This window comes from Thamnophis elegans, chromosome Z (genome assembly GCF_009769535.1).
Source record: "Thamnophis elegans isolate rThaEle1 chromosome Z, rThaEle1.pri, whole genome shotgun sequence".
Classification (NCBI taxonomy): Eukaryota; Metazoa; Chordata; class Lepidosauria; order Squamata; family Colubridae; genus Thamnophis; species Thamnophis elegans.
The window spans coordinates 13,387,203-13,622,976 of NC_045558.1; the positions used below are offsets into that span (position 1 = coordinate 13,387,203).

At 39.0% G+C, this 235,774-nt stretch overlaps 1 protein-coding gene and 1 long non-coding RNA gene across 14 annotated transcripts; one reads left to right on the plus strand and one right to left on the minus strand.

The window, feature by feature from the left end:
• Positions 1 to 93,433: 93,433 nt before the first annotated feature.
• LOC116520414 lies at positions 93,434 to 123,096 on the minus strand. Of its 2 annotated transcripts, XR_004256780.1 has the most exons (5): positions 122,760 to 123,096; positions 113,897 to 114,079; positions 110,058 to 110,152; positions 98,197 to 98,302; positions 93,434 to 93,726 (listed from the first exon to the last, which is right to left on the minus strand). It is a non-coding gene; the product is annotated as an uncharacterized LOC116520414 (long non-coding RNA). The 2 variants fall into 2 exon arrangements; XR_004256779.1 differs by lacking the exon at positions 110,058 to 110,152.
• ZMYND11 (zinc finger MYND-type containing 11) lies at positions 121,965 to 235,434 on the plus strand. 12 transcript variants are annotated; one of them, XM_032234596.1, is made up of 16 exons: positions 121,965 to 122,244; positions 178,164 to 178,298; positions 192,186 to 192,345; positions 201,704 to 201,865; positions 214,646 to 214,723; positions 216,845 to 216,937; positions 217,781 to 217,868; positions 219,043 to 219,098; positions 220,114 to 220,191; positions 225,299 to 225,417; positions 225,550 to 225,666; positions 226,948 to 227,155; positions 227,930 to 228,037; positions 230,373 to 230,645; positions 232,518 to 232,703; positions 234,113 to 235,434. In XM_032234596.1, the coding sequence occupies exons 2-16, from the start codon at positions 178,183 to 178,185 to the stop codon at positions 234,233 to 234,235; spliced, it is 1,965 nt and encodes a 654-aa protein (XP_032090487.1). In that variant the 5' UTR covers positions 121,965 to 122,244; positions 178,164 to 178,182; the 3' UTR covers positions 234,236 to 235,434. The 12 variants fall into 12 exon arrangements, with proteins under 12 accessions (XP_032090487.1, XP_032090494.1, XP_032090488.1 ...); XM_032234597.1 differs by lacking the exon at positions 121,965 to 122,244 and adding an exon at positions 122,391 to 122,465; XM_032234591.1 differs by lacking the exon at positions 121,965 to 122,244 and adding an exon at positions 123,163 to 123,307.
• The last annotated feature ends 340 nt before the right edge of the window (positions 235,435 to 235,774 follow it).

A 235,774-nucleotide genomic window follows, 5' to 3' on the forward strand; every position in this document is an offset into this window, starting at 1 on the left:
GTTGCGACTTAATTGTTCCGCGTGTTACTTGTTCCCCTCCCTCTCCCTGCTACCCAAAAGAGGAACGGGAGGGAGCGAAGTGCAAAGACAACCTTTCCCATCGAATCCATAGAAGGACCGTTTTATTAAGTTCCGCAGCAGTCTAGGATGCCTTGAATGGGGGCGGCGAAAGCTATACTCCACCGGCGCGCATCTCGCTTTCAGTAACTTAGTCGGGGTGTAAAGAACTAAAGAACAGGAGCTGCATTGATCCGTGGGGTACCAGTGGAAACGGGGTTGGGGGAAAAGTTTAAAAAAAAAAACAACAAACAAACCCCTAAATCAGTAGTTTTGAAAATAATAATTGGATGAAGAAGATCTTCCATAATATCCATGGGTGGGCAAGTTTTGGGTATCCTCCAGAGCATTAAGAAGTAGAGGATCAAGGAGAAAAGGTCAAAATGTAGGTCAAAGGCTAGAGAGCTTGGAATGGACATGATGGTGGACTGCCATCCTCACTTTCCAAGGTCAACTTGGAGGTCACCTCAACTTTGGAGTTGGTCTGTTGTCAAAGTGATCAGGAAATCGAATAACCCCTCCTGGATGGAGAGCATGCCTCTGAACAGGACATATTTTGATGATAACAAATAGATCAAAGAGACCCCACTCCCCAGTATTTTATAGAGCTTTGATACAGAAAACATTTCCAAATGCAATGGCCAACGGCTCAAATGTGAGTGCTTTGGATCATTAAAGAAAGATACCCAAACAATTGAAGTCAAGTTAGATGACCAAAATAGTCCAAATGTGGGAATTAAAAAAATAAATAAACTACACACCAAAACTGCTATAAATATGAAAAAAACACCTCAATTTATAAGCAATCCATTCCAGGGAAACTAACTGATCTGGAAAATCTGTAATTGATTATTTTGATATTTACTAAAGACATGATTGTATGTCTTTATGTATGTATCTTCAGCTATTCATCCTACAATATGACAGGCATTCCCCATGGATTCCCTCTAGATGTATAGAATTGTGACCAAGGAATTTTCAATCATCTCCCAAGACATCTGTTGATGGCAGATGAGAAAGGAGAGTTGCTTTTATTATGCATAACTGATGCATACTAAAAAAAAATGTCATGAAAGATATACAGTAAATAGTCAAAAACCAACATGGGTTTGTCAAAAACAGATCATGCCAGACTAATCTTATTGCATTTTTTGACAAAGTGACAAAATTAGTGGATTTCAGCAGGGCATTTGATAAGGTAGACCATAACCTACTACTAGATAAAGTAGAAAAATGTGGGTTAGAGAGCATCACCACCAGATGGATTCGTAACTGGCTGACCAACCGCACTCAACATGTAGTCCTCAATGGAACTGCATCTACATGAAGGGAAATATGCAGTGGAGTAGGCTCTGTTTTAGGCCCAGTACTCTTCAACATCTTCATCAATGATTTGGATGAGGGGATAAATGGGGAACTCATCAAATTTGCAGATGACACCAAGCTGGCAGGAATAGCCAACACTCCAGAAGATAGGTTTAAGATACAGAAGGATCTTGACAAACTTGAACATTGGGCACTATCTAATAAAATGAAATTTAATGGTGAAAAGAGTAAGATTCTACATTTAGGCAAGAAAAACAAAATGCACAGGTACAGTATAGGTGGTATCTTGCTCAACAGTAGTAACTGTAAGAGGGATCTTGGAGTCCTAGTGGACAACCATTTAAATAGGAGCCAGCAGTGTGCAGCAGCTGCTAAAAAAGCCAACACAGTTCTAGGCTACATAAACAGAGGGATAGAATCAACATCAAGTGAACTGTTAATACCACTTTATAATGCCTTGGTAAGGCCACACTTGGAATACTGCATTCAGTTTTGTTCACCACGATGTAAAGAAGATGTGGAGACTCCAGAAAGAGTGCAGAGAAGAACAACAAAGATGATTAGGGGACTAGAGAGTAAAACATGAATGGTTGTAGGAACTGGGTATGTCTAGTTTAATGAAAAAAAGGACTAGGGGAGACATGATAGCAGTGTTCCAATATCTCAGGGGTTGCCACAAAGAAGAGGGAGTCAAACTATTCTCTAAGGCACCTAAGGGTAGAACAAGAAGCAATGAGTGGAAACTAATCAAGGAGAGAAGCAACTTAGAACTGAAATTTCCTGACAGTTAGAACAATTGGAATAGCTTGCCTCCAGAAGTTGTGAATGCCCCAACCCTGCAAGTCTTTAAGAAGATGTTGGATAGCCATTTGTCTGAAATGGTATAGGGTTTCCTGCCTAGGCAAGGGGTTGGACTAGAAGACCTCCAAATTCCCTTCCAACTCTGCTACTGTATTGTATATATCCAAAATAAATAATACAAAACATGCATATTATTATTATTGATCAATACACATAAATATTTGAAAGTGATATGGCAGAAGTACTGGAGAACTATTCATGTTCCACCTATCCAAGAGAATTATTTTGCAATGCTACAGAGAAGGAAGGAACTTGCTCTGCATGATGCATTGTCTGAATGGCCAAAAATTGCTATTGGTATTGGTATTGGTATTGAGTTTATTTATATGCCGCCCTTTTCCCTGGGGGGACTCAGGGCGGCTCACAACTTAAAAAGGGAAGGGGGGAGAAAGACAAACTTTTAAACATATAAGACAATACATAATTAAAAAACACAACATTCATACCATTCGGGCGGGTTACAATCTTAGTCCCAGGCCTGACGGGATAGCCAGATTCTGAGGGCTGTGTGGAAGGTCTGGAGGGTGGTGAGGGTCCGAATCTCCACGGGGAGATCGTTCCATAGGGTCGGAGCTGCTACCGAGAAGGCTCTCCTCCACGTGGTTGCCAGTCGGCACTGACCGGCAGATGGAACTCGGAGGAGGCCTAATCGGTGAGATCTAATAGGTCGCGTGGAGGTAATTGGCAGTAGGCGGTCTCTCAAGTACCCAGATCCACTACCATGAAGGGCTTTATGGGTGACAAGTAGCACCTTGAAGCGTACCCGGAGATTGACAGGTAGCCAGTGCAGCTCGCGGAGGATAAGTGTTATGTGGGTGAAACGAGGTGCACCCACAATCGCTCGCGCAGCCGCATTCTGGACTAGCTGAAGTCGCCGAATACTCTTCAAGGGCAGCCCCATGTAGAGCACATTCCTTTCATATACTATTCCTTTCATATACTATTTGTATCAAATTTACTATCCAGATTCACCATATCAAGAATTAATGGTGAAAAGAGTAAGATTCTACAATTAGCACACCAAGCTATCTCCTATTTCTGCTTCTGTTTTCAAGGTACCCTAAAGAGTTGGAGGTTATTGAAAAGTTACTACTGCAGAGCTAGCAAGAAGTCTGGAGGAAATCAGGAGAGAAAAGATGAAAGAACAACACTAATCTTTAGAACACCATCCATCTAGAGTAAGACCAGCATTGGCACCCACTTAGCATTCTTGGCCAATAATTCCCAATAATTCAAAAGCTTGGCAAAGATCATTCTGTCAAGACAGCTGTTTTGAATTTGGTGACAAAAATCAGGAGCGTGGTTGACTTTTCTTAGGAAGTCTGGTGTCTTTTATGTATGTAGGAATACTGATGGCATAAGGTAAGAACACAGATGTCATGAAGCCTGATGTTCCAGTTTATTTGCTTTTATTATTCTTATAAATAACTCAAGATGCAAAGAGACCTAGTCAGGTGGGTTGGATTGAGAGGGAGTTACTGGCCCAAAGTTACTCAGCTGCTTTTCATGTCTAAAGTGGGACTAGAACTCACAGCCTCCCAGTTTCTAGCCTGATGCCTTAATGACTAGTAACTAGACCAAATTGGCTCTTTATCTATTAGCTACAAGTTATTATAGTTCCAATATTCGAAACAATGGTATGACCCACATTGCCTGTGTGTGTGTGTGTGTGTGTGTGTGTGTGTGTGTGTGTGTATTTTGGATGGTACATGTAAATGGTCAGGAGTGTTTCAATATCCTATATAACTTGATGCATCTTTTTAAATCAGATTATATGGTTCTCTCTGATATATTCTTGTGGGATCCAAGTCGAGAACTTGAAAGAATGTGGCATTGAAGGGTTCCTTTTAATTTCCTAGATATAATTCACTGTATTTGCTTCCCAGAGTTGTTTTGGATAGTGAGATGCGGAAGGAAGGAAAGAAGGAAGGAAAGAAGGAAGGAAGGAAGAAAGGAAGGAAGGAAGGTTAATTGGTAGCAAAAACTGCTCCTCCCCAACTTATTTAATGATCTATTCAACAAGTAACTATTTATTATCACATTCATTAATAATGAATTAATGTTGATTATTATTTTAAAGTGGGAGGCGCGGTGGTTCAGCGGTTAAGACCCTGAACTTGTCAGCTGGAAAGATAGCAGCCCAGGGTCAAAACTCAAACACCACATAATGGGGTGAGTTCCCATTCTCACCTCAGCTCCTGCCAACCTAGAAGTTCAAAAGCACGCAAAATGCAGTAGATACAGTAGATAGGTATCACTTCAGTGGAAAGATAACAGTACTCCATGACCTCATGTTGGCCACATGACCGCAGAACTGTCTTCAGGCAGCACTGACTTAATGGCTTTGAAATGGAGATGAGCACTGCCCGCTATAGTCAGCAACTATTAGTCAGGGATAGATTCCAGCCGCCATTACTACCGGTTCGGTAGTAAAAAAAGTTTGCGCGCTCTGCACACGTGCACATTTTCATTTAAAACGATCTAGGCATGCACAACATTAAAAAATGAATTAAAATACATTTTTAATGAAGATTGTTCTGCGCATGTGCAGAACAGAAAATCAAGATGGCGCCGCCGATCATAGAACCAGTACGGTCATGTGTCTGCCGGAATTATTCCCTATTCGGCCGGACTGAATAGATAGGAACCCACCTCTGATATTAGTGGTGTAAAATCTGCAAGGACTTCTTTACTTCATTACCATATAATTTTAAGGTAACTTGTTTAATTATGCCTCATTGTCTATTAAAAGACATTATCACTCAAATAATGATTAATACATCTCTGCCAATGACCCCTCATTTTGTCAGGCCTTTGTTAACAAATTCATATACACAACTACCCAACTTTGAAGCAAATTCTTACAAGCAATAAGAACCAACAAGACATAACACCAACATGGAAACCAGACCCTGCAACAAAGTCACATGTCTAATTTGCCCCCACATCTACACAAATAGTACAATCATAATAAGCAAGACAACCAACAAGCCGACATTCAAGATTAACAAGTGTCTTCACATGCTATTCCTGCACTCTCCCTCTGGATTCTACTTAGGAAACATCTCACAAAACCAAGAAAAGAATTCATGAACACAAGTTTGACATCAAGATTCAAAACAAGGATAAAGGAATATCAGAGCTTTTCTAACTCCCAGCATACTCCATTGTAGAGTCCAAAGTGATACAGTCACTTTGGGAAATCAGAAGTGTATCAGCACTAGTGCTATTGCATTGTATTCCCAGAGGTCAAGTATTGTTGGACGCCACATCTATCAAAAGCTTTGACACTATCTCAGAACCAACACAATGGACTTTCAACACATTACAATTGTTAATTGACAAGGAACTTATCTGTCTCACTTGTATACTTCATCTGCATAACCAACCTAGTTTTCTTCCCTTTCTTCTTCCTTCTTCTTCCCTTCTATTTCAACCCATTTAAATCCCACATCGGTCTAGACATTCTGTGTCTCCAAAGAAATAAACTCACAAAGAGCCAAGGCCAAAAATGTGTTAGGAAAAAAAAACTACCAGATTCCTTCTGTCTTTTGAGCAAAGAGCAACATCTGGACGAGCAGTTCTGATATAGGCATGAATCTAGATGTTCCTTTAACATACAATGACATCTTAAGTCAGCATGGCTTTGAGGTATTATGAAGCTTTAAGAAGAGCAGAGAACTCATCGCGTGATGCTTTCTATCCATATTTCAAACTTGGGACTGATTTAGAAGCTTCTGAGCACACAGCATCCAATGGTGCATCTTTCTTTCTTTTTCTTTTTCTTTCTGCACATTTCAAGCAGCTGAGTCACCTTTATGACTAAGTAACTGGACAAGAAAGCTCAAGTCCTTGCCAAATTCTTCGCCATTGTCATCTCCATCCAACACTTCTTGCATTCAGCTACTGCTGTTTAATTGCATAAAGAGATTCTAGACAGAGAGGAGACAAAATATGCGTGCAGGTAGCATCATTCCAAATATTTGGCTTATTTTGTAAGTAGTTGACTGTTTCAGAATGTTGCCTGTATCCAAGATCTTTCGTGGGTTTTTTTTTAAAGCTGAGTTCAGACAATAGTCGAAGAGACAAAATCAAAAACAATATGTGAACCTAGCCTTAAAATTTCCCTTGAAAAGATGGAGCAGTAGCCTGGTTTCCCATCTCATTTTAGGGTACCGAATGAAGATCACTAGAGCCACTGAGACTTAAATCCATCAGACAATAGCTAGTGCTCAAATTATGGCCATAATGGAGCTTGCCCATCCTGGTCATAACTCATAAGTTGTAAATCGGCTTATCCATTTGACTAATCCAATTTTACTATCTTTTTTGAGATGGTTGTTAAGCGAATCACTGGAGTTGTTAAGCAAATCCACAGTCATTAGGCAAATGCCACACACATTAACCAAACCAATGGTTTCCTCTGGGTACAGTTTTCCCAATGCACAAAAGTAAATACCTATTTTTGGCAAAAACATCAGAAAACCAAGATATGTGATTGCAGCTCCCATACTTAAGAGACCGCCTGCTGCCAATCACCTCCACTAGACCGATTAGATCCCACAGATTAGGCCTCCTCCGAATTCCATCCGCCGGCCAGTGCCGACTGGCAACTACCCGGAGGAGAGCCTTCTCTGTGGCTGCTCCGACCCTCTGGTTCGAACCCTCACCACCCTCCAGGCCTTCCGCAAAGCCCTCAAAACCTGGCTGTTCCGACAGGCCTGGGGCTAAAGAGCTGTTGCCCCGTCTCGAATGGTATGACTGTTGTGTGTTTTTAAATTATGTATTGTTATGTTTCGTCTTTTATTTTTTGTTTGTACCCCCCTTCCCTGATTTGAATTGTGAGCCGCCCTGAGTCCCCTTCGGGGGAAAAGGGCAGCATATAAATATAATAAAATCTAAATCTAGAAATTACCAACTGGCTAAAGTGCAGGCATATGACTGTGTGTGTGTGTGTGTGTGTGGGCGTGTGATGGCTGGAACTTTGAATCCAGGTCATAAGTACTTCCAGGAAGTTCCACCATGACTTTGAACGGTTGCTAAAGGATCAGCCATACAGAACTATCTGTACAGCATCAGTCCTATAACACAAGTGAACTCATATAAATCACCATAAACAGTCCATGATACACACGCAATGCCCTTCTTTCGTTTCCCACCTAGACAGACTGTTTTGTTGTTTTCAAGGGGACAGAAAAGATTTTGGGTAAATGCCTGGTTCCTTAGTATCGAAATAAGATGTCTAGAGGACCTTATAAAAGAATAATAGAGTTGGAAGGGACTTTCTAGCCCAATTCCCTGCTAATTTCTACTCCAAGAGAAGATGAAAACACAATTGCAACACTCTCTTAAAATCACTATTGTGAGTGAAAGTTTGCACATGAAGCATACATAGTTTTTTTTCCTCTGGGGTGTTATAAATCTAATCTAATCTAATCTAAATTGTTACAGTTTTATAACATTTACAATTTACAACAGTTCATTTAGTGAGTTTTCAAAGAAACAATGGCACTGAAAAAAGTTACTTATGGACGTTTTTTACAATTATGACCTTTGCAGCATCCCCATAATCATGTGATCAAAATTCAGATGCTTGGCAATTGGCTCATATTTATGACCGTTGCTGTGTCTCCACATCATGAGATTTCCCCTTTCCATCTGACATGCAGAGTCAACCGGGAAGTCAGATTTACTTAACAATTGTGTTACTAACTTATCAACTGCAGTGATTCACTCAACAGTTGTTAACTGTGGCAAGAAAGTTCATAAAATGGGGCAAAACTCACTTAACAAATGTCTTGCTTAACAACATAAATTGTGGGGTCGTTTGTAATCAATTGTGTGCTCTTAAATTTAATCTTTAATAGATCTCTGATAAGGATGGAAGTATTAGATACTTCAGTATGGTAAATGCTGTCCATTAATCCTAACACAAACTTTAAGACTTTTAAAGACAAATTAATCCATTGCTTTAAAGGATGAATTGTTTAGTGGCTGTGTGTGTGTGTGTGTATGTGTGTGTGTGTGTGCGTACACGCGCACACACAGACACACACACATACACACACAAACACAAAACTGAAAATAAAAAACCTGGTACTAGACTATCCATCTCACAGAATATTTCAATTCCTGCCTTTCAAAACACTAGATTCTGCTTTTCCCCCCCCCTATATACTTTTTGTCCTGAATATATAACTATAAAATTTGATCTGGATTTTTGTTAACTTCCAGATCCAACTTCACCTCAGTTATAGCACAAAGTTGGGCCTGCCTCTAAATCAGCAGAATTTTCATCTGCTTCATAATCAGACAGAACCATGAGTTGCTTAATTGCGGTTTGCACTAGTGAATAAAGTACAATATTTGCTACTGCAAAATACGCAAAGATATAAAGCATGATTTAGAAAGCTTAGCAAATAACTTAGTGCAAGACATTGATTGTATTCCAATCTGTTCTGATTTAGGAGAAGGGATCTTCACACATTCCCCCCCACCCCAAAAAAATTCCACACATTTATTTTACTTCATGTTTAACAGGGTCCTGGAAGATATAGGGTGAATATTATTGTATATTTGGCGGTATCAATTCAACTGTTCTATTTAGATGGTCTCCGTTTAAGGTACAACAAAATATTAAATAAGAGAGTAAGAGTTTTTAATATAAATAAAGATGCTGCAGAAAATAAGGAGTTAACGGAGCCCAGATAATATTCTGGCTATATCTTTAGCTGAAAAGAAACTGCGCTGAGAGAGAGGGAGGGAGGGAGGGAGGGAGGGAGGGAGGGAGAGAGAGAGAGAGAGAGAGAGAGAGAGAGAGAGAGAGAGAGAGAGAGAGAGAGAGAGAACTTTAAATAATAAGTAATACAAGTCAGTCTTGCATACAGATTACAATACTGTTGACTATTGATTTAATGGAAAGCATTATTTAAACACCGTGATTTATGACTCCATTAAATAAGATAGAAAAGGGAGTCTTTTTTCACTTGGTAGATAATGTGAAATACGGAAGACGGTGCTGGGCTGTTGGCAACATATTTTTAGGACTTCTCTTCATTCTGGAATCAAGGCCGTTGTTGATTAATAGTGTCACACTTTATTTAAACACATTGTTTTGAATGATTTCTCTTAATTCTGTGCATGGAACAGAAAGAACAAATAAGATTTATTTTTGTTTAACTTTCCTGAGACAGGGAAAATCAGCTTCTGTATTCTCAAAGATAGAGGCAGGCTATTTTAGTCTTTTTCTTCACAGAATGCTATTGTGTGACAATTTGCAACTTGGAAAGTTCAAAATTAGGCTCACACTTCGAAATGAATTCTGAGAAACTTAGCACATGGAGAACATGGGCAATAACATCAGCTACTGAGAGGAATATTTGAGATTCATTTAGAAGTTTGAAATTTATTGAAATTGCAGTTTCTTCAAAACCTATTCAGAAATAAGATCTTGAAAACCAGTCTCATAGTGGAGTAGTGGAAGGATGTACCATTCCTTGACATTATATTTTATTGGACGGATTCATTTCCTTGCAAAGATCAGCAGAAGAAATGGCACAAATGACAATTGAGAGAACAAACAAGCTTAAAACAGAAAAACTAAAAGGGAGAAAGGGTTAAAAAAATGGCAAAATCTTGGGCTGAATCTTCATTATTTGTGATTTTGCAAACTTGAAAAAACATACATTGCTCCTATACTTATTTGCATCATTTTTATAAGAAGCAATCAAAAAGGAAACTGAAAAGTATAAGTCAACAATCTTGTTCCTTTATTTAGAAGTCATTCACTTGGTCCCTCTTTGCCCCATTATTTTCCTATCTGAATTTTTACTAACTGAGTAATATCTCAATTATTTCTTTGGATAACTGACTAAGAGTAAATTTCAGTTAATCCTTGACCTCCAACCAGAATTGAGACCAACATTTCCATTGCTAAGCAAGGCAATGACTTTAAGTGACTTTTGCTCCATTTTATGACTTTTCTTGCCATTGTTGTTAAGTGAACTGGCGATCCCATGATCCTGGGACACTGCAACCATATTAAATACATACCAGGTGCCAAGCATCCGAATTTTAAATCATACGATGATGGGAATGCTGCAATGAAAGTCTGAAAAATGATTATAAGTCCCTTTTTTCAGATCGTTCAGTATTTTTGAATGGTCCCAAACTGAATGGTTGTAAGTAGAGGACTACCTGAAGAGGTAAGCTAGAGTGTTATGACACATCGTTGGATAACAAGTGTTGCCTTCTAGTAAATGGGTGCCTTGTGACTTTGTGCATGCCTTCCCCAGCAGCTCATATTGCAAATGTACAAACTTCTTATGACCATTTTGAGAAAAGGGCCGCAACAATCTCTTATGTGCAAAATATGCTCATTACCCTCCAAGATATGCTTATCTTTTATTTAAAAAAAATATTTTAGAATGGTGCCAATTTCAAAGTCCAAGCTAAAAAGATTTTTAACTGCTCTGGCTAAAGAAACTGAAATAAGCTTTTTCTCCTTAGAACAGCGCAGGAAGAATTACTGTACAGTGACAATATAGTCACTTCAAAGACTTGACTGAATATGAGATACTTATAGCCCAAATACAGAACTTCTATTATTGTAGAATTTATATTTAAGTTACTCCTAATATGGCATGAGTTAAACAGAACAATTGATATACAACAATGGAATATCCATTGAAATAAAAAACTAAATCCATGGTGAATAATACACTAAGAGAAATTTGGTACAAGACGTTCCTCTGCTGATATATTATCTTTGTGGTGATTGATAGAATAAACAACCTGTATTCAGAAAATTCTTGGAAATGCAAGAATGATTTACCATATCTGATGCCAATGACATAAAACTTAACAATTCTGAAAGATAATGTAGGATGTAATAATTTCTAAATATGGAGCTTCTCTTGTTACAATAGTTCTTTTGGTGACCATTTTAAATTATAAGGGCGCTTAAAAAAGTGACTTGTGAGCATTTTTCATACTTAAGACCATTGCAGCATTCCCAAGATCATGTGATCAAAAATTGAATGTTTGGAAAATGGTTCATATTTATGACAGCTGCAGTGTCATAAATGGAGTCACGTAATCACATCCGACAAGCAAAGTCAATGAAGAAGCCAGATTTCCTTAACAACCATATTACTAAAGTAACAATTGCAGTGATTCACTTAACAAATGTGTCAAGAAAAGTCATAAAATGAACAAATGTCTCACTTAGCAACAGAATTTTACACAGAAATTGTGATCGTAAATCGAGGATTAGCTATACTAGTTATTGTTTTGTTAACTATTACTAAATCTTAGATATCTAAAATTACACTGAGCTGGCTTTATATATAATAATTGTCAGGATAATTTGTTTTTCTCTGGAAATCCCACTTAATTCCTTCATTAGAGAAATGACAACATAATGGTAGTACACATTTATGTCAAGGAAATATATCAAGTTATCAAGTAAATATTTAAAAAATAAATAAAATTGAGGTGAGAGTGACTTTTAATAATTTAAAATCACACTTTTCTACCATTCTTGTTTGTTTCTACTCAATGTGGGATTAAGAGTTCTCTCTACTAAAGTTTTATAAAATGAAGATAAAGTAAATTAAGGACAAAATATTCATTTTGTTAGGTTCTTTCACTTGAAGCAACTCTCCCTAATTTCCCATAGAAAGGAAAAGATTCCCACTATTTCACATGGGAAAGAAGTAAGAGAAATGGTTGGGATAATGGAATGTGTTTCACATTTTTTTTAAAAAAAAATACTCATTTGTTTAACTTTCCTGAGGTTACTTGCAAAAATCATAACATCTATGTGTTGTAAGTATAGAGGAAGAGCACATGTTTAAACAGAAAAAATGTGCATGTGTGTGCACATATGGTTTTTAAATAAACTGAGCTGAATTTCCAATACAGACTCCATTTATTTTCACATGTAGATTGGCATATCTTGTAATTGGTATATCTTGCTTTTTGGAATACCTTATTTCTGAAATTTATTTCACCTTCCCAAATGACCCCCAAAGCAAAAACCTATTCTTTGCCAAGCCAGTGTTCTTAAGACAAATGCATTTCTGTATTTATAGTTTCTGTGCAACATCTTTCCATAATAATTGCTAAAAGCAAATCCATTTTAAAACTTTCCCCGTTTTACTATAAACACTCAGAGGAACTTCCATAAACTGTGGAAGACTAGAGAATGATGTAGAGTACTAGGGATTTATATGATAAATTGCAAAAATAAAAATAAAAAATGGACGTGGACAAACATTTCTATTTCTGTTTTATTTATCCACCCATCCGTCCGTCCGTCTGTCTCAAGAGAAGATACAAATATTTATTATTTCCTTTCAGACTGAACCTCTCTTTGCCTTAGCTTCTTACATGAGATCCACATTCCGATAGGTTTCTTTCTCCTGACAAGCCATCTTTTTTCCCTTATTTCCTTGGCCTTTGTACCTTTTTCAAATTGGCTAGACAGCTACTCTGTCTACTAAATTGGACTGCAGAAATTGAGACATAAAGAACTCTTGAATCATTTCTGCAGTATTTAGGGAATGTGTCCAATACAGTGAAGTAAGATTGACCAGATGGGATTACAAGTGTGAGCAATTTATTCTATACAGCCATCATATAATATTTTGATCAGGAGGACATGATTCGATTGCAACTTCAGATGTAAAAATTGTCATTACATTTAAATTTGCAGTTGAAATGCAACAGATTGTTATACCAGTATGGTAATTATATATGCATGCATGCATGCATGCATGCATGCGCGCACACACACACACAGACACACACACCTTTTTTCAATTTTAAGGGCAAAAGTCCATTGCTCAGGAAACTAACACATTTCTTTTCCTAATGCTTTCAGGATGTGCTAATTTGACCACTGAGATAATGGCATGAAAACTTATATTCCACTTCCATAAGCAAAGAATGATCTCATGTAAGATGGTTGATGATGTATATAACTGTCCCTGTGTGTCTATGTTTTCCTGCCAATAATTATCCTCTGCTATGGATGGTTATTAATTTATTTCCTGGAATAACCTTCCTTCCTTCCTTCCTTCCTTCCTTCCTTCCTTCCTTCCTCTCTTACTCCATCCCTCCCTCCCGTCTTTCCCTCTCTTTCTATTCTTTATTTCTCTTTTTATTCTTTCTTTCTATTCTTCCTTTCTTTCCAGTAAAACATAAAATCACACAAACGATATCACTATAAATATCACCCACCAACCAAGACAACCAGCATCTCAACCACCAACATAACAATGCCACATGTCATGTTATCTCGTCTGACTCCACATATATGGGGGCCCAACCAAGTCTTTGAAGTCTTCTAAAAGACCATCAGAGTTGGGGCTAATCTAACCTTTGGGGAGATTTATTTATATATTTGATTTCTACGGATGAACCAAAGTTTACATGTATAGAAGTAAAATAGATTCCATTTGCACAAATTAGGATTTAGTTTTTTCGCCCCACCCTATCTTAATTATTTTCCTTTTTCATATTTGAAAAAATGATTGAATAATAATAATTTATGAGGCTCCTGTCATTTGAAAGCTAAATAAATGTTGCAGAGGTTCTTCTGGCACGTATTATTCCTTTGATGTCAAAAAATAATGGCCCATTATTGCAGGTTTTTAAAATTAGTTCCAGAATAATAAAGGCAAAATATTTCAAAGTCATTTTTCAAATGTTTTTTTCTCTCTACAGCCCTAGGTCATAAGGTACCAATTTTATTATAATAGTTTTCTTCTGTTGCAGAATTGCATGCTGTGCTGTTCTCAGGGGGGGAAATCATAAATAAAGCAAGGCATTATTTAAAAAAAATCTACGCCTCTTTTCTACCTCTTTTGGAAATAAAGCACATAAGAAATTATTGCCTAATAGAACTTTAAAAAATTTTTGAAAATATTTTTTTACATTTTTATTAATATTTTTATAAACTACAAAGCCTGGCAATATTAAAAAGTCAAGAATGCAACACATTCTTTAACATGAATTTGTGATACATAGGCCAAGTATCTCAATTCATATAATAATTATTTTATATTTCCATTCCATTTCCATTCATAAAGTTGAGTTTGCAAAATAATAATTTGTCCATATAATTTTCTCCCAAATTTCTTTGGATTAATTTGATAGCAACTGAACACACTTATGCAAGACTGTCCTGGATGAATATTTGCTTTATTAATAATAACATCCAAACCAGATAAGACGATAAACATTGGTGGGATGTTGCTTGCTTGTTTGTTATTATTTTTAAATAACTCACCATGTGAGAAGCATGGTGAAAATAGGTAGAAAATAACTATCCAGATAAAAATACACTCCAAAGAAGAAAGATTTTACATTATTAAAAATAGATATTACCCCTTATTTCAATGTTTTTGGGATAATTCCCACCTTTAGTATAGTCCAAGAAAATATTTAATATTTTGATCTTGCAGCTGTAGAGCTATTAAGTTTCTTTCACTCATGAAAGTAAAATTTATATTTTAGAAAAGATTCTGGGAAGAAAATGTATTCTAGCAATATTTTTGCATTTGAATTTCTTCTGTAGTTTACAAACAACAGGATGTCACAACACATTTAAGAAAAAAAAAATGCAGCAGGATCCAATCTGGGTCGCTCACCAAGATAGAGCTTTTGTCTTCTGAGCTTTTCGACTCGTGCTGGAGTCCATCTTCAGGGAATTTCCCTTTAACAGAGTACGTGCTGTTCTGTGTATGGTATTTATATGGTGTCTGTTGTAGGTGGCTTTTTAAATGCTGATTGGGGTGCGTTGATGGTTGGCTTTTAAGTTGTTGACTGTCATTTCCTTGTGCTGCCCACCCTTCACCTTTTAAGTATTTGATTAGCTGATGGTAAATCAACATTCCTGTTGACTGACAAGGAGCCCATTTCCCAGGCTTCAAACACTTCCCTGGGTGTTTTTGTGCCTGCTTGTCCAAGAATCTTAGTAGCTGCAAAGTTGAATGTATGTCCTTGTTAATTGCAGTGTGAGGCTACCGATGAGTTCAGGTCTCCTCGTCTGACGGCTTGCTTGTGTCCTTGCAATCTGGTAGTTAGCTTCCTCCCCATCTGTCCTACATAATCATAGGGACAATCCCTGCAGGGTTTCTGTAGATTACACTGAAAGTATCTTCCAACTCCAAGTGATCTTTACAATGCATAATTTGTATAATGCCGACTTGCAGGTATCTGAAACTGCGTTCTGCAGCTTCTGAAGTGTTTTTGAGGTATGGCAGGGTGTGCCATGTGGTTGGTCTAAGAAGAGCATTTAATGAATTTTGAAGGTATGATTTATTTTATTCACATTTCTTACAATTTGCAAGCTCAGAGAGATGCCATATAGTTTTTTGTAGTTAAATGTGACACACAACCTTTGGGTTGGACCAGTGGTGGGTTTCAAAAAAAATTCGAACCTACTCTGTGGGCGTGGCCTCCTTTGTGGGAGTGACTTGCCAGCCATGTGACCTGGTGGGAGTGGCTTGCCGGCCATGTGTTCTCTCTCTCTCTCTCTCTTTCCTCCCTTTTGTCTCTCTGCCCCCCTTTCCTTTTTTTCTTTCATCTCCCTTGCTTTTTCTTTCTTTTTTCTTTTTTATTTCTTTCTTCCTTTCTTTGTCTTTCTCTCTGTGTGTGAGTGTGTGTGTTTGTGTGTGTGTCAGTGGTGGGTTTCAAAATTATTTGGAACCTCTTCTGTAGGTGTGGCCTGCTTTCCGGTTCCACTGGTGGAACATCTTCTAACCAGTTCGGTAGATTTGATGAACCGGTTCTACCGAATAGGTGCGTACTGGTAGGAACCCACCTCTGGGTTGGACACAGTAACTAGGAAGAAGAACAGTGAAAATGGGGGGGGGGGGGAATCAGCATATGTGTAGATTGGATTGTTAGTTATAATTCTGTTATCACCGCCTGCTTTCTATTTCCTATTGACTCCATTTATGGAATTGAAATGATCATGAACTATGACTTTTGAAATTCCCCCTCCACCCCCATAACCTCTTCATCTAGTCTTGGAATACAGAAATCTTCAACTTATAGCCACAATTGAGCCCAAAATTTCTGTGCTGAGGGACCGTGATTAAGGGGAGTTTTGCCCCATTTTATGACCTCTCATGCCATCAAGTGAATCTCTGCAAAGTTAGTAACACGATTTTTAAGTGAATCTGGCTTCCCATTGACTTTGCTCGTCAGAAAAGTGATCACATCACCCAGAAACATGGCAACTGCCATGAATAAATGCCAATTGCCAAGTATTCGATGTGGCAGTGGCTGTAAGTATGAAAAATGGTCATAAATCACTTTTTTCAGTGCCATTGCAACTTTGAAAGCTCATTATATGAATAGTTTTAGGTTAAGGATTACGTGTAATACCTTATGTATTTTTTTCCAGTTTGGCTCACGTTTTACTGATAATATTTAAGTGCCTAACCAATGACCAGAATTTTCTTATTCTCTTCTTGGTCCCATCTTTTTCTGTCTTATTTTATGCATGCATACAAGTTTCTCCCTTGTTTTTTAACTGTTGGTGCTATTCTCTACTTTTGTTTATTTTTATTTATTTATTAAATTTTTATGCTGCCCATCTCTTCTATGAGGTGACTCTGGGCAGTTTACAACTTATAAAACAAGTAGAAAAATAAGTAAAATACAAACACTATACAGATCAATTTTTAAAAAATTATGCTGAAACCAGAACTAAGAGACAGATGGGACAGGGATGAGTTCTTTTTACACCATCAACCACTCCACTAGTGGGTACCCCTCCAAAGGGCCCCAGGGTAGCCAGCAAAGTGAAGATTTAATACCCTTCTGCAAGGCCAAAAGATGACAAAATTTGCTTAAAAAGTGAACGAGTTAGGAAAAAAAAGGGAGAAATACATACACAAATAATTATACTGGTTATTTTACCACTCTTTATGTTTGGGGTTTTTTTTTTCTATCCTGCAAAATATTTAAGTTATTAAAGAGTTCTAGAATATCTCAGGATATTATTCAAGGGAGTGTATAACTCATATTCACATCTTGGATGGGGTTTGTTGTCCCTGATTTGGGAACTCTAATGGAAGTCTTATCCCAAGGCAAAGTGTCTATTTTTTATGGCCTTTATGTTTCACTGTTTATAATAGAGGAATGTAAGTATTATCTTGCATAAAGAATAAAGGCTTAATGAAATTTGTATTAATCAATATAATTTTTCCTAAAAGTGATATGCATTGTTTACCTGTACACATAGCAATGCCCTCTGTTATGTATACTGATGGCCAGAAAATATAGGACAAGTTCATATCTACTTCCTGAAGCATGATCTCTGGCCCAAGATTTCAGGTGATGGGCAGCACGTAAGAAAAGTCACTTAAATCCATTCCCTACAACTGGAAATTTCGTCCACCCCTCCCCTCCCTCTTCCCTCAAGCTTCTGGGTATGGCTTAGTGTTATCTCTTTTTTCAAAACTGATTGATCTTATTTTAGGTATTATTGCTTTTATGTCTTTCCCATCCCAAAATCCATATGGCTCCCTGCAGCTGTTCTGCAAGTCTCTGAACACCTGGCTCTATTCCCAGGCCTAGGGTTAAGGCAATCTTTGAGCCTCTTGTTAGTTTTCTTTGGATGTGATGGGTTGCTTATTCCAGATGGTCAAGTCTTTTTTCTTTCATTTTACTGTTTTCTGCTAAGTCAATGAGAATCAAGAGGCCTCTAAATTAAATAGCTAGATAACAGAATAATAGTTGCATGGGGCCTCGGAGGTCTTTTAGTCCAACCTCCTGCTCAAACAAATTTTTTTTACCATTTCAGACAAATGATTGTCTGAAGATAGATAGATAGATAGATAGATAGATAGATAAGTAGGTAGGTAGGTAGGTAGGTAGGTAGGTAGGTAGGTAGGCAGGCAGGCAGGCAGGCAGGCAGGCAGGCAGGCAGGCAGGCAGGCAGGCAGGCAGATTGCGTAGGCTGGTTCCCTTTGGGTTGCCTTAGAGCAGTGGTCTCCAACCTTGGCAACTTTAAGACCTGTGGACTTCAACTCCCAGAGTTCCTCAGCCAGCAAAGCTCTGGGAGTTGAAGTCCACAAGTCTTAAAGTTGCCAAGGTTGGAGACCACTGCCTTAGAGCATCGATTTGAAATAAAAAAATATAATCAAACACATCACAATTGTTTGTCATTCAAATGAATTTACTATGTTATATTGTGTTTCCATCCTTCATGAGATCATTATTGTAGTGTAATAAAAGAATAATGAGGATCTCAACGTAATTACATAAATGATCAGCAAAGTGGCACAGTGAAAGTCAGTTGAAGCTGCTATCATAAGAAAGGTACAAACCCAATCTGGAAAATTAGAAAAATACAATGAATATATGTTAATTGTGGGGCCTAATAATACAGAGCAAACTGTCAAAAACCTAAGAGATCCCATGATAATTGGAAGATGAAGTAGAGAGGGATATGAAAGATTTCTCACTTGTGGTACTAAAGGAGACATCAGATAATTAACATGACCTACCTTCTCTCTGATCTGCTTCTGGGCCATCTTAAAATCCAATGGTGGGATCAGTCAGATCTGTTCCACATGCAGAACAGGACACCCTTTGCTAGAGAGAAATTCCCTTTAAGTGGAATCCAGCACAAATTCAAAAACTCGGAAGACAAAAATCTCTGGTCCTAATGATTGACCCAGATTGAATCCTGCAACATTATTCTGGGACACGTATATTCACCTTCATACTTCAGTCAGATCTGTTTGCCTCATGTGTGTTAAAGGGCTGGTGCAGGGCATTTCAAATTATTTGTTTATTTAGCACAATGTGGAGAAGAAGAAAAATAATGTGGAAGATTGCTATAGAGGATTTCACTATTAAAGAGATTGGGATTAAAAATAATGTGAGGATAATACACTGGTTATAAATAAAACATAAAATAACTTCTATTCCTGAAAAGAACAAAATGGTAATTTAGGAGTACTCTGTTCAATAATATGCACTCAATAAAGACTAATTAGACCTCACATAATTACTTGATGGTCAATAATGTTTTTGAAACATTGCCAAACTGTAAAACATTTAGAAGATAAGTGAGAGGGAAAGGCTTAGTATGTAGTAAATCTTAAGAAGTCCAATTGAATTACACTCATGTTACCCTAAGTAAAAATAAATTAGTAGCATAATATCTGCATATAAATGGTATAAGCCTGCTGAGTTCAATGGAATTTATTCACAGGAAAGTACGATTTCTATATAAAAGATCACACAATACTTTTCATGTTTATTTATTAGATAATATTTATTTGTTTCCCTCCCTGTAGGACAGCATAATATATAAATCAACCTGTTATTACTTAATCAAAAGATGATGATTAAAATTCTGGTTTAGTGCAACGTGCAATCCCAGCCATTGGTTTGGATTTCCTAGCATGCTACAATATATGAAAATATGTTGGCTTATGTAGGTAGTCCTCAGTTTATAACTGTTCATTTAGTGATGATTCAAAGTTACAAGATCAAAGTAAAAAAGGTGAATTATAGCTGCTTTTCACACTTAGACCACTGCAGCATCCTCATGGTTACATGATCAAAATTCAGACCCTTGGCAACTGGTGACTCTTATTTATGACAGTTTCAGGGTCCTGGGGTCATGTAATCCCCTTTTTTGCAACCTTCCGAAAAGCAAAGTCAACGAGGAAGCCAGATTCACTTAACAACAATGCTACTAACTGAAGTGATTTGCTTAACCACTGTGGCAAGAAAAGTCATAAAATGGGACAAAACGCACCAAACATCTCACTTAGGAACAGAATTTTGGGCTCAGTTGTGGTCATAAGTCAAGGACTAACTATTTTGTGGCGTGTGTGTGTGTGTAGACACACATATTATAAAGAGTGGGGTTGTTATTTTGTTTAGAGCAGCGGAACCCAACTTTTGTTGCTTGGCGGCCTGGTGAGGGGGGCAGAAGGAAACTGGGCCACGTGAGCGGTGGGTCAGTGTGCATGTGTGTGCGCAGCTCAACTTCCATGAGCAGAGGGTCACACATATGTGCCTGCATGCAGAGTTTGACTTGTACAGGTTGAGCTGCATGCGCATGTGCGCATGTGTTGGCCCTTTGCGCATGCAAGTTTAGCTGGGCTCTGTTCACCTGCACACCAGCCTGCTGCTCACATAGCCCAGCTGCAAATAGACCACAGCCCGGTTGCGGGGCGCAGCCTGGGGTGGGGGTTGGGGTTGAAGATCCCTGGTTTAGAGTAACTCCTAGTTACAAGCCTTAATTATCTCTGCCTTCCTTAAAATCTAAATTAAATATCTGCTGATACTCTCCATATTTCTTCTTAAGAATAGAAAGAAATATGTCCTTCAGTCTTTGAGAATTTGAAAATGTGATGATCTATTGTAAACTTGAATTGGTCTAGTATGAAACTTTGGCTTTTTTTTTTTTTGCAGCTACCTTCAAATTTAGCAAATGATACTTTGCACATAGAAATACATATACATCTCTGTATTGTGTGCTGACTAAATGCCATTCCTGCTTTATAATTGCAGCTTTCCCCCTTTTTGAATAACAATTTGACTGCTCCTAGGAAACCAACGCTTATATTTCTTTTCCAGTCAAAGGTCGGATATTACATATTGTTGATGGTGGTTGTCAATGAAGTGTATCTCTTCCCTGTTTCACCTTGATTAGTTTTGAATGCATTTCTGATGGAAGAACAGATAAGACTATCTACACCCATTGTTATCTAAAAGCTGGCTTCCTAATCTCTAAACCACAGTAAGGAGTCAATCAACGCCGACAGCTAAAAAACTTACTTTCTAAAGGAAGGACATGTTCCAACAGGTGCTAGTAATCTCTTATCTGTTTAGCCAGAGTACTTATCCTAGTAAAAGTAAGAATCTGGGACAGGTTTCTCTGGTTGATAGCAGAAAAAAATTAACCAGAACATTTTTATTAGCGTTATGTACACCTATGAATGTTAGATACAGGTTTGGTTTGAATGTGTTGAGTTCGTTCCATTTTTATTTTCCTTGGGATGGTTTTGTACCAAATCTACCAATTTGCTTTAGCCTATATGTCTTTTCATTCTGTAAAAGTTAGCAGTTTTTAACATGATCCAGTTGCTACATGAGACACAAAATTATAAGAAATACCATCTCTGGAAACAGAAGTCTTCTTTAAACCAAAAGCCTGCAAGAACCAGTTGACCATCTAGTTGCTCTTCTTTATTGGTTGACTCATTTCTTGCAGAGATTAGCGCAAGAAACAGATGACACATATCACCAAGCATGTAGAAGAAATTAAATTAAAAGTAACTCACAAAATGTTTTTTTTTAAAAAAAAAGACCAGATAAAATATAAGCACGAATACTGAATGTTTCTGATTTTCCTGGCTGAAAAAGTGCAGATAAATTATTATGGTTATATTGACCTGCTGCTAAAAGGCCATCAAAGTGTTATATGATGAATAAAAAGTAAAATCATAAAAACAATAAGGATCAGATCCAAATATATAAAAGCATCAATAACACACTGAAATTAGACTTTTGAAAGCCTAAAGTTGAGCAAGTGATTTGGCCAATATATTAAAATGTAGCTGGCTAGTTCATCAGCACCTGAGTGATTAATTTATTGTTTGATTTGTTGGCCAAGACACACAGCTAGATTAATCCTATAAAGCATGCATCAGTTAACAATAAGTTAACTTATTGTTAACAATGAGTAATGGCAAAAGGAGAAGCAAAAAGCAGAGAATGAGATGGTATGGTGGTGTCATTGATTCAGTGAACATGAGTTTAGGCAGGCTCAGAGAGACAGTAGGGGACAGAGAGGCCTCTCGTGCTATGGTCATAGGGTTGTGAAGAATTAGACACAATTTAATAACTGAACAACAATAAAAAGTGAGTAGCTCAGTCACAGTATCAGTACAACAGAAAGTATTTGTGATTCCTTTCTGATGTGTCTGACAAGCAGGCTTTAGAAAGCTACAATGCTTGAGCTTGCTTGGAAGTTCTAGAACATGACTATTGTTTAGTTCTGAAACAAGATTGGTGCATTTCTACCTGGGATGGCCATGAGGGAGAAACCACCTGGAGTCGTAAGGGAGGAAAGGGACACTTGTCTAGTCAAACAGATCAGTAAAATCAATGCTGGTGATCAGTGGGGTGAGAGATGTTTCAGCCAGATCACTCTCACAATGTCACTCAAGTACTTCTACAGATTTAAATAACTGAACAGGTCCATGATGAGACTGGCATCCCTGCTTAAATGTTCTCATTTTAAATGGAGTAAATCAACATTCATAATCTGAGTCATCACAAGAAATAAGCCATTTAAAACACAGACCTTTGATGTGATATTAGGCTAACACAGATAGCTTTTCTAATGCCACACTACACTCGGATGGGACCTTTTAATATTAGATTGCTTTGAATAGCTCTGCTTTTATGTTAAACACTTCCTTGTGCATCTGAATGACTGAGCTGTCTCGTTGCTGCTGCCTTTTTACATAAATGAAAATGCCTCCAGTTCTGGGTTTGAATGATAAGGTCCAAAAAATGTGAATTAGACAGGAGCATGAGACTTCATTTTGCATCTTGGCTAAAAGCAAATATCAATGAGATGTTGAATTGCTCTTATGAATAGACAAAGGACTTTGTTCTCATTACTTGGGTGAATATCAGAGGTAGTATTCAACTGGTTTGGACTGGTTCGCCTGAACCGGTAGCAGAAATCGTGGGTGGGCCTGCCCACCTGTCCCAACTCTATGCCATCCTATTTAGGCACGTTTTGGAGGCCGGGCTCTTGCATGGAAGGCACACGTGTGAGCAAAGCACATGCACAAAAGTCTGACTGCAAGTGTGGAAGGGGAGCATGTGACTGTGAAGCGGGTACCATCACTGGTGAAAATGCATTTACAACAGCTTCTGAATGCAACCATGAATTCATTCTAGAAATCATTCAATATAAATTGACTTTACAAAGCAAAAATGTATATCTACGTATTTGTACAAAGCAAGCCTCTGGTGACTTAGTGGTCAGATAAAAAAATTAGGAAGGATCCACTCAAGTGGATCAATCCCTTGAAAATGACAAAGGAAAGTATGTATCTTTAAACTTGTGAGTTTCTATGAATATAGCCATACAATAAAGTAGAATTAGCTCATCTAGTTGTGTTTCCTATCTAGTTTGCCTACGAAGGCTGGCACTCACTCTCCCAAGATAAGGGGGTTGGGGAATTGTACTTTACATTTATACAAATGATAGTTTTTATGAGGTTATTCAAAAAGATTGTATTTAATAACTCTGGTATTTTCTTTCATATGTAACATTAACATCAATAGCCATATTGCTATACAACCATATGCCAACCAAATATTCACTTTATCACATTTCAGTTTACATTGTAGACTTAATAAAACTGATCTACCTTATATTTCAGTGGATTATTGAGTTAATATATCTGAAATACGCAAAACATTTAATAAGTTTCACAAGAAACATAACTTCCTATAAATCATCATTAAATATAGGATTTACTTTTTTAATCCCATGTTCATTGACTTGGGAGTGACGCATACATCTTTATAGGATTGTGCTGTGAATTGGTAAAATTGTAGCACCTTGCCTGATTAATCTGGGGAAACTAACTGAACTAAATGAAACCTAACTACTACATTAATGAGATTATCTTTATTACCTATACAAATCATTTTGTATGATTACTGAATTTTCACTAAAAGTTAATTTTGTAATTTCTTCTTAGTGCTAGCCATAAATGAGATAGGCGTGTGTGTATATATCCAGAGACTGACAGTGTTGCACTGATGTGTTCCAAAAAACATTTTTTTAAATGATAAGATAAGAGATGGCATATAGCTCACAAAAAGAGACAAAAAGTCAGGATCCTCCCTAACTTATCGGGCTGTAAAAGAAAGAGATTTGTGCTATCAGACTTGCAAGATTCTGTTAATGAAGTCTTACAATAAAGTAGAATCAGATCATCTGGTTGCGTTTTCTGTCTGCTCTGCCTGGAAAGGCTGAGAAGGAATGAACTTAGGAAACAGGAGGAAGAACTACAGACTGGACAACCAGCATGTAAAAAGTTTCTCAGCCCACAAAAGGAGATGGGGACATGGGAAGCATTTCCAAAGGAACCTTCCCCGAGTTTCTGGAGAGGAGGGGAGAAATACTTTTACTCTTGCAAGGTTTTTTTTTTTTTTAGTGTATTGTAACAATCATGAAAAAGGGATGCAGTGGCTCAGTGGCTAAGATGTTAAACTTATCGATTAGAAGGTTGGCAGTTCAGCGGTTCAAATCCCTAGTTCTTCGTAACGGAGTGAGCTCCTGTTATTTGTCCCAGCTTCTGCCAACCTAGCAGTTCAAAAGCATGTAAAAAAATGCAAGTAGAAAAATAGGGACCACTTTTGGTGGGAAGGTAAGAGCGTTCCATGCACCTTTAACATTGAGTCATGCTGGCCACATGACCACGGAGACATCTGAAAGCCCTATGAAGCGGTATATAAGTCTAATTAATAAATAAATGAATCTCATCCAAGGCATTTAAATACCAGTGTGAAATGCCCAATTGCAAAATGCTTTTTTTCAGACTAATTCTTAGTAAGGGTTTAGAATTTCATACATTGCTCTTGTTCTCAGCAATGGGGCATTTTAAAAAAAAAACTTTTGACATAAAATAAACATACACATACTTTCTGGCCAAGCAAATTACCGTTTTGTCCAAGTTGGCCTCAGTAGTCATTTTAATTGCCTGCATGAGTGTTTGGATGTGTTCCTGCTGAGGTTAAGATCAAACTGTGTCCAATCAGAAAATTAATCTTAATCTATAGATAAACACCTCTTCAGCTATCAAATGCTGCTGGGATGATATGGAAAACTTTAGATTTAATTAATTAGCATAAAAATATACTGGACTTGGCATGATTAGTAATTAAATATAAACAAAATAGGCAGTTTACCCATAGCGTTCCACCTCATTTAATTTACTTGAAGGCTCATTTTTCAAGCACTTAGAATTGAATCATCTTAAATTAATACAGCATACTTGAGTGAATGTATTTGCAGGAGTAGATTTACAATTTCCTACGAAGTAAAAAAACAACAACACATAGTGTTGAAAATAAAATTGTTTTTAAAGCCAACAAAATTAATTACCTTGACAGAATAGGCTTGTGTGTTTTGCTTGCTTTTAGGGGAAAGTCTTCTTCTAAATAAACTTCATAACATAAAATATCTATTCAATATATGCATATTTGTGTACAGGTAGTCCTTGAGTTACTAATGTAATGGAGCCTGCCCATTCCATTCGTACCCCGAGGATTCATGGGAGTGAATCTTGTACCTTGAATGAGACCACGCCCTGCTTTTGCCCACACATTCGCCAATTTAATGCGTGGTCAAATGTATTTATTTATTTATTTATTTATTTTTATTTATTTATTTGTCTTGTATGCCCCCCACTCCAGGAGGACTCTGGGCGGCTCACAGGAGACAAGGGAAAGGGGGAAAACAAGACAAAGACAACATATTAAAAACAAAACCAACATTCACAATTTCCGTGGAGGTAAATGCTTCTTAGCCCCCCCCCCCCCCCCCAGCCTGCTGGAACAGCCAGGACTTGGTGGCTTTGCGGAAGGCCGGGAGGGTAGTAAGGGCCTGGATCTCAACAGGGAGCTTGTTCCAGAGGGCCGGAACTGCAACAGAGAAGGCTCTCCCCCGGGGAGTCGCCAGCCGACATTGGCTGGCAGATGGAATCCGGAGGAGACCTAACCTGTGCGATCGAATTGGTCTGAGAGAGGTAATCGGCAGGAGGCGGTCTCTCAGGTACCATGTATGGTTCGTTAAGTGCACATGAGGTATCTCAGGGTGGGGAAGGCCACAGTGGCGGGGGAGAGAGTGATGGAACAGACTCCCAAGGTCTCCCCAACCCACTAAGATACCTCATGCTTCCCCCTTCCTGCCACACCGGACTTACTTACCTTGCAAAGATCCATCTCCTCTTCGTCTTTCCCTTTGAGGGAGAGTCGATAGAAGCTCCTAGGCATTAATAGTATTTGAAGTGCCTGTCTCCTACTCCTCCCACTCTCCCCCAACTCCTTTCCACCAGCACCGGGACACTTTTCATCTACATGGAGACTTGACGGAGACTGGAAGCTTCATCATCTATTGCAAATGGGACCTTTGAAAATGGAGGGATTTGCTCCATTTTCAAAGGCCTCTTAGGGGCCTATGGGACATTTCAAAACAGAGCAATTTGCTCCATTTTCAAAGGTCCAGAGGTATTTCACAAGAAGAGTACTTAACTCATCTGCTCACAATAAATACCTTATGCCATCAGAGTTGAAATTTTAAGCCTGGACAATCTTGAACTAAGTTATCTACATTCTGATCTAAGCATAGTACACAAAATTATCTGCTATAACATCCTACTTGTAAAGGATTACTTCAACTTCAACCGCAGTAATGCATGGGCAAAAAATAGATACATACTCAAAGTAAACCGCTCCAAACTCGATTGCAGAAAATATGACTTCAGCAATAGAGTGGTCAATGCCTGCAACACTCTACCTGATTCCCTTGTTTGTTCCTCAGACCTCCACATCTTCAATCTTAAACTGTCCACCGTGGATGTCACACATTTCCTAAGAGGTCCCTAAAGGGGCATGCATAAGTGCACCATCATGCCTACTGTCCCAGTCCTACTGTCTCCATTGATATGTACTCATTTTATGTGTTTATGGCCATGTTATATTTATTTATATCTATCTATTTGTACCAATTATTATGTACTGAGCGACTGGGGTAAGAAGCAGACTCTGAATTAATGCAACAGATTTATTAATTCAACTAAGTGAACAAGAAAGAGCTTTTGCCACTTGACACCTCTTTTATACTCCCAGCTGTCAGTACAGTAGCTAATGAAAAACTCTCCAAATTCCCGCCTGAATGCTGCTGCATCTGGCTAATCATGTCGCACTGCTTGATTGACAGACTTGGCCGGGACACACAGGGATGTAATACTCCTTCCGCCCAGTTAGCGCAGATGTAGTCCCTTAAATAGGCGGGTCTACAATGGATCCTCCCAGAACATCTTAATTCTGCTTCAGCCGCCAGAGATGAAGGTTGTTCTGGCACCGCCTCAGTTGGTGGACTACACGGGTCGAGGCCTCCTGGAGACTCTGCCATCTCTGAATGTCTGGAAGTTGCAGGTGAGACGAGAACGAGATGTTGTAGATGGAGGAATAGCTAGGCCCGGGGTGTATTCCGATCGGCAGGCAGCAGAATTGGCAGGGCAAAGGACGTGTAGACTCAGCTGGCTCTGCAGTCCATCCGGGGAATCCAGGTGCGTTTTGCACCGCTGCAGCTGATCCACGTGACCCCACCACTGGCAAACGTCGTCTAACCGGGCCCTATAAGAACATTGGCCAGTTACCTGGACAATCTGGCCTAGAACCCATTTACGATCCCCAATACAGTTCCTTTCAAACACCCCTTCCCCAGTTTAAAAGTTTGCGTGCAGCTGAGTTGTGGTAGAATGTCTGATTGATAGGTGGGATGTAAATGATCAAGTAGAGTATGAAGTCACCATCCCATAAGAAGTTTGGTTGGACTTTTCCCTGAAATTGGGCAGGGTGTTGTATGTTGTATTAAATTACTGATCCCATGGTCCCATCCCCATGCGGCCTAATGCCTCTTTGGCAGATCGTACAGCTCGTTCAGCCCGGCCATTGCTGGCTGGGCGGTAGGGAGCCACTAGCGCATGTAGAATGTCGAGGCATGCTAAAAATAATTGGAATATAGCAGAAGTTACCTGTGGACCATTATCGGACACTACAGTATCCAATATGCCGTGTGTTGTAAATAAACGTTGTAATGCTCGGATAGTGATTTCTGATGTGGTAGACTACATGGAACACAGTTCGACCCAATGTGAAAATGCATCAACTAAATCTAAATGGATGCAGGTCCATGGTCCCCTCGGCATGTCCCAGTCCCTAGGAGGAGCTGCCGGGGGAGCTTGTCTAGACATTTGGCATGGAAGGCATGCCATAACCCAGGCCGTTATGTTGGCATCCAATTTGGGCCACCAAACATAATCATAGTCAACGCAGATCCTAATGGATCCATCCAACTTGATAGGGATCACTATAGGGGTTTCCCACTTTGCAAAATCCACTGGGTCTAATATCCCTTGTTTCAATAATCTATCTAGTTCTGCATCTATCTTAGCCTGCAGTGCAAAGGGAGCCCTCTTTGCTTTAAGACATATAGGCGTAACACTAGGGTCTAAATCAAAAGAGATAGGAGACCCGGTATATTTACGTAAGGTATTGCTAAATACATCACTAAATTCTCTGGTGAGGTCATCAAAGTCTCCCCTGGCCAGCGTTGCATGCATTCCCGTGATACATAGCCCTAAAGTCTCGAACCAATCTAGCCCTAGTAGGGTAGCTAAGGGGTCTGCCACCACAACCATAGGCAAATTGCCTTTAAATTGGCCATGCTCTACAAAGAAGATACCTCTTCCTTTAAGAGGAATTGGGTTATTTTGGTAATCTTTTAAAATGCAGTTGCATTGCGCCGGACGATGCTTCAAGAAAGATGGTACCAGACGCTTGAGGGTGTCCCATGCGATAATGGATTTAGCTGACCCTGTGTCAATTTCCATTTCTCATGGAGTCCCCTCAATGCGGACAGTGATGTACTTCTTCTTTCTGCTGCCCGCAGCAGTGAACACGGTATTGATGGTTTCGGTTTCCTCCATGTCAGGGTCTATGGCATAGCAGTTGTCAGTGGTTCTGGCTGCTCGTCGATTAGCAGGTCTGCTGAGAGAACGGGTAGGTGATTTGATTGCAGTGGCCGGTGGAGGCAAGGTGACTCAGCATACATAGGAGACATGCCCCGTTTTCCCACAGTGCCGGCAAACAGCTGTTTTGAAATGGCAGGATGACTGCATATGGTTTCCTCCACAACTCAGGCAGCCTGCCTGAAGTAACTTAGCTGGGGATCTCCAGCGACTGGCAGCTGTTAGTTGTAGCCGGCTCCCCTTATCAGGCAGCCATAAATCTTCCTCACCAGCCACGTCTTGTTGATTAATGGTAGAAGAGGGGGCTAATTGGCTATGAAAGGCTTGATATTTTGGCAGCCGATCAATCAGATTGTTCAGCTGCTCGCGCTTCATCCATGGCTATGGATAGATTTAAATCTGACCTGGCCAATAATTGGCGTTATAAGTGAGGGTCCTTTAGCCCGCAAATTAACTGCTCTTAGCAGAGCATCGTCCAGATCAGAAAATTTGCAGTGTATGGCAGCAGTTTGAAGAGCTGCCACATACTGGCTCATGGTCTCAGTTTCTCCCTGAATACATTGGTGGAATGCATACTGCCTGGCAAAATGGGAAGGTTTTGGAGCATAATGTCCCTTAGGTTTTGCCAATAACGTGTCCCAAGGCACCGCAAAAACCTGGGATGGAGAAGCTAAGCCTCGAGCCGTACCAAACATTTCTTGCCCACATGAACTGAGGAAATACCCCCGCGTTCTTTCATCAGAAATGTCTTTAAAGTCATTTGCGAACAAAAAACATTCAAAACATTCAATGAACTATTCCCAAGACTATCTCTCAGGCATAAACATGGCGAACGAAGTTGTAACCGCCATAGCAATTCGCCTAGTTCTTTAGACTGCTTCTTGAATTAATCGCTCTAGTCTGAAGGGGTCCTTTTCCTTCAGCATCCCACCTTCATCGCCAGTTATTATGTACTGAGCAACTGAGGTAAAAAGCAGACTCCGAATTAATGCAACAGATTTATTAACTCAACTAAGAGAACAAGAACGAGCTTTTGCCGCCTGACAGGTCTTTTATACTCCCAGTGTCAGTATGGTAACCAATGAAAACCCTCCAAATTCCCGCCTGAATGCTGCTGCATCTGGCCCAATCATGTTGCACCACGCTTGATTGACAGACTTTGTCGGGACGCGCATGACATAACACCAATCTCTTGCGAAAAATGTCCATGTCTGTACTAATACCTGTTACCTTGTACATGTTGACAAATAAAATAAAATAAAATAAAAAAATAAATAATGAACTGAGAATTTGAAAAACCTAGTCCCTGGTAGCACATGGATATTTATCATTGTACCATTTCAAAAATAAAACAAGGAGCTTCTGAATGACATTGATCATAACTGAAAGGTCATCTATAACTCAAAATTGCTTGCTTTGTATCCAGCATTTTGCCCCCAGAATGATAAAATCTATCAAAGGAAGTGTTTTGGAGATTGCACTGACAAAGCTTCTTTTCTGCTAAATGAACAGAAATATGCAAACCAGCTGGGCTAGTTCAAAAGTTGATTTTAAATAGGGGAAGCTAATAGTCAAATTAGAAATAAACAATTCAAATAATGTAGAGAAGTTAAACAAGAGAAAACGGTATGCAAAAGAAAGGAATATTTAGAAGGCTTCTATAAATAAATGAATTTATGCTATGTTTGAAATACAGGCTCAAAAATGGATGCAACATTTCTCAACCTTGGCAACATTAAGACAGGTAGATTTCAACTCTCAGGATTCCCCAGCTGGCTCTGATGGCTAGGCAAAATGTTGTTGTGCAAGGCATGTTCCCATTCCATATATCTAACTCTTCTAAAATGGATTCAAAGTTTAGTGATTATGGTATCTGCATTAGGATAAACAATAAGAAGGACTGGGTGCAGATTTTATTCTATTAATCATAGCTGACTTTAGGAGCTGGTGCCTTCCCACTAAAGTGATTATCTGTTCATATTTTCATGCTTTTGAACTGCTAGGCTGGCAGGAGTTGAGGTTGGGCAATAGGACATAGGTTATATAATTTTCTGCATCACCATTCAGTATTTTCCAAATGGCACCTCCTCACTCCTGCTAATGGCTTGCTGAAATGAAGAACAACAGCTAAATTAATGTACTTTCTATTTAAAATCTTTCTCATTTTTTCGCATCTCTAAAGGGAATAATGTCATAGCCCAAAACTCATTTTTTGGGGTAACAATATCCTACGTTAGGAGTAAATAAGTAAGCAAGCAAGCAAGCATATACATAAACGAACAAAAGAATAAAATAAAAACAACTGAGATGAATTTATGAATGAATGAATGAATGAATGAATGAATGAATGAATGAGGCTATTGAGAAGGAATTGCTCTTACACAGAATGGCTTACATCCATAATATAAATGAGCTTTAGAAAACTATAAACATTTGGCTTCATGGCAGTTGTGGGAGGGGATATAATAATTTTGGGAGCCCTCCCAATTTGGATTGTTGTATCTAAAGGTTCTGTGTTTCTTAGTAATCACAGTTTCCGTTTCCCCTTTCTTTGTTATTGTTAACTTTTGTATTGTTCCTCTTGTAAACTTCTTACTAGGAAAAAAAAGAGAGAGAGAATACAGCCACTCAAACTCCATCTGGATTGTGGCAGATTTAAACTTCAGTAAGCAAGCAAGTGAATTTAAAAAATTTCACATAAATATCACATTGGTTTACCAGAATACTAACATTACCTGACCACATGTTTCTTCCTATGATTCCTATTCACCTTTGTCCTTTCTCAACAAATGGACACACTTCCAAATAAAGCCATTATCTATACTATAGGTCCTTGGAAATATGTATCTGTCAGGTGCAAGCAATCTGAATCACTCATGAATAATCTCAGGTTGTAAAGTTATTGTTTATCATCTACGTTGTAAGAATCTCACCAGACTGCCTGTCTTTCCCTGGGAATGACCAGATAAGGCTTTAGGGATTTGAGGGGAGGTCACGTTTGCAGCTGTGCAGTGACTCCAAGCTAGGCCCTGGCTTGACCCTCCCTCCAGCCTAGCTGGCAATTCCCCAATATTATTTTAGGAAATCCATGTTATGCGAGTAAATTTTTTGGTGAAGGCAATGATGCTAAGAATGGCTAGTGGACAAAGAAGAAGGGACAAGCAAAGCACATGTAGGCTTGATAACAACAAATCTGATACCAAGTTGAACATAGCATAGTTGAAAGAATTGTGCTTGACAGGGTAGCGTGGAGAACATTTGCCAATTTGGCAGTTCAAATGTCACCAGGCTCAAGGTTGACTCAGCCTCCCATCCTCCAGAGATCAGTAAAATGAGGAACAAGATAGTTGGGGGATATAGGCTGACTCTGTAAACTGCTTAGAGAGGGCTGCCCTAGTACAGGTCTCCTGCATGAGCAGGGGGTTAGGCTAGATGACCTCCAAGGTCCCTTCCAACTCTGTTACTGTTTGCTGTTTACACTGTGAAGCGGTATATAAGTCTAAGTATTATTGCTATTGCTGCAAAGTCACCAAGAGTTGGATATGACTAAATGGTTAAAAATAATAACAATCCTTGGAAAACCTGATTTCCAGGCAGAGGTGTTTTTTATTTTATATAAATTAAAGCATCAGAGCCAGATGGTTAGGGATTCCATGACAAGCACTGAAGGGAAGTTCTGGGGCTTATCAATGCCCTGGTACCATATGCAACATCTAAACATAGGGAGAAGGAGTGCTGAATTGGCTTTCCCTTGGGCCTAAATTTCCCACTATTAAATCCTGGTGTCTTGCCACAGTTTTCAAACAAATACATGGCGTATTATAGCCAATGGGTGCAATTCCAGACACCATCATATAATAAGATGCTGAAACTGTAGAAAAACTGCAGAGAAGAGCAACAAAGATGATAAAATATCTGGAGGTTATGATGAAAGACTGAAGGAACTAGTCCAGTCTAATGAAGAGAAGAACTAGGGATGATAAGATGGCAGTCTTCCAGTATTTTGAAGCTATACAGGGAAGAGGGAGTCAATTTATTCTCCAAAGCACCTGAGGACAGAACAAGAAGTAATGGGTGGAAGATCTTTGAAGACAGATCCAACCCAGGGATGAAATCCTCCCGGTTCGGCTTGGTTCAGCCAAACTGATAGGGACGATTGTCCTTTGTTCTATGAACCGGTAGTTTTAAAAAAAGCTTCAGAGGATCACTCGGCTCAGCTGTGAGCTGCGTTATCATCGGAAGCTTTCCCCCCATTTTCTAAAGCATTTTTCCCTGCCGGTTCGCCTGAATTGGTAGGAAAAAAAATGCTTTAAAAAGTGGGGGGGGGAACGTCCGATGATCGTGCGGCTCACACCTGATTCACGCGATCATCGGAAGCTTGTCCCCCTGATTTTTAAAGCATTCTCTCCTTGCTGGTTTGGGTGAATAGGCAGGGAAAAAATGCTTTAAAAAGCGGTGTGGGGTATGCTGCGACAGGAAGAGATAGAGGGGAGGAGGCAAAAAGGAGAGGAGGAAAGACCACAAACCTGGCACTAGATGCAGCTTCAAAGGAAACCTTGAAAGAGCACAGCAATCCAGGGCTGGGAAGGACCTGGAAGTCATTTAGTCCAACCCCCTGCTCCAGCAGGACATTGTTAAAGTGAGTTTCTGTCTTTTGAAAAAAAACAACCAGTCACATGACTACATAGCCATATCCACCCGGTCACATGACCTCCCCACCAAGCCACGCCCACAGAACCAGTAGGAAAAAAATGGATTTCACCACTAATCCAACATAGAACTAAGGAGAACAACAATGTCCCAACAATGACAGCTGGAGCCAAGATGGCGCAGTGGTTAGAGTGCAGCACTGCAGGCTACTTCAGCTGACTGCAGTTCTGCAGTTCGGCTGTTCAAATCTCACCGGCTCAAGGTTGACTCAGCCTTCCATCCTTCCGAGGTGGGTAAAATGAGGACCCGAATTGTTGGGGGCAATATGCTGACTCTGTAAACCGCTTAGAGAGGGCCAAAAGCCCTATGAAGTGGTATATAAGTCTAACTGCTATTGCTATGAGAACAATTAATCAGTATAATGGCTTGCCTTTGGAAGTTGTGAGGGGTCTATCCCTGGAGGTTTACAAAAAGAGATTGGACAGTCATCTGTCGGGAATGGTATAAGATCTCCTGCCATGGTCAGGAGATTGGACTAGAAGACTTTGAAGCTCCCAACCTTATTATTTTATGTTCTATATTCTTACTTGGAAGATAATTAGGACAAATTCCTAATTTTCTGATTTCATGTCAACACACAAAAGGAGAATTTACAATCTCATTTCACCATACTTATGGGGAAGTTGTCCTAAAACAAAAACTGTACCACAGAATAGTATTATATTTCCTGCTGCAACTCTCTTGTTTCTAAAATCAATCTTAAATACGGAACTGGATATCGTAAACTTCATCTGGTAGTTTGTAATTTATTTTAGAAAAGTTTATAATATTTTGGTCTTTACTCTCTTGTGACTCTTTATTGCAGGTTAGCCGTAGCAAGACATAAATAAATTATATATTAACAACGAGGAGAACAGAGAGTCTCTCTTGCTCTCTTTTTTCTTTCTTTCCTTTCTCTTCTAACTAATGTATATGATTTCCCCTAGAGAAATCCTTTTCTGACTAACAAAGTAAAGCTTTTAACTGGAGAGTGGATTTACTATCAGAGAAAAACCAAATGCTAAAGTAACATCACCTAACAAATGGAAATGTTCCAAATGAATTTGCTTCTGCATCATTCTCACTATGCTGTGCTTTAATATAGCATCAGAGGAGGCTACAATTCAGGACAGCAACAAAACCAAATCAAAATATCCAAATACCACCCGAGAAAGATGGGGCTGCAGAAATAGAAAGAACAACTACAATTTTGGGAAAGAGACTATTGAATACAGGTAGTCTTCAATTTACAACCATAACTGACCCTGCAATTATGATAGTAAGTTGTTGCCGTCATTAAGCAGTTTATCACGTATCTGTGGCTGATTTTGCAATCTTTTTGGAGATAGTTGTTAAGTGAATAGGACAGTTATTAAGTGAGCCCATCGTACCCAATAGGCATATATTGGTAAGAAAAAACTGATCGTGGAATGCTACAAACAGTCATAAATGTGGGCTGAAATCCAAAATGTGACTATGTGGGGGGGGGGGAGTGGCCACCAGAACTTTGAAACTGGATGGTAAGTACTCTAAGGAAATCCTTCATAACTTTGAATAGTTGCTAAGCAACTGGTTGTAAGTCGAGAACTGTCTGTAAGATGTAAACAACATTAAGCAAAGAAGAGTATCCAGAGAAAACAGAACAAGAGGGAAAAACTATGCTAGGTGTTCGGTCAGAAAGAAAAACCAAGTAAGTTCAATAAGTATTCAAAACTAGGAAGAAGTGGGTGTGAGAAAGGGAAGTGTTCTTGCAGAATGTGACTAATCTGAAGCTTAACTGTACACTTGTATCTGTTAAGAGGGAACTCCCATTTGCCACTTACAAATTTCTCTCTCTTCTCAAAATGACTCAATTCAGGACACTAGGATTCTTCAGTCTTCAAACCAGTGGTGGGTTTCTGCCGGTTAGCACCAGTTCACGCGAACCGGTTCGTGAAATCCAGTGAGCCGGTGAGAGGAGGTTCAACACAGACAAGACCGAGTGGCTTCTGTTGTTCCCTCCCAAAGATTGGCTAACTGTTCCATCTCTCAGCCTGGGGGGTGAAATTATATGCCCCTCAGAGAGGGTTCACAATTTGGGAGTCCTCCTGGATCAACAGCTGACTTTAGAACACCATCTGTCGGCTGTGACCAGGGGGACCTTTGCCCACGTCCGCCTGGTGCACCAATTGCGACCCTATCTGGATCAGGAGGCCCTTCAGACAGTCACTCATGCCCTTGTGACCTCAAGACTGGATTATTGTAATGCGCTCTACATGGGGCTGCCCTTGAAGAGTGTTCGAAGACTCCAATTAGTCCAGAATGCAGCCGCACGAGCGATTGTGGGTGCACCAAGGTACACCCACGTTACACCTATCCTCCGCGAGCTGCACTGGCTACCTATTAGTCTCCGAATCCGCTTCAAGGTGCTGGTCGCTACCTATAAAGCCCTACATGGCATCGGACCTGGGTACCTGAGAGACCGCCTCCTGCCGATTACCTCTCTCAGACCAATTCGATCGCACAGGTTAGGTCTCCTCCAGATTCCATCTGCCAGCCAATGTCGGCTGGCGACTCCCCAGGGGAGAGCCTTCTCTGTTGCAGCTCCGGCCCTCTGGAACGAGCTCCCTGTTGAGATCCGGACCCTTACTACCCACCCGGCCTTCCGCAAAGCCACCAAGTCCTGGCTGTTCCAGCAGGCTGGGGGGAGAGCTGAGAAGCATCTACCTCCACAGAAATTGTGAATGTTGGTTTTGTTTTTAATATGTTGTCTTGTCTCGTTTCCCCCCTTTTCCTTGTCTTTTGTGAGCTGCCCAGAGTCCTCCGGGAGTGGGTGGCATACAAGACAAATAAACAAACAAACAAACAAACAAACAAACAAACAAACAAACCGGTGGACCCGGAAGTAACTTCCAGAATACCTGCACTGGCTCTGTCACTCAATCGCTCTTGCCGTCCCATCGCAGCTCGCTTGCTCCCTTGCTGGTCTGCACTAAACTAGGCTAGCCCAGCCCGCTGCTCACTGATTGGCTGGAGTCCAGCCAATTAGTGAGCTGGCTGGAGGTGACCCATTTAAAAGCGTGGCGCCAACGGCCAACATTCCTCTTTTGAAAAGAATCTTTCTCTTTTGGAGACTTCTCTTTTCAAAAGAGTCTTTCATTCCTGAGCAGCTGTCGCATCACACTTGCTGACTGGGTCCTCCATTTCAACTCCCTTCGCCTTCCAGAAGCTTGCTGCTTCCCTCAGGTAAGCAACTAAGCGCGAAGGGGGGCGGGACTTGGGAGGCTAGCTTACACCAGCTTACAGAAGCCACGAGCTGGCATATGTCGTGTGGCCGAAAGCGGGTGGGCAACGGCGGCCTAGTTTTTGCGAGGGAAGGCCTTGAGGCCTTTCCTAGTGAAAGCCGCGGGCTTGCATACACCACACAGCCAAAAGTGGGTGGGTGGCAGCGGCGGCCTAGCTTTCACAAGGAAAGCCCCCCCAACCCTCCTCTCCAGCCTTGCCTGGCTGACTAAGCCTGCCAGGCACTGTGCTTAGTGACAACCCTGGCCTTGTCCCTCCAGTCCAGTATCTTACCTGTCCAAGCTGGACCTGCCCCTGACCTCTACTGACGTGGCCTCCCACTCTCAAGTGGACCCTGTCCTTTCTCAAGTCATGGCATGGGTCCTGAGAGGTTGGCCTACAGAGGCTGTCCGCCCAGACTGCCAGGCCTTTAAGTCCCGCCAGTTGGAACTCTCCCTCCACTCAGGCTGCCTCCTCTGGGGCGACCGTGTGGTCATTCCATCGGTCCTCTGCACACAAGTCCTACAACGGCTCCATGCCGATCACCTCGGGGTCGCGCGCATGAAGGCGCTGGCCCGAAGCTATGTGTGGTGGCCCGGCCTGGACTCCGAGATCGAGGCCTGGGTCGCCCGCTGCGTTCCCTGCCAGGAATCCCACCCATCTCCCCCCTCCTCCCCCTCCCTGGAGTGGGAGATGCCCCGCGGGCCCTGGTCCCGCATTCACTTGGACTTTGCGGGCCCCTTCCACAGCCAGGTATTCTTGGTGGCTGTAGATGCCTACTCCCACTGGGTGGAGCTGGTCTTAATGCAGTCCACCACAGCCGAGAGCATGGTGCGGGCCCTGAGACGGTTGTTCACTACCCATGGGTTGCCGGACACAGTTGTGTCCGACAACGGCCTGCAATTTACATCTGCTGCCTTCCAAACATTCCTGGCCGCCCAAGGAATCCACCATGCTCCAGTCGCCCCTTACCATCCGGCCAGCAATGGCCGGGCGGAAAGGGCGGTCCGATCGGCCAAGGAGGCTTTGGGCCGCATGAACTGAGGTGACTGGCAGGCAAGGGTGGACGCTTACCTAATGGCACAGCACTCCACACCTTGCCCCCTAACACAGCAAAGCCCCATGGAGCTGCTGATGGGTCGTCGTCTGCGGACCACCCTGGATAGACTATACCCCCTCTATTCAGGAATTCAGCCTGGCAACCTGGGGTCTCCCTCCCGTTCCTTCCTTCCCGGGGACACTGTATGGGCTCACAAGTACTCTGGGGACCCTCGGTGGGTGCCTGCCACCATCACCGAGGTAACAGGACCTGTCTCCTACAGGGCCCGAATATCCAATGGCACCGTGTGGTGGCGGCACCTGGATCAATTGAGACGCTGCCACAACCCGGACGATCCAGCTCAACCTGACCTGTAGAGGCCGGCCACCGACGCCTCGCAACCAGCCCCAGTTCCACAACAGTGGACGCAATCCGACCATCCGATGGCCTTCTCCCATTCAGGCCAGCCTACCAGGGCCTCGGGGTCAATTCCACCCTTTGTTGGCCCTTCTTCTGCCTCTCCAACTGAGCCCGCAATGCCCGTTCCCAACCAGTTAGGCCTCCTTCAGCCAGCCTTCCCCAGCCCCAGGCCGCCTACCGGCCAGTTCCAAATTCACTACCATCCTCGGCCGTGCCCCCTTCGCCCAGCCTACCTCGTCCTTGGGTTCCACCTTCCCAGCTAGGCCGCTCCTGTGACATCACCTGGAGCTCCACTCCCCGCAGGGAGGAGCTCTTACAGGGACATCCTCACCAGTCGACGCCTGCAGTCCAACTAAGGCGTTCAGGGCGTGTCCACCATCCCCCCGCCTACTTAAGTGACTACGCCTGCGCCATTTCTGACACATGCGCATCACTGGGGGGGGGGAAGGAGTGTAATAGCCTCGTAAGTCCTCGGACTTACGAATGACAGCTCGGCAGCAGCCAGGCGCGCCTTAGCCAATCAGGCGCGCCTGCGGGTTGCCGGGCTGTCATACGCGAGGCTATTGGCTCATCTGTCTGACAGCTCCATATAAAAAGCTGTCAGACGGAGGAGAGATGCTGGTCTACCTACAGTTACTGTTCTTGCCTGTAACAAAGAGTTTCTTACGGTTACCTCAGATGCCTCTGCTTTCCTTCCGCCGATCTAACACTTAGCGACAACCCTGGCCTTGTCCCTCCAGTCCAGTATCTTACCTGTCCTGCTGCCTCGTTGCCTGCCTGCCTGCTCCCTGTTGATCCATCACATCAAAATCGGATCCATCGCATCAGAGAACTGCTGATTCTGCCTGCTGGTAAGTGACCCGGGTTGTTTTCTTATATTTTTTTAATGTCTTTTAAGATAATATTTTATTTATTGTGCATAGAATTTTTTAAAATAGTTTTACTTAAAAGTATTGAGTATATAATATTTTAAAATGGTTTACTTCAATTTATTGTGTGTGGATTCCTTTTTTAAATTGTCTTAGACTATTTTAAAAAAGATTCTATCCAAAATAAATTAAAATAAACCATTTTTAAAAATTCTATACGTAATTCTTTAAAATGTATTATGCATAGAATTGTTTTAAATCATTTTATTGTAACCTATTGTGTATGGAATATTTTTAATGGTTTCATTTTAAATTATTGAGTGTGGAATAGTTTGAAATGGTTACAGTATAAATTATTGCCGGTGCAATAATGAATACAGTATATTATGACTGGTACAATACCTTAAAATAGTTACAGTATAAATTATTGCTGGTGGAATACTTAACAATGGTTTTTAAGGATTTTTATTTATTTATAGAATATCTTTTTTAAAAATTATTTTTAGGGAATTTTTATTTTTTAATTTTTTATAAAATATTTACTACAAGAAATGTTATTCCTTTTTGCAAATGTTTTCTTTGTGGTGCAATATGTTGCTTTTAAGTGTTCAGACCAGGTTTATGTGTCTCAAAGTGGCTGCTTTTCTATGGGCAGTCCAGGTTGGTGCAAGGCAGCTTTGCCAGATTTAGTGTGTTTCATCCTCATTGTTTAGGTAATTCTGAGGTGGTTGCTGGTTCTGTGAGCTTCCTGGCACTGTCCTTTATAATTTCCCACAATGCCTTGATGGTTTTTATTCCAGTGGCTTTGTCTTTCCTGTCTTTAGGGTTAGAGAAAAAAAATGGTTCATTTGCAGACTTTTGGGCACTATCATAGTTTGTGTGGGTGTAGGTGTGTAATGTCTCGCAGTTATCTAAGCATTAATAATGATCTAGTAATATTTCCTTATACATTTTAGGGACCTTTCCTTACATAATTGGTGTTTTCTTTCATACTTTGGGATTTCTAATTTCTGTTTCTGTTAGTTAGCAATTGCTAAAACAAATCCCACGTGAAAAAATATTCAAAGCCTTCTTGATTTTAATGGTCAATTTATTTATTCCTGCACATTGTAATATTTATTCATTTTCATATCTCTATTTTTCCACTGTTGTGCAAACACAATTCCAGCAGCTGCTAATGTGTGTAAAATTAAATATATATTGTACTCCCTTTCAAACAGCCAACAAAATATTTCTGGTTTTAATTCCATATCTTGCTTTACGATTGCTTCTAACCACTAACTTCTGAATAGTTACTTGGACCGACCTAAGTGGTGTGCAGAAGACCGGCAAACCAGTGATCCTTCCTCTGTAAGTGGGTGTGCTCTGTGCTGGGTTCATCTTTGAGATAGTAAAGTCTTGCTTTCTGTGTCTCTCCTTTGTGCAGGTTATTGGAGCAAGGTGGTGAGATAGTGGTGCAGAAGACTCAAAAAGGACAGTAATTTTCCTTTTCTATTATTTTTTGTGCTTGTTTCATCCTAATGCAGTACATGCAGTTAAAGTCTTGCTTTCTGGGTCTCTCCTTTGTGCAGGTTATTGGAGCAAGGTGGTGAGGTGGTGGTGCAGTAATCTTCCTTCTGTAAGTAGCTGTCTTTATTGTTTTGTGTGCTGGTTTCATCCCAATGATGGCAATGAAAGAGTTCATTTCTGTGTCTCTTCTTTGTGCAGCCCATTCATTGGAGTCAGTGATACTGAAGACTGGCAAGAAAGTCATCTTCCTTCTGTAGTAGCTCTTTTATTGTTTTTGTACTTATTTTAATCCATTGGGGCAAAGAATTTAGTGACATCATCTTGGCCACTCCCACCCAGTCACATGACTGCCAAGCCACTCCCACCCAGTCACATGGCCAGCAAGCCACTCCCACAAAGCAGGCCACACCCACAGAGTAGGTTCCAAAAATTTTTGAAACCCACCACTGTTTCAAACACTTCGTTATGGGTTGGCCAGGCCAGATAAAAGGTCATATTCAGCAAGATAAAAGAAACAGTATGCATATGGTAGGTCACAACTGCAACTAGCTCTGACTTCCTCTTGAAATCTAACTATAACTTCCTTTGAAATTTAGCCACAAACATAGAGGCTAAATATAGAGGCTAAGCTTATGTACTGACTGGTTTCTAGAGTTTTCTAACTATGCGTTTAAAAAGTTTATTAATATTCAGATACTTAGATTATTTCACATCCGTCAGCTTCTTCAATAATACTACAGGCCATCTTTCCAGTGCTCATCAGCAATCAATGCAATCCAGTTGATTGCTGATCTGTTCTTTATTATTCTATTTTTTCTCCTTATGTATATTTGTACTGATCTTTGAGTTTCCTGTAGTATGCCTAATCCCCCTTCCTGTTGGTTTCTACTCTGCAGTATGAACTTTCTTTATTAAATTATAGCTTTCAGAACTTTGTTTGAACTTTCATGCTACAGTATGTATTGTAGTATATATCATAGAAATACATTGAATAAAGTGGCGGTAGGCATTCCCAATATTTAAAAACTATATTACTCTCTCTGTGTCTCTCTTTCTCCCCATATCATTGCATTGCTAATTTATACCTCATATTCATCTTGGAATTCACCATAATTTTTAGGCATTACTTCAGAACTAGAACTCTTGCCAAACCATATATCTTAATCATTTTATGTCAGACCTTGTTTAATTTTATTCTTTAAACATATCAGTTCTCATCAGCATATCTATAGCTATATCATCTATAGCAATAACCATCTATCCTCAAAATCCTGACATTATGAGTGCTTGAGATGTCTCCCAGTCAATCCCAAAATATACTTTTCTGACCTCCATAAAAGATGGTCTCATAGGTACAGTAAAGCCACACTGAAGTGCATGTAATAAAAACTACTGCCTTAATCATGTTTTGGGGTTTTGAGTGAGGATGATTTAATGGACTAAGATTTAGTGGGTTTAAAACTGAAAGCAATTTTGGAAATGTCTCCGTTGCAGGTTTTAGTAATATGATATTTTGGTAGGAAAATACTGCGTGTAGGTGGCATAGAAAGTAAAAAGATATTCCAAGTCTGAGTGGAAAAAAATTAAAATGTCTCATGGAAAGAACAATCTTTTGAAACTATCTGCCATTAGGCAAATGACATTCTGAAAAGCCTATTACTTGTCATCATTTTGTAAGGAGGTGTAAACGTGCATATAATAATGCTTAGAATATGATACATCATCAATTCAATCCATCCACCCACACATTCATCTTTCATTCATCTATCTATCCAGCCATCCACATTATGCTTTCTCTTTTAAGGTGAGCAATTGTATGCAATGTATAAAAATGGAGTTAGCATTAAGAAGATCAATAAATTAGTGGTCTGATATAAGAGAAAAGGAAATATAAGGCAGTCCTTGTTTAGCAACTGAAATTGGTCCTGGCAACTTGATCTTTAAGCAAAGTAGTCACTAAGTGAAGATTACATGACTGCAATTGTGCTTACAATTTTATTTCAGCTTTCCTTTACTTCTTGCTATTTCCTTCAGCCAAGAAGTGAGGAAGACCTCCAGAATTCAACTCATGAGTAAGGTGGATAAAGGGGCTAATGTTATAAATGTTCCACCACCACCCTGTTCCTCCATCTTGTGGGAATATTCACTCTCTGTGATGGAAATGCACACCTGGAGAAGGAGTGGGAGGGAGACATAGCAAAGTACCATGGTTTCCAAGGGAGGAGACAGCAAATTCCGGTTCCACCACAAAACCGCGGACGACAAAATCGCGGTCGACGAAAGCGCGCATTTGACGTCATCACAGCGCGACGAAAACATCGTGCTGTGATGGAAAAATGTAAAAATAAAGCGAAAACCTTACCCTAACCCCCCCAAACCTAACCCTAAACCTAACCCTTAACCTAAGCCTAAATCTAACCCTAAACCTAACCCTTAACCTAACGCTAAACCTAACACTAACCTTTAACGTAAAATTTAACGTAACCCTAACGCTCTAAACCTAACCCTAACCCTTAACCTAACCCTAACCCTAACCCTAACCCTTACCTTTATGTGAATCGGCTTGCTTTAATTTTATTGTTATTTCAATTTTTAATTTTTTTCGTCGCGCTGTGATGACATCAAATGCGCGCTTTCGTTGATCGCGCTTTTGTGGACCGCGGTTTTGACGGGTCACGCAAATTCCAGAGAGAGAGGAGAGAAGAGACTGTACAGTCCTGAGCTGGATGAGGGAAGGAGAAAGAGGTTCAAGGTAGTTATACCCTAGAATCTTTGAAGGTATTCAGGGTATGTCTATTAGGTTAAACCGCGGGTGTCAAACTGGATCACGTCATGTGTCATCACATGATGTATTGCGATGTCTATTGCCTTTGCAGAGCTGGGGTGGGTGTGGCCTGTGCATGATGCATCTGGCCTGCAGGCTGCCAGTTTGATACCCCTGGGTTAGAAGATTGTAACCTTAGTCTGGCAAGATTCTAGTGCTTAAGGCACCACTAGAATCTAGAGGCCAGATAGCAGGAGACTTTCATGCCTTAGCCATGAAAGCCAGCTGACTTTCATGCCATGACTTTGAGCCACTTACTCTCTCAGCCCAACTCACGACACAACTTTGTTGGTCTGTTGGTCTGAGCTCCGAGCTTGGCAATTTGTTTGCAAACGTTTGGTCCCCACAACACAAGTTTGTTGTTATGGACAAAATAGAGGAAGGAAAGTATATTAGCTGTATTTGCATCCTTGGGTTATTTATAAAAATAACAAATGTGGCATACATACACACACACACACACACACACACACACACACACACACACAAATTGCTTTGTTTTACACAGGTCGCTTTCAGGAAGTGAGGGGAGCTGGATGTCAATGCCTAAAGCATTTCCATGACTACTATCAACTTGAGAAGGGGTGGGGGGATGCCATGCATACTTCTGGCCAGAGTAAAAGTCTCATATTTCTGTACTGGGATGTGAATGCGCATGTCCAGAACCCTGCCATAACGCCCTGCTGGAGAATGTGATTGATGACCTCAGCCAGAGGGGAGGGGACACAGAGGTAAAGTTCAGATACCATTAAGTGGGTTTTAGTTTCGGCTCCACAGAAGTCCGTGCCAAGATGTTAGTCCTAATAAATGAATGGTGTTTTTTTTTAACCTTGTCTCGAGGCTTGTAAATTAATTAGGTCAACTCTTGGAAACTTCACACACATACACACACACACACACACACATGCACATACATACATAAATTAAATATTGTGTGTTTTCACTTATTTGGAACAACATTTTTTCCTCAGAACAGACTGTTTGATTCTGTCAGGATTCAATTTCTTGATTTTTTCCATTGTTAATAAACATTCTACCAAAAGAATAAATTCATCTGCCTTTTTCTAGTTTTTCCCCATTTTTGCATATCTTGTAGTTGTTCCTTTCATTTTCTCCTGTCATCTACAACTGCTTTGATCTTAGAAAAAATTATCTTCTAGTCCAGAGTCCCAATTGCATCATTCAATCCATCTAACGTTCTCTGAAAATCATTTAGGTTCTTAATCCAAAACTTGGGGGTCACCTTTGCATGCACATTAAAGTCACTAATTATTATATTTCTAATGTAATGTATGTTCCTATACATTTACTCACTAAGGAACCAAGACATCACCCATCCATTTCTTATCTCCTGATCAATGTTGAATGGTTCACTAAGCATTCCATTATTTCTATGCATGTTTCACTTCTATTGTATGCCCCTTTCTCTATTTGCCAGACGTTAAATATTCATTCATTATTTCTCATTTACTTGCTAATTCTGCCTGACATAAAGCCACACTGCATTTCCCAAACACTTCTCTCTCTTCAACAGAATTCTGCCAAACAATTTCCCAAGTATGCTTGAGAAAATTATACAGGGAGTCCTCAATTTTCTACTGTCATGGCTGCAACTTGTGACAGTCATAACATGAGATGGTCACATGACTGATCTGATTTTACGATTTTTATATAGCAGTTGTTAAATGAATCATTGCGGTCATTAACTAAACACTGTGGTCATTAAGTGACCCAATGATAATATTTGCTTGACAAATAAACATTAAACAAAATAATAAACAAAGTATGGGCACAGTTTAGCCCCCCAAAAAACTGCTGGTTTTTTTGGCAAAAATGTTGTAAAACGTGATCACATGACCATGGGATACGAAATGTGGCATGGTTACTGAACACTAAATTGGATCATGTGGACATGGGGAGACCCCAGTGTCAAAACTTCAAATTTGATTCATAAAATCAAAGGAGGTCCATTTGAACAGTCACTAGCTGACCAGCTGTTAAGTCAAGGACTACCTGTAGTATTTACACTTCCTTTCACTTTGTAAAGATGAATAATAATGGCATAGTTTTAGTCTTGCAGTTGCTATCTTTACACGTTATGTATTGTTTATAGTTGTCAGTTGAAGTTCTCAGTCTGGTCCTCTTGGAGTGGGAAAATACTCTCTCCTGATTGGTTGTCGGCTGATCAGCTTCTCTATAAAAGGAGCTGCATCAGGCAGGCAGAAATAGTTGCCTCACAGGCAATATTGAATAAAGAGCTGTTAGCAGTCACTCACTTCCATTCTTCACCCAGAACATAACAACACATATATTAAATTATTATTATTACATAAGCAAATCATGTGTAGATTTTAACATTTACACCATCAATACCTGAAGCTCGGCAACATTCTGACAATTTAAGAGCCAAGGTGGCGCAGTGGTTAAATGCAGCACTGCAGGCTACTGCTAGATCAGCAGGTCAGCGGTTCAAATCTCACCGGCTCAGGGTTGACTCAGCCTTCCATCCTTCCGAGGTGGGTAAAATGAGGACCCAGATTGTTGGGGGCAATATGCTGACTCTCTGTAAACCGCTTAGAGAGGCCTGAAAGGCCTATGAAGCGGTATATAAGTCTACTGCTATTGCTACTGCTATTATGATTTCCATTTTTGTGGTGATATATTTTTTATCATTCCCATGTACATTTAAAAGTCCCTTCCAACAATCCGTTATTTCAGATATATTATTGTTTCACCAATCCACCAAGATCTTTTCTCCTATTTTGCATTAGTGTAGCTCCACATGCTTCGGTGATTTCTATTACAGAAAATTTTAAATTCTATTCTGGGCAATTTCCCCGTACATTTTACATTCATTTTCTTCAGAGAACAATCTATTTTATACTTTATCAAGTTTCCTGCAGCTATTCTTTTATTTCATTTTCTTTCATTTTTACCTCAGGTTTTTTTAAAATAGTCTATCCAACTTGAGAACGTTACCCTGGGTGTTACCTTCATTAGTGTTCTCAATTACTTATAATTGAATTGTGCTTTTCAAATCATATTTTTATATATACATACAAGTAGATATACATTTAAATTATATGTTTTAAAAAAGAAACTTCTAAACAGTAATTTACCAAATAATCATTATACTCCTTCATTCTTGAATTTCTGAATGGTTCAATAATTTTTTATGCTATCTCATCTCCATCATGCCTATTCATTCATACCACCTAATATAATAATTTTCCACTTGGATCCTATTCATTCAGAATGCTTTTCCCCTGATTTGGTTTTTCCATTATCACTCTTCACTAGAATATATTAGGCAACCATTATTCCTACTTTGATGAGCACTCACAACTTAGATGTCACTAATTCATACTGTTACGTACAGATGTACGTTGTTAAATTTACATCTTTTCACATGCTCACCGGGGATTGGTTGCCCAAACCCTGGGAAGTTTAAACTACTGTCATACTGTCAGGAGCCGAGGTGGCGCAGTGGTTAGGGTGCAGTACTGCAGGTCACTTCAGCTGACTGTTATCTGCAGTTCAGCGGTTCAAATCTCACCGGCTCAAGGTTGACTCAGCCTTCCATCCTTCCGAGGTGGGTGAAATGAGGACCCAGACTGTGGGGGCAATTTGCTGACTCAATTTGCTAAAAATCTGTAAACCGCTTAGTGAGGGCTGAAAGCCCTATGAAGCGGTATATAAGTCAAATAAATAAATTGGCCGGTTGGTCTGCCGGAACTCCTTAAAAGGTGAGCTCCAGCAGCCCAGCCAGTGGAGCAGTCACTTACTCTTGCAATAAAAAGTGCTGAAATTCACTTGCCCCTCCCACCTGCTGCTTCTCGGCGATCTAACGCATACTTTCATAAATTACATTTTACGCTAAATAAATACAACCAACCCACTTAGCTCCATTCTACAGAAGCAGATAATCTTCAATCATATTTATTACAATCTTTTTTTTATTTCACTGATACACAGTTTCCTTCCTTTCTTCCTTATTTTCTTCCTTCCTTCAACAGTTACAGAGTTGGAAGGGATCTTGGAGGTCATCTAGTCTAACATCCTGCTCACGTAGGAGACCTGTACTAGGGATTCGAACTGCCAAACTGCTGACCTTTCTGATTGACAAGCTCAGTGTCTTAGCCTCCTTCCTTCCTTCCCTTCCTCCTTCCGCCTCCTCCCCTCCCTTCCTCTCTTCCCTCTCCCCCTCCCCTTCCCCCAGCCCATCCCATCCCATCTTATCTTATCATGGTCTAATCAAGCATACATACAGCAGTGTCATTACTTTATCAGTCATTTCTTTATCAGTAAATTTGAATTACTGGAGATAAAACATGATTTAGGTTACTATACATAAGTATGTTGCATGAATATATTCAACATGTAGCATCTGATAAACAAGTTAGAAGTATAGGGACAAATTTCTATAGATGTGACAGCTATGAGGATAGATATGCTTAAGAGAAAAGGGAAGGAAGGCAGAGTTAATGAGAGTTTCTAGGCAAGTAATCTTGAATGAAATAGATTCTCTGGGGCAGGTGGTTCTTGTTCATAAGCAATGCAAACTTGTTTGGGAGACAGAAGTTTGCATCAAAGAAGAGGGCTTATTGTTTTGGGTCACAATCGTCACATCTTCCCTACGTTCCAGATCTATTTATATTTTAGCATCATCAGTATTCTTTTCTGAGAAGTTGATTTCTGATTCAATTGTCTTGGGTTTGTATTTGGTGATTCAGCTCTGTCATATAATCATGGCTTCAACTTTTCATAGCAAAAATATATATATATTTTAAAAAAATAAACGCTTTTATACTATTAGGCTTGTGCCCCATTTTTTTAGCTTGGGATAAATTACAGGTAATCTTCAAATTACAACCATTCTTTTATCCACCATTCAAAGTTACAATATAATTGAAAAAAAACTTGCATATGAGCAATCTTCACACTTAAAATTTCACAGCATTTCCGCAGTCATGTGACCAAAACGTAGCCCTTTTCAACCACCATATATTTACAATGGTTATAGCACTCCAGAGGGAAAGGTCTGAATAATTGGCATTTGTAACCTTTCCAGCCAGCTTACAACAAAAAAGGCAAAGGAAGAAACTGGATTCATTTAACAACAATGTGATTCACATAACAAGTGCTAAGGCAAAAAATTGTAAAATCAGAAACTACCCTAGGGTTGGGTTCTGGCAGTCACTACTGCCAGTTTGCTCGTGGCTATGCCATGTGCACGCTTGATGCACACTGTACACGCATGCGCAGAGCAATAAGAATTACTGTGCACATGGGCAGAAGCAAAAAAACAAGATGGTGCCGCCATAGGCGCCACCGGGAGAACTGGTTCGGGGGCATGACAGGCCTGGGTCACTGCTGGTTCCAGCGACCCAGGCTGCCAAATTATTTCCGGTTCAGCCGAACCACTCCGAACCGGTAGGAACCCATCATTGAACTACTCACTTAACAACAATTGATTGGGTTTATTAGTCGGAACCTTGACACTAGCTTATTAGTGAAAATTCTGGTTCCAATTGTGGTTGTAAGTCTTTCATTTCTGGGAAATAGCTGCTTGAGAGACCGCCTGCTGCCAATTACCTCCAATAGACTGAGTAGATCCCACAGATTAGGCCTCCTCCGAGTTCCATCCGCCGGCCAGTGTCAACTGGCGACTACCCGGAGGAGAGCCTTCTCTGTGGCTGCTCCGACCCTCTGGAACGAACTCCCCGTGGAGATTCGAACCCTCACCACCCTCGAGGCTGCCTGGGGCTAAAGAGCTGTTGCCCTCGTCTCGAATGGTATGACTGTTGTGTTTTAAATTATGCATTGTTATGCTTTGTTTTTTTAAACTTTTTGTCTGTATCCCCCTTCCCTGGTTTGAGTTGTGAGCTGCCCTGAGTCCCCTTCGGGGGAAAAGGGCAGCATATAAATACAATAAACTGCATATAAATACAATAAACTGAAACTTTATGTCTGGCCATATTGTGATGGAAAGCCAATTTGGACTATTGATTCATGACACAGCATTAGACCCTAAAATATTATCGATTTTAGTCTTTTTTAGATTTGAAAGGCAGCTGAGCAACTTTAGGAAGAAGGTACTGACAAGACAAATCTGAAGATGCTGCCAAGAAAATCTCATGGACTTCTTCTTAAGTCACCAGGAGTCAAGTCTAACTCAATAGACCACAATGACAACTTATCACTGGGATGGAGAACCTTTTTCGCCTCGAGTGCCAAAAGCACACATGTGCATGCTATTGCACATGCTTGCATACCTATCCCCATACTTTTATGCCTTCCTGGGCCCTGCACATGTGCACGTGACACACACACATCCGCTGCCCTGTGCATGCGTGCACAGCTTTCTTGGCGCTTGGGGAGGGCGAAAAATGACCCATCACGCACACTGGAAGTTCAGAAATGGACTTCCGGGTTGCCAGGTGGGCTGCTTTTCTCCCTCGGGAGCCTTCAGGGAAGTCTCTGGAGGGCAAAAAAACAGCCCAACAAGCAAACCAGAAACCCATTCCTGAACTTCAGGTTTGTGCGTTGGGCGGATTGTTGCCCTCCAGAGGCTTCCCTGAAGGCTCCAGATGGCAAAAAACAGTAAAAAAATCAAGGCCGAAAATCAGCTGGCCAAGGCACACATGCACGCTGGAGCTGACAGGACAATGCTTCGCATGCCCTCAGAAATGGCTCCGCGTGTCACTTGTGGCACGTGTGCCATAGGTTCGCCATCACGGACCTATCATGATGGCAGCCATTTTGTAAGTAAACAAATCCTCTCTGTGTTAGTCATTATTGTGCAGATTATAAGGCATTGAGAAAACTTTCAAAAGGTGCATGACTCAATCTTTTCAAAAAGTTGAGGACCTGTGAATATAACCAACTATTTTAGAGCTGGCTATGTATTGTCTGCTCTCACCTTTTTACTAAGGCTTCATAAAGACTGGAAAAGACCAGGTAGGAAATAGCCAACTGATTGCCTTACAGTGAAGTAGACTTCTTTTGTTCTATATTATGCACGTTTAGCACTCTAAATATAAACATAACCAAAGGTAGGTTGCTCCTGGTTCAGCCTGGATCAGGCGAACTGGTAGTAGCGGTGGTGGGAGGCTCCGCCCTTCTGCCTGACACTTCTGTGCATGCGCAGAAGCATTGTACGTGCATGCAAGCACAAGCACATCTAAACCAGTAGTAAAAAAAAACCCACCACTGATCATAACCCTTAGGCATTTGGTACAGCCAAATCATAAATTAAGCAATGAGAACTAAGCTATTTCATGGAAGAAGTCTTTTCCAATTTCCAATTTCCATGTTCCTGAATGATATCACTACATGAGAAGTAATATTTAGAGTGTGAATAATATTTCAGAAAGACAGAAAACATATGAGTAAAAGTTTTAAAATGCAATATTGGAAAATTATTAGAAAACTTAGCCCAAATTAAAGCCAAATCTCCACTTAATGTGGTTTATGGCACTATTTTGCCTTGGAGAAGTAATAATTGTATGCTTCCAAATAACTTTTATGTATGCGCTCATATTTCATTTATTTATAGAATTTCTCCAATAAACTTGTTGTAACTACTTTTTTATACAAAAAATAAAGATATATTTCTTGGCAATTCTCTGTTTAGTAAAATTCAATAAAACTATTTTTACAAGAGAAAATTTATACCTTCAGATTTTGGTATTATTTGCACACTTTTTTTTTAAACCAAATATACATGATGGAATTCATTGTGACATCCAAGATAGAATGAAAAGACATGTAATAATAGAATTTATCTCTAATTAATATCAATAAAGTAATTTTCCAGGGTAGCTTCTCTATTTTACCCTGTGGCACAAAAGTATTGATTTATGCTATGCCTTCATATATCAGGGTTTAGAGAAAAGAGGGATATTTAAATGGAAAATTATAACTTTTTTCTCCCCTTTTTTTCCTCAGAGGAATATCTGCCACTAAATAAGATATTTCTATTATTTCTATGGTTCACATATATATATTCATTTACATTAGGGCTTTTGGTGCTATATTTTTTCCTATCATGTCCCATTATGATTTGCAATCAGTGGTGGGTTCCGGATCCCATTGCAACTGGTAAGGTGCAATGGGGCCCGGTGTCGGCCACGTGAACGCACGCAGCCCGTGCGCAGCACGCACATGCGTTCTTACTACCCGTGACACTCCAGGTGCTCGTCAGAGCATTGCGCAAGTGCTATACACTCCGTGCGCTTGCGCGAAAGTCCCGATCAGTTCAAATAGCAGTAAGGAGAGTAGGCAGGCGGGTGGGCCCTCAGGAGCACCGTACCGGAACGGTACCTGGTGCTCCCAGCAGGCACCGGTATGCCCGTACTGGGGCATACTGGTTGTATCCCACCACTGTTTGCAATCTATATACTGTATGTTATACCTTTGAGTCACTTTGACTACTGATGTTTATATGGATGCAATTTTCTTTCCTTTCCTCTTAGGCTTCAAAAGAGGGGCTGTCGAAAGTCACCCTGTTAGCTTCATGGCTAAGGCAGAATTAGAACTTGTGTTCTTTCTAGCCCAATGCCTTTAGTCACTGTACAAAATTGCTTCATGTTGTAATTGATATGCTTTTCTAGTTTCTCCAAATAAAGAAATGCCCTTTTTAAGTCAAGTTCAATTGGTGGTGGCTTTATTTTCAATTGAAGGTGTTCAATTGGTGGTAGCTTTAAGGATATTTAGTTTCTTTCAGGCACATTTTTCAGTTTCCCAGCCTAGCCTACCTCATGGTTAATTGGTAAGGTCTTCCAAGTAAATTTGCTTTTTGCAATTGATTGAAGGTGATTTTGTCAATGCAGGTGGTGTTCAAATGATGCTTGAGTTGTTTTCAGATTAGATGCAAGGTGACTATTACAAATGCTATCTTTGCTTTCTTTTGCCCCAGTTGTGGTCCTTCTGTTTACAGGTCTTTTTTGTGATTTTTGTCCAGTTCTCTCTCCTATTTTCTCCAGACATTGCCAAGTCCACTATGCGTACTTTTTTTGTCTTTCTTGTTGATAATTGTTTGGCAGGTGCCTCTCTGAATTCTAATGTCCCAGAGGACTTTAGGGTTTTTTTTCCATTTTCTAATACTTTGTTTATTTTCTGGTCCCACCATTTCTTGCTTACAGGAAAATGGTATTTCTTGCAGATATTCCAACACACCATTGCTGCTCTTTTGTCTTGCCATTATTTGTAGTCAGCCTGTGCAATCTTTTAAAACTAAGTTTAAAACCAAGTTTTAATTCTAAAACTAAAGAGTCCGCTGATTTTTTTCTGAGTTTCTTTTTCAGAAGTGGCATTTGTGGTCTGTTGCTGTCTTCTCAGTTCTGAATTTGTATACATATCTTCTTAAGTCTTGGTCTTGTGCAATCAAAATGAGCCCTTCTGTCTCTTTCTTCAAATTTCCTGCTCTTTGCCATTGCCGGGTCTTATTCATGGTGACTTTTTTAAAAATGTACTAGCCATGTCTCTTTTCTGTTCTTCAGAATAGCAATGAAAATGAATCATGTCCTTCATCCACGCAGTAATGTTGATAGATTCTATTTACCAAGGGAAATAGGTGGGCATGGAATGTTGCAAGTACACCAGAAACTTTGAAGAAGAAAAGGGAAATGGAAGAAGAGCTGAAGGACAGTGAATGTATTGAACCCAATGTACCAGAAACATTTAGTGAATACTGGAGAGACAACCGTCCCACAAGAAAGAACAAATGAAGAACAAAAAAGACACATGGTAAAGCAAAGTTTTTAATGGCCAGTATGTAAAAGAAATTATCGGGCAGATAACAACAAGACCTGGCAATGGTTAAGATAAGCACAACAATCATGGTAAATGCATAGTCAGGCAGATGTTCGGATTGGGTTTGGCATTTTTATTCATCTATTCAATCCTTTCCAATGATATAGGACAGGCAGATGTTGTTTGTTTGATGGTGTTAAAGGTAATGCCACAGGGTTTAAGCTTTTCCAAGTAAAACTGCCCTTTGCAATTGACTGATGGTGATTTTGTCAATGCTGATGGTGTTCAAGTCGTACTCCAGTTGTTTCAGGATTCAAAACATCATCAGCACTGTGACAGATTATCCTCTGCTTACAACTATTTCTTGAGTGACCATTTGGTCAGTACTTAAAAAAACTGACTTATGGCTGTTTTCACACTTAACATCCATTGCTGCATCCTCCATGTTCATGTCAACAAATTTTGGGCACTTGGCACCTGGCATGTATTTATGACTGTTGCACTGTCCCAGGTTCATATGATCACCATTTGTACCCTTCTGATAAACAAAGTCAATGGGAGGAGCCAGATTCATTTACTGCCCTACAGTGATCCATCTAACAACTGTATTAAATAGGGCAAAATAGGGTAAAACCCATTTAACAACTGCCTTGCATTACAATGGAAATGCTGAGTTCCATTGTGGTCATAAGTTGACAATTACCTGTAATTATTACTATTACTATTTTGAATAGAATAGCAGATTTGGAAGGGACCTTGGTGCTATGGACCTTCTAGTCCAGTGTTTTTCAACCACTGTGCCGCGGCACACTAGTGTGCCGTGACATAGTGTAAGGTGTGCCGTGGGAAAAACACTTTATATATAGTCAATATAGGCACAGAGTTAATTTTTTTTAACATTTTCTAATGATGGTGTGCCTCGTGATTTTTTTCATGAAAAAAGTGTGCCTTTGCACAAAAAAGGTTGAAAAACACTGTTCTAGTCCAACTCCCTGCTTAGGCAGGGAACCCTACACCATTTCAGACAAATGGTTGTCCAATATCTTTTTTAAAATTTCCAGTGTTGGAGCATTCACAACTTCTGGAGGCAAGTTGTTCCATTGATTAATTGTTCTGACTGTCAGGAAATTTATCCTTAGTTCTAAGTTGCTTCTTTCCTTGATTAGTTTCCACCCATTGCCTCTTGTCCTGCCTTTAGGTGCTTTGGAGAATAGTTTGACCCCCCCCCCCTCTTCTTTGTGGCAACCCCTGAGATATTGGAACACTACTATCATGTCACTCTAAGTCCTTCTTTTCATTACCCTAGATATACTCAATTCCAGCAACCATTCTTTATAAGATGAGAATTATCTATTATTATTAACTATTAAAATATTATTACACATAGCAGATATATGTTTTGTGATTTCTAAGCTTCTAAGAAATCTGAGACACCAGCTGAATAGTTCTACTGCAATAGATCCTCTTATTACTCAAATTTCAAATCCTTCAAATTGTAGTTAAATTCTATAAACATAAACTTTATATTGCCAGTAACCCTAGCCATAATTTACTTAATTCTATTCAGGGAACTTAAGGTTGTGCAACAATTGGTTGTGATTCAACAATTGCCTAATATTGTTGTTACTCCATGTTGGGAATTGTTATCTTTTCAACACAGTATTTATCTACTTACTAAAATATTCTCCTATTCTTGCTTTCAGAAAAGGCAAAATTAAGATTTAAAATATTTATTTCCTTAAGATTAATGTCTGGCTTATCAGAAATAAGTTTTCACATTTAGAAATTTAGTTTTCACATTTTGATGAAAACTAAAATTTAGTTTATAGGAAAGTTTTATTCTTACTTAATTTATTTAAAAAATATTTGTAATCCCTTTCATGAAACACATCTCTCATTATATAGTAACATTACATGTTATGCACCTTAAGAGAACAGTGAGACAATTTGAAAAATTGAAGTCTATTTACAGTATGGCTCCATCCAAACACATATGAAAATATATTCAGTATTTTTTCATATTTCAACAAAATACATTCAGTTGGTTGGTCAATTCATAATTTAAACATTTTGCTTTGAATGAAGAGACAGCAGCCAATGTATAAACACTTAGCTGGAGTTCACTAGAATTAGGGAGTTGAATAACAAAGCAGTATTAAAACACATTTTGCAGATATTTTACCTTGTGTTCCAAAAGAGCAAAAAGGTTCACAATTAGGATTGTAATCTGTGTAGAATTTAAATTTGGGGGGAGAAGGATTGGCTGGTTATTGCAAGTTTCTTGGAAAGTATCAGTTGATTGGTGGTTATGGTTGAAGGTTGAATGGTGCCATCCAGAGGTGGGTGACACATGAATTAACAACTCATTTGCCCAGCACCAAAAATGTGAGTGTGCACCATCCCTGCATGTGCACGGCAATGGTGGGATTCAAATAATTTAACAACCGGTTCTCTGGCCTAATGACTAGCTGGGTGGGTATGACTCAGTGATCATATGACCGGGTGGGCATGGCCAATTCAACGTCACTCTTGTCGATGGGCGCTTCGCCTTAGCTGTTACAATGTAATAAGGGTTAACTGGAGAGGCAATTTCTGTATGCAGGGCAATAAAGATTAGGCTAGAAACACTAGAATGTTTCCTTCCTGCCTTCCTTACAGGATTAGCCCTGTAAAGTGGGGAAAAACAAAAGGAGATTTCTTCCAACAACTGGTTCTCCGAACTGCTTTGAAAGTTAACAACTGGTTCTCCTGGATAGGTGTGAACTGGCTGAATCCCACCACTGGTGCACGGCCTTCTGTGCAAACATTTCGCTTGTTCACGTGCCTTGGACCCATGCGTGCGACATCAAAAACAAGGCTAAATAGGACAGCATAGTGCTGAGCAGGTGGGGGGGGGGCAGGTAGCAACTACTGGTTTGCCCGAAGCAGTCCGAACTGATGGCAGCCCACTATTGGTGCCATTCTTATTTGAACTAAATAGCTTCAAATTGCACATAGATTGCAAACATCACAAAGCCATCCCCACTTCTGAACCTGTGCAGCTGCTCAAGGCAAAACACCAGGGGAAAAAACGGTAAACTTTATAACAACTAAAGTTATGTACAATGAACTTGGCTCCCAATAAATCCATAAGTGGCCAATGTGTTTGCAAAACAGAAACTGGCTCATATGAAGGATTGAAACAAATGTACTGTGTGTATTTTGAACGCTGCATGAGAAAGCATTCAAAAGAGACAGATTAGGGGAACAAGCTTCTTGTTCACTTAAATTGTTTGAAAGACTATAAACAGCATTTTCTTTAAAGCTTGGGATTTGACTGTGCAAGGACAAAAGGCTACAAAGGAAAAGGTAACATTAACCTTAATTGTTCATGAGAGAATTGTATTGTGCATTCAGAAAGAACAAAATCCCATAAACCCATGGAAACACTTTCAAAATGTCCTTTAGTTAGCCCAAAGGGCATTTTGTCACCCACCCTTCAGAATTTCCCTCATAGAAAAGAGTTTCTTTCAGCCAAGCAAAGGGCAGTTAAACATTGAAAAAGCACAAAAGAGGTCACTTCTTACGAGACAAAATCCTACCCGCGCCCCTGATTTTTTAGTTTTTTTCCCTCTGAAAATTATTTCCCCCCCCCCTTCCATTCATTCATTTCTGATTCTTGGAAACTGGCTGGACAAATCCTTGCAATTTTACTGGCAAGGTTTTTCAGAAATGCCTACTTCCTAGGGTTTAGAGAAAATGACTAGCTGGCTTTGACCCAAGATAGAATTAAAATTCATGGTCTCCCAGTTTCTAGGACCTAGGATAGTGATAGCGAAACTTTTCGGCACAAGTGCCCAAACTGGAATGTGCATGTGCCATAACCCCAGAAACTCAAAGACCAGCTAGCCGTAGTGCATACACGTGCCGGGCACCTAGTCTTTTGGTTTTTAGCCCGGGCATGTGTGTTAGCCAGCTGGTCTTTGCATATGTAAGAGCCCTGCAAACCTGAAGATTAGCTGGCCAGCGCGCATGTTTACATGATTAGCTGGCCCCCTGGTCTTCAGGTTTCTATGGCTCATGCATGTGAAGATCAGCTGGCCGACGCACATGCTGGAAACCCGAAGAGCAAGCTGGGGACGATGTACATGCCCGCATAGAGGGCTCTGCATGCCATTTCCGGCATGCATGCCATATAGGTTGGCCATCATGGACACCTAAGGCCTTAGCCTCTGCAACTGAACTAGCTCTAGGTTTATATTATCCCTGGTCAAAAGCTGCAAAGAGTTCTAAGTTGAAATTGAAACTCCTTTTGAAATACTGGTTTGTAAGAGGTTGTTACACTGTGCATAACAGAAAGATTTTGCACTGTTCTCCACAACTATAACTTTTTTTTGGGGGGGTCTTTATTATTGTCTCTATTCCACACTTTTATATCAGTGCTTATTACATTCAATGAAAGAGAACTTGCTTGCTAAATGACTGGTTATAAGTCGAGTACAATGTGTATTAGGTTGAACGTTAAAAAACAATTGAATATACTTTTAAATCAGAAAGAATGTAAACCCACCATTTAAAATGCATTTTTAGTGCTCTTTAAGTCATGTTGTAGAGACTCAAAATATTGCTGTCTCGCTCCGTTTGCAACTACCCTATTTTCCTACTTACTTTCATACCAACTATGTTATGGAAATTAATTCTGCAAAGGACTCTGCAGCTGTCTATTAACAAAGTAATTCTCCCAAAATTAAGCTGAACCAAACTAAGTGTAGATTTGCTCAACAACGGCATGACTCACTTAAGAACTGCTTAGCAACTGCAGCAATAAAGATCATAAAATGGGGCACAACTTACTTAACAACTGTTTTGGTTATAGATTTTGGGCTCAATTGTGGTTGTAAATCGAGGATTACTTGTATTTTTCTGGATCCGTGTTTTTCCCCTTTTTGAACATTAGAAATATATCAACTCTTTTCCAGTCCCCTGGTAGTAACTTCATGCTGCAGGATCCTTGGGATTTATGGTTCAGCAGTTACAAGAACATGTCTGCCAACCAGAGGTGGGTTCCTGCCAGTTCTAACCTCTTCTATAGAAGAGGTTCCATAAATCTACAGTGCTGTTTAGAAATAGTTCCAGCTCCCTCCCTCGCCCATCACCACATCATAAAGATGAAGAGCGAGAGGAGGAATCTGGGAGTTGACGTCCACAAGTCTTAAAGTTGTCAAGTTTGAATACCCCTGGGTATTTTTTTTTAAAGCGTTAGGGGGTGCAAGGGTCTTGTAACTTGACAGCTTTAAGACTTGCGTGCTTCAAATGCCAGAGTTTCTGAGCCAACATTTTGGTTGCTAAGTAAGAGCGTTGAGTTTCACCACATTTTACAAGTTGGCCACGCCCACCCAGTCACATGGCTGGGAAGCCACTCCCACCCAATCATATGCCAGCAAGTCACTCCTACCCAGTCACATGGCCAACAAGCCACTCCCACAAAGCAGGCCACACCTACAGAAGAGGTTCTAAAAAATTTTGAAACCCACCACCGCTGCCAACGCCCTCAGAACCCTGGGATGCAGCCAATTTAGTCCTGGTGATCTGAACTCATCTTGAGTGGACAGATATTGCGGCAACCTTTTCTTGCCTATTTTGATTTGTATTTCTATTGTTCCTTTTATGGTACCGCTTTTGTTAACCATTTTCTTATTTTTTTTCCTTCTTTGCACAGATACAAAACAAAACAAATCAAACACGAATTAAGCAACTCCACTTTCTCTCTGCTACCTATCATCTCCTTGCCATCTTCTCCTATTAGTGGACTCATCAGTTCCTTGAATTTCTTTTCTTGTTTTTTTTTCTGGTTCAACATTTTTATTGAGGTATAAAATATTATAAGATACAAAATACAAAAGTAGACAAGAAAGCAGTGGGGAGGAAGAGTGGGAACAGAAGTGAGGAAGGATAAGAAAAGAAGAAAAGAAAAAAAGCACTGACTTCCAACTCTCTCTGTTGCAGTAAAATAAGTCATTACCATCAAATCACAACTTTTTGCTTTTTCATAGTAATACGAACAACTGATTTCTATAAAGATCTATCAATCTACTTGGTAAAACCCAAAATCAAAGTTTCATTCTTTTCCACTTCAAGCTTCAGAAGCAGTCTCCATGTGGAAACAAAAGTACTTATATTCTTTTTTTTTTTTTTTTAAATCAAAGTAGTCAATTTTGCCATTTCAGCCTTAGCAAAATTCAGATTTTTCCCCCTTGTTTTTTACATGTTGTAAGAAAACCTTTTTTGAAAATCTTGCATATTTATTTACTGGTTGGGAGTTCTTTTGTGTGTGGTGTGTGTGTGTGTGTGTGCGATCTGTCTTTAATTCTTCTTTTATTTCCAGGCTGGTGTATTTGTGTATTTTCATCTATATTGTCTACTTGATAAACATCTTGACTGTGGAAACACGGAGCTACTAGTGCATTGTAGAAATATTTGCAATAGGCAGAAACTAGTAAAAAAGAAAATGAAATCTTACATTGCTATAGAAATAGAAGCCAACAAGAAATGCCGACATTCCTGTCTCTCGAGATCATGAAAGAACTCTCCTTTCACTTGAGTTTTGCAAACAGTCCAAATATTGCTTTCTGTTATAAATAATAAAAATAACAAGCCAGCTGTTATTTTTTTAGTAAGCCAACTACTTAATATTGGCATGTCACAAATTGGTATCAGGAGATTTGAATGGCTTCCTTAGAACTCCAATGGACAGAGAATTACAATTAAGTGAAATAGCCCAACAAAGCCTAAATAAAACAAGGAAAAAATTGAAATTTTTAGGAAATCTACCCAGACTGAGTTTTAAAGGAATTTAAGTCTATTATTATCTGAAAGAAAAGCTGGGCAAAGGCCCAAATCAGGTAAGTCATATCCATGATAAAATTGTTTGGAAAAAGAAAACAAGGCTACTTGGAATGAATGAACAATCTTTTAATTAATGGAGATGATGATGAAGAAATGAAAGAGAAAAATGTATTTAGTGAATTTCCAAAGAAAGATCAGACATTGTCCAAATATTAGATGTTTAGATTAAAACAAAATTTACTGGAACTACATGTTAATATGGAATCGTTTAACTCTTCAATATCAACTGGTCTTCCAATATATAACATGAAGGAACAGATTAATTACCCTCAAAAAATGTGAAATATCTCTCAAAGCCTAGTCTGTAGTAATTCTCTCTTCAACAAGTAACATAATATACAAGAAAAAGATTTGACCAATAATTAATAATAACAATTTAAATAAAAGTGAAAATGGATGGGAAATGGCATAAGAAACTCTAGTGAGAAACAAATATATGATCGTAAATAAATAAGGAAGCTCATCCTAAAACTTGAAACTTTTTAAAATGATTCATATGTTTATTATTAAATAATGAAATACAGAGAAAGCACAGGAAAGGGAAAAAGAAAGGAAAGAAATTACTTCATTTAGAGTAGGGGGGAGGAGTCAATTGCTTTTTATATCTTTCCCTACTCTTTGTTTCCTGAAAATCAAGTTTAAATTTTTAAACTTCACATCCCACAGTACTAATTGTTAGTTTCTATTTGCTGTACATCCTAAAAAAACATATTTCAGATGTTGAAATCTGCCTTGCTATGTGATATATTTTATATAAAAAAGCTAGTCCTGCTTGGATTTGGTTAAACTTCTTTAAAAATACTCTCAATTTTGCCATTCTCCAACTTCATTCTCCCAGTGTGATGTTGTAAGCAATGTATCTCTTTTTAGGGTGTTGTCCTCTAGTTATTCCTGCTGAGATCAATGCAAAAATATTTTTTCATTTAGTTTTTCTGGAATGATGGCAAATTAAAATGTCTGTGGTTTTAATCAAACATCATTTTTCACATTTTCTGGATGTTTTAAAAATTTATTTAAAATATTTGTGTGTATGTGTGTGTGTGTGTGTGTATGCATATATGTGTGCATATATATACATGTATGTATGTATGTATGTATGTATGTATGTATGTATGTATGTATGTATATGCTGGTCTTGTTGTATTCCGGTCTTTTCCCGTGTAAGATTGAGATTGTTTTGGCAATGTTTTGGCGAGGTCCCACTCGCCATCTTCAGGCTGGTGTTTTCGGCTTCGTGCTTGTGCGAGTAAGGCGTGGTCGGAGCTGTCATCTCTCTATAAATCTTGGTGGGGGTGTGTGGAATGCTGGCTTTGTTCCTGTAAGTATGTTGATTGGCTGGGTATTTGCATCCTGATTGGTAGATGGAATTGATGTTTGTAGATTGGTCGGCTGTTTCGTATCATCCTGTGTGGCTGAGGCGTTGGCTGTATGCCGTTGTTCTTTTGTGTTGTAACGACCTGGGTGGTGTGTGGGGCTCGTTTGTTGATTAGGGCTGTTTCCAGATGTCTGGTAGGTGGGAGGTATCGTCACGTTGCTTTTAATCTCAATCTTACATGGGAAAAGACCAAAATACCAGTATACCTACACCCGTAAAAATCTACAAAAACATGTATGTGTATATATATACACACACATACATATACATACACACACACACATATATACAGTATACAGTATATACAGTATATATACATATATACATATACACATATACACATATACACACATACACACACACATACACATACACACACACACACACACATATATATAGTGTCACAACCCCTGGTATGCCCCAATTATGGGAGGAAGCTAACTGCTTCCATTATCTGTCTATCGGCTCGTCACAAGAGTCCATCATGACAGAAACCCAATATTTTTACTGTTGCCTTTGTTACATTTGTTGTATTTTGTACAAATTGTGTGTGTGTATGTATGTATGTATGTATGTACGTACGTACGTATGTACGTACGTACGTACGTACGTATGTACATACATACATACCAGGGCTGGGTTTCAACCGGATCGCACCGGTCCCTGCGATCCGGTTGGTCGCCGAACCCGGAAGTAAGTAACTTCCGGGAACGGCGAAGCCCCCCCCGCGCCCGCACGCGCCCGCACCCACTCCTTACCCGTTTTTTTTGAATTTCGCGCTTTCCACGCATGCGCAGAATGCCTGCGCGATCCTCCAGGAGCAGCTGGAGCATCGCGCAGACGCTAGTACGCATGCGCGCGCCGCGTGCGTGCGTGAGGACGCCGCCGGCCTCGTTCCAACCGATCCGGTTGGAACGGGGCGAGAAACCCACCCCTGATACATACATACATATATATATATTCATGATCGCCCCATATGCTAAAGTGTTTCTTCTTTCTTTGTTTTGGCACTTCCAGCATTTATTGTAATAAGTTTTATCTATTTTAGTAAATGTAGATGGAGCTATAGCCCATTTATAAAATATTTTGTACCAATTTTCCCTTAGATTGTGGTTTGTAGTAAATTTCACAACTTCTCCCAAAGCATATAAGGGCTTACTAAAATTAAAAAAAAACAGATGAAATAGAAAATTGGATAAAATGGGTACAAGCAGTTAAAGAGAAAACTTCTTTTATTTTCTGGTAGTTGGTAAATGAATTGGACAATTTAGCTGGTATTTTTTTTTACTGTTGGTTTAAATTAGACCTCAGAAATTAACCATAAACTTTATACCCCTCAATTCTCAACCTTGGGAACTTTTAAACTCACAATCCAACTAAAAGAATGGAAAACAAACAGATTCTTTTTCTGAAACCACAAAAGGCACAACTGGACTTTCTTGGGGGTTTTTTTGAGTTCACATTCTGGACAGAAAGGACCCTTAGTTTGAAAGAGAAAACAAATTGTTAAAATTGAATAGCTTTCCCACACCACCACTTATATCCCAGGGGTGGGTTTCAAATTTTTTTACTACCTATTCTGTGGGTGTGGCCTACTTTGTGGGCATAGCTTAGCAGTCATGTGTCTGGGTGGGCGTGGCCAACTTGATGTCACTTACCAGGAGATGTCATGGATTGGGTAAAATGTGGTGAAGCTCACTTAACAACGTTCTTGCTTAGCAATCAAAATGTTGGGCTCAATTGTAGTCATAAGTCAAGGACTATCTCTGCCTTCCCCCGCCTGGCAGTCTTGTCCTAGTAAACTCCTTTTCCTTTCTGGCAATTTTCCTCTTGGTTAGAAAGGAATTGCTAAATTGCTGGGCTATTTTTCTTCCTTCCTTCCTTTCCCCCCCTTTTTTTCTTTCTCCCTTTCTTCTGTGGGAAGCAGCCCCCCACCCAATAAAATATTAGTTCCAGAACGGCTCATTCCACATGCCTGCCAGATAGATGATGAGATGGTGAGCCTACATAAAGTTTGGCTCCATTCACAAGAGGGAATGATCCAAACCCTTTTAGAAACACAAAGCCCATATTGCACAAACCCCAAAACTTCAAAAACATAGAACCATCTAAGTTTGTTGTTCAGTTGACCCAGAAACAAACTGCTGAATGTCACTTTGCAAACTTCCTTTTGAACAGCTTTTCAATTTAAAGCAGGTTTCAATTTAAAGTTTGCAGCATTAAAACTTGTGGACTTCCTGTTTGTATTGTATTGTGTAAATGTGGTGTATGTCTAAGTTTTGTGTGTGTATATTTTACATGTTTGTTAATAAAAAATAAAAAATAAATAAATAAAACTTGTGGACTTCCACTCTCAGAATTCTACAGCCAGTCATGCCCAGTTCCTATTTAAAGCAAGTTTTTTTCCCTACATTGCTGAATCCCAGATAAAAAGTGAGATTCCTTCTTTCTTTTCTTTCTTTTCATTTCTTTTTTCCTTCCTCCCTTCCCTTCCTCCCTCTCTCCCCCCCTCAACTTTTAGTTTTTAAAATCTCTTTTCCCTTATCTGAACCGGCAGGGGAAAAGGGCTTTAAAAAAAGTTTGGGGGCGTGGCCAAGCCACCATTATTACCGGTCTGGTCCAGTACACCAGATTTTCACTATCTCTTCTGGCGTACCTGACAGGACTGGGAGAAACCCCCCTCTGTTATATCCTCTTTATAACACAGTCTTTTCAGCAGTCCCAAAAAAGTTCCACATCTGTTTAGACTCTAATTCAGGTGACTTCTTAGTGCTAACAACCAATCCTTCGAATGCTAATGAGCAGATGACTACAAAGAATATAAATCCTTTTGTTCCACATCAGTTAGTTAAAACTGAAGAAATTTCTTGGATGAGAAGTGAAATGTTTTTTAATGTTAAATTTAAATTTACTGACAAAGAAATAAAGCGAGACTAGTACAGCTATTTCAGCTAATCTCCCTTTATTTTTTTGTTGGTAAATTTAAATTTAACACAACATAGTTTGTTGTGGATGAAACTGCCTGCGAAGGCTCCTGGATTAGGCTGGATTAGGCTGAAAGATAAAAGCAGAAGTAGTATGCTCCATCCCATATTTGGGTAGATCAGGTTGCCTGATAAACTGGCCTTGCTGGAAAAACACTTAATGTTTTTTAATGGAGGGGGAAAAAAAATCAAGAAAGTCCAGTTCCTTTTGGAAAAAGCAACTTTATGATTGAGAATCTCCATAGGCATGCAGAATGATGGGGTTCTGTGATGTTCTCCCTCCCTTCCATGTATTGATTGTTCTACACAAAGCTGTTCTATTGCAGCCTAAAATCTTTAAGGAAGGTGATAAATCTAATCCTACAAACTTATTTCCAATCGGTCTTAAATTAACAGCAAAGTAAGTGCCAAACATTTGCGTGAGAATCTCATTTATTGGCTAGAACAACAGCAGATTTTGGCTGATGAACAAGTGGGCTTGAGGACAGGCGGGTCAAAATATAGATGGATGTGTTATCTTAAACCATCTGGCAGAAAAAGATTCCTTTTGATCTTGAGGAGGTTCCCTTTATGCTGCCTTTGTTCATCTGAAAACAGTTTTTGATTCAATCTCCAAAGGATCGTAGTGGAAATCATTAAATACATCTGAAGATTGCCATCTTGTTAGGTTAATAATGATGTTCCACATGAAGCGATGTTTGAAAGACAGATTATACAGCAAGTGTTGGTCTTTCGGATGCAATTCCTATTATAAGAGGGCTTTTTAAACAAGGTTATATTGTGGCTCCCTTTTGTTTAATCTCTGTACTATAGGTTCCCTCAATTTAATGACGTTATATGTCATTGCATTCATAAGTCAATGACGAGATCCAATTTTTAAATTGTTTTTTTTTAATAATTAAGTGGATACTGTGGTTGTTAAGCAAATCAGTTTTACCCTATGTGCATTGCTCTGCCAGAAACCAGAAGTAAGTGCCAGAAACAGGCAAATATATTTTAAAAAGCACATTTATCTACAAATGGCTGTAAAGGTGAACTGGTTGCTAAGCACCCATGTGAATGTGGTGTGTGTGTGTGTGTGTGTGTGTGTGTGTGTGTGTGTGTGTGTAGCCATCGTAACTTTGAAATCGGGTAGTAAGTAGCTTTTGAGAGTTCTGTTATAACTTTGAAATGTTGAGAAAATCAAGAGATAGGACTGCGAGATCAAGATAAGCTTTATTTGGGCCAAAAAGTCCAGACAGAGATAACGATTTCTAACATCTAGACAAAAACTTATAAAAAAGACAGTTTCTTATATATCTTTCTAAGAGCAATGTACATGGAAATGCTTAACTTCACTTCTTATTGGTTACCTTGAGAAAAAAACCTGATAAGTAGATAAGGTATTACTTCTCCTTTTGTCTTGGATCATAGGTACTGAGTATGTGTCTCTAAGCGAACTTTAGCTGACTCTTGTGGTTTTGTGAGAACTCTGCGGTTAGGCACTCACTTCCCCTTCTTTTGCAAACTGCAAACTCTGCCTATGTGGCCTTTTAATAAAGAAGGAAAGGGCCCCGAGAGGCTGTCCAGCCTGACCCAGTAAGTTCACTCTTAATGTCCAAATCTCACTTTACGTCCTACTTTAAAATGGTTAATAAACAACCAGTTATAAATTAAAGATCACCTATTATTCTTTAATCCAAGCTCTAACAAAAAGTGAACTTCAGTCCCCAAATGCTAGTAAATAAAATGCTTTGCTTTATACAGATTATGCAACTATTCTGTCCTTAATATGTTGGCCTTCAATGTAGTTCATGAGCCTTTCCATAGATGACAGCCTTAGATGCTTATTGTAGGGAAGAAAAATTCAAAATTAATTTATAGTAAGAAAATTAAGTATATTAAGACCTTATGATTATGTGTAATAATAATTGAATAGAAATAAACCTGCTTGGGTCTTGTTCAATTAAAAAAGTCAACTTTGAATCAAGTCTAACAATTGTGAAGTTTTATTACTAGCAAAACAGGAACTATTTGCTGCCATCTTCATCTAAAATGTCTAACTTACAATTCAAAGACATATAGTGAGCTCCCACTTAAATATTAACCAGGTCCAAGCCTATGTAGTTTTTTAGACTAATATAAATATGCAGTTTATATAATACCAATATGCAATTTGACCCTAACATGTTTATCAGTTCTGTTTATATACCTATTGTAAATACCTGGGTTAAATAAACTAATAAACTAAGGTATTTTTGTAGTGTATTTTTGATATTTCTGATTAAACAAATCTGACTTTGCATTGATATTCACCTTGCATTTCCAGAAATTGATTACCTCCAATGTGTAGACTTCAGCTCTCAGAATTCTGTAAGTAGCAGTGTAGTTGCTGAGAATTTTGATAATTGCTCTTGTTTATTTATTTGTTAGTTTCTTAATTTCTACAACCATTTGAATTTACCCAATTGAATTGTGATAGTTAGTCTTGTTTATTTATTTGCTAGTATGTTAATTGCTAGAATCATTTGGATGATGCCTAACTTGAATTGGGATACTTGGTCTTGTTTATTTATTTGTTAGTTCATTAATCTCTAAAACCATTTGGATATTGTCAACCTTCCAAAGTTCTAGGTATTTACAGCAAGAGTATCTAGTGGTGTCCGGGTTGAACAAAGGCTGTCTTATAAATATAGTACAATATTAATGGGACAGAATTAATGAAGCCAAAATTGATTTAGTCATATCAACTGAGTAGATCAGATTCAGATAAAATCTACCTATTTACCTTTTCCCATTTCCCAGCACCTAAGAAAGGTTCACAAAAATGCTGGAGAACAAGTTCAGGTAGGAAGAAAGAGGACAAAATAGAAAAGTGAAAACATTTTTAAGTTGTGAAAGCCAAATATGAAACCTCACTGGGTTAATTATTTATTAATGATAGAAATCTTCATTTTTGTTCTACTTGTACGTATCTGTAAATAAGTCTTGAAAATTACAGATAATCATAAGTCCCTAGTAACCCAAAACTACTTTCATTCTCACCACTTCACAAATTGCAATATAAACAAAAATAGTTGTTTATCATGCCCAGATCTCTCTTTTTGATTAAATCCCCAGTCTGCCATTAAACTACTACAAATCATTCTCTAGCTGCTAAACTACAGTTTTTCCTGAATTATTAATCCTGTATATTCTGCAGAGCAATATGGTGTCAATCTTCAGAGTCTGGTCTAATGATCTCATGTATAGCTTTCAGAGTTCAAAAACACATTTATTTTTTCAAGAAACGTATCATCAATATTTCAAAGTTTACGTAGGTCAAACTTCATATTGTAGGGATGGGATATGAAAAATTAAGCCATCTTATATGGGGAGGCCAAATGAAATCTGATGATGCATGATTTTTGGAAGATAACTCTTTCATTGAAAGTTAAGTGGTCTGACACCTGGAACATGCAACATCCTGGGGCTACAGAGCAGAATTTGAACTCTGAAAACATAGCATGTTCACAGATTGGCTGTTATTCTCAAGACTGCGAATAAGCAGGACTGTCTATTCACTTCCCAACTTTCCTAAAAGAGGTGGGCACTTACTATAGTACCATTAACCTCACTTTTTTGAAAAAAATAGTGGGAATTAAGGCCCAAGCCTTATATGAATCTTTACAACAGGGGATTTCATTATGGTGATTTTGTTTTCCAAGTCTGCCCACTTACACTAAATAAATGCAAATCAGTATCTTTAAACCCTGAACTGTTCCTGGGATATGCAAAAAAAAAAAAAGCTATTTCAGAAATAGAAAGCCAAGTGCTACCTTAAAGCAGCATGGAAGCTAATAATTAAGATGTGTGCAGTTCTTGTTTGCCTGTCAGCTCTATAGACAACTTTGTGCATTTGCAGCTATGTTCAAATTGCTGAGTAAAGAGTCATTTAAAGCTTGCAAGGGACAGCACAGAAGGGTTTGGGATCAGCATGGAACCTTTGAGAACTTCCCTTCCCCCATTACACCTGGGATAATTAAGGTTTCCATGCTATTTAGAGCACAGTCTGGCTTTCAAAAAAGTGAAAGTGATGGAACCCAGATTTATTCTTCTTTGTCTTCACTTGCAGATTCGAGAGATCTTAAGGGAGGTATGAGTTGAATTCACAATTCTCCAGGTCAGCCTTCTAGAAAAGGCCTTCTATACATTTCCTGATTTGTGCCAATGTTCACCAATGTGATATAAATATATTATCCTCCTCTTTACTGATGTGCTTCTCTTTCCTGACAATGTTAAGTGGTTATCCTGGGTAACAATTATTAATGATGTGGAGGGGGTTGTAAAAAAAGTGATTTATATGTTTGGATCTGGAATATGTTAGTCACCAATTCTCATATCTGGAACTTCATCTAATCTTTGTCTACTACCATGATATCAGAGGTGGATCTGGATATCTGGATATCAGATCCAGAGTCCTCCTGGATCCACAGCTGACGTTAGAAGATCATTTGTCGGCTGTGACCAGGGGGACCTTTGCCCAGGTCCGCCTGGTGCACCAATTGCGACCCTACCTGGACCGGGAGGCCCTTCGGATAGTCACTCATGCCCTCGTGATAGTCACTCATGCCCTCGTGACCTCAAGACTGGATTATTGTAACACGCTCTACATGGGGCTGCCCTTGAAGAGTGTCCGAAGACTTCAGTTAGTCCAGAACGCAGCCACGCGAGCCATTGTGGGTGCACCTAGCTACACCCATGTTACACTTATCCTCCGCGAGCTGCACTGGCTGCCCATTGGTCTCCGGACACGCTTCAAGGTGCTAGTTGTTACTTATAAAGCCCTTCATGGCATCGGACCTGGGTACCTGAGAGACGGCCTCCTGCCAATTACCTCCCAAAGACCGATTCGATCGCACAAACTAGGCCTTCTCCGGATCCCATCTGCCAGCCAATGTCGGCTGGCGACCCCCCGGGAGAGAGCCTTCTCTGTTGCAGCTCCGGCCCTCTGGAACGAGCTCCCCGTGGAGATCCGGACCCTTACGACCCTCCAGGCCTTCCGTAAAGCCACTAAGTTTTAGCTGCTCCGGCAGGCCTGGGGCTGTTGAAGTATCCAGCCCCACGGTAACTATGAATGTTGTTGTATTTTAAATTGTTGTTTGTCTTATTTATTCCCTTTCCCCTTTTTATTGTAAGCCGCCCAGAGTCCTCCGGGAGTGGGCGGCATACAAGACTAATAAACATACATACAACATACAACATACAGGTGGGTTCCTACCAGTTCGCACCTATTCGGTAGAACCGGTTCGTCAAATCTATTGAACCAGTTAGAAGAGGTTCCACTAGTGGACTTGGAAAGCAGGCCACACCTACAGAAGAGCTTCCAAAATTTTTTGAAACCCACCACTGGTTCTTGGATATGATTATTCTACACTATCATGCTCATATTTATAAAACTCAGTGTCTCTGTGAAAGGTAAGGATGACTACTGCGTTTGTGGTGCAATCAGAACATTGTGTGTTGAAGTTGTTTTAACGCAAACCAAAGATGCCTTTCAAAAAACAAGTTTACATCATATTCTTATGCATGCCAGTGCTGTGTGTGAGGTAATTAGAGGTGGTTCTGACAAGTGTCGTCGGCATCTTCATATCCGGTCACATGGGCGGCAAGCCATTCCCATCCGGTCACATGGGTGGCAAGCCACTCCCACAAAGGAGGCCACACCCACAGAGTAGGTTCGAACAATTTTTGAAACCCACCACTGCATGATATCTGGTTTGTCGGCCAGTACCTGCCTGTCTGGATCTGGAATTCGCATGGGATCTTCACTCTCTTATTTTCCACAACCTTTTGTGAGAGCTTCATCTATACTGATGAGGGTCTAATTATATTCTGTACAGTTGTACAGTTATACACAATGCCAGCTATTTGGTGGTGCCATTCAATATATGCTGTTCCTGCTTGCATTTTATACCCTGCCACTATGTTTTGGAATATTTCTGAAGCCTCTGCAAAAATAACTTCTGCAATGGATACTACCTGCTTTAAAAGCTGCAAAATGTTTTCTAATCTATTAACAATATTATGACAGCTTCATCAAATTCACTACCATCCCTGTGATAGCAATACTGGATGCAAAGCTTTATTTGTTTTTTGTTCAAGAAAGACAGTTAGACTTACAAGAACAAGATAGAAACTAATGGACAAAATGCACCCAGCCAAGATTCTAAGACAATGAGAGTGAACCTATGACACGTGTTACAGGTGACATACCATGATATTTTGGGTGACAGCATTCACCAATACCCATCAACTATTCTTGAAAACATGTCCCATTCTTGCATGACTTCTAGAATTACAGAGGCAACACAAGAATTGAGCGTGTCCCTGTGCAGCTTCCAGATCCTCTAAAAATTTCTTTTGGCACATGAGCGGTGGATGTGATATGGTAAGTCAAGTTTGACATTTTCTGAATTTTGACACACCAAAACTTTCATCATTATTGTTCCAAGGCAATGTAATTCAGTGATACAGTGCAAGGCTTTGTATGCAACTTCCAGACTATTTTAATCTGCAAAATGCAACAATATAAGCATCTATATAGCACCTACAGTATTTACAACATGTTCAACTTTGGGCAAAGGTGCCAAACACTGAATGCTGCACAGCCTTAATTGCTATCTCTATCATGACCCACAAATGATACAATGATTCTGAATGTAAACAAGTTGCTTCAGCAAGACATTCTGTGGAATGTCATCTTCAGGAGATACATAACTAAGAATCACCTGAGGCTGGAGACTGATCAAACACAAACACCCCTGAGCAGTTGGAACAGTCTGATGATGACAATGTGGGATCTCCCAGCTCCTGCACCCAGCAAGCACAGACGAGAACAGAGCAGAGATGTTCTACGAGGCTCCTTGCCAACCAAAAGAGTAAAGCTCTTGAATAGAAATATCTGGCAGCTTGTAACCCTGACCTACCTCTCGCTGGAATCAACTGTCTGACTGTTTTGCGTCCCTTCTGTATGAATTCTGCTTGTGAAATTATAAACTTTGAACTGGCCAATAACTTTGACCTGTATCTTGGAATTCTGGACTGGATTTGAACTATTCTTCTGCATGCTCCTTGAAATAATATTTATTGAAGCAAACATCTTTGTGAGATTCTGCTTTGGCTTACATTTCTTGTCTGCCTTGAGGAAACTGCTAATTCTCACAATAATTAAGTGTGTTTAATTAGAATCAGAAGCAGGAGAATCTCTCTCTTGCTGATCATCATTAATTTAATGAATCTATGCTTTGGCCCAGTATATAGTATGTATATAAATTTGCCAAGGAATGTATGGTGTTGATATATTTTGGTAAAATGTACCTTAAATATTTGACTGATTTCATTCTGTTTATTCCTTTATCGCATTTTTAAACTTTGAAATTTGTCTGATGAATTGTATTTGCTTGAGACCGGAGACAAATTGAGGTATACATTAATGTGAAAATTATGTTAGTGTGGTAATGCATGCACATATACCTCATGATTTGTATGAGTTTACTATGAATAGTTTTTTCAATGGTTGGGTGGGGACACAATTGTGTTAATTGGATTCAAATATTTCTTACTTGTTCTTTTTTAATTATCTACCATCTTTGTATTAATCACAGCCATTCTTATGTTTTCCTATGACAAGTTATAATTATCAGATTGTAACATACTATATTAATAACTGCAATTTCAATATAATCTGTTTGATTACTGTACATGCAAAATCCTATTGGCTGAGGTTTGAATGTGCAAGAAAAATATCCCCCCCACAATACAGAATACATATATATATGTTATGATACTGCATCTAACTTTCTAGTTTTACCATACTTCCTAGCAATTGTCCTGTTTCTTATTCATTCATAAAAAGAAAAAAGTTATGAATCTATGATTAACTTGCATCTGACATTTCAGAATTATTGAAGCTAAGCAAGTGTATATTCATAAAAATGCAAAGGGTCTGCAGGCCCTAGTAATAAAGGTCAAGGAGTATGGTGAAAAATTGGGACTAAAATTAAATATAAAGAGAACCAAACTAATGACAATAGATAGAACATCCAGTCTTAAAATTTACAATGAAGATATTAAAGCGGAGGATAGTTTTGAGGTTGAATCATCAACAATAAAGGAACAAGCAGTCACGAAATACGCTCCAGAAAAATTCTCGGTAGAGAAGACATGAAGGCCATGAAAAAGATATTCAGGTAATGTCCTATCTAGATCAGAATAGTACAAACAATTATATTTCCTGTGACATTCTCTGGAAGTAAAAGTTGGACTTTGAAGAGACTGAACAGCAAGATAGGATAGTTATTGAGTTCCAATAACATACTTTCAAACAAAAAAGATCAATTTATCATTTAATGAACTAACTGAAATATGGACATTTTCACAGAATTAGATCTGGACAAGATCACCCCAAAAAAGCTGTAGGTAAAACACTGTAGTAAAATACTGTGCCCATTGGTGAACACAGAACTGCATAAAAAGTTTACTTTAAAACAGTGGCCCCCAACCTGGTTTTGCATGCTGCCTGCATCATACAGATGGGGTTTTTCTTGTTTGTGCAGCCTGGTTGCTGGCATGCCCCTGACCGGTGCCAGTCAACAGACCAGGGTTGAGACCCCTGCTTTAGAAGATACTTCTCCTAACATCCAACTAAAATGAACTTTCCTGTCCCAGCACACAGCAGTTTGTAATCTTTTGACAGTATGATCAAGTCCCTCAAGTCAAGCTCACTCCTCACTCTTCTAACTTTCCCTTCTTGTTGTTAGTTACAAACCCATTAGTTAGTCCAACCCATTATTACCCAATGGATAATGTTCCTCCAGGCCTTCCTGTCCTCTACCATCCTCTGAAGTCCATTTAACCTCACACCTACTGCTTTGACGATTCCAGCCATCCACCTCTTTCTCTATCGTCCTATTCTTCTTTTGCCCTCAATCTTTCCCAGCATTTGGCTCTTTAGGGAGTCCTTCCTTCTCATTAGGTGGCCAAAGTTTGAGCTTCCTCTTCAGGATCTAGCGTTCTAAAGAGCATTCAGGGCTGATCTCCTCTAGGACTGAGCAGTTTGATTGCCTTGAAGTCCAAGGAACTCGCAGGAGTCTTTTCCAGCACTATAGTTCAAAGGCCTCAATTCTTTGGCGCTCAGTCTTTCTTATGATCCAACTTTCATACATTGCAACTGTGAAAACCATAGCCTTGACAATATGCACTTTTTCTGCCAACAAAAGTTCCAACATTCCCTAGGAAAGCCAAATTTCCTTCAGGTTCAGCTAAAATCTTGTTGTCTTCAGGGAGATGTCCATGTGATCTTCATGGTAAAAATACAGGAATGTTTTGCTATGGCCTTCTTTTAGGAAGTTTTTTTAATTTTCCAGTCTAGTGTACAGCCCTAGGAATAAGCAGATGATCTCCCACCTGATTATTTATTAAGTCTGATCGTGCTTAGATTTTGGAGATCAGCCCAGGTGCACTAGGTGCTGTCAAATAATTGGGTTTTCAATGAAATATTTGTCATCCTCATTCAGTGGTGGGTTCCGGATCCCGGTGCAATCAATACGGTGCAACGGGGCCCAGTATCTCCCACATACACGTGAGCAGCATGTGCGCAGCACACACATGAATTCTTACCTCCACAACGCCTCTGCGAAGCTTCCACGACACTCCAGCTGCTCGGCAGAGCATCACACAAGCACCATACACTCCGTGCTTGTGCACAGAAACGTCGAAGAGCTCAAATACAGGTAAGGGTGAACCCTCTGGAGCATTATAACTGAATGGTACCCAGTGCTCCTGGCAGGCTCTGTACTGGGGCGTACTGCCTGCAATCCACCACTGTCTTCATTCTTTTCTCCCTTGTACTATAATCATGTTCTGAACTCACTTGTTGAGGTGGGCTGCTACAGAAATCAGCTAAATAAATAAAAATACATAAACTTCCTTAACATTCAGATTTATTTTTTTTGTTTCTGAAAATAAAAGCTAGGAATGTGACACAGCAGCATTATACCTGGTATCAGCATTAGGTTTCAATGGAAAAGTATGCAACCATCTTTTGATTCCTTTATGGCAACAATTAACAACAATGTTAAATAACCTGCTTGGTTTTTAATTATTATTTTTGTATGATTACAGAATATCATGTCAATATAGGTTTTTGGTTCAAGGGAAGAATCTACAAGTTTTTTCCCTTTCAAAATAAGAATCCATTATTAAGAAGATACTATTAATACCAATTTCATAGTCTTTAAATGACAGATCTCCAGGAGTAAAATATTGGGTTTTGATCAGGATATCAATAGTATTTGGCTAAGAAGTAACAAGACAGAATATAAGCCATATCCTCAAACATTTTTGAGATTGCAACACAGTCTATCAATTGCTTGCAGTTTGGCTGCTTTACAACTTGCCTTTTTATAGTTTATGCTAATTTGGCATCCAACAATATATTACCCACCTTATCCATTTGAACAGGCCTTTCATATTAGACTCACTGCCATTTCATTTCATTTATTTGTCCCACTGCACCTGAAGAACCTTGTTAAAAAACCAGGTGGTAGACCACACTTATTTGACTGAAGAACAGCAACGGAGAAATAGCTCTTGTGAGATTTCAACAGGAAATGTCTCGGTATACAGCTCAGCATCTTTACTAGAACATTAGACGATGTAGCAGTATCAGCAGAACTTTATACCAACAATAAATTAAAACTAGTCCCCCAGTTCCTAGAATCATTTCGGGCAAAGAATAATATCCACTCATAGAGTTAATCCCAATAGCATATTTTAAAGGAAACAAACTACACTTTTGGGGAGAAAGGGGATTGGCTGAATGTATTTTTAAACAAATTTCACATTTAGTATGTTATTTCAGAAAAATGTAGTATAGGAATTCAATATTACTGAATAGTACAAATGTATTTTATTATTTGATGTTTGAATATTTGTAAGACAGTATTCCATCCGCATCTGTATTAGAGTGTTATAGCAGTAGAACTGTTATTTTGTAATAATGCATGTTAACAGCAATTCTAATCTTTTTCTTTACGATCCTTTGCAAAAACTAGCTGAATTGTATCCAAAATTTGTGAGCATGCATTTTGAATATGAAGATTGAGAAGAAAGGCTTACTTTATTTCCAAAATGAACATGATCTCTGCTTTCACTTGTAATTTACTTTTTGCAGCGCAGGCAATGATAGGCTAGGTTTATATATGCACAGTAGTTGGGTCAAGAAAGATTTTTTTTAAAGTAAATATCTATTTAAAAGTAAGGTTCATTGCTAAAATAATGGCTAATACTATAGGGATCATAGAAATATAACATTTTTTCCTTTAAGTGGGTTGACAAAAAAACATTGGGAAATAGAAGGAAAATTGGATAGTTCATTTGCACTACGTTTTGTTACAGGTCTCACTTGTCTTATTTTCTGTGATTTTTCTTGTCTGTTTTTTCCTGATTTGCTAATTAGAAGGAGGCATAGAGAATATTCAGTACAATGCTGCATACTGACATCTACAAAACTAAATTTCATTTAATCCGCCTTCATTTATTGCTTCTAAGATAACAGAAAGCACTGCTTGCCCACACATTTTCAAGTTTATTTTCACAATTATGAGCGTTAGAATTTTGCTTTCTACAAAATCCGAAAGCTTTTATTTCCAAGAAGCGTTAATGCCTAAAAAGATTCCCTTCTACACAATTCTCATTCCCTATGGGATCTCAGCAATGACTCAATTTAAATGGGAGATTAATGGCCACCAATATGCTCGAAAATCTCTGAACTAAACTTGTTTGTTATAGCAAAAAACAAAATGTGCTCTGAATTTATGCAGTGGAATGTAGTCGTCTGTTCCCATCCATTTGTATACATATTTTTAGAATGTCGTGGGGTAGGCTTGATATCTTCATTACGTACTTCTTAAAATGTATCTCAGGAAATCTTTTTTTAAAAATAAAATGAAATACAGGTAGTCCTCAACTTACAACCATTTGTTTAGTTGCAACACCAATGAAAAAAGTGCCCTATGACTGTTTTTCACACTTATGCAGCATTTCCATGGTTTTGAAATCAAAATCTGGGTGCTTAGTAACTGGCATGTATTTATGACTGTTAACATTGTCCTAGTGTCATGTGATCACTATTTGTAACCTTCCTAACTGTCTTCTAACAAGCAAAGTCAATGTCATAAACAGGGGTGGGTTACTACCAGTTTAACAACCAATTCGCTGAGCATGCATGCACAGTTTAGAGAATACTTACCATTCAGGTTGCTGCTTGGGAAGGAAAACAGTTGAGGCGTAGCAATCCACTCTGCCATGCAACTCAACTGCGAAGATAAAAGTACCGTATTTTTCAGAATGTAAGACGTACCTTTTCCCCTCAAAAAAAAAAAAAAAAAAAGAGGCTGAAAATCTGGGTGCATCTTATACACTGAATATAGCCATTTTTTTTGCCTCCCGAAACCCTGCCCCTTTACCAAAATGGCCATGGATACCCTTATGGAGGCTTTCTGAGTGCTCCTGGGAGCTGGGGAGGGCAGAAACAGGCTGTTTTTTGCTCAATTTTACCCCCCCCTCAGCCCCCCCGGAGCACTTTATAAGCCTCCTAAAGCAGTGTTTTTCAACCACTGTGCCGCGGCACACTAGTGTGCCGTGACATAGTGTAAGGTGTGCCATGGGAAAATTACTTTATATATAATCAATATAGGCACAGAGTTAAAATTTTTTAACATTTTCTAATGGTGGTGTGCCTCGTGATTTTTTTCATGAAAAAAGTGTGCCTTTGCACAAAAAAGGTTGAAAAACACTGTCCTAAAGGATGTGCATCCCCTTTTTTGAAAAAAAAAAAAAAAAACCCTGAGCCTGTTTTTGCGAAAAATGAGCTGTTTTTGGGAGGTCTGCAGAGTGGATTTTTTTTTTTTTTTTTTTGCCTCTTCAAAATCTTGGTGCGTCTTATACTCCAGTGCATTTTATAATCTGAAAAATACAGTAGGTAAAATGCAGGGGCAGGCAAGCAGGCCCACTTGCTCGTGGGAGCGAACTCACTTCCACAAGCAAGTGGACTTGCCCGACCACCCATGCACTTTACCTACCTTTATCTTCTAAGTTGCGTTTGCTCACAGCTGATTTGGCTCCCAATTGGTTCGCTCCCCGGTCCGAGGCAGATGAATCCCACCCTGGTCATTAATGACCAAATTATTCGCTTAATAATTACAGTGATTCACTTATCAACAGTGGCAAAAAGGCCATAAAATGGGGACAAAATTCACAACAACTGCCTTACTTAGCAATGTAAATTTTGGACTTATTTGTGGTGGTAAGTTGATTAGTACCTACTGTATATTAGCAATGCAGCAACATTTCTTCATTTTATTTAAGCAAATGTTGTCCTGAGAATGTCATGGACATTCATGCAGTAATGGAAAGGAAACAGGAATTAATATATCAATAAAAGTTGAATTCATAAAAAAGCATGTTCATAAAAAAATCAATTCAAGTAAACAAATTCTGAGAGTAGAATCCTAGCTGTTTCAATCATAAGGAAAATCAATCCATATTGTACTTTATTTTGAAATGACCAACTTGCAATTATGACATACCATTTTCATATTAATTCATGGCCAGCATAGATGACTAAACCTTTATGCATGTGTAATATGTATGTATGGAAAGCAACTTTCTCATTGGTTTGTGCACATTTTGAACATGATTTGGCAGAAGTGTTCCTTAAAGCAACTTCTCCCTGGAGAAAAAAAAAATACCTGCTTTAATGGATACCAGATTGGCTTTGTGTTTGTGTAAGCCCTTCTGAATCATTTTCCTAACCCTTCACAGTCCTATGAAGAATGCTATTCAAAAGGCAATTCATTACTAATCCCGTAACTGAACACCAAAGAAGGGAAGTAACAAAACTGTAATTAAAATTTCCCACCCCATCTTTCTCCTAGAAATAGAAACTAATCATTGATTACAATATTGTAGTTGAAATATTGCTCATGGTCAAACAATTCCATTATTCACTAGGCCTAGACTTGATCTCCAAAAGTACATTTGTTTTATTGAAATGCAGCCAACAGAAAGAATTTTAAAAGCCCTGCTGCTTTTCAGAGGCAAATAATTGCTTTAGATTGCTTTAAGCAGTCTATTCCACTGGTCGCATAGCAGCTGGATGTCTAAAATACAGGTAGTCCTCAATTTATGACCACAATTGAGGCCAAAATTTATGTCGCTTAGCAAGACAGTTATTAAGTGAGTTTTGTCCCATTTTCTGACCTTCCTTGCCACAGTTGTTAAGTGAATCACTGCAGCTGTTAAGTAAACCTAGCTTTCCTACTGATTTTGCTTGTCAGAAGTTCGCAAAAGCTAATAAGGGACAATGCATAAATATGAGTCAGATGCCAAGCATCTGAATTTTGATCACATGATCATAGGGATGCTGCAAATATAAAAATGATCAAAAATCACTTTTTCAGTGCTGTTGTACCTTCAGACTGTCACTAAATGAACTCTTGTAAGTTGAAAACTATCTGTAGTTATATTTCATTTAACACATTTAAAATTCTCAGACATTTTGGTCTTGGGAACAACATCCTTAAAAGTGATTAAAGACACCAAAGAGTTTTGGTTTATGTGAGTTATATCTACTGATATTTACTACATTAGAAATAAAACTAAGAAATTTTAAAATATTTATTTTACTTTGTGGATCCCAAGAATCTCCCAGAGCAGACCACCACTGAGAACTGCTGATTTAAAATAAAAGGGCGTCAGGATCCGATATTATAATATAATGTAGACTAATAGAAATATGGTATGGCATATACATTTTATCTCTCATCCTAAATAGGAATAATAAAACAAAAACATTATGTAAAACACTGCAACTGTTATTTTAAATACTGTAACTCATTCAATCCTCTGCACAATAGAAGGAAAAAAGACACTTTTTAAAATAGCTTTTTGCTTTGCAGAAAATTAGCAGTTTCCCTGGACCCTAGACAGAGGTGAGTTCCTACCAGTTTGGATCGGTTTGGGAGAGTAGGTAGTAACTCAGCCAGACATGCCCCAAACTGGTTCTATCAGCAGCACCATAGGCAGCACCATCTTGTTTTTTGCACATGTGCAGAAGCAATTTTTTCACTACTGCGCATGCACGCATAGTGTGCATCACTGTGCGTATGTGAAGCATGGCCTGGAGCAAACCTGCAGTAGAAGAAGTTGGAACAGACCCCCTGACCCCAGAGATTAAAAAAAAACAGTCCTCAATTGCTAAAAATTTTTCAGCCAATATTGCTGAATAACAATATTTTTGCATAAGTTGTTCATAATATATTCAGGTAGTCCTGCATATGACTTACAACCATTCATTTAGTGATTGACATTTTAAAAAGTGACTTATGACGGTTTTTCACATTTACGATCATTGCTGAATCCCCATTTAAGAAGAACAAATTTTGGAGCCCTGGTAATTGGCATGTTTTAATGACAGTTGCCGCCAAGTTGCCCCCAGTTTCATGGGATCCAATTTTTATGATCTTCTGACAAGCCAAGTCAATGGGGAAGCCAGATTCACTTAATAGCCATGTTACTAACAACTGCAACGATTCATTTAGCAATTGTGGCAATAAAGGTCATAAAATGGAGCAAAACTCACTTAATAACTGTTTCACACTTGCAACAGAAATTTTGGGTTCTATTCTGGATATAAGTCCAGGATTACCTGTACTGTAGTTGCAAGTGATGAAAAGAGATCCTATGGATGTGTATAACAGCACCATCTGGTGACCACTATACTATATTATAAATAGACCAAAAAAAAAATGTTTCCAAAACAAATTTGTCGTCTTAAGTTTTTGCTGTATATTCTCAACCTTCTGAAGCTTCATTCTTCAATGGTGTTGATCTGAACGGATGTTTTAGTTGATGCTGGCATAATTTGGGAACATTTGAATATTGTTTATTGGATGATCATTAGCACATATGAACACTTCACATGTTGCCAGGAAATACACTGTTTACCCATGATTCTTTAGACACAGTGAAAAACAAAGTCAAATGTTTTGGATAAAGTGCTGTATAAATCTTCAGAAAATACAAAACTGATCTGAAGCTTTATTTATTTAAGTATACTTGTGCCATATAGTTTGTTTGTTTTTTAAATTGCCTGCAGTCTGTTTTAATTTGGCAGACACTAATGGCCAAAGACTTTTCCAACTATCTATCACAGTGCCTAGTCTCTGAACTAGCATTTCCCTAGAAGTCTGTTGGGACTCCCACTCTAATTGTGTTCCAGAAGTCCTTATAAGCCTTGTTGTCCTTCTTGGCTTTGAAGTAAGGTAGTTGTGGGTTTACTTCAAATTTGCATCTAGAAATTCTCTATTTGTTTACTAACCCACCCATTCCCCAATTGATTCAGAACTCAGGCTGGAATTAAATAAGCCATAAATAAAATAAGTACAAAACTCAAAATTAAATAACAACTGTACAGGTTATCCTCGGCTTACGACCACAATTGAGCCCAAATTTCGGTTGTTAAGTGAAATGTTTGTTAAGTGAGCTTTCCCCAGGGGTGTAATCCTTGAAGGTCTGCTACTGATTCAGTGACTCTGCTACTGAGCGCGCGCACATACGCACCTGAGTCTCACCCGCGCAGCACTAAAAAAAGAACATTTTGAAGCCTTCCAAGTCTGCAAAGGTAAATAGAACAGCGAGGGGGAGGGAATCTGCTGTGCCATGGGATTTAGATTAGCAAGAAAGCAGAAAATCCGACGATTCTAGCTAATATAAACCGCATGTCACAGTTCATCCTTGCCCAGCTGATCATCGGAAATTTTTTTCTGATCGTCACCCAGCATTTTTTACTTCTGGTTCAGGCGAATCAGTAGCATTTCACTCCTGGTTTTGCCCCATTTTACAACCTTTCTTGCCACAGTTGTTAAGTGAATCACTGCAACTGATAAGTTAGTAAACCAGTTTTTAAGTGAATCTGGCTTCCTCACTGACTTTGCTTGCTAGGTTGCAAAAGGTGATCATGTGACCTTGGGGCACAGCAACAGTCATAAATGTGAACCAGCTGAATTTTGATCACATGATCATGGAATTCTGCAAAGGCCATAACTGTGAAAAATGGTCATAAGGACTAGCTGTATTGGATCATGGCAAAGGTGTTTTGTTCTTATGTTGGCCAACTATTGAGGATATCAATGGAAATCCATAACCAGTGTTTGTTTTCAAAGCTAAGCAAATCCAAATGTAACATTTCCTGAGTAAAATAAAACGCTATCCCTTCCTTCTGCTGCTTTGCATGAATGTCAGAAAATCTGCTAAATTGACCAGAAGGAATCCTAATCTCTTCTTCTTCTCACATGTACAGCTGCTTTTGCATCTTGATATTTGTGCTAATTTAATTTATGGCTATGGCTCAAATTCGTCCTGTTTTTGCTTTGGAGACTCAATACTAATCCTCATTTTTTCAATTTGGATTCTACCTGAAAACTGAAATTGCAAACAAACCTAAAGAAGTAGCTTTAGCAAAAGAACAAATCCTGTTCTTTTAAAAATAGGGATAGCTTATTTTGCTGGTTGTTGATGACATGGCCCTAGCCATGCCTACAGGATATTTCTGAAATGCATCATAGCTTGTTTGTAATTTCATTTTCTATCCAGGGTCAACCTAGCTGACATTATTTCTTCCTCTACTGAAATCTCTTTGATCCCCCTCTCTGAAACTAGAATTGGTATTGCTAAAAGGAACATTCTCCAAGAAATGTAATATATGTATCTTTCAGAGGCAGTCGTAAAAGCAGGTCAATTAATTCTAGTATATAGAAACTTTTCTCCACTGTCAAACATCCAGAGTCCCAAATGTTCTTTTTTGTTTTATTGTCAGCCTATCAAGTAACAGCTTCATGAGATAAACAAAACTGTGAATTGCACAACTTCTTCTCTGAATATCCTCTTCCCGGATATTCTGCGGCATATCTTCCTACGGTGACCTAACAGAGCTTTCATAACAAGAACTGGAGATGTGTCAGGCTTGGCTCAGTTCACGCATTACATTTCTGCGCGCAGAAGTGAACATCTGATTTCAAAGCATACTCCATCATTAATGAACAGTGCCTCAAAATATATAAATGGCAGCATTTGCCAACATCATGTTTTGAGGCTCTATTTTTTTCCAGCAAAATATTTGCAGGTACATTGAAGAAATGGACAGCCAGTTTGGTCTAATGGTTAGGCTACAAACTGAGAGACCATGAAGTTTCATCCCAACTTGGAGAGAAAGGCAGCTGGAACACCTTTGACCAGCCCATGTCTCTCAGTCCAACAAAAGAAGTATGGACAAACCACTTTTGAAAAACTTTGCCAAGAAAGCCACAAACATTAATGTAGGAGTCAATATTGAGTTAAGGCTCCACCCTATCTATCTATCTATCTATCTATCTATCTATCTATCTATCTATCTATCTATCATCCATCCATCCATCCATCCATCCAATCACAGCTATCTGTCCATCCCTCATGTATGTATGTATGTATGTATGTATGTATGTATGTATGTATGTATGTATTATCTATCTATCTATCTATCTATCTATCTATCTATCTATCTATCTATCTATTCTTCTATCATCCATCCATCCATCCATCCATCTAATCTATCACAGCTATCTGTCCATCCAACATCTGTCTTTCTCTCTGTCTGTCTATTTATCATCTATCTTTCTATCATCCATTCATCCATTCATCCATCCATCCATCCATCCATCCATCCATCCATCCATCCATCCATCTATCTATCTATCTATCTATCTATCTATCTATCTATCTATCTTCTGTCCATCTATCATCCTACCTACCTTCCTGACAGAAGAATGCATAGAAATGCTATTCACAAACAATATTCTGCATATTTATTATTTAGTCATTCATACCTAGGTACATAATACATCAATTCAAGAGAGTGGCACTTACCTTTTCAGGAAACACTTGGGTCATAGACTCCTGGATAAGCATTTCTTATTCTCTAGCTGCCTTCACAAATTCAGAGACACTGTTTATCTTCATATTTTTTTGTGAAATATCCAGTGGTCCAATTCTGGATTTGGCCAGGGAAATTTTTCATCCCAGGAATATCTTTACATTGTCTGTTTCCTTATGAAAAGTCATATTGTGGCAGCTGCTATGGTTTGGCTCATCTTTCAATTTTGTTAGGTATTTCAAAAGATGTCCTCTTCTTTTTCTTCAAATTTTTGAGCTTTACACATGATTTTCAACCCCAAATAATTGTTTTGGATTTTTTGGACATTTTCACCCTATTTATTGTGAATCACAATATATAATTTAAATTACATCAGCACCTGTTACTGTCATTTGGCAACCATTCTATGAAATTATATACAGATCAATGGTGGGTTACAATTAGTACACCCTGATACGGGCGTACCAGTGCCTGCCGGGAGTACCAGGTACCGTTCCAGTATGGTACTCCAGAGGGCAGGCCCACCCTCCCACGCTCTTTACTGGTATTTAAGGTTTTCGGGGCTTCCGTGCATGGAGCGTACAGTGCTTGCATGATGCTTGGCCGAGCAGCTGGAGGATCGCGGGCAGTAAGTACGCATGCGCGCGCTGCACACTTTCAAGTGGTGAATGCCCGAACGCATGACATCATACTGGTTGCACCGGGATCCGGAACCCACCGATGATACAGATAATCCTTGAGTTACAACCATAATTGAGCCCAACATTTCCATTGCTAAGCAAGATTTACAACCTTTCTCGCTACAGTTGTTAAATGAATCACTGCAGTTGTTAGGTTAATAATATGATTTTTAAGTGAATATAGCTTCCTCATTGACTTTGCTTGTCAGAAGGCCACAAAAGTGATCACATGACCTTGGGACACTACAACTATCATAAATACATGCCAGTTGCCAAGTGTCCAAATTTTGATCAGGTGGCCATAGGGATGTCGCAACAGTGTAAGTGTGAAAAATGGTGATAACTCACTTTTTTAAAGTGCCATTATAACTTTGAATGGTCCCTAAATGAATGGTTATAAGTCAAGGACTATCTGTATACTCAACCAACTTTGCAAGTAAGGAGCTTTGAAAAGCATAGTTATACAGCAACCAGGAAAGAGTATGGGATTTTATACTCATTGTATATTCTGAAAGTCTTTTGGCACCACCTAAAATTTCCCACTATAGTTTCTACAGAAATATCTCCAGTACAGCGATTTTATTGATATACACTAACTGAGAAAAGAAGTTGCAATTTGGGAGGTATTGCAGTTCTAGCCATTTTCTCCTTGTGAATTTGTACTCTGCTATTAGCCTTAATACTAGAGAAATATTGCAAGATTACATGACATCAGTAGTCCCTTCTATCCAATCCGGCAGTAGTAAACACCAACTGGCCAATCCAGCATTTGGAAAGAACTCTTGCAATGAGTTCAATAACAGAATGGCTTTCCACCCCAACTAGTCACTCTGTCTCTCCAACTCTTTTTCTTGGAGGACTGACTGACTTTCCCCATCCCACAATGGAATGGATAATGTTAACCATTTTCATGATTGAGTCTTTGGGGGGTTCTATTTAACAGTTTGGAATTTGCTGACTGAATCAAATGGCCTCTTTTTGCTGTTCCCAGAGTGTCTAACCCTTGACCTAGTTACAAATCCCGTGGGACCACTGAAACACACTGGCACTGCTTCTATTTCACTCAGCCATTTTAAAGTGTACAATTTGCTTTGTTCTTTCTCTGTTTTTGATTGTAAAGTTGTTTTACAGGGGTGCCTCTAGCTTTTTATGCTTTCAGTAAACTGCCCTGGTTCTGCTGCATGAAGGGCAACCAAAATATGCTTTTAATAAATAATACAGTAAAAATAGACTTGTAAAATGCAGTTGTGATGGGTTATTTTTAAAGAAGAAAAGTGGCCTGCATTTTAATCTTGGAACAAGGCCCAGAATGTCATCTGCTGGCCCTCAGCCCAGAAATATTCAAATTCAAGAATCAGATCCTATCCTATTAGATGGGTAAGGTTCATTTGGCAACACTCCCCAAACCACTCACCTCAAAATACTTTCAGGGGACTATTCAAGTAGTAATTGAAATGTCTCCCTTTCTTCCTAGTAATAAATGAGCAAGAAAAAGCAGTTGTAGGAATTTTTCAATTCATGAATAGGTATCCTAGCCCATTCTATTGGACAGAAAAGAAGCCCTACAAATGAATATATAAATAAATAGCTATATTTAACCCCTTCATTTCAATGGGATGATTCCACATTCAACACTTCAGTGAAAACAAATGTTGGCTATATTACATAGATGTTTACCAGTAACATAACCATGATATTTTTATTGATTGCACTGAAATCGGTCCTTTAAAAGAGTCTTCTCTGTTTTGTGAATGTGTACTTTGAAGTTCCCATTATTATATTGACCAAAATGGCTGGCAATTATGGGGATTGTAGTACCAAAGAACTCATCCTGTGAAAGTATCAGATTAGGAAAAGCTATATCACAGAGATTCAAATTAAGGTGTCAGATTTTCTTTCCCCACAGGAACATGTGAGAGGAGTTAAATATCTTCAAATGACAGATGGGGCATCACAATTCAAGCCCCATAATCATTTGTTTAGTGATTGTTCAAGTTAAAATGACAGTGAAAAGGGGACATACAATCATTGATTCATTTTAGAACTGCAGTGAAATGACAACCAACTTGTTTAGCAATATAAATTCTGGTTGCAATTGTGATTATAAGTTAAGGGTTTTCTGTATTGCTAAAGTTCTACATTAAACACTGAATAATAGGTGCATATATTGGGTTACATACAGCTGCTTAACTGGTAATTAAGTGCTATGGGAAATATTAGCTTCTGTTTCATTTCGTAGTTTAATTTATCAAGACTGGGATCAGCCAGTGTGTTTTAAACACTTGCAGAGATACCATAGGTGACATGAAATACAGAAGCCAAAAATAAAAATTACTTTCTTTAAAAAGATTGAAGTCTCAGAAGATCACCAAATGTCATGGTAGCTCTGGATTTTGTGAACTTTGTGAGTTGCAAGTTTTGAGAACTTGCAAGACATTTTTGCCATTTTTTTTTATTTCAAAAAATGTTTACATTCCTTTCTGGTTTAATTTTGGAGGCCAGAAAATGTCAGAAAATGTCAAATCTAGTCTGCAAAAGCTTTTGGTCATGATGGCATAGTTTATGTAAAGAGAAAGGTTGGGAATAGTTGCAGAGTTCTCTATCTTAAATACCTCCCTTGAAAAGTTAAATTGGCACGAAACTATCATTCTAGTGTTTTATCTTCTAAAAGTGATTTTATGGTATTGGAGTTAGGTTTTTTATGGCAACTGCACAATTAATTGGATTGACTTTATAAGATATTATAAGAATTTCAGTTAAAGGGCAGCTAATGAGAAACTTGGATAAATCAAATACAGAGCTATGTAGTTATATAATATACAGCTTTTTGGAACTTATCCAACTTTCTGATATATTTTAAAAAGGGAGGCTTGGTCGAAATTGTGCACTAAATCAGATTCAAGAATTGCTCTAGCAGTCTTAACACCTTCTCTAAATAAATAGGGCCAAAGGGCATTACAAGTATGAATATGCTCATTTTATTTTTGTAGAAAAAGAGTTGTGATGAACTGGGGAATTGCTCTTCATTAGCAGAAGGGTCACAATGCAAATTGCGACATTGCCCATAGACAATTTCACCAAGCTAAACTACCTTCTTCTGTAGGAAGTTAGCACCCACCCCTCTCCTAATAAAAAGAAATATTCTAGGAAATATTAAAAAGGCAGAATATCATATTTCCCTGGATGAGAAAAGGAAAAATGTTTTTAAAGACAAAGCAGCTCCCTGCCCCTCCCCTTCAGCTCCAGGATGATTGGATTAAGACATGGACCTCAGGACATCATAGCCCTCTACTCATCTCACCACATGGCACCTGGAAAGATTACATCATCCAGCAAGGCTCAACCAAGCCTGCCACTCAGGACAGCCTAAATAGTAGTCCTTGCACAGGGGTGGGTTCCTCCCGGTTCGCACCGGTTCTTGCGATCCGGTTCGTCAGTGAACCCGGAAGTAATTAACTTCCGGGTTCCTAGCCCCTGTCGCTGGGTGCCTGCAGGGTTTTTCTTTTTAAAAAACACCTCTCCGGAGAGGAAGCCCTGTCAAAGCGCACCTTTCCTGCCTCGGCGGCTGCAGGGACCGCCCCGCCGCTTTCTCTTCCTCCTCCTCCTCTTCCCCTTCTGCCATGAGCAGCAGCAATAGCAGCTGAGCTGGGAAAGGGGCGCTTTAGCAGGGCTGTGGAAGCCCTGTCAAAGCGCACCTTTCCCGCGTCGGCGGCTGCAGGGACCGCCCCGTCGCTTTCTCTTCCTCCTCCTCCTCCTCCCCTTCTGCCATGAGCAGCAACAACGGCAGCCGAGCTGGGAAAGGAGCGCTTTAGCAGGGCTGTGGAAGCCCTGTCAAAGCGCACCTTTCCCGCGTCGGCGGCTGCAGGGACCGCCCCGCCGCTTTCTCTTCCTCCTCCTCCTCCTCCCCTTCTGCCATGAGCAGCAACAACGGCAGCCGAGCTGGGAAAGGGGCGCTTTAGCAGGGCTGTGGAAGCCCTGTCAAAGCGCACCTTTCCCGCGTCGGCGGCTGCAGGGACCGCCCCGCCGCTTTCTCTTCCTCCTCCTCCTCCTCCCCTTCTGCCATGAGCAGCAACAACGGCAGCCGAGCTGGGAAAGGGGCGCTTTAGCAGGGCTGTGGAAGCCCTGTCAAAGCGCACCTTTCCCGCGTCGGCGGCTGCAGGGACCGCCCCGTCGCTTTCTCTTCCTCCTCCTCCTCCTCCCCTTCTGCCATGAGCAGCAACAACGGCAGCCGAGCTGGGAAAGGAGCGCTTTTGCAGGGCTTCCACCACGCCCCCAAGGACCGCTGACCTCGCGCCTCCGTTTCTTCTTCTTCCCCAGCCTTCCCAGTTAGCTTGCTTGAAGCTCCGAGGAGGCGGGAGGAGGGTCGCAGGAGTGGAAGTGGGGGGAGGTCTTCCCGGCCGGGAAGAGCTGAGAGGCTGCCGGCCCCTTTCGCAGGAAAGTTAACTTTTCTTGGCGAAATCCTGCCCCCCCCCCCCTGCGTGGGTGAGTGGTCGGCTGTCCTCTTCCCGTAAGCCGCCCGGAGTTACCTGTGTGTGAGGTGGGCTGCCCTATGCATTTGCGTGTGTGCGCTGGAAAGAGAGTGAAAAAGAGAGGGAGAAATAATTATATTAATTAGATAGATCAATCTTTCTCCACCTTGGAGACTTGAAAGTTTGTGGACTTCAACTCCCAGAAAGAGAGTTGGGAGAAAGGGAGAAAGGAGGAGAGAATGAAAGGAAGATGGGGGAAAGAAGAAAGAGGTAAGGAGAGGAGGATGGAAAGGAGAGAAAGAGGGGGAGAGAGGGTAGAAAGGGGAAGAGGAAGAGCAGGAGTAAGAGAAAGGGAAGGGAAGAAGGAAGGGGAAGGAGAGGAAGAAGGAGGAAAGTAGAGAAGGGAGGGAGGGTGAAAAGAAAGAGGTAAGGAGAGGAGGATGGAAAGGAGAGAAAGAGGAGGAGAGAGGGTAGGAAGGGGATGAGGAAGAGCAGGAGAAAGGTACAGGAAGAAGGAAGGGAAAGGAGAGCAGGAAGGAAGAAAGTAGAGAAGGGAGGAAGGGAGAAAAGAAAGGGAAAATAAGGTGGTGTTATAACAGGAGGAAGGGATGGTAAACAAAGCAACCCAAACTGTATATTATAACCTATTAAATGAAATAATAAATGTATAAGAATGATAAATGTTAAAACACTTGTAACCAAACGACATGCTATATGTGATGATGGGTTTTTTTCTTTTTGTTTTGTTTTTTTATTGTTGTGGGTATGTGTCGTCTATGTAACAAAAAAAATAAAAAAAATTATTTTTATAAAAAGGTGGAGAAACACTGAGATAGATGATAATGAGGGAGGGAGAGGGAGAGAGAGAGAGAGAGACCATAACTAGATAGACAGATAGGCAGGCAGATAGACGGATGGATAGAGAGAAAGAGAGAGAGATAGGTAGGCAAGCAGATAGATGGATGGAGAAAGAGAGAGGGGAAAGAGGGAGAGGGATACCATAACTAGATAGGCAGTCAGATAGACAGACGGATGGATGGATAGAGAGAGAGAGAGGATGTATATAATTAAGGTGACCAGACGTCCCTAGCAAGGTCGCAGGCTGGCAGTAATGGTGTCCCTCTTTACCAATCTGAAAATCTGGTCACCTTACTTGTTTAGGTAATTCTGAGGTGGTTGATGGTTCTGTGAGTGCCTGTCCTTTATAATTTTCCACATTGCCTTGATGGTTTTTATTCCAGTGACTTTGTCTTTCCTGTTCTTAGGCTTAGGAAAAAAAAACTGGTTTCATTGGCAGTCTTTCTTTTGGGGGGGGGGGGATTTTTATTTTTTTGGTGTTTTCCTAGCACTGTCATAGTTTGTGGGTGTGGGTGGGTGTGTAATGTCCCACAGTTATCTATGCATTAATAATGATCTAGTAATATTAATAATATCTAGTAATTAGTAATATCTAGTAATAACATCATCTTGGCCACTCCCACCAGGTCACATGGGTGGCAGGCCACTCCCATCCGGTCACATGGGTGGCAAGCCACTCCCATCCGGTCACATGGGTGGCAAGCCACTCCCATCCGGTCACATGGGCGGCAAGCCACTCCCACAAAGGAGGCCACGCCCACAGAGGTGGTTCGAACAATTTTTGAAACCCACCCCTGTCCTTGCATGGCCCCAGGGGAGTCTGACAACCAATCAGAATACAAACTCAAATTCAAAAGCCCAGAGAGGGCATAAAACCAGAACACTGTCAGCATCTCTTCCCTTTCCTCCCAGGACCTCAAACCATGTGACCCTGTCTATCATCAATAAACCTTCTTTCCAAGTAATTTCCATGAATCTAATGTCTTTTTTCCCACTTGGAACTGAACTCAGATGGACATTTGTTCTAACACTCCAAAATAAACATTTAGAGGAATGGGCTGGAGAATTCAATAGGAATCAAGATTTGTAACATCTTTTAAACAAACCTTCTTTGGAAAAAGTTCATTTTGCAATGGAAATTGTCATATTCTTTTTTTTTTTAAGTATAAGGCTATTCTTTCGGATCATTTTCTTACTATTTTCAGATTTTGTACTAACTATAGTAATGATGTTATCATTTTATGTCAGATGGACTTTTTTCATATATATATATGAATGAATCCCAGTAAGGGTATGGCTAGCTGATGAGAGCTAAATAGCTTGAAATAGATCTATACTAGTTTCCCTTTATTTATTTATCAGCACAAATACAACATATATATATATATATATATATATATATATATATATTGCATTTGTGCTGATAAATCAACAAAGGTTTCTGTCTGGATGGGCTCTTGTGACGAGCCGATAGACAGAGAATGGAAGTAATGACCTTCCTCCCATATTTGGGCATACCGGAGGTTGTAACTCTAAATAGATACCTTTCACCCTGGCTTAGCTGATAAGGAGTCGAACTCTGTGGCTTAGTGGTTAACACATCTGCCTAAGATGCAATACAGCACAGATTAGGCTATGGCTAGCTGATGAGAGCTAAATAGCTTGAAATAGATCTATACTAGTCTCCCTTTATTTATTTATCAGCACAAATACAACATATATATATATATATATATATATATATATATATATATATATATATATATATATATATATATATATATATATATATGTTGTATTTGTGCTGCTAAATAAATAAAGGGAGACTAGTATAGATCTATTTCAAGCTATTTGTATTTGTGCTGATAAATCAACACAAATGTAACAAAGGTTTCTGTCTGGATGGGCTCTTGTGACGAGCCGATAGACAGAGAATGGAAGCAGTGAGCTTCCTCCCATATTTGGGCATACCAAATATGTGACACTAATTGTGTAATTGTGACACTAATTATATGTATGTATATATGTATGTATATATGTATGTATGTATGTATATATGTATACACACACACACACACACACATATATATACACACACATATATATACACACACACATAAACACATACACACACACACAAACATATCTAGGATTCAGACCAGCCTTTCCAATTTGTGTTTTCCAGATGGGATACAATTCCCAGAATTCTAAGTCAGCAAAAGTTGGGAATTTCTACGAGCTGCAATCAAGAGAAATCTAATGGCTCAAGGATGGGCTTGGAATTTGTTAAGATATTTAAATTTAGTAGCTGGAGCAATGGGGTTGTGCAGTAAGCCAGAACACACACAGTTATAATTGATTGGTTGAAGAGTGCTGGCTCCTGCGTGAGGCAATCTGTGCTGTGATTGGATGCTATAGATGTGGAGGGGGTGCTTCCTTTCTCCCCCACCTTTTTCTTCTGTGATTTACCTCATAATTTACCTCATGATGCTCCCGTTTGCCTGACTATCCTGTTTGATGTATATATAGATGTAAAATATATTTATATAAAATTACAACTTTGTGTTAGCGTCTCTGGCTTCATTTGAATATCTGCTACGCAATTCCCTGAAAGAATTCTAGGTATAATATCAACCTATGCAAAGGCAATTTATGTCAGCAAAACTGTCTGCTAGAACAGCTGTTTGGGACATAGACAATGTTTACATTTATTGCTGACTGGAAATGCCTTATAGATTTTTTGTATAAAACAGAAAAATGAACATATGATTTTAATGAGGGTAGATTACAGAAATAAGAAAGTTAAGTTGTAACCACAGAATAAGAGGTGAATTTATAATTGTAATTATCACTGCTGTAAACAAGATTGAAAGTTACATCTTTGTATCTTTTTCTTTCTTTTCCATTTTTCTTTTATTTTTCTCTCCTCCTTGCACTTTTTATTTTCTCTTTGCTTTCTTTTCTTACTTTATATTACTCTTTACCTTCTTTTAAAAAATCTTTAATAAAAATGATAACACAGAACAGCTGCTTGGGGCATAGAATGAGTTGATTAGAGGTACATACAGTATATTTCTAAGGAATGAATGCATATAGTTTGGTATGTCACATCAACTGTGCTGCTGATAACACTGCATTTATACACTTTCTTACTAAAACTTGAGCTGGCTTAGCCTACTCATGACATCGCTAATCTATCAAATGTCCATATTGAAAAACTCACAATGTTTGTTTTCATTTATTTTTCCTTATACGGGTGTTAGGTAAGCTCCCCGTTAGGAGAGCGAGTATGTTCAGCGAAGTGTTGTGAGAGTTGACAAACCAGCATACAGAGACCCTGCAGTTTAGATAGGCTTTTACTTTCATGGAAATAGAGATATCAGAGTCCATCAAACAGTCCAAGTCATACACAGATAAGTCAATCAGTCATCAATGTCTTTCAGTTAAGGGATAATCCAAATAATATAGTCCAGTATCATATAATCAGTTCAGTACACAAAGTTTGCTAGCAGTTGCAAAACTTACAATAGCTCACGGCACTCAGATCAGATCAGCCCAGCATCTAACGAACAGAGAGAGAGCTAACAGTCATTCTGGCTCCCTCTTATGGCCGATTGAGATAAAACAGCAACCAATCACATTTTACAGTATGGTTTAAAGAAACAGATATAGCATTGTTACATAATTTATATATTACCAATCCAACCGTTAGATTATATTCCTAACATTCTCCCCTTTGGGTAGAACAATATATAAATCTTACAATCTTAATCCATATTCCTCGCAACAATGTTTATGCTTTATATTACCTTGGGCTGAACTGCGATGTTGTCTCCAGACATACAGTACTCCAGTGAAACTAATTTACTATTCACACTTTGCCATACATTCAGATATCTTATATCAGTATGTTTTGACCTAGTTTTTACAGCAAGATTGGATGCCATCTGAATTGCTGCTTGATTGTCTTCATGAACAACAATAGGCTCTCGTATGTTAATTCCCATATCCAGCAGGAGTTGTTTATAACACGCCAAATCTGTACATAATCAAGACAGACATGAGAACTCAGCCTCCATAGTCAATAGACTTAAATATTTTTGTCTAATAGACCGCCATCCAATTAATGCCTTTCCCAGGAATACAACAAACCCTGATGTTGATTTCTGTGTAGACACATCTGTAGCAAAACTTGCATCAGCATATGCAGTCAAGTTCAGATCATCTCTAGGTTCTAAATACAATGCATAATGCATCATTTGCTTAAGATATCTTAATATCCTTTTAGCAGTTTGCTAGTGCCTTTCAGTAGGTTCAGCATTAAACCTTGCTAATTGATTTACACTATATGCTATGTCGGGCCTTGACCAATTACTCAGATACGATAAGCTACCAATCAATGATTGATAAATACCCTTACCAAACACAGAACTTTTTACATCATCATGGCTAAATTCCAGACCCATTGGAGTTTTAGCTGGTTTGCATAGTTCCATCCTGAACATTCTGAGTAGCTGGTTAATCTTCTCGGTTTGTGAGATTTTGTATCCTCCCCTAGTTTTATCTATTTGTAAACCAAGATAATGCTTAATCTCACCGAGATGTTTTATACTGAACTTCGTTTTCAACGGTGTAATAATCTCAGTAACTTCTTGCTCAGTTTTAGTGATTAATGCTATGTAATCAGTGAACAATAGAATCACACCATTACTTTCTTTCTTAAACAAACATGGATCAGCTATGCCAACTTTAAAACCTATCTTTGTTAACTCTTTCACTATGCATTGATTCCATTCATATCCTGGTTGTTTCAAGCCATACAGACTCTTTTTTAACTTCCAGCAATCAGTGTTATTACCAGTGTTTAACCCTAAAGGCTTCTTTAAATATACAGTATGTTGCAACGGTGCATGGAGATATGCCGTCTCAACATCTAAATGATTCACTACATATCCATGCCTAGCTGCCCAAAAACTAAACAATCTATTGTTAGCCTCGTAACCTATGAAAAATAATTGTCGAGCTCTTTTCTGCCCTTTAAGTCTTACTTGTGATGGTATATGCACCCATGCTGGGGCTCCAAATGTATGTAGGTAACTTAAATCTGGTTTTCTGCCATGTCACCTAGTGAATGGCAATTCACCGGTTGCTGTATTCACCACATTATTTAAAACGTGGTTACTACACATCATAGCTTCACCCCACAGTGTTTCTGGCAAAACTGAATCAGCTATCATAGTTCGAGCCATGGCCTGTAATGTTTGCCCCCTTCGTTCTACAAACGAGTTATGTTATGGCCTATAAGGAGTAGAACATTTGTGCTCGATACTTGCTGATCTTAACATCGTTTGAAATTTCTGATTTGTAAACTCAGTCTCATTATCAGTAACTACAGTGATAACATTGGCTTTTAGCTTTCTTTCTGCAAACCTCAGCCAATTAAAGAAATGCTGAAATGTTTTTGTTTTGTTTTTCATTAAATAACAGAAACCGTATCGGGGATAATTATCCATGATACTCAAAACATAACAGGCACCTCCCAAACCGGATTTTAAAGGTCCTATTAAATCAGCAAAAACAACTTCCAGGGGTTCCTTTGTTTTAAAACCATTCAGTCTGTTTGCTGGAGTAACTTTGCTCTTCTCCTGATTGCAAACATTGCAGTTTAAATATTTACTGCATAGTTTTAGTTTTACTCCCTCTGTCAACTTAACAGTTTGTTGCAGCATCTTGAAATTAATGTGCCCCATGTAGTAAATGTATACATTCGTCATGTGGTTTCACATTATCATAAGCTGTGTTAGCTATTTGGGCATCCGGTATAACATATAAACCATTTGTTAATTTGGCAGTAACCCTAGTACTTTCTTTTTCAATTATACAGTTATCTCCCATAAAGGTGACTACATAGCCAATATTAACTAGAGTCCTTACTGATAATAAATTAAACTTCAGTTTAGGTACATATAACGTTGGTAACTTCTTCTTTAGGAATGAACAACATGCATTATTTTCACCAGTCGCCTTCACCTTCCATCCATTTGCCAAACATACATGTTCCTTGCTCGTGGTCATTTTTACAAACCTTTTTCTATCTCTAGTAATGCACTGTGATGCTCCATTATCAACAACCCACAAATCATGGTTTACTGGTGCACTGCTAGACATAGCCAAAGTAGACATAGCTAAGCTGACATTAGCGTTTTTTCTAGCTCTTCCAACATTCTGTTGTTTTGCCTTTTTACAGAACCTAGCTATATGTCCCTTAGCCACACAAGAATAACATTTTCAAACAGTATAGGCAGTAGTAGGTGACTCCTCATGTTGTGGTGGTTTCTCTCTCAGTTGTTCCCTCTCCATCCTTCTCCTTGACTCTTCCAACAGTCGTGCAGTAATGTCAGTCAATGTTAGTTCATTTTGGATTAAGACTTCAAGAGACAACACAAAAACATCATAAATCTCATCCAGTGAGGAGAGTATGATATAAATTTGATGTAGCTCAGAAAAGATTAATTCTTTTTCATGTAGCTCCTGGAAAACCCCTTTCATAAAGATTAAATGAGCTAACATATCTCCACCTCTCAGAAGACGTGCCCTAAACAGTTTTCGTGTAAGATGTATGTGCGCACCTACAGCGTCACGCACATAAATTCTCTTTAAATTCTCCCAACATATTGCAGCAGAATCTTCTTCACGAATATGTATTAATTGTTGGTCATTCAGTGTTAGACCAATAATACACAATGCCTGTTCATTGCTTCGCTGAAAATCTGCTATTTTCTTGGCATCATCATCGTTATCTGGATTCCAAGCAGTTACATCCGGTGGATTCTGTACAGCATCCCATAAACCTTCCCTACGCAGGAATAGACTGCCTTTCATAGATCAGGAAACATAGTTTGTTCCATCTAACCGGGTTATCATCCATAGGCTTGTTGATGGGTCGCTCGCCATCTTCTCCAGGATAGTGCAATCACTAAATAAACAGCTGTCTATATACGGTATTGCATATCAACACCAACTCTTCTTTGACTATGTCTGGTATACTCTGGGCCTATAACCAGTGTTAGGTAAGCTCCCCATTGGGAGAGCGAGTATGTTCAGTGAAGCGTTGTGAGAGTAGTGTTGGAGAACACACAAACCAGCATACAGAGACACTGCAATTTAAATAGGCTTTTACTTTCATGGAAATAGAGGTATCAGAATCCATCAAACAGTCCAAGTCATACACGGATAAGTCAGTCAGTCATCAATGTCTTTCAGTTAAGGGATAATCCAAATAATATAGTCCAGTATCATATAATCAGTTCAGTACACAAAGTTTGCTAGCAGTTGCAAAACTTACAATAGCTCACGGCACTCAGATCAGATCAGCCCAGCATCTAATGAATAGAGGGAGACCTAACAGTCATTCTGGCTTCCTCTTATGGCCGATTGAGATAAAACAGTAACCAATCATATTTTACAGTATGGTTTAAAGAAACAGGTATAGCATTGTTACATGATTTATATATTGTCAACCCAACTGTTAGATTATATTCCTAACAACGGGAATCCATGATAAACTTCATAACTTGTGTGAAATTATACACAGATTATAAATATTAGCAATGCCAAAACAAGTGTGTGGAACAATTAGTGCCCTATTAGTAATTCACAGCACAAGATTGATTTATATATACTGAGAAGTCTGGGAGAAAAAAATTCCTTCTCTAAATTTTGCTGATTCATAGACTAACCATGTGCCTTTTCAGTGACATTTATTATATTATGTCAACTTTAATTGTTCTTTTTCTGCTGGCAATATGAAATCCAACGTAAGACCTGATGAATCATGTAATTATTTTACTTAATCCTCAGTAAGTGCTTATCTTTAAGTGCCTATCTTGTATGATTCTGAGGACATTTGGAGCTGTACCTATTATGACCCCCTTCATATAGACGTTTTCATTATTCTACAAGAAGCAGTCAAAGAAATGAATTGAAGACCAGAAATATGCAGCATACTATATAAACAACCTGCATAGAGAAAGAGATGATGGCTGATGGTATGTGACCACATATATAACCCTTCTGGATGTGCTTACTTGGGCTTATATGCCATTAGTGAAAAACTGTAATACTTTGTATTCAGTTTTGAGGTACAAAACCAGAGGTGTGTTGCTGCCGGTTTGGCCTGGTTCAGCCAAACCAGTAGTGGAATTCAAGTCTGGGTTGCAGAACCGTCAGCAACCCAGGCTTGGCGCCCCCTGAACTGGTTCCCTTACCGCTGCTGATGTCGCTGCCATGTTGGAGTTTAGTGACTGCACATGAGCAGTTCACTGTAAATTGTTCTGCACATCCGCACAAAACAATTTACATTGAACAGCGTACACACAGAAGCGTTGCACACAGGTTGCGAACCAATAGTAAAACCAGAAGCACCATAACCCTGTACAAAATCTCATAACTGTTATGAGGTCATTACATACAGCTTCTATCACTTTATCCACTGCATTCTTAGACTTACTCTGGACTGGACGATCAGTTCAGATCCAAATGCAGATTATGGCCTTTGAAACTTTATGACAGGAACTTGTTGCTTGTAGAATTATAGGTAGTCCTCAATTTTTAACCTGAGGGCACACAAGAACAAAACTAAGTTAAAAGATGGAAGAAGAAGAAGAAGGAGGAGGAGGAGGAGGAGGAGGAGGAGGAGGAGGAGGAGGAGGAGGAGAAAGGGAAATAATGTTAAAGGAAGATATGGCTGGAGGATCTAACCTCTCTAATCATACTACTTGGAAGACCCTGAGTAGTTTGAGAGTTGGAGTGTCTAAATGTAAAATCAATATGTTCCAGTGGAGTCTCTTACTGAGAAAAACATGCTATGTGAATATGGAGAAATACAGAGCCCAGCCCATCTGCTGCTGTGTTGGCTACTATTACTGCTTCATTCTGCACTTTAAAGTTTAATCTAGACATGGTAAAAGAATAAGAAAAATGCAACTGGAACCAGATTTTTTGTTGTTGAGCAAGGCAGTTATTAAATGAATGGCGCCTGACTTTTCCTATGGGTATTAAGCAAATCACTGCAGCTGTCATAAAATCATATTTATGTATCTCTATTTTTCTGTAAATTTTAGTAAATGTTTCATATCCCTAAACTTTCTTTGATGAAGATTCCATTTTTCCAACAGGAATTGACATTACTATTTAGAGAGAATAGAATAGTTTCTCTTCTAACAGTTTTTGGTTGGGTAGATGGGTGTTGATACAAATAGCTTAATAATGTTGTCATTATTTCATTTAAGAAATGTTACTGCTCCTCCCTTCTCCAAAGATAGTTTATTTGTCTTCCACTACATCTTCCTCTAGACCCCATAAATTATTCATTATCTGCCTCCTGCAGCTCGTCTATATCACATGACCTAGATCATCATTATGGGAAGGTAGGTAAAGAGTTCAGCCAAAGAATCCGAAGACTGATAATTTGGTGGCGTTAAGAGATCTGAGAAAAATATGCTTAGGAGGGTGGGTGCACAAAGAGGCCACATCATGAATAATATCATAATTTTTCAGAATTTCCAGGTTGACTTCACTTTGACTACTGAATGAGATGAAACTGAGAACTGAAATAATGTTTTCAACATTACTTGTAATTTACAAGTAGAACTTTTGCAATCAAAGATTAATTTCAATGATAAACTTTACCCTAAGACTGTAAATAGTGGTATCAAAACCATAATGAACTAGTTCATGTAACGCATTGAATCAAACTGAAACCATATTGTACTTTAGCACGTAATTAGTTTAATATATACAAACTATATTTTATGGTACATGAAAACTAAATAAAATGAATATTCAATCCAGTAGAACTTAACACTTAGATTTGCAGGAGGCTGGGGTAGAAGACCCTATGTTTCTGTGAACTGTTACTTTCATACCTTGCAGACTTAATTATGAGGTATCATTAGGGGCTTGTTTTAAATAATGTAAAGGAAGTATTTACAATAGTATTTCTCATGAGGATATAATTTACAGTATTTGGGGCATGGATTCCAAGTTCCCTGGAAGATGTGAAATGGAATTGTTAGAATTATTGCAACCTCCAACTATATGTATTCAGAGCTTAGCCTGTAACTATCATAACCTATTCCAGCTACATTGTCTATCAGGAAATTAGCACTCTCATTTTTATTGGAATTGGGTAGTTAGATATTAATCAGGATTGAACTCACAACTATTTGCCCTCCTAAAGCATTGTATTAATATATACAATGTCTTAGGACAGTGTTGGCGAACCTTTTCGGCACCAAGTACCAAAATGGAACGCGGACACGCGTGCCAGAAATGGAAAGAGCAGCCGCCCAGTGTGGATGCGCACACCAGGAAGATAATCTTCTAGTTTCCAGTGTGTGCATGTGAACTGGCCAACTGGTCGTCGTGCATGCATGCTCACGAGAAACCGAAAGAGCAGATGGCTGGTACGCATGTGTGCACCAGAAACGCAAAAACCATTTTCCTGGCACGCACTTGTGCACCAGGTAGCTGCTCTTCCAGTTTCCAGCACTCCCACATATATAAAGACCAGCTGGCCGGCGTATTGGAACCCAGAAGAGCATAGGGTGACGGCTCGCGTGCCTGGAAAGATTGCTCTGTGTGCCACTTCTGGCAAGTGTGCTATAGATTCACCATCACAGTCTTAGGAGCTATGCTGATCCAATTATTCAGTGGTAAATAGAAACTGTCAGAATGATATCAACAGCCTCTAAAATGAATTCCTAACCTACTCCGAAATCTCTCTGTTTTGTGACTTTAAGGTGATCTGGACTGTACATATCATTCTTAAGATAGTTCATGTCTTTTCTGGGGCAGATCTTGGTGGCTCTGGTTGCAAAAATTTGGATTATGCTACATGTAGGAATCTAGGGAAGCATGCTAAATTTAGGTTAGATAAAATAGGAAATATGTAAGGAAAATCTTTTCAGACCTTCTACTTCATATTTTCCATTAGATTTATATTAGACATCTGTATCTGCAGAAAATATACTTCAAGTATCTTTGAATGATTTGGGATTCACATTCGGCTCATAATCCACAATTCACTCTCACTTCACTTCAGTGCTAAGAGATTTATTTATATAAAGCTTATTTTTAAAAAAATTCCGGAGATTATGAGTTAGTTTAAAATTCAAAAGAATTGTGTCTTTTTACCACTTACTGAAACACAACATAAATTAAGAATGTTATCACATTTACACTAATCAGAAAAAATTATTCACTGATTTTCCAAAGGTGAAAAAATGCGGGAAATCTAGCTTCCAAGACTCTGTTGCGAAGGGTGAACATTTAGAAATAAACCCTTATTCTTATATCTCACTAATGCTGTAGCAGAACAACAAAACTAATTGTTTGTATGCCTACATATAATATATGCAAATTAATTACACAAGAATACAATCCTAGGTATTTTGGAATTTAATTTTCAAAGTGATATGAAGAAAGTGATGGGACATTAGGAAGGAATAATTACTAGAGGCATATTCTCAAGTGCAAAAATACATATATACATCTTGAAAATTACTTTCTTTGTCTTATGGACAATTTATTTTTGCCCCTGTAATCCGACTACTTAATCCGTCAGAATGTCAGGATTTGGTTAGCTCCTAAAGCTCATGCATTGTATGAAGTCATCTATACACACACTCTGACTGGAAGAGTCCACAAATTCAATCCCTGGTAAAGGGTTTGAACCCATGCAACAACATGTGGAGAGCATCCATCTATCTATCTCTGAATATAAGTAAAGCATTTCCTCCTCCCCAAACAAAAAATTGGGTGACATTTTAATGTAAGTCCAAGATGCCGCAATTCCATTTTCCTCTGATGGTTGCTTCTATCTAACTCAGAACGTGTGCTATTATTTTGATCTTGGAAAATAAGCAATGAATCATGTGAGGACCTTTCTTTCCATCTCCCATGTTTTGATTAGGATTTTTCTAGGCTGTACAGCTGTTGTCTTCCCTCTACAATCACATTTGTGTAGCCATGTCTGATGATTTTTCTAGAGTTTCATGGAAGCCTTTCATTAATGGAACCCACCGTACAGAAGAAGCAATGGTCCCAGTATGATGAGCTGCCATCTTGACTAGCTGTCACTCTCTTGTTTTTTTTTTAAGAGAGGTCACCAGGACCAATTGTTCTGAGAAATCAAAGTGAGGGCTGTCATCTTCACTCATAGTTACTGCATCCATCTGATACTCTCCTCACTTGGTGAGACCATTGAAATGAAGTGCCTTGTGAGAGGAACAAGACAATGGATTCAGCAGTCAATGATTCCCCTCACAGGCAAGCTACTTTTATCTTTGTTGACCATTATAGGAGTAACATAACATTAATGACAGATGTTTTCCCTCTTCCCCTTTCCCCTTTCTCTTCATTCCTCTTTGCTTTAGTATTGTTCATCTTTTTAGCTTACGAACTTTGTTTTTGGTTATTATCTAGGTTACCATGGGAACCTTCCAGGCTGAAAAGTAGATTTAATACATCAAATAAATATATAAATAATTTAACAAAATTGTTGGCCAAAGTCACATCAAGTCTGCAAAGTCCTATCTTTGGGAGGAAAGACTGATAATATATCTCTCCTAAAAAGGGAGGTATCCAGACTCAATCCCAATAATTGACTTCTCACTTTGTTAATACTTCCTGCAAAGGATTAGCATCCCAGCCAAAGCATACATTTCAATTGCTTCAGAAGGCTATTTATCTTGCATACATCTGTATATTGTAAATATTTGCAACAAAGAGTTTTATAGGTGAAAACACAACTGGCCTGTGTATATAAAAGGCATGAAGCAACGTAAACTGAAAACATCTATGGGGAACAGAATCTTCCATTCCCCTGAAAGATGCTTTGACAGTGGTGACCTTTATCATTCGCCAAATGGCATGTTGTGAGTTGCAAATACGCTGCAAAACCTTTAGGTTTAATGTAATATTTGACAATTATTGTCTTTTGAGACCAGAGAGTTGCCTTTAATTGTGCAAGTAAGCAAAGTATTTTTGAAGAAAGGTAGGCATTATTGTCCTTTTATAGTTAGGGGGCGGGGAGAAACATAAATATTCTGTTGTTGACTATTTAACAGAAGTTGATAAGTGAATCAGCAACAACTAGACAAAGTCAGGAAGAAATAGGACTATCACATCTGAAACTCTCCTTTGCCATTTGCAGCCTTCAATTGGGTAACAGTGCATTGTAAGATAAACATTTTTCAAGAAGGTACTTCAAATAGTTTAATGTACAGAATGCATCCAAAATCTGATGTGATAGCCATTACTCCTGTGGGACATAAATTTGGCAAAGTTAGCATCAATAGGCTGGCTATGCCATCCCAATGCTACAGTGAGACATGGCCAGGTGATCATCATTTTAAATGCTTCTGATCAGGTTATCAGAAGGAAAGCCACTCCTACTTCCATTGCTGTTTTGCTCCCCTGTGCTCATTCTATTTCTTTGCTTAAGTAAGGAATCCCAAAGGTGCTTTTTTCAAGAGACAAAGGAGCTTTGTTTTTTCTTTGGAAGACATTTCACTTCTCATTCAAGAAGCTTCTTCAGATCTTCACAAGATAGTGGGGAATGGAAGGATTTATATTCCTTGCAAACAGCTGGTCATTTGCAACCTTTTACAGGGTTGTTGAAGCACTTGGAGGTTTATTTGTGTCCTCAGGGTCACCTGAGTAGTGCTCCTGGTCCTATAGCTTGCAATCCCCCCCCTCTAGAAATCCATTCCTACTCCCATATCATTCAAAGGGTGCTCATCCCAAATTGTATAGCTAAAAGTCTATAGAGATCTTCAGTCATCCAGGTCATGGTTGTCCCAACGGTGCTTTCCTTCCCAAAAGGATGCAAATGGGCAGCTGTCTGCAAGGAATATAAATTCTTCCATTCCACACTGTCCTGTCAGAGCTGAAGAAGCTTCTTGGATGAGAAATGAAATACCTTCAAAAGAAAAAAACAAGAAAGTCCAGTTGCTACCTGAAAAGGCACCTTTGGGACAATCATCACCTGGATGACTGAGAATCTCTAGACTTAGGTAAGGAAATATCTCTGAAACAATTACCCAGGAGGTTACAGGTTGTCTACTAATCTTTCCAAATATGGTTTGAAGAGTATGAAACTTATTGTTCCAGCATTCCTAATCAATATGGTCTGGAAAATTATGGGTACTATAATGTCTATGCAACCAGAGGGCACCAGATAGACAAAACTACAACTTCCTATTAGAAAGAATTCCATGTATCTGAAAACGGAAAACAGAAATCAAATTTTAGGAAGTGAGAAATGAGAGTATGTCGCTACAACTGGTTTTCTTATAAAGGACTACATAGTCATTGTCATTTTCCTGTTTAACTCCCAAAAAGCATAGCCAACATGGCCAGACTTTGGCCACTAAAAATAAGGACTTAATATTGTGCTCAGCAAAGAACTGAAATACAAAGGCAAGACAGTCTCTTATGACCCAAAAGCCTCAACATCAAGACTTTTAATAGTTATATATAACCACAGGCAATTATACTGCATGTTTATCCAGCTTTTGGCAAGCTAATTGTGACTTGATTAATTTCAGAAGCCATCTTTAGCATAACTTCAATGTAAGTAACTCAATACTCGCAGTAGCTAATATGTGCTAAACATTTATGAAGTGGTATTTAATCAGTCTAATGTGGCATTTGGATTTGAACAATGGCTAACATAACGCCTTCAGGAAAATTAAAGAGATGCTCTAACAGTAGGCAATTAAATGTGCATTGCTTATGTTTTCCTCTGCTGTTGGGTTAATCCACAACTTACTGTAGGTTAATGACTGTTATCCTAAGGGTGTACAATTACCTGTAAAGAAAGGGTGCTTCACGGCCCATAAAACACTTCTGACCATAGCAAAACATCACATGGTCGCCTGTAGTCACATGACTGCATTCTGGGTACTTGGCAACCTGTTTACATTTACAATTGGTACACTTACAATTACTCCACAATTACATGATCGCCAGCTGCAATCTTCTCCAGAAAATTAGTGGAGAAGCCTGCAAGAAAGGTTGCAAGTGCAGGGGACAGAGGGGGACTCCTGAGCCATCCAAGGTAGTCCTTGATCAGCTGCAGAGCCTACCAATTGTGCAAAGCTGCCATAACCCCGGAGGCTTTCAGGTTGCCCCCTACTTAGTCATCTAGCCAAATGTGGAAGTTCTTAGCCAGCTCCAGGACCTAGCAGTAGGGGAGGGAGGGAGAGAGAAAGAGAGGGGGGGGGGAGGAAGAGTGAGAGAGAATTTTTATATATAAACAGGCACACACTTTTCTAATAAAGATGATATCTACAGCATAACTGGCTGTACATATTTCAGTTAGCTCTCAACTGATGACAATTGCAACCAGAGCCTCCACTGCTAACCTAGGCGGTTGTTAAATGAGTTGTATCATATTTTATCTTTGCCTTTTTGCTAGGAAAATTACTGCAGTTCTTAAGCGAGTCTGGCTTCCCTCGCTGACTGCTTTTTGGGAGCTGGTTGAGAAAAACCACAACTGAACCATCGCATGTGGGATGCTGCAACCACTGTACAAGCATGCTGGGTGCCAAGCATCCAAGTGTTGGTCACGTGACTGAGGGGATGCTGCATGGTTCAAGTACAAGGATGGGCACAGGCCACTTTTTACAATGCCATTGCAACGTCAAATGATCACTTAACAAATGATTGTACATTGAGGACTTATGACCTTTTTTCCAGTTGCCTTTGCAATATGAAGCTTCCGCTTTTTTTTTTTTACAGATTCTACAATGACTTTAACCTAGATTTTATCCCATCAAAGGTAATTTTCTCATTTCATTCCCTTCATCTGTGATAATCTTTAATATTATCTTTAGAGTAGAAAGTTCTGTATTCTTTCTTCTTACTCCTAGCCTACTGACAATAACCCATCTAGGAGCAGAAACTTTCTTTGGGTCAATGTGTTTTATTCATCTAAAAAGAAGGATTAATTTCCTGTGTTTTGCACCAGGTTAATTCTATTCATTATCTTTCTGACCTCATCAAGCATTTTGCCACAGCACGATCATGTTAACAGAAAGAGAAAGAGTTACAATTTAAGTATGTTCTTGGGGAATTCTGAATTGTGGTAATAATGTTTCCTGAGAACTGGGTGTTGACTCATCCGTTTTTCAAGATCTGCTGCTACGTTGGGAAGATTTGCACGCAATATAGATTGTTGTCTTTCTGTGCTTCGGTCTCCGAGAATTAGATCAAATGAAGCGATCTCTATGTATTAGAAATTTACTTCAAAACAAGAAATGTTCATACTTCTCTTTCATTCTCTCGCAATTTTGTTACCAATAAAACTGGTATGAATTATTAAATAAGAGTATCTTATTAAGTATATATTCATCTAACAAATGTATAACGTGCTTTCACCAAATTCCAGGTACTTTAACTGGCACAACATAAAATCCCATTTGACATTATCAAACACTTGTATTTCCTGAAGCTGTGATTCCCCCCTCCCCCCCCCCCCCCCCGCAAAAAAAACCCCACAGCTGATGAGCAGTTAAAGAAGAACAATTTAAGTTGTACACAAAGTTATTTTTCCTAGTTAGTCAACACCGGTTCAGATTTCAAATGTGATATCGTCCCACTTAATAATATGAATGAAGGCAGGACAAAGATACACTACAGTTATGTAGGTATTTAAAGCCACTTTTTTTTTTGCTTACTTACACTGCCATCTTAAGGATGGAGGTGGTAAAGTAACTTTAGCTTAAGATGTGGGGAAATGACATATAGCATTTCTGCATCAGTGGAATATTCAATAAAATGCAATACTCAACAGACCTGAGACAAGTACAAGGATGCAAAACAATTGACAGTACCACAATTGTGGTTCACCATGGCTCTACAGACAGATGCAACAAACTGTATATGACAAATCTTTTTCTTAGTTTTGAATTCCATTGCTTAAAGAGATATACACTAACACTGCATAAATTTATTTGAAGGTATCTCCAATTACATGATGCGATCTCTATTACTTTTGAGATATCTTCCCCAAAAATTCAACCCTGTGTCCACAAATGTGTTGCTTTGCTAGATTCTAATTAAAAACAAAAATCCAAATGCAAGTAGTTCTTGACTTATGACAATTGGGACCAGAACTTCTGACACAAAGAAATGCAGTCATCAAATGAATTCTATCTAATTTACAACTTCTTTTGATGCAATTGTTAAGTGAATCACATGATCAGACCCCTATACACTACACTTATCAGAAGTCCCCTGGGAAAGTTGCAAATGGAGTCACTTGATCTTAAAATGTTGTATCTGCTGTAATAGACCTTAAATGAATGGTCTAAGTCCATGATGGCGAACTTATGGCACACATGCCACATGTGGCATGCAGAGCCATTTCTTAGGGCAGGTGAGGCATTGCCCTATCAGCTCCAGTGCGCATGCACAGCTGGCCAGCTGATTTCGGCTTTCATTGTTGGCCACCCAACATGCAAATCAGAACTTCGGGAATGGACTTCTAGTTTGTGCATTGTGCTGTTTTTCACCCTACAGAGGCTTCAGGGAAGCCTCCGGAGGGAGAAAAACACCCCAACAGGCAACTCAGAAGTCCGTTCCCAAACTTCGGTTTGCATATTGGGCAGTTTTTCACCCTCTGGAGGCTTCAAGGAAGCCTCCAGAGGGTGAAAAATGGCCAAAAATGAAGGCTGAAATTAGCTGTTCATGTATGCTGGAGCTGACAGGGCAATGCCTTGCATGCTCTAAGAAATGGCTCCATGTGCCACTGTCACCCGCGTGCCATAGGTTCGCCATTATGGACTTAGACTATTGGTTCCATAAGAACCAAAACAAGTTACCATGTAGGATACCTTATTCCATGTGATGGCTCCAAAGTACTACAGTACCCATAACTACCAGCAAAGTTTGACCAATTCCCTCTTGGAATTCTTCTGATTCCTTTTGGGAATTTTACCTCCAGGCACCATTGCCTTATCCACTTTACTCAGGAGACATTTTTGATGTAAGAACCATTTTTGTTGTAAGAACCATCTCTTCTTGTTTCTTTATAGAAATCTTATTATTGTTATTTGAATCCAACATTTCTTATAAAAGAAACCCCTCCTACCTCTATATGGTCTACTTTCTTGCATATTTCATTTTTCATCTATGTCTAGGATGTGAGGGCCATCTGGCTGCGACATCTGTTACCCCATTGATCACCAGAGTTGATTCGGCTGATTTGGCTGGCTAGGCGGGTGTCCCCTTCCTCCCTCCCTCCCTCCCTCCCGAAGTTGCATGATTGGTGGAAGAGGACGACCATGCCAGATAGAAGGAGTGCAACAATCTTCGGTTAAGGATATACGATAGCCATCTATGTCTATTTATACCCTGACAAACAGATACAAATATAGCATAAATCAACATTTATGATAAGGTCCTAATAATTCAGGGAGTCCTCGACTTACAACCATTCATTTGGTGATTATTCAAAGTTACAATGTCTATGAAAAAAGCAATTCATAGCCATTTTTTACACTTGCAACTGTTGTACCATCCCTGGGATCTTATGATCAAAATCTGGATGCTCACCATGTATTTGTGACTTGCAGTGTTCTGGGGTCATCTAAAAATGTTTTGCGACAAGCAAAGTCAATGGGAAGCCAAATTCACTTAACAACCATATTACTAATTTAACAGCTGCAGTGCTTCACTTAACAGCTATGGCAAGGAAGGTCATAAAACAGGGCAAAATTCACTTGGCAACTGTTTACTTACAATGGAAATTTTGAGCTCAATCGTGATGGTAAGTTGAGGAGTATCTGTACTTGTAATAGGGCGACATTATGTGTCTTTCTTGTAATTAATTAGTACATTAATTAATGTACTAATTAATTACTAAAATGTTTTTTTTTCAGCCTCAGTCTCTTTGCTTGCACATGTAATCATTTTGATTTTACTGACAGGATTGTTGTAAGAAATATAACTCAAACAGTTTGTATAGTGGATAAGGTGCTGGACTGGCATTAAGTAGATTTAGCCTCTAGTTCCTTCTTAGTTAGGGGCTCTTTGGGGAATAATACTGGCCAGTCATTCTCTCTCCATCTATCCTCTTTCTTGCAGAGAAAAGTTGGAGGAGGGAAAGCCAATTGAATTCCTGAAGGAAAGGCAGGATGTAAATCTAACAAAAAAGTAAATATATAAACGATTTTGAACCCTTAGAAGCATTCCATAAATGTCAAGTCTCTTCCTTCTCCTACATTAAGTTTATTTAATCATTTCCCAGGAGGAAGCAAAGTTAAGAAAGAAAGAAAAATGTGATTTTTGCAGTTGCAGATTTATATTACTGATAGTCCTCAACTTATGACCACAACTGGGACCAGAATTTCTGTTGCTAAGTAAGGGGGCTGTTAAATGAATCACATTTGATTTTATTCTTGCCTCCTTGTTAAGCAAATCACAGCAGCTGTTCAGTGAATCATGCGGATGTTAAGTGAATCCAGCTTCCCCTGTTGCCTTTGCTCGTTGGAAGTCAGCTGGGAAGGTCACAAATGGGGTTTGTATGGACATTGCAAATCTCATAAATACATGCTGGTTGCCAAACAGCCACATGTTGATCACATGACTATTTGGATGCTGCAATGGACCGCTAATTTTCTCGGTCTTGTTGAAACTTTGAACAATCATTAAATACACCATTGTAAGTCAAGGTGTTGGCATTAAATGCACCATTATAAGCCATATGCTTTATACAAGAGGTATACAGATTTTCAGGCTGCTAAACACACACTTTTTGAATTGCAGCAACTGAACTGAATAGCAGCCATGACCAGACCAGAGAAATGAGCCCAACCAGAACAAAAATTAGACCAGTTGTAAATTTAAGTTAAACTAAATAAAAATGAATTAAAATATAGATATTTTAACATACATATGCTTGCATGTATTCATTTCCTCATATGAAAAGCATAAAAAGGGATGTCCTCTTGATCTCCTATTCAAAGATCAAGCGTGTCCCATCCCGTTAATCTTTCAAGCTTGGACAAGCCTAGATAGATGCTGACATTTGCCCAGCCCCAGTAACTTCCCTCTATTCACAAAATATTATACCAAAAATACAGAGTTCAAAGTTGCTGGTGAAAAGTTCAACTTTTGTACATGTGTAGACTTATCCAAATATTGCATATATTGGCAATCCATGTACCCAAGTTATAAAAGAAAGCCTTTTAATAGTATTTTTTAAAAGGCTTAGTGGTCATCCTAGGTTTGCCAATGAATTCATCCCTTTGTTTTTCATTTGACTAAAAGTAGGTAGGAAAAGAATACCCAAAGTCTTACGTTGATTAGCAGTTCTTTAACAATTCCCACAGCATTTTCTGCTTCCAGCAGTTTCTTGGTTTTTTGGCAGTGCCATTGCCAACATTTTTAACAATCTTATGAGAGTTCATGACCATACATGCCAAAAGAAAAGAAAAAAGAAAAAAACACCACATCATAATGACACATATCAAGCCCTTGAGGCATGTCAGCCATATCCTGCAATCAATTTCAATTTCCTTTAAATGAATGAGCCTGGGATGAATATTCCAGCTGCAATCACTAAAACTTTTTTAACTTTGTCAAAATTGAAAATATTTAATGTTTACAACTGCTGGTATAAATACTCATTTGGAATTAGGCTGAGAACTCAAAAATAAACTGTTCTAATGCCATGAAGATATGAGTAATTAAATACAGGTAGTCCTTGATTTATAACCACAATTGACCTTAAAATTACTGTTGCTAAGCGGGGCAGTTGTTAAGTGAATTTTGCCCCATTTTATGACCTTTCTTGCCACAGATGTTAAATGAACCATTGAAGTGTATTAAGTTAGCAACATGGTTATTAAGTGAAGCTGGCTTCCCCATTGACTTTGCTTGTCAGAAGGTTACAAAAGGTGATCACATTGTTGGGACATTGCAACCGTCATAAATATGAATCAGTTGCCAAGCATCTGAATTTTGATTATGTGACTATGGAAATGACGGAACAGTCATAAATCATCTGAAAAATGGTTATATCTCACTATTCTCAATTCTGTTATAACTTCAAACAGTCATTAAATAAGTATAAAAGTATACTGTATACTAACTGTATACAGGATTAGCACATTGTTAAAAATGGAAGACAGCAACAAATATAGCAGGATACTTGCTTCAAGGACTTATCCTTTGGTGAATGACTTAAAGATATGGGGTTGTGTTGCCCAAGTTCTGAAGAACCATTTAACAACTCAAAGTCACAAATTTTCCCTATCTCCAGTTCCCAAACTCTATAGTTCAGCAAACTCCCAAGGGCAGGGATATTTTAAATTTTCATCAGAAACAGAGTGATATTCAATTTCTGTCAGGGATCACATAAACTATTAGATCGAAGTAGTTCACAGTTTTGTCCTAAAGGTGCTATGAAAAAGTTACAGTGATATTAAAGGTCCTGTGAACTAAGAAAATTTGGCAACTTCTAACCTAACTGATTGTTCTCCAACTGTGTGGTGACTACAGAGATCAGAATTTCCATTGGTTAGATATTCTGGAGTCATATTCAGAAGACAGTTCATTGGGAGGGGGGGGATTGTGGTTAGGCTGGTGGATGAGGACAGGGAAATTCGAACCTCATATTGAGCGATGACTGTGTGCTTTTGGGAAGTCACTATCCTTAACTCAATATGTTCTGAAGTGGAATAATTAAGAGAAGTAAGTGTTAAGGGACATTTCTTCTGGAGACGAAATGGTGACCTGAAGACAGTTCTGTTAAAAGCAGATGACTACAATAAAATGAAGAACAGACTAAGTAGATAAGTACTTTGAAATGTCTCCCCAGGCAAGGAAAAGACTTGAGAATTACCCACAAGATCCTTGCAAAGAGGGGGCAAGACCATGATCTCCAGTGGGTTTACAACAGTGGGAAAGAAGGGAATAGCCACCTTGCTCTGGATCTGCATCATGAAAAGGACACTGGGTTCCCATATTTTCTCTTCTGAATACCAAAATTGATTAACTGTACCCCCCCCCCCCGACCCCCCGTGTAATTAAGAATGTTTGGATCAAGTCTGGAAGCATCGGGACACTTTTTAAAAAAATCCTTAGTGAAAGTTTTAAATATAAGTTTAAGGACTTTAAATTTGAGGAGGCAAATAAACAGCAAAAGTGTAATTAGAATTATGATTCGGTTACTAAAATTGTTTATATGTTTTGGAATGAAAAGAGGCTTCATAGTTTTATATATTTCCTTGATTGTGAATGAAGGCAAATATATGTGTCCCACACTGAAGCACATCTTCAGAGAACTTCTCAATTTCCAGGAAATTATAAATTTCCTTTATTTTTTATTTTATTATTATTACTTATTTTCTGCACCTCTTATTTTTGTTTTAGACTTTTAGGGGTTTTTTGAATTTGTTTTTTATCTTTTATGTGTTATATGTTTTAATAAAACTATTTAAAAATAGAGAAAGGAATGTTGAGGACTGAAAAGCAGGATACAAGTTTAACAAATAACTATGGTGTGCCAGATGTACCCTAATACTTATTTCTCTTCTCTGTGAATTGTAGAAAAACATTATTTTAATGGATTATGGGGGGAGAAGGTCTGTTATTTTCAAAAGGATTTCACCACAGAAATTTATCTCATATTTGACCTTATATCCTTCAGCAAATAGCTACAGATGGAAAATTATAAAAAGATTAACAGGCATTTTGCTCCCTTCGCTGGACTACTTCGAATGCAACATTATTTCAGACAGTTGTAAATTTGATCTGCTGCATTAACTAAATTTTGATCTGTTACTCTGAAGTTTTATTACTCTGAATTGCCCGTGGCTCGGGCTTCCCAAACTGGCTTATTGAACAATAAATGAATTAGGGTGCAATAGAAATCTTACTGTTCACTATACCTACCCGTGTACCTCCAAGACATGGCCTGAAGTTGTAAAATAATAGGAATTTTAATATCTTATGAATGGATGATTCTAAGTCTGGGAGATCTTGAACTAAGCAACTGAGCCACCATTGTTTTCAGCTTTGTCCCACAGGCACTGAAATTTTGGAGATTAATGGTTCAAGAAATCTGGCATCTTTCCAAGTGCAACCAAACTTCTGATTGGCTTGCATTATGCCCCGTTCAAGAGCACAGTATGATCCCAGAGAAACAAGTCAGCCGTGAAGCAGGTTAATCAGTAAAAGAATAAAACTTTCAACCAGGAGTCCATGCTAACCTCAGGAACCTGGTGTCAAAGCTTCTCTCTGTTGGGCACTTATTCAAAAATAGCAGTTCGTATCAAGCATGACATCCCTTGGAATAACAGCAATAAACAACAGTAAAATAGCAGAAAAGGGGACTCCCCTCCCATGCAGGGGCCAAGAAAATATACTGAACAAGTGACTGAAATACTGCAAATGGTAACAGCTCAGTTGTTGAAAGGGAGATATATGGGGTTTAAAACTAACATGCATATACCTCGCAAAGCAGAACTTATTTAAAAAAGAAAGAATGTCTACAGATGCCAACCTCTCTGAGGGAATATGAGGTTTCCTGGGGACTTTATCCCATTCATTGGCTGAAAAAACTTCATTGTATATTTTGTACATATGGAATGCATTACATCAACCTTTTCCAGTGGGAATTATGGAAGTTGTAGTCCAATTAATTTGGAGGTTAGGGTTAGCAAGCTTGCTTTCGGAGGCTCTATTCCAGGGATGGCTAACCTTTTTCTAAAGGCGTGCCAAAATTGTGTGTGGACGCTATCGCACACACCCCATCCGCCTGCGCATGCATGGGTGACCACCCCTTCCCCACACGGAGGGGAGGCTCAGGAGGCTCAGGTGAAAATGGCCTCCCTGCTCCCTCTGGAAGGTGGAAATGGATCATTTCCAAACTTCCTGTTGGCCCGTTGGGCCCGTTTTTTGCCCTCCCCAGGCTTCAGGAAAGCCTCCGGAGCAGCATGGTGACAATGTAACATTGGTTGCACCATGTGTTAAATTCTGCTGTATTCGCTCACAATCATGTTTATGTTTAGGTTAATGGTTAATGGTTTAAAAAGGTTTTAATTGTTAGTTTCATTGCACATGTCCGACTCACATTTGTGAAACGGAAGACCTTATAAATTAGATAAATAAATAAATAAATAAGCACCATTTACCCGTGTGTTTCTCAACTTCAACTCCCATAATTTTGCTTGATGTGAGTAGAGAGATTATCTTTCTTGCCATCTAAGGGAACATCCAGAGTTTTGCAGAACAGATCTGGTAACCCTATTTCATCCACATGCATTTGAGATGCACATTACTGACTGACTTCATTTGGGATCCATCTTTATGTTTGCCTATAAAATTAAAGACAGAAGTGAAAAGCACAGTTGAGCCAAACAAGGAATCATCGCTGATGAAGGCCACAGCCAGATGAATGTGCTAAATATTCATTATCTATAGGAAGACAGAACAGGAAGATATTATAGGTAGTCCTTGACTTATGACTAGTAGTTTAGCAACCTTTCTAAGTTACGGGAGAACCCCTTAAAGATACTCATGACTCAGATTTAAAGTTCTGATCGGTGGCCCTCTTGTGAAATCATTCATCTTGAGTGCTTGGCAAACAGCCCACCTTATGACCAACACACTATATAACCATAATTCTGAGCTTGATTACAGTAGAAAGTCAAGGATTACCTGTATCCTTTCCAGTTGGGGCAGATAAATCACCAGCTGAATATCCAGCTGGAATGTCCTATAAATTGAATTACTTCTAATTCCTTATCTTTCATAAAATCTAAGAAGAACTCAAACTCGTTCTGCCAGTCAACCCTTGCTAGGTTTTAATAGTCCACAAGAAAAGAGTCAACACAAAATCACATGAATTGCTTTTCTACTTCCTCCAATTTCATTAGCTAAAGTTCATGCCACAGCTATGCAAAAGAGACATTTCTAGAAAAGGCATATAACATTGTTTTTTTTCTGTTTTCCATCTACCTAGCTCTAAAATAATGCCTTCTCTGCGAGGAGAATCATTTGATCTTTGAAGTCTGTTTGCCATTCTTTTTGTACAATGTCAATATTCAGTATTTGTAAATCCGTAAGAAACTCCTTTTTAAAGGAAATGTCCTGAAGTAACCTTATGTGGCAACAAGCTTAGTTTCAACTTTGGGAAGTTTGTTTAGTTTCTAACTAAACAAATATACAGGTAGTCCTCGACTTACAACAGTTCATTTAGCGACCACTCAGATACAAAAAAAGTGAAAAAGTGATTTATGAGCGTTTTTCACACTAATAACCATTGCAGCATCCTCATTGTCACATGGTCCTAATTCAAATGCTTGGCAATTTGCTCATATTTATAATGGTTGCAGTAGTGTCCTGGGGTTACATACCATATTTTTTGGAGTATAAGACACATCTTTTTTTCTCAAAAGAGGCTGAAAATCTGGGTGCGTCTTGTACACTGAAAACAGCATTTTTTGCCTCCTGAAGCTCCGCCCCTTCACCAAAATGGCTGTGCATATTCTTATGAAGGCTTTCAGAGAGCTCCTGGGGGCTGGGGAGGGGAGAAATGAGCAAAAAACAGGCCGTTTTTTGTCCCATCCCCCCTGCCCCCAGCAGCACTCTATAAAGCTCCATAAGGCCTCCATGCATTTTTTTAAATGAAAAATGGGCCCATTTTTGTGAAAAATGGGCTGTTTTTTGCTCATTTTGCCCCCCCCCTCCAGGAGCACTCTGCAAGCTCCCCCAAGGCTATTCATGCCTTTTTTTGAAGAAAAAAAAAAGGGCTCTTTTTTGCGAATAATGGGCTGTTTTGGGGAAGTTTGCAGAGTGCAAAAACTTTTTTCCCCCTTTTTGGAAAGCTCTTTAACTGATTGATGAGAATTACATTGATCAAGTGCTGTGCCAACAGAAACAAAGTCTTAGGTGTTGCAGATTGTCAGCGATTTCCTTCTCCAGCACATGGATAAATACACCTGGAAACATCTACCTACCTACCTACTCTCTCTCTCCCTACCTACCTACTGTATTTCTCTTTTTCTCTTCCTCTCTATCCCTCTATTTACCTACCTACTTTTTTAAAAAAATTACCTCTTCAAAACCTTGGTGCGTCTTGTACTCCGGTGCATCTTATACTCCGAAAAATATGTTAATCAGCTTTTGTGACCTTCTGACAAGCAAAGGCAATGGGGAAGCCAGATTCACTTAACAACCAAGAAAAATCGTAAAAACTCAATGTTTTATTTAGCAACATGTTGGACTCAGTTGTGATTGTAACTCAAGGACTATCTGTATAACTCATTTGTACAACTTCTGATTCATAAAGATGTAATGTGTATAGGTAAACCAAAAGGTTGGCAAATAATACAATATAGAAAGATGAATGCATGAGCAGCCCTCAATTGACCCCAGATTACTGTTGCTAAGTGACACAGTTGTTCAGTTTTGCTCCATTTTACATTTTTTTTGCCACAATTAAGTGAATAACTACAGTTGTTATGTTAGTAACATGAGTGTTAAGTGAATCTGACTTCCCCATTGGCTTTTCTTGTCAGAAGGTTGCAAAAGGGGTCACATAATCCCAGGATGTTGCAACAGTCATAAATATGAATCAGTGTGACCATGGAGATGCTGCAATGGTCAGAAACAGGGGTGGGTTACTACCGGTTTTACTACCACATGCAATGCATGTGCAGAACAATTAACAGTTAACTGCTCATGTGCAGTCACTAAAAAACAAAATGGTGGCGGCTCAGTGGCAGCGAGGGAACCGGTTCAGGGGCATGGCAGGCCTGGGTCGCTGCCGGTTCTGCGACCCAGGCCTGAATTCCACTACCGGTTCAGCTGAACTGGGCCAAACCGGGAGCAACCCACCTCTGGTCATAAGTGTGAGAAATAGTCATAAGTCACTGTTTCCAGTATAACTCTGAAAGGTCACTAAACAAATGGTGGAAAATCAAGGGCTACCTATATGCTATTTTACAGGACGGAAAACAGAAACTTTAAAATTGTACAGTTAACATATTACAGTACTACAGAATGTCTGTATTTAAATGTTTTCAGGACTCAGAGCTTACCTTCAATAAGGTGGGGAGAGAAATTATTTTTTTCTTTTTCAGCAAAAAGTCCCTAAGGCGTTTCTAGTCACTCATAAATGTAGCTATTGTACTTTCTCCACTCAAAACAATCAATTTGCCACTTATGTTAATTGTGTCACCTTCATCAGCCATTCCTCTGCTGTGAGTTCCATTTTGGGGCATATAATAATCTTGTAGCAATTGTCATCTATAAACGCAACTTTCCATAACAAATTTCTAATTGCCATTAATTCAACTAGAAAATCTCCAGTTTCAATTGAACATTAATCTTTTAAAAAAAGGGGGTTTTGTATTTTTTTTTGTATATCTGAAACAAAACTTTCTGTGTTTTTTTTACAAGTTCACCAGGCATGATATAATGAGCCTTCATATTAGTTCTAAGGAAATAACAAGGTAGAAGACATTTATCTTAATGTTCTTTTATGGCATTAAAATCCAATACTACCTATAGTGGCAAAATTTGTCTCTGGGATTAAAATATGTAGAAATGATATTACAGATACTGTAACAGTAGACCTGTATGCTTACATTTAACTTTTCCAACATGGATGTTTTTGTTTTGCTTTCTGTGGCTACTATGTATGCTATTGAATCAATTAAGTCAGGGGACCCTAACCCTCAGGCCATGGTCCATGGCCTGCCAGGAATCGAGCTACGCAAACCAACCCAATCTATGAACATAGGTGATCCAGCGAATTGAGAAACCATGCCCCCACCAAGCCTACAGAAAACCTCACTCTTCAGAACCAAATCCTGGTGACCAAAATAGCAATAGCAGTTAGACTTATATACCGCTTCATAGGGCTTTCAGCCCTAAGCGGTTTACAGAGTCAGCATATCACCCCCACAATCTGGGTCCTCATTTTACTCACCTCGGAAGGATGGAAGGCTGAGTCAACCCTGAGCCGGTGAGATTTGAACCGCTGAACTGCAGATAGCAGTCAGCTGAAGTGGCCTGCAGTACTGCACTCTACCCACTGCGCCACCTCGGCTCAAAAGATTTGGCAGTCACTGAACTAAGGAATCAAGTGAGCTAAATTAAATATTTTATGTAGTAAATTCTTCGGAGACAATCTGCTGTTTGATCTGCTGATTTTTATTCTTTTTCACTTATTTTATTGTCCTTGTATTGCTTACAATCATGTATGGCTGCGAAAGTTGGACCATAAGAAAGACTGAGTGCCAAAGAATTGAGGCCTTTGAACTCTGGTGCTGGAGAAGAATCCTCCGAGTTCCTTAGACTGCAAGGCGATCCAACCCGTCAGTCCTAGAGGAAATCAACCCTTGACTGCTCTTTAGAAAGCCAGATCCGGTTGATGAAACTCAAATACTTTGGCCACCTAATGAGAAGGAAGGACTTACTAGAAAAGAGTCTAATGCTGCGAAAGATTGAGGGCAAAAGAAGAAGGGGACGACAGAGAATGAGGTGACTGTATGGATGGAGTCACCAAAGCAGTAGGCGTGACCTTAAATGGACTCCGGGGGATGGTAGAGGACAGGAAGGCCTGGAGGAACCTTGTCATGGGGTCATTATGGGTCAGACATGACTTTGCAAGTAACAACAACAACTGCTTACAATCAGTGTTTTTTAGAGTTATATTCGCGGGAATTCTGGGAATCGAAGTTCACACATCTAACAATAGCCTATTTTTCCATAGTAATTATAATATGGGTTCTGTACTTCTACTATTAGTAGCAAATACAATTCTTATAATTAGTTCTTAATGTTAAAAATTATCACAAGTTTGTATCACAGTATCATAACCTCTGTAACAACAAGATTATTACATTTCATATGTAAATTCTAATTCTGGTAATTTTATATAGCTTGCTACCATGTTTCCCTGAAAATAAGACAGGGTCTTATTTTCTTTTGACCCCAGAAATAAGCACTTGGTCTTATTTTTGGAGAGGTCTTATTATTTTTGAGGTGCAGGGAGCAGTGAGCATGGTCACGTCATGGCTGCTGCTGTGTTGCAATATTTTCGGGGGGGGGCTTATTTTGGGGGAGGGTTTATTTTAGAGCATGTGCTCAAAAGCCCAATTGGGCTTATTATCCGCGGAAGTCTTATTTTTGGAAAAACAGGGTAATGGTGAATTTTATTTCACAATAAAGCCTAGCTTTTTGACTAGTAATTTTTAGTTTGATTGTACCTTGTTTTACTATCCATATTCTATTGCCATATTTTAGTCTAGTTGGATACCTCTTTACTCCTCAAGTTTAGATTGGCCCAGATCCTACAGCCTTTCAAAAAATCTATACACTGAAATAGTATGTGTAAATGGCCTTGGCAGAGGAGAAGAGATGCGGCCTCGAAAACATTCAGATAAGAGAGGGCATTGCTGGCAGCTGTATAATGGGCAGAAAAAGGAGGCTCCGAAGGGATCTTCTCCCCCGCCAAGTTCTCAGGTTGTAAAGGAAATGCTGGGAGATTTGGACTTTGAAACTTGCAAGTTTCTGTTAATGTAGTCTTACAATAAAGTAGAATTAGACCATTTGGCTCATTTAGCCAACCTACAAGACAATATAAAAGGCTTTGGATATACTCCCAGACATCAGGGTGATGCCAATGGGGCTTCTTAGTTTATTTTTTTTAACCTCATTATAAAATCTATAATTAGCTGTTTTCAGTTCTTTTTTAATACCAATATTAAGGACAATCCTTATAGTTACATCTTAGTGTTACCAAGATTTACAATTCTGAGTAATCTCTATAATTATTAATATTATTCCATGCCTTACTTACTTTTTTGAATAGTTATAATTGTGTCTATTTTATAGTGGCTTATATCTGAAAATAGAGAAACTGTATCAGGAGTTCCCCATGAAGGTATCAATACTTGTCATCGGATTTTTCTGAGATGCAGTAATCTTACATAAATTTATGTAGGATACAAAATAAACAATAAGGAAATCAAGCATTAAATATGCAAGTACATGTTATTATTTTTTTTACATCTCCCAAGTACGATCTATACACACTTTAAATTTTAAATACACTATATCAGAAACAAGGAAACAAACAAACAGACCCATAGGAATTGAGAATAGGAATTCATTATTCATTTAAACTTACATGAATTCATCATCATTGGTATGATTTAAGTTTAGAGCAAAACCATTAAACTAAGCAAAATGTAGCTTTCTATGCAGCATTATAAAAAACAATATCTCCTTTGAGTAGTTTTTTTTTTTTTACTTTTTCCTTGAAAAAAATTCCTTAGGCTTCTTTCAAGAGTTTTGAAAAAGTTACAAAGGAATTTGGAAAGTGTAAACATACTCCCCTCCCCTTCCCTAGTGCTCTCCAGATCCATCTGGCTTCATTTCGACAATCTCAAGACAACATCGTGTTTGTACAGTCTGCGATCAGAATTGTAATCAAACAGCCAGGCCTGTGTAAAACTTAGCCAATATCATCATCATCCTCATAAAATGGAATTAACATCATTATGTACTCTTCTAAAAAAATGGCCAGAATTTCTCTATACTGTTATGTCTACAATATGATCACAATGATCTATATAATCTCCATGATTAATTAAACTGCAAAGATGTTAATAGAAATATTAATATGTTCCTTAATTAGGTTTATATGTATTATATTTTAATAAACAAAGATTTTCCTTTCTTACACTGCTTTTAATAGATGTTTATAAAATCTGAAACAAATAAATTTTTATTCCTGATCATCTTTATTATTATTGCACATTTTATATTTACTGATTATTATTTTGCATATTTTACAGATTAGGCAAGTATCATCACTGAGGCAGCTATAATTCCTATGGTTAATCAACTACTATCGTATTAACTTTTAACTCATAACAAATCAATCCAATAGTTAAAAAATAGTTTCGCAACAGATGTTGAAGTCAAATTCTGCATTCCTTCTAGTTATAACCTGGTTAATCTTGATATTATTCCTTCAATATTCAAAAATATCAAAAACAGTCTCTCTTAAGAGAACTGTCATACTATTTCTGTCTAATATAGATCTCACACATCCCCCAACAAAAGAATAAAAGTTTATAAAGAAAATCCACCTTTTTTAGAAACCTGTATATTAATTCTGGGCCACACTCAGTTTTATAATTTTGCTAGAAGTTCTTTATTTTTGTGAAAGAGGCTTCCATAAAAATAAAAATAAAACCCTAAAGACTGAGTTCCATTGTTTTGTGCCAATGACTTCCATAATTTTTACAAGGTGCAGATTCCTCGGCTGCAATTTGAAAATGGTCCATAGGAATTTCTTCATGATTCAATACACTGAATTCCTTTTGATCAAATGGAATAGCACATAGCTGGAGAGGCTGTAAGCAGGCAGGCAAATGATTGTTCAATGAAAGGCAACCTTTACACGCACCCTGGCCACCTGTAACTACAGAAGTGCAAAAACACAACACCCCAGGAGTTTCACCCAAATTGTTCCTTTGAAAGGAATTTCACAATCAAATCCTCTTCCATCAAATAGAAGGATCACAGAATACAGATTTTTTTTCTCTCATCCAGGGGCAGCTATGATTTCATGTCTTTTTATTCGAAATTTACTGAATTCCATGGGATGTATTTCCAAAAAAACCCCCAATAAATTTGCAAACATATGGGTTTACTGTGCTTAGAATGTAATCATGGATCTATTGCATCATTTTTAATTATTGTCACCTTATATTGGTCAAATTTGCAAATGCCTAATGATCACCTTCGCTTTTTTAAAAAAAATAATCTTCCACAGCAGAAATAAGAAACCATGAGTACAATGCATGGAATGCTTAGAAATTCAATGATCCTGGTCAATTCTGTGTAACAGAGACAAACCGACATGCATAATTGCTCTTTACTGCCTCCACAAATCTTCTCGTAATTTTGGAAATCACGGAAATATGATTATTATTATTAATATTTTTAAAAACTCCAAAATACGAAACAAACGCACAATCAACCTTCGTATTCATCTCTTCCTATTGCACATTTATGCTATCGCAACTCAACAGAGATCATTCCAATAGTTGGAAAAATCGCCTTCCTAGAATGCCATCCGTATCTGTACACTACATTTAAGGGAGAGAGGGAGGGGAAAAAGGGGGGGAGGGAGTGGAAAGGACGAAAAAGAAAGAAAGCCGCGGCAACTCCATCAGACGCCACTAGAGTTCTCCTTTTTCCGACGATCCGAGGCTGTATCCTAAACCCTGTTTACCCCAGAAAGCTAGAAGTGTGCAGACGGCCAGGAGCGAGGAGGGAGAGAGGGGGGTTCTTTGAAAAAAATTCAGACACAATAAAACTCCGATGGGGAGAGAAAATATGTAGCAGGCGGAGGAAGCAGCCGCGGCCTCGAGCAGGAATTGCAAACTTTAACCTGCGCGAACTTCTTTTTCTCCGCCTGCAGAATCTACAACTGCTAGAGACGCCGCCGGACAAGGTGAGGGACCGGGGTGGAAGGAGGAGGAGGAGGAGGAAGAAGAAGAAGGGGGGAAAAGGGAGAGAAGGGACCGAGAGGGATCGGCGAAAAAAGCCAGTCCTTTCGCTTGTCCCCGCCCGGTGGAAATCCCGAGCGTCTTTTATTCCCTGGCTCGGAGAAGGGAGTCGGGAGGGAAGGAGGGACGGGGGCAAGCAGGGAGAGGCGGCGTCTCGGGGTTGGCGGTGAGAAGAAATTCTTGTTTTTTTTCTTTTTTAAAATAGGATGGAGGATTATAAACATGGCGCCTTAAAAAAAAAAAACTACAAAACCTGGGTCTGCTAGAGTCAGCCGAGGGAGGCAGAAGAAGGTTGAATGCGAGGACGGAGGAGGAGAAATAAATGCCGATGGGGACAGAGATAGAGATGCAGACGCTCCGGAGAGCGGGGGGGGGGGCGGCGGACGTGGGGGGGGGGGAGGTTGCACAAAATCAGAATACAACGGGGTGGGGTAGCGGGGGCGAAGGCAGGGGTACTAACCGCCTGGAGAGCAAAGCCTACTCGCTCTTGCAGAATGCATGGGAGGGGTGGGGTGGAGGGTGTTCTCTCTTTCTCCACTCCACCTTTCCTCCTTTCTTCTACCTCCCGACCCGTTTTATCCCCGGAACCTCGTGTGAATCCGGGGGTGCCACCTTGGGGGTGGGGTGGTAGTCGATTCAACCCAGCTCCAGGCCGAGACGGGAGATTAGCGCGAGCAAGGATGATGGGGGGGGGGGCTTCCCGGACTGACCACCACCACCCCTCCCGCGGCGGCGGCCACCTGCGGGGAAGAAGCGGGGGTGGGGAAGGCGCGGAGGAAAAGGGGGTGTGCATATGCCCGTCGCTAGGCGGGAGCAAAAAAAAAAAGACGGGGTGGGGAGGAACTCCGTCCCTGGAAAGGGCCTTCTCGGACGGGGAACCCGGGAGTCGCGTGACTGGAGAGGCCCGGGCGACTCGCCCTCTTTCGTAGCCGCAGCCTCCTGGATGGGCCTCCCGCTCGGAGACGCCCGCGCTCGCCTTCTCGTTTCGCTGGGGCGGCTTTGGAGCAGGTCTGGGCCGGATAATGGCAGGCAGGCAGGGGTGTGGGCGAGGGGGAGGAAAGCCAGGCCTGGAAGGGGAAGGGGTCTTTCGTGGTCTCTGCCGTAAAAGCCTCTCCGGTGAGCTCGGGCTTGATTTTAATCCTGGTTTTTAAAGTAGGAAGGGGAAGTTTTTGCATCCTCCATCAAGGGGAGGGGAAGGAAGGTTGTAGGTGGCCTTTGGAAGTTGAAAATGTGGGGTGGTGGTGGTGAGGATGAGGATGGTCAAAATAATTGATAGTAGTATCAGACTATCCTTTCGCAAGGATAGAGGGATTGAACTCCAGTCCATCTGGACTGAAGTAATATACCTCTTAGGAGATTTGTTAGGACTTCTGTTACCCCCTCTCCCTAAAACCCCAAAGATTAATCAGGAGACGGGCCCAAGGGGAGGCACCTTTCAAAGGATGAAGATTGAAGAAGGCATATGCAGAAAAAAGTGCACCCTCCCCCTCTTTCTGATCTATATAAATTGCTCATGGAGAATTGCTTTGGTCTTTCCTGGAAAATATTTTCTCTGCTTTTAAAAAAAAAATCAAGTTAATAGATTGGGGGTGGGGTTTCTACTAGTTGAGCTTGTAATGGACTGACATGGTGTACCTCCAGTTTAATGGATGACAGATTTATGTTAATCTGGCTGACTTGTTAATAGTCATTATTTTGTATTAATTAACACTTTTTTTTCCTTTTAAGGCTGCAAGGTTATCTAGAGAATAAAGTCCAAATGAATAAGCCAGAGTGAATTTGGTGGGTTTTGTTTGCTTATCAGTTCAATTTATAGCCCACCATTCCTTGAGCTTGATAACAAAGTCATCCTTACACAAGATTTCAAGAGGCCTGGAAGAGATTGAACAGGTTGTTCTCTTGTGGCTGGTTGTGGGGATTCAGATTCCTCTACCAGATACAATGATTGGGCTGACTTGTGATTATGTGTTCTGCCCTTGCAATAAGGTTAAGAATTGTTATATGTGTCTAAAGATATGATAAGGTTTCAAAAACACATTTATTCCAACCTGAATATTTCCCATCTAACCAAAATTGTATTTGTTTAAGTTCAAGGAGTCGATGCAGAATTCTTCAGGGGTTCTCACTTGTTGTGCTCTGGATTGGATGCATGCCATTTATTTTTATCCAAGGGTGTTGTTTTCCTTGTATCCACTTAATTAAGTGTCCTTTGAGAAGTCATTTTCTTACATAACATCTATATCTTAAACTACATTGAGCAGACAAGTAAAAATAATATTAATCTAAATGCTGAATTTTCTCACATGAAATGCATATTTAATCCAGGAGCTGGTCCAGCAATGATGTATATGTACATTATAAACCTTTGCTCTCCAAAAGAAATCCCCCAAAACTCACATAATTAAATAATCTATCATAATATTAAATGATGAGAAAGTTGATTTTTATTATGTTGATTTTTTTAAAAAAGACAACAATGTTTCAAGTATGAATTTCATTATCTGATTTTACTAGCACTAACACATTTAAAAAAAAACAACAAATTTATTATCTGTTTTTTTCTCTCCACCAGGATGTTTGAATTCCAGCATTTAAATCCTACAACATCTTTTAATTATTAGAACAAATCATGAACAGGATAGAAATTTAGCAAAAATAAAAATAAGGCTAGTTATAATGGGTGGCCATTATAAAATGTGCAAAACTATAGAGTGTTTTGGAATAATGGGGTTTTTAAAAAGGATTTGTGGTCTTATGAACATATTGTTGTATGTGACAGCTCCTATTTAAATATAATTCCATACACAATAACCAAGTCAGGTAATGCTTGAAACCTCTCCATTTTAGGGTAGATCTATGGCAGCATATCTCCTCTCTGTTTGGAAGCCACTCTTAAAAGCTGCAGCATTTCAAGAGGTCTTGCAAGAATTTTTGATTGGTCCTATCAGAGGCATGAGTGAAATCTGGGATAGGGTCAACTGGACATTTAATATAATTCCTCCTAAAAACCCTTTCTAATTTTTGCAAAATAGTTGTCAATAATTAGAATTAAAGCAGCAAGTTATATGGGTAGAGTAAGGAGTCCCTGCACATTTTACTCCGCAATTGTTTGCTAAACTACATTCATTCATTCATTTCATTTCCTTTATTTGTATGCCGCCCTTTTCCCTGGGGGGGACTCAGGGCGGCTCACAATTCAAAAAGGGAGGGGGGGGAAGACAAACAGTATTCCAATATGGAAACAATACAGCATATTAAAAGAGAGCACAACAGTCACACAATTCGGGTGGGGTTGGAGTCTTAACCCCAGGCCAGCCGGGACAGCCAGATCTTCAAAGCGGTGCGGAAGGATTGGAGGGTGGTGAGGGTCCGAATCTCCACGGGGAGTTCGTTCCAGAGGGTCGGAGCAGCCACCGAGAAGGCTCTCCTCCGGGTAGTTGCCAGTTTGCACTGGCTAGTAGATGGAATTCGGAGGAGGCCTAATCGATGCGATCGTATCGGTCTAGTGGAGATAATTGGCAGTAGGCGGTCTCTCAAATACCCAGGCCCACTACCATGAAGGGCTTTATAGGTGATAAGTAGCACCTTGAAGCGCACACGGAGATCGACAGGCAGTCAGTGCAGCTCGCGGAGGATAGGTGTAACGTGGGTGAAGCGAGGTGCACCCACAATCGCTCGCGCGGCCGCATTCTGGACTAGCTGAAGTCGCCGAATGCTCTTCAAGGGCAGTCCCATGTAGAGCACATTGCAGTATTCCAGCCTAGAGGTCACAAGGGCACGAGTGACTGTTGTGAGGGCCTCCCGGTTCAGGTAGGGACGCAACTGGTGTACCAGGCGAACCTGGGCAAATGCCCCCCTGGTCACAGCTGACAAATGATAGGGGGCATACTATAGGGGGCATACTCATCTCCGTTTCAAGGCCATAGAGCCAGCGCTGTCCAAAGACACTTCTGTGGTCATGTGACCAGCATGCTGTCATTGAGTGCTGTTACCTTCCCACCAAAGATGGGTAGAGTGCATTTAAGGAATTATTGCTTTAACCTTTTTGGTAAAATAATTCCTAATCAGCCCAGCCCATTGATACAGAGTTAATAGACAGTAGTATCCAAAAATTGGGCAATGGGTTGGGCTAGAAAACCTCCAAAGTCCCATCCAGCACTATGATTCTATGAAATTATTGTATTGACTGGGTTAGTTTCAGTTTGTGATACCTGGGAATTTGGAAAGTCTAAGAGATAGACAAACATACACCAATCTTCAATCTCTTGTGATTAAGGTGGTTTGAGACTTAGTGGCTTCTTGGCTATAAACAGTTATTAAGGAATTTTGTTATTTTAATCCTAACCTTAACCCCAATTAAAATAATTTCTGATATATCACTTCATTATTGTATTTTTATTAACAGGTCTAATAAATTATAATTTTTAACTGCTATCTGGACTACATTAAGTTAAATAATAAAAATAATGGAATAAAATAATAAAGATTTTATCAGTATTTTCTTCATTAAGTTTTCCATGGACTAGCTTTAATTTCAGAAAGTGAAATGAATTTTACAGTACATTTATACAATGAAAGCAGACATTCTACCTGAAAAATATCTTGAATGTGGAATATTACATAAAATTAAAATTTCAACAAGATTTTACATTGTTCAATTTGCCAACTCTTTTCAACAGTTAAATCCTTTAAATCATGGGTGTCAAACTCAAGGCCTGGGGACCAGATCCGGTCCATGGGGTGCTTAGATCTGGCCCAGGGGGCCACCCTAGAAACAGCAAAGGACCAGTCTGCAGTGTGTTTGCCAGCAAAAATGGAGCTCAGCAGGGCCACGTGAGGGTTGCAAGATGCTATTGCCACCGAAAACGGAGCTTGGGATCCCATTTTCACTGGCAAAGTGCTCTGGCCCCTACAGGGACCCCTAACACAAATAATTGCTAGCTGGCCACACCCACCCTGGCCACACCTCCCGCCCCTCATGGTCAAACTCAACATTGATGCAGCCCTCAATGAAATAGAATTTGACATGCCTTCTTTAAACCATATTTAATGAATTAATGAACTATTTTCTTTATACTTAATAAATGACAAATGTAACTGTTGTATAGTTGAAAGATCTAGCAGTCAATTTTCTATAAGACTATACCCTCCAGTCAAAAGATGAAAATAATTTTTGACCAGAAGTTTGCTTATTTTGGTTTGTTATAATGTGAAACTTGTTTAAGGAAATTTGCTTGAGGAAGCAAATTTAATTGGATCCAGTTGCCCAATCATAACTAAGTTTTCATAACACTTTTGGACTGGTAACCTAGGTCTTGGATATCAGACAAAACAGTTGAGTAAATGAGATAGTTCTGCAGGACACAAATTAATAGCAATAGCAGTTAGACTTATATACCGCTTCATAGGGCTTTCAGCCCTCTCTAAGCGGTTTTTACAGAGTCAGCATATTGCCCCCAACAACAATCCAGGTCCTCATTTTACCCACCTCAGAAGGATGGAAGGCTGAGTCAACCCTGAGCCGGTGAGATTTGAACAGCCGAACTGCAGAACTGCAGTCAGCTGAAGCAGCCTGCAGTGCTGCATTTAACCACTGCGCCACCTCGGCTCTTGTCAAATTAACTTGACACTTTTCACATTGGCTTCAAAGTAGGCTCCAAGCCAGAGATTGCCTTAGTTGACTTGATGACTGATCTGTGTCTCATAGTTAACAAAATAACCTTTTTGGTGTTTTTTTAAAAATCAGTGACTTTTATACCATCAACCATGATATCTATCCATTTGAATCCTTTTGGATATTTGGAAACAGGAACACACATTGCTGTATACTCTATAACCTTTTAGTAACATCTTTAAGTTTGTCTATTTTTTTGTCAAGGAAACAAGTATGAAAACACATGACAAAATGGCACAAATAAATGGATCAAAATAAGCAAAACATAGCCATAAACACATAAAAGAATACATATAAATGGGACAGTAGGACAGGGATGGTAGGCACACTGGTGCACTTATGCACACCCCCTTAGGGACCTCTTAAGAAATGTGTAAGGTCCACGGTAGACAGCTTAAGATAAAAGATATGAGTGTTAGAGGAACTAACAGGATCTAAATTAGACACTAATGCTGTTTTGCAGTTGATAATTGCCTATACTAGGGCAAATAAACTAAAACTAAATTCAAATAAGATTAGAGGTAATTAGAAGATGGCAGCTGATGTATCTCTTATAGTGCCAATTTGAGCTAGTGATTAAAGTACCAAACTAGAAACTAGATATTGAGCTCTTATCTCACCTTAGTTGTGAAAACCAGGTGGATGATTCTCAGTCCAACTCACGTCATAAGATTGTTATTGGAAAAATAGGAGTTTTAGGTACATTCATCACCTTGAGTTATTTATAAAAAAATAAAGTGTGACTGGAAAAAAAATTAAATAAATTATAGATAGAATGCTTTATTTTCAGAAATGTATTCAGTTTGAGAATGTTCCTGAGAATTGCATCCTGATTTATAAGATTGTAACCAGAATCATACCTTCACTTTTAGTGAGGTAGGTGCTATCTATGTATATAACATATAGCTATCGCACAAAATTGAAAGAGACAATGCTACATCTGTCCTAAAAGCATTATATTGGCTACCAGTTTGTTTTTGGATGGGATACAATATGCTGGTTGTTCTCTTCGAAATGTTATTTGGCTTGGGGTCATATTTCCTGAGTAAATGTCTTCACCAAATTAACTGAATTCATTTGGAGAGGTGTGCCTATACCTAGCACAGGCTTATCTCATGGCAATTTTTCCAATTCTTGCTCCAGTTTTTTTGGAATGCATTCTGAACTGAAAGTAAATTCTTTGCTTGCTTTTAAACTTTAAAAATCATGGCTTTGAATAGGCATTTAATTTTTGATTATTTCGATCCATTTTAGTTTCTCATACTATCCCTTCTTCTACTAATAATAATATTGTGTGAGACATGAATGTATTTGGGCCTGACAGATGGAAACTAAATCTGAAGGATTTTGAGTTTATACTAAAAGTAATTTTAGTTTAAACTTTATTAAAAATACATGGCATGATCATAGTATTATTGTGACCAATTTACTAGTATACTAGTTATAAATATTTCCATTTTCATTTTAGAATAGGCCAAATTTGGGTTGAAAAGTTCTAAATGATCAATTGATGTCAATACAGCAGAGAAAGTCAGAAAAGTCTTTGCCCCTCTCTATTGGTCATCCATATTTTTGCAGCACAGATAATGGCATGCTTATTCTGTCTCATCTTTAATTTCTATTTGTCATCAGCCTTGAATCAAAGAGGATATTTAGGATTTTCATTAAACAGAGATCGAAGTATGGTTCAGAGCAGTGCACCTCAACTGCCCAGCAACAGTTCAGAATAATTTTTCTTTATGTAATAATATCAGTATTTACATGTTTTATTTGTGATAGGGGTCTATTAGAAGCAAAGCACGTAGACATGTAGAGAATTGGAGAGAATAATTTGTATTAGAACATAATTTGGAGATTTAATATCCAGAATCTCCATTTTAAAAGTTTTTGCTGCTGTTGTTAGAATGTCTTTATTTTGCTAAAGAGATATATGGCGGATTAATCTTTAGGAAGAAATTACCAAAAGTCTTTTCAAGAATTCCATGCTTGAACTTATTAGAGTCTGCTCAAGTTTATTGAAGGTGGTGGAGGTGGATAATCTATTTTTACTTTATCACTTTATTGTCATATTTATCCAAAAAGTATTGATATCTGAAGCAACAGCTTCAACTAATTCTTACATTTCATTTGGTCTTTCAATATGGAGTTCTGGCTGGGACCAAAATCTTTTTGTAGTCCATTTTTCCACCGTTGTTTTTTTTTTTTTTAATGTTATTAGGACTATAATGATTAAGCCTGTATTCAAACACACTTTTCTATTATACAATATCTCAAAAAGAGTTAGGTTAATGTATTTAGCCATGCTATTTATTTGCAAAAGATCAAGCAATGAACTGCATTTTTAAAAAGAGTTGAGTTCATGCAATGTTATAGCAGGAATGTATACTAGACAGATTAATCTAGATTAATTCTCTCAAATGGACAGTTGCCAAAAGGATGAAAATGAATAGGGATTATTCTGTATATGGTATTTTTAAAGAGATTAGTAATTTTTGTTACTGTATTTTCCTGGCACTCTTAATTTAGCAAAATGAAAACTTTAAAATATTAGGGCATTAGGAAATGTTTTCTTGTTTGTCTGAGCATAGTAGTGTTGCCTAACTTTATCAGGGTTTTTCCTTACAGTTATTTTATAGAATTGGAAGGTGACAAGAAACATTTATTGAAAATGATCTTAAAAGAAGTAGAAACACCCAAGATACCAAATTATTGAATATATTACAATATAGTTTGTATTTTGGCGTTTTGACATTGGAAAACTGTTTCCTGCAAGTCTGGTATTATTTATTATAACATGTAGTAGAAATAAGAGGGAAGAAAAACTTCTGAAAAGTACCAGTTCTTTTTGCTGAATGTTCATCATTCAGCACTCTTACACAACAATTTGCAAATGTTGGTCAACCCTTTAGAGCCAATGATGATCTGAAAAAATACAGGGATTTTATTCGTTTGTGGAATCCTTGGTCCTGCCGAACTTGGTGGTTTTCTTACAGACATTTCATTACCAAACTAGGCAATATCATCAGTGTTATGATGCTATGATTTGTTTGTTTGTTTGCTTTACTATCTTAAGTTGGAAGTACAGTACAGTCAGGATCATCTGTTTTACAGACTTGCATTTAAAACATGCTGAACCATCAAAGAAATGATTACTTATTTGCTGTGAAATGGGGTGCCTGATGGCTTGCAGTCTTACTATACTGTCAAATATTTTACATTTGAAATAATAAGCTCTACTTTTTAATGAGCTATCGCTTTGTAATTTGCATAGGCATACACCCAATTGCTTATCATTGTTGGTACTGGCTGACTATCTTAGGTTTTATTTGCAAATTATGTTTCTGTTTTCATTGTTGCACAGAAATTTAATTGCTCACTGCTGTTGTTATGTATTGGAAAATAGGTGGCTTCCCCCCCCCCCCATTAATTAAAAGCAGTATTCTAAGATAAATCTATTGCAATGCAACCTAACTCTGTAGAATAATCATAGCATTTCTTTGAAGGCAATCTTGATCATTCTTATAATGTTACTTGTTACAGTTTTGTGCATTAGAATTTCGTCATTTAATGAATGTTTGGAATGATAGTTAATTTTATTGGTTGCTAATTAGAATGGCTATATATTATCTAAACAAGCTCAGTAGAGCAGTTTGGTCTCTTTGCTGCTAGCAAATTGTGAATAGTGAATTGTATATATTCACTTGTATATATTGACCATCCTGATTTCTAAAAAAGTGAATTGCTACAACAAAAGTAGAAGAATTGGAAATGTGTTTATGGACTGGAAAATACGAAGCATTCCTTATTCCTTAGCAGGGACTTTCGCTTTACTATTGCATTATTTAATGATTTATTTAATTGGATTTGTACCCCGCCCTTTTGCATTGGTGAACACATAGCAAAAACATCAGGAACAATACAAGTGTGTTTTACTTGCCAGAGAAATGCTATGCAATGCTAATATGTAATCGGTAGGTATATTAAGAGCCAGCTTCTGAAGTCTGGGTGGTCAGATTTTTCTGACTTGGATCCTTTTCACTCTGTGTTAATGCTAAATATGCTGTCTGGTAACCTTGATGTTAAGGATACTCAAAGAAAAAGGTTGCTGTAAATTATATGTTTAATGATAAGAACAATTTGTTTAACAGATTCTTGGATCTCTTGCCTCCTTATTATCAGTACTTCCGTGCATTTCAAACAGTCTCCCACAAAGTGAAAATTAGGTCCAGCTTTTTCATTCTTCTAATTTTGACTTCAACTAAAAAGGCTAGTGATAAAACCTGGACCTGGCTTTATTTCTGGAATACTGGAAATGAACTTTACTGTTCACTTCTACAAATTACTCTTTTTATTGTCTTGGTTTCATTAACATTGCTGTTAAATAACAGTTGATTTAATCCAATTGTTTTGCCTTATAAAATTATCAGTAATAAAATATTTTAGCATTCCTCAATCATTTTTAAATTTGAAGCTTTTGATTGAGAGTGAAATTGTAAATTGGAACTTAATTTCAGTCATTGCTTTAAAACAAATTCTTTTATTCAAGTTTTATTCCTTTTATCAGTCAAATTGCCTGGACAGTTTACATTTGGCAACAGTGTAAGTAAAATTGCCAAAATTTGAATGTATTAAAACAATGATCAGTAAAAAGTGGCAAAAATGTGAGGCACAAATAAGCCATAGCGGCATGGTTTCACATGCTGCCTGCACCCGGTGGATGGGGCTTTGCTTGTTTGCACCAGGGGTGGGTTCTGGCAGACACTACTGCCAGTTTGCTAGTGGGCACGCTGTGCACGCATGCACAGTACAATAAAAATTGTACTGCGCATGCGCAGAAGCTAAAAACAAAATGTCGGGGCCATAGGCACCACCTGAAGAACTGGTTCGGGGGTGCAGCAGGCCTGGGTCGCTGCGGGTTCCAGCGACCAAGACCACCAAATCACTACTGGTTCTGCCGAACTGGTGGGAACCCACCACTGGTTTGTGCTTCCTGGTTTCTGGCATGCCGAGGACTGATGCCATTCCACAGACTTGGATTTTGAGACCCCTATATTAGAATAAACATTTTACCCACAGAAATCTTTAATATTCTTCCATTTCATGTTTTATAGTGGGTTCCTTGTATATTCATGCAAATACTCTTCCCAATTTAATCTTAACTACTTGTGATGTGTATAATTTCATGGAAAATTCCCCTGGGTTTATAAAATCCATTTCTTTTCAAGGCACTGCTTGCTTAATAATCTTCAGATTTTGTTTAAGAAAATGTATGATATAAGTTATTAGAGAAATGTGGTTGGGAAAAAAAACCCATCATTAAGGAACACCACTTTCAATCTTGTGGATTCTAAGAAGCATGATGTTTAGAGTCAGTTGATCAAGTGTCAAGAAAATACAAATATTCCATTATTTGTATCACGTTTTTGAAAGCATGTTGCCATTATATTTACATCTCATTTCTATTATGAAGTTTGCAAGTTTGAACTGTAACACTTTTCAATCTCCTAAAGTAGTAGTTCTTAAACATTTTTCTCTCTAGACATTTTCCACTTTTAAAAACTTTGGAGACTCCAAAAATAGCTTTGCATGGGTTATATTTATCAATAAAGGTAGTCCTTGTTGAATAACTACTTGTTTAGCAACTGCTCAGTTACAGTGGTGCTGAATGATGGGGATTTACAACTATCTTCATAGTTGCATGAATCCCTGTGTCACATGATTGCGATATGGGTGTTTAGCAACCACTTTGGTGTTATGACAATAGCAATAGCACTTAGACTTATATACCGTTTCATAGCCTTCTAAGCGGTTTACAGAACCAGCGTATGGCCCCCAACAATCTGGGTCCTCATTTTACCCACCTTAGAAGAATGGAAGGCTGAGTCAACCTCAAGCCAGTCAGGATTGAACTCCTGGCTGTGGGGAGAGTCAGCCTGCAACCTTGCATTTTAATCCCTGCATTAGCATGGCTCCCACAGTCATGTGATCATGTAACATCCCACAGCCACAAGATCACAATTTATAGCCTTCACAAACAATGTCAATAGCGAAGCCTGCAGAAGATTACAAATGAAGCTCAGATAACGCAGGGCACTGCAACGGCACAGGATTCTCTTAATGAGAGCAACTGGGAACTGTCGCAATTTCCGTCATAGGTAGGCGCGATCATTTATGTGATTTACAACAGCGTCACTTAGCAACAGATTTGCCAGTCCCAATTACCACTATTAAGCAAGGATTACCTGTATTTACCATCTTAAAAATTAAAATTGACACGTTTGCTGCTCTTATCCCTTCCCACAGTTTGAGAGACGCACGATTGTATTATTTTTCAGTGTGGGCTGGCAAGTATTTTAGATTTTGTATCCATGAGAAGTCTTGGAGGACCCCAGGGCCACACTTAGAAAATTCTGTCCTAGAGCATTTGTGATATTTATCCAATCATCTTTTCTATTCTGCATTTTAAAAAAAAAACTGATTTCTTCAGTGATATAGAGATGAGGTGAATGTTGCCCTTTCAGCTGCTGGTTTATGAAGGTTTTTGAACAGGACTCGCAGCAAATGAAGAACAGGTATCATTCTTTTTATCCATATAATTGTATAATTATGGAACTGATACTAATAATGTAATGGGTCTACTTTAGTGCAGTGAGAAGAATGCTGTAGTTTGATTTATTAAAAGGATATAATCTAATGCAGGGAAAGCAGCCTTATACCTATATGTTACAAGAAGTACAACCTCTGGCCAGAATTAAGAAATGTAATAGCAATGTGGTTATAAAGCACAACATCATGTGACCATTCCAACTTAGCAATTCCAGTTTCTATCATTCGCTGAATCCTGTATGATTGCATCCTCTCATAGTCATGTGACTATCTGCCAGCAATTCCATTTTCTCTCATTAACTGAACCAATGATGGGTTCCAGCTCCCGTTGCAACTGGTACGCTGCGCACTGGGCTGGGCGTCCTCGTCAGGCAAATGCACTGCACACACATGCACATGCCACTGCCCTGTGACACCCAGCTGCTCAGCGGAGGTCACGCAAGTGCTGTACGCGTGTGCACAAACGGTTCGGTTGCTTCAAAAACAGGTAAGGCACACGGGTGGGTGGGTGGGCCAAACAAGCTATCGTACCAGTACGGTGGCTGCTGCTCCTGACTAATACTGGTACGGCTGTACCTGCCCCTACCACCCGGAGCCCACCACTGTTCTGAACGATATGTACATCTTACAGACTTGTGATTGCCGTTTGCAACCACTTTCTTGCTTTCAAATTGCTTTTGCTGAGAGTGAAGTTTGCATATGGTGACCATGTGACTATGGTTGCAACGTCATAATTGCACCCACCTTGCAATAATATGACTATCATCACATCAAGGAACTATTGTAAATATCCATCATTTAAGCACCATCGTAAGTTTGAATGGTCACTGAATAAATGTGACAGTATATACTTTACAAATAAATTTATACAGAGATAGTCCTTGACTTAAGACCATTAATTGATTGACCATTCGCAGTTATGGTGGTGCTGGAAAATGTGACGTACACCTAGTCCTCATGCTAATAACTGTTGCAGCAATACATGATCAAGATTCAGATGCTTGACAATTGGCATGTCTTTAATGATGGCTGCAGCATCCTAGGATCATGGGATTGCCATTGATGACCTGACAAAATTAATGATGGACGCTGGAGTCGCTTAACAACTATCACAAAAGGTCATAAAATTGAGCATGGCTACTTTAACAACTTGTTTAGTGATAGAAGCTACGATTCCAATTATGGTTGTAAGTTAAGGACTATATGTAAATAATAAAGACAAACAGTTCAAAGTGATTTGAAAATTTTTGTATTGGCATTGAATAGACAGTATATATCAATATATGTCTTGCTTAGGAGCTGCGGTGGTGCAGTGTTTCGAACACAGTATTTCAGGCTACTTCTGGTGACTGCCAGCTGCTTGCAATTTCTCACCAGGCTCAGGGTTGACTCAGCCTTCCATCCTTCTGAGGTCAGTAAAATGAGAACCCAGACTGGTGGGGGCAATAGGCTTAGAGAGGGCTGTAAATTTGAATTTGAATTTGAAAGTTTATTTATATGCCGCCCTTTTCCCTGGGGGGACTCAGGGCGGCTTACAACTCAAGGGGGGGGGGGAAACAAACATTTAACACGTAAAAACAATACATAATTAAAAGCACAACATTCATACCATTCGGGTGGGTTACAGTCTTTAGCCCCAGGCCTGACGGGATAGCCAGATTTTAAGGGCTGTGCGGAAGGTCTGGAGGGTGGTGAGGGTACGAATCTCCACGGGGAGATCGTTCCATAGGGTCGGAGCTGCTACCGAGAAGGCTCTCCTCCGCGTAGTTGCCAGCCGGCATTGACTGGCAGATGGAACTCGGAGGAGGGCTAATCTATGTGATCTAATTGGTCGTGTGGAGGTAAAGCACTGAAGCAGTATATAAGTGCTATTGCTATCGCTATTGTTCTGCTTGCTTAGCAGCATACAGATGTCACAATAATCACGCACATATTATCTCGTGATTTTGGAGTTCTGAAGCTAAGATTAGGACAAGAAGCTAAGGTTAGTAATGAATATGTTTAATTAATATTAATATATCTATCATGGTAAAACAACAAACTTGGATATATGTATAAAATTGTTCAATGACTAAATAAGTCTCTTTGCTGTGATTAATGTTGTTATGGCACACAAACAATGATGAATCTTTTAATGCTATGATTTCTGAAGTGTACAGTTTTATTCCCTTCATGTTTCTTTCATCCACTTTGACCCCTTATATTTGCCTTTGAGATAAATGAAGCTTAATATGCATATCTAAGACAATTACAATACTATTCCGTAGTGAGCAATGAATTGATCCAAGTGTTGGTTATAGTGGGGAATTTAATTTTTAGTATGTCATATGAAGTGCTTTAGACAAGGGATATTCCAAAAATATTTCATGACAATGGTTTAATGAGCATGGACTTGGGTAGTGCTAAGTTTCACAAAATTATGTTCAAAAGGGCTTATTTATAGCCCTCTTGAAGGGATATAGGATTTATTATTGAAGAAGATGAGGCATTGTTTGACTAATTGTAAAAATGAAAGTTAAATCTTGGAAAAAAGAACTGTTATATGTATTCCTTGCCTTTGAACAGCCATGACAGTTTAAGATGAAATTGCTAGCAGCCCTTAACTTATGACCATTCGTTTAGTAACTGTCCAAATGTATGTTAACACTGAAAATGTGATTTATGACTATATGGGTAGTCCTTCTATGTGCAACTGTTGCAGCATCCCCATGATCTTCCCAGCTGTCTGGGAAGCCAAATTCTCTTAATGACCATGTGATTGTGGCAAAACTTGTAAAATTGGCTTGTGACTCACTGCCCTTGCTTAGCAACAGAAGGTCTGATCCTAACTGGTAATAAATTAAGGATTACCTATATTCTTTTAGAGGGTCACGGTGACTCAGTGGCTAAGACACTGAGCTTGTCAATCAGGTCAGCAGTTCGAATTCCTAGCGCTGCATAACCGAGTGAGCTCCCATTACTTGTCCCAGCTTCTGCCAACCCAGCAGTTCTAAAGCATGTAAAAATGCTAAAAATGCAAGTAGAAAAATAGGAACCACCTTTGTTCTTTACGCCTTCAGTTTTTAGTCATGCCAGCCACATGACCTGTATTCAGATAGCGCTGGCTCTTCAGCTTTAAAACAGATGAGCCATGCCTCCTAGAGTCGGGAACGACTAGCACATATGTGCAAGAAGGGGAACCTTTATCTTTTTATATTGTTTTAACATGGCTGCATCCTCTTGAATACTTCTCTGGGAGTTGTTGGTTGATACGTTTTAGAAGAAAAAATTGGGTTGTGAGCTGGAAGTGGCAGATTAGGATCTACAAAAACAGGATTCAGTTATTCAAGAAAGCTTGCCAGGTTGGGGAATTCTGGGAGTTGAAGTCCACACACCTTCTTAAAGTGCCACAGTTGAGAAATATGGCTATACTGTAGGAAAAAAAAAATGTAAGAAGATTTTAATTTTATTTTTATGCATAAAATAATCAGAATCTTTGCTCAAAAGGTTCGTTTAAAGACCAAAGTTACATGACTTCAAAAAGTGGCATGATCATTTTTCACCCTTGCAGTATGCCCACAGGCATGTGATCAAAATTCAGGTGTTTGGCAACTGACTCATATTTATGAAGACTGCAGTGATTGCCTTTTGTGAACTTCTGATAAGCAAAGTCAATGGGAAGATAGATTCACTTAACAACCAGTTTACTGACTTAACAACTGTAGTGATTCACTTAACAACTTTTGCAAGAAATGTCGTAAAATAGAACAAAACTCACTTAACAAATTTTGTCTCACAAATTTTGGATTCAATTGTGATCGTAAGGCGAGAACTATCTGTATTCTTCTGAGAGGAAATAAAGAAATTCTGAGGGAGGACCAGGAATTTTCTAAGCCCAAAGCATGTCAATTACTACTAGACAGTGGCCTCTAAACTAAAATATATGAGGGATTTTATTGTAATTCGCTGTAGTTCAGAAAACATTTTTATTTGTCAGTGACTAATGAATAATGAAAACAGAAAGCCTTATTCCCTCCTGAATTAGGCTCCTAAATTGAAAAATAATTAAGATTAAATTCATGAAAATAGGTATGTAATCGCAAGAGCAATTTAGCAATAGCCCAGATTCCACTAATATGTAAAATGATTCCTGTTAGTATATTTTGTACAACATACAGAGTTTGTCTTGTCTTGACAGAGTTTCTTTTGTCTACTGTTCATTTTAATTTTTTTTTACTGCCCAAAACAGTCTGGAGGGGAATGGCCTTAAATCTAATAGATAAATACGAATCAGAATAATATGTTTGCAGTAGTACAGGGGTACCAAACGGCCCAGATGTGGCCCACAGGATGCTTGGATCCGGCCTGCAGGACCAGCCTGGAAACAGCAAAGGACCGGCCCATGGTGCCTCTGCTAGTGAAAATGGAGCTAGGGTGGGGACGGGGAACGACCGCACATGCCCCCCGGCTCCATTTTTGCTGGCAGAGGGCTATCTGCTTTTGCTATCAAAGCAAAAGGAGAAATGTTTCCCCTTTTGCATTTGAGCATGCAAGAAGGGACAAACAAAAAAAAAGAAGGAAAGATTGGAAGAGAGCAAGGAAGGGAAAATAAGGAAAGGGGAAGGAAGAAGAAAGGGGAATGAAGAGGGAGGGAAGGAAGGAAGGAGTTAGATTATAATGAAGGAAGTCCTGCCTTAGCTCTTGGCCATCACAAGTGCCCCTGACAGGAGTCTCATGTCATGCCCACCATGCCCATACCCACCTCTGGCCACGCCCCTTGGCCCTCTGAGGCCAAACACAACCCTGTTGCGGCCCTCTATGAAATCGAGTTTGACATACAGTAAGTCAAGTATCTTATTTCTCAAAAGTAGAACTAAAACCCATAATTTAGAAGTTATATTATTAGTTGGAAATTTAAAAAATAAAGACAAATAATAATGAATAAGAAACTTAGTGATTAAAGATTTAATAAGTAATAGTCTAGAATGGGAGTCTCAAGATATTTCCTTCAATTGTTGATGCAACACTTCAATATTCATCAGGAAAAAATTATCAAATTAGAGGGCCTCAAATTAGATGATGATCTCTTGGAGATGCTGATCAACTTTTTGTTTGAAAGAAATCTGATCAACACTGGCAAAGCCGGCTCCAGTTTTGGTTGGACAAACCCACACCAGGCACTTAAAAACAAAGCTAGTAGCAGAGGCCCAAATGAGTATTGGGAATTGTTAAACTTGTAGGGCTAGTCAACTGCCTACTACAGCTGTGGTTTTCCACTAGCAGGTGACTTCCAGAGTGTATTAATATAAACTTTGAAAGCGTCTGTAGAGATGTGCATGTGTTAATGGAATTCCAATATTTTTATATGTAATCTTAGATTTCTAGTCCTTCAAAATTGAACATTTTTATTAGGTAGTAACAGAAAAACTAAAAAATGATGAATATATTAAAAGTTTTAATAAATGTTTATGGAAGATATGTTGAAAGTTATATCTTTTAGTAAGCTAATTTTCATGCTTGTGTCCAGAGGAAATCATTTATTTGAAGGTGGGTGTCACAGAGTTCGGAAGCCATATTTGGCAAACAAAACAAATAGAAAAAAAATTCTCATTGTTTTCTGTAATTTTTCCTGTTGTTTTTGTTGTGTCAGACTGAAGAGTTTCCTAAAATAAGCAAAATTAGACCAGGCTACATGTGAATGTTGGTTGATCAGTTTTCCATGATAAAGTTGAAATGAAAACTTTTAATTTGACTTTTACAGAATTTACTAAAAAGTGTATTGGTAGGTATTGAAAAAAAGATCTTTAACAGAAGATGAAGGAAACATTCAAAGCAGCAATCTATTATTATTAACCAGAATAATCCACATATTAAAGTTAACTTTTCATTGAATGTCATTGGCAGGATAGATAACAAAAGAAGTCCAGTTTTTTTTTATATTGTATGTGCATGGAACTCTAACATTATAGCGCCAATAGCTGCGGTGGAGCAGGGTCAGAGTGCAATACCGCAGGCTAGTTCTGCTGAATCACTGGCTGCCAGCAGCTTGGCAGATAGAATCTCACCAGGCTCAAAGTTGACTCAGTATCCATCCTTCGATAAAATAAGAACCCAGATTTTTAGGGGCAATATGCTGCTTCTAAACTGCTTAGAGAGGGCTGTTAAAAACATTGTGAAGCAGTATATAAGTCTAAGTGCTATTACTAAGTGCTATTATCAGATGATTTGATAGATAGTAAAACTTCAAATTATTTTGAAGTGTATTTTCAAATGTATTGCCCGTTGTTTTCTATAGCTATTTGGATTATTGTGTTCTTCAACTAGCTGACAGTAATAATGTCACCTTATTTCTCACAATGAAGTGTTCGTCATGTATATTAAACACTGAGTGTCAGAAATTATGTTATCTCACAATTTTTGACTTTTGACCAAATTCTTCATTTATCCAGAAAAGCAAGCAAATGCAATATATTTTACAATTGGAGAAAATGTATTCATTTTTGTCCAAATAATACATTGAAATCAGAGCTTTAATATGATGTTTGATATTAATTAAATTTTCATTTTAAATTAATGCATGAAACTAAATGCAATATAATTTTAAACAAGATCTACTCTTACCAAGAAATTATACCCATTGTATATTGAACACTATAATTCTATTTTATAAGACTAGTTTGCACAGGAATACAGCATATGTACTTTCTGGTTCTTACTTAAATTTATATCAACATAGACACTTCTTAGTGATGGTCTTTAAGATAAAAGGTAAAAGTTCCCCCCACACATATGTGCTAGTCATTCCCGACTCTAGGGGGCAGTGCTCATCTCCTTTTCAAAGTCAAAGAGCCAGCGTTGTCCAAAGACCTCTCCGTGGCTGGCATCACTAAACACCAAAGTCGCATGGAACGCTGTTACCGTCCCACCAAAGGTGGTTCCTATTTTTCTACTTGCATTTTTACATGCTTTCAAACTGCTAGGTTGGTAGAAGCTTGGACAAGTAACGGGAGCTCACTCAGTTTTGCAGCACTAGGGATTTTAACCACACAGTTTGCACAGGAATAAAGCATGTGCACTTTCTAGTTCTTATTGAATTTATATCAACATAGACACTTTTAGTGATGGTCTTTTAATAATAATAAAAACAACAACAACAACATTATTACAATATTATAACAAGGCAGAGACCACACAGCCACAATGTGAGAGTTTAACACTGCTGCTGCATCTTGATTCTGTGGCTTAAGATCGGAAACAGTGGCTTTGTCCTGTTTTCAATCACACTAGGCAAAAAAGTATTTATACCACACTCTCAGTTCTATCTTCAGTGTCACCTTTTCAGAATCCTCCCATCTGTCCATTGACCTCAACTGTTTGCCAAGGAACCAATAAATATTCATTTATTTATTCAGAATATTTACAGCCTGTTGCCTTATGCCTGAGCACATAACCAAACCGTAAGAAAAATGTTAAATCAGAGAAGGATGTAATATATATATATACAGCAAATGTGATGGGAAAGAAAGCAGCAAAAGGAGAAGAAGGTGCTCACTCAGAAGAGAGTCCTAGATTATGGTCCCATATCAATGAGAAGATCTTACTCTGATTGACTTCTCTTTTCATTAGAGGATTTCAAACATTTGAAGGAGCAGCCATCTTTTCAGAATCGCAGCCTCATCTTGAGATGGGATTTATGGCAGCAGCTCGGTTCTTGCTTTGTTTCTGCAAGACTCACATCAGCTTTGTGGCATTACAAGACAGAAAGCATAGGGAATCAACTTTGATTGCCATTCTCTTCCCACGGATTAATCTTGTAAATCGATTGTGGGGAGGACACTTTGCCCTGCATTAATTTGAAAGTATTAAAAATTGCTCAAATGCAGATTGTCTTTAACTGAATGCATCTTGCTGCACTTAAAAATTTCATATGAGTATTAGCTAATTAATTATATTTTTATGCACTCAGCCATAAATTAATCATGTCTCACTCTATTGACTGAAATAATAACAATCTAAATACACTTTTAGCTTTGTATCTAATTTGCACTGATGGAAACATAATTAGTTTTTTAAAATAATGTTCATTATTTTTGTCACTATGGTTTAAAAAATTAAAACAAATTAATTTTGATATTTCACTCAATAGAAATTAGTCTTAATATTTATAGTGGCAAATACTGTGCTGGATGAATGATCATAAACTAGGGCTACTGATTTACTGCTTTTTGTTTAACAACCTTGACAATACAAGTAGGGATTTTTAAATTTTAAATCATGCATGTCTTTTCTGCACACCTGCTGTATTTACACAATAGCTGCAATTCGCATTTTTTATTGTCTGATTCTGAAGATGTAAAGATAAATCTCTAAAACAGCAGCATTTTGCAATTCTGATACCTAATGAATTGATGACAGATATTTTTATGTAACGCTTTGAAAGCTCACTCCTATTCATATGTAATTATGGGAAGCATTGTAACAAATCACTGCACTTTTGAAAGATCTCACAAGAACAGGAATGTCAGTTGCAGTGATCTGGCTAAAATCCAGAATCAGTAATTAGGTTGTGCTATTCTAAATTCCTCTTTCTGCAGCTTCAGTTGAGTATTATGCCTATTATTTATTTACAGAGAAACCACATATGAATATTGGCCATTTGCAGCACACTGTTGTTTGCTGTGCATTACAAAAAAATTTCCTTTCCTCAAATGTGGTGCACAAAATAAATATTAAAATGGGACACACCTGATAGCTGACAAGGTGGACTTTAGATTAAAGAGAGGAAGAAGATAGTGGAGGGTATACATTGCACTTGGTACTATTATAAAATGGAGAAAGAATATGAAATGACGAAGTTACAAATGTTTTAAATAAAAATTAAATGAAAAAAGATGGTACAGATCTACTTCTATGGGATTTGCAAACAAGAATTATGAAAGCATTATGCAACCCCTCCCCCTCAATCTGATTTAACAAATGAAAGAAAACAGTAAAGTACATGACAGTAAATTTAGATTATTCTAGAGAACAGACAGGAAGTAACTTGCAGAGAGATAATTTTCTATTTCCCTGTTCCTTTCTGTTTGTTTATCAGAGCCCACATTATGTTCATCTCATTGAATAGTGTATATTTGATATATTCAAGGCCTATTCTAGCTGGACTTGTGTTATGTTGATGTTTAATCATTTTATTTGAAAAACACTATGTAGGATTTGAATCCTAAAAGCATATATGTAAATAATTCTGATGAACAGTAAGTGGAGAGGCCTTGTGTCATCTTGGTTATCCTCTGAAGAGCAATTTGGTCCAATTTCAAATTAAAAATAAAGAACCAAGAAAGAGTCTGGGGACTTTGATGTTGTCTTTCAAAACATGAATATTTGAAAAGCAAGTTTAGAGGTCAATTGGTTAAAGTAAACTTGAATTTTATTTCTCTTTTTAGAATATTTATTTAAATTTTGAAAGAGTATATACATTTAGTTAGTACTTGTAATCTATTTTATTGATATGTAAATAGCTATGGTAAATCAGTATATGCTTCGACTTCCCACTGATAGGTTTTCACTATGGTATTTAATGATTACTTTTCTCTTTTTTTAAAAAAAAATTAAGAGAATGCATAATTTAGTAAGTCTTATATACATCTCTAATTGGACCGTCAGCATACATATATAAATAAAAAAGTATATTGAACTTTCTACTCAGATCACCATTAGTTCCCCCAAATTTGCAGGAAAACATATTTTCCAATCTAGTTTCTTAAGGTGCTAAAGAGTAAAATTGTAGGGTTTCTGTTTGCAAAATACATTGATTATTCCCTATAATCCTAGCCTGAAGCCTCGTAGCTTTCATTATATGATTCTGTCATTTGTTTTACTTTTTTTTTTACTAAAAACTCTAAAAGCAGAAGGTTTTCTTTAAAAAAAAATCAAGTATTCTGTAGATAATGAAAAGATTAGAAAGAAAATGTAATTGTATTAAGTTGCTTTCTTATTAAAAAGTTCTTTTTCTGAAAATATTCTCTGCTGTGGCCTATGTGCATCTATACACTTGGTTAATGATAGTAGTTTGATCTACCATGGTAGAGTACGAACAAGGATACATGCTTTGCGTGTGCATCAACAAGATGAAAGGTCTAATTAAATGGGTGTTGCATGCATGTGAATGCGATTTAAGCAGTCCCAGATCTGTACATGGCAATCAAATGCTGGCAGAGAAAAACCCATTTCTTTTTAGAGGCTGGATTGCAGGCTCCACTTCAGAATCTATTGTACTGAGATCCTTAATATTAAGAACAACATTGTGTTGTGTACGTTCCACAATCAGGAATACAGTAAAAACTCAAAGGCATATAAATCTGGATAAGAGGAATGTTATGTTTATTTTGCTTTAATTAAGCAGATTGAAGCTGCAAATGAAAATACATCCGGTGGTGGTAATATCAGCTTTGTTTTATTGTGAGTGCTGTTTTCCAAGTTGATGTGAATGCAAATAGAGCTGCCATTCTATGCTTGCTTAATATAGAGTAGATTTTTATCATATAAAAACATTTGTTATCTAAAGATGGTATCTTTTTGTAGTCTAAATGCCCAACTGGTCAAGATCAGGTTTATGGAGATTCTCAGTTATTCAGGTCATGGTTGTCCAAAAGGTGCTCTTTTTCAAGAGGCAGGTAGACTTTTTGGTTTTTCGTTGAAGACGTTTCGCTTGTAATCCAAGAAGCTTCTTCATCTCTGAGCTGAAGAAGCTTCTTGGATGAGAAGCAAAACATCCTCTTGAAAAAAAGCAACTTTGGGTCAAGATTAGTTTGTTTCACAAGTGGTTGTCACTTGCTTCCTTATATCTTAAATTAAGATAATGGATAATAAATACTTTGATTTGACATCCTATATATGTCCGTAAGTTTGAGTTGTTTGTAGAAATAATAAACGTGGGATACAAGTAAATAAATTTATCAGATATGAGTATTTTTTTAGTAATTTGCAAAGAGTATGTCTGTTCTATCTTTAAAACTTGCAAGAAATAAAACACCATTAAATTCATTTTAGTTCTTCCTACTGCCATATATCAATTTACAGTGGCCTTTATATTTTGACTTGACGCATGTCTAAAATATGGGACTGGGATGATGGCCTACTGGTGAAGATTCTCATTTCTTACTTGGAAAGTTGAGAGTTCAGTCCTAGCTAGTGGCAGATGCTTCTCCCTCAGGGCACAAAAACCTTTGTAATGTCAGGAAGGACATCCAACCAGTAAATGTTCAATCTAGTCACTCTGACTTTATCCTGAATTAAGGGATTACAGGATCGTAAAAAGGGAGGGTTGTTTCATGTTTAAAATAGGGGTTGCATGCATATCAATATAAATCTTAATCTATTCCATTTATAAGACATTCTACTGAAAATAATGTCACTGTTAAAAACTATATTCTTAGTAAGTCAAGGGTAGCACACAATAACTAAATGAGTATTTACAGAATTTTAATAAAATACTTTTAAAGACTTCTACAGGAAAAATAAAGCATCTGCAATTGAGAATCTATGGAAATAATTTGCTACAATTATTGCATACCAATGTTATCTAGCCAACTTAGATTGATAAAAATAGTAATTTCAGTTTTCTAACTACATATAAAAGAAATGTGCATGGATAGAGAGCTGTTTGTAGCTAATAATGCAATTATATTGTAATAAATATCAGAGCAGGGAAATCCAAATTCAAATCGCTGATCCATGAAATTGGGTCAATTATTGGGTAGGTTTTTTTTTATTAAAAAAACCATGGTTTGTTGAATAAGCCATTGTGTTCTTAAATCACACTAACAATAAACCATATTCTAAAATCCATAATCGCTGTGTAAGCATCTGAACCTTGTCTAATTTGCCTCACTAAGTTACTGCAAGGATAAAATAAGTGGCATAAGAACATAGCAGCCATTTTGAATTTCTTGTGGTAAGCAGGAAATAAAAATAAGATGAAGAAATATATTGTTAGTAGACTTATCTATAATAGGGTCTGAATTTCTTGAATTCTTGAAATACTGTTGAAATCCAAACTGCAATGTGTGATGGTTGCATGTAGTTAGCATTTTAAAACATTATTTATACTGGCCCAGTATAAATAATATATTAGGCTGAGTGGCCAGGAAAAAGTGTCTCATCTCTCTAGACCTCAGCTACAGAGAAGAAAGTCCAGTGTGTTGAGGCACTATTTTTACTGTGTCTCAGTGAGCAAAATATAAAACTCCATCAAAGCAGAAGGAACATCATGCACAGAAGGCCTCATGGTGCTGTCAGGCACAATAACCAAAATGACAGCATGAGCTGATCGAGGTTATTTCTTTATTGCTGCATGCCTAGTTACAAGAATCCTGCATAACTGACTTTCATTTTCTTGGGAAATGCCAGATAGAGGTTTCAAGGATTCTGGGTGAGATAAGATTTGCATTGCTTCCTGTGTGCAAGGACTCTAAGCCTGCCTTCCTTTTCACTCTTCCTCCCATTCCAGCTGAACATTTGACCACATCTGCACGTATTGTAGCCTCTATGTGTTTATTACAACTGGTAATATAATAATGAGATTTGGGGAATATATTTTTTCTGTATTATTTCACCACTATACTGCCTTCTTGTTAAATCATCTGAAATTGGGTTATTGTAATATTATTTATAAAATCATGATGGCATATTTGAAACAATTTATATCTGATTTTCTACTCTGATGAACACTCAAGGCACCTACTAAAATTTAAACAAAAGAAGAGATACTTTAAAATACAAATTTTAAAAACCTAAACTCATCAGAACAATTTTAACTTGTGTATTTATATGCTACATTTGTTAATTATGTGCCACTAAATTGCTTTTGACTCCAAGTGATCAGATAGATGTTCTGCAAAGTGATCTATCCCTTAACCCAGGGATCTCAAACTGGCGGCCCGCAGGCCAGGTGCATCATGTGCAGGCCACGCCCACCCCAGCTCTGAGAGGGGAAAAATGTCACAATATGTCACTTGATATCAACATGACATGGCAAGTTTGACACCCATGCAGTATCATATCGCTGGGTTCTTCTAAAAGATTGTTGACTTGTTTTTATCTCCACTATAATTGAGTCCATCTAACTGATTGTGGGTTAGCCTTTTCTCTCTTTCCTTTCATTTTTTTCCAGCATTAGAGCCTTCAGGCAACGGGGTCTTTGTATGATATATTTAAAATAAACCTATTTGAGTCTGGTCTTTTGTGTCTTGAGTGAGAACCCTGGGTTGATATGTTTAGTGATCTATTGGTTTTTTTTCTTGGCTGGTATAGTATTTTATAGTGTCCTCCCCAACACCAAGTTCAAAACTACCAATACTTTTGCAATTCTGCCTTTTCAAAGTCCAAATTTTACTTCTGTAGAGGAAATATAATTGTTCTGTTCTGATCAATATAGGAATAAACTCCCAATAGGATCTGAATATCTTTTTAAAAGCCTTCGTGACTGCTCCAGCACGTGCTAGACCTGTGATAGCAAACCTATGGCACACGTGCCACAGGTGGCACGCAAATCCCTCTTTGCGGGTACGCAAGCCGTTGCCCAGCCAAGCTGCACTGCACATATGCATGCGCCAGCTGATTTTGGGTCTCTGCCGTGCATGTGGAAGATGCACGCACGTGTGGGGGGAGGGCAGTTTTTTTGTCCCAGGAGGTTTTAGGGAGGCCTGCTAGGCCCAAAATGGGGTACTGGGAGGTAGTGTGCATGTGTGGAAGGGCGGGGGCGCATTGCATTATAGGTGTGGGCACGCACGTTTACACTGTTGCACATGTGCACACGATTTCGGCATGCAAGGAGAAAAAGGTTAGCCATCATTGTGCTAGTCTATGGTGTGTTTCTTGACTACTTATTCCTTTATTATTGAGGGTTGATTTAGACATTATCTATCACTTCTATATCTTCGCTCTCTTTTCTGAGGCTGGTTCTACCTGTTGTCATAGTTTGATCTTTATATCTAATTGTAGTCCCATCTTTCATTGGCCTCTTTGACTTTTATGGAGTTTGGAGTTTGCAGATGCTTTGCATTTTCAGCTATCAGAGTAGGGCAAATTATTGTTTCCAATTCTTTTTTCTGATTCAGAATACAACTATAGCCAGGATGGCGAACCTACGACACACATGCCAGAGGTGGCAGCAGAGCCCCCTCTCTGGGCACGTGCGCTGTCACCAACTGCTCTTCGGGTTTCTGGCAATTCGCATGTGAACTGACCAGCTGATCTTTGGGTTTACGGTGCTCTGGGACACACGAAGATCAGCTGGCCAGTGTGCATGCACGCGCCGGAAACCCAAACACCAGGTGGTCGATGCACACATGTGCACTTGCCATTTGGTCTCTGAGTTTCTGGGGCTCAGGCAACACACATTCTGGTTTGGGTGCTCGGTGTCGAAAAGGTTCGCCATCACTAAACTATAGGCTGTAGCAAAACACATATATCTCTGTTGTTTTCTGTCTCCCATGTTCAGGAGTATCCAGAGAAGAAGTGTTTTTTTTTTAAAAAAAAGTCAAGATAGCAGCCATGACAACACAAATGGAGTCTCATGGTTTTTTTTTTTTTTACATGGGTTGAACTCTCTACACATGCTCCCACTTCCCTCCTTTATACATACACTCATAAACTCTAGTTTGCCATTGTTTATACATATTCATAGCAGGTATGCAAAGTTCAAAGGATGTCTAATGGCAAGTATTCATGTGTTCATCCTGTACTAAGTTGCTGATAAAAGACTTTCCCCTTACACTCTTTATTTCTCATACGCACTAATAATTCTTGGCCATTCTCTGAAGCAAGTGGCTGTTTTCCCCAGGGAAAATGATGCTATGATTAGATGTAAACAAGAAAACTCTGTGTTGTAGCATTAGAGAAGCTTTTCCTATGACAAGATAAATTTAGTTTAATAATTTGGTAGAGATTATCACAGTGTCTTGCAAATAATGTGTAAAATTGCCCTCACAGGGTAGGTATTTTAAATCAAGATTGTTTCATCAACATGTTCTACTTCTAATATTAGGCCATCTGAGTTTATTGAAAATAAGCTGAAAGGGGTGTTATTTCCTATTCTGTCTTCTGCTTAGGCATGGAATACAACATAGCTTTATAATATTAGTATTTAATATTGGTTGTACTATGGTTTTCCGAGTAACAAAGTGGGAAAAATAAGTTTATGGATTCTTTTTAAACTAATAACAGTTTCAGCTTTGAAATATTTCAGTAAGATGCATCTTTGGAGTTATTTGAAAATCAAAACTAAAGAACATTTCACCACTACAACCACTGCCATCTGGCATATATTGGGGTAAAATACAATGATGTGGAAGGGGTATATTCAAGCTTAATTGTATTGAACATTGTATTAATAAAACATGTTGAATTGATGCAGTTGTTGATAGCTTGGTAATTATGTCATTGCTGATAGATAGAGATAGAATTAGGGATATCACATATATTAGAGTGCAAAAAAGTTTGGAGTTTTGTTTATGAACAAAGGAATCTTTTGATTCAGTTTTGACTGAAACCCTTGTTCCATTTTGGATGATATTGTTTCTTCTGGCTGGCACCAGTACTTCAAGATCTTTAAGGCAAAAGATTTTCCTAGCACTCTTCTCTCACAGCTGCCAGGGTTTCAAACATAGTCATAACTTTGATGCTTTCTATTGGAATCTCAACCGTTAGGAGTCAAGCTTTGTTTCTAGGATCGTGATGTCTCACTTCAGTATTTCAGAATGTTTATGTTGAATCATAATGGATCACTTCAGTAATTCTAAGTGTTTATGTTACAAAACCTACATCACAGATACACCTTTCTTTGTCTGTGGTAGGATTAAAATAGAAAATCTTCTGTTTTTAAAAAAGCTTAATGTCAAAAGTGTCTGATTATATGGCATGATTATATGGCAGAGAGGTAAAATGGAGAAAGAGAAAGGCAGAAGAAATGATATCATTTACAGAGACACCTTAATCAGCTCTTATAGAGAGTAGAATTTGATTATTGGTTCCACTTATTTGTTATTGGGATATTCTTACTGGTCTGATACATTTTCCTATAAGTTCTCCTTAATTAATCATAATTAATCTCCACAATTAATTAGTGGAATGACTTGCCTCCAGAAGCTGTGGGTGCTCTGACATTGAAGGTTTTTAAGAAGAGATTTGCCATTTCACTTGCCTGAAATGATTGGAACTAGAAGAGAGGTGTCAAACTCCCGGCTTGCAAGCCAGATGTATCACACACAGGCAAAGTCCACCCCAGATTTAACAAAGGGGGGGAAATCGTGATACATCACATGATAACAATATGACGCCATGATTTTGACACCCTTGGATTAGAAAATCTCCAAGGTCTCTTCCCTTTATTTGTGTTATTCAAACCCATGTGGTTTGAGAATTTAAAATAAAAAATTAAAATGTTCACAATTAGGGCTGCTTCAGAATCTCCAGTCATGTGACCAGCATTCAGGTGCTTAGTAGCTGGCATGAATTTATGAATTTAAGGTTATATGATCGCTATTTGTAATCACCTTAGCCAGCTCACTTCAAGCAAATCCAATGGCGAAAGCCACAGTTCTTAAGATTCACTTAATAACTGTGACAAGAAAAAGGTAATAAAATTGGGCGCAACCCATTCGCCTTGCTTCGCAATAGAAATTCAGGACCCAATTGTGGTCGTAAGAGGGAAAACTACTTGAAATATATAAGGGAAGTCTTCACACACATAAGTGTTACAAGGTGTGTTTATGACTTTGAAAACAGAGTAAAAAATGTTTGGAATGGATGTGATGTAGCTATAACTATTAGCCATGTTGGGTGCTCACTTCATTCTTGCAGAAGGAAGGTTAGCTAAGTTTGGTAAATATGTAAAAACCTTACAATGTTAAGTTTATGTTTGACTCTGCAACTGATGTGGTTGCCATTTGATTCACCTTTTTCTCTCCTTGTTCCTGTCTAGTAACCAGCATCCCCAGAGTCTACATAAATCATTGGCCTTCGGCATCCTTAGCCCCTGGCAGGTGTTTTGTTCTTGCTGTAATTGTGTTATCTGCAGTTGGCCCTTTTTTAATTAAATAATTACAGATCCAAATATCTATTGTTACAGCTTCCAGTTCAGTTTTCCCTGCTTTGAAGTACACACAAACAAGAATTTGGGATGAAAGTCAAGTCTAAAGTTCCTGGTGGCAAGGAGTGTTAAGGAGGGTGTGGGTGTTAAGAAGCAAAAGGGCAGGCTGCTTTGATTAGAGGAGGCGAAAGGTCATCTCTCTACATAAGAAGCATAAATGCAAGTATATATTGAAAAGAAGCTATTTAAGGTAATCTGAAAAAAAAAAAGATTGCAAAATCCAAAGCAACAGATGTTAACATTTGTTTTTAAAATTTGGCATGGGAAGCCATTGGATGTGTAACTGCTCTGTAAATTGTATGAAGCGTGAAACAATTTTTTAAAAAAATCATTATTTAATATAAAGGACAGACTATTGAAACTAAAACATATTGCAGCAAATCATTTAGCTATTTATTATTATGATCGAGGGGGAGCTATTAGATGTTCTATGTTACTCAGGGTTTTTTTGACATTGGAATTGTTTATAAGTACTGTAAACTAAAATGAACATAGTTGTGATTTAAAAAGGGAATTTATTGTAGGCAATAAAGCATTCTGGAGCAGTATTCAAAGATATCAAATAGTTTAGTGACTGACAGTAAGAACCAGATCTTCAAGGATATAAAACAGAACTACAATAAATAGTCAGTTGCCCATTGAATTGCTGCAGACAATAAGGTTTACTAGTATTCTACATATGCCTATTTTAAGTCTCCTACATTGAGCAGAATATTTTTTTGCAATGCTTTCATCATTTTGAAATACTGACAGTAGATCGATGCTTTTCAAAGTGCTGTTTTATATATTTGACTGTGGCTGTTGTTATTTTTTATTTGTGATTGGTCTTTTCTCTGTTGTCTATTGCATAACTTGAGTTTTTTTGTTGTTGCATGTCAGGTTCTATAGAGTGAGAAGAACCTAAAGAGTTTGAAGACTTTGAAGTAGCAGTTTGTTCTGAAGGGGGGAAAAAACCACCCTATGAGATCAGTAAGCAGTGGTGGTCCTTGAGCGCGGAATTTTCATTGCTATACAAGACAGTCATTAAATGAGTTGTACCCAATTTTACAATGTTTTTTTTTTGTCACAGTTGTCAACAATGGTGGGTTCTGGATCCCGTTCCAACTGGTACAGTTGGAACGGGCCTGGCGTTGCCCACATGGATGTGTGCGGTGCGTGTGCACACGTGCACAATCCACATGGGTAGCTACCAGCGATGCTGCTCATTGGAGCATTGCGCAGGGGCTGTACGCACCATGTATGTGTGCAGAAGTGCCGAAGGCTTTAAAGGACAGGTAAGGAGTGCGGGCAGGCGGCTGGGCTCTCCGGAGCACCATACCAGAACAGTAGCCGGTGCTCCGGGCAGACTCCGGTACACCCGTACCTGGGTATACCGACTGCAACCCACCACTGGTTGTTAAGCAAATTACTTCAGTTGTTAAGCAAATCATTTGGAAGTTAAGTGAATCTGGCTTTTCCTATTGACTTCGCTTATTGAACTATGGGGATGCTACAACATGTGAAAACAGGCATAAGTCACTGTTTTCAGTGATGTTGTAATTTCCCTAAATGACTGCTTGTAAGTCAAGGATTCACCAGTACAAAGTTTCTTTGCCCTGAATTATATCATTGCTTGTCTGCATTGGTATTGTCTACATGGCATGACAAGTACTTTATTGGATACAAGGATGTTGATTTTGTCCAGTATTTATGCTACAGCGGGGTTTCCCAATTTGGGCAATCTCTAGATGCATGGAATTCAACTCCCAGAATTTCCTAGCCAGCATGAGGAATTTTTCCAGAGACGTGCACGTGTCTTAAATTGTCAAGGTTTAGAGTTTAAAATTAAAATCTTACGTGTACAGTGTATGTACTTGTCTAAAGATAAGCAGATCTGAATCACTACCAGACTGCTGCAACACACTGACTCCTGTGTGTAAGATTACTCCATCCATCCACATTTTAAACTTTAATAAAGCAAACAAGCTTTAACATAACTTGGCACTTCTTATTCATCATTGGAGAACATTTAATAATCATTCTCATAAGGGTTTTTTATATGTCTTGAGAGAACAACCTCAAGTTGGCAATCATTTGGAAAAAAAAAAGCTGTTCTGGATTATGTTAAAACCGTGGAAGACTGAGCAGCTGTTTACAGATGTTTGGCAGCCACATTCTTAACAGCTGTTCACATACAATCAACAATATAGCCCCGTAGATAATAGTCTATTCTTTACAACTCAACTTTTCCCCTTCAAAAGAAATGGATCTGATTATGATACGCTTAATATGTAATCATTTTTAAATTATAGTAACATGGCAAAAAAGATATTGCATCGTGTCTCAAGTAAAACAGAAATAAAACCTGCATTTTTAAAAACTATCTATTGCTTCCCATAACAGCATTCATTTCCTCTTGGCCTTTTGGAACTGAAACCTTGATACTCCCTGAATTTTTTTCTTTGAACATAATTGTTTTAAACATCCTGCCAGCATACAAAACAATAGCTGAAGATGCAGTTAAACTTTAGGAATTCTGATTTAATTATAATAGTAGAGGCTTTGCCAATGGACTCTGGTGCCTGATGTTTGTAAATCATTCTCACATTTTTATTTCAATAAAGTTTCATTTTATGTAGCAATATTTTGTTTAAGCTCCCTCTTTGTCAGCAGTCCAGGAAGTATGCAAGCTTTACCAGTTTGAGCAACAGGATTTTTACCCCTAATACAAGTAGCTTCTTATGTTTTCAGTCTTATTTTTTTCCTTTTAAAATGTAAAATTAGATCAGATCATAGATTGTTTTAGAAGAATGGCATAACTGCACCATCCCTTAAACAGGAAAGTAAATACTTTTGATCTGACATTATTATTATTTTATTACATCTTAACTTCCTTTTCCTTGTGAGTTTCACTAAATTTGTGTCTAGATATCTAGCTGATGTAAAAGTAAATATTAGGGGTTTATTTTGAGGATATCTGAAACCGTATCCCAGTGTGGGCAAGGATCACGTGAACTCAGTTTTCAACTCAGTTGGGTTATAAATAGGTGCACCAGTGCGATCAGGTTCTCAATGCGATATAGATATTAGTCTATTTTTCTAACCCTGTGGATGTTGAAATTGTGATGCCAATAGCCTCTGGAATTGCCGATTTCTTTTTTTTTAAACCCCCACTATGAATCTACAATGAATGGGGTAGTTTTGAATGTGATTAACAAAGCAACCTTCAAATTAATGTCTCGCGAAAACAGGCCCTTTTTTTTTTTTCAAAAAAAGGGCATGAATACCCTTTAGGAGGCTTGTAGAGTGCTCCTGGCATGTGAGGGGCCAAAAATGAGCAAAAAGCCCATTTTCTACAAAAATGGGCCCGTTTTTTGTCAAAAAAAAAAAAAAGGGAAGCGTAGCCTTTAGGAGGCTTATAGAATGCTCCTGGGGGCTGGTGGGACAGAATTGAGCAAAAAAGGCACATTTTTCGTTCATTTCTGCCCTCCCCAGCCCCCAGGAGCACTCTGGAAGCCTCCTAAAGGCTATGCACTTTGGTGAAGGGGCGGGGTTTGGGGAGGCAAAAATGCTGTATTCCGTGTATAAGATGCACCCAGATTTTCAGCCTCCTTTTTTGAGGGAAAAAGGTGCATCTTATACTCCGAAAAATATGGTAGTTCATTTTTACCATCTTGTATACAGAAGGTCTTAATACAAGTAGTTTTCAAGCTACAAACGCAATGTGGGCCAGAATTTAATTTGCCAATGTAGTTGTAAACCTTGAGGTAACTGCATTGCTTGGCTACGGGAATCCTGGCATTCCCTGTTGCTTTTCGTTAGCCCAGCACCTGCCCTGATCCAATTCATTCCTGAATTGATCCCACTCAGCCCCAAGGCTCGGTTCTGCCGAAATAAAAGAGTCCCTCCCCTTCAGTTTTCCTCAGTTGCCTGTCCTCCGCCTCCTCATTCTGCCCTGTAGGTTTCTTATACCCTGCCTTGTGGATGGCAAACAGCTGCTGAACTGCAGTGTAGTGTGAAGCCTCAGCAGCCCTAAGGATTGCATAAATCCCATCTATCCAAGAATTCTGGGGCTCAGCTGAGAATAGCAGTGTGGGTTGAAGACAGTGGTGAAATTCAGTTTTTACTACCAGTTCTGTGGGCGTGGCTTGGTGGGCATGGCAGCGGAAGGATACTTCAAAATCACCACCACCACCCCACTCCTGAGGGAAGGATATTGCAACATCTCCATTCCCACCCACTCTGGGGCTAGCTAGAAGGTGGTATTTGCCAGTTTTCCGAACTACTCAAAATGTCCGCTACCGGTTCTTCAGAACCTGTCAGAACCTGCTAAATTTTACCCCTGGGTGAAGTCCCCACCCCATCTGCATCCATCCCCCTATACTCCGCCACCAGTTAAATAGCCTCTTCTTGTTTTGTTTTTTTTGAAATATATTTTTATTATTTTTACATTTAAAACAATGCAGTCCCGCAGAGTCGAAGTGACCATACATTCACACAATTAGTCTAAACCATTAAATATTAGCCTACTCAGTGCATTATCTGTTAAGTCCTGGAGGCTATAATGCCATTGACTTGCATTGCTAGCTCCTGATTGGCTAAGATGCGAGCAACCAGCGGGCAACCAGCTGGCGGGAGAATCCAGCTACCCTATTGGTTAAAGCGTCTGACAGCTCTAGTGTAAAAGGGCTGTCAGCTGTCCAAGGCTTTGCTGTTTGCCGGTTTGAGGTTTGCCTTACATTGAGCTGTATGTTACTGTAAATAAAGGTTGTGTTAGCTTCAACCTGCCTTGCCTCAGTTCCTGTCTTCCTCGTTCTCCCTACAGAATAATATCTATCCTTCTGTCCACTCACAATATATACAGTTTGTTCAAGTCTTGTCACCTTGTCTTATACCAATCATAAAATCTGTTCCAGACTTCAAAATATTCTGATTCCCCTTAATTTTTAAGTCCAAGAGTGAGCCTATCTGCTTCCGCACAGGCCAACACTTTTCTGATTATATCTAGCTCTGATGGTGTATTTCCTTTTTTCCAATACTGCGCAAAAGTTATGCGCGGTGCAGTTAGTACATGTATAATTAGAGAGAATACATTTTTCTTAAACCCCTCTCCTAGGTATTATACCTAGGAGAAAAATTTCTGGTTTAAACAAAATTTGGTCTCCCACCATTTGTTCCAACCATGATTGAATCATTTTCCAATGTCTTTTGGCCTCATTGTATGTCCACCACATATGATAAAAAGTGCCTGGGTTTTTTTTTTTACACTTCCAACAATTTGGGGCCAGATTTTTAAACATTTTGGAGAGCCATGCTGGGGAGAGATGCCATCTGTAGAACATCTTATAAAGATTTTCTTTATATGCCATAGCCAATGTTGAGGTATGCCCAACCTGACCCTTCACAAGGCAGCTGCTGGCCACAGTAAGCTCGTATATCTAGCAGTTTCCATGTGAATGGTGAGGTGGACATACCTCATTAGCAGCAGAAACAAGAAGACAGTGAAGATCAGCTGGGGATGATGGAATACAGGACAGCAGGTGTTACAAAGTGCAGGAGGTCAAAAGGGCAGATGGGAGAAAGAGATAGGTTTGGAAGTAACCCTCCAGTAATAAGCGTGGGCAGACTGCCAAGCATCCAAATTCTGATCAGGGACAACTGCAACAGTCATCAAGTTTGGGGGCCAGGCATAAGTACCATTCATTCAACACTGCTACAATTTCAAATGATCATTGTATAAATGGTTGTAACTTGAGAATTACTTGTTTAAGACTGATCCATATGGTTGTATCTCATTATAAAAGAGCACAGATATATAATGCTACTGTTATAATAGTTCTATTTTGCACTCTCTTCAGCATTAACTAAAATTATGATAATTGAGCTTCTGTCATTTGAAATTGTTTTGGGTAATAGAGATAAATGTATCTCTAAGCACCGATGGGATGAATAGAATGAGGACATTTCTGGACTTTCAAATTATGCTGAGAAAGTTGTAGAACCAACTTTAATTCAATAAAAGGATATTATAAGGGTAAAAATTATCAAAATGGATTTGAAAATGCATTTTATTGGAACGTATTTGAAACATATCTCTTTCATATGAAGTCCAAACTAGCCTTGGAATAAAGAGATTAATCATTGTGATAAAAACCTATGGAGGAATGTTTCTGCTGAATATCCAAAATATTGTTTAAATTTTATGCTGAGACCTACTCACAAATTGAGATTACTGTATCAGCTTCCCTTACAAGAATTAAAAATTGGGACTAATGAAAAAGAGTTACTATCAATTTGGTAGACAGACAGACAGATACACAGACACACAAAATATTAAATAGCTTGCAGAAGAAGTGATGTTCCAAGAATACAATGACTGTATGTGTCAACACGCTGCAAAATGCAGGGATTTTAACTTGTATAACATAATATTTTCTACATATAGGCCTTCCCCCTCCCTTTCTTTTATGTTGCCTTTTGTTATGGAAAAGGATTTAGCCATGTTTCATACTGAAATAATGGAATGGAATGAAATGGAATGCGTGTCTTCATATTTGCCTAGATGAATAACTTACAGTATAACCATGAGTTGAACCAGCAAGATGTTCAGGTAAATGCTAGTACGTCAGCCTATATATTTCAACCAGCAGTAGCCATGGGAAGACTGGGGAATGACTGATGAAAGCAGTGTCATGGTGTCACCACGCAAATTCCAATCTTTTTCTGAGTGTGATGGGATGCTGTTCACGTGCCCCAAAGGGGTATAGCTTGCAGTGTGACAGCATGACACTGCTTTTGTAATTGTGATAAAAGCAGTGAGATCCAGGGAATGCCACAATATACAGCATTTTCTGTGCATTTCCCCATTATATTCAGGTCTGCCTTTTTTCCTCTGATCTGTGGTGTAGCAGCCAGAGAAAAATTACTTTTTAAGTAGTGCTTTATATTAGAGATGCAAATAACATGTTGCAAAGTCTTTTTCCCTTCTTTGTTATCAGGTTGCCATTTTGGCAGGAAGCAAAAATTTCCCTTTGAACCTAGAATTCCTCTGTTCCTTTTGACAGACTTTCAACTTCCTATGCAGATTAGGCCATTAAATTAGGCGCAAAGGCAGCCCTCTTGCCTATTTTAACCTTGCCATGGTATTGAAAGAGATTTACTAATGTTTACTAATGCTAATGGGTGGCAATTTAGTAGGGGAAATAATCCTACTAAGTCTCATGAACTGCATGCCCTCAGGATGTATGAGGTTGTAAAAATATTTCCAACTACTATATCCATTTGATGGCCTTTAGCATATTCAGTGTGGGGGTTATCTATTAGCTGACCACCTCACTCTCCTGTTCCAAATTAGGGTTGCTTTTTGAAGTTGCAGGGGGTTGGGGATGGGGAAAAGATGTTCTCACGTGCCACATCAGGATGGTCTCTATCTGGCGATGTTTTTGTTGCAAGGGCAAGAATAGAGATTGATTCCACACACCATTTCTGGGAAAATGGTGTAATTGTAATTGTATTTTCCTTGTTTAATAAGAAAGGATCCAGCTTTTATGTCTGTTGATTCCAGCTGAAAATTCTTCATTTTTAAATAAAACAATTTAGATAAAAACACAAAGATTTGTATCAGACTTTTGGGTTGGCATGACTGCCGAGAAAACAGATGTGTGAAGTGTCTATGGACTAGAATGGTGAAAATGGCCAGATTCTGTTTAGATTGGGGAAACACCCTGTTCTGTAAAGCTATCTGTTGCAAATAAAAAAATTGTGTTAATTTTCTTACAGTCCAAACATGATGTCCCTGTGTGCGGGTGTGTATGTTCTGTTTGTCGGGAGCTACCTCTTCTTTTTCACATCCACTATATTTCTGATTAAGATTATTGGAGCATGACTTCAGTGAGTTCTAAAATAGGCATATTAATCTCAGCCTCCATCCAGGGATATATTTTCACTGTAACTTAGTGATAAAAGCACCTCCCTCATCTACTCTGCCATGGCTTTTTTTTCTTTTTTTTTCTCTGGTCATATTTCTGAAATAATAACGAAAATATCCTCTTTATTCAGTTCAGGAGAGCTCAGCACAAATAGGGGGGAAACAAAAGTCTCTTTGAGGAAGCTGCTGTGCTTGAAAGATAAAATGCAAGGTGAAAACAAATATTTCTTAAAATGAACTGCATTTTTCTTCTTATAGACTAGAGAATAAGATGTGTGAGATGTGAAAAGAACAATAGAAATTCCTCTTAACCTGGGTATCTTTTCAAAATTTAATTTCATTCCTACATTTGGCAAAAGCAAATTAAAACTAACATTTAATAATGAGGCAGGTAGTTTTATTAATGTCCACTTGTCTTCTGTATAATAATATTATAGTGAAGCATTTTGTATTAGTTCTAACCAGAATTTATAATGAATACTCATAATAAATAATATATTGAACAAAAAAAATACAAATTATTACTAAGGTTATTCAGATCAGATTTTTTTTCTGTGAAGATGTAGCTGATCTGGATGTAAAAGCTACCAGTGGGAGAAAGGCAGAAAGATATAATCTAGAAATATGAAATGTATTGATTTCAATTTCTTTTGTTCTAAAACAGCAAGTAAATCATAGGAGCCAAAATGGCTGAAGGCATACATCTTTATAATATTAAAATGGTCAGCTGAGAGTAAGGCAAAGCTCTAGGAATATTCAGCAGGGATACGTTAGCTGTTTTTGCATGCAAAACAACTAAAAAAGGCTTTAATTATTTTGAGCATCTTGCTGTCATACTTATGCTGTTGTTTCTTATGTCCTCCCACTAATTACTTCATCTGTAAGCATGTTCTTTTTTGTGCAAGAGTTACATCAGCAATGCATATTTGTTATGTAGGATACCTGCAGTATTTGTGATACTATACTTCCCCTAATCTGGCATTAGAATTTCATTGTTCATTGGACTTTCATATACTCATTTTAAAAAGCAAACAAAAAGCTATAATTGTGGAACAAATCATTAAAAAATTGAACTAACAGCATATAACCCATTCTTGGCTAAAAAGAAGGATAAAATATTTCATTCATGCGTGTGTGTGTGTGCGTGCGCGCACGCACGTGCTCTTAATGGTATTTAGCTTGCAGTTTTGAAAATAGAAGTGAATTTCTTCAATTTCCTTTCTCAGTCTGCTTCTGGTATATAATTAATGCTTGTCCTTCCTCCTTTCCCTCCTCCTCCCCCACACTCAATATGATAAAAGTTTGGTGGCAAGTATATGGGAAAGTTTCCGGGTTTTTAAAAAAGGCGTTAAAAACTATTTTGTGCAGAAAATGACACCACTGGATGCTAACGTATAAATTCATCTATAGCCTAACATTGACTTAATTTAGCCGCTGTAGATATCCATGTACGACATACAGCTTTTTTTCTTCCCCAGATTCTGCTGATATAGGTGAACAATTTAAAATTTTCTTTCTGTAACTTCTTAAGAAAGCTATTATTTAAAACGTTTTACACTGACAACTTCTTTCTCCTGAATTGCTCAAATCAGCTAATTCAGTGAATTATAACTGTATGAGCCACAAATTGTCTGTGGGACCACAGCTAAAGCAATAAAAGGAAATAATCAAGTTATTTGCTTGAATAGGCAGTAACTATTGCTGTGCTTTCTTCTTAGCTTTTTCATTAAACCTGAAAGAAACTTCGTTCAGTTAATCAATCTTAGTCAATTTAAGGATTTTAATTCATGATTGCATACTTTAATTGATGAGTTTGGAATTTAGAGAAATGCTTTTTGTTTTGAAAGCAGTTCTGGTGTTTATAGTTTATTCCAGGACTTATCATTACTTGAAATGTAAAGATAAATGAGTAAATAGATTTCCCTGAGAGTGAGCTATAGCTTATTTTCAATCAGTAAAACATTCTTATACTTTAATATATCTCAAGTGTGTCAGATTTGGCTGATACATATCCTTTAATAATAAACTAGTTGAGCAGAAAGCTTTTTTTTAATCTGAAGAAGTATGATAGTGAAAAAAGTAACATTTGAGAAGATGGACTTGATGATATAACCAATATATGGGGAAACAGGTGGCAGCCACACATGTTTTTTCCAATAAGTGATCTGTTCCTCTGCTAACTGTTTGAAGTCAGTTGACTAAAATATCCAAAACCTCTGGATATTTCATTTCATTTATTGAATTCCTTGGTTATAGGATTGCCCAATTTGGACTGTAAAATATCCATGCAACAGTTAGATGGCATTGGATACAAAAGACTCTTAATTGATGCAACCCAGAGTTTTGAAGGCCAGTAGTCCTGTTTTACATTTTGTTATCAGCCAACATGATTTTATAGTTAAAATACACTACTACTTATTTAAACCTGGGTCTGAACTTAGAGAAGCTCTTGGGAAAGTTGTTCTTTTGTTCAAGAAAAGTGCCTTCAGAATTGGCTGTTACCCAAATAGGCTCACAGGAAACTGAAATATGATTTAAACCATTATCTGAATAGACTTACAGGAAGCTTCATTTGCAGCTTTCTTCTGGATACAGTTCAGTGGCTTTCTGTGAGAAAGGACTACAGATTTTTGTAAGTAAAGTAACATTTTTGTTAGAATTAGATCATTATTAAAGAAAATATAAATATATTATCTAGAAATCCTGCCATTTGATCTATATTTTTTTCTCCCCTTGGAAGAAATTTCTTTAGTGAGATGAGGTCCAAATATTGTACGGATTTTGTGACTGAAGCTGCTGGTGAGTTTAGCTGATTTTAAATAATTGTGGAACATGGTGTTGAAAGGATGAATGCATCACAACTGTTGACATTATTTTGTTCTCCCAGTAATCAGTAAGAGCAAATAAAAACAAATTTAGAGACTTGCATTACATGTGTTTGAAGAAAGATATTATCTAAATTATAACATGAGAGATGCCCTAGCATAATGCATTTCATGATAAATCATGAGTTTGCTAGTGTTAAAGAAATAAGACATCTATAATCCATGATACTTCAAACATTTGAATAAAATAAGTAATAGGAAACTCCTGTTATATTAACAGTTTTTATTCCTCCTCTATATTGCTGTGTTTCTCTGTTCCTGAAATTACTTAATGAAAGATACTCCTTTAAATTTCAGTAAGGGAGAAAACAGCAAAGAAATTTTTGTGGCCAGGAGAAAGGTTTGTGGCAAAATTAAAAGACCTGCTCTTGGAGATTTTGAATGTATTGAAAAATTAAGGATTGTTTCAGATCTTTTATTAGGAAATTTAATTGTTGAGAAGTATCTGATTTTTGAGATTGCCATAGGAGACATTAGCTACATATTGGATGTTTAAATTGCTTTAGTATATATTTTTACTAAAATTTACTGATTTTTACTAAAATCATTGTCTTTTGAGGTGAATACTTTTTGCCTAAGACACAATGTTTGGAAATAATTCTCTGGAGTATTTATTTATTAATTTATCCTAGAGTTAGCTTGTCATCTCCCAAGCATAACTCTAGAAAAAAACCACATTGATACCACAGTGTTGGATATAGGGCTTATATTTCAAATGGTGTTACCAGAGTTAAAAAAAAGCTAATGACAATAATGTTTGTTTGCAAAGAGAGAGGATTAATCTTTTACAGAAAAGCCTAAACCTAGCAGTTTTACAAATTTTAGGCCAGGGATGCAAAACTCAGGGTCCAGGGACCGGATCTAGCCCATGGGTTGCTTAGATCATATCCACGGGGCCACCCTGGAAAGAGTGAAGGACCAGCCCACAGTGCCTCTGCCAGCGAAAATGGAGCTTGGGAGGGCCATAGGCAGCCGTCGCGAGCTCTGTTTTTGCTGGCAGAGGGTTACAGGAGCTGTTGCAGCCAAAAACAGCTTGGGAGCCCATTTTCTCTGGTAGAGCGCTCTGACCACCACAGTCCCCCCGACATGAATCACGTCGAGCTCGCCATGCCTCCCGTCTCTCCAAGGTCAAACGCAACCCTGATGCATCCCTCAATGAAAATGAGTTTGACACCCCTGTTTTACATCCTTTTCATGGCTCACTTAGCATGACTTTAGTGAACTTGAATCGTTTCTCCAACCCAGCTTCTCCAAAGCTGCTGCTACTTCCTTTTATTTTATTGATCAAAATCATTGAGTTCTTCTAATGGAACCCCCTTCCTCTACATATGGAATCACAATCTTGCCTAACTGGTTGACCTCCAGATATTTTATCCTACAGTTGCCCACAGTTTCACATCCCATTGAGAAGGAGTGAAGCAGGCTTTCTTCTCCATTGCTGAGCCACACAAAGCTCCAACTGACTGCATATTTATTTATTTATTTATTTATTTATTCATTTTGTTTATTGCTAGTCCTTCTCTTGAGCTTTGTAATGACAGTGCTCATAGAAAATCACATTACTGAGGAAACATGCCTTTAAGGAACTTACCCTGTCATCAAAAAAAAAAAAAGGTTCTGCACTTTCTTACATTCAGTGCAAGTACTCTGTTCCCTAATATTACAATAAACAGATTATGAAAGTACACCAAAGTTTTCACAAGTTGCAGTGTTAGAGTTGTGAAATTTTAGCTTGTACCATAAACCAGTTATACCGCATTTCTTTAGGCACAATGAGATGATCCCTTTGGTTTTACTCCTGTTGTGCCAGTTTTTGATGTAAACCTAAACCAGGAAACTAACTCTACAAGTTTGACTGGAACTATATTTTATTCATACAAGCTACGGTAACAGAATTTTGAAAATTTGGCTGCATTTTTCCTTTTTTTCCTCTTATATGCCACAGAGCTAGGTCAGAAACTGTCTAAATTTCTTTTTCTTTGTTTCCTGGGCCTAAAGCAAAGTGTCAAACTCTTGTCGTTCACAGTGGCATCACGTGACATGTTGGGACTCCCCCCCCTTGTTAAAGCGGGTGTGGGTGACACCAGTGCATGACGCATCCAGCCCATGGACAGTCCTGGCCTAAAGCATGTTTTATACTTTTTTTTCTTAACCATCCCTGCATAGTTTTTCCAAAGTGATCTCTGACCTCTCCAAGTTGGTTGCAATGACTTCAAATTAATTGAAAAGTTTTTAATCTAAATTTGAGATTTCTAAGTTGTTTGATAACTTAGGTGAGGAAAATTCTGTTATTGCTTCCCCCCCCCCCCCCAGTTAAAGTCTTGGAATTAAGACACTGGTGTGATTGTTTGCAACTGTTGTATCTTCGCATTTCTTTCCCAAAAGTTTATGCCAGAAACACAGGTAACCTTTGAATTGTATCAAAACATATTTCATCCTGAGTGTTGCCTAGATGTGTTATATGTTCACCATATTATAGTCTATCTTGTCTCCTGAAAAGTACTCAACATGAAATTACAAAATGTAACACTCGTTTTAAAAAAAAAATACATCAATTTAAAAGGCCAGTCCAAAAGCTTTATTGGTCAATGTACTCAGTGGTACTCCTATATTTTTGGTCCATTTTCTTTCTATCACTCCTCCTGCATTTGCCCTGAAAAACAAAGAGGATGGGGAAAGCTACTTGAGGCTTGCACTGTGGTGATGATTTACTACAGCTTTTTTATTCTATTTTTGAACTTCAGAAAAGAAAAAGTGAACAGAATAGGCACGTCCAATTTTATTTATTTGTATCTTTGAGATGGACTGAAAATAAGGCTACAAGGCTATTTTTTTTCCATTGTGTCTACATTATGAAATATCCTTCCTCTAAAAATTAAGCTGACGCCTTGTGTTGACCTTGTAGATGTTTTTGAAGGCCCTATTTTCCTGTCTTCGGGGAATAGTTAAGATTATCACTGCTTGGACATCTTTTAAATTAAATATTATAATTGTTCTTGTAACATTTTGTGTTCTAATGAGTTGTAAAGATTCAGCAGCATGCATATTTAAGAAATAAGCAAGTCATACCCCTACAAATGAACCATTAAGAAATAATTTAGCTATTATTATTTTATTTTTTTCATTTTTCACAGGAAAAATGGGTGGCAACTCTGATTTCTTGCTCATTAGCAATAGATTTTGAATCTTCACTTTGTATTCAGGCTGGCATTTTGACTTTTACAACATTTTTATTTTAAATGATTTTATTTTAAAAGTTTTAATTTTTAAAATTAACCAAGAGCTTTTAGTAATGTTTTTAATCTTGGAAAAGAAACAGCAGTAAACTGGAGCCAACTGGAATCAGAACTAAGGTATAAAATAATTGTGACCATTGGCTTCTAAATACAATTGTTCCTTTTTTTAGAACATGTACCATATTTTTTGGAGTATAAGATGCTCCGGAGTATAAGATGCTTATACTTTAGTTTTTTGGGAGGAAAACAAGGAAAAAATATTCTGCTTCTGCCTACCAGCATTCATTTGGCTAGCGTCCTTGCAGCAAATAGCAAACAGCCAGGTCAACTTCAGCACATTATTGCAGCCTGATTCAGCATGAGCAGCTGATTGGCAATATCCCCAATCAGCTGTTCCAAGCTGCAGGGATTGCTACAGACCATCACTGCCTCCATGCCTTGAGTTTTTGGCCTCTGCGCCTTCTGTTTTTGGCCTCTATGCCTCCCATTTCCAGCCTCAAAATGCTCTGTTTCAGACCTGTTCAAGGCTGTGGGGATTGCCACAGCACATCGCCACCAATTGCTGACTCCGTGCATTGCGTTTTTGGCCTCTGTGCATTGCATTTTCAGCCTCTGCATGTCCCACTTTTGGCCTCTGTGTGTCACATTTTTGGGTGGTTCCAGGTGGGGTTTGCTGCCGCTGCCAATCCCCACCACTTGGAATCACCTGAAAACACGATGCGGAAGGCCAAAAACGAGGCGTGCAGAGGTTGAAAATGGAATGTGCTGAGGCAATTTTACAGTGGAACCATGTTTGGGGACAACTGAAAACACATTAATTTTTATGATATTTTTCTAAAACAAAATGTTTTATTTTTATATGGAATATGGAATTTGTTCAGTTGACAGACCGTCTGAGAAGCTGTTGATATTTGGTAAGCAAACTGTTATTCTGACATTAATTAATTGTAATTTCTTTCTGACCCCATAACAATTAGCATAGACAGCGATGCATTGCAATTGTCATATCTTAGCTTTATTATGCACTTCATAAAATCAGTCCATTCCGATTAATGCCATGCTCTTGAGCCTGGGATCTCCCTATTATTTGCATTATACAGATTAACCTATACAACATATCATTTCAAAATATTGCAAGCAGAAAGCATCAGTTAACTTTAACATATTGAAGCTGTGTAGAGTATGCTATAGTACCAGTGTCTTGTGTTGCTATGTATTTGATGAAGTTTGTTTAGAATATGCTTTCAGTGATTGTGACAGTTGCCCCATTAGTTAGTGTCTCTCCATTTCAAATAATATGGATGACCATATACTGAGGATGGATGACCAAAGAAAATGGCCAGCCAATAATGTTAATAACACCCTGTTCATAGGTTACGCAGCATTGAGCAACATGAATGCCATTTACATAGCATCTCTAATGGTAGGAGGGTTATGTAATTACTTTTTGGGGTTAAGAGAGAACCTACAACTTAGTTGTATAGTATATATTCTTTGTATGCAAAAAGTGTTTCAAGTGGAAAAATTCAGAAAGAGAGAGATTGGAGATCTGATTTTCCTTGGATTATACCAGTGTTCCTGCTTCAATATAAGCCGCTTTGTCTATTTATGCCAGGAGTATCAAACTCAATTTCATTGAGGGCCACATCAGGGCTGTGGTTGACCTCGGGGGCCAGGTGGATGTGGCTGCCTGGGTGGGTATGGCCAGCTTGATGCTACTCACTGGGTGTGGCCAACAGTGGATGGGGCCAGCTGGATGAGTGTGGTCAGCTTGACACCATGTGCGGGACCCGGATGTGCGGGACCCGGATGGCTGCCTGGCTTCTCGTTCCATAGAAGCCGGTGCTAAATACTAAAGATTTCTAGAGCCTCCGGAGTCCACCAACAATACCAGCAAAGCCCCCTGGAAGGGCTTGGTGCCAGGAATCCTGTAAGGGCCAGCATTCCGTCGGCAGCTGCCTGTGGCCGTCCCTTGGAGCAGCAGAACCACGGCGGCTCGGATCAGCGATCTACGGCGTGAGAGAGAAGATGGCGGCGCCACGCTGCCGATCTCAGCGTTTTGCAACTTTGTAACTTCTCGGCGCTCCCTCTCTCTCTGCCGGCTGTGACGGACTCGGAGTGGTGCGGTGAGCTCGGGGGGCTCAGTTCTTTGTCATCTGAACAGCGGGGGTTATTAGAACTCGCCGGAAATCATTTGGGAGCTGTGGGTTGGGCGGCTGGTTGTATTTGCCACCGCCGTAGCCCCCCCCTCCGGACATTTCCCCCCCCCCCCCGTCCTACTCTGTTGTTCTATTGCCAGCTGCCTGCTTATCCTGTGGTCCTGCGATCCTCCGGGCCGCTATCTGTTCGGCTGGGGACTGAATGGAGGATGGAAAACGGAGCCTTGAGTAGCTCTATTATTATTCTACGCTTTGATCTGAAGAGAAAAGAGGCCTGAACGCTCCTCCTCTCCCCCATCCTCTGGCCCCTTTATCATCACAGCTGCCTCAGGCATTGCTCCTTTGTCGCTCCCCCCTGTCATTGGGGAGCTTTTTCTGATTTTCTACCATCTCATCGATTGCCTATTAGGAGCAATAGATGATGGCAGCTGTAGGGACAAGGCCTTGGCACCAAGAAAACTGGTGCTTTCTCCCCCTCTGCCTTGAGCAGCTGGGGCCAGCTTCAGACTTTGGCCCATTGGACTATGGACCTTATATAACCTCAGGAAAGAGACTGTATTCAACGTGGACTGCTGACCTCCTCTGGGACCTTAAGAGGGACAAGACTGGACAGACTCTGCTTACAAACATCAGGCATTTTTGCCTTGCCCCCCCCCCCCCCACATGCGACTGCCTTGTATATCATTAATTTCTGGCCTTCCAGCTGTGGACTTTCCTTTGGGACATAGAAGAGGGAGAAGAACGGAGCAGCTCCCTCCTCATTTGTTACATCACCGCCTGATAGCGCACTGTTGCAGTGCTCCGTAATTTTTAATCTTTAATTTTAATTTTTCACTGGTATGGTGAGTGCATGGGATTGCTAGTGATAGAATGAATGATCCCACTTTTATTATTCCATTTTGCTGTATTTTTGTGTTTTAATTACCACGTGGGGACTGACTGAGTGAATACATGAGTGTGACTGATTCGGAGGGCCTGCCGGGGAATGCGGGAGCCATAGGGGTGGCTGAGGGAACCACGTCCACGGGAGTGGGTCGGGGCATTACGGTCATAACAGGGAGGGGCAGATATGGCGGGGACTTTAGGGCTGGCCATTACCGGGGAAGGAGGGTTCGCTACGTCACAGAGATCCCTCCTTCCGGCCCTATGAGTCCCACTCCGAGGCCAGATGGCGCGGGTAATCAGGACCCTGGTCTCAGGCTGTTGTCGCTAAATGCCAGGTCTGTTGTTCACAAGGCTCCCCTCGTCCGGGACTTAATTTTAGACGAGAGGGCAGACCTGGCATGTATTACTGAAACCTGGCTGGGCACAGAAGGAGGAGTCCCCCTTGTAGAGATGTGCCCAGAAGGATTTCAGGTGCTTCATCAGCCGAGAGCCCAGGGAAGGTGTGGCGGTGTGGCTGTTGTTATCCGGGAGTCTCTAGTACCTCGTAGGGTCCCTGCTCCGGAGCTTGTTGGGTGTGAGACTCTGCTAGTGAAGTTGGACCTCAAGGGTCAAGTGGGTCTGCTGCTAACGTACCTGCCTCCCAACTACGTTGCAGCAGCCCTCCCCTTGCTCCTCGAGTCAGTAGCCGAGCTGGCAATTGAGTTCCCCAGGCTTATGGTTCTGGGGGACTTTAATTTGCCATCGCTCGGTGAACACTCTGATGGGGCGCAGGAGTTCATGGCTTCCATGACAGCCATGGGCTTGACCCAGGTAATTCGGGGCCCAACCCACTCAGCGGGTCATATGCTCGACCTCGTATTTCTCTCGGAGCAGTGGATGTGTGATCTTGGTCTGAGGGGTAGTGAGACCATACCCCTGTCGTGGTCAGACCACTGCCTACTGAGGCTCGACTTCCGGAGGCCAAACCCCCACCGTAGGGAGGAGGAACCGACCAGGTGGTTCCGCCCCAGGCGACTGATGGACCCTATGAGGTTCCAGACGGAGCTTGGTGTTATTCCTGATACCCTCGCCCACAGTTCGGCGGAGACTCTGGCTGCTGCCTGGTACTCGGCGGCATCGGAGTCTCTCGACCAGATTGCGCCACTACGGCCCCTCCGGGTCAGCGGATCCCGGAGGCCTCCTTGGTTCACCGAGGAGCTCCGGGAGAAGAAGCACCGGAGGAGACGCCTAGAGCACTTGTGGAGGTCCGATAAGTCCGAGTCGAACCGAGCACTCCTAACAACCTGCACCAAGGATTACATCAGGGCACTTAGGGCAGCAAAAAGATCTCATATTGCCACCTTGGTTGCGTCCGCTGAGTCCCGCCCAGCCGCCCTGTTTAGGATAACCCGTTCCCTCCTAAATGGGAGGGATACGGGGGAACCCTTGCAGGGTAGAGCTGAGAATTATGCCCAATTCTTAGCGGACAAAGTTGCTCGGTTTCGGTCGGACTTGGACTCCACCGCTGCAGATCCAGCCGGGACACAAGAGGATTACTTGGCAAACCATCTCTGGGTTGAGTTTCAGGATGTTGCCTCTGGGGATGTGGACAAGGCCATTCGAGCTGTGAGTGCCTCCACTTGTACTCTGGACCCGTGTCCCTCCTGGCTGGTTGCCAACAGCAGGGAGGTGACACGTGGCTGGATCCAGGCGGTTGCAACCGCCTCCCTTCGGGAGGGGCACTTCCCCGCCGCACTTAAAACGACGGTGGTGAGACCCCTCCTGAAGAAACCATCCTTGGATCCAGCCGTTTTAAATAACTACCGTCCTGTCTCCAACCTTCCCTTTGTTGGGAAGGTTGTTGAGAAGGTGGTGGCCTTCCAGCTTCAACGGGCCTTGGAGGAAGCTAGTTACCTTGACCCCTTCCAGTCCGGCTTCAGACCCGGTTACAGCACAGAAACTGCTTTGGTCGCATTGACCGATGATCTCTGGAGGGCCAGAGATGGAGGCCATGCGTCCATCCTGGTTCTCCTTGACCTCTCGGCGGCTTTCGATACCATCGACCATGGTATCCTTCTGCGACGACTGCGGGAGGTGGGGGTGGGAGGCACTGTTTTACAGTGGTTCTCCTCCTACCTCTCGGACAGGTCGCAGTCGGTGTTGGTCGGGGGGCAGAGATCGTCCCTGAGGCCCCTAAAATATGGGGTGCCGCAGGGCTCGGTCTTATCCCCCCTACTATTTAACATATACATGAAACCGCTGGGCGAGATCATCCGGAGGCACGGGATAAAATACCATCAATATGCGGACGATACGCAATTGTATCTGTCCGCCCCGTGCCAACTCAATGAAGCGGTGGATGTGATGAACCGGGGTCTTGAGGCCGTTAAGAACTGGATGAGTGCTAACAAACTGGTACTCAACCCGGACAAGACCGAGTGGCTGTTGTGTTTCCCTCCCAACAATTTGGCTAATGTTCCATCTATCAGGCTGGGGGGTCAAATTCTATACCCCTCAGATAGGGTTCGTAACTTAGGAGTCCTCCTGGATCCACAGCTGACCTTCGACCATCATCTGTCGGCTGTGACCAGGGGGGCATTTGCCCAGGTCCGCCTGGTCCGCCAGTTGCGACCCTACCTGAATCGGGAGGCTCTCACAACAGTCACTCGAGCCCTTGTGATCTCTAGGCTGGAATACTGCAATGTGCTCTACATGGGGCTGCCCTTGAAGTGCATCCGGCGGCTGCAGTTAGTCCAGAATGCGGCCGCGCGAGTGATAGTGGGCGCACCGCGGTTCGCCCACATAACACCCATCCTCCGCGAGCTGCACTGGCTACCTGTTGATCTCCGGGTGCGCTTCAGGGTCCTGTTGACCACCTTTAAAGCCCTTCATGGTAGTGGATCTGAGTACTTGAGAGACCGCCTTCTGCCGATTACCTCTCTCCGACCGATAAGATCGCACAGACTGGGCCTCCTCCGAATCCCATCTGCCAGTCAATGCCGACTGGCGACTACACGGAGGAGAGCCTTTTCTGTTGCAGCTCCGACCCTGTGGAACGATCTCCCCGTCGAGATACGCACCCTCACCACCGTCCAGGCCTTCCGCGCAGCCCTTAAGACCTGGCTATCCCAACAGGCCTGGGGATAAGTCTTCGATTTGCCCCACCCGAGTGTGAATGTTGAATGCAAGTTGTGTTTTTTATTACCTTATTTATTTTGTTCACATATTGTTTGTTTTGAATTTCACACCCCCCCCAATGATTGTAAGCCGCCCTGAGTCCCCTCAGGGAAAAGGGCGGCCTATAAATCCAAATAAACTAAACTAAACTAACACTCCCCAAACCGCTGCCATGTTTCCTCTTTGCGTTGGGTAGACTGGGCTGAAGCCACACTGGTCCAATGTTTCTTCTTTGCATTGGGTAAACCGGGACGAAGCAATGCGGGTGGACTGGGATGAAGCAATGTGGGCTGGCCCATTACATTTTCCAGGACAGCCACGTGAGCCTTATCTGGCCACATTGTGGGCCGTATCCAGTCCATGGGCCTTGAGTTTGACACCCCCCCCTAATTTATGCTATTCTGATATTAACTTCTACTCAGTTTGTAAGATTGAAACTAATCAATTGGATATTGATTGCTATTATAAGATACATATTAAGGAATGACCAAGGAATTCTTGGCCTTCAAGACATGTAAAAGATTGTCTCAAACGATTGTGATAAGTGTCAGTTCAGTGCTGAAATTTCAGCAGTTCTAAACCTCTATTGAGGTGCTACAGCAGTTGCCAATATATTACAATATCACTGCTGATGTTGACACTTGCAGCCATGTTACCTGTGACACTGCAAATGAAGTCTTCTCATTTATAATGGGCTTTGGAACAATTGCTTCCCCTTCAGGATATGAAGGGGACACAGATTCGTGTCTTAATTGAGCCAAGGTGGCGCAGTGGTTAGGGCGCAGTACTGCAGGCGACTTCAGCTGACTGCTATCTGCAGTTCAGCGGTTCAAATCTCACCGGCTCAAGGTTGACTCACCTTCCATCCTTCCGAGGTGGGTGAAATGAGGACCCAGACTGTGGGGGCAATATGCTGACTCTGTAAACCGCTTAGAGAGGGCTGAAAGCCCTATGAAGCGGTATATAAGTCTAACTGCTATTGCTATTCAGGGATCAACACACTCTAATTGCCCTCCATATATTTAATATTACTACTCAAGATACAGACACCTACACTTCTTGTGTAAAGAGCAACAGTAAAAGATGTGCACACTCAATCTTTATAGACTAGAGCAGTCTGTTATGTGCTGTTCGTTTTTAACTGAATGTTTTTAAGATGCTTGATAAGATTAATATGCTTATGCAAGCTGCCAAGAGTCTGTGGGATTGGGTACAACAGAAATTATGTAAAGAAGCCAGTTGTTGCTATACCAGAGAAGTTATCAAGCATATAGTATGCATAAAAATCCCTGTCAGTTTTTAATTTGAATGGAATTCTTTCCTGAAGTAGTATGACATAATGGTATGTATTTAAGCCTGGAAACGATTCAGGAGCACAAGGACTTGATAGAAATCAGTTTTCTTAAAATTAGTTCCAGGAAGATCCGTCGCATTTCAGTGATGAAATTTACATAGAGAGAATGAATGCAAAACAGCATTCATTTTCCAATATGCTTCTCTTCCAATAGAAAAGAAAATTTGTAGTTCAGGGTTGAACTGTGGGATTCTTGGTGCTCTCTGAGCTTGGTTGTTTTGTTGCAGATGCTTCATTCTCCTTCAGATATATTGACAGAAAGTGATAAGTGTTTTAGTTTTTGGAAGGAGCATAGCATTCTAACACTTAACTTTTGCCTAGCTGCATCCATCATGCTTGCTTTATCTTCTTTACTAATGGAAGAAAGATGAGTCCTTTTGGGGATCATTCCTGTTTTCATTGATCCCATTAGGAGAGTGTTGCAGAATATCAGCTATCATATGTCAGTTGCCCTTTGGCACAACAGCTTGATGTACAAATATATTAGTCAAGAATTACAGATTTGAAAAGATCGTCTGGTTCAGCATGTCTGACCATCAAATCCGTCATAGTGAGAACATTAACTAGGCACTCTTAAAAGTTACTTTTGAACCAGTCCCTAATGCCTCCCCCTAGCCAGACAGGTGATGCTGGGCAGTACTGGCTGAGTTGTTTAAAGGCTATAAGGTTTAGATCAGAGATGTCAAATTCAAGGTCCACGGGGTGTTAAATCTGGCCTGCTGGACCAGCCTGGAAATAGCAAAGGACTGGCCTGCAGTGCCTCTGGCAGCCAAAATAGAGCATCCCCCCCCCACATCCCTTTTTCAGCCTAGGCAACCTCCTGCAGCACCTTGCCAGCCAAAATGGGGTGCTGGGGAGCTGTGCAGTCCGTCCTATATCCTCTCCTGCTGGCCGGCACATGCAGGAGAACTACAATGCTTATCCTGCCCTTGAAAAAAATCCAGTTTGACACCCCTGTGCTAGATGGTTCAATTCTAGTAAAATGGAATGATTCTGTTTTGGGGCTTTCCGGGAACAGGTATTACATCTCTAACTCTGGATAGGATGCCACTTTCATAGGATGAGTTGGTTTGTGCAATTTTGGTATCCTCTTACAGCAGGGATATCAAACTCAATTTCATTGAGGTCCCCATCAGGATTGTGTTTGACCTCTGGGGGGGGATGCCTGGGGTGGCCGTTGCCAGCTCAATGTCATTTGTTTCAGGGGCACCCTCCCTCAGTCTTATAATCTCCCTTCTTTCCTTCCTTCCTTCCTTTTCTTTTTTCCCCTTCCCACTTAAAGCAATAGCAATAGCAGTAGACTTATATACCGCTTCATAGACCTTTCAGGCCTCTCTAAGCGGTTTACAGAGAGTCAGCATATTGCCCCCAACAATCTGGGTCCTCATTTTACCCACCTCGGAAGGATGGAAGGCTGAGTCAACCCTGAGCCGGTGAGATTTGAACCGCTGACCTGCTGATCTAGCAGTAGCCTGCAGTGCTGCATTTAACCACTGCGCCACCTTGGCTCTTCATTCTCCTTTCTTCTTCCTTCCCCTCTTATTTTTTCCTTCCTTGCTCTCCTTCTTTTCCTTTTTCTCTTTCTCCTTTCCTGTCCCTTCTTGCATCCTCAAATGCAAAAAGGGAAACATTTCTCCTTTTGTTTTTAGTTTATTTTGCTACCCCTCTGCCAATAAAATGAGTGTCCTCCCAGGCCCTGTTTTCAGCCACGAAGGCCTCCTGCAGCTCTCTTCCAGCAAAAATGGAACGTAGCCCCTGAGCTCTATTTTTGCTGGCAGAGGTCTGCAGAGGCCATCGTGGCTGAAACGGGGCCTGCAACTCCCCCCCCACCAGCTCCATTTTTGCTGGCAGAGGCATTGTGGGCTGGTTCTTTGCTGTTTCCAGGGTGGCCCCATGGGCCAGATCTAAGCACCCCAGGGGCCGGATCTGACCCACGGGCCTAGTTTGTCACCCTGTCTTAGAGTCAAAGCTTTTGCGCAAGGAGCAAGTGGCAGTTGTGGCTAGGAGGACCTTTGCAAGACTCCTCATGCAACAGTTGAGCATTTTTCTGGGACATAAAACCTTGTTCACAGTCAGTCAAGCCTTGGTCGCTTTCTATTTGGATTACTACAATAGGAGCCAAGATGGCACAGTGGTTAGTATTGCAGGCTAACTCATTGATCACTTCCAGGAATTCGATTCAGAGCAGGTCAGGATTGACTCAGCTTTCCATCCTTTTGAGGTCAGTAAAATGAGGACCCAGATTGTTGGGGGCAATATGCTGAGTCTGTAAACGGCTTAGAACTGTAAAGCATTATGAAGCGGTATATAAGTCTACATGCTATTGTTATTGCTAGTATACTTCACATGGGTTGTGTACCCATATCTCAGCTGCGTGAGCTGCACTAGCTCTCAGATTCAAGAGAGGTTGAAGTTAAGACTGAGGCTGCGTAGAGACTCTGGGCAGATTCCTCTTTTGACTCCACCCCCAAGTTCTGCCACTCCTTTAGAATGCGTCACTAACTTCTTTAAAAGCAGAGTTTTCTAGCCTGCAACGATTGTAGGCAAGAAATGACTTATCTGCAACTTCTGTCTGCTGTTTTGGAATAAGTACGTAACCAGCACAAAGTGCTTTCTTATTGTTTTCTTCTTGTATTCGTCCTAGCTGTTTGGATGGGGGAGAAAATCTTGAAAAATCAGATATAGCATGCTGTAGTTTTAAAAACTTAATATAAATAATAGAACTTTATCTTGATCCTCTTTTGCTTTTTTTCAATGGATGCATAGATATTGTAAAACATATTTAAAATAGATTTTATGTTCTTATGATTCTTATTATTCTAGATTCAGTTTTAATGTTGAAATAACTTTCCAATCAAGTATTTCTGAGTATTAGGGACAAAATAGGTTATGTTAACAATATTCATCTGGAGGGAATCTCAATATCATATTTTACTGCATGCAGAGCTAATGAGAAAGAATGATGTGTCGTTTCTTGAATGAGGTTGGACTTAGTGAATTTCACCCTCTTCCTCTCCTTGAGGTTGGAGGTATTTAGAGATTAGAGAGAAGTTCAGATGGCTCCTAAGAAATCTTAACAAATTAATGAATCTGTAAGCAGTCCGTCTTTAGTGGTGAGTCTTGGTTATCTGCTCTGCCCTCACTGCAAGCTGGGGTTCCATTGTTCAGTGCTTCAGGAAACCACGATTGAAATGCAGATTTTTTTCAAGGCATTGAAAAGAACTATAGGCATTTCTGGAAACGAGGGAGAAACTTCTTCATGCTTTGCAACAACTTAGGTCTGTTGTAAATTGCTGGGAGAGAAACGTCCATATTAGTATTTGGACATGACCAGAAAGGAAAGAGAAATTGGTCACAACTTGTCTTCATGAATAGAGAAGAATCTTTTAGAGATATTGCGTAAAATATTGAATTATTATTTCAAAAAACAGAAATAGTAACAAGTGAGGAAAAAGTTGAGGTATTGTGTTTCTTTTATTCCTTCGCAAGAGAAAATGTGACTTCAGAACTTTCATGGCCATTCCAAGAGTTTGGAATGCTAGTAAGAGCCATCTTTAGTAACTCAGGGTGGCCATCATGATTCAGCAGATTCTACAGAATGTGTCTTCCAAGGAAAATTTTGGTTCTCTCCAAAAGTTTAAAAGTGTTTTCTAGAAACATCATCTTCTGGTTGTCAGTAATATAGAAATCTGTTTTTTTTGGGGGGGGGCAGATATTCAATAATTGTATCTTGTTTTAGGCTAGACAATGTGATAGACATGGAAGTTTCTGCTCTCTGTGTTTCCTTCCTGTATTTTACTGTAATTAATTCCAAAATTTCTGTATTGAATTTCATATATTGGAGGAGGAAGGAAGTTAATATAATATTGTATATTGTATTGGAAAAGAAGACAAAAAATTGCCACTGGTTACATGTTGCCCAGCAAGCAATTTTATTTTGCTGTTTAGCAGCCAGTTGAGTTGTAAGGAAGTTGCAGTTTAAAGTTGGTTGATTGATTTTTGCATATAATATTCTTTTACATATTTATATGAACTATTTTAGGTTTAGGTTTAGGTTTCGTTTTATTTATATGCCGCCCTATTCCCAGCGGGACTCAGGGCGGCGCACAAACCCAAGGGAGGAAAGGGAAACACACAAACTACAAATACAAGCATTTAAAAATGACCAGCAGACACACAAATCGAGAGGGGAAGGGAACTCATCAACCCCAGGCCTGCCGACACAGCCAGGTTTTAACAGCTTTTCGGAAGGCCTGGAGAGAGGTGAGGGTCCGAATCTCTGCGGGGAGTTCGTTCCAAAAGGCCAGAGCTGCCACAGAGAAGGCCCTCCCCCGGGTAGTAACCAGATGGCATTGGCTGGTAGACGGAACCCGGAGGAGGCCAGCCCTGTGTGATCTAATGGGTCTTTGGGAGGTAATTGGCAGCAGGCGGTCTCTCAAGTACCCAGGTCCAATACCATGAAGGGCTTTATAAGTAACGACTAGCACCTTGAAGTGTATCCGGAGACCAATCGATAACCAGTGCAGCTCGCGGAGGATAGGTGTAACGTGGGTGTACCGAGGTGCACCCACAATCGCTCGTGCGGCTGCATTCTGGATGAGCTGAAGATTTTCCATAAGACCTATCTGTTTTCTAAATGGCACCAGCTTTATTGTGATTTAACTCTTTTCTAAGGGTGTGTGGTCCTTTTATACTCCTTCAAATTTTGCCTGATAAATAAAATGATCTTCATTGAACAGAAATTGACAGCCTCCACATTGGGCTATGAAACTACACGTACAATGTCTGATGCATTTTAACAAAGGAAATCAAAACAGTGGCTTTTAATGTTACTAAGTAAGATAATCTTATTTCCAATTGCTGTTTCTCTTGCAGTTCAGCAAGTGAAGGGGACATGGCACGTTTAACGAAACGGCGACAAGCAGATACAAAGGCTATCCAACACCTTTGGTCAGCTATAGAAATCATCAGAAACCAGAAGCAAATTGCTAACATTGATCGTATTACAAAGTAAGTATCTTTGGAATAATATGATAATATGAGTCAAGAAGAACATAGCAATTATGTAAATATAGCATCATCACACAAAGATTTCCCCTTGCATAAGAATGATTTGGGTCCATGCTCTAAAATCCGGGATCAGGTGCTAAGTAGGTGAATGGAGAAAGTACATTCAGAACTGCTCTTGATTTATCTAGAAAAATGTAAAATGCCTGTGGTCCAGTTTAAAATTTCCAACAGGGGTGGGCTGCTGCAGGTTTGCATGGGTTCGGGAGAACCTCTAGATAAGAATCTTCCTAGTTTGGAGAACCCGTAAATCCCACCTCTGACTGGCCCTGCCCCTCCCAGTTTGGGGTGCCAGGTAGGTACAGGGCCCGCACAGATGCTCAGGGAGGGTGAGAAATAGTCCTCCCGGAAGTTCCGGAAGGCTGGAAACAGGCCTGTTTCCTGCCTCTGATAGGCCTCTGGAGCCTAAGAGAGGCCATTTTTGCCTTCCTGGAGGAAAACCTCTGGATGCCAAAGGAGGGTGAAAATCCCCCCCCCCCTTTGGTGCAGGAGGCCAGCTAGGCCATACCCACTGTGGCCTCACCCACTCAGCAACTAGGCAGAGAACCCATTGATACAATTTTTGAAGCCCACCCCTTTCCATCAGGTATTCATCACAATGAGTTGAAGGGAATAATGCATTTTGGCTGGGGAATACAATGTCACTGAACTAAATTCCAGGATTGGCTAAGCTAGAGGTTGTTATGCAACAATCTTTGAAGGCCACAAATTCTTCACTTCTGAGCAATATTCTTTCTCTTCTTCTCCACATGGAAGGAATGCATATTAGGTGTTTCTATTTCAAATTGTTTGTCTTTACATCTGAACATGAGAAACTGTGACTTGCAGTTCTGTTGTTTCCTGAAAACAGGGATCGCCTACCATAATTCTATTTTGAGATCTTAATTTTAAGAGAATCTGTATTTTGGTGTCCAGATGATTCTGTAAAATGAATTGTCACAAAACATAATTGCAGCCTTTTGCAATGGATATGAATAAAGGGGAGGAGGAAGTGTGCAAACCTGAAGAGGATGCTTGTTCTTGTATTCCATATCATTTCTGAATATAATAATTGTGTCATGCAATGTAAATGCATTTAGCCACAGTTCTCCAAGTTACTTCAAAGCAGAGGTTATGCAGCACCACTTTCTGCTTTAAGCAGCCCTCTGTTGATGTTTGTTAATGTGTTGTGATTGCATTGTCACTGTTTGGTGTGGGTGATACAACAGCTGTTATATCCTGGTCTCTAGATAGACATTTAACTTCACAGTGTCCTTTCTGAAGGTGAAGAGTATTTGTTGAATAAAAAGCTTATCCTACTTGTTCACTGAAAGCTGAGGAGTATCCCTCACGATTAAAAGTAAGAAGAAATACTTCACATAAAGTTTCTACTTTTCTACTTTTTCTAGAATGTGGTCCTTTACAAATTGGTTATTCTTTTGTTCTTGGGATATAAAAACAGACTAAAACAGCTAAGCAGTTTCCTTAGTATTTTCCAGAAGAGTTAATGGCAACAGAATTGATTCAGTCATTTTGTAACACACAGGTAAATGTAAATGAGGTTGTAAACATTTTGAGGACTTGGATATTTTTATTTACCTACAGGGCTGAATTAAATTGCAATATGTCCCCTAAAAGAAAGAAATATTATGATATATTGATGCAAGTTGCAGCTAAGGATAAATTATATTGCAAAGTACATAATCAAGGTACCCTTTGTGCTACAGGAAAATGTGAAATCAGTGTAAACTGGTGAAGCATATATTCCATGAAACAGAGCGGCCAACATTTTTTGAACCAAATCACAGTTACTCTTTAAAAGTAAAAAAAAAAACCCTGCTTAGTTCGTCTCTTTGAAAATATTTAATATGAACGATAATTAGATCATGTTGCTAAGCATGTTTCCATGGAATTCATAAGCCTTTTTGAAATTCAGTGAAATGTATTCATCAAATTAATAACATTTATGGGAGTGGTCTCTTGACTGCACTGAGAAAGATAATTTTCCAACTATGCAATGAGAACAAGAGGCACTGTATATTGTAGATAGTTCTTCAGACCAAATGCATATGGATTGGCTTGGTTTTAGAACGTTTGCTTCCAGTGAAGTAGAATCAAGAATACAACTCTATTAAAATGTTTGAAAATCCTCCTTTAAATGCTAATTATATTATACAGTATGTAGAGTGATAGACCAAGCAACTTATTCTAGCTATAGCAGAATGTTTGTTTGACAATTGATTTTTATTCCACTTACATTTTTTGATAATTCAAGGCTATATACATATGTAATGTTCCTGCCTCCTACTTTCTTCACATAAAGGCTGATTTAAGACAAAATTATTAGCACAGCTGGCTTTCATGCCTAATGGATGCCTAGAACTCATGGTGTCCTGGTTTCTAATCCAGCACTTTAGCTGCTGCATAAATCTGGATCTCAAGTTTTGTATGGACAAAGGTCCCAGGTTGAATTTCCATCATCACCCGGAAATACTGTTGTCTGGAATCTTCTTGTTAGAGACAAACTAAACTTGACTTAATACAGTGGTGCAATTCAGCCGGTTCTATTCGGTTTGGGTGAACCGGTGGTGGTGGCGGAAGGCTCGCCTACCCCCCCCCCCCGGACATCATCATGTCCCGATTTTGATGCTCTGCGCATGCATGGAAGGTCCTGAGCATATGCAGAGGTGGCGCATGTGAGCACATGCGTTCACGTTTGCGAACCAGTAGCGAAGGTAAGATGATTTCACCCCTGACTCAATATGATACATTTCAGGATTCCTGTGATCTGATGTTTTATCTTTACACTAACATGGATGTAGTTGTGTGAACCTGATTTACCCATGAGCACACACACAGTTCTGCTAGTTCTTTTTAAGGATTCACAGCTTTGGAAGAACTGAAAAAGAAGTAAGTAAATTCTTAACTTTGTAGTTGAAAACCTTTTGTTGGAGGAGCAACATTAATCTCACTGGAATTGCATTATTATTTTTTTCCATTCTGAGACTAGTCCATCTTTATTTAAATAGTTCTATAATCGTTCTACTACAGTACATAGTTTGAATTAAGAATGTTGTGTAAGAGGAATTCAAATCAAGTTTCTAATCTACATTTCCTCCAAGCTCAGTCTCACTAATTTACCAGATTTCAGTATGAGAAAAAGCAGACTCCGATGTGTCATGAAGACAAGCCTATAGGTATGATTTTCTCTAGTTGCTCTGGACTTGGGGGATGGCAATTTTTAATTTATTTATTTTCCCCTAAAAATACAATTTCTTGGAATACCTTTGGCACCCTGCTAATAATAAAAAAAAAACTGATCTTGGTCTCTGGGAGCATTTCGGAGATCACTAAATGCATGCATATGTACTTTGCTAGTTGCTGGAATAATTGAAAGCAGAGCTTCTTCACATTTTTGTGAAAGTAAGTGTATTCATTATTGGGTAAAGACACATTTCATCCCCACTTGAACTCAAAGAGTAATTTATTGGTACTTTAAAATTGCATGGCTCTGTTAGCATTCCATCAGATTGCATTAAAATTTAAAATGTGAGCTTACTTCCTATTTTATTTTTTAAAATAATGCTTGCTTAGATTAGGCAGGTAGATTTTTTCTCTATTGTACACTGACTTCAAGTTTTTAAGCTCAAGTCTTTGGGATAGTTACTTAGGGAGTGATTCTCTCCCTTGTACATTTTCTTGGTAATACAGCTTTAACGTTAGGAGGTGAGCAGATAGAAAGTACAAATGTATAATTGTTAAGGACCTAAAATGCATTTAATACCTCTGAAGACCACTGGATTCCTTCTCTAGTCATTGGAAGAAGATTGCTATTATATTCCTGATACCTTCAGTCTTGGTACTGCTAGCTTTTAAAGAAATGTTTTTTTACCCTTAGTTGTTACAAACTAAGCAGCAAAATTGAAGGGTAAGAATTTGAGATTTATATTGTGATATGAATCAGTGTTATGATCCTAAAAGTATGTCTTTCTTTGGTTTGAAACTCAGTTTATAAAATAGAGATATCTTTCAGCTACAGATAACAATTAAGGAGAATTAAAATCTTTCTAATGTACCTCATGTCATAAAATATTAATACAAATTAAAGTAATATTGCATACTAAGAAAATATCACCTTTGAATATATTATTGCTATCCTAATGTTTATAATCTGAAAACATTTTCTTCCAAAGTAATTCTTTTCAATTTAGCTATCTGGAGTTTTATTCTGGAAATGAAGATGGTTCACCAGGAAATTATATAGCACGCAGATGCACAAATACCTGTATCTGTTGTGACATGTATAAGTAGGACAATGATGCCTAACATCATAAGATGTAAAGTTAATGAAAGGTTCGGGAATGTAAAGTGAATTTAGTCACTGGGACAAGCAAGTCTCCCCTGCATTAAAATTATTTCCAAAGAGAACTGACTAGGTAAAAGTATTACATGAAGTTGCTGGAAGTTTGTAAAACACGAATTTCTACCCTCGAGAGAGCTTATGTAGTATCTAGCAGATTTTATTCTAACTCCAGCTGATGTATTTCTATGGAGATTCTCAGTCATCGGTTGTCCCAAAGGTGCTTTTTCAAGAGGCACCTGGACCTTCTGGTTTTTTCTTCGAAGACGTTTCGCTTCTCATCCAAGAAACTTCTTCAGATCTGACTGGATTCCATTTTTCATCATCCAGTCAGAGCTGAAGAAGCTTCTTGGATGAGAAGCGAAACGTCTTCAAAGAAAAAACAGAAAGTCCAGGTGCTTCTTGTAAAAGCACCTTTGGGACTCCAGCTGCTATCTCTCCATTATATAGCAGCACACGGAAGCTGTTATATTTTTAAGTAGATTACTAATTGCAATGGATTCGTGCACACGGTGATTGCAGTCCATCTAATTGTAGGCATGATTTCCAAGGGAGGAGAGGGATTTGGTGAGTTTAAATTTAAATTAACCCCATTCAGCTTGAAGCAGAATTCACTGGGCATCCAGAAGCTCTTTTATCAGTCTGAATGATATTTCTGCCTACATTATCATTCAGGATAATAATGAAAGGTACTACATTTCAAACAACATGGCAGCAGGACTTTTAAATGTAAATTGCTTTTATACATGAATTTTGAAGGGGGCAATTTTTTGGCTTTCCTGTTTTGCTTCATTCTTAAGTGTAGTGAAAAATAGTGTAATAATGTTTGAAGTTGCTATCACAGTGCCTTTTCCTGGAAAACACAGAATTCCCTGCTCTGGTAAAAAGCCTCAGTTACTTTTTGCTTTCCCCTGAGTAGAAGCAAAAGAGTGGTTGTAAGATTCGGTGAGATATAAAGAATAATGATATCAGGATATAGCATACATAATGAAATATACTAAACATAGATGTATATAGTGACATGGAGGAACATCTAGGCTTCTATTGATACATCTGTATGGTGACTGGCTTCATCATTTTTATTGCAAATAAGTTAGTGCTTTTAAAGTTTGGAAATAATTTGTAATTTTTCCTCATGGGGATTACATAATATTTGGTATTGTTTGAAATACCAGATAGTCCTTGACATAAAACCACAATTGAGACCTAAAATTCTGTTGCTAAGTGAGTCAGTTGTTAAGTGAGCTTTATAATTTTTCTTGACACAGTTGTTAAGTGAATGACTGCCGTTATTAAATTAGTAACATGGTTCTTAAGTGAATCTGGCTTCCCCATGGACTTTGCTTGTCAGAAGGTTACAAAAAGTGTGACCCACATGACTCCAGGACACTGCAGTCGCCATACATATGAGTCAGTTGCTACACGGCTGAATTTGATCACGTGACCATGGAGATGTTGCAATGGTCAAAAGCGTGAAAAATAATCATGTCATTTTTTTCGGTGCTAAATATGATTCTTTTTCATATTCAGAAAACGATGTACATTTGTATTAATACTTTATGATATGAAGTACATGCCAACCTAGCAATTTGAAAGCACGTAAAAATGCAAGTAGAAAAAATAGGGACCACCTTGGTAGGGAGGTAGCATCATTCCGTGTGTCTTCAGCATTTAGTCATCCTGGCCACATGACCACGGAGACATCTTTGGACAGCGCTAGCTCTTCGGCTTTGAAATGGAGAGGAGCATTGCCCCCTAGAGTCAGGAATGACTAGCACATAAGTGTGAGGGGAATCTTTGCCTTTACATTAGGATTGTAATTTTCCTCAATTGTTACTGTATATGTAGCTTAAAGACTCCTCTATTTTATAAATTGCTTTCCATATCAGAGAAAGACATACATTATAAAATCGTTGCACTAATTCATATCACAATATCAAACTTAAATTCTCACCCTTCAATTTCGCTGCTTTGTGTTGTAACAACTCAGGTAGAAACATTTCTTTAAAACCTAGCAGTAATGCTAAAAATATCAAGAATAACATAACACCCTTCTTCCAATGTGTCAACTATATAGATAGAAAGGGAATCAAGTCATCTTTCAGAGGTATAAATGCATTAGGTCTTTTAACAGTTATACATTTGTACTTTTTATCTGCTTACCTGCTAATGTTGAACCTGCAAAGGAGATATAAGCAGTTCTTAAATGAACCAAACAGTCACTAAATGAACTGTTGTGAGTTGAGGACTACCTGTACATGTGGTGCAGAAGGAATTGTTCCTTGTTGTTTGTGGCTGAGTAGGTTATGAGATGATTAAGTTTTAAATAATAGAGTAGTGATCTTGCAAATTTGGATTTTCCACTCTGTTTCGGCTCCTCCCTTCAACTTCCCGTAGGCAAACAGCCTCATCCAGCCAGATCCGACCGATTAGCTAGTGAAGACTAGAATGAACTTTTATTGACTCTTGAAAGTTACATCGCAGAAGGACTGTTTTAGATACCTGGCTTTGTTGGGATTGATTTATCGCCTGACAGGAATTAACTTGCTGTTCTATATTTACCTGTTCGCAAGCAAATTAGTTTTCGTTTTTTTTCTGGCTGGGAAACAGCCCAAAAGAGAGCGATACACTTCCCATTTCAGTGTTAAGACGGAGCTGATCAGGGCCTGAGCACAGCTGTCTTGCTCCAAGGTAAGACTAATCAAATCTTTTACGAGAAGGGAGAAGGAAGGAATTGTTTTTCTTATTCTTGCCTCCGCCAATAGATGCCAATGTCTACTATTAAAAGCACATGGGTATTTTCTCCATATAATGCTGGCTTCATTTTATAGCAATGTTACTTTTTTCTTGTTTGTTCGTTTTGTCTTCGGGTCAGGTGACTCCCCGAGATGACTTCATCCGATAGGTTTAGGTCCAGTTTTTTGGGCAGTGCTTTTGAAAGATTTTTTCCCCCTTGAGATTGAGAGAGGCCCTAAGCCCTTCATTTCGTTTACATGCCTAAGGCAAGACCAGAACTCAGTTTCATTTTCCTAGTCCAGTTCCTTAACCATTAAACCATACTGGTTTACAGATCATCCCATTAGCATTGTATCCCATTAAAGATCTATTGCTATAAAATATACCATAGAAACACTTAAATAAAAAACCAAAAAGGCAGACAGAAGACTCTTTTGAACTGACCCAAATAATATTGAAAAGCCACCAGGATTAACAAAAGCTCCACAATACAATTCTTGCTGCCTATCTAATACTCAGCATGGATGTAGCCAGCTTGGTCTCAAAATGCTTTCTAGTTCTAGGTACTGCAAGAGAAATTATGTTGTCTTGTATATCCATCAACCTAAGTTTTATTGATTAGCGAAGAGTACAGAGTAGTTTCCTTTCCATGTATGTATTCAAAATAATTGTCCGTTTTTCTTTATATCCTCATTTGATAGAGGCAGCAAAAGAGGTTAATTGGAGCTGGTCCCTATTGTAGAAAGTTGTGGAACATTGGTATTTTAAGAAAGCATTTGTGTTCCATTTTATTATTGCCAGAACCAGAGAAAAGAGTCACTATTATTCTTGTCTGACTACCATGAAGAACAAAAGGGAACTCTCTTGCTATCTGTTACTTCTGAAGAGACTATTGGGTATATTTAGTTGCTAATAATTTTATTTGTACTATTTTTTATGATTTTTCTTACCACATTTAGCAAAGCAGTTGATTGTATTTTTTTTGAGCATTTTTGTTTTTGCCTGTTCCTTTACGTTTTCTTCACGGGATTTTCTTTTACCTGAAATAACTTTTTTGCTATATTTTTGTACTGTTGTTATTACTCTATTTTTATCCAGCCTTTACTTAGTACAACCCAAGACAATGCATATAATGCTCCCAGCCTTCTATTTTCACAGTAGTAACCCTGTGAAGTGAGTTGGTCAAAGAGAAAATGACCACCCAATTTAGCTAGTTTGATGTAATGCATAAGGAATTCAGTCTGGAAGTGGGAGGCTGAATTCTAGGCTTGCTTTAGATTTCCACAAAGTGATCTTGCGCCAATCCTGGGAGTAAGGCAAAGGCAAATCACTTCTGAAATTTTGCTGACAAAACTGTTGGGACTTATTCAGGCAATTGCTAGAAGTAAACTCTGATTTGGAGGCACCCCAAAAATGTCACCCATATGGATTTCATTACAAAGGGAAGTCTAGAACTCTCATTCTTTGGATTTCTAATTTAGCATCTTAATCAGTATAACAAACTGGCTCTTACTAACTTACTTTGTAAAAAGTTGATGCTGATTTGCATATTCATGTATGTTCTCTTGTAGAAGTAGCAAAAAAGATTCTCAGCTTTAATTTCAATTTATTACAGTCAGAGATTGGGCAGATAAAAACAATTCTTTACCTCTTTCTGGAGTTTGTAGAGATTCTCAGTCATCCAGTTCATGGTTGTCCCAAAGATGCTTTTTCAGGAGGCAACTGGACTTTCTTGTTTTTTCTTTTGAAGACGTTTTGCTTCTCATTCAAGAAGCTTCTTCAGCTATCCTAATAGGATAGTCAGGATTCCCCACTATCCTATTAGAGCTGAAAAATCTTCTTGGATGAGAAGCAAAACGTCTTCAAAAGAAAAAAACAAGAAAGTCCAGTTGCCTCCTGAAAAAGCATCTTTGGGTTTCTCTGGAGTTCTCTGGAGTTCCTTGCTCATTGGAATAAAAATATTCTGTGTGTCAACTGATTCTAGCTGCAGTTGATTTCTCCAGATCTAGGCAGATAAAGTCTCTTGGATCCACACAGAATTTTATTTTAGCTGGGTAGGTCCAAAGAGATAACCTTCATTATCTGAGTAGAGTTTGAGTATATTAGTTATAAAGAAATGATCTGCATCATTGGAACACTATGTTCTGCCTTGTATTTTCAATCCATGTGCTATGGCTGGTCAAAGCCTCGAAGGAGTGACATGTCATTGGATCTAAGTAGTAGTGAATACTTCTCTGAGAAGGGCTAGTTCTGTCTGCCTCGGAAAAAAATGGAGGATTTGTCTTTCCCTTAAGTGGTCATCACTGAATCCAATGAAATTTTTCATGTTGAGAGGGTGGTAAGAAGATGAGGAAAATAGCCCTAATGATACTTGTGGATGATGTCTTAACAAGCACAGGACATGAGTAGCACATCCATCTTGGTCTTCTTTGATTTCTTTTTCACTTCCATCAGTCATAGTATTTTTGGATACTTTTGGAGTTTAGGGAATTTGGAGTGGAAGGCACTTTCTTAACGTGATTTTTCTCCTTCCAGAGCTGGCTTCAATTAGTATTCAGTGGGGGGAGAAGTCCAGCTCTATCTCAGAGTCTACTCTCTCTCCACCTCAATTTACCTTACATGAATCTACTAGCTGAGGTAACCGTACCAGCATACGGTTAACTATTTTTCTACAACAGGTTCTTCAAGTGATGCTGTCAAGATGTTTTCCCAGTGTCTAGAAACCGTGAAGTATGGATGGGCTTCAACTCAAACCAGCCAGTTCATTTCTGATTCTGGATGGAGTTGCAGTCCCTCAGCCAGAATTAGCACCCAGTTTATCACCTTAAAGCAGACGTGTCAAACATGTGGGCCAGATGCGGCCCATGGATTGTCTTGTGGGGCTGTCCCGGAGAAGGCGAAGGATCAATCTGTGCTGCCCCTCCCAGGCCCACCCCGACCACACCAACCCAGTCAGCCATGCTCCTCCCAGCTCCCCAAGGGCAAACAAAATCCTATTACGGACTGCAGTAGGATCGAATTTGACACCCCTGCCTTAATGCCATATATAGTAGGCAAGCTATTGGTGGAGCCATCTACTCCTACTTATATCCATGCATCCCATCAGATATAGCAGGATGAATGCGCTCAATTCCATTCCATGAAACTCTCATTTTGATGGGATTGAGGAAGTATGCCTTCTCTGGGAGGTCCTTGGTGCTCTCTGACTGTGGTTGTTTTCTTGCAGATGTTTTATTACCCAAACTAAATAACTATCATCTCCCTCATAGCTCTTGTGGTATGGATCAGTGTCCCCTGAGTTTTGAAGAGCCTAAGGCTATTAGCCCTTAGATGTGAAGCCCTGGTTTCTTCAGCATTGGGGTCAGACTATTAAGGAAGTATGACATATATGAGGATTCTGATTGTGAACCGGCTCTGAATGCATTGTAATAGTTTTTAATGATATTCTGTATTTTCATTTTGCAAGCTACCTAGAAATTACAAGTTCAAGATTGCAAGGTTATAAAATAAATAAGGGAGGCTAGAAGAAATTGGTACACATTAAGGAACTGGCGTGAACAGAGACTCCCAATCCTTGCAAAGAAGGCTTAATAGAGGAGAGTAAAACATGGCAGTTTTTAAAACCAGCAGCCGAATAGGGAACTGGTATAGATTTCTTCAATATTGTTAGAATTAGATGCTGGCTTACTTTGGTTCTGTCAATTAAGCATCATCATATAATGGCTCCTAGGAAGTAGGCCATTTCTGCTTCTGCATCTGATTTTTGGAACAGCTCTTGCCTTACTTTGGAGCAATTTTTAAAAACTAATTTTATTTCATAGGCCTTGGGATAAGCGGTATCACATGGGTCCTTTTCAATTGGAGAAAAATGATAGATTATTCCCTCAGACAAGTGCTGGGTTTTCATATAGCATGTGGTAGGCATTGAGTCTTTTTACCCACATTTAATATCTGCATGAAACTGCTGGGTGAGGTCATCCAACAGTAAGGGTGCAATATCATCATGGCAAGATGGCTTGGTTCTGGGCATTGGTCCCCAGAGTTGTGCTGCTCTGTCATATTTGACTCTGGACAGAATTCTATGAGTCTAGGCTGAAGTTGCCATACCTAACAAAGAAGACTTTTAAACCAGTAGACAAAAGCCAGGGATCTTTACAAAAAAAACAAAAACAATCCCTTTGGGAGATAGTTAAAAAGGAATCAAGTTGTTAAAGAAACAGGAAAAATGTCACTTGAACCAGACAAAAGAAGTTGAGCCTGAGCACATGGAAAACCTCTCCTCAAATTCAGTCAATAGATACCAGACTTGTAAATTAACCAGTAATAGCCACTAGCTTTGTCAATCAAAGCAAAGCAAGCAAGGATGAAAGAGTTCCTGAAACCCACCCACTCAATCACTATTTCAGTTGTCTGGGATGCATATTTGGTAGCTTCCTTCCTTGGGATTAATGTCTGCCAGCCTAATTGGGAAGGACATGTATGTGTGTGTGTGTGTAAGAGAAGATATATACCGTATATTGTAAAGATTTGCTGTTGTTTTATAAATTCACAAGAGTCCCAATGCATTCTAAAGAACAGGTTGTGCCTCAGTGTTCCATTGAAAGTGTTTTGAGGGGAGCTGTTTATCAGGGCTGCGAGGGGTTGTGACAGTTGCACTGCCTCAGGCTATGCTGGTGTACACTCACAATTCTTGCTTGATGAAGAAGTGTCAACCTTTATGCGGGCCCTTTGCATAGACTGTCTTATGCACCGGTTTCTCCCTTTCATGAACTAGAGTGACTCAATGTTACTCATCCTATAGTCACCTCATAGTTGGATTATTGTAGTGCTTTATATACAGCTGCCTTCAAAAATCACTTGGAAGTTACAATTGATCCAGAGTGCACGCAGTATTGGGTGTCCATTGGTTTGCTTATGTTACACCTTTGTTGCATGACCTGGTCTGGCTATCAGTTTTTCTTCTGGTTGCAACTCAAGATGCTGTTTATTTCTTTAAAGTTCTTCATGGCATAGTACCTATTTGCAACAGAATAACTGCTTATCTCACTAGATCAGGTAGGGTGGGCATGTTGGAGGTTTCCTATCTAAAATCTTGCCATCTAGTGGGACCTCGGAAGCGTTGCTTTTTCATAGCTACCCCTACCTAGTAGAACATAGCCTCATTGGCAATTTCATAGCCCAGCCTTAGAAACCCTTAGAAGGCTATTAAGTTTTCTACTGAGGTGCTAGGATTCTATGAGTAGAAGAGTTTTTTGGTTTTCTGCTTACTTCTGATTGTTTATTTATTGATTTATGGAGTTGCTTAAGATGGACGTCCATATAAGTAAGTCAAGGCAACAAATATAAATACTACTTCTTCCTGACAATAACAATACGGTGAAGTAAGCTGGACTAGCTCAGAGTGACTGGCTCAAAATCCAGCTGCCTTTGATGCTCAAAGTGAAGCTTTTGAACTTAACTTTAATCTTCTGGTTTCTAAACTAGAAACTTAATACACCAAACTAGGTTTTCTTTAAAATAAAATTAGGTTACGTTAACAGTGTATCTTAGCATAGAATACGATTAAGAGATGATAGGATTAAGACAGAATAGGACAGGATAATGTAATTTAGCGTATAGTAAGTTCGGATAGGATAGGATAGGATATAACTGCTGGCGTTACTGCCAGTTTGGTGCGTGCGCAATTTGCCTGTAAATAAGTCTGTGCATACGCGGAACATTAAAAATGTCAAAAAAACCATGCTGTGGTGGCTGGGGAAGAGGTTTGAGGGTGTTGCGAGCCTGCTGTCCCTACCGGTTTGGCGACCCAGTCGCAATTTCTACTACCAGTTCGCCCGAACCGGTGTGAAGCGGTAGTAACCCACTTCTGGATAGGATAGGATAGTGTTATTGCTTGTTTGAACTCCATGGAGATCCCAGAATCATTTTGGAGTTGGATAGCCTAAAAATCTGAAAAATTAAATGTATAACTATTTTGTATGTTAAAACACTTTAGCAGATAGTACCGAACATATGGCTTGTATACAGTTAGTTATGAATTACTGTAGCTATTTGTTGGTTTCCCATTTTTCTTTTAGTGGCTATCTAGCTAATGAATTACAGTAAAGATTTTGATGGCTCCCTCTTTCTTTAGTCCCAACTGATTTAGTGGAATGAGTTCTCAATCAGTAGTCCTTCGATAGAATTTATTGTGCTAGTTGTTTTTGGTAGTCCTTGCCCTCTGTGCTGAGATCTGTGGCTCTCAAAATGGTTGGCATGACCTCTCCAGCCTTGAATGTATACTTGATAAGCAGTGATTAAATAAGAAGAAAAGTACTATGCGGTTTCTCAATTTGTCCCTTCCTTCACCATCTTACCTTGAAGCAAAGACTAAATGTTCTTGGGGGGGAGGGGAACCCCGATCTGCACCATGATATGCACATTATTTTGCATTGAAAAGTGTTGCCAAAATTGACTTGTTTCTTTGCTTAGCTAATTAAATTGTGATCTGGCTTGGGAAAACTTGAATTTAAAATTTTAAGATTTTAATAGATTTTAATTCTATGTATTCTGTCTTTTTTATTCAGGGGAGCTTTAACCTTTTGCAGATGATGATGTACATTCAGCGCAAAACGTTAAGAGATATTAAAATAAATAGAAGTGAAAAAAGCCAAACTTTATTATGTAGTTTTGAAATTCTTGAACTCAAGACGACAAAAGACATCCAGATAACTCATGATGATTTTGTAAAAAAAATGCTTCTGTTTTCTTCACAGATATATGTCTCGGGTTCACGGTATGCATCCCAAGGAGACCACACGTCAGCTTAGTTTAGCGGTGAAGGATGGCCTTGTGGTCGAAACCTTGACAGTGGGATGCAAAGGTTCAAAAGCTGGCATTGAGCAAGAGGGATACTGGCTGCCCGGGGATGAGATTGTGAGTATATTTTCTGATAAGTGTTTCTATCACCATTTCCTGGAACGTTGACTTGGAATTCTTAGTACCAGCCTGGGTGCAGAGTCTCAGAAAAATACAAAGAACAAAAATAAAATTATTTTTACATTTACATTTTTTTTACATTACATTTTGCTTTTAAAATGTAAAAAGAGGTAGAAAGCTGGTTTCTTAATTACCTCATGTAGCTGTAGGCATTCAAGTAGCACAGAATAGGTAATTATTACCCGCAAAACAGCTTCAGAGGTGAATTAAGTATATTCTTAAAAATACAGCCTAATGAATATAGATATTTATAAACATACATTTTTAGAAATAGATTAATTTCAAGGCATGGCAATTAAGGTATTTATCAAAGACATGCAGTCCAAAACAGTTTGTGAAAAAAAAATATTTGGCATTCCAGTTGAGAAAGTTCAGCACCCAGATTTTGTCCTGTGGGTCCTGCTTCTTATTTCAGAAATAAGTAGAAGAGGAACACTTTCAGTATAAACTGAGTATTGTTATTTTAATCCACAGCAACCATGTTTCAATAGGATACAAGTAGTCTTCCACTTACAAGAGTTCGCTTAGTGAACGTTCAAAGTTACAATGGCACTGAAGAATGTGACTTACGACTGTTTTTCACAGTTACAACCTTTGCAGCATCCTCATGGTCACATGATCAAAATTCAGATGATTGACAACTGGTTCATACTTGTGATCGTTGTTGTGTCCCAAGGTCATGTGATCCCCTTTTGTGACCTTCTCACAAGCAAAGTCAATGGGGAAGCCAGATTCACTTAAAATCGGGTTACCAACTTATCAACTGCAGTGATTGACTTAACCACTGTGGCAAGAAAGGTCTTAAAATGGTGCAAAACCCGCTTAACAAATGTGTCACTTAACATCAGAAATATTGGGCTCAATTGTGATCATAAGTCGAGGATTACCTGTAACTTGAAAGTTTTTAATTTTGAAAACCTCAGAAAGTTATTTTTCTTTACAAAATGTTCGCAGATTGGTGTCAGGGTATCTTCTAAAGCCCAAGTTTAGGAAGCTTCATTTGCTTGTAGGCTTATACTAAGACAACTAATTTTACTTTCATATAAATCTGAAAAATTAGCATGGGCTAGGACATACTCTTAAATTAATTCTTTCAAAGTCTTTCACCTGTCCTTCAGTTGATTTAGAAAAGCCACAAACACTAGCGGGGGGGGGGGCCCTCCAAATCCTTCTATAGCAAATCCTCAAGATGATGACATTGATTATAGATGTAATGCTTTAATTGTTAGTTATTCTGAATAACTTGGAAATGCATTGTTACTGTTAATCAGTTGGGTAATATATAGTAGAAAGACATTAACTGTGATTTTACATTTTTGTTTTGATTTTTTACCTAGTACTGCTATAGTTTCATTTGGTATAGCAGTACATCGGTAATTGTTATGAAATCTTATTTTATTGAGACACTGCCTGATTGGAAAAGATAGCTATTTTAACTTTGTTTTTAATTAAATTTGGTCATGTAAGCATGAAATCCTAAATTTAGATTGTAAATTTATTCGCAAATCATTTGCCTTGAGAGATGGATAACTCAAGCATACACTGGAAAAAATATTTTTAAAAATGTTTCTATTCAGTTTTTAAAGAGAGTTTTTAGCTCTTACAAATTAAATTAAGAGGCGTATTGGCACATTATAATATAAATGCTATTTTTAATACATAAGGTAGAAGATTTTAATAGAGATGTTCTTTGTCTAACTTAAATATCCTTAGATATAGTATTGTGCCACATAAAGCTGTTGAGTACAACTACAGACTCTAGATTTAAGAATAACAAACTGAAATACTAGGTTAAACAATATCATATATGATAGAAGGTTTACTGCACGTAGGGATGCGTTGGCTAACGCTGAGCTTGTCGATCAGAAGGTCGGCAGTTCGAATCCCTAGCATCGCATAACGTACTTGTCCCAGCTTCTGCCAACCTAGTAGTTCAAAAGCACGTAAAAATGCAAATAGAAAAATAGAGACCACTTTTGTAGAAAGGTAATAGCACTCTGTGCGCCTTCACAGTTTAATCATGCCTGCCACATGACCACAGAGATGACTTCGGACAGACCTGGCTCCTCAGTTTAAAAAACGGAGATGAGCATTGCCCCTAAAGCTGGAAATGACCAGCACGCATGTGCGGGGCAACCTTTACCGTGTACTGTATATAACCAGAGTTGTGTATATTTTCTACTGCATGCATAAATTGGATTTTTATGCCAAGTTAGTCAAAATTCTTCACATAGAAAAGCTGATTATACATCAAGTGAATGTTCATGTGCTCAGATTTTCATACTGAATGTGCTACAACTGGTCCCTCCAAAGGCTATTATGCACTATATGGCTTGGAAATGTAGCTGCCCATTTACTAATGTAAATCTTAACTGAGTTTTCAACAGTATTTTCAACAGTTTCATTATGCACAGAATGATTTAATGAATTAAGATTCTCAGTTTCAGTTTCTGCAGTCAGTTTAATTTTTGCATTGCATAAATTGTAAAATATGCACAACTCTGTTCTTAATTAAAAGACTTGAATATGTTTTTTTAAAAAATCTGTGAGAATGGGAGATACTTTCTCTTCTCATTTACATTTAAATATTACATTTTAAGATTTCTGTTTATTAAAGGTACAGCCCTAATATATCTTGCATCTCTTGGCTTCATATAATTAAGTTGTTTAGAAATGAAAAATGTTACATGTTGTGCGTAGCTTCTGTAATGGGTTGATTTGCATATTTTTTTAGTTTAGCAAAGCTTGTTTTTGTATGACTGAAACCTCCTCTAAACATTTGCCTGATCTCGTCCCTTTACCAAAAGCAACATCAAATTTCAGCTTGATTGTAGAAAAGCACTATAGATTACATCAGGTTTTTTTTTAACCATCATTTCCATCATTATTTGTTATGAAATTTTATTTGTCCAAACCACCTTGTTGATGACCTTTAAGTATTATCAGTTCTTCTTGTAATCACAGAGATATATTTTAAGTTCATTAATATTAGATAGCTTTCTAATGCCCATTGAACTAAGTTTAGGAAAAGATTAATGATTTACTTACTCTGTAATCATAAATATATTAACTGCAATCCAGTTGCTGGCATGTATAAAAACGGACCCAAGCTAATAGAATTTAAAAATAGAAATAAAACATCAGAGTAGTCTTGCAGAATTTGAAGACGCCCTAAACTCAAATAAATTTGGTTATAACCAACATTCCCTATGCATGATGGAGATCCACTTGGCTTTATTAAATTTACATATGTTCCCTGTCATAATTGCAAACTTTACGCAAGATTGAAAATACCTTCCAGGCCACAGTACATGGTTAGAAAGATATGTTCACTCAAAGTTGGGTGTGCTTGTTATATTTAGATTTTTTTTTAATGACACCAGAATACTAATGATACCAGAATACCTGAACTTTGTAATTGTCAGTCTTCTTTTTAACAAAGAATTAATATGTTGTGAGAATAAAATGACCCACCCCCCATTTCCTTTAGAGTTGGAAATGGAATACTTTCTGTAAGGGCAGTATAATTTTTTATTTCTTCATGTCTTCTAGTAAACCGATTCTGCAAAATCTTCATTCCTGCACATAAAATTAATTTTCATTATAATATATATTTTGGAATTGCTTAAAAGTAGTTCCATAAGTAACGGTAGTTATATTTTAAGGGGTGTGTGTGTGATAATGATAATAGGTTTTATTTACAAACTGTGGACACAATTAAGTCCCTGATCCTAAGCAAACCATTTCTTGGATTTTTCTATGACTTCACACCATTGTGGGATATTTTGATATATAAGCATGTCTTTCTTCCCGGGGGGCTATTAACTGAGAATGCTAATCTGTTTTACTAAGCTGAAAAACTACAAACATGGAACCATTTTTGCTCCCCCTCCTCTTTTGAATGTGTTTTCCTAATTAAGTTAAGTGCTTGAAAGCTTTCAGGAACTTCCAAGCATAGAGCTTTTAGAAAACATTTGGGGAGGGGGGGAACCAGTCCATAAAGTTTATTTGGAGGAAATTTGATTAGTTAGGGTGCTCTCAATAATAGATGTTTTCCCCTTTTGGTTTTAGTTTATGTTCCACACATGGGTTCCAATACATAGACCATATTTTTTTTATTTTGTTTTTTTTCTCTTTATTTTGAAAGGCTTACAGCATGCAGCCTTTCTTTCGGACAACTGCAAAAATGAAAGTGAACAACTTTTGCACTATGAGGTCTTAAATGTATTCTGTTACATCTCTCTCTTTTTGGGTTGCTGTTGTATATTAAGATAGATTAGATGTTGCTTTTCCAGTCTTCCAATAATGGAATTAATAATGCTTATCAGCTGTGTTGTATCTGGTTCTTGAAATTAGCCTGCCTTTTGTAGCACCTTGGTTAAAATACAATTTTCTTTCCTCCTTCCTGGAGACACGGAAGTGGTCACTCACATGTTTTGCTGCAAGATATAAAGTTGCAATGCTTTTCTTTCTTTCTTTCTTTCTTTTTTCCTTTTGTCAGTTACTTTGGGAGGATATGATGACATCTCGTGGAAGACTTTTGCAAATACAGAAAAAGATATTTGTACTCTGAGATTTTTTATGTTTATCGTAATTAGAATAGTGGCTGCCAGATGTTAGTTATATAAATGCCTCCTGTCTCATCTGAGGAAATTACGTGGCAGATATCTTTGTACATCTCCAGCTCTGCAAAGATTTCAATATTTGTCCAAACTTTACACTAGCTTTAAAAGAACAAAGATTTATATGATTTTGTGGGTTTTTTCCCCCTAAAATGCAAAACAAAAGTTGCACTGATTGGGGAGGGGGTGGGATTTCCATTAACACTAAAATTTATTTTCTTCTTTATGATTTTATTTCCAAATTTCTGTTTTCTCAGTTACATGTAATTTTAAAAAAACAATATTTTAATTACTTTGATTAAAGTAGAGGTTACACTAGAAATGTAACTATGGCCAATTCATATGTCACTAACCACAATGACCACAACTAACTACAATAACAGCAAAGTGACCAAGTTTGTATTATAATTTCACAGCCCAAGCTTCACCCTTTTATACTTGAGGGGTGACTTCATAGTTGACTTTATAATGAGTAAATATGTGGATATTTGTCTGTCTGTCTAGTCTTCGCAACCAAAAAGATACGGTCACCTTCAGTTCATCAGATAAGCTGATAAGCTGATCAGATAAGCTGTACATCAGTTTGCATCTACTTATTAGAAGTAATTAAATCTGGTTTATAAGAATTTGGAGTTATTATTTTTTTAAGAAATCCTGTTTATAAACTACAAGGAAAAAAATGACCAAACATCTAAATATACTAAAAAATCCTCTCACGATAAATAAATCATTAAAGCTAAAGAGCAAAATAATAAATGTGGTTGGAGTTACAAATGCTGAGATGCAGTATAGTGAGAAGATATAAATAGGCCAGCTATTAGTTATACCATATTGATGATTTCACAGTGGAGAATTTCAACTTTTTGCTTTTTTATTCATTTAGTTAATTAATCCTCATGTGGAAATCCCACTGAAATTAACTGGAGCAGCAAAAGATTTGGTAGTTCTCTTTCATTTCAGTTGGTTTGATATAAAAGATTTGTCATGGAATTATGCCAAAATCTTTTATTTCATAATTGCTTCTTTTCCGTGAATGTGTTTTTTTTCTCTGGATAATCAAATTTTCATAAAGAAGAAGAAGAAGAAAAGAGTACTGCTTGAGAAAGTTAATTAAAATTAACGTTCTGGTAGTCTTTGGCAAATAATGCAACCAGTAATGTAAAACACTCATATTGTCTTTTTTTCTGAAATGTACTTTGACTAAAAAACTTAAATTCTATAAATTGAATATATCTTACAATAGAATAATTGATGATAAAAGTCAGCATGAAAGGGAAGATGAAATATAAAAGACCAGTTTACTAATTATGAATACTATGTAATTACATCATCAAACTCATTATCAAACTTAATATTTTTGCGGGCCTATATATCAAAATAAACAGATGGGGAAGTAATGAGCATTCATACACAACATATCTCTGTAGGAATGGAATCTTTCAAAGGATGAACGAAAAATCAAGTGTCAAATGTCATCAATGATCCCTCTAAATGGGTCTAGGAGTATGTGTGTGTAAGTATGTATGTATGTATGTATATACATACATACATACATACACACACACAAACACACACACAAACACAAACACACAAACACATTTCTTGGAAGGATTTTATTTTAACATGTCTGGTAGTTTACTTATGAAAATGTGAGAATCTGGCATCATAATCATTTAAATATAAACACCTCAAAATTGTTTGGGTTTGTAATGGGTGATGTCCTCTGCATTTAAGGATGCATTTTCACAGAACAATACCAATGAAAATTATAATCTGCATTGTTTCTGTAGAGGCCCCAAGCTATAGTTCTCAGTTACAATGGAACTGGAAAAAGCTTGAAAAAGTTTTTGGCCATTTTAGGTTGGATTCAGACCAATTATAAATAGGGAATGTTGTTTCTGTTTACTTGGCCTAACGGAAGATCTTCCAATTCATCTAAAGAAATTGCATAATTAAACCACACATGATTATAAATACATATAAATTACATGTAAATGAATATTTATTCCGAGGTGCTTTATTTCACAGAGCAGGTTTTGGGAAGATTCACATTCTTTCAATCTCTTATAGTTTCTATAGTTATCCTTAAGCTTAAAGGATCCAAATGAGTTCAAAACTTTTTGCCATCCAAGGCAGTTCATGGTCTTAAAATAAATAAAAACTGCCGATTTGTGGATACTTAATTTTATCTTCCCAAAGAACCATTTGTCTTAGTTTTGTAGTTATATTAGGCTGCTTTGTCTACAGTGCAAAAGTACCTCTACTACAGTGTTTCTCAACCATACTGGCTGGGAAATTCTGGGATTTTGAAGTCCACACAACTTAAAATAGCTAAGGTTGAGAAGCACTACCATAGAATTTTTATTTCATTTTTCTTTGTAACATATAACTCTTAGATATTGTCCAGTAAGTAGAATATTTTTGATGAGATTTCCTTGAGCATGGTTTCAACTTTAAGATCAAGTGATGCAAAATATTTATATATGACAGTAAAAGCTAAATGTATGTGAGCATTAGCAGTTGAAGAACACCAGAATTAATTATACTTTTTAGAAACATCGATACTAATGAATATGCTCATTTAACTAGATTATACCCATTATGAGGAAAATTAAAAAAATCAGTAAGATGGAAAGAGGCAGTTTTCTTTTTCTGCATTGCTATTAGAAATCGTATTTTTAGGCTTCATTTACACAGTTGAAGCATTTGAAGGACCACAACCTAAGTCCAATATTTGGATTCGTTGAAATCAAATTGCGAAAGGTATGTTTAAAAAAATCATGGAAAAGAAAATCAAAATCATGCTTGAACTCTCCTTATTTCGAAGTTGATTTGTCTTTTGTTCTGCTCTGTTTGTATCTTTCTGTAAGTTTGCAAACTTTAACTTGTTAGCGTTCAACTTACATTTAATTTGCAGCAGTGTTCTGTTCTTGCAAGAACGTTTGCTTTGGCCTGGTGCAGTTTCCCACAACCTCATGTCTTTATTAAAACTATAATTTGCAGAATATTCAACCATATCATCCACTCTGAAAGGTTGGGAGTTCTGCAGACTGTGAGATCAATACAGCTGCAGGGCCCTAGAGGTTGGAAAAGCTGTTTAATGAGTCAATTCTGATATATTTCTTTGTTCTGTTCTAAATTCTCACACAGGTCAGCAAATTTTAATGGAAGAAATAAGAACGTATATAAAATTCAATCAGAGCAAAACCAAATGACAAAGTACTTTTGGGTGATCTCAGGGCAGCCTTTAGAGTCCTAGCCTCCAGCTAAAAATCTTTAACACTGGCCATTATGTATAATTGATATCACAAGTGATGCTGAACATTTTCCTGCTCACCTGACACTTATGTAGAATGGAGTCTTGTGTGAATTCTGAGGAACAGACGGGATTTTTCTTTTATATGTGTTCAGCATGCCTTTGCAGATGATTGAGCACGTTGCATGTGCTTGAAGGAAAAAATAGAAAAACGGGGGTTCACAGAGAGGAGCAAAGAGACAAATAAATAAAATTTCCATTGCTTTGGACTTCGTCACATTACTCTGACCTCAGCAGCCCTTGCTGCCTTTTTAAAGATCGCTCTTCTGTCTAGTTAGAGAAGATCCACTGTAGAATCTACTTATAAATGAATGCAGTCAGAAGAAACATCACAGCTGCCGTGGACATATATTGTGTGTGGAATAGCAGTGACAGCTCCTGTTCCTCCCACTCAAAAAAAACCCCACTCCTGTAGAAGAAGGGGTACTGTTTTTCAAAACTGCTTTTGATGAACATTGACGAGGTTCCCTATGTTCCTTAGAATTCCACATCTGGAGACTGATTTTGCCCTTTCAGGAAGAAAAAATATTAGACTCTAGGGGAGACTCAAGAGAAGACCACTAGAATAGCAAATGGCGGGATACAAGTAGTCCATAACTTGCAACAATTTGTTTAGTGAGTTGAGTTCGTAATTACAACAGCATTGAAAAAACTGACTTATGACAATTTTTCACATGACCATTTCAGCGTCCCCGTGGTCATGTGATCAAAATTCAGATGCTTGGCAACTAACTCATACTTATGACCATTGCACTGTTCCCGGGGTCATGTGATCCCTTAACTTAACAACTGCACTGATTCACTTAAACAACAGTGGCAAGAAAGGTAAAATGGGGCAAAACTAACTTAACGAAGGTTTCATTGAACAACAGGAATGTTGGGCTCAATTGTGGTCGTAAGTAGAGGACCACCTGTATCACAATTTATTTGCCTAGAGCAGTGGAAGGAAGGAGTTCCATTGCCTTCATTTAATTATGTAAAGATAATCGGGGCTTCATTGAAATTGAAAATTTATTTTATGGGATGTAAGACAAGAAACTTTTGAGGTGGGGGGGGGAAGATCCGAATGCCTGGAAACATGGCATAAGAGTGTATATGCTGTTAATCAGACACACTCGTGTTCCATGATTTAAGCCTCAGCACTTATTAGATGCTAATATCTTTCAGCTACTAGCATACTTGAAGTTTACAGAGTGGAATTTTAAAATAAAACAAAAGGTATAATCCATGAAAGAGCTGCCATATTTTAAAATGCCTAACCGTTGCTAGACTTCAAGAAATGTGCTTTTTTTTTCTATACATGGCTGTTTCAGATATTGACAGACTGTTCTATCAAATTATTTTGTATTTTTTGTAGGACTGGGAGACAGAAACTCATGACTGGTATTGTTTTGAATGCCATTTGCCTGGAGAGGTGTTGATATGTGACCTGTGTTTTCGGGTGTATCATTCCAAGTGTTTATCTGATGAGTTCAGGCTTAGAGACAGCAGTAGTCACTGGCAATGCCCAGTTTGCAGGGTGAGTACCTCTTAGCTTTCATGTGCTGAATAGAGGCTTGGTCTTTGTTATTTATAGTTTTAAGAAGTTTCTGGTGAGGAGAAACATCCAGCTTTGCCTACTGCAAGGACAATCTCCATGTTCAATGCAGATGCAGACATCTGGGTGTGTCTGGGCAAAAATAGCAAAATAAAAGCATGCTACCCATAATCCTTGCCTTGGGGCAGTCATTAAATCTTTTGCTGGATTGGACTGGGAAAATCCTCTTGTCCATAACTTTGAGTTTCAGAATTCTCCACATGAATCTTTAACAGACTTTGGCCGTAACTTAAGAAAATAGTACAGGAGCTTAATTCCCATACATTTCATTAGCAGGACTACTTTGCTCTCCCCCTCTAAGCCAAAACAAGTCCAAGATGAATTGCCTTGATGTACACAGGCCTCCCCTCTTCCAAGTCCATCCCTTCTTAACATCCATAGAACTTGAAACCAGACTGGTGCTTTAACTTTTGGCTTTTTCTACTTGCCTGGATGTTAAATTCTTTCTGCATTTGCCCAACCATATCCAGATGTGTGCAATATTTTTCTTGATTCTTCTCTAATACCAGCAACTGGATTGTTATTTAAACAAATGTAAGCTTTATCTGCTTAATTTCTGTCAGGACTCCAGAACGTTTGCAGTACGATTTAAGAAAAATACGGTACACATATAAACAAACTGACTTAGTTATAAACTTGATTAACTAATTAATTTTATTCTTAATGACTTTTTTTTGCCACCCTTTAAATCAAAAGGGTGACTTAACAGAACTTTTAAATAATGTAACCTAAATTTTTCTTTATTTCTCTTTCTTTAAGCTATAGATGTTTGTGAATGTTGTGGGATGAAATTCATGAAAAGCAATTTTATTCAAATGTTGCGCATTAAACTGTCACATTTTGCTAGAGTTTCTGTGAAATCAGGTGCTTTTCATTCAGAATCACCTTTTTTTGTGCCCCCTTTAAAAATGCCTTTTAAAAAATCCAATAATATCTGGATATCCTTTTTTGAGAGAGTGATACAGTTTGCACAGGGATAGCAGAGGAGAAAGAGATGATAATTTTGATAGATCTTTTTCTCTTCTACTTTTCCTATTTAACGTTCTCACTTAGACATGCATAGTATATGCTAAAGAATGTACTAAAAACATGTGTGAATGAACGGTTGCTGTAACTTAACAGGTAGAAAACATCTTATGAGAAAGATTATTAATAACAATAACGGGGTAAAAGTCACATGATAAGAATAAACGGTGAATCCTTCGGGGGAGAATTGTTGCTCCCACTGTATCCTTTCTGAGCAGTGAGAGCCCTTCTTAATTACCATTGGTTCTCCTTTCCTTTTTTCAAGCCAAACATTTTTCCTTCCTCACTATGAGCTTCGTTGTTTTCTTACAGATGTTTCATTACCAAACAAGGAAACATCATCAGCGCTAGCAAACATGCAAGCTCAGAGAGCACCAAGGGCCCCCCACAGTTCAATCTTGAGCTACAAATATTCTCTTCTATTGGTTTTTCCTTCCTCCCTTGACTTCCTTACAAGTAGGCCTTGTTCCCAAATAAGCTATCACTCATAAAAGAGCCTCCATTTTGCTCAGAAGCTACCATCTGTACACATCTGGCAGACTTAATTGGACTTCTGTCTCCTTACCCAGCTTTCTACCATGCTTCCACCATGGTCTGATTATCATGAACACTCCACATTTGTTTCTTTCATTTAAGCAAATGGGCAGCAAATAGCTTTTCTTAGTTATCTCTACTGTAGTCCTACTTTGGTTGGGCAAGATAAGTGTTGGAAATCAGATTTTCCCCCCCCTTCTGATTGTGCATCAGTTGCTGCCAAAATTAAACAACAGGGGGATGTGATTGAATAACAGTTTGTGATTCAAACTTTGGAATTTGTATAGCAAAACTAGATAGGATTTTTCATGTACCAATTGATTTTCAATATATCTATAGGCAATTTTGACATATTTTAGGACTTCTGTTTCTCCAGATTTGATTGACATCAAATTACAAATTTACACCTTTTAAAAAGTGTGTATGAAAGGGTCAAGACTCATGACAGTTGCCCAAAAACTCCACACACACACCATTCTGTTAGTCCATTATATCTGAATGTTGGCCATTTTCAGGTGTGTGGTCTTGAAATCCCCAAATTCCACTTTCATTCAGATGGGTAGTGAATTAAAATTCTGGGAGATGAAGTCCATGAATCTGGAAATCACCAAGGTTGGGAAACACTGTATGAGTCATTCTAGCCTTCCAGCCTATGCCCAGCAGTGAAACAATACATATAATCTATAAGGCCTTTAGTTAATGCTGACTGTACTAGCTACTCAGCAAAGGAACAGCTAGTGCAGTCAGATCACCATTATTTGCGTGGGGGGCAGGAGTGGGTCTCTGAAATTGGTTTCTGGAACTCTCTTGTTCAGTCGGCAGTACTTAAATATCAATGTAAGACTTCACTATCATTGATTCACAAATGCATTTATTTGGGGAAACAAGTCGGGCTTTAGAAAGGACTTCCTAATGATCTTGCTCCCCTCCATAAGTGGCAGGGGCACTTCACAATAGCTAAAAATCCAAAGGCACTTTCTGTGTTTTCCTGTTGTCATTCCATACAAACATTTCCTTCCTGAGATGCTTTTGCTAGGAGAATTGAATAGAAGATTAATGAAGCAGGGGTCATTCTTCAGCCATTAAACAGGAAAATCCCCCTGGGCATTGTGAATTAAATTGTAAATAATGTCAAGTGCCTGCACTTTCTTGTTCACCTGTGTACATTTATTCACGCAAAGAGACGTTGTTACAAGAAGTGGAATTTAGCTTCAATAGACACGTTGTTAACTAAAATTGCTGAATCCATACAAAGCACCTTTGTGGTTTTAACTCTCTCCTACACTTCGAACACAACAAGCTGTTATGGAAAGTAGGAGGAAATTGCACAAGTCGTTAAGCAAGAACCTCATGTGATCCCGACTTCCAAAGACATTTGGGAAGACTTCAATGGACTTTGCTTGTGGAAAGCTAGCAAGGAAGGTTACAAATCACAATCACTTGAATTGTGATTACATAACCACAGGGATGGTGTGCTGGCCAAAACTAATGGCTCGTTGCAACTACCACTTGTTCAATGGTGTTAGTGTTGCAAATTTGAATTAAGTCTAGTAATAGTGCAGATTTAATAGCTGGAAGCATTGAAGTCAATCACTGAATCTTTTATTATGGCCTTTAAGCCCCAAAATGCAGTATTTGTCAAATACCGTATTTTTCGGACTATAAAACACACTGGAGTATAAGACATACCAAGATTTTGAAGAGGTAAATTTAAAAAAAATTTTTTGCCCTCCCCGGCCCCCAGAAGCATTCTGCAGGGCTCCCAAACGCTCTGCATGCCCGGGGTTGGTTTTTTTTTTTGAAAAATGGGGCATGCAGAGAGTTTGGGAAGCCTGCAAAGTGCTTTTGGGGGCCAGGGAGTGCAAAAACGCAACACATGGGGGGTTCAGGCCGTTTTCACAAAAACAGGGTATGCCAAAAATTCAGTGTATAAGATGCACCGAGATTTTCACCCTCTTTTTGGGGAAAAAAGGTACGGCTTATACTCCGAAAAATACGATATATAAGGTAGATAGAAACAGATACATCTAAATATATAGATACAAATAAAAAAGGAGTCATACAATGCAATAATATCATAAAAACAGCAGCAGCAATAACAATAATAATCCAAATATCAGTCACGATCACCAAGATTGGCACTAATGGTTAGTCACTGGGACAAATAAAAGCTTAGACAACCTGTATACTGTAGATACATCAAATAGGTAGATAGAAGAAGGAACAAGTAAACATTATACTCTCTGCCAGGATTTTTTTTGTTTGTTTCGTTTTGTTTCATATAAACGCCATCTGAGATTCCCAGCAGAGAGAACAACTGAAAAGCATTTGGCCCAGGGATTTCATGGAACTATGCCCACATATGGGCCCATGCTTTTCTGTTGAGGGATGGTTTGTAACATTCCTGAAACACCGAACTATACTTTGAAATTAACTCGGCTGCCCTATGAAAATGGTTTTCTTCAATGAAATAAAGAGTATTGCTTTCTTCTGCAAAAACTGAAACCATGGGGCCAGGTGAGACAAGAGAGCTTATGTTTTGTATTTCATTTTAAAACATTCAGGTGCACCATATTTAGTTATGCACTTTCTCGGAAATCCTTCTCGAGAATAAGACCAGATCCATATGTTATCTCTGGAATATATTGATGCCAGCAGAATATTGATGCCAGTATCCTCTGATGCTTGCTTTGGTTTTTGAAAAAGTGTATCTTATCAATGTTGTGTGAAAGCCGCTCAAAACGTTAACCTTCCCCTATACCAGGGGTGTCAAACTCACGTCCCGCAAACCAGATGCATCACGTGCTGGCCACACCCACCCCTGGTTTGGCGGAGTGGGAAAAAGTTGTGATACATCATGTGACAACAATATGTTGCAGGTTTGACGCAATTGCCCTACATCATGTGCTACATAAGGGAGTAGAAGAAAATGCTTCACTGTATTTCTCAACCATGACAATTTTAAGTTGTATGAATTTAAACTCCCAGAATCCCCCAGCCAGCTGAAATCCATACATATTAAAGTTGCCACTGTTGAGAAATACTGGACTATGATTAGATGCCCAGGACCAGTCTTCCCTATTGCTTGTTTTTTGTTCCTTTTATTTTAAAATAATTAGTAGGAAAATTTGGGATATTCTGTCTGCGTTCTTTCAAATGGTTTTGTGTTGAGGGCCCATTTTGTTTCTGGCCATTAAGACCTGCAAAAGAAATATGATGTGGCAGCATCAGTAAAACAAGTGAAACTCTTGTAAGTATTTGCTTTGTTATTTTTGGCGATGGAGATAAATGCAGAAAATAGCTGTTGTAAGACTCCTCAAATTTGAATATACCTGTAACCATTAAAAAAAATCATGCACTAGAATTTGCTCTTTTGGTGTATCATATTTCAGAGGCATGGTTTGTAACCTGCTCTGGATTTTCAGAAATAGGTTTGGCAATATGTGTGTGCCTCTTGAATCCCAGGGTATCCATCCCTACTTTACAAAGAGTACTTAAACTTGCTGTGATGTGTAAGTATACCACTGTTAGAAACAGTCCAGCATGTTTCCTCCCTTCCTGAGTGTGTATTAGGTCTCTAATTCTTCAGTTATTTCCACCTTGTCTTTCAGTTTCCCAGACTCATACATACAAAGGCTTACTTTACAAAGATGAGGAGATTCCTTTTAGATATAAGTTGAATTACAGAATTTCCTCTTGAGTTTTAGCAGAGAAATTGCCTTTTTTTTAAAAACAGCCAGGACTAGTGAATGGTTGGTTCTTTGTACTCATTTTCTCATAAAGAAACCTCTAAGTGCTGGGTGCTATCCAAAAAGATAAAGAACCTTAATGGGCTTCTACAAAAGTCAATCAGGCTATTCAGTATTATCATCAGTAAAAAAATCAAATACCTAAAAGAAATAACTGAAGCAATCTCCATAACAAGGGTACAGCTTAAGTCAGCTTTCAACTAAGATTCTCAGTTCCCAAAGAGAAGAAACTCTGTCTGGGGTAGCCACAGAACTGTTGCTAAATTTACTAATTAGAGGAGCACAATCATGTCTAAAATGTTGTAATTGGAAGAGAACACTCTTATTAGGTTAGGATTGTTAAAAAAAAAGAATAGGGAAACACTTAGTGCCTTTTCTGACCTTTAATAACATTTGTTGGTTGAAAAATATGCAACTCCACTCCTTAATTTACTAAGCCATTTTACTGAACTAACAATTTAGGTGTGTTAAACAAATTAGCAGTCGGACTGAGGATCATCTTGAAGGATTTCTCCTATTACAAAATACTGTATTCCTTGGCAAAAAGTGTGGGGTTAAATTCAGGGATGACTTGCATTGAAATGGCACTGCGTTGGTGAAACCACACTTTGAATACTGGGTCCAATTCTGGTCACCACAATATAGGAATATAGAATCTTAGGAGCTGAGGTGGCGCAGTGGTTAGGGTGCAGTACTGCAGGCCACTTCAGCTGACTGTGATCTGCAGTTCAGCGGTTTAAATCTCACCGGCTCAAGGTTGACTCAGCCTTCCATCCTTCCGAGGTGGGTGAAATGAGGACCCAGACTGTGGGGGCAATTTGCTGACTCAATTTGCTAAAAATCTGTAAACCGCTTAGAGAGGGCTGAAAGCCCTATGAAGCAGTATATAAGTCAAATAAATAAATAAAGTAAGTAAGTAAGTAAGTAAGTAAGTAAGTAAGTAAGTAAACTGGGGCCCTAGAAAGAATGCAGAGAAGAACAACAAAGATGATAAGACATCTAAAACAGAGGTGGGTTGCTACTGGTTTGGCCCGGTTTGGCCAAACCAGTAGCAACTGGTAGAAGTATGGTGGTGTGGGTCGTTGGAACCTGCAGTGATCCAGGCCTGCCATGCCCCCAAACTGGTTCTCCTTTGGTGCCGCCATTTTGTTTTTAAGTTCTGCAAATGCGCAGAACAATTTTAATTGAATTGTGTATGAGTGCAGCAGCATGCAAAGCGTGCACACAAGCATATCAGCAATAAAGCCAGCCGGAACCCACCCCTGATCTAAAAGCTAACTCATATGATGAGCAGTTAAGGAAATTGGGTATGATATATGTGGCCTAAGAATTAGGGGTGACAGGATAGCAGTCTTGAGGGGAGAAAAGGGAGTTGATCTATTCTCCAAAGCACCTAAGGGCAGGTAAGGAAGACCAAACTTAGGAGAAAATTCCTAACGGAACAATTATCAGTTGGACAGCTTACTTCCTGGAGTTGTAGGTGCTCTGTCAATGGAGATTTTCAAGAATGATTGGACAACTTTTTGTTCAAGTTAATAGGGGGTCTCCTGTTTGAACAGGTTGGACTAGATTTCTAAAGTTTCTTCCAATCCTATTATTGTATGTTCTATGAATTCAATTAAAATATGACCAGGATAGACACCATCTGCTATTTTTGGCTGAAAGTCAGAACCGTAATTAGAGCAATAGTAGGGCTTTATAGTCCTGGCAGGATGAGAGTTACTGAATGTTGTCCTTTGGAAGATTGCTGGGACAGATTGTGTTGCTTGGTGTTTATGTTTCTCCTTCCAGGATACTTAAGGTATAATGTCAGATCATCAAAGCCCATGAGTAATTTTTATTCAAGGGCAGACAAAGTTGAAGAAGAATTCATTCAACATTTTAATTATTTAATTTGTGTTCAGAAAAGGGGTGCATTTTCAAGCTTAAAAAATACACATACAATATAAGCATAGTTGCAGAATGGTATCAGAATTGCTTCAGTGTGTCATCAGCTTTATAAAGTATTTTTTTATACCCACTCACTCAGAGGTGGATTCCTACTGGTTTGCCTGAACCAGTTGTGGTTTGGCGGCCTGAGTTGCTGGAACTGGCAGCGACCCTGGCCAGGCATGCCCCTGAACTGTTATACCAGCAGCTCCTATGGCACCGCCATCTTGTTTTTTGCTTCTATGCATGTGCAGAGTAATTTTTATTGCACTGGTTGGCCACGCCCCTGAATTGGCCCTCTTTGATGCTTTCCCTGCCTTGCCTTCGCCATGTAGATCCACAGAACTGCCTCCTCCTGCCTACACTCAGGTAAGCAGCATTCGTGCTAGCCCTGCTCCCCGACGGCTGCAACTTGGGCCCCATCTGGTCAACTGGGCGGCCGATAGGAAAAGCATCGAGTGGGTGGGCAGGACCGGCCTGGCTTCCAATGCTCCACTCGGCATGGGCGATAGCAGCAAAAGGTAAGGGAAGCGAGCCCTGGGCTGGCATCCCTGCCTCTTTCATCTGAGAGGTGGCTTGGGGAACGGACAGCCTCACCTGCTGCTGCACCCTTCCCTCACTGCCCCTGCCATACAGAGTGTTGCAAGCCAGGCAAGTCTTGGTCATCCGCTCACTCACTGCTTTCCCGGCAGGTTGGCCAGGTGACGAGGCAGGGGGGCAGGGCTGCAGCCAGCAGGGAGAGGATGTGCATGGGGCAAAATGGGAGGTACCCCACTGGCAGAAGCTCCGCATGGATGGCGAGGGAAGGGTGCAATGACGGGGGAGGCTGACCGGTCCTCGAGCCGGCTCTCAGAGGAAGGAAGCAGGGATGCTGCCCCGGGGCTCGCTTCCGTTACCGCTCATCACTACTGCCCATGCTAGACATCGCATTGGAAGCCCGCCCAGTTATTCGCTGGTTTTGTGGGCGTGGCTAGGTGGCAGGGGCATGTGACCTTCAAGGTTGTGAAATTCCAACCCGTGGGGAATTTTCAGACATTTTGACTCTCAAAGAGAATGAAGCAGGTATGGCGCACCCAGAGCCACTGCTTCTTCTTTGCAACACCCGAGGACAAAAGAGGAACCAAGGAGCTGTGGGGAGCCTCCTGCATGTTGCATCCCCTCCCAGCCTTTGCCCATTCCTCCACCCCTGTCAGCATTTCCCAAAGCTGCCGCCATTGTAACTGTGATGGAGGGGGCAGGCTGGCAAGCTGGGAGCCCGAAAATGATGTGGAGGCACGGGCGAAGGCTGGGAACAGGGTGCAACATTGCTCTGCCATCTTCGGCTGTTGCAAAGAAGAAGCGGTGGCTCTGGATGCGCCAATCCCACTTCATTCTCTTTGAGACCCACCTTGCAAAATCTCAGAAAATTCCTCATGGGGCAGAATTTCACAACCTTGCAGGTTGCCACTCATTTCCTATTAGGAATTGAGACCGCTGGACTCAAGGCTACATACATTTGAGGCAGCATGTGCAGGACTGCAGTGCAAGTAGCCTTCAAAGTGCCACAGCTGTCTTCTCAGTGTTCTGGATTTCTGGAATTTCTCCAGTAGGAAAATGAGCACCTAGATCTGGCGAGTCTAAAGGGGAGAGGTGGATGAAGGCAGCCAAACTTTTTGCATTCCGTTTTCATGCTTTTGGGTAGAGGGAAGTGAGCTCTGCACGGCATCCTGGCTCTGCTCTATGCTGCACCTGAAGGCACAAAAAAGAACACAAAAGGAGGAACCTGGGGTGGAGGGGAGGCACCACATGCAGCTACAGGGCACATCCCATTGCGGAGCTTGCCATACTTGGGGGTGGAGGTGATGCATGGAGGGGTCTGTCTTTCTGGTGGACGGCTCCCCGGTGCCCACACCAGTCGATCCTCAGTTTTTTACAGGCAGTGGCACAATCCACAGCAGCGACATGCTCAGGAGCAGCCACTTGTCAGCTGAGGAATCTGAACGTGGCCAGGGGGCGGGCTATGCCGGCAAGCAAAATGAGAGCCTGCAGATGCCGACAGCACTTCTCTACCAAGAAACACTTCTTGAGAAGCACTTCTCTACTGGTGGGGTAGGGAGTTTTGACATCTGGGCTCTGTGATTTTCTAAGGCCTCCGCCGTGCCTGTTTTGGGGTGTTGCAGCTGGTACCTCCTCCCCTCCCTTGTCCCAAGCCAGAATTGGTTGAACTTTCCTCCCTCCCTCCCGCCCTGCTTGCACAGTCCAGCGCTTCCACCTGCATCTTTTCCTATCTCCCACCCTTACTTTTCCTTTGTTCTCCCCCTCCTCACCTGCTGGGTTTATAAACACAGGCGTGGCCTCTGGGCTGCAAAGTTGAATGCTTCAATTTCTTCTAGGAAATGTAATGGCTTTTCCACACCCCAAATCCTCCAATGGTCTATTTTGGGGAGTTTCCCCCCTCTCTTCCCCTCCTTTCCCTCCGTTGGAGTCTTGGTGGGGGGGGGGGTTATCATATGACTATATGCGTGAGTGATGTCAAGTTGGCCACGCCCACTCAGTCACATGTCCCTCCACCTAGCTACACCCATAGAACTGGTAGTAAATTTTTTTGAAACCCACCCCCATAGTAGGGCAAACAAAAAAAAGGTAGTTCTCTATTCATAGATTCTGAGTGTTTCTTTTATCATCATTCCTCTTGTATATTTGTGAGTGGCTTTGGATTGTTATTGCTGTAAGGACCATGTGCTGAATTTCTCACGATCCACGAACATCATCCCATAATAGTAAAAACAAAAACAGTCAGAATCATTAGGAAGAATTACAGCAGAGTATAAAACAATGAGGAAAAATGCTAGCAGATATTTTTTCCTAACTATACTTGGCCCTTGCTTGATAAGAGGCAAAGATTAAAATCAAAAGGAATTAATTCCTATAATTGCTTGCATCATATATTTTTGTGAACCTGTTTACCAAAGGGCCACTGACATTTTCAATTTTAAGAAGGTCATTTAAATTTCTGCCATATTATGGTAAAATTTTTAATGATAACAGTCGGTAAAGTTGGAGCTCATAATTCTTATGGTTCCATATTTTGAAGTTTGCAGTCTCAAAAAAATTGTGATAATGATGTTGTTCTTCCAAATGCAAGTATTTAAATGTAATAGCTAAAACTTTTTGCTTATTATGAAAACAAGAAAATTTTATTAAATTCCAAATGTATTATGCAATCCAGTGCAGATTGAAAGTGAAATAATCTTGCAATATTTCTTGTTTTTATTTATCTACTGAATTTTATAAGTATTAATTTTCCAGGAAAATAATAGTAATAGTAATAATAGTAATGCTACTTATTCTTTTTTTCTGTGGTGAATTATTGGTACCTTACAATTTTTGCACTAGAGCAATAATTTTCCCCCTGGATGAAGTAGATTTCATTAGATAATGCAACAAAAATTAGTTATAGAACCATAAAGAATCTTCTTGCTCAGCTTTAAATTCATCTACATATAGCTATTAAAAATGTGAGGTTCAAATTTAGGAGATTAGCTGCATTCTAAAAAAAAGTTTGAAATATACATTGAACAATTTCCTGTTTACTATTGTGCATTAATTAATCCAATCTCTGTAATATATTATTCCCAATCTAATCCTACTTTGGATCGATACCTTCTTCCATGTTTATGCTGGCTTTAAGAAGACTAGTTGCTACGTAATTTCCCAGGCAATTTGCATGCAGACAATCCCACTTTAACAGCGATTAGAAAAGATAGATTAAAAATGTACAGGATAGTTTTTAGGTTTCAAAGACCCCTTCTGGTGTGATATTTTTTTATTCCTATAGTTTGATCTTGTAGAACATTGCTATCTGTGTCCTAAGTGCAAGAAGAATCACAAAGCTTTAAGCTTTTGAAGAAAAGCTGAACTATTTAGATTTCAGAATCTGGATTAGATTCTGTGAAGTATTGTGACTGTTACTAAATAAGTCATTTTAACTGGTCGGGCACAGATAGAAAAGCTATACATGCAGCTTTATCCATTCCCTCCATGGCTATGTAATCTTCAAGCCATTCTTAATTGGGTTTTTCTTGGCCAGACAAGGGATTTTCCCTCCCTGCATGCAGTGGGGCATTAAGGTTATGGCATCTAGCCAGCCAAGGCAGCTTAAGCCACCTGTATATATATACATACAAACATAAATCCATAAGTACAATTTGCAGATTTGCATTTTTTAAATATTAGGATATTGGTGAACTAGCATCACATATAGCCTTAAACACCTCTGTAAAAGAAACTCCACACAGAATAATTTCTTTTTTCTGCCACATGTCTCATTTGTGGGAATAATGTTCCTTTTTTGAAAACTGTAACTGATTAGCTGCTTGGTGATGAGATGACTTTCCTTATACCCAGGGTGGATTTGATTTAAATCATGATTTAAATCACTAGTAAAAAGGCTTGATTTTAAATCAATTTGATTTAAATCGTAATTTTTAAAGAGCAACTGTCATTTCTGTCTCCTCTAACTTGCTGTTGATTCACCGACAGTCCCAATATTGCAAAATATATAGCCTCATGCTATTTAACCAAGCTCCATTTCATGCTGAATAAGCTAAATTATTAACGTATCTTAAAGAAAAAACTGTGTTTAGATATATTTTTTTACTCCAAAAGCATTTTATTAAAATAAATTTGATTAAAAGCAAAATAAATCTGATTTAAATTTTAAAAACTCCATTTTTTTAAAATCAATTTTCACCCACCCTACTTACACCACACTCCACTCCCAATTTTATGTGGGATATAATAGAATGTAGATTCAAATCCTCACTTAGATTCAAATTCCCATTTAGCCACTATATTGCTCAACTGGTCTAAAACATTTATATATATTTACCTAATGTTCATGTCTCACTTAATGGCTGCTTTCCTGCTCACTCCTTCCACAGATTACCCCTTCCCCTACCATCATCCTTGGACACAGATATATACAATATTGTTCCAAAACTGGCATCCAGATACCACACTGCTTGTCCAGATCAATGCAGAAGGGCCAGAAGAGTGTTGGAATGTCACCCAAGAATGTTCAGTTTGAGCTAATTTGGCTGTGGAGTATACAAGTGTGAATTAGAAAAAAAAATAGTGTTTATTTCTCAATTGCAGATTAATTTACCCATCCCATACATCTTTGCTCAGATGGGAATCCTATAGGTGTGTCAATTTAATGGACTTTCCACCTGGTAACTTTTGGGCTTTGTTGACGCTTGAGGAAGAGACAAGTCATCTCCACCAACATCATCCCAGCCAGAATATTCTCTGAGCAGGAATTTCATGTCATTGTGCTTTGACTATTCATCCTTCACTGGCTGCAAGAATAAGCTGCTTGCTTGGGCTGTGTTTTAACGACGTTGCACTGTAAAATCTGTCATATTTCCCAAAAGTCAAAGAGTTCTAAAATAAACTTGTTGATTCCTTCCCCTCCCTCTCTCAGAGCATTAAGAAAAAGAACACCAGTAAGCAAGAGATGAGCACCTATTTGCGCTTCATTGTCTCCCGGATGAAGGAACGGGTGAGTGTTATACATTCTTGATGAATGTATCTTTGCCTTTTTATGTACACTGAAAGCATCTGCACCAAAGACAAATTCCTTGTGTGTCCAATCACACTTGGCCAATAAAGAATTCTATTCTATTCCATTCTATTCTATTCCATTCAGTTGTGTGTAGGAGTCTAAGCAGATGGTTTTGTGTGTGTGTTTTGTTTTGCAACTTCAAATAGTTATAGGTAGTCCTCAATTTAACAATTGATTGCTACCATTTGAAGTTATAATGGACCTACCTTCAGGCTGCTTATGATCTGGATTTGAAGTTCTGACAGTCAAGTTTTCCACCTAGTCAGATGACTAAATTTTGGGTGTTTAGTAACATGAGCGTATTTACAACCATTTGCAGTGTCCTGGGATTACACAACTGTGTTTTAACAACAGTTTTGATGAAAACTGGCATTTCTGATTTTTAGCTAAACCACATCATAGTGAACAATGGGTTTGCTTAATGATTAAGAGCCGAGGTGGCGCAGTGGTTAGAGTGCAGTACTGCAACCACTTCAGCTGACTGCTATCTGCAGTTCGGCGGTTCAAATCTCACCGGCTCAAGGTTGACTCAGACTTCCATTCTTCCGAGGTGGGTAAAATGAGGACCCAGACTGTGGGGGCAATATATCCTGACTCTGTAAACCGCTTAGAGAGGGCTGAAAGCCCTATGAAGCGGTATATAAGTCTAACTGCTACTGCTATTGCTGTTGCTATTCTGTAGCCTCTTTATGACCAGCACATTCACTTAATGACTGCTGCAAAAATTGCAAATTGGGATACATCTGTTTTACAACCATTACAACTTATAACAATAATGGGGAGGCCCTATTATGATTGTTTGTTGAGGACTATGTATAAATCGGCTTTGGAAATGGAACAGGAATCATTTTCTACCTTCCTGTTTCCCCTTCAGTATCTTTGTTTTATCCTCCTACATTCGAATAGATGAATTCACCCAGAAAAAGGGAAATGGGAAAAAATATAACATAAAAAATACATTGTGGGAGCCATATCTCTGAATATGAACTGAAACTTCTCAGTTTCAATCCTGTTTAAAATACACTCTGTAGATGAGCGTAATTCTGTTCAGCAGATGTTCACATATGAGACAAGCTTGAACAATTTTCAGCTAATCAGAAGAGAATTTTCTCGCTAACAGTTGGGCACATATTAAATGCCATGCCTGTGAAAGAATCACAACTTAAGTGCAAGGGATTTCCACATGACCCTGGATCCACTAGTCTTCTCTGTTTCAGCATCTCCATTCCTTTCTAATCCTGCCCATTATTCAGAGACATATTTGTTGGCAGTTTTTACAGCTAAAGTCAAAGAAAATCTATTCCATCTATTTTCAAATTTGATTTTAAGTCAATGTTTCTGCAGGGTTTTATTGCGCATCCTTTGCCACTCTTACTTGGAACATTTTATAGTGCCCAGGGTGGTTTATTTTCCATTTAATTTTCTATTATTTCAGTTTTTGTCCAGACATAAAATTTGTGATGATGGAATAAATAGAGTAACTCCATAGCTTCATGATTTTGAAATTTAGTGATTTAAAGGAATATTTGAAAAGGACAACCAAGCTCTTAATTCTTACCAATACAGTTAAATCTCAATTCGCCAAATTCTGTTTTGATGTGTTATTAATCTTCCATATAATGTTTTATCCACTGTGTCTCTCCATATGTATTACTTAAAAAGTCAGTATTTTCAGCCATCAAAACTCTTGATTGGAAATATTGGCAGGGGGAAAATAATTTTTTAAGAGTTGCTGATTCAATATGTCACATTTTACAAGATGATTGATTGTTTGAAAATTTAAAATACACTTTTGGGAGGAAATAGATATTATAATATTAAAATTTATTAAAATAGAATTATAACATTAATGTATATAAAAACGTTTAGGGATTTTGTTTCTTGATTATGCCTTTCAAATCCCTACATGTCAATCTTTTTGGAGTAGAACTGTTTAAAAACTTTAATTTGTAAATTGGCATGTAATTCAAATGCTTACAAACTTTTTAAAGGCTATGTTACTTTTCTTTCTTCTCAGAATGGCCGGTTTCTAAACCAGTATTTTCTGTCAATTTTTAGGCTATTGATCTAAACAAAAAAGGCAAAGACAACAAGCACCCAATGTACCGTCGATTGGTACACACAGCCGTTGATGTTCCAACCATACAAGAGGTATGTTCCTATATAGTTGAGAGCTACATGCAACAGAAGAATATTGGGAGTTTTCAGATTACCGTATTTTTCAGAGTATAAACAGCACGAGAGTATAAGACACACCAAGGTTTTGAAGAGGCAATTTTTTTAAAAAAAAGTTTTTGCATTCTGCAGACCTCCCAAAAACTGCCCGTTTTTTTTTAAGGGCACAAATAGCCTTTAGGAGGCTTGTAGAGTGGTCCTGGGGTGGAGGCCCCCCAAAACGAGCAAAAAATGACCCATTTTTTTACAAAAACGGGCCTGTTTTCTTTTAAGGGCATGAATAGCTTTTAGGAGGCTTATAGAGTACTCCTGGGGGCTGGGGGGAGCAAAATTGAGCAAAAAACAGCCAGTTTTCCTAAAGGCTATGCATGGCCCTTTTGGTGAAGGGACGGGGTTTGGGGAGGCCAAAAATGCTATATTCAGTGTATAAGATGCACCCAGATTTTTAGCCTCTTTTTTGAGGGAAAAGGTGCATCTTATACTCCGAAAAATACAGTAATCTCGTTTTTAGACTCCCCAATATCCACACTTGGAAATCCCATTTTATTCACTTCTATTTAGAAGCAGTTTGTATGAGTTACTTAGAACAAGGTCTAACTTGAAAGGACTACTAGGTCTTATTTATATGGAAATGCTTTAAGATGGCAGATGAGACCAGAAGCAAACTAAAGCTACACATTGCACAATTTCACAACTTTAAGGTCCCATAAATTACTCTGTAGAAAATGTAATTAAAAACATACTTTTACATGTGTGCTTATTCTGATTGCTAGACAACGCTAATGAATGTTATAAATAATTCTGTTTCAATCTATATAGAAAGTAAATGAAGGAAAATACAGAAGTTATGAGGAATTTAAAGCAGATGCTCAACTTCTTCTACACAACACCGTGATTTTTTATGGAGGTAGGTAGGGACTGATTGGACTTAAAAATAAGATCATCGAGGAAAGGACATCTTGAGGGTAGAATTGATTATAAAGAATAGAGAGTGAGTGAGAACTTTACATTCTGCTCACTTTTACTTCTCCCTCAAAGCTGAATTAGACAAAGTCATGAGGTTTAAGGCAACATGATGGGTCTTTATTACTTCCATTGTTAGAAAGCAAATACTTGAATGGAGAATGAGCCGAGGTGGCGCAGTGGTTAAATGCAGCACTGCAGGCTACTTCAGCTGACTGCAGTTCTGCAGTTTGGCTGTTCAAATCTCACCGGCTCAGGGTTGACTCAGCCTTCCATCCTTCCGAGGTGGGTAAAATGAGGACCCGGATTGTTGTTGGGGGCAATATGCTGACTCTGTAAACCGCTTAGAGAGGGCTGAAAGCCCTATGAAGCAGTATATAAGTCTACCTGCTATTGCTATTGCTATTTCTAGAATGCACTTGTCATGGGCTTCCCAAAAAGCATCACAAGGAATGTTGTAGGAACAATTTGTGGAATGCATGTAGTTCTTCCTTACCAACTGTCTTGTTAACGACCATTCAAAGTTACGACGGCATATGGCAACCAATCATTGACTTTGTAAACATTGCAGTGTCCTATAGTCATGTGATCACCATTTGTGTGTTTCACGACTGGCGTGCAACAGGTAGAGTTAATAGAAAAGGCAAAACTAAAATTTTAACTTGAAGTCATGTGATGTTTCACTTAATGACCAAAGAGGAAGTGAGATCATGAATTCATTGCAGTCACATGTTTCATTTAGCAATTTGCATCACTTAGTAATATAGTTGCTGTCCCAGCTGTGATTGCTAAGCAAGGACTATGAATCGGTCTTTTATTTAAGCCAGCACATCTTTTGTTATGTTTTTTTTCTTTTTTAGTAATGTTATTCAGAAATATTTAATCTTCTTTACACCATGAAATATCCAAGCAGATCTTTAAAATATTTGCCAAAAAGAAGAAGGCTTGGCATGTACAATCTTTGCTTATTTAGTTCATTAGAGCTTTAAATCAGGTTGAAGGGACTGAGGGAACTCAGGTTTTGCAAACTGATGGGGCCTCCAGAATTCAATTGCCAATTGTTTTTCATCATATCATTTACAAAGATTTAGATGTTTGTGGGTGTGTTCTTTTTACAGTGGACAGTGAACAAGCTGATATAGCCAGGATGCTTTACAAAGATACCTGCCATGAGGTAAGTAATAGTTAATCATATTGGTGACTTCTGGACAATTGTTTTATCATTTTCCATATACCCGCGATTTCACTTGTTTTGAAAATTGTTCTGGATAGCCGAAACAAACTTAAAAAAGACACACTGCATTTTCTTAGTTCAGAAACTAATTCCCCATGCAATTCCAAATCCTTATCATGAGTCAAAAGAGCTAATTTTTAAAAGCTAAATAACATTTTTATCTTATCTGTGAACAATAACATAAATAAAAATAAGTAAAGAAAATTTGGACGATTTTACCTGACTTCTATATTGGTACCTCTTTTAGAACAGGTTTTCTTTCAAAAACAAATTCACTTTTTGATTTCAATGAAAAGCTAAAACACCTAAACAATGATGGTGGATTATACTCCACATATTTTAAAAGATAAAGAGTACCAGAATAATTTGAATGTACTAATATATTTATGTATGGTTATATGATTTCCCTGTATTGAATAATTTTGTTTCATCCTTAGAATAAATAAAGGTTCCAACAACCTAAATAAATAAAGGTTTACAACTTTTTATTCAATTTGTACTACTAATATGTTTCTGAAATTATTAGAGGCCAGTTAAAAAACTTACCTTCGAAGAATAGTGGATACACCATATATGATTGACAGCAGAGAATTTATTATTCAGTTTTCGGAAAATAGAATTACTTTTGACTTGGATCCTAAGTTATGGATAAGTACCCAGTTTCTTTTAATGAACTAGTACTAGGTTGGCAGAATGGAAAGGCCAGTGGTTACTACTTTGGTTTGTCAAAGTTTAATGATTTGCTTTAAAATTTGACTAAATGTTTTATATATAATATGATATGGAAAGGTCTGTTTTTACTTAATTTTTCCTTCTCTTTTCTCCTTTTTGTGGTTTTTTTCATGAAACAAATAATAAATTTTCAAAGAAAATGAGGATTTTTCTTTACAATTTTAGTTCTGCATTCCAGCATTTCAGAACATATGACAAGTACTTTTTCTTTTCCCCCCCTCAGTTGGATGAACTTCAGCTTTGCAAGAACTGTTTCTATCTATCAAATGCGCGTCCTGACAATTGGTTCTGCTATCCTTGTGTAAGCTTACGTTTTTTTCACAACTGAAATATGGAATCTGCTGCCCCAAGAAATGGTGATGGAAATTAATCCCAGCTGTTTTAAAGAATGGGCTTAATTGAGGATATAAATACAGCTATCAGACAAAACTGTAAAAAAAGTTAGTTCTGTAGCCACCACTAGGTGGAGCCATCTTCATACCAGTACAAAGATATGGCCAGTTGTCCAAGTGATAAATTTTTTATATTTCCTTGACTACAGTGGTAATTCCTGTCTACCTGGCATTGGGGAAAGGATTGATGCTATAACAAAGGCTTGCCAGTATTTTCCTGGCTTAAGGTCAAGGTAGTTGTGATAAGGTCAAGGTAGTTGTGATAATGATGACTCAAATAAGCAGGGGATCATGGTCCAAAATGAAGAACTTACTTCGGAAAGGCGAAATGGGGAACCAGGTATCACACATCAGTCGCAGAAGAAGAGCAAGGTATGCAAAAACAGAAGTCACCTTCTGGTTGGTGATTCAATCATAAGGGATGTAAATTTAGGAAAAGATACGGAGGTTTTAAAAGAGGTCAGGTGTCTTCCAGAGACAAGAGGCGTATTCTTAAGATAGTCAAGAATGCAAGTAAGGACTGTGATGTTGATGCTATTATACATCTTGGCACAAATGATCCGTCCCAAAAAGATGTACTTTCTGTGAAGAATGATTTCTAGAGCTTGGAGTATGAACTTAGTAGTATAGGTTGTAGGCTTATCTTTTCAAAGGTTTTACCAGTATATAAGGAACAAAAAGGGAAGGACCAGTGTGTAGCAGAGTTTAATGTGTGGCTAAAGGAATGGTGTGAAAGGGAAGGCTTTGGTTTTATTAGTCATGATGTCTGCAGCTGGTCCAATGAAAAACTGTACAAAAGAGATGGTTTGCACCCATCCAAGAAAGGAACTGAGTTACTTGGCATTAAATTCACAGATTTTCTGGATAAACATTTAAACTGAACAGCGGGGACAGAGAATTAATTGATACAGAACATTTCTGTCCCCAGTAATCTAAAATTCATAGGGTTATCAGTGCACGTAACACAGATGTTTGTGCGGTAAGATTATCACTCAGTCAAGCAAAACCAAGCATTTAATAGTAAGTGCCATACCATGTGCATGAATCATACAAGTGGCAAGAAAATAGGGGCAGTCAGGCATAACACAGGATATGTAGACAGTAAATACAGGATCAATCAAAATGGACTCAAATGTCTATACACCAATGCACATAGTATGAGGAATAAACAGGGCGAATTAGAAATTCAAGTAAAAGAGGGCAGATACGATATTGTTGCCATTATAGAAACTTGGTGGGATGAAACCCACAAATGGAACATACAGCTAGAAGGATTTAAATTACTTAAAAGAAATAGACCAAATAAAAGAGAAGGTGGAGTTGCACTATGTATAAGAAATAGCTACATCTCTACAGAAATAGAGCACAACAATGATGAGAACTATCTTGAATGCATTTGGGTCAATATTAAAGGTTGCGGGGGGAGGGGGGAATGACATTGCCATGGGTCTATACTATAGGCCACCCAACCAAGCAGCGGAAGTAGATGAACTTTTTGCTAGTCAGCTAACTAAGGTATGTAGGAAGCACATCACAATAGTAGTGGGGGATTTTAACTACCCTGGCATCAACTGGGAAACAAACTCTGCACCAAGTGGAAGATCCAACAGGAAGATCCTAACAAACCTAGCAGACAACTTTGTTTCCCAAAAACTAGAGAAGGGAACAAGGGGATCAGCCATATTGGACTTAATTCTCACTAACAGAGAGGAAATGATAGAAAGTGTTGAAGCCACAGGAACCCTGGGGGCAAGTGACCATGCAATATTGGAATTCAACATTATGCAAGCACAAGTAGTAGAACAAAGTGAAACTAGAGTCTTGGACTTTAAGAGAGCTAATTTCAATAAACTTAGAGCTTGGGAAAAATTCCATGGATGAGAATCCTCAAGGGGAAAACAACTCAAGAAGCTTAGGAAATTTTGAAAAATGAGATTACAAAAGCCCAGTCTAGCACAATACCAATGAAGAAGAAAAATAACAGCTCCCAAAAGAAACCAGCATGGCTGCATAAAGAATTCTCTGACAAATGAAAGACAAAAAAGTTAAGTATAAACAGTGGAGAGAGGAGGACATAACTAAGGCAGAATATCAGCAAATAGCCCGAGCATGTAAAGATAAAGTGAGGAACGGTAAGGCTCACAATGAAGAAAGGCTTGCCACAAAAGTAAAAAAATAACAAAAAATGCTTCTTCCAACACGTTAAAAACAAGAAAAAGGTTAAGGAAACACTTGGTTCGTTGCTGGGAGAAAGTGGCAAGAAGGTGACAAGCAACAGGGAGAAAGCAGAACTATTTAACTCATGTTTAACTCTGTCTTTACAAAAAAGGATAAAGCAGTCCAACCTATCAAAAACAGCACCACAAAAATCAGATTAGGAACATAAGTGGAAATAGGGAAGAAAATGGTAGGCGAGCACCAGTCTACCCTAGACGAGTTCAAATCACCAGAACTGGATGGATTACACCCCAGGGTTCTGAAGGAACTGGCAGACGAGATCTCAGAACCACTGAACTATATCTTTCAGAGATCCTGGAGCACCGGGGAACTACCAGAGGACTGGAAAAGAGCTGATGTGGTTCCCATCTTCAAAAAAGGGAAAAAACAGATCCAGGAAACTACAGACCTATCAGCCTGACTTCAATACCAGGAAAGATTCTGGAAAAGACAATCAAGCAACGAATTAGCGAACATCTAGAAGCAAACAAAGTAATAGCCAAAAGCCAACATGGGTTTGTCAAAAACAGATCATGCCAGATTAATCTTATTGCATTCTTTGATAATGTGACAAAATTAGTGGACTAGAGGAATGCTGTCAATATGGTTTACTTGGATTTCAGTAAGGCATTTGAAGTCTAAGGTAGACCATAACCTACTACTAGATAAAGTAGAAGAATGTGGGTTAGACAGCATCACCACCAAATGGATTTGTAACTGGCTGACCAACCACACTCAATGTGTAGTCCTCAACGGAACTGCATCTTTATGGAGGAAAGTATGCAGTGGAGTACCTCAAGGCTCTGTTTTGGGCCCAGTACTCTTCAACATCTTCATCAATGATTTGGATGAGGGAATAAATGGGGAACTCATCAAATTTGCAGATGACACCAAGCTGGCAGGAATAGCTAAAGATATAGAAGGATCTTGACAAACTTGAACATTGGGCACTATCTAATAAAATGCAATTTCAATGGTGAAAAGAGTAAGGTTCTACATTTAGGCAAGAAAAACGAAATGCACAGGTACAGTTAGGGGGTACCTTGCTCAATAGTAGTAACTGTGAAAGGGATCTTGGAGTCGTAGTGGACAACCATTTAAATATGAGCCAGCAGTGTGCTACAGCTGCCAAAAAAGCCAACACAGTTCTAGGCTGCATAAACAGAGGGATAGAATCAAGATCACGTGGTGTTAATACCACTTTATAATGCCTTGGTAAGGCCACACTTGGAATACTGCATTCAGTTTTGGTCACCACGATGTAGAAAAGATGTGGAGACTCTAGAAAGAGTGCAGAGAAGAGCAACAAAGATGATTAGGGGACTGGAGACTAAAACGTATGAAGAACGGTTGCAGGAACTGGGTATGTCTAGTTTAATAGAAAGAAGGACTAGGGGAGACATGATAGCAGTGTTCCAATATCTCAGGGGTTGCCACAAAGAAGAGAGAGTCAAATTATTCTCCAAAGCACCTGAGGGTAGAACAAGAAGCAATGAGTGGAAACTAATCAAGGAGAGAAGCAACTTAGAACTGAGGAGAAATTTCCTGACAGTTGGAACAATTAATCAGTGGAACAGCTTGCCTCCAGAAGTTGTGAATGCTCCAACACTGGAAGTCTTTAAGAAGATGTTGGATAGCCATTTGTCTGAAATGGTATAGGGTTTCCTGCCTACGCAGGGAGTTGGAATAGAAGACCTCCAAGGTCCCTTCCAACTCTGCTATTGCATTGTATTGTAAGGGCTCACAGAGTAAAAGCATTCCTTGGAGATTCCCAAAATAACAATCTATAATTCATTTTGTGTGCTTGAACACTGCCAAGACCATCTGTAGTGAACAAACCATCTTATCAGTTTTTGTATGTTGTGCAAAGAAGGCCAGAATCTTTCATTTTAGAAGTCATAATTTCCAAATTGTGGAATAAACACCAGTTAAGCATTCAGAAACATTAATTTAAACCACATTTTTTAATGCTTGCCTGTGAGGTTTAATTCTCCTGCACAGCTTCCTCAATAATATTAGATGTTTCCTGGGCATGAAGCAATACAATGCCAATTTTTGCTGATAAGAAGGAACATTTATTTACTTGAAGCCTCAATGAACCACAGTTTCTTTGCTCTAAATTAACAATGCTTAGAAACTGCCAGCACAATGATAATTTGTTATACCATGGAAGTATGGTCTGTTAAACTATGCTGATACTGGTGTTATGTAGATCAAACTTTTTAAAGTGTTTATCACTATTGTTAAGTTTTAGTTAATGGGTAGGTTTTGTTGTGGAGTCCTTGGTGCTCTCTCCGTTTGGTTGTTTTCTTGCAAACTTTTCATAACACAGCTAGGCAAGCCGTTTGTATATATGAACAGATACCAGAGCCCACTCCCTTGCAGCACCGATGATGTTAGCTAGTTGGGTAATGGAATGTCTGCAGGAAAACCACCAAGGACCTCACAGTTCAAACCTGAACTCCAAATATTCTCTTAGCAATAGCAGTTAGACTTATATACCGCTTCATAGGGCTTTCAGCCCTCTCTAAGCGGTTTACAGAGTCAGCATATTGCCCCCAACAACAATCCAGGTCCTCATTTTACCCACCTCGGAAGGATGGAAGGCTGAGTCAACCCTGAGCCGATGAGATTTGAACAGCCGTCAGCTGAAGTAGCCTGCAGTGCTGCATTTAACCACTGCGCCACCTCGGCTCTTGAGTTGATAAGCTTTATTTTCATTATGTGACCTGGTCATACCGGACGCCTGCCAAGTCAGAAATACTTCTGTAACTAGTACCATATTCCTTTACTTTTTAGATACCAAATCATGAACTGGTGTGGGCCAAAATGAAAGGCTTTGGATTCTGGCCTGCAAAAGTCATGCAGAAAGAAGACAATCAAGTTGATGTTCGCTTTTTTGGCCATCACCACCAAAGGTATTTTCCTTCTTGCAGTGTCTCTTGTATACTGAGACAACCAGCACACCCCTGGGTGTGGTTAATGGTGTGGATTCAACCCAGACTGATGCAGGTTCAAATTCACTTGAACTTTGACCCATTCTTTCTCAGGCCAATCAACCACACTGGATTGCCTTTGCAAGATGAAATTGGAGGTGGAGATGTTGTGGAGCTTCAACTGGAGGAAAAAGATCTAACAAATAAACAACAGTGCGCTTCTCTTTCTAGGTGTGGTGAAATGTCTGGATTCCTAGGAGGGAGAGGCTGCATTCCTGGGGACTAAAAGACAGCAGAACTTAAAACAGTTTGGTTGAGGGAAAGAGATTTAAGATAGCTCCTCCCTAGAGATTTTTCAGATTATATCTCTACTGATGGAAATGGTTGCTTTAGTTTGGCAAGATTTCTGTCTAAGGGTGAAGGACAACCAAGGACACTGCTTGAAGGTCACTCTGTGTCTTTCTTGATTTTTGGGGGCGCCTGATACTAAGGCTCAGTAAAATTCTACTGTTCTCTTAACCACAGTAGCCAACTGGGACCAGTCACTTTCAGGCGCCCTAGTCCATCTCATAAAGTGGTTTTGTTAGGAGAAACAGGAGTAGGGAATCATTGCATATCTCATCTTGAGTGGAACAAAGTAAAGTGAGACATAAATCCATTCAATAACTGCATGTTTTGTCTTCCTGACATTTGTGACATTAGACAATCTGAATCCTAAACAACCTGCCAAAGAATTTGTTTCCTAAAATTGAAACAAGAATGCAGAGAGTGGTCAGCTTTACAACTGTTTATTTAATGGCTGTTCAAAGGTACAACGGCACTGAAACAAGTGACTTATAACTAGTTCTCACACATAAGACCGTTGTAACATCCTCACAGTCATATGTTCAAATTTTAGGACCTTTGCTAATGGCATGTGCATATTTTCAGTGGTTGCAGGGTCCAGAATCCAGGAGTTGCAACATTTCCAGGGGGCTTCTGACAAGTAGCCAATGGGGAAAGCCAGGTCCATTTAACAGCTACTTGATTCACATAACAACTGTAGTGATTTGCTTAGCAACATGGTCAAAAAGTGAATCGTGCCCCATTTGCAAAGTTGTTGAGAGTTACCTGTAGCCTTTCATATAATTCAGATTCATTTTTTTCCTATACCACAAGCTGTGATGTCATTGTGGAGCACCTAGATACTAATAAAGTTAAACATACTGAGAAGCTGTAATTGCACATAGAAATAACTGTTGTAGTTTGGACTAGGAGAGAATGAAAATTGAAATAGAATTAAAATTAACATTGGGGGTATGTGAAGAGTACGGCAGGGCGGGGGAGACTCAATGTTATATCTATGACCTCACCATCAAAAACCCAATGGAGAAGACTTTTCATCATTTAGGTAAGATTTGCGCTCTTAGAGTTGAATGGATGTTTGGCGTAGAAAAGGATGATTTGAAAACTGAATTGGCAGCCACCTTCAAAGGATGTGCTTAAGTGTATCTTTTCATTTTCATTGTCGAGGGCCTGGATTCCTTCAGAAAATATTCAGGATATCACCGTTAATATACACCGGCTACACGTAAAACGTAGCATGGGCTGGAAAAAAGCATGCGATGAGTTAGAGCTGCATCAGCGTTTCCTTCGGGATGGCAGATTTTGGAAATCCAAAAATGAGGATAAAGGAGAGGAAGAGGCAGAATCAAGCATTTCTTCCACCAGTAACGAGCAAGTGAGTAGATGAGTTGCATTACCCCAGTTTATATAGCCCAGTTGCAGTTGATTGTTGAAGTTTGGCTATTTCTTTAATCTGCTTTTTTCTTACCGCAGATCTGAAAATCCATATATCATATGGAAAACTGCACCAGATTCCGGATCTAATGTAGTCTGTCTTTACCCTGCTTTTAATCACTGTATTTCATCAAAGATTTGCAATAAAAGCAATTCTTTCCTCTTTGGAGTAATTCTAGAATTGGCATCATTGTATGTACCTGAAGTACAAATTATAAGTCTCTTCTGGAAGCCGTTCCTTGCTTATTTTTAAATGAATAAGTTTATAGAGTGATTCACATTGGTTTCAAATCCCAGAACAGTTGTGGAGTTTAGATTTTGTTTGCATTGTTGTTTTAGGTGGATGAAACTATTAGCCTTCTTTGTGGGGTTTTGTATCTCTGCCTGCTTTTTCCCAACTTCCTTACACAAACAAGTTAGAGCGTGCCTCTGTTCTGTTTCTCAGATACAAAAAAAAATTCCAAGCTGTCTTGGTAATGGACTTTTTTTCATGCACTCTAAAAACTTATGGGCATAGCAATTAAAGAGGGTGAGGCACCTTGGTATCTAGCTATATTAACTTGGGAGCTGGGATTTTACCAAATTTTGCAATTCAATTCATGGCCAAAGATAGTTGATAATGATAACCAAAACTGTAACAAAAGAGACTGGGCTTCTTACAGACAATTCTAAATGAGTATTGTTTATTTATTTATTTATTGTTTCTTAATCCTAGCTAAAAGTTACTCAGGAGCCAAGAGCAAAGAAAGGAAGACGCAATCAAAGTGTGGAACCTAAAAAGGAAGTAAGGAACAGCATGGCAATTAAATACATGCACTTGTGGGTGAGGGAGAAAACATTATTCAAGCATTTTTCTTCTGACTGTTTACAAATTCATTTTTCTTCGTGTTTTATAACTCGGAAAAGTGATGATCGTTTCTTAAAAGAGCATGTTTTAATCTGTTTTTAATTTTCTTCATTTGGAAGTATTTCTTCTATTTCATTTTTTTTAAAAATAGTAGCTGTATATACTCCAAATAGGATCGTTCTTATAATTTCAAATAGTGATTTGGAAATTGATTCCAACCTATCCATCCTTAATAGAGATAGAATCTGAAGCTATAAGCTTTCATGCTGGATCACTTCTGCCGATCTATAATTTAGCTTTGCCAGTGTTAGAGCATGCATAGATGAGCTTATGTTTTAATCAGTTAGAATCCTTGTTGGAACCAGTTTGCAAAAAGAAGGGGGGGGGGGAATGGGCGATGTATGCATTAAGAATACATGTATTTGTTAGTTGCAAAGTCTTGTCCGACACATTGTGACCCCATGGACAATGTTCCTCCAGGCCTTCCTGTCCTTTGGGTACTGTCCATGGGGTTTTCATGGCAAAGACACTGGAGTTGGTTGACATTTCCTTCTCCAGTGGATCACGTTTTGTCAGAACTCTCTGCTGTGACCTGTCTGTGGCCCGGCATGGCATAGCTCATAGCTTCATTGAGTTACACAAACCCCTTCACCACAACAAGGCAGTAATCAATTAAGAATATATATATGTACCCCTTCAATTTCTGAGTATCTTCAGAGTTGCCTAAATTCCTATTCTGTATGGTTATAATACTAGTTTAGAGGCATGGTGGCTCAGTGGCTTAATGACGCCGGAAATAGTCTCGCTCCGGCGGTTCGAGCCCTAGCATTGCAAAGCAGAGTAAGTTCCTGTCATTTTGCCTCAGCTTCTGTCCACCTAACAGTTTGAAAGCATGTAAGTAAATTGGTAGGTAATTTCGTTAGAGAGATGAGCTGGCACTCTTTGCAGGTAGTCAGATTCCTGACGCCTCTAAACCTTACCGGTTGCCTGTTTGCGAGGCAGCTCTTGGAAGGAAAGGGGCCTTGCGTGATGCTGCAGGAAGACCTACTTGTCTTTCTCTCTGGTGTGAAGCCAGCTCACCCTTCTGGGGCACACCTTGGAAAATGCACAAGCGTGTCCTATAACAGAGCAGATACTTTGGCAATTCAAATTACTATTCTGCCATAGCATTGTAGTCTCTTAGCTATTGTAGCAATGTCATAGAGTAATAGGAATAACAGTTAATGGAGATATGCAAAACTTAGTAATTTGGAAACCAGTAATAATATTTTATAATGATGAATCCTTGGTGCTGTCTGAGCTTGCTTGTTTTCTTGCAGATGTTTCATTACTCTAAACAGGTAACATCATCAGTCACAGATGATGTTACCTAGCTTGGGTAATGGAATGTCTGCAAGAAAACAAGCAAGCTCAGACAGCACCAAAGGATCCCTCATTTCAACCCTGAGCTACAAATGTTCTCCTTTGATATTTTATAATGCATATGTGGGCTCCTTGGTGCGTTCTGGGTTTTTCCTTTCAGACATTTCATTACCCAACTAGGTAACCTCATCACTGCTGCCTTGATGGTTTATCCTCAGGGTGCCATCGGCCAGACAGTGTCAGCCAGCGACCCCCAGGGGGAGAGCCTTCTCTGTGGGAGCACCTTCCCTCTGGAATGAGCTGCCCCCGGAGCTTTGCATAATCCCCGACCTCCGGTCCTTCTGACGCGCCCTAAAAAGTTGGCTTTTCCAGCAAGCCGTCCTGGCCTGAATAGAATAAAATACAGGATTAATTTGGTTATTAATTTTAATTTAATTTTTAAATTTTTATTGTAAATATCAATTGGGTTTTTTTGGATACTTTATTTAATGTCCCTTTTAATTTTTGTAATATGTGTTTTCTTTTATGTTGTACGCCGCCCTGAGTCCTTGGGAGAAGGACGGCATATAAATCCAATAAACCTATAAATCTATCTAGTCGGGGAATGAAACACCTGCAAGAAATCAACCAAGCTCAGAGAGCATCAAGAATCCCCCAGTTCAACTCTAAGCTGCAACTGTTTTCTTCTATAGATATTGTAATGCATGTGATTTACCCCCCTCCCCCCAATTGTATGAAATAATGGTGGAGTCATTGGCATGATAATGTTTTAATTGTACAATGTAGCATTGCATTTTTGTCTTTAAAGAACACCCCAATTAATTTTTACCTAAGTAATATTTATAATTATGTGGATTAATACACATTTTTCAGTCTTTATCTCTCTGATCTAAATGGTTGTAGTCCTTCTCATTGGCCACGTTAGTGACACCTCCTTTTGTTATGTTAGGAGCCGGAGCCTGAAACAGAAGCAGTCAGTTCAAGTCAGGAAATTCCCACAATGCCTCAACCCATTGAAAAAATTTCAGTCTCGACCCAGACTAAGAAATTAAGTGCCTCTTCTCCTAAAATGCTGCACCGGAGCACCCAGACAAATAACGATGGTGTGTGTCAAAACATGTGCCACGAGAAATACACCAAAATCTTCAGCGACTTCAAGGATAGAATCAAGTCTGATCACAAGAGAGAAACTGAGAGAGTTGTGCGAGAAGCTATTGAGAAGGTAATTAACTAGTTTGATGGCATCTTGAGAATATTCTAATTAATTCTAATTATTCATTGTTGCTGAAATTTATTTCTATATATACCTCTTTTCAATCGTTCGGGACTGGAAGGCGGCTCCTTTTCTGTACGAAGATGATAATCCCCTGGCTGATCACTGTGCAATTAAACTCTTCTAAAATTGACCATTTTAGTCAAGAAGTCTGTGATGTCTTCATGGCAACAGTGGGAGAATGACACAAATTTCATTCTTCTTGCATGTTGCGTTGTGATGCAGAATGGCCCAAGTGGATGTGATTTGTGCAAAGACATCTTGATGTCCCCATCACTTTGTCGTCATTGGGGAATTCTATTGGGTGCCTAGGTCTCATGAATGGTCTCCAATAAAGGAAAAGTACAGGAATCTTCATGGAAGATCTGAGCTGAATTTGCTCTTAATTCAAACCATTCTGTGGTCTATGTTCTGCTTAATGCAGTGGTGTCAAACTCGCGACCCACAGGCCAGATGTGTCACTCTCTGGCCGCACCCACCCCTGATTTAGCAAAGGGGGGAAAAGTCACAATATGTCACGGGACGATGACATGACGACACAAGTTTGACACCCTGGCTTAATGTGTCCCATATTGCTTAGTTTTGGCAGCAATAATTTAATATGGGATTGGTGAGTGGGTTCAAACATCCTATTGAATGCAAAGTAAACAAATCAAACTCTGGTTTAATTTGTATGTACTTTACATAGTTGCCAAACTTGAACAGTAAAATTCTGGGAAGGTGGCAAGCATGCTGGAAGTCTAGCATTTTTTTTTTCTGTGGATAACTGAACACTCCGGGTGGATGTGCTTTTTACCCCACTGTCACCAGTGGTGGTTCCTTCTTTTTCAGTTGGAGCCCTGCAATTATTTGAAGATGAATGCTAGTAGTCCTTCTTCCACCTAGATGAATCTAAGCCAGGGGTGAAGTGTACTTAACTTTGCTACCTGTTCGCAAATGTGAGCATGCACTCTTCCTCCGCTCGCACACTCCATCTCCGTGCATGCGCAGGACCTTCCGCGCATACGCAGAGAGTAAAAAACGGACGTGATAACATCCTAGTGGGTGGGCAGAGCCTGCTACGAAAAAGGTAAGTAGAACAGCGAGGGGAGGGATCAGCTGTGCAACACGGTTTAGATGAGCTAGAAAGCCGGAAATCCTGCTTTCTAGTTTATATAAATCATGCGTCACAGCCGATTGTCGGAAATACCGGGTCGCCCGAACTGATAGCACTTTTTTACTACCGGTTCTATTTGGTTGAACCGGTCCAAACTGGTAGCATTTCACGCCTGGCCTAGGCCCCTTAGGGATCAAGGGAGCTGCTTCCGTTAAGAGCAACTGAGTACAAGTACAGATAGTCCTTATGACCACAATTGAATCCAAAATTTCCACTGCTTATTTAGAAGGTTGTTAAATGAGTTTTGTCCATTTTATGTCCTTTCTTGCCATGGTTGTTAAGTGAATCACTGCAGTTGTTAAATTAGTAACCCGATTGTAAAGTGAATCTGACTTCCCGGTTGACTCTACATGTCAGAAGGTCGCAAAAGCTGATCACATGATCCCAGGACACTGCTACCGTCATAAGCATGAATCAGTTGCCAAGCGCCTGAACTTTGAACACGTGTACCGTGGGGATGCTGCAGCTGTCGTAAGTGTGAAAACCAAAAAACGGTCAGAAGTCACTTTTTTTCCCCCCAGTGTCATTGTAACTTTGAAGGATCGCTAAACGAATCATTGTTAACTCGAGATTTCCTGTAATGCTGTGTAAGTTGCTTTTGGGAAGAAGAAAGAGTTGGAAGCACCACCTCCGGCCTTTCACTCACCTGCTTTTTAACATTCCAGCTGCGTTCAGAGATGGAGGAGGAGAAAAGGCAGGCTGTGAACAAAGCCATTGCAAATATGCAGACTGAGTGTGACCGAAAGACAAAGCAGGTAAAGGAGAAATGCAAGGAGGAATTTGTAGAAGAAGTTAAGAAGTTAGCCAGCCAGCACAAACAGCTGATCTCTCAGACCAAGAAGAAACAGTGGGTAAGCAGCACTACTGGCGCATTGGCGCCTCGGGCCATTATCTTCTGTGTTCCTATCTGTGTTGGCGAATAAGAACACTTTGGGATAACGAGAACATTTTGGGGACCCAATCTTTGGAGAGATGAAAGTTTACTTTCCTTACATACTTCTGCTTTCTCTGGGATCTTAGCTTCCCATTTGTTGATTTCTCTGATGAATTTACTTATGGCAGGTGCAAGTAAGCTTTTACCATGAGCTCCAGCAGGCACCCCTAGCACGTCTCCTGACTTTTCCCTACCACAGAAGTCCTGTGAAGTTGTGTTGGGCAGAAGGTTCTCCAGGCTGAATGGGAATTTGGAGCCTGATTTGTTCAACCGCTCAGGAGTACAGTTAGCTTTGTATTTGCCTCTCCTTCGTCCCAGTGAATGTTGTAGTGCATAGTACAAGTGTCTGTGGCCATGCGGGGAAATCCCAGCTCCCTTGTGGCACGCGTTGGGCTTTCGATTGCAAGCTCACATTTGCCATTCTGGGCTTTGTGGACAACCCTGTGCACAACCATTTTATAATTGTCTGCTGCCTCTTTTCACTTGGGATCTGGTTTAATTAAGTGAAAGAGAGTCCCTCTGCGTTGAAGTTGTTTGAGGAGGTAAGAAGACCTCCGCTCTATGCTGTCTATCTCTCTGGTTTTAGTTTTTATAGAACTCTTCCTAACTTTAATTGTTCTTATAGTTAATTTTTTGCCATTTGTAAGCTCCCCACACTTGCCTTATTGGTGACGTGGGCAGCATATACATTTAATAAATAAATAGTTCGGCACTGTTAAGTATACCAGTTTTAAGTCCATACTGGCCATTTTGGGATGGAAGTAAAAGAAGCCCACATATACCTGGACATTGCCAAGTTAGGACTTATTGCCCTCAACCTTTAAGGTGATGCTGGCACATTTGTTGGTTTTAGGTCTCTAAACCAGCATTTAAAATCATGGTTTGGTTGTTGGTTGGCTGATTCCTCCACTCAATTAACAAATGGGGCTTAATGCAGGAGTGTGTTGTGCAAAGAGCGGCATGGTGGCCTAGTGGCGAAAATATTTGCCTGCCACACAGAAGGTTGAGGGTTGAATTCTAGGAAGTGTCTGTTTCTCTCTTCGGGTGCAAAGAAAGAAATATCTGCTGCGAACTCCATGTAGGCATCAGGAAAGGCGTCCGGCCAATAAATGCTAAGCTCTATCCAGTTGCCCCAACTACCGGGTTGTGAAAAGGGAGTTTTCTGTTGCGTAAATCCAGTGCCACCAAATGGAATGTGGTTATTTTAGATTTGCAGCAACTTGCAAGAAACTGTTCCTACAGAGAATAAAGGAGGATTTAGGAGAATTTAGTAGGGAGAAAGAGAGGTTCTATTTCATAATGATTTTTCCTCTGTCCCCTCCTCAGTGCTACAACTGTGAAGAAGAAGCTATGTATCATTGCTGTTGGAACACTTCCTATTGCTCCATCAAGTGTCAGCAGGAACATTGGCATGCTGAGCACAAACGTACCTGTCGTCGGAAAAGATGAAAGCTTCCTCACCTCACCTGTTGCCCTGATTCAGTGCTTTTCTCTTAACACAGCAGGTGCTGGGGTATCGTCTCTAGTTTTTCATGTTGGTTTCCAAGAGGTCAGAATTAATGTGAATTCACTCCCCATTATGATTAATTCTTCTTCTTATTATTATTATTATTATTGCACCAGCCTTGAAAACACTTTTTCGTAAAAAAAAAATTTTTTTTTGCACAGTTAAATTTCAGTCAAATGTTTTGACTCTCTGCTTCCAACGGTCATCACCTTGTGGCCCTCTTCCCCCTTTCTTTTTGCTGAAAAGGTAATTTGAACCTCAGTTGGAGCACATTACTTTTTGATAAATTTTAACTGAGGGAGTTTGTTGCATTTTCAGCAAATTATTTTTAAAAAAAGGATTCAACAAAACAAGGAAAGGTGATAGGAACATTTTCAAGAGACCTGAATGTAATAATAAAATAGAAAAAAAAACACCTTACTACCTGGATATAAGAGACGTTAATAATTCCAAATGGTTTTCTTTAGCTTAATTTACTGCTTGAACGCATTATCTATTGGCTTAGGTATACATTTGAATTTTGGGATCAGGGTTGACACAGCAGATGCTAGTCCTGCCACTTTTTAATGTTCTTTTTCCTAATTGTGTTTGTTCTATTATTATTTTTCTTCATCATTTAGCTTTTATAATGAAAATATTAGCTTTGATCTTATTGTTTCAAAAATCACCAGGGACTTGGGTGGGGTAGTAGGCTGAGCCAGATTTTAGCGGGAGGGGGGGAAGTAATATTTAAATTTTAAATTTTTGCACATTTCATCCTTCTAATACGAATACTTGTAAAAAGAAAGCCAAAAACTGAAAGAAAGGAAAAAAAAACACCCCCACAAGAACAGATCAATTTTACATTTCGTCGTATATGGAGTTCAAAGGTTGAGGCATGGAAAGAAAAGGCTTAATATTTGCCCTGCCCTTTTTAACCCCTTCCAGCCCTTTGTCCCCCATTTTTATCTTTCGAAACACTAGTTGATTATTAATCTGATTTATGCACTCAAATAAGAAATTAAGTCCGAGGGATGGGGAAGCACTTAAGTTTCACAAAAGCAGTTATGTCTGTAATATTTGGTTATTGCCATTTTTATGCTAGAATGAAGAATAATGCATGTTAATTTTCCTGTATTAAAGATGCTGTGATTTGTAAAAAGTTTGTCTTTTGCGGAATGTTTGGATAAAGAAGTGCTACCAATAGGAATGGATCGATAGTTGAAAAGTGTTTTTTTTTTCCTCCTTCTCTTCCCTCCCTTTTTTGTTTATTTTATGTATAGGTATATATATAAATTTATATATATATATAAATTGCATCCATGTTCAGAGACATTTTTTTTATGCAAGGTGTAAACTTTATTTAACCAGCTTATCTTCTAATGCTCTTGCCATTGTAGGGTTCTTTTCAAGATGGTCTTAAAATTCAACCAACTCCCCCTGAACATTCTTTTTCCAAGTTCAAACAAAGTAAATTGTAAATATTTATGTAGACCTTGGAT

Coding starts and splice junctions, on each gene's coding strand:
- ZMYND11 (XM_032234591.1), top strand. CDS start 123,243: ATGGGCCTCCCGCTCGGAGACGCCCGCGCTCGCCTTCTCGTTTCGCTG. Junction 228,038..230,372: donor TTAAATACATGCACTTGTGG/GTGAGGGAGAAA, acceptor TTGTTATGTTAG/GAGCCGGAGCCTGAAACAGA. Junction 232,704..234,112: donor AGACCAAGAAGAAACAGTGG/GTAAGCAGCACT, acceptor TCCCCTCCTCAG/TGCTACAACTGTGAAGAAGA.